The following is a 288,358-nucleotide window of genomic DNA, read 5'->3' on the forward strand; positions in this document are numbered from 1 at the left end:
TTTCTAACTTTGTGAGAGGTTTTTTTTTTTTCTTATCATGAATGGGTGTTGAATTTTGTCAAATGTGTTTTCTGCATCAACTGATATGATTATATGATTATTTTTTCATTCAGCCTGTTAATACGGTGGATTACTTTGATTAACTTTAAAATATTGAACCAATCTTGCACTCTTGGAATAAGACCCACTTGGAGCCCTGGCGGCATAGTGGTTAAGAGCTATGGCTGCTAACCAAAATGTTAGCAGTTCGAATCTACCAGACGCTCCTTGGAAACCCTATAAGGCAGTTGTACTCTGTCCTATAGGATCACTAGGAGTCGGCATCCACTTAACGGCAGCAAAGCTTTTTTTTTTTTTAAATAATGTCATATAATTTTTTAAATGTCTTACTGTATTAGATTTGCCAGGATTTTATTGAGAAATTTTGCATATAAGTTCATAAGAGATATTGGTCTGTGGTTTTCCTTTTTTTGGACTGTTTTTGATGGTTTTGATATTAGGGTACTATTGGTCTCATATAACGAGCTGGGAAGTGTGCCATCCTCTTCTATTTTCTGGAAGAGATTGTGGAGAATTGGTGGTAATTTTTCTTAAATGTTTGGTAGAATTCTCCAGATAAAAATTGGGATCTGGAGATTTCTTTACGGAAATTTTTAATTATATATTCAATTTTTTAATAGTTATAAAACCAAACTAGTTGCCATTGAGTCGATTCCAACTAAAAGTGACCCTAAAGGACAGAGTAGAACTGCCCCATAGAGTTTCCAAGGAGCACCTGGTGGATTCGAACTGCCAACCTTTTGGTTAGCAGCTGTAGCTCTTAACCACTACTCCACCAGGGTTTCCTTAATAGTTATAAGACTATTCATATTATCTATTTTGTATTGGGTGAATCTTGGTAGTGTTTTTCAAGGAATTGGTCAATTTCATCTGAGTTGTTTAATTTATGTGCATAGAATTGTTCATAATATTGCCTTACTATTCTTTAATGTCTGAAGAATTTGTAGTGATATACCGTTTCATTCCTAATACTGTGTCTTCTCCTTATCTTTTTCAATCTTGCTAGACATTTATCAATTTTATTCCTATTTTCAAAGAACCAGTTTTTTGTTTCATTGAATTTCTCTTGTTTTCCTGTTTCCAATTTCAATTATTTCTGCTCTGGCCTGTATTATTTCCTTTCTTCTGCTTGTCCTGGGTTTAATTTGCTCTTCTTTCTCCAGTTTTTTGAAGTGGTCAATTAGATTATTGATTTGAGGCCCTTCTTTTCTATTTTAAGTATTTGGTGCTATAAAGTTCCCTTTCAGCACTGCTTTAAGCTGCATCATCACAAATTTTGATATGTTGAATTTTTATTTTAAGTCAGTTCTAAGTATTTTTTTTAATTTCCTTTGAGACTTTCTCTTGACCCATGGATTATACAGAAATGTGTTTAGTTTCCAAGTGTCACGTGATTTTCCTGTTATCTTTATGTTATTGATTTCTATTTTTATTCCATTATGGTCAGAAAACATACTCTGCTTTGGTTTCAATTCCTTCTAATTTGTTGAGGTTTGTTTCATGACCCAGGATATGGTCTATTTTGGGAAATTGTTCCAGGGGCACTTGAAATTAATGTGTTTTCTGCTTTATTGGGCTGAGGTATTCTACTAGATCCTATTGGTTGTTGGTGTTGTTGAGTTCTTCCATATCCTTATTTCTGTCTAGTAGTTCTACCAATTGCTGAGGGAGAATTTTTGAAGTCTCTTACTATAGTTGTGGATTTGTCAACTTCTGCTTTCAGTTCTATCAATATTTGCATCATGTATTTTGAAGCTCTATTGTTTGGTAAATACATATTTGAGATTTCTATGTCTTTTTGGTGTTTTGACCTTTTGCTCATTATATATGGTCCCTCTGTGTTTATTAATTTTCTGTACTCTAAATTTTACTTTATCTGACATTAATATTGTCACTCCTGCTTTTTTTTCCACCTAGTAATTTTGTTGTTGTTGCTGTTTTTTAGTCTCTCATTCAAAAATTTAAACACAAATTGTTTTGTGACATTGGTTGCTCTTCTGCTTTCTTTTGATGGATGTTACCTTTATGTATTTTTCATTCTTTTGCTTTCAACTTACATATATAATTATATTCTAAGTGAGTTTTTTATTGACATCAAATTATTTGTTTTCTGTTTATTCTATTCTATTTCTTGTTCCTCTGTTTTTCTTTCTTGTCTTCTTATGAGATACTTGGACTTTTTTTTAATTAATTAATTGTGCTATAGGTGAAAGTTTACAAATCATGTCAGTATTTCACACAAAAAGTTATACACACCTTGCTATGTACTCCTAGTTGCTCTCCTCCTAAGGAGACAGCACATTCCTCCTCTCCACACTGTATTCCCTGTGTCCTGTCAACCAGCTCCTGTCCCCCTTTTCCTTCTCATCTCACCACCAGACAGGAGTTGCCCACATAGTCTCAAGTGTCTACTTGAGCCAAGAAGCTTGGACATTTTTTAGAATTCCATTTTGATTTTATCTATAGTGTTTCTAAACATATCTTTGTTTTTTTGTTTGTTTAAGTCATGGCTCAGTGTATTACAATGTACATATGTAACATATCACCATCTATTGGTATTGACATTTTACCACTTTGAGTGATGTATAGAAACTTCCATTTAGGTCTCTTTACCTCCCTCACTTTTAAAATGTAAATGTTGTATTTACCTATATCGAGCACCACATCAGTGTTATAATTTTTGCTTCAACTGTAAAATATAATTTTAAAAGTACATAAAGAACAGGTTACCTATTACATATACCCCTATTTTAACTAGTTTATTGTTCTTTCTTCCTTCCTGAAGTCTCAGCGTCCTTCTGTTATTATTTCCTTACTGTTAGAGAACTTCCTTTACTCATTCTTTTAAGGGTAGGTTTGCTGGCAGTAAGCTTTCTTAATTTTCCTTCATCTGAGAATGTCTTTATTTCCCTTTCATACTTGAAAGATGCTTTCCCTGGATATAGAATTCAGAATTGACAATTCTTTTCTTTCAGCACTTGAAAAATATTGTGCCACTTCCTTCTGACTTCCATAGTCTCAGATGAAAATCCACTGTCATTTGAATGGTTGTCCTGTAGATAATTCCTCATTTCATAATTTCTGTCTTTTGTTTTTGAAAGTTTGATCATGATTTGTTTTGGGATAGATTTCTTTGGATTTATCTTGTAGTGGTTGACTCAGTTTCTTGAATCTGTAGCTTTATGTCTTTTGCCAAATTTGAAAATTTTTTAAGCATTGTTTCGTTGAGTGTTTTTTCAGTCCCACACTCTTTCTCTTCTCCTGGGACTTAGATGATATGAATGTTAGATCATTTGTTATTGTCCTACAAGTTCCTGAGGCTCTGTTCATTTTGTTTTTCAGTCTATTTTCTCTTTGTTGTTCAGACTGGGTTATTTATACTGATGTGTCTTCAAGTTCTGATTCTTGCCTCTGTCTTTTCTGGTCACCTATTGAGCCCACCCAATGATTTTTTTCAATTATTGTATTTTTCAGTCCTGTAATTTCCCTTTGGTTCATTTTTATATCTTCAATTTCTCTGTGGAGACTTTCTGTTTTTTTTTTTTTTTTTTCGTTTGTTTCAAGAGTGTCATAATTGATCAGTGAAACATTTTTAAGATTGCTGTTTTAAAAATCCATGTCAGATAATTATGATATCTGAGTCATCCTGCAGCCAATATCTGTTGATTGTCTTTTCTCATTCATGTTGTGATTGCCTTGATTCTTGGTTTGTTAAGTTGTTTTGTTTTGTTTTTAAATTATATTCAGGACATTTTGGTTATTATGCTGTGAGAATCCAGATTCTATTTACTGTTCTTTTTTAGCAGGTGGTCACCTTGTTTAGTTGTAGTGTACAGGTTTTGGGTTGAGGTGGATGTTTAGTTTCCCATCGGTCACCACTGACACTACCTTGACAAAAGTGAATCACTGACTCATACCACCTCATTGGAGATGAGTGGGCTAGAAGTTTAGTTCTCTCCCTTCTGCCTCACTGATACCTTCCCTGTGAAAGTGGAGTACCAGCTCACATTGCTGCTATGTAAGGATGTAATCTCAGCTCCCCACTGGGCCCTGCTGAACCTAGGGTGGAAAGCAGAGGGCTCACTTGCATCATCTCACACTTCCTCATTTCAATTCATTACTCCCTCATTGTTGCCAGTTGGGGGTGGCGACTCAGATCCCCACTAGTCCCCACTGACACTGGAGGAGTGGTAACATGGTGCCAATTAACTCAGCCTCCCAACCCCTTGTTTAATTTTGTTGATGCTGGGTCGAGGTGAAGGCTCAGCTCCCCACTGGACTCTATTGACACTACTCTGATGAGGGAATCAGCATGCCACCTGCTTCCACCAGGTAAGGAAGTGATTGATCAGCTCCCCCCTCAGCCCCTTCAATACCACCTTGGTAGGGGAATTAGAGTACCATCTGTTTCTTCCAGACAGAAGAGGTGTAAGAGATTAGCTCATCACTCAATCCTGCCAACACCACTCTGGTAAGGAGATTGGAGTGCCACCACCTGCTTTCTCTGGAAAAAGGGATGGAAAATTAGCTTCATGGTTAGCTTCACCAGCCCCACCTGGTGAGGGAATCAGAGTGCTGTCTGCTTTTGCCAGGTGTGTGCTCAAAATTAGCTCTTCACTTGGCCCCACTGAAACCATGGTAGAAGGGAGGCAGTTTTTTGGTCTTTGGCTGGAGTAGGGTAGAGATTGTCAAAAGTTTTTTTGCATTCTGTTGTTGTTGTTAGGCGCCTTTGAGTTGATTCCAACTCATAGCAGCCCTATGTACAACAGAAAGAAACACTTCCCAGTCCTGTGCCATCCTCACAATCATTGCAATGCTTGAGCCCACCACTGCAGCCACTGTGTCAATTCATCTCTTTCAGGGTTTTCCTCTCTTTTGCTAACCCTCTACTTTACCAAGCATGATGTCCTTCTCCAGGAACTGTTTCTTCCTGATAACATGTCCAAAGTAAGTGAGATGAGGTCTCGCCATCCTTGCTTCTAAGGAGCATTCTAGCTGTACTTCTTCCAACACAGATTTGTTTGTTCTTCTGGCAGTCCATGGTATATTCTATATTCTTTGTCAACACCATAATTCATAATCCATAATTCTGTTAGACTGCTCTTTTCCTGATCTTTTGGCTAGGGAGAGAAGGCTTTTTTTTTTTTTTGAGTTTTGTTTTATGTTTCTTTTGGGTTTTTGTTTTGGATTTTTGTCTGTTCATGTTGGCAGTTCTAGTTGCAGGCTTCTCTGCTGCCCCATCCAAGATACCTGGGAGGTAAAAAAAAAAAAAAAAACACACACACACAAACCAAAAAACAGGAAACCACACTGTCATTCCTGAAATGCTGAATTTCCTCCAACAGTCCAACTTCTTCTTTCCACCTTTTAGAGTCTTCCTATGTTTTTTTTGTTGTGTTATATCCAGGAATTTTTAGTTTTAAGAGAGAGAGCCTAAGAGAAATGCCTTTATATCCCTGTGGTCTTATATAGCTATTTACATAATTCTGGTTTATCAGTTTTATTGGTATTCTGTAATACCCACTATTGTTTATACAACAAGCAATTATCTTATTCTATTTTCCCCTCTCCCTTCTCCAATTTTTAGTTGCATTTTTTCTACTTTGTCATAACATATAACATGTATATATTAGTTTCTCACCTTCACCCCCACCTTTGTCTTATTCTTAGATCTACATTTATATATGGTAAATTAACCCTTTTGCTGAAGCTTTCCCATTAATCTCTTGGGTAGCTGAAGCTCACTCTCTTGTAGGTTCTTCAGTAAGAGCTCATGGGTGAAGGATATCCTAAGTTATAGTAAGTTGAAAACTGGTTTTCTATAGCCTTGATACTTGAAGGACAACATGGATGGAAAGAAAATCCTTGGTTCACATTTTTTTCATAGAGATTGTTTTGAAAATGTTGCTTCATTGTTGCCTTACTTTGTATGTTGTTTTGAAAAGTCGGTTGCCAGTGTAATTATTTTGCCTTAGTAATTTGTTTTATTTTTTTCATGGAGGCCTTGAACGTTTTTTCTTTCTTGTTGAAAGCTAATATTTTTACTAGGCTATGTCTCAGTTGATCATCCTGGGTTAATTTTCCCAATACCCAGTGTCTTAGTCATCTAGTGCTGCCAAAACAGAAATATCACAAGTGCATGGCTTTAACAAAGAGAAATTTATTCTCTCACAGTCTAGTAGGCTAGAAGTCCGAGTTCAAGGCATCCGCTTCAGGGAAGGCTTTCTCTCTGTGTCAGTTCTGGGGAGAGGAAAGGTCCTTTTCATCCATATTCCCCTGGCTGAGGAGCTTCTCAGGTGCAGGGACCCCAGGTCCAAAGGACTCACTCTGCTCCCGGTGCTGCTTTCTTGGTGGTATGAGGTCCCCCTGTCTCTCTGCTTGCTTCTCTCCTTTATATCTTAAAAGAGATTGGCTTATGACACCACCTAACCTTGTAGATCTCATCAGCATAACTGCCTCTAATCCATCTCATTAACATTATAGTGATAGGATTTACAACACATAGGGAAAACACATCAGATGACAAAATGGTAGACAATCATACAAAACTGGGAATCATAATCTAGCCAAGTTGACAGATATTTTGGGGGGAGGCACAATTTAATCCATGACACCCAGTAAGCCCTTCCAGTGTGTAGATTCAGATCCTTTTTTATTTTTGGATCATTTTCTTGGATTATAGTTTTAAATATTTGCTCTGTTGCATTGTTTTGTTTTTCTTCTTCAGGGATACTGATAATGTTATTCCTTCTTTTCTAGTATTCCATTTCTATTTCTTCCTCTTTGACACTTTTTTTAAAATCCCATTTTCATTCCCTTGTTTGTTTTTTTCCCACCTTTCTTCAGCGCCCCTTATTAAATTTTCATTTGAGTCTATTCTCCCTTGAACACTTTGTAATTTAGTCTTCATTTCTGAGATAATTTTGTAATTTCCCCCATTTTCTCTTGAATTTTTTCATCCCTCTTTATTTCTTGCTTTTCTTATCCATTTCTGGTTTTTTTTTTTTTTTTAGTTTATGATTCAGAGTGATTTTTTACATCCTCAAATACTTGTTTGAGTATATTTAATTCTGCTTGGAGTTTTAACTTACTTTCTTTTTCTGTTTCATGTTTCTTTTTTCGGGGAGGGGGTTCCTCAGTCGATATATCTTAAATTTCATTTTCTGATTTCTTGCAACAACTCTGTATAGATCTGTTCGTTTTTATTGTTGTTATGTTTTGTGATATTGTGGTATTTTATGAGATTCCTACTTTAATGGCGCCCTCTTCTGTCAGCATAGCAAAGTCCAGATATTTTAGCGAATATGTGTTTTTGTTTTGGTGATGCGAGATTTGTGTTCTCTGATTTTGTAGTTTTCTTTTGTCTTATTGGCCCTAAATTTTCTCGTTTTACTTCTTTCCCCTTCACCGTCCAATTGATAAAAGGTGCTTTGCCTTTTCTTTTTACCTTTTTCTTTCCCGGAAGTTATGTGTTTCAAATACTTCTTCAAATCACACGTGCTTTTAACTCTCTTCCCCGTAGTACGTGCTCTGAATCCACCTGGACACTTTTAAAAAACTATTTTTAGACTGAGGTGAACTTAGACTTTCTGTGGTGGTTTTATATAACCTTAAACCGCTTAGTTATCTTACCTCTTCTGTCTTCCCCTCAAGTTTTTTCAGACTACCTCTGCTCATCACAAAGCCTTGCAGCAGGGCAGGTAGACAGCAGGAGCATGAGAAATAGCACAGTATAATTTGGTGTTATTTCTCCTTTTACTTAGAGATATTTTGAAGTTTGGGCATTTTTGTCTTTAAGTCGTGGTGAGGGCATGGTTTGTATAGTTTTTTCTATATTTGTTACTCTGTATTGTTTTTGGAGGAAATATTGGGAGATTGGGAGCTAGGTAACTTCCATTGTTGTCAGCTATCCAGAAGTTCCCCATAGTACAGAATTCTAGTAATAGATTGTTTGGTATTTCTGGTGACTATAAGTGTTTCTTGGTATAAAACTGTTTAAATTGAAGTAAAAATCGACAGGATACTAAAAACTAAGATGTTTGAATAAACGTATAATTTTCCCAGGTCTAAATTCATGTTTCTCTCTTTTATCCTTTTTTCAACCTCAGTATTTTGTTTGGAAGACAAATCCCTCCTAATTTAATACGCAAAATCATACAAATACCAAGATCTCTGTGCTCTGACTTAATCAAAACATTTCCAGAGTAAACTGCAGTGAACGCTTTCATTCTAATCGAGAGTTTTGGGCTAGATTAGAAGAGACAAAGTATCTAAGAGTTCATTCAAAGGTTCATCTGAGCCGTCATAGGAATAGACATATGTATACCTGTGTTCATTGCAGCATTGTTCACAATAGCAAAAAGATGGAAACAACCTAAGTGCCCATCAACAGAAGAGTGGATAAACAAGTTATGGTACATACATACAATGGAATACTGTGCAACAATAAAGAACAATGATGAATCTGTGAAGCATCTCACAACATGGATGAATCTGGAGGGCATTATGCTGAGTGAAATAAGTCAATCACAAAAGGACAACTACTGTATGAGACCATTATTATAAAAACTTAGGAAAAGGTTTACACACAAAAAGAAACAATCTTTGATGGTTATGTGGGAGGGGAGGAATGGGGAGGGAAAAACACTAAATAAACAATAGGTAAGTGGTAACTTTGGTGAAGGACAAGACAGTACACAATATTGGGGAAACCAGCACAATAGTACAAGGCAAGGCCATGGACGCTTCATAGACATGTCCATACTCCCTGAGGGAGTGAACTGTTGGGCTGAGGTCTGTGGGTACCATGGTCTTGGGGAACATGTAGCTCAATTGGCATAACACAGTTTATAAAGAAAATGTTCTACATCCTACTTTGGTGAGTAGTGTCTGGGGTCTTAAAAGCTTGTGAGCAGCCATCTAAGATACTCCATTGGTCTCACCTCGTCTGGAGCAAAGGAGAATGAAGAAAACTAAAGACACAAGGGAAAGATTAGCCCAAAGGACTAACGGACCACATCTACCATGGTCTCCACCAAACTGAGCCCAGTACAACTAGATGGTAACCAGCTACCACCACTGACTACTCTGACAGGGATTACAATAGAGGGTCCTGGACAGAGCTGGAGAAAAATGTAGAAAAAAATTCTACCTCAGAAAGAAAGACCAGACTTGCTGGCCTGACAGAGACTGGAGAAACCCGGAGAGTATGGCCCCCGGACACCCTTTCAGCTCAGTAATAAGGCCACTCCTGAGGTTCACCCTTCAGCCAAAGATTGAAGAGGCCCATGGAACAAAACAAGACTAAAGGGGCACACCAGCCCAGGGGCATGGACAAGAAAGCAGGAGGGGACAGGAAAGCTGGTAACGGGGAACCCAAGGTTGAGAAAGGGACAGTGTTGACATGTCGTCGGGGTGGCAACCAATGTCACAAAACAATATGTGTATTAATTGTTTAATGAGAAAGTAATTTGCTCTATAAACCATTATCTAAAGTAAAATAAAATAAATTAAAAACAACAAAAAAAGAATGGTTCATCTATTTAGACTCCAATTCCTCATCCTCTATGGTCACCTTACTCACTAGAGTTGTGTAGATAAAAATAGATCTTCCTTATAATATCTGTTTTTAGGTGTGACAGTTTTAAGATATTATGCTCTCAAAATAAATGTTTACTAATAAAATTTCTAATTAAGCTTTAGGGGCCAAGTTCTCTCATGCACCGTTTTCAAGAGTATGATATTGGGGTCAGTAGGAAAATGTCTGATCACCTCCTACTCTCCCCATTGGAGAAGAAGGGATCTCCCCTCCTAAATAGTACAAGATGGCTGAACACACAACACCCAGGTCTGGACAGATGAGATTGATAGTGGTTTATTAGCCACATATACTCATATCCAGGGCAGAGGACACTGCATGCCATGCAGGGCCACACAGGGATTGCACTGGGAATAGAGAGAACCAACAGGGGATGTGGGAGGCAGGCTTTGTAGTGACAAGAGGGTGGAGTAACTCCTGGTTCTCCCAGGAGGATGTGATTGGCTTGTTTGAGTAATTGCCAGCTGGCAGAGAAGTGAAACTCTTTAGGTTGAAGACCAGGTGGAGTTCAGCTGGTATGGCTGATAGGAGAACTAGCTGCATGGAGCGCCTCTCCTGCTGAGTGGCGGGCATATCTGGTGAGAGCAGGGGAACTCTGTTACGGTTTTGGGGCCCACTGAGGCTTAAAGATGTCAAGGCACCACATGAAATTTTAGTCCTTACAATATACAGATTGTTTAAGACGCAATGCTCAGAGCCAGAATGCCCCTACGAACATTTAAATTCTGCCATTTTTTAGCCATAAAAATGACCCTAGACAATTTACTGAACACTTCTGTACGTCTATTTTCCCATATATATATGGTAGTAATAAAAGTACCTCCTTTATAGGGCAGTTGTGAGGATTGAGTGAGTTAATGCATGGAAAGCCCTTAGAACAGTATGTGGCATGTAATAATTTCATGTTAAGTATGTGCAGTATTTATTATACAATTTAGTCTTAACAGTATCTTTAATGGCAAAACAAATGCTTTGGAGCATATCAAATTACCACAAATTCACAGCTTAAAACAACACACATTTACTATCTCACAGCTCCTGTGGTTCAGGAATCTAGACACGGCTTAGCTGGGTCCTCTGCTTCAGGGTCTCCCATAAGGCTATAATCAAGGTGTTGACCAGGCTTGGTTCTCATCTGAAGACTTGGCTGGGTGAAGATTTGCTTCCAAGCTCACATGGTTCTTAACAAGATTCAGTTTCCAGTTGGCTGTTGGCCAGAGACCAACATTGCAACTTGCTTCATCAAAGCCAGCAAGGTAGAGATTCTGATAGCAAGACATGTGTTACGATTTCTTGTAACCTAAGCACAGTAGTGATAGCCTATCACCTGTGCCATATTCAATTAGTTAGAAATAAGTTGCTACACCAGCCCATGCTCAAGGAGAGTAAATTATGAAGCAGCAGGGATAACTGGAAGCCATCTTGGAGTCTATCACAATGGGCTTAAAAAGGAGACACAATATAGCAGAATAGTTTAAGAGCACTGATTTTGCTGTCAACATACCCAGGTTTAAGTGCTGAGTGACACTGGGCAGGTTACGTGATCCCTCTGAGCATCCGTTTCTTTATAAGATGGAAGAATGACAACATGTGGGGGATACTTTGAAAACGATTAAATGTGAATATCTGTCTTGTCGTTAGTTGCTATCAAGTCAGCTCCAACTCATAGTGACCCCCATATACAACAGAACTAAATGTTGCCTGGTCTCATGCCATCCTCCTAATCACCAGCATGCAACCTAGGAGGTTCATCTTCCAACACTACATCAGACAATATTCTGTTGTGATCCATAGGGTTTTCATTGGTTAATTTTCTGAAGTTGCTCACCAGACCTTTGTTCCTAGTCTATTAGTCTGGAAGCTCTGCTGACACCCTTCCACCATGGGTGACCCTGCTGGTATTTTAAATACAGCGGCATAGCTTCCAGCATCACAGCAACACACAAGCCACCACAGTAGGACAAACTGACAGACAGGTGGTGGGTTTTGAACTTAATGAGTGCTTAACGAATGTCAGTTAATATTCCAAAGCTAACAGAACATTTAGCTTAACCAGCTAGTGTATCCCACACACTACTGCTAAATAGGTGAGCAGATGGTGCTTGAGAAAAAACGAACATAAATAAAAGACCATCACAAAATTGTTACCCTCCCCTGTTAATTACAATAATTTGAAAAGTGTTTCTGTGTAGACTGTCAGCTAGGATTTGGTATTTTTAAGGTGCTTCTATGTTTGGAACCAGATTAATAATGATAATTAGAATTCAACTCCACACACTAGCTATGTCTCAACGCCATTCCAGCCAAGGCACCTGCTATATGTGTACAAAGTAAAATTTTAATTGCAGAATTAGTATTTTCTTATTTAACTAAATTTAGTATGCCAACATTGAGTCCTTCTGTGGACTAGTCTTTTTACTGGACATGGGGGCACAGTCCATGCCTTCAAGGGGCTCACAGGCTCTAAGGAGAGACAAGTAAGCATGGGATGATAATAACATAGTGTGATAAAATAAAGGATATTCCCCAGAACCTTGGTGCTCTACTAAAAACTATCTGTATGAGACCTAACAGTCAATGTTTACTCTAAAGCAAAGGTGAGAAGATAAGAGGGCAGGGAAACTAGAGTGCTGGAAATGGAACAACAAGAACAAAATCAAAGAGAATGTTGGCACATTGTGAAAAACGTAACTAATGTCACTGAACAATTTGTATGGAAATTGCCAAATGGGAACCTAACTTGCTCTGTAGACTTTCACCAACACACAGTAAAGTGTTATTTAAATAATAATAATATAGTGTGATACATACTGTGGCAAACGTTGGCATAGGGTTATTATGGGGCAAAGAGGAGGGTGGGAAACCTAGATTAGGGAGTCAGGCCAGGCTTCCTGGTGGAGGTGCTGCCTAACCTGAGGCTTGAAGTAAGGTGAGGAAGGATACCCCCAGCAAAGGATGTAAAGATGAAAGAAAAATACTCTATGCTCTCCGACGCACAGTCCAGCAGAGGAAACAATCTCGAAAAGCTCCTGAGAATGCTGCAGGTGATGAAATGCTGCAGGAACGCGGGAAGGCAGATTCTGGCTGGAGGGCCGTCAGGGGAGAGTTCACAGGGAGGAGATAGCTGAGCCAGACTTCAAGGATGGGAAACTGTTGGCGTTTGTTTGGTCTTCTAGGGATTGAGTTCAGAAAAGCCAATCCAAATTCTCCCCATGGCTTCTCCCAACATTAGGTGTGTTTATTCAGGCTGGACTCAGTTTATTTTTGTTAATCACCCTTCATTAGCCACGTCTGACTAGAGAAAAACCTGACTGGAATTTAGAAAGAACTATCCACCTGCCTTCCACCTTGGCCATTTCCTAGCATTGTCTTCACTGCTAGTCTCTATCTATGTTGCCTACATAATGGTAGTAGTAATATTACTAATGATAACAGCCTAACATTTCATAATTCTTTCCGGTATAGAAATCAGATTTTATAGACATTAAGTTTACAAGCTAATTCTATTTCAAACACATGCAGAAATACAGGAAATGGTAAAATAGCCCCCTATAGACCCACCACTCAATACCTGGATGTCACCATTTTGCCGTATTTGCTTCTGCTGTCACTCTCACGCTGTCTCTCTCTCTCAGAAACAAAGCTTTACAAATACGGCAAAACCCCGGCACCCCATCATTTCTTTATACATATCTCTCCTTAGGTAACCACTGTCCTACAGCCGGCATATATCAGTTTTGTGCATATTTTTGTACATACAAACAATATTTAATAGTCTTTCATGTATGCTTAAAATTTAAAACATGGTATCATGCATATTAACTCCTTCATACCTAATTTTTTCCATGTAACATTGTTTTTTAAATGTATTCATGTTGATTGATGACGTTGTAGTAGCTCTAGTTCATTCATTTGAATACAGCATTCCACTGTATAACTCAATCACAGCTGAGGAACAATTAGGTTCTTTCCACTTTTTATTTTTTATATTGCTATTACAGAGAGTACTGGAAAAAATTCTCTTACGTATACATGTTTCTTCATACCCAGTTTTCTTAGGGCAGACACTTGCTGTTGTTGGTAGGTGCCAGTGAGTCAATTTCAACTCTATAATCTTTACAGGAGCAAATCACCAGGTCTTTCTTGTGTGGAGTGGCTAGGTGGGTTCGAACTGCCAACCTTTTGATTAGCAGCTGAGCACTTAACTGTTTGTGCCACCAGAGCTCCTCTGGGCAGGCACTTAAGAGTTAGAAATTGAACCGTTGGCCCATAAGGATTACGCATTTTCAAATTTACTAGATTTGCCAAATTACTCTACAAAGCACTCGCTATTAGACCATGTTCTAATCATGGTCTGATGGTTCTCTCAAACTTACCCCACTCCTTCCTTACTTCTTTTCACACTGGCATTTCTCCTAATGAAATTCTTGCACGTTTAGTCCCTTCTAGGCATCTGCTTTTTGAAGTATCTAGACTAACACAGGAGCCCTGGTGGTGCAGCGGTTAAGAGCTATGGCTGCTAACCAAAAGGTTGGCGGTTCGAACCCACCAGCCACTCCTTGGATGACCCTATGGGGCAGTTCTACTCTGTCCTATAGGGTCACTATGAGCCAGAATCGACTTGATGGCAACAGGGTTTTTTTTTTTTTTTTTTTTTTTTTGGTTACACTGACACAGGAGGAAAATGTAGACAATTGGTGAATCTTGGAAAAAGGTATATGGGATTTCTTTGTACTATTATTACAACCCTTCTTTTAGTTTGAAGTTATAATAAAAAGTTTAAAAAAACTGAGCCCAGGTGTTTAAAGTCATTTGTAAAAAAAAAAAAAAAAAGTCAATCAAATATAGATCCTTTCTTAGTCCATAGGTAAGAATTCAAACATAACTACAATGCTCAGATCATAGAAGTACATTTTGTCTTTTTCTGCACCTGAATTTTAGAGTTTGACTTCATAGTACCAGTTTCTATCTCCGTTCTCCATGCGATTCAACCCAGATAACATAGTTTCTTAATGTTGGCACTGGGGCTGAAAGCCCACATCCACGTTTATACCACTGACAAAGAGGGCAACTTTTCCATGGAATTTACCCAGACACATGTTTCTCTGTTTACTTCTATGAGCAAAGGTCTTACTGATGTTTACACACTGGTTCTCCTTTCCCTCTTGCTGCTGTTTCTGCGGTGTTACCTTTTCCATGAATATGTGATAAACAGAAAAAAAAAAAAAAAGACCCTATCAATTGTTTCCTTCCTCTGTGGCTTTTGCTCATTAGATCTGCTCCAAGATGGCTGCATTAGCCATAAAGAAGATAGGGTGTATTTTCCTGCTCCGTTTCAAACACAGAAAAAAAAAAATCTGCTAGAGATAGTCTTTACACTTAAATGGACCTTTTAAAATCTTAAGTACTTTGAGCTTGAACGGAGTCATCATTAAACACATGTTGACAGAAAGGAGTCAGGGCTAAAAAGAAACCTTGGAGACCATCTTGTCCACCCTCTTCATTTTACCTACAGAAAAACCAAGGCACAGATGGGGACATCACGTGCCCATTGTGGCAAAACTAGGGTTAAAATCCAGGACCCCTGATTTCTCAAACTAGTGGTCATTTAACTTGTTATAATGCCTCCCTGCTGACACTTTCTAAAATTGCAGAAACAATATCATTGTATCTTTGTGAATCTAAGTGGGATGTACATACATACAAACAAACATATCTACTGACAAAAAGATCTATAACGATTAGTGGTTACCAGAAGTCCCTGGGTGGTGGAAACAGTTAATGCACTTGGCTGCTAACAGAAAGGTTGGAGGTTTAAATTCACTCAGAAGCACCTGGAAAGAAAGGCCTGGCAATATACTTTGGAAAAATCAGCCATGGGAAACCCTATGGAGCACAGCTCTAATCTGACACACATGGGGTCACCAGGAGTCAGTCAACTCAACAGTAACTGGGACTGGCAGAGGTCACCAGGGGCGAGTGAGGTGGGTGGAGGGTATTGCTTAGAGGGCACAGAGTTTTTGTTAAGGATGATGAAATAATTTGCAAACAGATAGTGGCAATTGTTGACAACATGCAAATAATGTCATTGAACTGGTTGGAATGTCTTCTTACACATATTGCACCACCATAAAAACGTTCTTTAAAAAGTTTATAACAGCATTACAAAAAGTTTAGAAAACAGGGGGGAACATAAGCCAGAATGCCACCGCCCTAATGCAGCAGCCTGGTACCATAAGCACCTCACTGGCATAGTCACTGTTCTTAGACTGTCTTTTTCTTAACGTGCTTCTTTCTGCCTTTGTTTCTAGTGTAACTTCACATTGCTACATATTTTGGACATCACAGATTAAAACTCATATTTTAAAATGGGTCATTTAAAGTCCATGCCCTCACATTTTAAGAAAACATAAGGCTGGGAGAAGACCAATAAGGAAGGATGTATACTACCAAAGCACCCGCTATAAGGGAACGCAGGTCAGACCCTACCACTTTAGACAGTGATACTGATCTCCTTTCTCCCTATTGTGGGTGAGACAGGATACAGCTGTTATCCTCGCTATCAGAATAAATTTTGTTCTGGTGTTTTAAGGATTCAGGAAGGTAATTTAAGACTTTCGAGATACACGTCATTGGGATAGGAATTAAATTGTTTTCTTCGATTAAAATGCATTTGTTTTGAAATATTAAGATGGTTCTCACTATAAGCAAATTCAAGAATTAAAAATTGACCTATTTGACAGGCAGCTCCTGTCTGGAGGTGAGATAAGAAGGCCAAAAGGGACAGGAGCTGGTTCAATGGACACGGGAAATCTAGGGTGGAAAGGAGGAGTGTGCTGTCACATTATAGGGAAAGCAACTAGGGTCACATAACAAAACCCAAAAACCAAACCCACTGCCGTCAAGTCAATTCTGACTCATAGCGACCCTACAGGACAGAGTAGAGCTGCCCCATAGAGTTTCCAAGGAGTGCCTGGTGGATTCAAACTGTGGACTTTTTGGTTAGCAGCTGTAGCTCTTAACCACTATGCTACCAGGATTTCCAGTCACATAACAATAACAATGTAGGTATAAATTTCTGTATGAGAAACTAATGAACTACACACTTTCATTTAAAACACCATTTAAAAAAAAAACCATTGAACTATTTGAGTTACAAGGCACAACATTTTTATATGACTCCTGAGAACTGTGCAGGAGACAAAGTGAACCTTCATTGGGAAAAAAAACTAGGGTGACTTGTTTCTGAAATAAACTCCATTAGGAGAAAAATGCACTTTAGACACAAAAAGCCTCCACACCTTCATCCCCACAGAGCTGGAAAGGACCTGGAGAGACCACCTGGTGAAGCCATCTGCCCTTTGTCCTCTTCTGGTCCCCTCACCTTGGCTCCCAAAACTAATCCCCGCGAAGACAGTTGCTCAACAGTATGGCTCCACTCTATAAGGAACGCAGTTCAGGTACTTGACAGGTGATGGGAAACAGCTTTTTGGACAAGAAGGCCTTCCAGGTGCCCCTTAACAATACCGGTCCAGTCCTGCCCACTTCCTTTGTTATTATACATCGATGTATTTCTGAGCCTGATCTTCAACTCCTGATAAACATGGCCAGAATTTGGAAAGGTGCTTTGAGGTATTTGATGCTTTGAGGTGTTTGACGTGATTTACCAGCTACCTGAAATCCTTTACAGGCCACTGTAAACTATTTCAAAACAGCTATTTGAATATGGCTTGGGTAAAGCTTCAAGGCTATCTCAAATTGCATTAGGCTAAGCTTAGGAAACCAAGCAGGCACCATCAGCTTGCAGTGTTTTCCACAGCCTGACAATCAGCTCTGGTTGTTTGTTTATTGATTTGCGTGTAGGGTAACTGACCTTTGTTGAACATTCAATTAAAAACATGTTATAAAGCAATTAGGTCTATTCCACTCATTGGTACAATGTCTAACCTGCCAATCTAATCTTCTAACAAAGAAAGTTGAAGCCGGGCATACATCTAACTAACCCAGTTCTCAAAAGCTGTTTCTTGAAAGAATGGGTAACATCAGAGCTTAACTAAAAAAGATACCAAATTCCCTCTCCTTCTATTTTCTAGCTAAGTTATCTTAAGCATACTTAGCAGGAAAATGGGACAATATTTTAGGGAAAAAGATACTCGATGACTTCCAATGCTGGGCAGCACAGTGGAGACCAAAGGTCCCCAGGCTCGGCAGCAGAAGCCTGCAGTCCCAGCCCTGGTTCTACCCTGCCTTCATCAAATCATCTCCAAGCTCTGGGTGGAAGCTGTCTCTTCCAGGTCCCTTCCCACCTCAAAAGTCTATCTACGGACTGGCCTCAAAGGCAAAGCTATTCTTTAAGTGTCAAACTTCTAGAACATTGGAAATTATCTGTGAATGACGTTTAAAAACCCAGGATGGGTATGCACCCGAAATGTTCCTTTGACTATCGCTAGGTGGTATGATTCTGGGTGATTTTTTTGTTTGTGTTTCCCGTTTTTAAAATAGTGAGCATAGATTCTCTGCCGTTGAGTCCATTCAGATTTATAGTAACCCTATTGGATAGAGTAGAGCTGCCCCCATAGGGTTTCCAAGGCAGTAATCTTTCTCTGGTGGGTTCGAATTGCCACCCTTTTGGTTAGCAGTCAAGCACTTTAACCACTGCACCACCAGAGTTTCTTGAACATAGATTGCTTTTTTTTTTTTAAACTTTTTTTCAAGTTCCAGCTTCATCATAATCAATTAGAAACACGTCATTACCTCAGAGTGCAGCGTTAGGTTTGCTTCTCATAAGAGTTTAGCAGACTTTGTCTTGATAATTGCCAGAGCATCCCTGTGAGGTGGGTGGCTGGTGTCTTGTTTCTATCCAAAAAAAAAAACCAAACCCGTTGCTGCTGAGTCGATTCCAACTTATAGTGACTGTATAGGACAGAGCAGATCTGCCCCTTAGGGTTTCTAAGGCTGTAATCTTTATGGAAACAGACTGCCACATCTTTCTCCTTAGGCAGAGTGGCTGGTGGGTTTGAAACACTGACCTTTCGGTTAGTAGTCGAGCATTTAAACACTGTGCCACCAGGGCTCCCTCTTATTTCTATAGATCAGCTTTTTTCAAATAGGGTTCTGCAAGCAAATTGAGCCCTCGTGCCCTAAGGCATCCACCCTATGTAATGAATTAACTTCTCTTTTCTAGGCATCTAGAGTGGTGCTAGCCATTTCTCCTTGGGAGAAACCGAGGAAAGAGTCACTAAAATTATTTTCTGGATTCAGTGTTTGAACTGAGGAAGCCCGAATGCACCGCAGGCACACAAACTCACATACCTGATCATCTGATTAGTAGTGTCTGAAATTACACTTTGAGTGTTGAATGAATTTTAATTACTGCTGTAGGTTCTAGGAACGTATACAGAAGAATTTAAGATTATATTCCCCAGGTCCTATGAATTACTGAAATTTTTAGTTATTCAAATGAGAAATCTATCTATAAGCATAAGCTATTGATAGTGAGGACCCTACGGCCCCACTGCCGCCGAGTCAATTCCGACTCATAGTGACTCTATAGGACAGAATAGAACTGCCCCATGGAGTTTCCAAGGAGCACCTGGTAGATTCAAGCTGCCGACTTTTTGGCTAGCAGCTGTAGCTCTTAACCACTACACCACCAGGGTGCAGTCAGGCTTTTAATGCGTAAGGTACCAGTAGCCCTCTCTAGTGCGCAGAAAAAAAAAAATTAGGTAAGACTCAAAGTCCAATCGAGAGTGATTTTCCAACTCAAATGTCTTCCAAAGTAGCTGATTGCTGATCACATGGATTTTTTCCCAGTCCCATCTAGATTCTCATTTGCTCTCCAAGTCAGAATTCCAAATAATAATAGTAGTAGCAGTAGGAGCCCTGGTGGTGCAATGGTTGAGACTCAGCAGTTAACTGAAAGATCAGCAGTTCAAACCCCCCAGCGTGTCCACAGGAGAAAAGATCTGGCAATCTGCTCCGGTACAAGATTACAGCCTCAGAAACCCTGTACGGCACTTCTGCTCTGTCATACAGGGTCACTATAAGTTGGAACCGACTCAAAGGCACACAACAACAAGAGTAGTAGTATTGACAGCTGAGAATTTCACATGCATTTAGTCCTCACAATAGCCCTACCATTTTACACACAAAAAAACTGAGGCTTCATTATCTTGCTGGAAGTTTCACATCTAATAATTGGTGGAGCTTTGGTAATGTGTGCCTTTCTAAGTTGTCAACTTTATGGACATAACATTGTTTATAATATTTCCTTATACTTTTAATATACTGTAGAAGTTGTAGTGTTTTTATCTTTCTCACTCCCCCTCTGTGCACCATGGCCTAGAAACTCTCTCAGGGCAGTAAGCTGGGGCAACTGTAGGGCTTATCTCGTTTCCCATCTCTCACGATCACTGTCCTTTGTTGCCTGATGTCTTGCATCTTGAGAACTGTTGTTTCAAATATTTTGTTTGGTTATTGTTGGATTTTTGTTTTATTTGGAAGAGTACATCCAGTCCTTACTGTTCTATCTTAGTTGGAAACTGAAGTCTAGTGGGGGCTTTTTGAGTCTAGTTGGGGAACCTGTCCGGTCTCAGACAAGGTTGCAATCGAGGCATTCTTTGAGGATTGACAAAGATCTGAAAAAAAACTGCCTCATCTAGTAATGGATGGGTGAGACTGTAATGGATGGGTGAGACTGTAATGGATGGGTGAGACTGTAATGGATGGGTGAGACTAGGTTATATAAAAGAACTTGAGAGTAATGGCTTGGAACTGGGCATGAAGCTGGTCCCCAAATGACAGTGTCTGAGGAACACTAGCAAGGATACAGGCCAAGGATTGTGAGAGAAGGACAGGTCCATACCAGTATCCTAAATGAATGGTGACTCCTCTGATGGCTGTAGGTGGACAATAGTTAGCTACCATTTTTGCAGGTATACACTGTGATTTGGAGCCCTGGTGGTGTAGTGGTTAAGAGCTCAGCTGCTAACCCGCTGCTAATCAAAAGGTCTGCAGTTCGAATCTACCAGCCACTCCTTGGAAATCCTATGGGGCAGTTCTACTCTCCTACAGGGATGTTATGAGCCTGGCACCTAACAACAACATCTGGCACCTAACAACACAAAAACATTGTCATTCAGAGAGAGAGTAAGTTCACTTATTTTGCAGCCTTCAGGAGACTAGTGTGGCTGATTATCTAATAAAAATGCACGTTTATTCCTATAGCTTTAAAATAATGAAGATGTTTATGGTTAGTTTATCCTCACAGCAAGCCTGGAAGGAAATAGGTACCATTTTACAGATTATCCAATTAAAGTCCCAAAACACTTAAGTGACCTCCCCAAATTTACACGTTAAAAAGCAGAAGAGCAAGGATTTGACTTGAGGCTATCTGACTTCCAAAGCAAAGACCTTAATGACCATCTGCAGCACTGCCAAAGGGAAAGCAGATCTGGGTGGAACTTTATAGCTGTGGTTCCTGCATGTGCATAAGGCAGCATGAGGTCAATTTGTGTCCAGGAGGAAATGAACAGTAAAAGCCAGAGGCTAGAGTTGGTATTTGGGTGATCTACTGTGCATAACAGAAACCCTGGTGGCGTAGTGGTTAAGTGCTACGGCTGCTAACCAAAGGGTGAGCAGTTCGAATCCACCAGGCGCTCCTTGGAAACTCTATGGGGCAGTTCTACTCTGTCCTATAGGGTCACTATGAGTCTGAATCTACTTGATGGCACTGGGTTTGGTTTGATTGGTTTGGTATTGTGCATAACAAACAACACTTGATGGCTTAAAACAACCACTGTTTCATTACCTCATTCGTCTGTGAGTTAACTGGGCTCAGCTGAGCAGTTCATCACCTGGACTTACTTGGGGTCCCTCTTGTGGTTACAGATGAGGCTCCTTAGCTGTGGCTCTTCTTAATCTGAACACCCAGAATTAAAGAGACACGTTCTCTGCCTCCACGTATCCAACATGCCATAGGAACAGCGGATAGGAACAGGAGTATCACAACAGATATCCCGTTCAAAAGGGGGGACGGTAACAAGGGCACATAGCTGCCACTGGTCTACAGCAGTTCTGAAATCCATCTAGGCATGTGTCACCAGTTCCTTGATTAGAACACAGTCCTGTTCCATGGAAGCACTTTTCTGTGGCTCTTGGCTCTGGTCTCTGAAACAGCCTTCCTTTTCCATAAGAAATGACCCCTGTTTATAACCACGTAGCTTTCTCAGGCTGCTGCCTGCCTGTAGGAAGTTGGGGATGCAAAAGCTTCTTTGCATTTTGAACTGTTTCTGTCCCTTTCAATCCAAGCTAATATTCTTTTGAATTTCTGTGATATTCCTATGCATAAAATAACAAATCTAGTCAGGCCTCTTTCTACCTTGGGCTGAGAGCCAGAGTGTGTGGAATAATTCCTAAAAGCATTTTTATCTATCTGAGAAGGTATATGAAGCACCACCTTAAATCCTTCTGAGGTCCTAACAAAAAGTCTTGAGATCTTGACCCTGAGACCACATTTTACTGGCAGCACCCAAGATATGCTCTTTGCCCTGAGGCCATTTTTTACTTTGAGATTCTTTCTGCCAGTAGAGACAGGGTGTCTTAGTTTCCCAGTGCTGCTGTAACAGAAATACCAGAAGTCGGTGGCCTTAAAGAGCAGAAATTTATTTTCTCACAGTTCAGGGGGCTAGAAGTCCGAATTCAGGATGTGGCTCTAGCGGAAGGTCTTCCTTGTCTATTTCAGTTTCTAGTAGCTGGCAGGAAACCCTGGTGGCATAGTAGTTAAGTGCTACAGCTGCTCACCAAAAGGTCAGCCCTTCAAATCTACCAGCAGCTCCTTGGAAACCCTATGGGGCAGTTCTACTCTGTCTTGTAGGGTCCCTATGAGTCAGGATGGACTGGATGGCAATGGTTTTGTTTTGCTTTGTTTTAGTAGCTGGCAATCCTTGGAGTTCCTGTGCTTGTAGATTCATCTGCCTGTGTTGACATCCTCAGATAGTGTGTCTTCCCCCTGCGTGTGCCCAAGTCTGTGTCTAATCTGCTGTTTTTATAACTCCGAAGTGATTAGGTTTAGAGCACACCCTGCATTGGTATGGGCTCATTAAAATACCAAAGAAAACCCTATTTCCAAACAAGATTACATCCCACAGGAATAGGGGTTAGGATTTCAACATAGATTTGGGGGGGGGCACAATTCAATCCATAACACAGGGGATGCAAAAGCATTTTATTTTAGAACCCAACAAGTCCTGGCTGGGTAATGTTTCCTTTATATTCTGCTTGAAAATCAAATAGTTCATCTCTGTAGTCATATTTTATCATGCACAGTTAAAAAAAAAAAGAAGCCACTTGGCACTTTCAACATTCTGCCCGAAAATCTTCTTAGCCAAATCTACAAGTATTAGGGATTTTTTTCCTAATTTTTTCTATTACCACAGGTGATAGGTTTGCCAATCTCTCTGCCAGTCATAACATGAGTTGCCTTTTTCTAGTCTCCAATAACAACTTCCTTCCTGTCCTCTCAGCCTTCACTAACAGTTTCTAAAGGCCATTGAAGCTTTTGCCTGCTGCCACATATTTGAGGTTTTGGTTATGTCAGCACTCCACTTCCAGGTACCCACTTCTGTTTGGGTTATCTATCATTGTATAACAAACCACCCCAAAACTTCTTATTAGGTGCTGTCAATTTTTGACTCATTGCAACCCCATGTGACAGACCAGAACTGCCCCATAGGGTTTTCTAAGCTATAATCTTTACAGGAGCAGATAGCCTGGTTTTTTCTCCCTCAGAGCTGCTGAGTTTGAACTACCAACCTTTCAGTTAGCAGCCAAGTGCTTGATCATTGCTCAACCAGGGCTCCTTCCCCAAAATTTAGTAGCTTAAACAATCACTCTTCTAGTATCTTTCATGGGTCTGTGGGCTTATTGAGCTCAGCTGTGAAGTTCTGCTGGTCTCGCCGGGGGCTCTCACGCTGCTGCAGTTACATGATGGTTGGGGCTGAAGTCAGCTGGAAGCTTAACTGGGACATCAGTTCATCTGGACCTCTCTGCCTCTCCATGTGGTGTTGGGGCCTCTCTTCTCCACGTGGCCTCTACATGTGGTTTCTCCAGAAGGGAAGCTGGACTTTTTACATGATGGCTCAGGGCTCCCAAAAGCGAGCATTCCAAGAAGAGAAGGAGCAACAACTGTCATTTCCACAGCATTCCTTTGGTTAACACCAGTCACAGGCCAGCCAATATTCAATGCGGGCAGAAATTACACAAGGCTATGAATGCAAGATAGTGCAGTTCATTGGTGGTCATGGTCAGAATCTTGCTACCATAGAGGGCCAAAGGCAAATGTCATTTGCTTCATGATTACAAAAGCCCTTATCTTGGGTTTTCTTGTCATGATTGTGCTTTACAATTTGATGGGCAAAACCTGAGTTAGACCATCAGTTAAATATCCCACAGAACAAAGATAACCAAAAATCACCCCTGCTGAGTTAACAGGATCTCTCTCTGTTCTAGGCCAAAGAAATGGAAGCAAATTTATAGTTCTAAAATAAATCCCTGAAAATCCATTCTCACATATCTTTCAGAATTCCACGTGACAGTCCACAGACACTTCAAAATCGGTTTTAAAGTTGTTTGATGATGGAGGAGTTAACAGTAAAGCAGTAATGAAATGGTAAGAAAGACATTTTGAAAAAAACTTCTGGAAGTTCATCCAAATGTGGAAGGCATCTGATAAAAGACTTCACATCTCAGGTTCTCAGAAGCATTAGACCCAGTTCGAATCAGCTTGGTTAAAATGAAAATGCCATTTCGTAATATCATATGGTGCAATGATTGAGGGCTGGTCAGAAGAGGTCAGGACTGGCAAATGCCAGAGGTCAAGTTAGGCAAGAGGTGAAGCACTGAGAGATTACTAAGTAAGGTTGAACTCATTATAGTCCCTCTACACCTGCCTTTTCTCTGTTCCAGAAATGTGCCAATCTCTGGGGGTGGTCAAAAGGTCTCAGTCAGGTTTTGCTCTGCAAATGCTTACATCTGAACCTTTAACTAGGAAATCTTTTAGGTATTGTGTAATTTTTAAAAACCATACTTACAGAATTATCTTATTTCTGTTTTAGAATGTGTCCATTCAAGTCCATACAGATGTACCTAAATGTGTAGAAAGAGATCTGAGAGGGGGCACATGGAATTTTGAGTCATTATCTCCAGACTGGGAATAGAATGGGTTTGATGGAAAGGAGTTTATAACTTTTATTTTGTATACTTCTGTAGTGTTTGGATATTTCATAATGAGACTAGATTAATATACTTCTCGTGAAATTTTAAAATGCAATTAAAAATAAGATGATTTCAGGCATCTTGGTAGGCTGTGGGGAAGGAATACTTAGAGTAATTCCCAAGAGGTCAGACAACCTGAAGGAATAACAGAAAACTGAAATCCCTCTGTGTGACTTGAGATTTTATAAAGGCACATATATTTTTTTAATTTAAAAAATCTATCGGGGAGATGAGAAAAACTTGGAAGACCCCAGGTGGGGTTGCACTGGCACTTGAGTTCCACAGGAGGGAAGCAGAGAGCCACGAGGCGGACATTCCAGAACCCGTACCTTCCTCTCATCTGGAAGACGGCAGAGGCTTCAAACTCTCACCGTGGGAGCTGAGAAGAGCTCTTACAAAGCCCGATTCTGATAGGAATGGTGCCAGCCCGACACTGGGAGCAAGACAATCAGATCTAAGGGGGGAAAGCAGAAAAGTGGTGAGGGTGCATCTCTGGGGAGTCACGGAGAGAAAAGCTGGAACAGGCATTCTTCACAGAATCAAAGAGGAGCCTAGAGAGCAGCACCCTGGGGCAGATGACGGGGCGAGATTTCTAGGACAGTGCCACCCCTGACAGTGATCTGGGGGACACAGCTCTCTTTCAAAACACCCCGCCCCTCTCCTCTTTTTTTATTTTTTTAAGTGTGGTAAAAAAATGTACAGATAGCAAAACATTTGCCATTGCAACATTTTTTTTACAGGTACAATTCAGTGACATTAACTACGTTCATCATGGTGTGCAACCACCTCCAGGAGCAGTTTCCAGATTTTCCCACCACCGTTAACAGAAGCTCAAGGCCTCCTAGGCAATGGCTTCTCCCCTCCCCCCTGCTTTTTAAAGCGATCAAGGATAAGGATGGCCCCGCAGGCAGAACGTTCAGAAGTCACGGGGCTGGGAGAGGGTGGTGCACATGACACACTGCTCCTGCTTGTGCAAAGGAAAGATTCTGTCTTTATGTAAAATTCTGATATTTTGTTCCTCATGGAATTCTTGTGCATGAATTTTAATTTTTTAAATATTGTACTAAAATATCATTTATCTTGATTATGGTTAAGTGCTACGACTGCTAACCAAAGGGTCGGCAGTTCGAATCCGCCAGGCGCTCCTTGGAAACTCTATGGGTCAGTTCTACTCTGTCCTATAGGGTCGCTATGAGTCGGAATCGACTCGACGGCACTGGTTTATGGAGTTTTTGGCGACCTTTCAATTTTACGCCAGAGGCCAGTGTCTCAGCCTCACCCTAGCCCTGGCAAGAATAACAACAACAAAAACAGTAACAACCACAACACATGCCTGACCTGAAGCAAGAACTGGGGCTTTACAGTGCATCGATTAGGCACAATTATAATCAAAGCTCTACTACAGAATTTGTGAATGAAATGAATGATTTCTGATGTCAGTCACAGGAACTTACAACTGAAATAAAATCATAAATCTCTATTAAAGCAGAAAAAATAGTAAAGTGCCACGGTGAATATGAAGTTAATGTTCAAATGAATTTGGAAGCTGTTTCTAAAATACTGGCTTTAAGATTTTTGTCTATCATCTATCCATCACTGGGGGGAAAAGTCTGATTTTTAAGAGTTCACAGGTAAATTCTTTTGCTTTATAACCAAAACCAAACCCATTGCCATCGAGTGGATTCAGATTCATAGTGACCCTATATACCCCAAAAAAAACTCAAACCCAGTGCCGTCAAGTCGATTCCGACTCATAGCGACCCTATAGGACAGGGTAGAACTGCCCCACAGAGTTTCAAAGACCCTATATAAGCACCACTCAAATTAAGATCAAATTATTCAAAAAGCAGTAAAATAGCATTTTCTTATTATCGTTTTAAGTTGTCTGAGGCACAAGATTATTTAGAGCTTCAGGGTAAAAGTGAGTTGTATTTTCTAATGAATATTTAATTTTGTATCATTCCAGTGGCCCCAAATGCATGTTTTCAAAGATAGCTACCCTTATAGGATATGCTCTTTCATTTCTGTTCATTTTGTTGTTGTTGGGTGCCTTTGAGTCCATCCCAACTCATAGCAACCCTATAGGACAGAGTAAAACTGTCCCATTGGAAACCCTGGTGGTATAGTGATTAAGAGCTACAGCTGCTAACCAAAAGGTCGGTAATTCAAAGCCACCAGGCGCTCCTTGGAAACTCTATGGGGCAATTCTACCCTGTCCTATAGGGTTGCTATGAGTCGGAATCCACTTGATGGCAACAGGTTTCGTTTGTTGGTTTATAGGATTTCCAAGGCTATAAATCTTTACGGAAGCAGACTGCCACATCTTTCTCTTGCGGAGTGGCTGGTGGATTCGAACTCCTGATCTTTTGGTTAGCAGCCAAGCTCTTAATCATTATTCTACCAGGGCTCCTTTTCATTTTAGAAATGAGAAAATAGACTTAGAAAAGGGTCCTTAGCACACAAACCCTTTTGTAATCCAGCCCTGGTTTACCACTGTTCTCCAGCCTCATTTCCAGGCTGGGTTAACCCTCCAGGTGGTCTTCATTTGGGCCGTACAGAAATAAAGTTTCCTCAATCATGCTGTTTTAAGTCTCTGGATCTTTGCACACATGGATTTCAATGTTTGCAATGCAATGCCCTTTCCTGACTTTTTTGAGTCCAGGGAATTCCTACCCATTACAAAAGCAAAACAGAACACCCCAGCTCAAGGGTCATCTCCTCCAGAAGCCCCAGTCTGAATAGCCACTCCTTTTCTGTGCTCCTGCAGCACTGTGCCCTGTGACACTACACACCCACACTGCCTAGTGACTGTTTACTTACATGTCTGTCTACTCTTTAGATTTCAAATTCCGTGAGGGCAGAGTCCATGTCCGTATGAATCCTCGGTGCCTACTGCAGAGCTTTGTGTCACGTAACAGACACCCAACACCTTTTTGGTTGAATCATCATTGGTACCTCTCTCCCCCATCAAACCCACATCCTATCAGATCATTAACAGATCATTAGGTCCTGTACATTCAACCACCAAAATCTTTCTCAAATCCAGCCACTTTTCTCCATCTTCCCCACCACCACTGGCTCTAAGACACCATCCTCTCTTACCCGGGCTAGGTATTGTATCAGCCTTCTAATTGGTCTTTTGCTTTTTTCCACTTGTGCCTTTCCAATCTATTCCCCAAACTACAGCCAGAATGGACTTTCAAAAATGCACCTCTTTATCATGTCACTTTCTAGCTAAAAATCCTTCAGCGGTTTCCCGTTTTTCTTAGAATAAAGTCCAAAGTTCTTAACTTGGCCTACAAGGCCCAAATTTCTTGTCATGGCCTAAATTATGTCCCCCCAAAAATGTGTGTATCAATTTGGCTGGACCATGATTCCAGATATTCTGTGATTTTCCTATATGTTGTAAATCCTGCCTCTAGGATTTTAATGAGGGATGGGCAACAGTTGTGTTAATGAGGCAGGACTCAATCTACAAGATTGGGTTGTGTCTTGAGGCAATCTCTTGAGACATAAAAGAGAGAAGGAAGGGGGGGGGGCTCATACCACCAAGAAAGCAGTGCCCAGAGCAAAGCACATCCTTTGGACCCAGGGTTCTGAGCAAAGAAGCTCCTAATCTGGGGGAAGACTGATAAGAAGGCTGTGAGAGAGATAAAGACTTCCCCTGGAGCTGATGCCCTGAATTCGTACTTTTAGCCTCCTTTACTATGAGGAAATAAACTTCTCTTTATTAAATTCACTTGTGGTATTTCCATTATAGCAGCACTAGATGACTAAGACACTTCTTTAGCCTCATCTCTTTCCCTCCGTCTCCACTTCTCTATACTTATCCTAGCTTCTTTTGGTTTCTCTAACTTGCCACTCACCCTCCCACCATAGGGGCTTTGCACATGTGCTTCCTCTGCCTAGCACAGTCTTCTCTTTCTTTTTCTCATAATTCACTCCTATTCGTCTTTTGGACCTTAGCCCAAGTATTGCTTCCTCAGGGAAGCATTTCCTGACTCTCTTGAGTCCAAACAGCTTGTTTTTGCTTAATGTATGTCTTCCCCACTCAGTTGTCTTTACCACTGAAGTCCCAATGGCACATGGGAGGCTCTCAGTAAATATTTGGTAACAACTTACTAGTAGTCCATGGTGATAGAATGGAAAACTGACAGAGCCAGCTCCTTTGGAGGGATGCACTCTGCTTTCCCCATCTGCATAGGACCCTCTAACTACACACACCTCTCCAGGGGAAATGTTCTATAAGTAGGGTGCCCTTGTTCACACGTGATGCTAAAACTAGGACAGGCAGAGGACAGGCTGAACAAACGGAGACAGGAGCAGGGACCAAGCCAAGGGTTTCACGGTTCTTCTGCTTTAGGGGCCTAAGCTTCAGAGCTCTGAGATGAGTCGGCTCCTTAAACATGTTGTGTTGGTATGTTTGTCGTATATCACAGAGTCTGTTTGTCAGGGAAAATGTCTTCAGCAACTTGAAGCCACCCTTATTAGCATCCTACTTCCCAAGTACTATTCATTATAATGATACATTTTTTAACTTAATAAACTCATAGAAATGTCTTTATTATTAAGGGAAATTTTTTCTCATTAGCCAGAGAAAGGGCAAAATTCTCAACCATGTCATATCAGATAGCTTTTCATTTTCGAGTTTCTTCAGTCTTTCCATTCTCTACAGCTTCTATTTCATACCTTCCCCACTGTCCTCAAACCTCTTCACCCTCACCCGCCCCTTTTAAAGGGTGATTTCACCTCTTAATTTACCAGGAGAATAGAGGCCATCAGAAATTCTTCAAATTCTTCCCCGAACACCCTCGTTCCCACCCCATCCCATCTTGAACGGATCTATATGGATCCCCACCTTTTCATCTGCACTCCTTTCCTTGGGGAAGGGGATCCTAAAGCCCTCCATTGATATCCTGACTATTCTTTCCTGCCCACTAAGGAGCTTGCCTCCATTACTTATCCAACTCTTTTCCGTGGCTTCAATATCTTCCCCCATACTAGTTCTTTCCTGTCAACTTTTAATTGAGCTGGTCTTTCCCATCTTTAGAGTCCCTGTGTGGTGCTAACAGTTAATGTGCTTGGTTGTTAACCAAATGGTTAGACGTTCCAGTCCACCAGAGGTGTTGTGGAAGAAAGGCCTGGTGATCTACTTCCAAAAAACCAACCACTGAAAACCCTAGGGAGCACAGTTCTACTCTGACACACATGAGGTCCCCATGAGTCAGGGTCGACTTGATGACAACTGATGATTCCCATCTTACAACATGTCCTCCCTCGACCTCACATCCCTCTCTAGCAACCATTCTATCTTTTCCCTCTTTGAGATCAAACTTTAAAGAATTGCCTACACCAGCTGACTTTACTTCCTCAGTTCTCAACTACTCTTCGACCCACTGAAATCTGGCCTCTGTCTCCACTTTTCCACTCAAACACTGCTTTTGTCTAGATCACTAGTCACCTTTCTATTATTAAACCCAATTTAACTTTGTTTTCAGTCTTTATCTGTCACAGACATTCAGCAGTATTTATCATTGTTGGCTACTTCCCCTGCCTTGAAAAACTCACTTCCCTTGGCTTCCAGGACATCACACCCTCCTGGTTTTCCTACCTCCCTGGCCACTTGATTTTTGCTGGACAAGCCTTCTTTATCAAAACTCTAAACGTAGAGTTCCTTGAGGTATGGTTGTGAGTAGCTTTCTCTCTCTACCCTCTCTTTGGGTTGATCGCATTCATTTGTATGGCCTGGGCATCAATACTCTTCTCTAATGGGTTTCTAATCTGGGTATATGATTAGAATTCAGGGGAACTATAAACTTGAATGGATAAAAACATAGCTATTTGTTTTCACTAATCTCTAATGATAATTTAGTATTTCTCCCAGTTATGATTTCAGGCATTTTTATCTTGGTCATTTTGTATCTGCAGCATTAAGCCTAGTGTTTTAGTCATCTAGTGCTGCTATAACAGAAATACCACAAGTGGATGGCTTTACCAAAGAGAAATTTATTCTCTCACAGTCTAGTACATTACAAGTCCAAATTCAGGGTCAGCTCCAGGGGATGGCTTTCCCTCTCTGGCGGCTCTGGAGGAAGGTCGTTGTCATCAGTCCTTCCACAGTCGGGGAGCTCCTCAGGCACAGGGAACTCAGGTCCAAAGGACACGTTCTGCTCCTGGTGCTGCTTTCTTGGTGGTATGAGGTCCCCCAACTCTCTGCTTGCTTCCCTTTCCTTTAATCTCTTGAGAGAAAAAAAGGTGGTGCAGGCCACACCCCAGGGAAACTCCCTTTACATTGGATCAGGGAGGTGACCTGAGTGAGGGTGGTGTTACATCCCACCCTAATCCCCTCAACATAAAATTACAATCACAAAATGGAGGACACTCACACAATACTGGGAATCATGGTCTAACCAAGTTGATATACACATTTTTGGGGGGACACAATTCAATCCATGACATTCCACCCTTTGGCCCCCCAAAAATCACATCCTTGTAACATGCAAAACATATTCACCCCGTCATATCATAGCAAAAGTCTTAACTCCAAGTCCCAAATCCAAAAATTCCTCTTCATCTGTGAAATCTAGAAAACAAGTTATCTGCTTCCAATGGTACAATGGTGGAACAGGGACAAGCTAGACATTTCCATTACAAATGGGAGAAACTGAGGGGAAAGAAGGAATAACAGACACCAAGCAAGTCAGCAGAACACATTACATTAGCCCTCAAAGCTTTGAAAATAATCCTCAGTCCTCTGAAACAATTTACCCAATAACCCTTCCCTCCAGCCTCTAGGTATTGGCCACAGTCTCTGGATTCTGAGTGGAGGCCCCTTGGCCCTGGGCTTCAGCTCTGCCTTCCAGGCTCATTGGGACAGCAACTCTGCTCCCTGGCTTTAGGGGCACCATTCTCCCAGTCCATCTGAGTGGCAGCTCCACCCTTAGAAACACCAGAGGCCATGGCTCCACCCTTTGAAACACCTGAGGTCCTGCCCATACCTTTCAAGACTGAGGCAGCTCAGCTGCTTGTGTTTTCCTCAGCTTCTGCTTCCTGGTTTCTTGGCCTCTGGGCTCCTTGGGCCTCACACCTGCCTCCCACCGACACCTGCCCTGCTGGGGCAAGTGTTCCAAAGCCCAGTAGGTCCACCGATAAGTGCCCGGAGGCACCCCACTCTGTCAGGAAGCCTCCTGCGCACAGGCACTCAGCTCTCTCACTCCGTGGGTCGGCTCCAGCACAGTCTTGCGCAGGTCTCCTGGTTCTGCTGCTTCTGGTTCTCTGCTGTTGCCGTTTCTCTGCTGCTGCTGCTTCTCTGCTGTGCTGGCCCTCTGCTGCTGTCACTCCTCTATCCGTTCACAGTTTCAAAACTGCTTCCGCATATTAGGTATCTGTCAGAGCAGCACCCCACTCTCTCGGTACCAAATTCTGTCTCGTCGTCTAGTGCTGCTATAACAGAAATACCACAAGTAAATGGCTTTAACAAAGAGAAATTTATTCTGTTACAGTCCAAGTAGGCTAGAAATCTGAATTCAGGTGTCAGCTCCAGGGAAGACTTCCTTTCTTTGTTGGCTCTGGAAGAAGGAAGGTCCTTGTCCTCAATCTTCCCCTGGTCAAGGAGCTTCTCAGGGGCAGGGACCTCGTGTTCAAAGGATGTGCTCTGCTCCTGGTGCTGCTTTCTTGGTGGTATGAGGTCCCCAACTCTCTGCTTGCTTCCCTTCCCTTTTATCTCTTGAGAGATAAAAAGGTGGTGCAGGCCACACCCCAGGGAAACTTCCTTTACCTTGGATCAGGGAGGTGACCTGAGTGAGGATGGTGTTACAATCCCACCCTAATCCTCTCAACATAAAATTACAATCACAAAATGGAGGACAACCACACAATACTGGGAATCATGACCTAACCAAGTTGACGCATATTTTTGGGGGGACACAATTCAATCCAGGACACCTCATATCTGGCATATAGGAAAAAAAAAATATAGGAGCACTCTATAAATGTTGAATAAATGAGTAAGTGGACTGAGATTCAGCCTGATGGTTAAAAGCAGCTCAATAAACAGGTACACGAACTACTCAAAATCTTAATTTTATTCAGAAAAATTCATAAAACTTATGTTCCAGGATGATTTAACCCCTATAATATAAGACTTAAAAACTACCACAAGGCTGCAAAGTGCCTCCTTATCATTTAATAAGGAGAAATAGTTCTTCAGTTTCTAGGGCTATCCCATTTTCCCCTACCTTTTCTAAATACATTCCTCTGTGCTTAATAATGCCTCAAATTTGGGGTATGAATTTGATAGAGTATTTAATGTAAAAGAGGAATAAATGATTGAAAGTCATTTGGTAAACTTTGTCCACAGAAGTTTATGCTTCCCCATGGTGAGCTGATGATGTCAGACTATGACACAAAATGATCTGATGTCATAAACCCCTTAGAATACACTGAACCATATAAAATACTGTGGTTGCCTTGGTAGGAGAAATATTTAAACAAAGCCAGGGACATGACTCTCTTCATTTATGTCCTCTTTTTGACTATTTGGATAAGTAGTTGTTTCAATACAAGCCAAAGTAATGTATCTTCTACTGTATCTCATACCATATCTCCAACTATGTCTCATTCTGCAGGTATGTGCTTAACCTTAAAGCTTATAAGTTATGATCTATTATAATCTGCTTTCAAACAATTAGTCAAGCTGACTGTGTTTAAGAAATCTGCTGTTTCTCTGATCTTACTATTAGCAGGTCTTCAAGAATTTCTAGTAGCTGATAGTTTTACTTTTGGGTGAAAATCAAAGCAACATATAAACATAAAGAGTAGAGACTTATGGTCCCCCTTCACCCCCCTTCCCGACCCAATCCACCTAACCCCCCAAACTAGGTAATACTATGTGAATGAATCTGGCATGGGACCTAACACAGTAGATTTTCAACAAGGATTTGTTCTTGGGCCATCCCCTTTCCCATCACACACATTCACAAACACATTAACACTCAAGTGTACTTACACATACATAACACACACACACACACACACTCAAAAACCTAGGTTAATGGAGTGATTTAGCAATAATGCAGAGGTAATCAAGGCAATGCTACTGACTAGCCAGAAATACCTCTCAGATCTGGCTTCTAGACTGTGGCTGGGGATGGGATAGAGGGAAGGAAATGACAGCGGAACGCTTACCTGGCTTAAAAGAAAAAATTTTTTTTTACTGAAGAGACTTTATTTTGACCTACTATAGCTTTTTTATAGCAAGCCATTATCACAATGGAAAAATACTTGGTTACTTAACACATTCTCTGGATACAATCTCTTTGACAGGAGCTACACGACTTCAATCAATAGAAACAAAAATGGACAGTTTTAGGAGACGTCTACTCGTTATTATTGTTGGTATTATGATCATAGCCTTTATGTTTACCTGCTTTTGTTTTCTCCATAATAATTGTATGACCGAGGATATCCCCAGAAGAGACATGTAAGTTTTACACCTTTCAATTAAGAATACAAAGTGTGCGTGTATACATAAATCGAGGTTTCCTTGCTGTTGCTGTTACTTAATGTTAACTTTAGGCTTTTAAAGAGCTACCAGCCTCTCCTAGGTGAATGCTTTCACTAAATGATACCAGCTCTTAAATATTTTTCAAGTATATTAACGTTAGCCAAAGCTATCTCCCATTCAGGGTTCAGCTGAGCCCTGGGCTATTAATTTCCTTATAAAGTGAGTCTAGCAAGAGGGCAGGAAGATGGAAATAAGAAAGGAGCATGAAGAGGAGGGGGAGAGAAGCAATTGGGTCTCTGCATCCTAAAGATAATAAAACATTTTGGGAAACCTTTGATTTTAAGATTGAATAGCATGACAAAGTGTTCAATGTTGTTGCTTTGATGATCTCATGATCTCAGTCCCTACCTTCCCTATAGAAGGATCAGGCTGGCCCTGATATATTGGTTCCCTAAGAATTTCCCAATCCAAGGACTGATGATTAAAATGTCATATCAATGCTCTATTCCTTTAGCTTGGGGGGAATATTGTGAAGGTAAACATGGAAAGATAGATAACTGGATGGTGTAGATATGGTAGGAAAACAAAGACTTTGTTCTAAAGAGCTTATTTTTTCTTGTGTCAAGTTATTGGCTTTGACTTTTTTTATAATATTTTAATTTCTGGAATAAATGAAATGCACATTCTTTCTGACTCTTTGGAAGCAGTAGATACTAAACAATTTTGTATCGTTCCATATGTAGTTTATGTGATTATCTAATGGGGATGAAAACATAAAATACTCTTAAGACAAAGAAAAAATTATGCAACATGACTACATATCTGGAACCTGAGTCATTGCTTCTGCCACACTTCAATTCTTACTGTGTTCGGTTTTCCTATAGAGCCAAAAAGACACCAAAGTTCTAAGCTGACACAGTATCCTGTGTTTTCTGATGATAGCAATAATATTCTTTTATTTTAAAGTAGCATACTCCTAATTTTCTATATTTTCAGGATCAAAAAAGAAGGGATAGCAGCCAAATCATCTGAATTACCACCCAGTGGATCAAAGACATCCAGTCCATGCAGTCCAGAAAAACAATCCATGCTATCCTGCATAGACAAGTCATCTGAGCCATTGAGTCCACAAAAGTCATCCATACCATCCAGGGCAGAAATGCCACTCAGGCCATCGAGTCCAGAAAGGTCATCTATACCATCCAGTGCAGAGAAGTTACGCAGGTTATCAAGTCCAGAAAAGTCATCCAGACCATCCAGTGGAAAGTTATCCAGGCCACCAAGTCTAAAAAAATTACTCAGGTCATCCCGCCTAGAAAAGTTATCTATGACATCTGGTGTAGAAAAAAACTGTAAGCTAACTCATACCCGTAAGCAAGTCAGTCAAATCTGTTTATCCTATTCAGATAAGCCAGTCAGGCCACTTTGTCCAAAAAATAAAATCTGGCCACTGGAGTCATCCAGTCTACCCAAACTGGCCAAACCACCCAGACATCCAAATCCAAAAAGGTCAGGTAGTAGAGATAAAACAAACATGTTATCTAGGTCTCAACTACCCAAGACTTGTAGATGGTATAAGGAAAGATGCCTTGTTTGCAGAGCTTCTGAGCCTTGGCTTGAGGTAATTTCTGAGGCAAAGAACAACATTGCCCAAACCCCACCATTTTCAGGGGAAGGGAAGCATTTATCCCAATCCTTTTATTCCACGGACAACGCATTCTGTAAGGATGTGAGTGATAGTGATAAGATGACACATGACAGTGATAACGACAGTGATAAGGAGATAACCATCATTTGTAACATAAAGCACAATTCTCCCTGTAGCCACTCAAAATAATTAAGGGCTCAATAAAAATAAAATCCAACTATGAAGATATAAATTTATACCAATACTATTTTAAGCTCACTACCCTTTAAGACGCTTATAGCGGAGAAAATCTACCAATAAAGGGAAAATCCACATACACTCACGTTTGAGATTAGCTCTATCCATCTTGGAGGGAATGTACTTGAAAAATAACAATAAAATGCATGGCACAACAAATGACTATTATTGTGTTATTATTCCATTTTAGAGGCATAAGTCTTTTTCAACATACCTTACTTAGGTCTGGTCACTGAGATGGAAACCATACACAGACACACTCCTAGAAAGGAACTGGAAATATGGATACCGTAGACTGCTCTTTCCCTTGGGCTAGCCCTCAATTGAAGTCCCAACCTCATTAAGTTTATGTATAGTCCTTTCTGTGTAAGACTCTCTTCTTCTAAGTGCCTAGTGCTTGGTAGCAGTGGTTGTTTGAGTGCTTGGTGGAAATAGCCCTTGTGTGCTTGATTCTGGATGAGTTGAGGAAACTCCTGATAGCCATTATTCCCAACACCTGCTGTGACTGCTACCTAAAGGGAGGGCCAGGGTGTTGTTCTAGCCTGCAGCATCCACACTTGAAGCTCCACAATGTCAGTCTAAGTGTTTCAGTCTTCATAACTCTCAACAAGGCTTTTCATTACCCTTCAAAATGGTAAAAGGGTACGCATTCTCAAAACGTTCCAGCTGGAGGTCTGCTCATTTTACCTACATGGTACCTCCCCTCTCTGAATTAGCAGGGGTGGGCAGCCAGGAGCAGAATCCTGGAGTTATATCCTTTAACTTACCCACTGGTAAGATGTTAATTTCACCTTCTTCCAAGGGAATGGCTGAGAAAAGCTGACAAAATCCAAGATTCTATAGCCTATATTCCAGTAGAGTACAGCTGATCCCACATAACTTGTAGCTGCCATGTATTGATGTGTACTATTTGTCAGACACTGTACTAGTCCCTTTATATCTCATGGGTTCCAAGGCCACCCTCAAGTTTGCATAAACGTCACTGTTCATGAAAGCCCATTTAAGTCTCTGGATGTGAAGTTTTTATTGATATCTGGTCACATAGGCACGTCATGCTACATGACCAGCTGTGGCATCTGAAACCCAGGAAACCAACAATGAAACTAGGTGCACATCAGTCTTGAAGTCTGTGCAAAGTAATACTGACAAGCTGAGATGGCACGGTCCATTGCTCCAGGTGTACCAAACACAATCGTCAACCATTAACATAAAGAACATGCTGAAGTCCACATTCCCAGGGGTCAGCCAAGATCAATCATGGTTTAGGTTCCCTTGGAGACATGCAAGGACTGAACCACCAGACTTGTTGTGTTAATGCTTTGCTCATACTTTACATACGCCCAAAATTCCCCACTATATGGAGGATTATATGAGTAAACCGAGGCTTAGAGACATATTGTAAGGTAACATCTAGTAACTGGTTGAACTGAATCTATGGCTGGCTGATGCTTAGTCTTTCATTATACTGTAATGCCCTGTCATTACCAGCTACTAGGGGTACCTGATTATTCACAGATCACCCAATCTGTTGATGGCAGCAAAATCCCTACCTGACTTTTAATCAGATTTGGGCCATTCTCCTATTCTGCCAGGGCATATAAAGGTGCCCCATGTTCTTCCAGACTTGACTTCCCGATAGCCTCTGCCTCTACGCAGGGGTGTCCCTGGGCCTGTACCTATAAGGTCGTCGTCAAATTCACAGGTGGCTCTAAGTAGCTGTTCACGCACAAAAATATTAAGAGATGGCATATGCATTAAAAAAAGCATTGTGGGAACTACAGACTTGATTTCGTACTAGGAATACCCATTTTAAAAGGACAAACTGGAAAGGAATATGTTGTCGATTGTTCTGGGCTAGAAAAGCCTGCTCTTTTTAAAAAATTCACAAATAGAAGTAAAAGTTCTGATCAAGTTTTTGAACTTTGTTCTGGAAAATTTCAGACAGATACAACAAAAGTAGGAACGAGCAGTATAATGAATCCGTATATACCTATCACCCAGATTCAACAATTATCACTACATGGCCGATCTTGTTTCACTTATATCCCTATCCACTGCCCCTACTATATGTATCTCTAAAAGATAAGAACTTCTAAAAATACATAAACACAATACCTTTATCTCACCTAAAAATTAACAATAATTCCTTAATATCAATGATCCAGTCGGTGTTCACATTGCCCCACCAGTCTCGTTTTTTTAAAAAAATCAAAATGGCAATTCCACCGCTTAATCTGGCTTTGTATTGTAGGATGATTTTGGAGCTAATCCCAGCTGCCACTAGCCTGGAAAGTAGCCAGAGAGAAATTGTATGGTTTTCGGTTTAAATTCAACTGACGTCTTGGTAGACAAAGCTAAATAATCGAAGCTCTATTCTCTTTCCCATTTTGAACCTAGAGACGTGTAATACTTTAAAAGCTGTGAATATTAATATCTAATAAAAATGGCTAACTGCCAGTGACAACCAATGATAATGACGTCTAGAAACAAGTTTTATCTGCATGAGTATGTATATTCCTTTTTAAACCGCACTTAATTATAGAGGAGGAGTCTACAGAATATCAAAGCTCATTCAGGATGCAAAATTCTAAGTGCATTACCGGGGGCTTCAAACATAAAATCAAAAGAGAATATGCACCATGAGTCAGAGAAGAATTTTAGCAAAAAAAAAAAAGAATTTACCAGTGAAAACCTGCCCAGGCAAATAACTAAGCCCTGTCACTCCAATAGACAGAAAGTCCTTGGCACTTCTTAGAAATGACTAAAGTGACTTAAATCAGATGCCCGGATTTATATAATAGAGTCCTGAGTTTCTGCTTCCTGTTCTTCCTGCAGCATTGTCTCATCTCTCATGGCACCTTACTCCCTTCTCACCTGCTGTTTCTTTCCCCCATTCAGTAAGAGCCAGAGCCATATGCTTTCTCTGCCCAAGGTTTCCTTCCATTGCCATTCTTCAGAGAGCACTGTGAAACCAGTTTCAAGTCTGTCTCTGCCCCTCAGGCCAGTCCCCCCTCTCTTTTTGTTGAATCCGTCTTGCTTACAGTTGTCTCCAACGTTCATACTCTGCACCTGGCTATAGGACTGAGATGCGTTATATTCGTTCCTTTTCCTCAGTATAGCCCTTTCTAAAAATCTATCACTTAACAAAAAGTACTGACAGGTCAGATTTTAAACATTTCTCTCATGTATTTTCTTTGTGGAATTATATAAGCATGGAGTTGAGAGGATGCTCTATTCTACCCTCCTGGGGGAAGAGGGAGCTGTGGAGAGCTGAGAGAATGCTCATTCAGCAAAGAAAACCACTCTCTCCCAGGTGCAGGGGGTGAGGCCACAGAGAATTGATACACCTGGTGTAGGATGGTTATGATGGTGTCAAACCAGAGCCTTACTCAAAGGCTTCAGCTCTGCCAGCTTCCACAGTCCTGCCACACTCTGTACATTCCCAAAGTTTTTGAGGCTGCAAAGAAAGGGTCTTGAAATCAGAGCAGGAAAAAAGCTCTGTGGGAGTTTCTGCCAAAAACCTCCTTCATTGTAACTCATATACAACCTTCAGTTATTCCTGTACTGCTGTAGCCTTGGGGAACAAGGGTTAAGCAGGATTAATTAGTTTCGTAATTATTTATATAATGCATAGAAAGAGCCATTGTTTAAACAAACAAGGGCTAATTATAGCCTACATGTAAGGACTTTCAGATAGTTTTACTTGTTTAGAATTATTTCCTAAACAATTACTTAGAATTATGTGCCTGAATTAAAAAAAAAAAAGTGGAAAAAATTGCCAGAAGAGATGAGGAAATAATTGGTCATCTATCTGCAATATACAAATATCTTACTTTACAAAAAAAGAAAACATAGGATAATACTTTTATTGACATTTTCTCTGAATTGTAGATATTAGCTGATCGTAAATATTTGTCAGATATCCTTTAAGGATATCACTTTAAGGACTAAGGCGCACCTGCCCCAAGCCATGGTGTTTTCAATTGCTTGATATGCATGTGAAAGCTGGACAATGAATAAGGAAGATTGAATTATGGTGTTGGTGAAGAATATTGAATATACTGTGGACTGCCAGAAGAATGAACAAGTCTGCGTTAGAAGTACAGTCAGAATACTCCTTAGAAGCAAGACTTCATCTCACATACTTGGACATGTTATCAAGAGGGACCAGTCCCTGGAGAAGGATATCACGCTTGGTAGAGGGTCAGGGAAAAAGAGGAAGACCCTCAATGAGATTGACACAGTGGCTGCAACAACGAGCTCAAGCATAACAATGATTGTGAGGATGGCACAGGACCAGGCAGTGTTTCATTCTGTGGTACATAGGGTCACTATCAGTTGGAACTGACTCAACAGCACCTAACAACAACATGCTGATCTCTTGTGGTTACTACAGGAAATAACAAGAACATATCACATATGCACTTAACTAAGTTAAAAGTGGAGGGGGTGGAGATAGCTATTACAGGACCATTATGCCAATTGCTAGCCTAGTGGATTGTCAGCAAACCAGCCTAGACTCCTGGACCCTAATTCCAACCACTTTTCTTTTTTCATCACTGTCATTATGTACTAAACTATAAAAGTCTAAAATAGAGATTTATGGTTCTCTAGAGCTTTAAACTACTTTTATGGTGCAACCAGTCTCCCAAAGAACACCTCCCTGCTTATTAGCTAGATACAGGACTGGAAGGAAAAAATATTCTTTCATGACCACAATATGCCATGGGTCCTAGATACATGCCAGATTCTGTCATTTAGTTTCTTTGTCTAAAACTCAAATTTTGTTGTACACATCTGTGGTATCAGAGAGTATGGATTAAGTTTTACTCAAGCATACAAGGCCTCTGAAAGTCTGCCACATAAACATTCACATTGAAAACAATTTTGTAGGAGGAAACACAGGAGAAACCACAAAACCCAAACCTGTTGCCATGAAGTCAATTCCAACTCATAGTGACCCTATAGAACAGAGTAGAACTGTCCCACAGGGTTTCCAAGGCTATAATCTTTATGGAAACGGACTGCCACCTCTTTCTCCCACAGAGCAGCTGGTGGGTTCAAACTGCCAACCTTTTGGTTATCAGCTAAGTGTTTAACCACTGTGCCACCAGGGCTCCTCTTCCTTCCCCACAGAAGGAGTGACTAATCACATTGTTCAGAGTTGAACATGTATTAGGTCACACTTTGCTAGTGGGCAGTGCTCTGGAGTCTTCATCCATTTTGCTGGTTGGGTAAGTGGACTGGAGTCGGCTTGGAAACCCTAGTCATCTCTCTGTGTACGTGTCTCTCTCTCTAAGCAAACATAAATATGCAGGTCAGTCCCAAGATTACAACTTGAGTGGAAACTCTGAGGCTCCTCTCTTAAGCCTCAAGTGTAAACTGCATCCACGACCTACCTCTTAACAACAGTCTGTGTTGGGTTATTGAGTCTTGGCCAGACATTAATCAGTAAGTCATTCGTTTATAATCAGTATTTTGTTTTTCATTTGGCTATTGAAGAGGAGTTAGTGGCCCTGAAAACCCCAAACAAATTCTACCCAAGAGCCACAAGCCCTGGCCCACAGTACTTGAACTACTTTTGAAGAAGCTCTGCCAGGAAAGTTTTTTTTTTTTTAATATGGTGACATTTGTTATATATTCATGGTGCTCCGACTACGGTACTGAATATACATAGAATTAAAACTAGTCCATCTTTGCCTCCAAACAGCTTCTATTCTGTGGAAGACAGCCCACATGAAATAAATAAATAACCTGTACTAAAATTAATACAGAGGGAAAAAATCAAATCTTCAAAAATGGAGCCAATAATAGTAAAACATGCACTATTCTAAAATCGAACTATTGCTGTGGGCACACTGAAGCTCTCCTACTCAGAGTCATTTCAGTTGAGGGTTTTTACCCACACTTTAAGGGTAATAGCTATTGAATTTCTAGAAAAAAATTTTACTGTAGCAGCTCATGAGGTGAGTCCAAAAGAGGTCTCAAGGATAGGCTAAAAGTTCTTGTGGTTGTCTGGGGTCAGTGGAAACATCCCAGCCCTCACAGTAAAGTAAAATAGTTATTAACAGTAGGAGATTGCTTAGTAGTTATAGAATGACAGTTACCAGAGAAATAGCCTAATTATTAATTATGACTTATAGCTCAGCAGGAGTTGAGACATTACCAGTCATAGTCTGAGTACTGTTCTGCAGGAAAGGAGCTAATTAACTTCTTGTGAAGAATGACAAGAGCATTGTATGTTTGAAGTTCAATATTCTATCTGGTTGCCTGGGTGATTCTGGAAAATATCAGAAGTATGTGCAATGGGAAGGAAACAGTTTACTCTAAATTTTAATGAAATGTACGGTGTAAATACTTAATCTATTTTATAGGTTTAGTCTTTTTTATTTATGGGTATTCCCTGCTCACCCCAAGACTGATTAAGAAGATTCTTAAAAGCCATAAGGGTGATAGTATGGTGTGGGGAGGGTGGAGGAGGGAGAGGGTGTTGAATATTGAAAAGTAGGCCCATTGGGGCAAAGAGGAAACTTGGCCCTTCCCACAACTGTAAAACAGTAGGTGCTGGGCAGAAAAGTTGTCAAAGTGTGATTTGAGTGGCAGTAGGCAGGTGAACCCTCCCCACATGGAAACCCCGGTGGTGCTGTGGTTAAGAGCTATGGCTGCTAACCAAAAGGTTGGCAGTTTGAATCCACCAGGCCCTCCTTGGAAACCCTACAGGGACAGTTCTACTCCATCCTATAGGGTCCCTATGAGTCAGAATCAACTCAATGGTGACAGGTTTGGGTTTTTTAGGCAGGTAAACCCTCCCCACACACTGAACTAGTTCACTTATTGATACTTGAAATTCCATCGCTACAGACTCATTAGGAAACCCTGGTGGCGTAGTGGTTCAGTGCTACAGCTGCTAGCCAAGAGGTCAGCAGTTCGAATCCACCAGGTGCTCCTTGGAAACCCTATCGGGCAGTTCTACTCTGTCCTATAGGGTCGCTATGAGTCGGAATCGACTCGACGGCAGTGGGTTTGGTTTTTTTGGGTTTCTTTATAGACTCATTACTTTGGCTTAGCATCACTCATTCTCTGTGGTTCTTTATAAACATCAAAACACTTTTCCAAAAACAAAAACAAAAAACACCAGTTGCCATGGAATCGATTCAAAACACTATGGTTGTTGTTAGGTGCCGTCGAGTCGGTTCCGAATCATAGCACCTACAGTACAACAGAACGAAACACTACCCAGTCCTGCGCCACCCTCGCAATTGTTGCTATGTTTGAGCCCATTGTTGCACCCACTGTTTACTAATCCATTTCATTGAGGACAATGAATGAACAATGAATAAGGAAGACAGAAGAATTGATGCATTTGAATTTGAATTACGGTGTTGGTGAAGAATATTGAATATATCATGGACTGCCAGAAGAACAAACAAATCTGTCTTGGCAGAAGCACAGCCAGAATGCTCCTTAGAGACAAGGATGGCGAGACTTTGTCTCACATACTTTGAACATGTTATCAGGAGGAACCAGTCCCTGAAGAAGGACATCATGCTTGTTCAAGTAGGACAGATTAAGTACTTGCCAAATGGAATTACAAATGCTAGAAATTGAGCCAGTAAGAACTATATGACTTAAAAATAAAACAGACACCAACAGAGATATTAATTAATTCAAGGTTGGATTTGATTATTAAGGGGAGTATGCATCTCTATCGCTGCTGGGAAGAGAGCCATTTTTAATGGATTTTGATGGCATCTTGCCTAAGTCTTAGTACCTAAATGTTGGACTGAGTGAGATAACATTTGAATTAATCAGTCAGGAAGACTGGAGGATGGTGCAATCTGCTATTATTTTAAGCAGTAGAAAGTGGTTGAAATTGGGCTGTGGAGTATCACAAAGGTTTGTTAATTTTCCGATCTGAACCTTAAACTCTATTTTTTGACGCCTTATGAAGCCCCATTCCCTTCCCCTATTGCCCTTTCTCAAAAATAAAGCTTTGCTGAAAGCATAGAGACCCTGTCACTCACAGGCATCCAGTTTAAGTCAGTGGATCTAAATCACTCTCTCTCCTCTCAGCCTTCTTTCCCGTCTCAGAGGATGGAGAGTCCCTCCTCCCCTCCCAAACTTCAGCCCAGTTGTTGTCTAGTCCTTCTCCTCCCGTCTCATTTCACACTCAAAAAAACCAAAACCAAACCCACTGCCGTGGAGTCAATTTTGACTCATAGTGACCCTATAGGAAAGAGTAGAACTGCCCCCATAGAGTTTCCAAGGAGCCCCTGGTGGTTTTGAACTGCAGACCTTTTGGTTAGCAGCTGTAGCTCTTAACCACTACACTACCAGGGTTTTCATTTCACACCCAGCTTCTTCAATTATCTTCCTTTCCTAATATCTTGAGCTTCTCCTTTCTACAGAACCTCTCCCCTCCACCCCGCTGTTATTTATGCACAGGTCTTTTTTAGTTTGGAAAAAAAATTGCTTAATCCTGACAGCCCTCCTAGCTATTATACAACCTCTTTTCCTCCTTCCACCATGAAGCTTTGCAAAGGAAACCTTTACTCCTATAAACTCCTGCCATCTGGCTGTCAGTCCAACTGCCATTGAAACTGTAGTCTCAAAGCTCCGGCAGGATTTCCTGAGCATTAAATGAAATAGCTTTTCTCAATTCTGATTTCCCTTGGCCAAGGTTAGATTTTTGAGTTTTAGAGTATCTTATACTAAGCTTTAATAACACATTTTCTATACATACTGGACATTTCCATTTGAAGATCTTGTTACTTCAATATAGTTAAAATCAGACTCCCAAATTTTGCCACTAATGTTCCCCAAATGATTTTCCTATGTATGATGGAAAGTAAGCTCTATGAGAGGAGGGATCACATTACTCATGTTTATTGCTATAGCTCCATCACCCTGCTTGGGTATAGTCAATGCTCAATAAACACGTGTTAAAATAAATCAATGAATGAACGTCATTCTTCCACTCACTGAGGCTTAATTCCTTAGAGCCCTTTTGGATTCACCTCTCTCCTTTGTCCTATATACTAAATCAATAGTCAAATCTTGTCAATTATGCCTTCCAAATATAGTGATTAAGACTATGAATTTGGAGTCAGGTGAACCTGTTTAACTCTTAGCTCTGATACTTTTCTAACTGTGACTTTGGTCAAGTTACTTCACCTCTCAGTTTCTTCAGCCATGAAATGGGGATAATAGTAGTACTTATCTCATGGGGTTAGTGAATAAACAAGAATAAACGAGATAATATGTATAAATTGTTTAGCACAGTGCCTGGCACATAGCAAGTGCTCAATAAATGATAGCTGTTAAAATGATTTTTCACTCCTTCTCCAGGTGGACTCACTCCCAAGGGAGGCCTATTTACTACTGCTACATCTTTGCTGTTTCTCTTGGCTAAAATGCTCTCCTTCCTTTCTGCCCATTCAAAATTTCAAATGATTTTTTATTTTTATGAAAATATTGCATGTATGTAGTTTAAAAAGTTAACTGATATTACAAGGCTTATAAGGAAAAAACAGAAGTTCCTTATCCTATTCTTCCTCACTCCTGATTTGTGCTCCTAGAGGCAAGTACCTTTCCTTAGTTTAGCTGTTTCTTATGGTATATCAACTTATTTCTAAGTATTATACTGATATATCCTTAGTATTAAGTAATGAGTTCTTACTATGAAAGATAAAGATTCAGTCTTCTTACACCATATCCTGTTCTCTGTCTATCCTCCGAATACATTTTGGTAGGATGCAGAATGCTGAATTTGAAATAATTTCCTCAGAATTTTGAGGGCCGAACTACAGCTTAGTGAACTCATTGTGGGTCCCTTCCATTGTGCTAAAAACAAACAAACAAAAAAACTTTTTAATGGTTGATTCTAGAACCTTGCCTATGTCTGACATCATGATTGCTAGAATACACCTGCTTCCCCTTTTTGAAAAGCAAAACAGTATTAGCTCAACCTCAGTCCCCTTGGACTTCTGCCGTTCTCCATGATTACTAACCTCATTTGTCAGTACCCTGGGATGTAATTAATATGGGCTATTTGGAGCACAATAACAGGGAGCCCTGATCTCATCTGAGGAAGTGACATTTAAGCTGAGATCTGAAGGAAGAATAGCAAAGGCGGGTGAAAAGCATTCCAGCAGAGATGGTTGCATGTGCAAAAGCTGCCAGGAGAAAAGGAGCTTTGAGAATCCCAGGGATGAAAGGTGGCCAGTAAGGTAGAGCCTGGTAAGTGAAGGGGGGGAGTTGCCCACCTGAGGCTAAGGAGGATGGCAGGGGTCAGAGAATCCAGAGCCTTGTCCGTCATGTTAAGGCAGGATTTTGGACTCGATCCTAAGAACAACAGGAACTCCGCTACTGAAAAGTCCTAAGGAGGGGAGTGATTTAATCTGATTTGTGTCTTCCAAAGATTGCTGTGGTTGCAGTTTGGAGAATGAATTGGAGAGGGCCAGTAGTTAGGAAGATCTGGGCGAAACTGGTCTCAAATAAACCTTAAAGGCCACCTTGAAAGGGAGAAAGAAACTTCAAATGGGCAAAAGGCAGTCTGAAGGGGTATGTTGGAAAGCTCTGGCAGTGACAGTAGAATTTCTTCAACTCGCTGATGGCACGGTGATTTAGATGCTGATATAATAACTTCCGTTTTCCTCTTTCATTAGAATCAGGTGGAAGAAGTGCCTCCTCCACACTGTTCCCCTCCTGCTGGATCCCTGAATTCCCGACCCATGGACTGATTCCAGAAGCTTTGCTCCCCTCCTTCCCAAGAGTGGGCTGCATCCAGTGCCCTGATGGTTGCTTGGCCAATGTGCAATGGTGGGATTTTTGAGGGCTTGAGGTAGAAAGAAGGTGGGCAAGAGCAAGGAGTGGGGGGAGGAAGGGGTGGAATAGAAACGAAGGTTGTCTGAGTGGCTTGCACTCAAAGGGGGCAGCAGAATTGAAATGGTCCAGGAAGGACTCAAACATCTTTCCCTTTCCTCCTTCTGACAGCAAGCATTATCTCTAGTCAAGATGGTAAGAAGGCCAAAAGAGGGCTTCCTCTGAATTCCTACCTGGAGGACTGGGGATTCTGCTGCAGTCAGCTGATACACCAGAGGAGGCGGTGTCAGGTGCCATGGATTCGGAGAGTTTAGGCAGGAGGAAGTTAGTTTTTACAGCTGTTTATGGAGTCAGCCAAATAAAACTGCTGGCTGATGGTCTGCTCTTCATAGTCATCAACGACAGCTTTCTACGACACCTGGGATTTCTTTGGGAACTGTGAAGAGGCTCTGAAAAGAACAAAAATAATTTCTCCTTGTCAAAAAAAAAAAAAAAAGCCCACAAAGGAAAGTGCCTCTAAAGGCTGTGCTTCAGAGTAGCTCTGATTTCAGGTTGAGTTTGAATATGAAAAAAAAAAAATCACCTTGACTAATTGTTTTTGTTTTGCTGAGTATATTTTGATTTGTATTGAATTGCATTTCTATAGTCACGCAAATTAGTCTGGACCCAGGAATACAGACATTGTGCTGAAATAAATTAGGAAGTGTTGTAGGGGAAAAAAACATCACAAAGTTTATTAACGCAAAAAGATAATTTTATTCAGCATATATTCAAAAAGACAAAAGTTGAGAAGCGGACAAGCATGCTGCCAGAGCTAATGTCTGCCTGAGTCCAGAGAATACTACAGAATGGGAATACGGACAAGCATGCTGCCACAGCCACGTCTGCCCAAGTCCAAGGAACGTTGCAGAATAAACAAGAATGGGAAAACGGACAAGCATGCTGCCATAGCCATGTCTGCCCAAGTCTGAGGAACGTTGCAGAATAAACAAGAATGGGAAAACGGACAAGCATGCTGCCATAGCCATGTCTGCCCAAGTCCAAGGAACGTTGCAGAATAAACAAGAATGGGAAAACGGACAAGCATGCTGCCATAGCCATGTCTGTCCAAGTCCCAGGAAGGTTACAGAGTCATCAGTATATACTAACATTACAAATGGGCAAAACCATTGAAAGCTTCACCTTTTCACAGACTGGCTAGGAACTGTGATCTTACATTTTGAATTGTCCCTCTCAACAATCACTGGTACAGGGTTCAGTAAGGATAGTCAGGAGGGTCTTCATTGGTCCAACAAATTTCTATTCACTAAATGTTAATAGAAAAAGATAAGAGTGGGAATTCTTTTGTGTTGTCTTAGGTGAAAGGTTCCCTAAAAAATATTTTCCTAGGTTATCCTATCTATTGTCTTTATACCTCAGGGCCCAGTTGATGTGTCCTTGTGAGTCCCTGTGGGCCCAGCTCCAGCTGGGTCACATTCTCTATAGTCAAGGACCGGGAATAATGATTCCAATATTATTTTCTAAATCAGAAGACAAAGAGAAAGTGGAATGAGAATAATACATGAAAATATGACCAACAATACCGCTATATCTTGGGGGATCCAAAACTCCGTTTTTAGGCTGTAGCAACAAGACAATATCAAGCATGACAGAAAACTGCAAAAATTTTCCAGGTCTCTCTCTTTTTTTTAAAGTTCTCTTTGAGTCTATTTTTTCCCCATCATTTAACAAAATGTTTAACAAAATATGCACATGCTTCACTAGTAAGCACCTGCTTTTCCAAATGCCTAAATTAAGGTTTTTATTACCTATGTTTTTTTTTTATGATATATCGTGTTTTAGCCCTGGTGGCACAGTGGTTAAGAGCTCAGGCTGGTAACCAAAAGATCAGCAGTTTCAATCCACCAGCCGCTCCCTGAAAACCCTATGGAGCAGTTCTACTCTGTCCTATAGGGTCACTGTGAGTCGAAATGGACTCGACAGCGACGATGGATACTGCGTTTTATTAATAAGGGCTATAGATTTAAGCCTGGAAGGAACGACAATACTCTCCCCCATCCCCAAATTCCAGTATCTAGAACAGTATTTGCCATGTAGTAAGTATTCAACAAATAATTAGGGAATGGAATTACAGCAGTCGCTGTGCTCAATAAAGGAAAAGCCAGAAAACAAAGTTTTTCTATTTGAAAGGGAAGCTTCGAAGTATTAGATAGCAAAACCTTAGATCAATTTTGTCAATAAAATAAAACATCCTAATATCTGATTCGCATACACCTAACATAAATCTTAAAAATCATTAAGCCTAAATGTGAGCAAACGGGAGGAACCACAATAGGGGAAGAACTGGAAACATGTGGCTGCTTTTGGGCCCTCTCCACCCACGATTACTGGTGCGTTCTTTTTCTTAGCGTGTCCTGCACTTTCTCACCGACCTCCCCCTCCACCCTGGACTTTGCCCATTGGCCTCCCAGGTCAGGTCCTCTCAAGCCTACCGACATTTCCAGGCCCAGTTTACTCTCTTGTGCTTTAAGAAAACTTCCCAGGCCCCCTTTTCAGCTGCGATATTGCCCTCCCCTACTTCCCTCAGCACTTTGAACCTCTGCTCTAGCAGCCATCGCATTCTAACTTTTAGCATTTGCTTGCCTGTATCCCCAGACTACACTGTGACTTCCCTGCTGGGGAGGTCTTTCAGTAAATCGGTTGTGTCCAGCCCCTAGCACAGGGCCTTCTACAAGGAAAATGCCCAGTAAAGGTATGTGGAAATGGATCTAAGCTGTAGAGGGGAAAAGAAGTGCCTGCGGCCCACCAGGCAAGACCCTTCACGCCCTGAGTGGGGCCCTGGTGTGGCCGGCCCTGCCCGCCCCCCCCCCCCCCCCCCCGGCTCCGGGCGGGCCAGAGGATGTGGCACACAGAAGGCACGTGCAAATGTCCCTGCCGCTCCTTTTAATTGTTTTTTCTGTACTTTCATAGGAGATCCGGAAAGTTCTCCAACAGCCTCGGGCGGTGCAAAAGGGGTGAGGTGGGAGGAGGGGTGCTCAGTTTCCCAGCAATTCTAGACTCAGCTTTCATTTTGCATTTTCAAAGTTTCACAGAGTACTAAGCTCGGGGCCAGCGTCTAGAGGGTTTCCCAGGGCGCAATTTTCGCGTCCTCAGGAAGGGCTCCCAGCACTCGGGGCTTTGCCTAATTTTCCCTTTTCACATTTCTCACCGCGGGGAAGCTACCAAGCCCTCCTGGCCTTCACTTCCAGCCTGTGCAGGGCACCATGGTCCGGCCCCGCCGTCTCGGCCGCTTCCTTCTTCACCCTTCAGAGCAAACACCGGCCAGGCGAGAGGGGGAGCTCCCAGTCCGCAGCACGGGAGAGTTAGGAGGGGGGGACTGAGAAACTACAATTCCCAGGATGCCCGGGGAGGAGGGCGGGGCGGGGGCGGGGCCAGAGGTGGGAGGGGCTGAGAAATCCCGCCCCGCTGCGCAGCAGCAGCGACACAAAGCCTGACTTTACTACCTCAGAAAAAGTGGAAGTGAGAGGGCTGAGGTGGGGAGGCAGAACGAGAGGAGGGCGAGCCGCGGAGGTGGAGGTGGCGATGCGGCAGCTGTGAGGCGACCCATGCCTTCCGAGATGAGAAGGGGCGCCTTTCATAACTAATCCCCGCGCGCGCAGTCCCTCCCGTCCGCCCCGTGCCGGGCTCTCCACAGTGTCCTGCCGCTCCCCACTTCTCGCTCTGAGCCCGGCGCCGCCCGCCAGGAAGCAGGGAGCCCGGCCGACTCGCGGCGGGCGGGCGGGCTGCGCCGTGGCTCCGCAGCCCGGGTGCGGGACTAGCGTGCGGGGCAGCGCGACTGCCGCGGCCCGACGAGGGGCTGGGAGCGGCCCGGGCGACGGAGGCGGTGGCTCCCGCCCCAGCCCGGGAGGAGTGGCGAGCTGAGGCGCGGGCTGCCGCGGGAGGTCCGCCGTGCCCCGAGCGGGGCGGCAGCCCGCGCGGCGCTGGGAGGTAGAGCACAGCCCGGGGGGCCGAGCCGGCGCCCCCTCCGCGCAGAAGGAGCTTAGCGCGCCGCCGCCAGCCCTCCCCCGCGAGCCTCTGCCGGGCCCAGATAAGGGGCGCGGCGGGGCGGCCGCCCCGGGGCGGGCGGACGGACGGACGGACGGGCGGGAGGACGGGCGGGGGCCGCGGGCCGGGGGCGGGGAGCGCGGCGGGCAGCCGGCAGCCCGCCTCGCTGGCCGCGTCGCGCCGGCCCCACCGCAGTGTGTGTGTGTGTGTGGACGGCGCCTTCCAGACAGCCCCGTGGAGCCCCATCCGGCGGCCGGCAGCCTTCGACGCGATGTTCCGCCGGAGCTGGAACCGTTTTGTAAGTACACTCCCTGCGGCTCCCCGCGTGCCCTTCGCCAGGGCCCTGACCACAGTTTCCTGAGGGGTCATGGCCCCAGAGGGAGATAGTACCCCCGCCGCCACCCCGTTTGGCTTTACCGACACTCGTTGCCGGGGCGGCCGGGCTACAGAGGCAGGTAGGGCGCCCAGGGCACCCCCCCAGGCCAGCGTAACCCGGGCTTCCTAACTCAGCTCAGACCCGGACCGTCCTCGGGCTGCTTGGTTGGGGGACCGGCCCAGGGACCCCTCAGTTGGCCAGTTAGCCGAAGATGGCGTTTTATTATCTCGGAGGTTGCTTTCTTTTGTTTCCTCTGCCACGAGCACATGGAGGTAAACCTCGACCTGTCACTGGGGCCCAGATCGGGAGCGGAGCGCTGGGGGCTGAGGAAAGGGCAGGGCGCAGGCTGGCCCCGGGCTCGCTCGGCCTGGCGGGCGGCTGCTGACCGGAGGCCGGACAAACTTTACAGACTCAGCCCGGGAGGCTCACCATCGGGGGCGAGTAAAAGCGGGGGCAAGGATCGGGGTGGGCTGCGTGGAGGTGCAGGCGCCGGGAGGCAGCACCGCCCGGCGCTCGCCGCCAAGCTTAGCCTGACGAGGACCGGATGCCCCAGACAGTGAACCGTGGGGGAAGGCGGGCTGCGACTGCACGCCTCGGGCCACGCTGGCCCCATCCAGACCCCAGAAATGGGGACTTCCTTTCCGTGCGAGTTTGGTATAGGGGAAAGCGATTTCTGCTACTGACTTTTTTGAGTAACCTGTTTACTCCGAGAAGGTACGTTAAGAATGGAGCAAAAACAGGGGCCACTTACTTCTGTGCAGCTATTTGTAGCAACTTCCTTAATTGCAAGATGAGGTGCAGGGAATAGGGGTTTATTTCTGCCAGTGATGGGAAAGAAAAGGTTCATCTGCAAATTTTGATTTTTTCTGTAGGTGAGAAAAATGATTGAGTGCTACGTGCTTCTCCACCTTCCAATACTGTTCTTAAACTTGTCTATTTGATTTTTTTTCATGCAGCTGTTCCTGATTAAAGCACTACTCTCATGTTTTTCATATGTCGGGTGAATTTGCTTTCATTTTTTATGCATTCGAAACTTTCAAAAATGTACCCCCTGGCTTAAAGAAATACGTGTACATCCATTTTTAGAAAATTATCATCAGAATAGTGCTGTGTTAATGTTTTTCTAAACGTTTTACATCACCCAGAAACGTGTCATAGGAAAATGGAGCAGATTATTACCTGTGGCACAGAGCAATAGAGGTACATCTCAAGGATCTTGAATTCCATAGGAAATGACTTACACTGATGCATTGCTAAAACAAGTAACTAAAATTGGTTTCTCACATTTATCCCTGAGAATATAAAAGCGCATTGTACCTCATAATTCTATTTCACATTGATTCTTGTGATCTTGGAGTGTTGTTTGGTGGTGACAAAAAGGGAAAGGCGGCGACAAGGAGAGCTAATTGTAATGTTTGGGAAAAAGATAATTTTTTCACATGGCACTCACAGTGGAAAACAACTGGACTCGGATCATAATAAATTCATTAGTTTAAAATTGAGATGCTGATATTCCATTAAAAAACAATGACTGAACAACCCAAGCGTTGGTCTAAAAGCTCCCTTTGCTAAGAGCGATCTGCGTTGTATTGGAATCTAACAATTAAGCAGTGCTGGCCCAGGAAGCCGGGGCATGCAGGAAAATTGGCAGCAGTTGTAGAGGTGCCAGCCTGCAGGTTTGAAACCAGTACTTTGCATCCTCAACCAAGATCTCTGCAGAGAATCACGCTCATGCTGAAATGAGCTTTGACCTCATTGTTTCAGCTGAAATGCCCGACTGCTCACATTTGCCTGCGCAATCATGACTATGGTAGGTCTCGGGAATTTGTACCAGTGCAGTAAGCTGGAAGGTTCTTAGGAGTTGTATCTGAGCCCTAGCCCTAGGGCGATGAATTAATCTGCAAGCCCATTGGAGTGAATGTGAAACATGCTGTCAAATACTCAATTGCTAAAGGATGGCTTTTAAAATTTCTGGGGACCAAATTTTATCTCCCTTAGGTCGTTAAGCTACATGCTGTCCTCATCTTTTGCCTGGCAGGGATTCTTTGAGGGCCACTCCCAGTTAAGTCACTGGAAGGCTAAAATTAAAGATTTAGGTTGGCCTTTGATACTTTGACATTAGTGTAGTCCAAGGCCTGTGCTATCTTACGATTGCTTTAATATTTGACAGATGGGGCTATTAATTCCTTTCAAAATCAAGTGTGTTTTTCTGTGTACCTATATGTGTCTGAAATAAATCACAGTGGTCTTGATTGTAGTTGTTGGTCATTGAAAACTGGAGACTACATGTTAAAAGAGGAATTTACATTTTCAACCAGATGTGGAAAGTAAATATCTTTTACGAGTAGCGTCATCTTCTATGGCTCAGTAGTGTTTGCTGAATTGTTTTTAAAAAATTCCATTTATTTTCCTAGGTTCTCCAACTTCAAACTAAAAGAAACAGTAATTCGTTATATTTTTAAAGACATGGCCCTGATGTCTTTGCCATGAAATAATTCTGTTCCTTTCTTTCTGATGAATTATGACTTTCCTTTTGATAATTTTGAGGTACAAAGAAATTGGTAGATTCGGTGCAGGATTTTAGGATTTAGGCATCTATGGGTGTCTTAAAAGATATGAGTTGGATGTCCCTGAGTGTAATAAAAGCATTGCCTGTTCCCAGTCAACATCTCCGTTCCCTATGAATACAATAAATAAGTAATAGTAGCTTTGTCTATATAATTTATTTCCTTCAAAGGCGTGTTTAATTGAACATCGGGACTAGTTGAGACATAAGAGTCGTGGATTTTTATGTTATCTTGTCTTCTTTTACTCAGTAAAATTCCTAGTGATTATAGTAGCTTTTCATGTTTATTTAAACATTTATTGAGAGTCTGAACACCAAGAATTTCCCTCTCTTTTTGGTGTAGTAAATTAATTTCATGCTAAAGATTCAAAATAAGACATTCCTGAATAAAGTATATTTGGGGCTTGGTCAGGTGGATGTTGTCAATTTAGCTTGGCGGAAAGTGATATTTAACAGCTATGGATTTCTAGACCATTGATACAGGAAAGCTTTTGTCAAATACTGGAGACCCACCCATAAATTCAAATCTATGATTCTAGAAGCTCTCAAGCTGCTTTGATTCTGTAAAGTATGTAGCATAAATGTCTTTCCAGTCAAAGATGCCTAGGACTGACAAGAAATTAGACTGTATAAGGTGGGACATAAATTCAAAATAAGACCTACTCATAGAGAGCTAATTTATTATTTTGAGACCTCGGCAAGGCTGGCCTAGTGAAGTAAAATATGGAGGCAATTAAAATAATTTCAGTAATTTTTTTTCCAGGAGCTAGAAGGTTTTTGGTTTCCTTCTTGAATTATCAGGGTAATTAAACTTTTTTTTTTTCTGTTTCGCTTTACTAATAACCTTGGCCTGGGATTCCTGAGTGTCCTGGGTTCCTGAGTGTAGACAATATTGATGATTTTTTTATATTATTATGGCTAGAAATGTATCTGCATGTACATATTGTAATATTTGAGTATTTACACAAATCGTAGAAACGATGTGTGTGTCTTGTACATGTCTGAATTTAAGTGTTGCACTTGACCAAATCTAAAAGCAACCTCTTAATCATATTGTGCATTGTAATTGCCTTTTAACTTGTGCGGCTCCCCAAACCAGTCTTTCTCAACCCGTCAGGGAGAGAATTAAGCCCTAATGCCCTAAGGCATCCATTGTAGGTAATGAATTCATATCTCACGTGGAGATGAGGAAGCCCCATTGAGAAAAGCTGCCCTAAACCGTGAAAGCACCTGGGTGCAGGGACAGTTCGATGTCTCCTTTTTTTCTAGTACAGTGCCTGGTGCATAGGAGGTATTCGATAAATATTTGTCGAATGATTAGCTTTTATTTGTTTTACACAAATAATAACTTTAATTATAGACAGTGATGTTTATAGTAAACTCCTTAATCCAGAATGATCGAAGAACGAAGAGTGCTAGTTAGTTGGGATATACCAAGTTAAAGTACAGAGTCAGCAGAAAAGAGGAAGAACCTCAACAAGATGGATTGACACAGTGGCTGCGACAACGGGCTCCAGCATAACAATGATTGTGAGCGAACATGGCACAGGACCAGGCAGTGTTTCGTTCTGTGGTACATAGGGTCACTATGGGTCGGATCCGACTCAATGGCACCTAAAAACATGTACTGATTATCAGTGTTTCAAGGATTAGAATAAATACAGCTAATTTTTTTAATGCTGAAGCTATATTGACCATAGTATATTTCTTAGATGATTAGGAAGGTAGTCTATGGTCTTGCAGGCCATTATTTCATTTTTTCAAATATTTACTAAGCATCTGCTGTGTATCAGGCACTGTGTTAGGCCCTGGGGACACACTGGTGAGCAAGACAAGACAAAGTCCCTGTCTTCAGGAGCATTAGTTGTCCTTACATGCACTGTTATAGAGGACGTGGTAATTGCACTGTCTCTAATACATTTGTGACATACCATGAAACTTGCTCTTTATGAATAAGTTACTGTTATATACTTGTCATTTGTTTTTCTACCAAAAATGGAGTGTAGAAGCACAGTTATTTTCTAGTTGTTTGGATTTGAGATGAAAAGGAGTTTGTTGCATTTGAAATCTTCGATATGACCTATACATGGCAAACTACTCCTTTGCAAATAGATGCTAGGCTGACCCTGTGCAAGCTGGAAAACTATTTACGGATGAACCACTATAACTTGAAATAAATCTTTATACAAGTGAAAACAGTTTGTCTTTTTTCCCTTATCTGCCTTTTATTGATTAAACAACACAAAACTTTGAATGTCTCCTAAATATCTTCTATTTATGTTTATGGTTACTGCTAATAATACAGCCCTTTAGTGGATACCGTTGAGTGCCTAATAGGATAGTGTTTGAACCAATTCTGTCATGGGCGATGAAGCAAAACCGGAATAGACCTGAATTTTTACAGTCTGGGTAATCCAGAACAATAACCGGAACAGGAAAAATTACAGGTCAAAGCCCTGGAATGGGACACTCGGAAGAGGCATTGTGAGCTCTCTCAGGATTCTGGTGCATGAGATTGGATTATTGGCAGGACTGTGGAGAGCCACACACATTCATAACCAAAAAAAAAAAAAAACAGACTCGTTGCCGTGGAGTCGATTTCGACTCATAGCGACCCTATAAGACAAAGTAGAACTGCCCCATAGGGCTTCCAAAGAGCACCTGGTGGATTCAAACTGCCAACCTTTTGGTTAGCAGCTGTAGCTCATAGCGGCACATTCTGCTGCCATCTTTGGGTGGGGCACGGCTGTTTCTGACTCTGCTCAAAATCTGGCAGGCAGATTTGGTTGCTATGCAACACATAGCTGCCCTTGTTTTCTGGGAGAGAGATTAGGTTTCTAACAGGGCTTAGACCCAGTTATACTTCCGGTTCATCAAAATTTTAAAAAGTCGGGTCTGTTCAGGTTTCTCTTCCCCGGTCATGACTGAAGCCCTGGTGCCTATACGTTAGTTTACAATGCCCCAATGGACTTTTAAGGAGCCCTTGTGGTGCAGTGGTTAAAGTGCTTGGCTGCTAACCAGAAGGTTGGCAGTTTGAACCCACCAGCTGCTCCACGGGACAAAGATGTGGCAGTCTGCTTCATAAAGATGTACAGCCTTGGAGTCGCTGTGAGGTTGCTATCAGTTGGAATTGATTTGAAGGCAGTGGGTGGGAATGGACTTTTAAGGACCCCTGGTGCTGTAGTGGTTAAATAGTCCAACCCACTCAGCGGTTCCAAGGAGAAAGACCTGGTGATCTACTTCTGTAAAGATTATAGCCTAGGAAACCCTGTGGGTGCAGTTCTACTGTGTCACATTGGGTCACTCACTGTGAGTCGGAATGGTCTCAACTGGCACCTAATGACAACAATGGACTTTAGCAGAGGTGAGATTTGGGCAGGTGAAGCTAGCCATTTCCAAATTGATGCAATTGTTATACAATAAGTGTGTTTCTTCGCCTCGGCTGCCAACTGAACCACCACCTGGGCAATGGGCCCTGGGAGGTAAAGGATGGCCAGTGGCCCCTGAAAGAACCATAACTAACCTCCCTGTGTCTGCATGATGTGCAAACAACTAATCTACTGAGTGAATTCAAATACTGGCTTGTTGAGTGATGGCAAAAAATCATCAAGGCTGACCGCTTATCTAGCGTGCTTGATTAGTTTTCACTCAAAAAGGGTGAATACTTGAGACACAAAATAAAAATACATTTTTTCTTCGAGGTGTGGAGGTTCATGTACATTTGTAGTATTTTATACAGATTGATCTTTTACATCTGAAATCCTTGAGATGGGGAATTTTCTGATTGGGTGGAGGGAGGTTCTGGGTTTCTATAAGTGAATTAGGTGCTGCGCTCAAGTTTATTTTCCTTCACTTGACACTTAACCTTGGCCTAATACAAGGGTAGATCCACAGTGATTGTAAAATAAACATATTAGCAGGACTGCAGCATATGTTAACACTACTGCAGCTTGATGATGAATGAGTGCTCACCACTGCAGATACAGGTGCAGGATGCCCAAGGCCAACACACTGGCAAATAGCCCCTCAGTTACTGCGGTGTATGGACAGATTGCTGGTGGAGTTGACTTCTTGATTCTCTGTGGTTTATAGATGATGTTGCACTGTGGATATTGAGACCTAGGAGGTTAACCTGCAATTATGGAGTATAGACTGTCATCAATTTCTTGCCCCCTATTTATTTAATAAAATTAATTAAATTTAATAAAATGTGGGAGGATGGTGAGATCTATTTTTGTTTAAGCAGATATCATTATCTGCTCTTTAGACTCTTCTGTTATATGTGTCTTAAATCATGAAGGTGGCTGTGTTTTCCCAGTACATTCCCCTTCACCTAGGTATTGTTGGAAGAATGAGAACAGTGTTCTTGATAATGCTCTAGCAACTGGCACAACGTGAGGTAAGTAGTAGGTGGTCAGTAAAGACGCTGAATTGTTTTGAACTGATTTGACAACACTGGCTAAGTCAGTGCAACAGGTGAAAAATGATCAGTTGGTTAAGTAGGCAACTACCAAGAAGTTTATGCATTTCAGACTGGACTACTAATAACTGCATAGCTGAAAATAACTTTCTTTCAATGGACAAAGTACTACATGGTGCGTATTCTAAATGAGAAAAAAAAATACTTTTATGCTTTCTTTAAAATAATCAGAAAAAGTTAGCATTCACTTGAGGCTATTTTCCCTATTCACCTGAAAGGGAACTGTTACCCCCTGCCCTTTCATCATCATTCATACCGAACCCAAAAACCAAACCCAGTGCCGTTGAGTCAATTCCGACTCATAGCGACCCTATAGGACAGAGTAGAACTGACCCATAGAGTTTCCAAGGAGCGCCTGGCCGATTCAAATTGCTGACCCTTTGGTTAGCAGCCGTAGCACTTAACCACTACACCACCAGGGTTTCCTGATCATTCATGTTGTTGTTGTTGTTAGATGCCGTCGAGTCGGTTCCGACTCATAGTGACCCTATGCACAACAGAATGAAACATTGCCCGGTCCTGAGGCATCCTTACAATTGTTGTTCTGCTTGAGCTCATTGTTGCAGCCACTGTGTCAATCCACCTTGTTGAGGGTCTTCCTCTTTTCCGCTGACACTCTACTCTGCCAAGCGTGATGTCCTTCTCCAGGGACTGATCCCTCCTGACAACATGTCCAAAGTATATAGGACGCAGTCTCGCCATCCTTGCTTCTAAGGAGCATTCTGGTTGTACTTCTTCTAAGACAGATTTGTTCCTTCTTTTGGCAGCCCGTGGTATATTCAATATTCTTCGCCAACACCACAATTCAAAGGCATCAATTCTTCTTTGGTCTTCCTTATTCATTGTCCAGCTTTCACGTGCATATGATGTGATTGAAAATACCGTGGCTTGGATCAGGCGCACCTTAGTCTTCAAGGTGACACCTTTGCTTTTCAAAACTTTAAAGAGGTGCTTTGCAGCAGATTTACCCAATGCAATGCGTCTTGATTTCTTGACTGCTGCTTCCATGGCTGTTGATTGTGGATCCAAGTAAAGTGAAATCCTTCACAACCTCAGCCTTTTCTCCGTTTATCATAATGTTGCTCATTGGTCCAGTTGTGAGGATTTTTGTTTTCCTTATGATGAGGTGCAATCTAAACTGAAGGCTGTGGTCTTTGATCTTCATTAGTAGGTGCTTCAGGTCCTCTTCACCTTCAGCAAGCAAGGTTGTGTCATCTGCATAACGCAGGTTGTTAACGAGTCTTCCTCCAATCCTGATGCCCCGTTCTTCTTCATATAGTCCAGGTTCTTGGGTTATTTGTTCAGCATACAGATTGAATAGGTATGGTGAAAGAATACAACCCTGACGCACACCTTTCCTGACTTTAAACCAATCAGTATCCCCTTGTTCTGTCCAAACAACTTCCTCTTGATCTATGTAAAGGTTCCTCATGAGCACAATTAAGTGTTCTGGAATTCCCATTCTTCGCAATGTTAGCCATAGTTTGTTATGATCCACACAGTCGAATGCCTTTGCACAGTCAATAAAACACAGGTAAACATCCTTCTGGTATTCTCTGCTTTCTGCCAGGATCCATCTGACATCAGCAATGATATCCCTGGTTCCACGTCCTCCTCTGAAACCAGCCTGAATTTCTGGCAGTTCCCCGTCGATATACTGCTGCAGCTGTTTTTGAATGATCTTCAACAAAATTTTGCTTGCATGTGACATTAATGATATTGTTCTATAATTTCCACATTCGGTTGGATCACCTTTCTTGGGAATAGGGATAAATGTGGATCTCTTCCAGTCAGTTGGCCAGGAAGCTGTCTTCCATATTTCTTGGCATAGAAGAGTGAACACTTCCAGCACTACATCTGTTTATTGAAACATCTATCGAATAATAGAATTTTGCAAGATCAACGACTTCTTCATTGCAAATACCTTCTTTCACCAACGTAAACGGCAGCTATACACATGGACCTCGCCAGATGGAATGCACAGAAATCAAATTGACTACATCTGTGGAAAGAGATGATGGAAAAGCTCAATACCATCAGTCAGAACAAGGCCAGGGGCTGACTGTGGAACAGACCATCAATTGCTCTTATGCATGTTCAAGCTGAAACTGAAGAAAAACAGAGCAAGCCCACAAGAGTCAAAATATGATGTTGAGTATATCCCACCTGAATTTAGAGACCCTCTGAAGAACAGATTTGATGCATTGAACACTAGTGACCAAAGACCAGACGAGTTGTGGAATGACATCAAGGACATCATCCATGAAGAAAGCAAGAGGTCACTGAAAAGACAGGAAAGAAAGAAAAGACCAAGATGATGTCAGAGGAGACTCTGAAACTTGCTCTCGAGCGTCGAGCAGCTAAAGCAAAAGGAAGAATTGATGAAGTAAAAGAACTGAACAGAAGATTTCAAAGGGCCTCTCGAGAAGACAAAGTATTATAATAACATGTGCAAAGAGCTTGAGATGGAAAACCAAAAGGGAAGAACACGCTCGGCGTTTCTCAAGCTGAAAGAATTGAAGAAAAAATTCAAGCCCCGAGTTGCGATAGTGAAGGATTCCATGGAGAAAAACATTAAACGACGCAAGAAGCATCAAAAGAAGATGGAAGGAATACACAGAGTCATTATACCGAAAAGAATTAGCCAACGTTCGACCATTTCAAGAGGTGGCATATGATCAGGAACCTATGGTACTGAAGGAAGAAGTCCGAGCTGCTCTGAAGACATTGGTGAAAAACAAGGCTCCAGGAATTGATGGAATATCAATTGAGATGTTTCAACAAACGGATGCAGCACTGGAGGTGCTCACTCGTCTATGCCAAGAAATATGAATCATTCATAGAAAACCATAATTAATATACTGTCCTCAGCTTCTGAAATTATAAGCAAATTCATATTTTTTGTTAAATGCAGTTTGTGGGCTTATGCGTTTTGTTGCAACCACATGTATTTTGAAAACCAAAGCTGCAGCCTTAACTCCCCAAGAGCTGGATATCATTTGACTTCCCATGATAAGCATGCATTATTTGGATTCAGGATGTCTCGGTAGGGATCTGCTAGGGATTAAATTGTGTCCCCTAAAAATATCTGTCAACTTGGCTAGGCCATGATTCCCAGTATTGTGTGACTATTCACCATTTTGTCATTTGATGTGATTTTCCTGTGTGTTGTAAATCCTATCTCCATGATGTTGGTGAGGTGGGATTAGCAGCAGAGATTGTATTAATAAGGCAAGACTCAATCTTCAAGACTAGGTTTTGTTTTAAGCCAATCTCTTTTGAGATATAAAAGAGAGAAATAAGCAGAGAGTTATGGGGACCTCATACCACCAAGAAACAAGAGCCAGAAGAATAGTGTATCCTTTGCACCAGGAGTCCCTGTGCTGAGAAGCTCCTCAACAAGTGGAAGATTGATGACAAGGACCTCCCCACCAGAGCCAACAGAAAGAAATCCTTTCCCTGGAGCTGGCACCCTGAATTTGGACTTCTAGCCTCCTGGACTGTGAGAAAATAAATTTCTCTTTGTTAAAGCCATCCACTTATGGTATTTCTGTTACAACAGCACTAGATGACTAAGATAGGATCCAAACCCCTTTGCTGTCTAGTTGAATTATGATTCATAGCGACCTATAAGACGGAGGGTGACTGTCACTTCTTTCTCCCGTGGAGTGGCTGGTGGATTCCAACCGTCCACCTTTAGCTCAACCACTGCACCACCAGGGCTCCTTTCAGTAAGGATACCACTTAGTCTTTGGTGCTGAGAATGTAAGATACTTTCCTCTATTTGTACCCACTTGTAATCAGCTGGGTAGGTACCTGTAGAGAGAAGGCAGAGCAAACCAGAGGAACCACAGCTTGAGAGATTTAAAAGCAGTTGTGAAACCTTGTTAGAAGAGTTGGTGTAAGTCCTTGCTCTGCCATTTACTCCCTAGCATGGGAAAGTGGGCACCAGGGGCTGTGGTTTATGTACATCAAAGTGTTTCTCAAATGTGGTCCTTGGAGCCACTTGCATAAGAATCATCTGGAATGCCTATTGTAAGTACAGATTACTGGGCCTCAAACCTACTGAATCGAAGTGTCAGGTGATAGATCCTAGGAAACTGTATTTTTAGCAAGCACTCCAGGTGGTCCTTAGGCTCTCTGAAATTTGAGAGCACCCATGCATAATACAGTAAACACTGACATTTATTTTCTGGGCACATTCTGTTCATTTCTGTTAACTTTGGTTTCTTCATCCACAGAATGGGAATAAAATCCACTTCACAAGGTTGTTGGAAAAATGTTTCATAGACCATTTGGCACTATACCGACTGTGTTGGAAGTCCCCAGGTTTGATGATTCGGTAGGAGTATTCACAGGACTCAGCATATAGTCATACTCTTGGCTAAGATTTATTGCAGCAAAAGAATATAAAGAAAAATCAGCAATGGGAAAAGGTGCATGGGGCGAAGTCCGGAAGAAATCATATGCAAGCTTGTAAGAGTCCTCTTCCAGTGGAATCCCACAGGGCACAATTTCCCCCGCAGACGGTAGTGACAACATGTGTGAAATGTCTATCAGGGAAGCTTATTGGAGACTCCATGCCAAGGGTTTTTATTGGGGGCTGGTTACATAGGCACCCTCGGCCTGGTATGTACCAAAATTCTCAACTCCCAGAAGGAAAGCAGGTGTTCAACATCAACTATATTGTTTGTACGAACAGTTTAGGCACAGTGAGACACAGCCAGTTAGGCTGGTGGGAATCTCCCGACATCTAATTTTCCAGATGCCAGCCAAGGGCCAACCTTCTAAGTCGGCCTTTTTAAGAATAGCAGTCCCAGGCCTGCTATGCTAACCTTTCTGTACACCAATGTAATGTAATACTAATATTTTCGGAGAAGGGAAATAACTTCCCAAGGCTGTTAAGCTAGTAAGCAAGCAGCAGCGGAGCTGAAACTAGCCGAGATTCCCAGCAATCATGCTTTCTTTTAATAGCTACGCACAGCCGTGCCTCTGGAGGATGTGTCATTCCTTTTCCGATTGTTGCAAGCATTCACTATTTGTCACTTGCAGCAGAAGAGCAGCCTGCCGGTAGTAAATGATGCGCCCAGTGGGGGAGCCAGGAAGTATTGATGTTTCTGCCAGTTTAGCGTCAACACTTGCTGGTTTCCTCTCTGGAGCATCACCAAGTTCGTGGATTTTCATTTTTCCTGACTTTTGGATGTTTGTTACTGCCCCTACATGGTTCCATCCGTCTTCTATTCATATTCTTCATACTCATTTGCATCACTGCCTCATGTCATTTTATCCATGGCTGGCTGTTAGCTCCTAGGCAGCAGATATAAAAATCCTTAACACAGTTCCAAGAAATGGGTATGTTGAATTGAAGAGTATTTTGCCTAGGAAGACTACATAGGAAAAACCACCAAAAGAAGAAAAAAAACAAAGAAAATTCTTGGCCTAATAAATGAATTTTAAGCTGATATTTATAAATAAAAAAAATTTTTTTATTTATAAATATTGTTTTATTCCAGTATTGTTTTCTGAGTTTTATAGTAATGGAAAACCCGTAGGATATCTCATTAGTTATTCTTAAGTTTCAGCCTTTTTTACCATTACCATACATGGAAATCAGCAGTTTTGTTCTGATTTGGACAAAGAATAAATAAGAGACTCATGCTGGAAGGTGCAGCAATCCTACAGATCTACAGGGAGCAGAAGCCAGGAGGGAAATGTCACAAATAAGCAACAGCTGGGTAGAGGAGGTTATGTAAGCCACACCTGTTGTGTAAGCAGTGGAGATGTTCTTTAAGCTTCGCAATGTAGTTTGCAGTAATATGGATTAAGGGAGCTGTAGTATAGTGCACAATTTAGCTTTTCTGAAAACATTTGTATGAGTCACAATTGTTCTTTGAACATTTACACCTTATTTGGTTCTTTGGAGGTGTGTAAGGCATAGGCCTTGCTTTCCAGTAGCTTGCAGCCAAGTAAAGGAAACAAGGCAAACACACAGGACCCAACCTCCTTATAAGGAAGTAGGCCATCAGTGCCATCCCTTTGAGGGACGCACACAGTAAGTGCAGCAGGACACTAGAGCTCACTCTGGCTGCAGTGACCAGGGAGGGCTTTAAGAAGAGATAGCATGTGAACTGAGCCTTAGGAGACCCAAAGGATTAAAGTTCTTTGAACATTAGGGAAGCAACCTAATTACCAAAACTCACTGCCATCGATTCGATTCTGATTCATAGCGACCCTGTAGGACAGAGTAGAACTGCCCCATAGAGTTTCCAAGGAGCGCCTGGTGCATTTGAACTGCTAACCTTCTGGTTAGCAGCCATAGCACTTAACCACCACACCACCAGGGTTTCCAACCTAATTACAGGAGGCAATTGTCTGAGCAATGGGGCAGGGTTATTGCTTATGGCACTTAGAGCAGGGGAACCAGCCAACTTAAAGTGCATAGGTTCCAGCTGTAAATGCAACTGAAAGACCAACCCCTGATCTTCATTGTCAAATGTTTGCTGTAGTGAAATTTAGAGATTAAAAAGGGGGATGGTAAAAATGGACACTAGATGGCTTCAGGTTTCCATAACAATAGCTATAGGAATATTCTCATAGACACTCTTCTGAAATCCACGACTCTAGTGATGGTACAGGAACAATAAGGCAGGAACAGGGATAAAATAAGCATTTGGGTGTATCATGACAGTGCTTCATATAATTTTATGTGACTGGTTACTTAATTGCCCTGCTTACCTGATGGTTACATAATTTCCGAAACTTTTAGTACATGGTGACAATGTGAATAGTTATCTTCAGTACTGATGATCATTTAAAAAGTTGGAGATCAGCACTTTGATCAGGAATGTATGCTGCTCCGTTACACTTCCACTGCCACCAGTTTACACTGATCATAACAATCAGACCGAGCACAGCATACTGACTTCCCAGAATATGAACTGCCTCTTATTCCCACATTACCGATACATCACCATGCCCTGTGGGTGCTGCTTTTCTTTATCATCACCACTGCCACTCTCATTAGCATCTATCTTCTCTTACATATTTGCTCCTCCTCCAGTTTCCCTCTTTTTGGTAAATGGCAGCATCACCTACCCCAGTAACTCAAGCTAGAAACCTAGCAGTCATCCCCCACATCTAATCTGTCAACAAATCTAATAGGTTCTGTTATGTCTGAAATAGCTCTCAAATCAATCCTCTTCTCTTCATGCCCATGACTACCACCATCCAAGTCCAAGCTACCGCTATCACTTACCTTGGGCCAATGCAGTAGTTAACCGTATCCACTTCTGCCCTCTCCAGTCCATCCTCCACACAGCAGCCAGAGGGATGCTTTAGAAATGCATATCTGAAAGCTTCAGTGACTTTCCGTTGCTGCTCTCTGTATAATAATGATCTGGCCAGTCTCAGCTCTCTTCACTTTTTTGTGCACCATCTGCCACATGCCACAGTACCTTTGTGTGTGTTGTTCCTCTTTGCCTGGTATATTTGTCTTCTACAGTCAGTTGCCTCAATTAGTTACCTTTCAGATCTCAGCTTAATCATCACTTCCTCAAGGAAGCTGTCCTGATCCTTCTGTCAGACAAAGCCACGTTCCTCCATGACATGTTATCGTAGCACCATGAACCTTTCCTTCATACTCTTATCACTATTGACTTTACATTCGTATACTATATTTATTCGCTAACTTACTTGCTACCTAACATCCCTCTACACAGTAAGCTCTGTGGAAGTAAGAACTATGACCATTTTTGCACATTGCTATTTCCCTAATGTCTCAGTTGTTAGGTGCTGTCCAGTCAGTTCCAACTGTGGCATATAGTACGTGCTCAATAAATGTTTGAATTAATGAAATCTTATTTCCCATTTATAATAATAAACCTTTACAGTTTGACTTAAAAATCAAATTGTTCACCCTTTAGACATCATTGCTCCATTAAGTAAAAAACAAAAAAATAACAACTTACACTTTAGAAATGAAGCCATTTCCTCTAACATTGCATGTTGTGTTATGTAATACATGCATCATATCTCTTTCATTATGTTTTTTAGGTATTTTTCTCTGATGTAGTTAATGCATAGTTTTTTTTTGTATTTATGAGCATCACCATGGTTGTCGTACACACATTAACAACAACTTTCTTTAGCAGCTTGCTGTTACACATTAAAAGTATGAGTACTTTATTATAACTAACAAATGAGGTATTTACTGATTAAAATATTTTGTAAATCCTTTTAATTAACTTTCATTGATATTTTTCAAATACTTGTTTTATAATATTTTAAATAGCTTTATTGAGATGTAATTACTTCTAATATTATTTTTTGTGAGCTTTTTACAGTTTTGCTGTGTACCGGCTATGTAGGAATGATAGTGGTAAGTGTCTCATTTAGGTCCTTAATTCATAGGATGAAATAATCTTATCATTTTACATGGTTAAAAATTTAAAATGGGCTTTATTTTTTTATCCTTTTTTAAAAATTTTACCTTCAATTTAGATATGTGTGTTCTGCTATACTGTGTGCACAAATAATTATTCTAGTCAGAGCCTTGAATTGTTGATCAATGACTTCATTGATATGTGGCAAGTTTATGAAACTGTTTTAGTTGTAGGTAGTCTTTGCCTTCTTACGATTATAATAATGGCCAACACTAGAATGTTACGTTCCCGGCACTGTTTGTGCATTATGAGTGTTAGTTCATTATACATGTGCATATGTCCTAAGGATTTATGTGATGATGAATAAACAACTCTAAAGTGTCTATAGATCAGGAGTGGAAGACCCTACCATAAATAACTGGTTGTCTAGTCTCTCATTTGTAAAATAAAGGGCTTGGAAACTAGATGGTATCTGTCTTAGACTGAGTTCTCTAGAGAAGCAAAACCAGTAAAACGTGTCTCTCTCTCTCTATATATATGTATATATAAAAAGGGAGAGAGAGGTTTATATCAAGGAAATGGCTAACGAGATTGTAGAGGCTGGAATGTCTCAAATCTGTGGGTCCAGATAGAGGCTTTTCCTGATGCATGTAGCCAAGGGTTGGCGAACCCACGATCAGCAGGTCAGAGAGCAGGCCTCTTGCTCACAGGCTGTGAAGGTCAATGAATCCCAAAGATCAGCAGGGAAGACTGCAGGTAAGCTGCTAGCTCAAGTCCCAAGAAACGGAGGTCAGGTGAACAGGAGCCAGCTACAGGATCCAGAATGGGCAAAAGCCCCCAAGCCTTGCCAGAATATCCACTTATATTCAGTGTAGGCCACATGCCCAAGGAAACTCACTTTCAACTGATAGGCTATTCACAGCAGATCCCACCATGGAGGTGATCACATAATATCAGTTCTTATCATAGAAGTGATCACACCATCATATGACTGTAAAACAACTGAGAATCATGGCCCAACCAAGTTGACACACAAACTTAACCATCACGGTATCTAAAGTTCAGTATGTCCTTGTCTTAGGCTGGATTCTCTAGAGAAGCAAAACCAGGAAAGCGCACACACACATGGAGATTTATATCAAGGAAACGGCTCACGTGGTTGTAGAGGCTGGAACGTCCCAAGTCCATGGATCAGGATAGAGGCTTCTCCTGATTCACGTAGCCGCAAGGGCTGGCTAACCCAAGATCGGCAGGTCGGAGAGCAGGGCTCTTGCTCACAGGCTATGAAGATTGATAAATCCCAAGTTCAGCAGGTAGGCTGCTAGCTCAAGTCCCAAGAACTGGAGGTCAGACGAACTGAAGCCAGCTGCAGGATCCAGTGCAGGCAAAAGCCAGAACATCCGCTTATATTCAGATGCTGGCCACACACCCAAGGAAACTCCCTTTTAACTGATTGGCTACTCACAGCAGATTCCATCATCATTCCATCAGATTCACATATAAACACTGAGAATCATGGCCCAGCCAAGTTGACACACAATCTTAACCATCACAGTCTTAGAACTGGTAGAGGACCTTAGGGACCATTTAGTAGTCCAACCCCTTTATTTTATAGCTGAGGCAACAGAGGGCAAGTGACTTGGCCAAGATTATTCAGTGAACAGGAGTTCACAAATACAGAATTCCAGGCTCAGCTCTGTTACATCTGTGAATCACAGTGGCACAAATTTTTGGAAGTGCTATTCATGGGCTTTTAATAGTGGTTGTACTTTCTGGTCTTACACTAACCTGAGTAATTGAGGATCAAATGTAGACCCATGCCTCTGTTAGTACTATGCTTGAGAATTAAACTCAACCTTTATTATATTAACCTCTTAGCTAACAGCACTAATGAAGGAGAGCATATGTGTTCATGCTAAAATATGATGGATAGGCTTCCTTGGGAGCACCGCCACTACCTTCTTTGCCAGTGGCTACCTGCTATTATTTCCCAAGGACACTCTTACTCATCCCTCCTCATGAACGCAGTTAGTTGCAGATTGGTGGATAGCGAGAGGAAGCCCTTGGATTGGCTGAGTGACAGCTGCTGGGAGGCAGTAGTGGGCAGTAAGTACACAATTTATACGTATATACTTGAGAATTAATAGTAGCTTGTTTTTTTTTTTTTTTTGGTGGAACAAGATTGGATGCCATGTTTATCATAGCTGAAGACTCTATCAGTGGGCAATAGTCATGGCAAGGGAGCAGTTTCATTAAATGGAATTCTGTACATAAAATCTATTTCTAAAGTCAATAATTTGTCAACTTATGTTAGACCCTAGACCTTGATGAAAAGTATCAGTACAATATGTAGATAGACACACATATGGAGCCCTGGTGTCTCAGTGGTTAAGAGTTGGCCTGCTAACCAAAAGGTCAGCAGTTCGAATGCACTAGCCACTCCTTAGAAACTCTATGGGGCAGTTCTACTATGTCCTATAGGGTCGCTATGTGTTGAAATCAACTCCATGGCAACGGGTGTGATTTTTGGTGTGTGTGTGTGTGTGTATATACCCACACATAAGGAGCGCTGGTGACCCAGTGGTTAAGTGCTCAACTGCTAACAGAGAGTTGGGTGGTTTGAACCTACCATCCACTCTGCAGAAGAACGATAGCCTTGGAAACTATGGGACCATTATACTCTGTCCTGTGGGGTCCTATGAGTCGGAACTGACTTGATTGAAATGGGTTTTTATATATGTATGTATGTATATGTATATATCTGTATTCCTGTTTTGAAATATAAGCCAGTGAAATTTAAATATTCTTATAGGAATTAAGATGTATTACTTACTGAAGACACTAATGAAGGCACTGTAATCAAAATCAAATAAAATCAGAAGACTTGTTAATGGAATTTTAGAATCCATGTTTGGAATTAATAATTTTAAGTAGTCATGAAATTCATGTTGTCAACAAGTATTTCTTTAATTCCTAATATGTACCCAGCATTGTGAAAGGTTTTTGAAGTATGGGAATGGAAACCTCTCTGTCATGGTGCTGCCACTAACCAGCCTTGGACACCTTTCCTGACTTTAAACCACACAGTATTCTCTTGTTCTGCCCGAACAACTGCCTCTTGATCTGTGTAAAGGTTCCTCATGAGCACAATTAGGTGTTCTGGAATTCCCATTTTTCTCAATGTTATCCATAATTTGTTATGATCCACACAATTGAATACCTTTGCATAGTCAATAAAATACAGGTAAACATCCTTCTGGTATTCTATGCTTTCAGCCAGGATCTATCTGACATCAGCAGTGATATCTGTGGTTCCACGTCCCCTTCTGAATCCGGCCTGAATTTCTGGCAGTTCCCTGTCAATATACTGCTGCAGCCATTTTTGAATGATCTTCAGCAAAATTTTGCTTGTGTGTGATATTGATATTGTTCTATAATTTCCACATTCGGTTGGATCACCTTTCTTGGGAATAGGCATAAATATGGATCTCTTCCAGCTGGTTGGCCAGGTAGCTGTCTTCCAAATTTCTTGGCATAGATGAGTGAGCACTTCCAGTGCTGCAGCTATTTGTTGAAATATCTCAATTGATTTTCCGTCAATTCCTGGAGCCTTGTTTTTCGCTAATGCCTTTAGTGCAACTTGGACTTCTTCCTTCAGTACCGTCAGTTCCTGACCGTATGCTACCTCTTGAAATGGTTGAATGTTCACCAGTTCTTTTTGGTATAATGACTGTGTGTATTCCTTCCATCTTCTTTTGATGTTTCCTGTGTCGTTTAATATTTTTCCTATAGAATCCTTCAGTATTGCAGTTTGGCTTGAATTTGTTTCCTCAGTTTTTTCAGCTTCAGAAATACTGAGCGTGTTCTTCCGTTTTGGTTTTCTATCTCCAGCTCTTTGCACATGTCATTATAGTACTTTGCTTTGTCCTCTTGAGCTGCCGTTTGAAATCTTCTGATCAGTTCTTTTATTTCGTCATTTCTTCCCTTTGCTTCAGCTGCTCGACGTTCAAAAGCAAGTTTCAGAGTCTCTTCTGACATCCATTTTGGTCTTTTCTTTATTCCCTGCCTTTTTAATGACCTCTTGATTTCTTCATGTGTGATGTCCTTGCACAACTCGTCTGGTCTTCAATCATTAGTGTTCAATGTGTCAAATCTATTCTCGAGATGATCTCTAAATTCAGATGGGATACACTCAAGGCCGTATTTTGGCTCTTGTGGACTTGCTCTGATTTTCTTCAGTTTCAACTTGAACTTGCATATGAGCAATTGATGGTTTGTTCCACAGTTGGCCCCTGGCCTTGTTCTAACTGATGATATTGAGCGTTTCCATCGTCTCTTTCCACAGATGTAGTCTGTTTGATTCCTGTGTATTCCATCTGGCGAGGTCCATGTGTATAGTCGCCGTTTATGTTGGTGAAAAAAGGTATTTGCCACGAACAAGTCTTTGGTCTTGCAAAATTCTATCATGCAATCTCCAGCATCATTTCTATCACCAAGGCCCTATTTTCTAGCTACTGATCCCTCTTCGTTTCCAGCTTTTGCATTCCAATCACCAGTAATTATCAATGCATCTTGATTCCATGTTTGATCAATTTCAGACTGCAGAAGCTGGTAAAAATCTTCAGTTTCTTCATCTTTGACCTTAGTGGTTGGTGTATGAATTTGAATAATAGTCATATTAACTGGTCTTCCTTGTGGCATATGGATATTATCCTATCACTGACAGTGTTGTACTTCAGGATGGATCTTGAAATATTCTTTCTGAGGATGTATTTTAGTAGAGGGTTTTTTCCCCCCTGTAGTGTCTCTCTCTCTCTGTGTGTGTGTGTGTTTGTAGGATACACATATACACAAAGATACACTCAAGCATGTATAGGACACAAATCATAGGTCTTCACATAGTGCACTGTCTTTACACGGAGAGGTGAAATTGTTTTTCAAAGTGGTTGTACCAATATGTACTCCCACTAGCAGTGAATGTCTAAATTCCCATTGCTTCATAACTTTTCAACACTTGGCATTGTCTGACTTATTACTTTTTGCCTGTCTAGTTTGTATGAAATTTCATTTCATTCTGGTCCTCATTTGCATTTCCCTGATTACTGGTGAAGTTGAGCATCTATTTGTATGTTTATGGGTCATTCGTATTTCTCCTGTGTCTTATATATCTAGTGCTGGTGTAACAAATAACCACAAGTAGATGGCTTTAACAAAGAGAAGTTTCTTCTCACAGTTTAGGAGGCTAGAAGTCTGAATTCAGGGTGCCAGCTCCTAAGAAAGGCTTTCTCTGGCTTCTTTGGGAATGTCATCTCCTGGTGTAGGAGCTTCTCAGCCGAGGGACCCTGGGACCAAAGGATGTGATCTGCTCCCAGTGCTTCTTTCTTGGTATGAGGTCCCTGTCCTCTCTGCCTCCTTCTCTGTTTTATATCTCAAAAGAGATTGACACAAAATAGGGACCTAATCTTGTCCTGCCTGATTAACATAACTACCTCTAATCCTGCCTCGTTAACATCATAGAGGTTAGGCTTTACAATACATAGGATAGTCACATCAGATCACAAAATGGTAAACAAACACACAAGACTGGGAATCATGGCCTAACCAAGTTGACATATATTTTGGGGGGTATTTCAATCCATGACACCCTCTGAAATACTTGTTCATGTCTTTTGAATCTTTTCTATGAGGTTGTTTATCTCTCTTATACTGATAGATTGAGTCCTTTTCATATTCAGGATACTGATACTTTTTGGTTATAGGTATTGCAGATACCTTCTCTCAGTTTGTGACTTGTCCTTTTACTTTTTTTTTTTTGGTGTCTTGAACAGAAATTCTTGATTTTAATGTAGTTAAAATTTTCAATGTCTTTCTTTAGTGTTTTATATATCTTGTTTAAGCATTCCTTCCCTATGCCAGTGTTGGAGAGATAATCTTTATTTCTTTCATCTAAAAGTTTTAAAGCTTGACAAATTATTATTTTAGTGTCTTTTTCCAGATCTGTAAAATGAAAGGCTTAACTACCTTTTGGTCTTTGATATTGTGATCTGAAGTGGATTTAGGATTTTGTGCATATATTTTCAGAGATTGCAGTGTTGTACTTATTCTTTTAGTAACCTTTCCCACTATGAAGTTTCATATTCAATCCCACTTCTCTTCATCTAATTTCTCCGTCCTTTTCCTATTTTCTTCAGAAAAATAACCACCTGAATTCTGTAGCATATTAGGGTTTCCATGTTGAAACATCGTTATTTTATTGTAAAAATATAAACACATTTACTGGTTTAACATTTTTCACGTGTACAGTTTATTGACATCGATTACATTAATCATGTTGTGCAACCATCACCAGTGTCCTTTGACAAATTTCCATCAGCATAAACAGAAACTTGCTGCTTCCTACAAATGTCTCCCGTTTTCCCCCTTACTCCCTCCCTTCTTCCTCTGGCAACCACTTATGAACTTTGATCTGTATGCATTTGCCTATTCTAGCCATTTCATATGAGTGAGATTATACAGTATTTGCCCTATTATTTTTTGTTGACTGCTCTCCAGTTGATTCCAACTCATAGTGACCCTGTATGACAGAGTAGAACTGTCCCATAGGGTTTCCTAAGCAGTAATCTTTAGGAGAGCAGATCATCAGGTCTTTCCTCCCATGGCACCACTGGGTGGGTTCGAACCAGTGACCGTTATCCATTGTGCCACCAAGGCTGCTTTCCTTTTATCTAGGGCCATTTGAATCCAGGAAATGCTTCTGTAACTGATAATGCCCATGATTCTACAGTAGTTGTTGGAGTGTTTTGCTTTTTATTGTTATTTTTAATGTTTATTATACAGGGGCACATCAGTTTTTCCCTAACGCTTACGTTGTCATGGTTTCTGGATTTATAACTAAAGCATTTTGAAGCATTAGTGAGGTTTGAATGTGCATATTTTTGGCCTTGTTTGGATTCCAGGGCTGTGCTACAGCATCAAGCTGTTACTGCTGATGGATTGACTGTCTTGTTAAAGGTCACTCATCCTCGATTCTGCCATTGACTTTAAATTTGCTCCATGTTTGATTCAAGGACACTATCTTTTTTTTTTTTTCCTTTGGAAAGCAGTTTCCACCTGGTGACTGTTATGTGACCCATAGGAAATTAATTGCAGGTTCCTTTCAGGTGCAACAGGTACCAAAGGCTCAGTGATTCCTCTTCCTGATACTTGGTTAGAAGCAGGATTTGAATGGGGAAGGAAGATAACAAAGAAGAAATTTTAAAAATATTTCAATACAGCTTTTATTTACTTATTTTTTTAGAAGAGATTTAGATTTACGGAGAAGTTGCAGAGCTAGTATAATAATTTCCTCCATTATTAACATCCTTACACTTTTTTTTTTACACTAGTCTGGTGCATTCATTACAATTCTTGAAGCGATATTGATAATTATTACTAACTAGTAGCCTTGCTGGTGGTGGTACAGTGGTTAGGAGCCATAGCTGCTAACTAAAATGTCGGTACTTCAAATCCAGCTGCTCCTTGGAAACGCTGTGGGGCAGTTCTACTCTGTCTTATAGGGTCGCTATGAGTCAAAATCGACTTGATGGCGACGTTTTTTTTTTATTTATTATTAACTAAAGTCTATAGTTTCTTCAAGCCGAATTCAGAACAGGACATGGAACAAGGAATATCATTGCTGATGTCAGATGAATCTCGGCTGAAAGCAGAGAATACCAGAAAGATGTTTACCTGTGTTTTATTGACTGTGCAAAAGGCGTATGATGTGTGGATCATGACAAATTATGGATAACATTGCGAAGAATGGGAATTCTAGAACACTTAATTGTTCCCGAACAGTTAATTGTGCTCATGAGGAACCTGTATATAGACCAAGAGGCAGCTGTTTGAAAAAAACAGCGAGACACTGTGTGGTTTAAAATCAGGAAAGGTATGTGTCAAGGTTTTCTGTACTTTCACCATACTTATTCAGTCTGTATGCTGAGCAGATAATCCCAGAAACTGGACCGTATGAAGAAGAATGGGTTATCAGGATTGAAGGAAGACTCTTTAAGAACTTGCGTTATGCAGATGACACAACCTTGCTTGCTGAAAGTGAAGAGGTCTTTTTGAAGCACTTACTGATGAAGATCAAAGACCACAGCCCTCAGTATGGATTACACCTCAACATAAAGAAAATGGAAATTCTTACAACTGGACCAATAAGCAACATCACAATAAATGGAAGAAAGAGTGAAGTTGTCAAGGATTTCATTTGACTTATGCATAGTCAACGCCTGTGGAAATAGTAGTCAGGAAATCAAACAATGTATTGCATTGGGCAAATCTGCTGCAAAAAGACCTCTTTAAAGTGTTAAAAAGCAAAGATGTCACCTGGAAGACTAATGTGTGCCCTTAGCTGTGGTGTTTTCAGTTGCCTCATATGCATGCGAAAGCTGAACTATGAATAAGGAAGACCAAAGAAGAACTGATACCTTTGAACTATGGTGTTGGTGAAGAATATTGAAAATACCATGGACTACCAGAAGAACGAACAAATCTGTCTTGGAAGAAGTCCAGCCAGAATGCGCCTTAGAAGCAGGGATGGCAAGACTTTGTCTCACATTCTTTGGACCAGTCCCTGGAGAAGGACATCAAGCTTGGTAAAGTAGGGGATCATCAAAAAAGAGAAAGACCCCGAAAGACATGGATTGACACAGTGGCTGCAGCAACAGGCTCAAACATAGCAATGATTGTGAGGATGGCACAGGACCAGGCAGTGTTTCATTCTGTTGTACATAGGGTCGCTGTGATTTGGAATCCACTCTATGTCACCTAGCAACAACAACAACAACATAGCTTATTCACACTTTTGTAGTTTTTCTGTAATGCCCCTTTTCTATTCCCGAATCCCATCCAGGATACCGCACTACCTTTAGCTGTCATGCCTCTTTAGGTTCCTCGTGGTTGTGACAGTTCCTCAGACTTTACGAGTGTTTGATGATCTTGACAGTTTTGAGGAGTACTGGTCAGGTGTTTTGTACACTGTACCGCAATTGGGATTTGCCTGATGTTTTTTTGCCATGATTAGACTGGGGTTATGGGTTTTTGGCAGGAAGACCCCAGAGATAAAGTTCCATTTCTCATGGCATCTTAACATAGTATCACTGTTGATGTTGATTTTAATTACCTGTCTAAAAATAGTGTTTGCCAGGTTTCCTGATCGTACAGTTACTTTCCCACCCTCTTTCTATACTGTCCTCTTTAGAATAAAGTCACTAAGTGTAGCCCAAGAGATTTTTTTTTTTTTTTGAGATTCCAAATAATACCTTAATTGCTGAGTGGGACCTTCATTAATTTTAGGTATTTCATTTTAAGTTTCACTTTAGTTTGGAGACAGGTATAACCAGTTGACATATTTCAAATGTTTATTTAAATTGTGAAGTATAGTCAGCTGATTAAAGGTTTTGAAATTAAGGTGGATATTTAATGGATATTTGTTCTGGGGGCAGTTACAGCAACCTAAGACGTTTTCACAAGTATGCTAGTGTCCAGCTGTTGCCCACATCCAGTCTTATTCCCCAACCTCCAAGCCTTCTCTGGTTGCCCTAGCTGCTCCTAGAATTTAATTGTGTGCTGGCCAAAACCTCTGTGAAAACATTTGGGTAGATAGAGTGGCTCGGAATTTTTTAGCTTGGCTAAAATGGTTTTTAATATGTTTGTGCCTCTCTATTATGCTTCATTTGCCAGAGTAGATGCAGCCCTGAAGATATGCTTGTCTTCTTCACTCCTTCCTTGATATCTCATAGCAGTGACTGAGCTATTGATCTGAAGGGATAATAACAAGCCTACATGTGCTTTCTGCAGGTTCTGATATCTTAAGAACTGAGAGCTTTGAAAAAGAACATTGCTTTACTTCACGTAAACTCATAGCTGCTTCAAGCCAAATAACATACAGCATGTGTCAAAGAGAAGGTTCCTTCCTAGAAATCACCGAACTCAAAGGGAGCAAAGGATGAAGGAGAAGGAATTAAAGCAAATGACAATACCTGCTCAAAGACTGATGGCCAGGGTCAGTACCATGGGGACATCGCCTCCAGCAGTCCTGTTCACTCTCTGTCTACTTACTTAGAAATAATTCACATTCCTGACTCCTTACATGCATTTGAAGCAGTTCTCAGACTGTTCCAGGCAGAAGGGCACACAGAAAGCAAACAATTAACTTCTCACTGAAGTTAACCTTTAGTATATTATTAGTAGTTTTGGATTCTAGTTTGACTTGTCAATAGAGAAAATAGGGAGCAACATACCTTACTATGTTCAGATGTATTTCTAATAAGTGGAGGCAATGAATATAACATAAAAGGCAAGTAGTCAAAAATGGAGATTTTTTTGTTGTTGTTGCATACATTTATTAGTCCAAGTTCTGGATGATGCAGTATAAGGGAACTCCTTGAATTTGAGAGATATATCCAAAAAAGGAGCTAAAGGACATTTAGCTTTACATTCTTAATTTCTCAACGTCATTGTCCAATATCTCTTATCTATTCACCCCATGGAAGAATCCAACCCTCATTAAAAAAAAATTTTTTTTTAACTTTTTTAAATAAAACTTCTATTGTAGAATAGGTTTACAGAAAACTTGGGAAGATAGAACAGAGAAGTCCAGTATATCCAACACTCTCTTTCTCCTATTATTAACATCTTACAGTAGTTTGGTATATTTTTTACAATTACTGAGTCAATATTGATGTGTTAATAATAATATTTCCATAGTTTTTCCCTAAATGTACTTTTTCTGCTCCAGGATCCCACTCAGGATGCCATTTACAATTAGTTGTTGTATGTCCTTAGGCTTCTTTTAACTGACAGTTCCTCAGACTGTTGTTGTTTTTGATGACCTTGACAATTTTGAGGTGTACTGGTCAGGGGTTTTGTGGAATGTCCCTCAATTGGGATTTGTCTGATGTTTTTCTCTTGATTAGACTGTTGTTATGGGTTTTGGGGAAGAAGATCACAGGTAAAGTGCCATTCTCATCACATGTCAGGGGTATATACTATCAAGAAGATTGATGACTGTTGGTGTTTATCGTGACCATCTGGCTGAGGTAGTGTTTTTGACATTTCTTCACTATGGAGTTATTCTTTTTTTAAATGGAAAAAATTTCTTAAATCAGTTTTCCTTGCCTCTTTGGTTCTGAGCAGGAAATAGGTTGTTTTGTTTATTCATTCAAAAAAACTTGTTGAGCTTTAAAGATAATGTGCTTTTGGATAAATTTTACGATTTTTTTCTTCAAAGTTCACTCTTAAATAATTAGAGAAATAAACCATATTTCAGGAACAACCGATACTTTGGAGGTCACAAAAATTGGTCAAGTTGCTGGTGTTTAGTATGTATTTGTTTAGCTTTTCTAAATATACTGGGCTTTTTCAATAAAATTCCCTTTGATTACAGGTGAATTCAGATTTCCCCTACTACCTGAAGATAGAGAGTTTCTATGAAACCTTCCCTGAGCCGAAGTGGTGTAAAGGGAAGAAGTAATCACCATTAGTTTGTATGAGAACAATTTTTGAGCATTCCCAGACCCAAAAAATAACCTACCAGTCATACCAAATAAGGTAAGACCCAGGCAGTGGAGCAAGCCTAACAGCTACCTGGGCTTTCTGACCAGACTACCCCAACCCCCAACCCCACTGCTCTGCAGGCCTGGACTGCAGTGCTCTGGATGACTCAGACCTGCTGCCCCCTTCGGGCAAGTCGCACTTTCAGTTCCTGGACTACTACACCCCTGAGATTACCAGATTACCAAAATGATCCTGGGGAACTGGTGCCCATCTAGCATCTCTGGTCTGGTTTTCACCTACTCAGCCTACCATCAGCAGGGCAGGCACACCCCCAAACCAGCTGTTTACATACAGGAACATTATTTTCTCCTTTCTTCCCAAAAGTGAAAATCCTCTTTGGGTTTCTTTCTTAGGAAAGACAGGTACTAATGTATGTCTTTTGTAAAAGCGAAGTGTTGTAAGGCGAACTTCCAGATAGCAAGGGGAAACTTGTATCATTAAATAATTAAAACCATTCTCTCCAAGAGTTATAAAAACAAGATTTCAAGATATGCTAGTTATTAGACTTTCTTACCTTCTGTCATGGGTTGAATTATGTCCCCCCAAAAATGTGTGTATGAACTTGGTTAGGCCATGATTCCCAGTATTCTGTGGTGGTTCTCTATTTTGTGATTGTAATTTTATGCTAAAGAGGATTAGGGTGGGATCGTAACACCACCCTTAGCCAGATCACATCCCTGATCCAATATAAAGGGAGTTTCCCTGGGGTGTGGCCTACTTTACCTTTTATCTCTCAGAAGATGAAAGGGAAGCTAGCAGAGAGTGGGGTACCTCATACCACCAAGAAAGCAGTAACAGGAGCAGAGCGTGTCCTTTGGACCCAGGGTCCCTGCACCTGAGAAGCTCCTTGACCAGGGGAAGATCGAGGACAAAGACATTCCTCCAGAGCCAACAGAGAATGCCTTCCCCTGAAGCCGACGCCCTGAATTTAGACTTGTAACCTACTTTACTATGAGGAAATAAATTTCTCTTTGTTAAAGTCATCCACTTGTGGTATTTCTGTTACAGGGGCATTAGATGACTAAGACACCTTCTTTCTTGTCTTATTTTATGTTGAGAAATAAAAGTGAAAAGTATTTCCCTAAATGAGACTGTTCTCTGTCTTCCCAGCTTTAATGTAAGTACAAAGGGTTGTATAGATATTAGAGATCAAGCAATCTCCTGCTTATTTACATTCCTTAAAATGTTAGTCACAGTAACAGATGAAGATCGAGTTTGGATATCAAGGAATTTATGTGTCACGCAGCACATGAGCCTCTAGGAAGAATATGATTAATTCTCCACAACAGCAAAATCTCATAATCAGATGGTGTTGCTTGAGAGTTGGATAATCTAAATTGTGTAACCTGTAGTGAGTTTTCATTCTGTCATGTGTCGAGGATCGTTTGTGCAGATGGAAAGAGAAGACTTTCTGTTGGGCTGTGTTTAAGCTCAGCGGGAAGGGTAAAGAATTAGGAGTGAATTCATTGAACTGGATTTTGCTTCTCTGTGACAGGTATCGCTACTAGTGTTGGTGACACTGCAAACATCTGGGTTTCAGCTGGCCCTGCCACTAGTTTGTTGTGTAACTTCCCTCAGTGGTCCTCAGATTTTGTATTTGTACAGTGAGGGTAGGTCAGATGATTACTTAAGTAAAGCCCCTTGAGTCCATGTACATCTGTGGTTCAGAATGGGAAATAAGAGTAACAGTATGGGCATCCTCCCAATTACAAGTTATGATCATGGAATGGTGCATTAGGCGAACATGTAAGGGGAATCTGGTTTCCCTCCCCCGCCCCCCACAAAATGTTTTACAAAAAATTTGGGGCATGGTCCTGACCAAGGAACTGATGCCAAATTGTTTTTTTTTCCAAATAAATTTCTGGGTAGCACCTGTGGGTTAAGGAGTTTATTAAGATATGTATTGTGGACTTAAGGAGTGGTGGTGGGGTAGAGAAAGTGGACAGAGAAGAGATCTCTAGTGAATTGCATATTCCTCTAACCTGGTGACTGGTCCTCTTTCATCGATATTCATTGAGCAGCTCTTTGCTGCTCATGGGCTTGCCTCTTTCTCTCAATGTTAGGAAGGCTGTTAGGGGTTGCTGGATTCCATGGCTCCACAGCTCTCTAGTGGCCAGAGCTGGGGCAGGTCAGGTCTGGCTGAGACTTTGGGCCGTACCTTGAGAATTTTGGGAACCCCAGGCTGCCAGCTCAGCAGTTGAACATGTCAGCTAGTCTCAGTTTGACATTGTGTGCTCAGGTTTTTGTAAAGCAGCTCTTTCCTGGTTCTTTGTGACTAAGACTGGCCTTGCACTTGAGTGCCAAAAACCGGGCACTATTCTTTTTCTTCCCTGTGAAGTTTCTGTCTGGGTACGTGGTTGGTACCCCAGTTTCTGCAAGGTAAGGGCTATGATTTATTTTAGCCAGACCTCAGGAGCTCAAGCTATACGTGGATACATGCCTGAGGTTGGATCTTTGCTGCCCATTGCTAATGATGTCACCAGACTTGCCTGTCATTGTATTTTGTATGCATTCTTCTTGGTGAGCATCCTTGATATACTCATTGCTTGCCTGCCTGAGCCTCTGCTTGTTGCTGCTCTCTCTACCTTTCCAGTTGTGTGCCCTTACCTACTTGGGTTTCCTCTGAGGCCTTGCTTCTGGGTCCACCTGTGAGCCCTGAACTCCCTCCCTCCCCAATATGGAAGGGTCTGTGTAGACTACACAGCCTGGCCTGCCACACTGCTTGTCTTCAGAAGCTTTAGTATGATGGGTCGGTGGTTTCCTTTCTCTGGGGCTTTTATTTAAAAATCCGCTCTTAGCTTTTAGCTGCCTTTGCTTGTTATTTCCTGATATTATAAACTCATTTCTTGCCATTTTTTTATCGGAACTTTCTTTTTTTTTGTCTTTCTTTAGAACAAATCTCATATATCACCTTTTCAGCCACCTGTTACTTTCACTGGGGGTCCTAGAATCATAAAATCTTCGCATTGGAAGAGACCTCCAAAGTCACCAGTTTAATTTTCTATCTGATGTGTCACTTACTAACTCCCCAAATAACCCATCAATCACATTTTTGGGGGGACAACTTTCAATGTTAGAATGTCTTTCTTTTCAGGAAAATATCAGTCATTCATTATTTATTTATTCACCTATTCATTCAGTCAACTTGGTTATTCAGCATCTGAACACCTATTGCTAGCCAGGTGCTAGGGAAATATATATCTATATATATAATATATTTAGGTTTGAAATATGTATTAGTATATAATATATATGTGGTGCAGATGGATTTGGTGCAGATGGTTAAGCACTTGACTGCTAGCCGAAAAGTTGCTATTTGAACCCACCCAGAGGAGCCACAGAAGACAGGCCTTGCAATCTGCTTCCGAAAGATTACAGCTTTGAAAACCCTATGGAGCAGTTCTGCTCTGCACACGTGGGGTCACCGTGAGTCAGGGTTGGCTCAGCAGCAACTAACAACAACTTACATGAGTCCTTTGGTGGTGCCTACGGTTAATGTGCTCAGCTGCTAACCAAAACATTGGAGGTTGGAGCCCCTCCAGAGGCACTTCAGGAGAAAGGCCTGGTGATCCTCTTCCAAAGTATCTTTTTTTTTCCTTAATTTTTGTCGTGTTTGAAGTGAAAGTTTACAAACCAAGTCAGTCCCTCACACAAAGACGTATGTACGCCTTGCTATATACTCCTAGTTGCTCTCCCTCTAATGAGATAGCACACTCCTCCCTTCCACTCTCTGTTTTTGTCAGAATATCATCTTTTGAAAGCCCTATGGAGCACAGTTCTACTCTGACAAACACAGGACCACCATGAGTCAGAGTCGACTTGACCTTAGCTGGTATATGTTATAAACATAACAACCAGGCGCTGCTGAAGAAATATACATATTACATAATATTATATATATGCGTATATATATATGTGGAAACCCTAGTAGCGTGGTAGTTAAGTGCTACGGCTGCTAACCAAAAGGTTGGCAGTTTGAATCCACCAGGTGCTCTTGGAAACTCCATGGGGCAGCTCTACTCTGTCCTGTAGGGTCGCTATGAGTCAGAATTGACAGCAACAGGTTTGTTTGTTTTTTTTTTATATGTGCGTGTGTGTGTGTATATATGTATACGTATAACCAAAAAACCTATTGCCGTTGAGTCGGTTCCAACTCATTGCAACCCTATAGGACAGAGTAGATGCCAAGGAGTGGATGGTAGGCTTGAACTGCTGACCCTTGGGTTAGCAGCTGAGCTCTTAACCGCTGCACCACTAGGGCTTCTAAATAAATAAATACATACATATATACACGCACACACGTATACATAGCCACACACATACATACACACTATTTTTACGCAAATAACACACACCTATGTTTGTTTGCCAACCATCCCCCTCCACAAGGTATTTTTGTTTTATAGGGCCAGCAATAATACACATGAGGGATGTGCTTCATAGTTCAGTCATGTGTATGTGAGACTAATGGACACGCCAGCCCAAAAGCAAATAGGAGAAGGCAGGAAGGGACAGGAAAACTGGACGAATGCAAACAGGCAGCCCCAGGGTGGAGAAGGGGAGAGTGTTGACACATCACGGGGTTGGCGACCAATGTCACAAAACAATTTATGTATTACCTGTTTAATGAGAAACTAATTTGCTCTGTAAACTCTCACCTAAATCACACACACACACAAATTTGCATAACTAGGCTTATAAAAAATTACCTCGTGAGGGGTGGGCACAATTGGCAAACAAATGTAGAAGGTGCGTGTGCATGTTATGTAATGCTCCTCAGAAAACTGCTGGTCCAGTGAGGATGTAGAAAAGTAAACAGCTATAATTGTTAGCTAGAAGCATACAGTGGGCAGGAAAATAGGCTCTTTTCTCTGTGTGTGGGTTCATGGATGGGCTCTTCCTGTGACTCCATTAATGCCAACTTTCTGGTTCACCACCAGCTCGTCAACTACCCCAAGAGAGGAAAAATTTCCCTTCTGCCTTCTGCCCCTGCTGCGGCCTGCCCTTGGAATCATATTTCTAAATGCAAATAGTGGTTTATTACTCCCCTGTTGACTGGCTGCCCATTGCCTACCCAGCAGGCTGACGTCAAACACTTTGGCACAGAGCGCAAACCCCTCAGCCTTTCTGGTTCAGGCTTACCTGTCCAGTCTCATTGTACACCGTTTTCCATCAGGCTCTCAGTGCCCCAAAACTTCATGCATTTTCTTGGCTGCATTTCTATTGCCGATGCTGTTCTTGCTGCCTGGAATGACTGCCACTCTTGTCTACCTGGTCAGCTCCTATGCCTCTTTTAAACCACAGCTGCAGCTTTTCCTTCTCCATCAAGGTGCATTCTGGCCTGCTGGCTGCTGTTGCACCTTGCCCTCCATTACAGCGCATTCCTCCTCCTCCTCCATCAAGGTGCATTCTGGCCTGCTGGCTGCTGTTGCACCTTGCCCTCCATTATAGCACACTCCCATTATGCTGTTGTTGTATGTTGGTATATCTTTCGCCACCCCTCACCCCTGCCCACCAGAAGATTGTAAGTGATTCCACATCACAGTTTTATCTCTGTACCTGCAGCCTTAACAGAGGGCCTAGCCCAGAGTGGGCCGTCAATAAGTATTTGTTGGATGAATGGATGCATAAATGAGTGAAGAAATGAAGACAAATATTCTCTGGTCAATTCTTCAATTTAGGTCTTTCTTGGGGCACTAAAAATGCTGTTTAAACACTTGCCTAACCACTGTTTTGTCCATAAAATTCCAAAACGAAACCTATTGCCCTTGAGTCAATTCTGACTCATAGCGACCCTATAGGACAGACTAGAACTGCCCCATAGGGTTTCCAAGGCTGTGTTCTTTACTGGAGCAGATTGCCACATCTTTCTCCCACGGAGTGGCCGATGGGTTCAAACTGCTGTTTTTTTCGGTTAGCAGCTGAGTGTTTTAACCACTGCACCACCAGGGCTCCTAGGTTTTGACCGTAGCTCCCTGCAAACCTGGAACTGTGTACACTGGCTTATCCACTGCCTGCAACTGTCACCAAATAGTCTCCCAAACCGGAAGAAAGGCCCTTGGAGAGTTTTTGAACAACTGTTCACCTCCCACCCTACAGCCTCCCTGCCAAGATAAGCTTCTACTGTGTCTCTTTAAAACTCTCATCAAGAGGAAGAAATGGCCAGAATGAAAATACTTCTTCCCTGATCTTCTAAATTAAAACACTTGTAAAATAAGGAGAATTAGTACTTGAACAGATACCTGCCTCATTAGGCAATCCTTTGAATGAGTCATCTACAAACTCAAGCAACTGGTAAGGACAGTTAGTAGCCATTTATCATCTTAAGTAGGTCTGTTTCACATAAATACCTAATGGGGTATTTTGGTTTTATCACCTTCTTGCCAGAGCCCTTTTCTACATGATTATATCAATGAGCAGAGAAAGACACATACACATCAAACTTCTGTGAACTTTGTCTGCCCTTCCTTTCTTTCTGTCCTTTAATCATGGATTTTAAACATAAAATCAGAAATCAGCACTTTTAGTTCTAATTAGTTGTAGAACTCTGCCTAAAAAAAATTGGTAATTTCTGAGGCGCTTCACATTTTGTTTTTCTCAGGTTTATCGAGGTGTAATTTACAGACAGTAAGACTCACCCTTTGTCAGCACCACTGAAATCAAGATAATAGAATATTTCTGTCACCCAAAAAGTTCCCTCATGCCTCTTTGTAGTCAATCCTCTCCCCTCACTGCCAGCCTCTGGCAACCACTGATCTGGTTTCTAACCCTATAAAAACCCTATACATTGGTCTTTTCCAGAATTTGGGGGAAGTGGAATAAAAATATGTAGCCTTTTGAGTCTGGCTTATTTTACTTAGCACAATGCTTTTGAGACTTATCCATATTATTGCATCTATCCATAGTTTGTTCCTTTTGATTATTAAAGTGGAATTCCTCTGTATAAATGTACAATTTGTTTATTTATATACCAGTTGATGACTATTTGGATTGTTTCCAGTTTGGGGCCATCATCAATAATGCTGCTATGAACATCCATGTACAGATTTTTGTATGGGCATAAATTTTCATTTCTCTGAGATAAATACCTAGGAGTGAGGTTTCTGAACTTTGTGAGAAGTGTGTGTTTAACTTTATAAGAAATTACCAAACTGTTTTTCAAAATGACTGTACCATTTTTGATTCCTATAACCAGTATATGAGGCTCCAGTTGCTCCATATTCTTGCCAACATTGTTATTGTCTGATTTACCATTGTGTATCTTCTTTGATCAAGTATCTGCTCGAATTCTTTGCTGATTTTTTTTTAATGGGGCAGTTTTTTAGATTTTTTTTTTAATTATAGAGTTTCGAGAGTTCTTTATATATTCTGGTTACCAGCTCTTTATCAGATACACATTTTGCAAATATTTTTTCAGTCTGTGGCTTGTCTTTTAATTTCCTTAACACTGTCTTTAAAAGAGCAAACCATTTTTAATGAAGTCCAGTTGATTAGTTTTTTTTCTTTTAAAAGTTTATGCTTTTTCTGGGGCCACATAAACCAGAGACTACATCAGCCTGAGACCAGAAGAGCTAGATGGTGCCCGGCTACAACCGATGACTGCCCTGACAGGGAACACAACAGAGAACCCCTGAGGGAGCAGGAGAGCAGTGGGATGCAGACCCCAAATTCTCGTAAAAAGACCAGACTTAATGGTCTGACTGAGACTAGAAGGACCCCGGTGGTCAAGGCCCCCAGACCTTCTGTTGGCCCAGGACAGGAACCATTCCCGAAGCTGACTCTTCAGACATGGATTGGACTGGAATATGGGTTGGAGAGGGATGCTGGTGAGGAGTGAGCTTCTTGGATCAGGTGGACACTTGAGACTATGTTGGCGTCTCCTGCCTGGAGGGGAGATGAGAAGGTGGAGGGGGTTAGAAGCTGGTGAAATGGACACAAAAAGAGAGAGTGGAGGGAAAGAGCGGGCTGTCTCATTAGGGGGAGAGTAATTGGGAGTGTGTAGCAAGGTGTATATGGGTTTTTGTGTGAGAGACTGACTTGATTTGTAAACTTTCACTTAAAGCACAATAAATTTTTTTTTTAAAGTTCGTGCTTTTTCTGTACTGTCTAAGAAATATTTGCCTAACCCAAGGTCATGAATACTTTCTTATATTTTTTTTTCTAGAAGTTTTATGGTTTACATTTCAATCTGATTCATTTAAGTTGATTTTTACATATTGTGTGTGGTGTGAATTGTGATTCGTGTTTTTCCAGGATGATTTGTTGAAAAGACTATCCTTTTTCTATTGAATTACCTTGGATCTTTGTCAAAAATCAATTGACCGTATGTGTGTGGATCTATTTCTGGACTCTTTTATATTCATCTATAATGTATCTTTTTGCTAATACCATACTCTCTTGATCGCTGTAGCTTTATAATAAGTCTTGAAATAAGCTGATTCGAGTCCTCCAACTTTATTATTCTTTTCCAAAATGTTTTGGTTATCTTTGGGCCTTTGCTTTTCCATGTAAATTTTAGAATCAACTTGTCAATTTCTAAAAATAAACCTACTGGGATTTTGTTTGGGGTTGAGTTTTCATCTGTAGATCAGTTTGGGAGAGGATTGCAGTCTTGACAATATTGAGTGTTGTGATCCATGAACGGAGCCCTGGTGGCACAGTGGTTAAGAGCTTAGGCTGCTAACCAAAAGGCTGGCAGTTCGAATCCACCAGCTGCTCCTTGAAAACCCTGTGGGGCAGTTTTACTCTGTCCCATAAGTTCACCATGAGTCAGAATCGACTCTGACAGTGTCGTAGGTTGAATTATGTCCTCCCGAAAATGTGTGTATCAACTTGGCTAGGCCATGATTCCCAGTATTATATGGTTGGCCTCCATTTTGTGATTGTAATTTTATGTTAAAGAGGATTAGGGTAGAATTGTAATAGCCTTACTAAGGTCACATCCCTGATCCAACTTAAAGGGAGTTTTCCTGGGGTGTGGCCTGTACCACCTTTTATCTTACAAGAGATAGAAGTAAAGGGAAGCAAGCAGAGAGTGGGGGACCTCATACCACCAAGAAAGCAGTGCCAGGAGCACAGCGAGTCCTTTGGACCTGAGGTTCCTGTGTGGAGATGCTCCCAGACCGAGGGAAGACTGATGACAAGGACTTACCTCCAGAGCTGATAGAGAAAGCCTTTCCCTGGAGCCAGAGCCCTGAATTTGGACTTGTAGCCTACTATACTGTGAGAGAATAAATTTCTTTTTGTTAAAGCCATCCACTTGTAGTATTTCTGTTATAGCAGCACTAGATAACCAAGACAGACAAAAATGAATTTTTTGTTTTGGTCAGTGAACACAGTGTAGCTCTCCAATTATTCAGATTTTTTTTTGTATTTCTCTTATCAGTGTTTGTCCTACTTTTCAGCATACGGATCTTGCACATACTTTATTATATCGATTCCTATGTATTTCATATTTCTTGTTGCTATTGTAAATGGTGTTTTTAAAAATTTCATTCCCCCTGTTGTTCACTACCAGTATATAAAAATATAGTTGATTTTTATGCATTGATCTTATGTTCTCCAGATTTGCTGAAATCACTTATTAGGTCTAGTACTTTTTTTTTTTAAGGGCATTGTTTATTAAGATGCATGTGTGAATGTGCTGTGTTTATGTATGTTACACACACATATACTCTGTATGTCAGTAGTTCATATAATATGCAGATTATGTATTTTTTAAAATGTAAAGCTGAGATGCATAAGACCAACTAGGGAATGTGTATTTATTTACTTAATGTGCTTTAAGTGAAAGTTTACAAATCAAGTCAGTCTCTCATACAAAAAGTTATACCCACCTTGTCTCTCCTCCTACTAGAGACAGCACATTCCTCCTCTCTACCCTGTGTTCCCCGAGTCCATTCAACCAGCCCCTGTCCCCTTCTTCCTTCTCATCTTGCCTCCAGACAGGAGTTGTCCACATAGTCTCATGTGTCTACTTGAGCCAAGAAGCTCACTCCTCACCAGAATCATTTTCTATCTTACAGTCCAGTCCAATCTCTGCCTGTAGAGTTGGCTTCCGGAATGGTTCCAATTTTGGGCTAACAAAGGGTCCAGGAACCATGACCTCCAGGGCCTCTCCAGTCTCAGTCAGACCATTCAACTTGGTCCTTTTACGAGAATTTGAGATCTGCATCCCACTGTTTTCCTGCTTCATCAGGGATTCTCTGTTGTGTTCCCTGTCAGGGCAGTCATCGGTGGTAGCTGGGCACCGTCTATTTTTTCCCGTCTCAGGCTGATGGAGTCTCTGGTTTATGTGGCCTTTCCTGTCTCTTGGGCTCATCTTTACCATATGTCTTTGGTGTTCATGTTCCTTTGTTCCAGGTGGGTTGAGACCAAGTGATGCAGCTTAGATGGCCGCTTGAGGTCTAGTAGTTTTTTGTAGATTCTTTTGGATCTTCTACATAAATAATTACGTGTTCACTGAATAAAGATCATTTTATTCCTTCTTTCCAAACAATATGTGTGTTTATTTCTCTTCTCTCCCTTACCACACTAGCAAGGCTCTCTACCCAGTACAATGTTGAATAAAAGTGGTAAGATGGGACACCCATGCCTTGTTCCTGATCTTATGGGAATGCATTCAGTCTTGCACCATTAAATATGACTTAACTGTTGATTTCTCACAGATTGTCTTTATCAGGCTGAGGAAGTTTCCTTTGATTCCTGGTTTACTGAGATTTTTTAAAAAATCATGAATGAATGTTGAATGAATGCCAAACGTTATTGCTGCATTTATTGAAATAACCACATGGGTTTTCTTCCTTAGGCTGTTGATAACGTTAATGGCATTGTTTGATTTATGAATGTTGCACCAACCTTGCATTCCTAGGCTCAACCCCATGTGGCCGTTATGTGCGAATTTATGGATAAGTCATGGTTAGATGCCACTAAGTGGGTGAGTTCCTTAACCATATGTGTAGTATATAAATCACTAAGAACTCTTCTGTCCTTTTTCAGGGGAATGCTAACCTTCTGCTCTGCCCATTCAGTGTAGATGACATGTATTGCTTCATCTTCGTTTGGTCGTTAGGCTATCAAGGAGAGTGAGGGGAAAGGTAACAGTCATAGTGTCTGTGCACTAAGCACAGTTTATGCTGATTTCACTTAATCCCATTTAATGGGAAATTGAGGTTTCTCAAGTAATTTTCACCACCTATGTCTTGCAGCTAGTAAATGGCAGAGTCAGAATTTGAATGCAGGTTTTTTTTTGGTAAAACCCATGTTCATCCTACTACATCTTATTACCTCTCTGGGAGTGAGTGTGTGTGTCTGTGTGTGTGTGCGCGCACACTTGTGTGTGTGCGTGAGAGCGGGAGGTAGGGAGGAGGGGTGGGAGAGGAATCGATTGAGACTGGAAAAGAGAAGAATGATCTTCCACCTCTCATTACCACCTGAAAATCTGGGCTTCAGGTATGTCAGCAAGAACGAGGATTGAATCTAAGCTCTGCCATTAACTTGATTTGTGGCAAATATGTCTGTCTGAGCCTCATTAAATTTTTTTTAAATGTAGCATTTTAACATGTAGTTATTATGAGGAATACCGATAATATATGTAAAGTGCCTTGCACATAGTATGTGCTCAGTATAGTGGTATCCATCGTTGTTGCTGTTCGGTGCCGTCGAGTTGGTTCCGTCTCATAGTGATCCCACCTACAACAGAGCAAAACACTGCCCCATCCCGCGCCATCCTCACAATCATTGTTAAGCTTGAGCTCGTCCTTGCAGCTACCGTGTTATTCCGTCTCCTTGAGGGACTTCCTGTCTTTTGCTGACCCTCTACATTACCAAGCATGATGTTCTTCTCCAAGGACTGATCCCTCCTGATAACATGTCCAACGTATGTAAGACAAAGTCTTGCCATCCTTGCTTCTCAGGAGCATTCTGGCTGTACTTCTTCCAAGACAGATTTGTTCATTCTTTTGGCAGTCCATGGTATATTCAGTATTGTTTACCAACACCGTAATTCAAAGGCATCAATTCTCCTTCGGTCTTCCTTATTCATTGTCCAGCTTTCATATGCATACGTGGCAATTGAAAACACCATGGCTTGGGTCAGGCGCACCTTAGTCTTCAAGGAGACATCTTCCCTTTTTAACACTTTAAAGAGGTCTTTTGCAGCAGATTTGCCCAATGCAGCGTGTCTTTTGATTTCTTGACTGCTGCTACCATGGCTGTTGATTGTGGATCCAAGTAACATGAAATCCTTGACAACTTCAGTCTTTTCTCCATTTATCATCAAGATAGTTATTGGTCCAGTTGTGAAGATTTTTGTTTTCTTTATGCTGAGGTGTAATCCATACTGAAGGCTGTGGTCTTTGATCTTCATCAGTAAGTGCTTCAAGTCCTCTTTGCTTTTGGCAAGCAAGGTTTTGTCATCTGCATAACACAGGTTGTTTATGAGTCTTCCTCCAGTCCCGATGCCCCGTTCTTCTACATATAGTCCAGCTTCTCAGAATACTTGGTCAGCATACGGATTGAATAAGTATGGTGAAAGGATACAACCCTGACACACACCTTTCCTGACTTTAAGCCAGACAGTATCCCCTTGTTCTGTTCAGACGACTGCCTCTTGAACTATGTACACGTTACTCATGAGCACAATTAAGTTTTCTGAAATTCCCATTCTTTACAATGTTATCCATAATTTGTTATGTTCTATGCAGTTGAATTTTTTTTATGCAGTTGAATGCCTTTGCATAATCAAATAAAACACAGGTAAGCTTTTTTTTTTAAGCATCTTTCTGGTATTCTCTGCTTTCAGCCAGGATCCATCTGACATCAGCAGTGACATCCCTGGTTTCATGTCTTCTGAATCTGGCTTTAATTTCTGGCACTTCCCTGTCGATGTACTGCTGCAGCGTCCTTTGAATGATCTTCAGCAAAATTTTGCTTGCGTGTGATATTAATGATATTGTTCTATAATTTCCGCAGTCGGTTTGCCAGGTAGCAAACCAAATTTCTTGGCATAGATAAAGGAGTACTTCCAGCACTGCATCTGTTTGTTGAAACATCTCAATTGGTATACCGTCAATTCCTGGAGCTTCAGTTTTCACCAGTGACTTCAAAGCAGTTTGGACCTCTTCCTTCAGTACCACTGGTTCCTGATCATACGCTGCCTCCTGAAATGGTTGGAAGTCGACCACTTCTTTTTGGTATGGTGACTGTGTATTCCTTCCATCTTCTTTTGATGCTTCCTGTGTCATTTAATATTTTCCCCATAGAATCCTTCAGTATTACAACTGGAGGCTTGAAAAAAATTTTTTTAAATTTTGCTTTAAGTGAAAGTTTACAAACCAAATCAGTCTCTCATACAAAAACTTATATACACCTTGCTATATACTCCTAGTTGCTCTCCCTCTAATAAGACAGCACACTCGTTCCCTCCACTCTCTATTTTCGTGTCTATTCGGCCAGTTTCTGACCCCCTGTGCCCTCTCATCTCTCCAGAAAGGAGCTGCCCACGTAGTCTCATGTGTCTACTTGATCCAAGAAGCTCACTCTTCACCAGTATCATTTTCTATCCCATAGTTCAGTCCAAGCCCTGTCTGAAGAGTTAGCTTTGGGAATGGTTCCTGTCCTGGGCTAACAGAAGGTCTGGTGACCATGACCTCCGAGGTCCTTCTAGTCTCAGTCAGACCATTAAGTCTGATCTTTTTACAAGAATTTGAGGTCTGTATCCCACTGCTGTCCTGCTCCCTCAGGGGTTCTCTGTTGTGTTCCCTGTCAGGGCAGTCATCGGTTGTTGGAGGCTTGAATTTTTTCTTCAGTTCTTTCAGCTTGAGAAATGCTGAGTGTGTTTTTCCCTTTTGATTTTCTAACTCCGGGTCTTTGCACATGTCATTATAATACTTTACGTTGTCTTCTCAAGCCGTCCTTTGAAATCCTCGGTTTAGCTCTCTTATTTCATCATTTGTTCCGTTTTGTTTTAGGTACTCGACATTCAGGAGCAACTTTCAGAGTCTCTTCGAACATCCATTTTGTTCTTTTCTTTCCTGTCTGTTTAATGAGCTCTTGTTTGCTTCGTGTATGATGTCCTTGATGTCATTCCACAACTTTTCTGGTTTTCAGTCATTAGTGTTCAACGTGTCAAATCTATTCTTGAGATGGTATCCATTACTGTCATTATTATTGATTTCCTACCATTAACATGCATTGTATAACTGAAAATAATTAATTTGGGTTTGGAAAATGCCAAATGAGACTTTTCTGTAGTTGTTTATTTAGTTCTTTGGCCTGAATAGCTACAGCAAGTTCCTTTTTGTAAAAATGTATTTAGTTTCTTCCACTTTTCATTTCTCCCTTCCCCAAGTCAAAAGAATACCAATATATTTACTAAAACTATTTTCAGATTTGGAAAATTTAAAAAGTCCTGCTGAAAGCTTTGGGCTTTCCTGTGGTTTGGAAGTGGTTGTCCCCAGCATGGAGAATTTGAGATGCTATTTTCATTTTTACATAGGCAACCAACCATTTGTAGCTAACTTTAGTCCCTTAGCCCATGTAGATCTGACAGTTTATGACTTGGTAAGACTCTCTAATGACAAAAACTACATTAGGCTGTCTGGAGGTAATGATTACTTTTTTTCACTGAGATTATTTTTGCTATCGTAAGTAGGGCCCAAGAGCTTCTGTGCTCATTTAGTTAGGTCAGGAAGGTAGCAATGAGGAAAAAAGGCTGATTCTGAGAAAGGGCATCAGGCCATCATTAAAAAATAGCCCTTTAGTGCCCAGGACCCCAGGAGGGATGTTAGCGTCAGCTCCAGCAATCCTTAGCATTCTGAGCATTGATGCCCATGATTATGGGATTTCACAGCAGTATCGTTCCAATTAAAAATGTATGACGGATGAAAGTAAAGGAAAATGAATTGTATTTTCAAAATTTTTGGAGACCATCACACTATCCCTTGATACTGTTAGAAATCAGAATTGGTAGTTACTAGTCTTTATTTTGAATGCATTCATTCTAGCCCTGAAATTCTTAAGTAAATATGTTATACCCAGAGTTTAAACTGTGGTTTTTTTTAGTCTTTATTTTGAATGCATTCATTCTAGCCCTGAAATTCTTAAGTAAATATGTTATACCCAGAGTTTAAACTGTGGTTAATAATGATCTTTAGCAAGCTGATGTCTTGGTGAATGCAGTAAATGAGTTATGATCATCATATTCGTTTAGAAATCTAAGACTTCTTTGTGTTAGGGGGATATTTAGGTTTTTAACAGATCTCCTTCCATTTCCTATTTTTTCCCAGTTATATAACTGGGAAAATTTTTTATAAATACATCTTATCGTTTTCAAAGCACATTGATCACATCATTTTGTTTAATGTTTGTTTTACTTTATCTATTAATTAAAGATATCTTATTTCCCATGCTATGATGAGAAAAATCAACCTTGGGAATATGTTTTCCTAAAGATCATCATTGGGTGTTTTGTTTGAGTCAGTATCCAGAACCCAATTCTGATATTTGTCTGATGCTCTTTGGATAAGACCTCTAGGCCTTGGGCCTTATCTGGCTGCCTAAATTTTAACTGGTAAACTTTCAAAAACTAAATGTCTAATGACTACTTTTGTCCCCACCATTAGGATCAATATATATGGATTAGATGCCCATCTTAAAGAGAATTTACGAAATAATTAGTTGAGTGCAGGTAAAGCTTTGGGAGTAACTTTTTCTACCCTTCATGCATGTTACTATCCTGTCTAGATTGGGTAGACAGAGGGTCCCAATGCCAAGCCAAGCAGGAATACCCAAAAACTGGTTATTGTATTTTTGTGTAACTTTAACTACAATGTGGGGCAGTATGGTGAGGCCCAGCCTCGTTAATTTGGTAGGGCCTCTTGACCAGCTATTGTGTGTTAAACACTATTCTAGGCATTATAGGGACAGATATTAAAACAACAAAAATATGATCCCTCCTAAATGTAAAATGGTGCAACCACTTTGGAAATCGATTTGGCGCTTCCTTAAAAAGCGAGAAACAGAACTACCATAAGATCCAGCAATCCCACTCCTTGGAATATATCCTAGAAAAATAAGAGCCTTTGTATGAACAGATATATGCACACCCATGTTTATTGCAGCACTGTTTACAATAGCAAAAAGATGGAAGCAACCAAGGTGCCTATCAACGGATGAATGGATACATAAATTATGGTATATTCACACAATGGAATATTATGAATAGATAAAGAACTGTGAGGAATCTTTGAAACATTTCATAACATGGAGGAATCTGGAAGGCATTATGCTGAGTGAAATTAATCAGTTGCAAAAGGACAAATATTGTATAAGACCACTATTATAAGAACTCAAGAAAATGTTTAAACACAGAAAATGTTTAAACATTCTTTGATGGTTATAAGGGTGGGAAAGGGGAGGGAGGAGTATTCAATAATTAGATAGTAGATAAGGGATTATTTTAGATGAAGGGAAGGACAACACACAATACAGGGGAAGTCAACACAAATGGACTAAGCCAAAAGCTAAGAAGTTTCCTGAATACAACCAAATACTTTGAGGGACAGAGTAGCAGGGGCAGGGGGTTTGAGGACCATGATTTCAGGGAACATCTAGGTCAATTGCCATAACAAAGTGTATTAAAATGTTCTGCATCCCACTTTGATGAGTGGCATCTGGGGTCTTAAAAGCTAGCAAGTGGCCATCTAAGATGGTCTCAACTCACCTGGAGCAAAGGACAATGAAGAATACCAAACACACAAGCAAAGTATGACCCCAAGAGACAGAAAGGGGCACATAAGTCAGAGGTTCCATCAGCCTGAGACTAGAAGAACTAGATGGTGCCTGGCTATCACCAATGACTGCCCTGACAGGGAATGCGACAGACAATCCCCGATGGAGCAGGAGAACAGTGAGATGCAGATCTCAAATTCTCGTAAAAGGACCAGGCTTAATGGTCTGACTGAGACTGGAGGGACCCTGACCGTCATAGTCCCTGGACCCTTTGTTAGCCCAAGATTGGAACCATTCCTGAAGCCAACTCTACAGACAGGGTTTCGATTGGACTATAAGACAGACAATGATTCTGGTGAGGAATGGGCTTCTTGGCTCAAGTAGACACATGAGACTATGTGGGCAACTCCTGTCTGGAGGTGAGATGAGAAGGAAGAAAGGGGGACAGGAGCTGATTGAATGGACACCGGGAATACAGGGTGGAGAGGAGGAATGTCTCAGTAGGAGAAGAGCAGCTAGGAGTACATAGCAAGGTGTGTATAACTTTTTGTATGAGAGACTGACTTGATTCGTAAACTTTCACCTAAAGCACAATAAATTAATTTAAAAAAAAAGATCAGACTTAAGGGTCTGACAGAGACTGGAGGAACCCCTAAAACTACGGCCCCCGGACGCTCTGTTAACCCAGAACTGAAATCATTCCCGAAGCCCACTCTTCAAAGGAAGATTAGACTGGCGTATTAAAAAAAAAAAGAAAAAAAAAAACTTGTGAGGAGTGTGTTTCTTAATTCTTAGTTCAACCAGATATATGAGACCAAATGGGCGGCTCTTGCCTGGATGCAGGATAAGAAGGCAGGAAGGGACAGGAACTGGTTGAATGGGCACAAGAAAGGAGTGTGCTGTCGCAGTGTAAGGATTGCAACTAGTGTCGCGTAACAATGTGTATAAATTTTTTATGAGAGATTTACTTGAGCTGTAAACTTTCACCTAAAACACAATAAAAAAAAAAAAAAAGGACCTCACGAGCTAGCAGACTAGATGGAAACATACATAGATATGCTTCCATTTTCTCCCTCCTCCAGTTCATTTTCCCATCCTCCGTTCTGTCAGCAGAATGATCTCTTGAAAACTCACGCCCTTTCCCTGCTTAAAGCTTCCGGATAGCCTGGTATTTCTCATAGGACCAAGTCCATTGTTTCTTATCAGGATGTATAAGGCCTTCTTTAATTTGGCCCAAATTTTTCTCCCATACCTACACCTCCACAGCATGCTCTGGGCACATACCACTCCTTGGGGTACCCTGAACCTTTCATCATTTTTCATGTTCCTGGGCGTTTGTTTACTCATGCTGGGTCCTCTGTCTGGAATGCTGCATTAGTCTGGGTCCTCTGAGAATCAGACCCTACAAAATAACTGGGCAAGGATGTTATTGGAGTTATTACCTGTAGAGAGAAAATCAGGAGGGGGCTGGGTAAAGATGGGAATGCCATGAGGCCTTTGTGCAAATCTGAACTCCCCCACAAGGGAAGAGTAGGTTAGGCAAAAGCCTTCTAGACCACCCTGCGTCCTGCAGTCTAAGCAAGGTTCAGCAAAGCCACTGGGGAGTCCAAAGTCAGTAGTCAGTAGAGTGCCATACCTTTTTTTTAAAAAAAAAAATATAGCTGCTTTTTTTCTTTTGTTGTTGTTGAGAATATACACAGGAAAACATATACCAATTCAGCTGTTTCTGCATGTGTAATTCATTGGCATTGATTATATTCCTTGAGTTGTACATCCATTCTCTAGCTCCTTTTCTGAGTTGTTCCTCCCCTGTTAATACAAACCCACTGACCCTAAGGTTCCTATCTAACCTTTGAAATTACTGTTGTCACTCTGATTCCATGTAGATCTTAAAAGAGCATAATGCTCAAGGCAGGCATTCTTTACTAGGCAAACTAAACTATTGCTTGGTTTTAAGAAGACTTCAGGGGATATTTTTGGTTTAAGGTTTAAAGATTATCTTGGGGCAATAGTTTCAGGGGTTCATCCAGCCTCCATGGCTCCAAAAAGTCTGGAGGTCATGCGAATTTGAAATTCTTTTCTGTATTTTTCCCTTTTTGATCAGGATTCTTCTATAGAATCTTTTATCAAAATGTTTAGTAATGGTAGCCGGGCACCACCCAATTTTTCTGGTCTCATTGCAAAGGAGGCAGTTGTTCATGGAGGCAGTTAGCCACACATTGCATCTTCTTTTCCTATTCCTGTAAAGTCCAATATCTTTTTTTTAATGTGCTTTAAGTGAAAGTTTACAAATCAAGTCAGCCTCTCACAAAAACTAATGTACACCTTGCTACATAGTCGCAATTGCTCTCCCCCTAAGGAGACAATTTGTTCCCTCCCTCCACTCTCTCTTTTCATGTCCATTTCACCAGCTTCTAACCCCCTCTACCCTCTCAGCTCCCCTCCAGGCAGGAGATGCCAACATAGTCTCAAGTGTCCACCTGATCCGAGAAGCTCACTCCACCAGCATCCCTCTCCAACCCATTGTCCAGTCCAATCCCTGTCTGAAGAGTTGGCTTTGGGAATGGTTCCTATCCTGGGCCAACAGAAGGTCTGGGGGCCATGACCACCGGGGTCCTTCTAGTCTCAGTCAGACCATTAAGTGTGGTCTTTTTACGAGAATATGGGGTCTGCATCCCACTGCTCTCCTGCTGCCTCAGGGGTTCTCTTAGAGTCCCATATCTTTTTGGAACAGTATCAGGGAATACTGCACTCAGTATCGCTGCTGCACTCAGTCATTGTCTGGGGGCAACCCATGGGAGGTGCAGCTTCAGGACAAACAGGAGATGAAATTTTGAGATGAATTCCTTGAGATGAATTTCCAAGGCAGCAGCTGGGGTCCTTGGTCCATTGTGCTACCTGTAGTTGGAGATCATTGGGTTGCATCATCCTCTTGGCCACCACAAATGCCTTGCCTCTTCTGTTTAATTCTTTTTCTTCATCCTTTGGGCCAGCTTTAAGTGTTTCCCCTTCTTGGAAACTTGAAGGAAAATCTCAAAATGTCATATGATGGTCCCACTGCCTAGAATGATCACCCTAATCTCTTTTTGGCTAATTTCTAATACAGTCATTTACTTAAGACTCAACTAAAGCATCACCCCATTCAGAAAGTCTTCTTGATTCACCCCAAGCAGCTGGGTTGCAGCCCTTTCTCTTATCTCCCATAGCATCTCATCTCACTGTATTAGCATTATTAGCTTACTTGTATCTGTGTTCCCAAAACCAAAAACCCACTGCCGTCGAGTCGATTCCGACACATAGCGACCCTATAGGACAGAGTAGAGCTGCCCCATAGAGTTTCCAAGGAGCGCCTGGTGGATTCGAACTGCCGACCTTTTGGCTAACAGCCGTAGCACTTAACCGCTACACCACCAGGGTTTCCTCTGTCTTCCCAGTAGACTGTAAATCCTTTGAGAATAAGATATATATATGTATATATATATATATATATATATTTCCCATATTTGGGCCCCTCCTAGGACTGAACACCTTGTAAGTGCTCAGGGAATTTTTGTTGAATGAGTGAATGCATTGGTAGCACTTGGACAGGCAGATCTAGGGAGAAGACAGTTGAGGCAGAATGAACTGCTTGAGCAAAGCCATGGAAGGGGCAAAATGAAGGATTTACTCTGTAGTTAATAAAATATCTTCTTTTTTGAAAATACTTATGTCTTGCCCATAAGCTGTCATTTTAGGGAAAGAATATTATGATACAAACCGGGGTGGTGGGGGGGAAGGAGTGCCTTCCTGGCAGTTAAAAATGATTCATATCTGAGAACTTTGTTCAGAACAATGTTTTTAGTATTCTTGAGAGACTTCTTTCCTGAGAGGAAACAGTTGACGGAAATGGAATTTTATTGCTGCCAGGAATAGTGCGATAAAGATCGACTACTACCAGAATAGAAATTTCTGTAGAGTGAAGGGATTTCAAAGTCCCAGCTAATGGCTCATATGTATTTAATATTCATTACCGCTTAACTGTAATTCTGCAATAGAATTTGACCAGTTTTGTCAATCCAATTTGTAATGTGTGAATTAGTAGAGACCCATTCATCTTGACGTTTGCTACTCTGCCCAATGTTGGCCATCTTTTTGATGCAAAGAATTAGAGCTGTTTGGGATCTCTACTCTCAGCATCTGCTACCAGCCACCTACCACTAATATATGTTGTCAGAGGATATAGACCTGCTGAAGATAAGGCCCAACAAAAGTACTGTTTATGAGCAACTAAAGATTTAGTCCCTGATCCCCATGTGGTGTTCTACCCTGGTGACCTGAGTTAGATCATGTATGAGTCGAATTCTGACTCATGGCAACCCTGTTGGTCATAGTAGAACTGCCCTATAGAGTTTCCAAGGCTGTAATCTTTGGGGAAGCAATCTGCCACATCTTTCGGTTAGTAGCCTAGCACTTAACCACTGAACTACCGGGGCTCCTAAATAAGTGGTAAGCCCATTGCTGTAGAGCCAATTCCGACTCATAGCAACCCTATAGGACAGAGTAGAACTGCCCTATAGGATTTCCAAGGAGTGGCTGGTGGATTTGAACTGCTGACCTTTTTGGTTAGCAGCCAAGCTCTTAACCACTCTGCCACCAGGGTTCCAAATAAGTGGTAAGTAGGTTTTATTATTATGCAGTAGAAACAAGGGTCTGAGGGTAAAATCTTAACACTTTTGCTTCAGTAATGTCTCTATGAGTCGGAATTGACTCGATGGTGCACAACAACAACAATATCAAAGCAAGTTGTTCACCAAGCATTTGTTGGGCACTCATTCTGTGATAGTATAGTATGGTACTCTAGGGAACTGAGCTGGTATGGCCCATACTGTAATTAACCTAACACACGTAATTGCTGATATCCATCTCTTCTCTCACATAGTTTGTTCTGGTTGTAGATAAGCAAAATCACTTGCTTCTCCACTATACTTACTTGGTGTGGAATATCTTTCCCATTGACCCATGTCCCTCATCTTCAAATTTCTGTTATAATTTATTTTAAGGTTACATATGGAAATCCTGGTGGCGTAATGGTTAAGTGCTATGTCTGCTAATCAGAAGGTCGGCAGTTTGAATCCACCCAGCGCTCCTTGGAAACTCTATGGGGCAGTTCTACTCTGTCCTATAGGTTCGCTATGAGTCGGAATCGACTCGACGGCAGTGGGTTTTTTTTTATGTTTAGGAAAGTCCGAGACATGTCAAAACAAGATAGATACATGATGTGTCCCTCTTTCCCATGATTTTCTTGATCAGCTCTTGCCTTCCACATTCTTTCTTCCCTTTTAGTGGAAGAGTTCACGTGGTATATTATCCCTTTTATTCTTTCATCACTAACAGTGTTGTTAATTGTACCATAGAGAGTCTCTTTATCATGTCAAGTCTACACACATCTCTTAACCATCTTCCTCCTTTCTCTTCCAAGTCTTGCCCTCTTATATCAAAAACAGTCCCCTCCTCACTTCTCTATCTCATTTGAAAGCCAAATTATGACTGATAAGGACTAGAGTGTTACTATTGTTAGATGTGTGCCAAGGCAAAAGAAAGCCATAAATGAAAATAAGAAATTAGTATTTTTAAGTTTGAAGTCCCAGAGGCATCTCATACACAATATGTCCACATCTGAATTCACCCTCTGCGTCCTCTCCTTTAAGCTTTTTCCTCTTGGAGTCCCTCTGGAAGTTTTTATTATTATTACTATTTTTTGAAAGTTTCTTGAGGTTGGAAGTCAACTTCACAGTGTTTTTTAAATGAATTTGTTTTCTCCTCATTCTCACTCCCACTGTCCCTGCTTCTCTTACCTTCCTTCTAGTTCCCTGTCTGCCCAGTGTGCCCTACACAATGTCACGAGAGGGTGCTCCTTTTTTTCTTTTTTAGCCTTTTTATTGTAAAGTGAGACAAAGCTTCAAAAAATGACACAAATCTATAGCTTAATAAAGTATTATAAGACAGACACACTTGAAATCACCATGCAAATCAAGAAATAGAACTTTGTCAGCCACTCCCAAAGTCTTTCCATGTTCCCTGTCCCAGTCACGCTGCTTTTAGCTATGGTGACTCCATTCGCAACAGAATAATGTTGAGCCGGTCCTGTGTCACCACCACCACTACCACCCCTCGCCGTCCCATTATCCTGCTTTTTAAATGAGTTATTTCCTTACATTTTTTTAAGAGGATGCTTTTTAAAACAGCAGTCTTGCAGTCTCCAGTTGCCTCTATGCTAAAGCCTAGGAGTGCTGAAGTTCCCTCACAGGTTTTCTCAGGCCTCCCTTTGTAGCCTCTGTTTTATGACTCCTCCTCCTCTCCCCAATTCTCTGGTCTTTGGCCATGCTGGATACCCACAAGCTCCCAAATACCTCAGATGACTCCAGTCAGTTCTTTAACTTCATTCCTCCTTCCCTAAATTGTTTGTGTTCAAGGCCTTGTCCAGCTCTACTGACCTCAGTGTGTCTATCTTGTGGGTAATGGGTGGCTGCTTGGTTAATGACTCTCTGACTCTCCGAGAGCCACAAATAAGGAGATTGCACTTGTATTGATGCTGCTTTTCTCAGTCACATGTATAATTTAGCTTCTGGCTGCTCACGTAGGGGTTGTTGTCACCACAAATGATGTGCCTGCCAAAGTGTGATAAGTTGTGTCTTTTAAAATTATGCTGATCATTAAAGCCAATTGCTATTTTTTTAACTTTCCTTTGAGGTGCTAAGAGGAAATCCAAGTATGAACAGTTAAATAAGCAATTAGGTGGAGGAACAACAATACAAGCATGGTCCAATAGTTGGCACCACATACTGATCATGGGGCTTGCAGAAACCCAGACCAGGGATCCTGGAGGAATTGAGACTGGTTATTATAAAGATAATATTATAAAGATAATACAAGTTGTATTAGGATTTGAGTTGCGCTTTCTGCCTCGGGTATTGCATTGTTTGAAAAGGGTACTTGGAAAATAGTGGCTGGGGGGATTCTTATGGAGATAGTTATTTCTCAAGGATCAGTCATATATAATCATTTGAGAAAAATAAACACAATTTCTTTGGTGTTGTTTTTGTTAGAAAAGTGGCTGTGTGTGGGACAAAGAACTTAGTTTGGCCTTTTATCTCTGTTTCTGAAAATAGCCCTTGAAATTACCAAACAATCAAGGTGCCTTTTGTTTTCCGAAATAGCCAGACAACATATCAAAAAAAAAAAAAAAAAACAAAACCAAACCCATTGCCACCAAGTTGATTTCGATTCATAGTGACTCTACAGGACAGAGTAAAACTGCCCCATAGGGTTCCAAGGAGCGCCTGGTGGATTCGAACTGCTTACCTTTTGGTTAGCAGGCATAGCCTCTTAACCACTATGCCAACAGGGTTCCCAGACAACACATAAATTTGTATAAATGAGTTTGAAGCACCCAACCCCACCCTGGCAACAGATCTCAGAAAGGGAAAAAAAATCCATAATATAGTAATTTATGCATGTTCATTAATTGGATCAATCATAACTGTACATTAAGGCCCCAGTCATGCATATGCCTTGGGCACAGTGACTATAGGATCCTGAACCTTGGAGCTTCTCTTTTGGAGCTTCCTGGATTGGTGAGAACATCCATGCATGAGAGAGGGCACAGCATGTCCCTGGGGACAGTGGAAGCTTTGTGCTCCCAGGACCTCTCCCAGACCTTGCCTGATGCATCTCTTTGCTTGTATCCTTTCTGTTTATAATAAATGGGGAACTGTAAGTACAGGTAGTCTCCTTGCGTTCTGTGAGTCATAATAGCGAATTATGAACCAAACTGGGGGGCTTTGAGAGCCAGCAGAGAGCCTGGCATTTGCCTATTTGGCAGGGGCTAATAGGGCGGGCAGAGTCTTAACTTGTGGAAACTCAACCCGGGGTGGTTAACGTCAGAGAGAGAAAGTGCCCCGTGGGTGGCTGGTATCAGGATGATGAATTTGAAAAGTGGGGATATGAGTTATTGTCACATTTTGAGAATTAACCTTATGTCAGTTATTATTAATGCTCTGTGGCATTCTCTTCAAGTTGACACTTCATTAATAACTTTTCTAGTAAGTTTCTTTTTGGGGGGCGGGGCTTCAAGACTGTTGTTCCAGTTGTTTTTTATCCCAGGCTCCTACTTCCTGTGATAGCCTAAGCACTATAGAATGATTTAGTGGCTGATAGTCGACAGATACTGCAGATGAAGTAATGTGCTTTCTTGTCAGGTAAAATTTACAAGGCCGCTGCTCAACTTGACAGGAAGAATGAGCTAGAAGCACTTCCCAAAGAAAAATCTTTCAGAGGCAACTTGGGACTTTTCCTTCCTCATTTCCCAACTGTGTCCTGACAAAATTCCACACTTCTTCAAGGACCATGCTGATCTCTAGGTTAATGCCCTAGGATTATTGTTCTCTAAAGAATCTCCAGGTTGGTGTCCTGCTCACCCTGAGGAAGGTTCTTCAAAGATGTTTTATCTTTTCTTGACTAAAGAGCAGAAGAACGATAAGACTACTGGCCAGCTGAGAAACCAGGTCAATCCTGGAAATAGAAATGTATTATAATACCTAACGTTGTGCAATTTTATTCTAAGCACATGGCATTTGGTCTCACCTTCACTTCCCATAATGGAAGTAAATGAAATAATAACAAAAGTGGTGTAATGGCAGAGGATTGGGTCCCAAATTTGTGTGGTATGTTTTTCCATCAAAGACTGATATTGGGAAGAGGAGGTGATAGGAAAGGCCATTAATTTTAAATTAGACAAGGTGTTTGGCTGGTCATGGAAATTGATGTCAAGATCCATGCACTCACAGCAAAAGCAGTGCTCAGAGGCCAATTTATATCGATAAATGCACACATACAAAAGGAAGAAAGAGCCAAAATCAGAGAACTGTCCCGACAACTTGAACAAATAGAAAGTGAGCAACAAAAGAACCCATCAGGCACCAGAAGAAAACAAATAATAAAAATTAGAGCTGAACTAAATGAATTAGAGAACAGAAAAACAATTGAAAGAATTAACAAAGCCAAAAGCTGGTTCTTTGAAAAAATTAACAAAATTGATAAACCATTGGCTAGACTGACTAAAGAAAAACAGGAAAGGAAACAAATAACCCGAATAAGAAACGAGAAGGACCACATCACAACAGAACCAAATGAAATTAAAAGAATCATTTCATATTACTACGAAAAATTGTACTCTAACAAATTTGAAAACCTAGAAGAAATGGATAAATTCTTGGAAAAACACTGCCTACCTAAACTAACACATTCAGAAGTAGAACAACTAAATAGACCCATAACAAAAAAAGAGATTGAAACGGTAATCAAAAAACTTCCAACAAAAAAAAGTCCTGGCCCGGACGGCTTCACTGCAGAGTTCTACCAAACCTTCAGAGAAGACTTAACACCACTACTACTGAAGGTATTTCAAAGCATAGAAAAAGACGGAATACTACCCAACTCATTCTATGAAGCTACCATCTCCCTGATACCAAAACCAGGTAAAGACATTACAAAAAAAGAAAATTATAGACCTATATCCCTCATGAACATTGATGCAAAAATCCTCAACAAAATTCTAGCCAATAGAATCCAACAACACATCAAAAAAATAATTCACCCTGATCAAGTGGGATTTATACCAGGTATGCAAGGCTGGTTTAATATCAGAAAAACCATTAAAGTAATCCATCACATAAATAAAACAAAAGATAAAAACCACATGATCTTATCAATAGATGCAGAAAAGACATTTGACAAAGTCCAACACCCATTTATGATAAAAACTCTTACCAAAATAGGAATTGAAGGAAAATTCCTCAACATAATAAGGGGCATCTATGCAAAGCCAACAGCCAATATCACTCTAAATGGAGAGAACCTGAAAGCATTTCCCTTGAGAACGGGAACCAGACAAGGATGCCCTTTATCACTGCTCTTATTCAACATCGTACTTGAAGTCCTAGCCAGGGCAATTAGGCTAGACAAAGAAATAAAGGGTATCCGGATTGGCAAGGAGGAAGTAAAGTTATCACTATTTGCAGATGACATGATCGTATACACGGAAAACCCTAAGGAATCCTCCAGAAAACTACTGAAACTAATAGAAGAGTTTGGCAGAGTCTCAGGTTATAAAATAAACATACAAAAATCACTTGGATTCCTCTACATCAACAAAAAGAACACCGAAGAGGAAATAACCAAATCAATACCATTCACAGTAGCCCCCAAGAAGATAAAATACTTAGGAATAAATCTTACCAAGGATGTAAAAGACCTATACAAAGAAAACTACAAAGCTCTACTACAAGAAATTCAAAAGGACATACTTAAGTGGAAAAACATACCCTGCTCATGGATAGGAAGACTCAACATAGTAAAAATGTCTATTCTACCAAAAGCCATCTATACATATAACGCACTTCCGATCCAAATTCCAATGTCCTATTTTAAGGGGATAGAGAAACCAATCACCAATTTCATATGGAAGGGAAAGAACCCCCGGATAAGCAAAACATTACTGAAAAAGAAGAAGAAAATGGGAGGCCTCACTCTACCTGATTTCAGAACCTATTATACAGCTACAGTAGTCAAAACAGCCTGGTACTGGTACAACAACAGGCACATAGACCAATGGAACAGAATTGAGAACCCAGATATAAATCCATCCATGTATGAGCAGCTGATATTTGACAAAGGACCAGTGTCAGTTAATTGGGGAAAAGATAGTCTTTTTAACAAATGGTGCTGGCATAACTGGATATCCATTTGCCAAAAAATGAAACAGGACCCATACCTCACACCATGCACAAAAACTAACTCCAAGTGGATCAAAGACCTAAACATAAAGACTAAAACGATAAAGATCATGGAAGAAAAAATAGGATCAACCCTAGGAGCCCTAATACAAGGCATAAACAGAATACAAAACATTACCAAAAATGATGAAGAGAAACCAGATAACTGGGAGCTCCTAAAAATCAAACACCTATGCTCATCTAAAGACTTGACCAAAAGAGTAAAAAGACCACCTACAGACTAGGAAAGAATACTCAGCTATGACATCTCAGACCAGCGCCTGATCTCTAAAATCTACATGATTCTGTCAAAACTCAACCACAAAAAGACAAACAATCCAGTCAAGAAGTGGGCAAAGGATATGAACACACATTTCACTAAAGAAGATATTCAGGCAGCCAACAGATACATGAGAAAATGCTCCCGATCATTAGGCATTAGAGAAATACAAATTAAAACCACGATGAGATTCCATCTCACACCAACTAGACTGGCATTAATCCAAAAAACACAAAATAATAAATGTTGGAGAGGCTGCGGAGAGATTGGAACTCTTATACACTGCTGGTGGGACTGTAAAATGGTACAACCACTTTGGAAATCCATCTGGCGTTATCTTAAACAGTTAGAAATAGAACTACCATACAACCCAGAAATCCCACTCCTCAGAATATACCCTAGAGAGACAAGAGCCTTCACACAAACAGATATATGCACACCCATGTTTATTGCAGCTCTGTTTACAATAGCAAAAAGCTGGAAGCAACCAAGGTGTCCGTCAACGGATGAATGGGTAAACAAATTGTGGTATATTCACACAATGGAATACTACGCATCGATAAAGAACAGTGACGAATCTTTGAAACATTTCATAACATGGAGGAATCTGGAAGACATTATGCTGAGCGAAATGAGTCAGAGGCAAAAGGACAAATATTGTATGAGACCACTATTATAAGATCTTGAGTAATAGAAAAAACGGAGAAGAACACATACTTTTGTGGTTACGAAGGGGGGAGGGAGGGAGGGAGGGAGAGGGTTTTTTATTGATCAATCAGTAGATGAGAACTGCTTTGGGTGAAGGGAAAGACAACACTCAATACAACGAAGGTCAGCCCAATTGGACTGGACTAAAAGCAAAGAGGTTTCCGGGATAAAATGAATGCTTCAAAGGTCAGCGGAGCAGGGGCGGGGGTCTGGGGAACATGGTTTGAGGGGACTTCTAAGTCAATTGGCAAAATAATTCTATTATGAAAACATTCTGCATCCCACTTTGAAATGTGGCGTCTGGGGTCCTAAATGCTAACAAGCGGCCATCTAAGATACATCAATTGGTCTCAACCCACCTGGATCAAAGGAAAATGAAGAACACCAAGGTCACACGACAACTAAGAACCCAAGAGACAGAAAGGGCCACATGAACCAGAGACCTACATCATCCTGAGACCAGAAGAACTAGTTGGTGCCCGGCCACAACCAATGACTGCCCGGTCAGGGAGCACAACAGAGAACTCCTGAGGGAGCAGGAGATCAGCGGGTTGCAGACCCCAAATTCTCATAAAAAGACCATACTTAATGGTCTGACTGAGACTAGAGGAATCCCGGCGGCAATGCTCCCCAGACCTTCTGTTGGCACAGGACAGGAACCATCCGCGAAGACAACTCATCAGACATGAAAGGGACTGGTCAGCGGGCGGGAGAGAGATGCTGATGAAGAGTGAGCTAATTAAATCGGGTGGACACTGGAGAGTGTGTTGGCAACTCTTGACTGGAGGGGGGATGGGAAGATAGAGAGAGAGGGAAGATGGCAAAATTTGCCCGAAACGAGAGACTGAAAGGGCTGACTCGATAGGGGGAGAGCAAGTGGGAGAAGGGAGTAAGATGTATGTAAACCTACATGTGACAGACTGATTGGATTTGTAAATGTTCACTTGAAGCTTAATAAAAGTTAATTAAAAAAAAAAAAGATCCGTGCACTTTCTACTAGTAAAGTTAACCAAAATGAGAAGAATCAGTTTTGCTTCACTGCAGAGCCAGATTCCCTTTGTTTTTCCCTTTTCCCTGCTTCCCTGCCCTCAGATTCTCTCATTGTGTCTGATTGCAGGAGGTGTAGATGAAATTCCCAAGCCTCGCTCCCAGAGATTGGGATTTACTAGGTTTGGTTTGGGGCATAGAACCCTGCATTTTTAACAAATTTCCTAGGGATTCTCCTACAGACATTCTCAGAAGCACCCTTTGAGAAAGTCTGGATTCAAACAAGGGCCTACACATCCCCATAATTGGTCAGCCATGGAGTAAAACACCTGGAATGAACATTGAGTATTGGCGTACAGCCACACACATCCACTTGTCCTCTTACACTTTTGCTGAAATGGGAATGAATACATTTCTCTTCAGTTTAGGAAAACCAGCTTTTCATATGTAGCTGTGATAATAGCCAAGGTTTATTGAGTGCTTTTTATATTCCAGCCCTGTGATATGCACTGTACAGATATTATCTCATTGAAGCCTCAAAAAATCCTCATGACATAGGTATTGATATTTCCTCATATTTTACATATAAGGAAACTGAAGCTCAGAGAGGTTAAGTGACCTCCCCAAATTATATAACTAGTTGGTAATAGAGTAGAAAGTTATATCCAGATAACCTGCTGCAGTCTGCATTCCTTTTCTGACCTTAATGGACCTTGTTTTTAGGTACCGTCGAGTGGATTTCAACTTATACTGACCCTATAGGACAGAGTAGAACTGCCCCATAGGCTTTCCAAGGAGCACCTGGTGGATTTGAACTGCTGATCTTTTGGTTAGCAGCCAAACTCTGAACCACTATGCCACCAGGGCTCCCTTAGGTGCATGGAATTGGAATTACAGCAATCCCTGGATTTGGACTATAGCCTGTATTCTAACCCTACACTACATTGCCTTTATATTTATATATATTTACAGGTGGGTACTTTTTAAAAAAAAATAATTTTTATTGTGCTTTAAGTGAAAGTTTACAAATCAAGTCAGCCTCTCATACAAAAATTTATATGCACCTTGCAATATACTCCTAGTTGCTCTCCACCTAATGAGACAGCACACTCCTTCTTTCCACTCTCTATTTTTGTGTCAATTCGGTCAGCTTCTGACCCCCTCTGCTCTCTCATCTCCCCTACAGACAGGAGCTGCCCACATAGTCTCATGTGTCTACTTGATCCAAGAAGCTAACTCCTCACCAGTATCATTTTCTATCCCATAAAAAAATCCCTGTCTGAAGAGTTGGCTTTGGGAATGGTTCCTGTCTTGGGCTAACAGAAGGTCTGGGGACCATGACCTCCGGGGTCCTTCTAGTTTCAGTCAGACCATTAAGTCTGGTCTCTTTATGAGAGTTTGAGGTCTGCATCCCACTGCTCTTCTGCTCCCTCAAGGGTTCTCTGTTGTGTTCCCTGTCAGGGCAGTCATCGGTTGTAGCCAGACACCATCTAGTTCTTCAGGTCTCAGGCTAATATAGTCTCTAGTTTATGTGGCCCTTTCTGTCTTTTGGGCTCATAATTACCTTGTGTCTTTAGTATTCTTCCTTCTCCTTTGCTCCAGGTGGATTGAGACCAATTGATGCATCTTAGGTGGCCGCTTGCTTGGTAGCGTTTAAGACCCCAGACGCCACTCTCCGAAGTGGGATGCAGAATGTTTTCTTAATAGATTTTATTATGCCAATTGACCTAGATGTCCCCTGAAACCATGGTCCCCAAACCCCTGCCCCTGCTTTGCTGGCCTTCGAGGAGTTCAGTTTATTCAGGAGACTTCTTTGCTTTTGGTTTAGTCCAGTTGTGCTGACCTCCCCTGTATTGTGTGTTGTCTTTCCCTTCACCTAAAATATTTCTTGTCTACTATCTTATTAGGGAATACGCCTTTCCCTCCCTCCCTCCCCACCCTCATAGCCATCAAAGAATATTTTCTTCTCTGTTTAAACTATTTCTCGAGTTCTTATGATAGTGGTCTCATACAATATTTGTCCTTTTGCAACTGACTAATTTCAGTCAGCATGATGCCTTCCAGATTCCTCCACGTTATGAAATGTTTCATGGACTCATCGTTGTTCTTTATCAATGCGTAGTGTTCCATTGTGTGAATATACCATAATTTATTTATCCATTCATCTGTTGATGGGCACCTTGGTTGCTTCCATCTTTTTGCTATTGTAAACAGTGCTGCAGTGAACATGGGTGTGCATATATCTGCTTGTGTAAAGGCTCTTAATTCTTTGGGATATATTCCAAGGAGTGGGATTGCTGGATCGAATGGTAGTTCTATTTCTGGCTTTTTAAGGAAGCGTCAAATCAGTTTCCAAAGTGGTTATACCATTTTACATTCCCACCAGCAGTGTATCAGTGTTCTAGTCTCTCCACAACCTCTCCAACATTTATTATTTTGTGTTTTTTGGATTAATGCCAGCCTTGTCGGAGAGAGATGGAATCTCATTGTAGTTTTGACAGCTAGGCAATTTTTATGTTAAGCATACGCCATTAGTCTTTACAACCACCAGCTTTGCTATTGATTTTTTTTTAGATAGAAATATTACAAATCAAACCAGAATTTACAAACAGATAGTGTTGAGAAGCCATAGTCACCTTAAGCAGAATTTATCACGCCTTTAAAAAAAATGTGCCACTGTATGTTTTAAAAGCACTTGAGGTCTGCCCCACTATGTAAAACAACTGGATTTATATTTGGCGACTTGCAGATAAGAAAGCTGCACTGAAAGGAGAAACAAGCCCTATTGCTGGGTGGTTCCTTTACTCTTGGGAGGGCAGTTTCTTTGGAAAATTAACACATTTCTGGTCACATGAATTAATGCAAATTGCTGCATCAGGTTAAAAATCCATTACGCTCAATAACTTTAAGTAATGAGATGGCTGCTGTCAGGGATTGAATTATGTCCCCCCAAAAATATGTGTATCAACTTGGTTAGGCCATAATTCCCAGTATTGTGTGGTTGTACTCCATTCTGTGATCGTAATTTTATTTTAAAGAGGTTTAAGGTGGGATTGTAATACAACCCTTACCCAGGTCACATCCCTGATACAACGTAAAGGGAGTTTCCCTGGGGTATGGCCTGCACCACTTTTATCTTACAAGACATAAAAGGAAAGGGAAGCAAGCATAGAGTGAGGGACCTCATACCATCAGGACGCACTGCCAGGAACAGAGCGCTTCCTTTGACCCAGGGTTCCTACGCAGAGAAGCTTCTAGTCCGGGGGAAGATTGATGAGAAGGCCCACAGAGAGAGAGAGAGCCTTCCCCTGGAACTCACGCCTTGAATTTAGACTTTGAGCCTACTTTAATGTGAAGAAATGAATTTCTTTTTGTTAAAGCCATCCACTTGTGGTATTTCTGTTGTAGCAGCACTAGATGACTAGGACAGTATATTTTGGGAACCTTTGAACAAGGTAAAACGTTATATGCTAAAAGTGCTGATCATGAAACCCAAAGCCCCGCTTTTTCACTGAAGCTCCCCTCTACCTCCCCCGCCAATCAATTTCAGTTTTTGTTTTAAGTGATTCATCTACAAGTTACTAATACTTAGAAAACAGAACTGTGCAATTACACAGGTATAATATTATTTCAAGCTGATTTTGAAAATACAGTCCTTCCAACTCCACCACTCCCTTTTTCTTCTTTCTGCAAAAATCCTGAATGTAGAAAACTTTTTTACAAATGAAGTTAACTAGATAAAAGCACAACAGAACCATAGGAAAACTCCTAAGGAAAAAGAATCTTTGGTGGATCACAGGAGGTGTTACAGTGCTGAGTTTTTTTACCTGCTGTTTTGGTGAGTCTGATCAAAGGTAAGCTTGATATAGACAATTTCAGATGCTTTTGTTCTGAAAGTTACTGTAGTCAAAATCTGTTTTTTAGCTTTTTAAAACTCATTCTCCTTTATTTTAATTCCTTGGGTTGTCTTAAAATACTTAAACGGTACTTTATAATAACTTAAAAATTTAGATCAATTTTACCCAATCCCAAAATCAGTAGGAGTAATTTCTTTTAATCCAGGGTGAGTCTCTTTCTGCTTCTTATCGGCATTTTATTTAACCAGGATAGATATGATTGAGAAAAACTTGACTGAGAATTAGTAATCAGGTTTTTTTTTTAATAGAAAAGTATTATATGTGGTTAAAAAATGTGAGAACTCTAGCAAATATAAAAAACTTTAGATCCCTACGTCACTCACAGCCCCATTCCCCCGAAGTGATCACTGTTAAAAGTATTTGTCTATAATAAACACACAGACACACGCATACACATACTTTTTTAATATATACATCGTTGGGATCATACAATACATAATACTCTTCAGATTTTTTTTCACTTAATGATGTGTCTTAGAGATTACTTCACATTGGTACATATGGAAAAAAAAAAAAACCCATTGCCATTGAGTCAATTCTGACTCATAGCGACCCTACAGGACAGAGTAGAACTGCCCCATAGAGTTTCCAAGGAGCACCTGGCAGATTCGAACTGCTGACCCTTTGGTTATCAGCCGTTGCCACCAGGGTTTCAAATATGGAAATACTCATATATTTTAACAGCTGCAGGATAGTCCATTGTTTGGATGTCCCATAGTTAAATAGTCCCTTCCTGATGGGCATTTTCATTACTGAGTTTTGTTTTTGCTGTTACAAACAATGCTGTTAACAAACACCTTTCTGTATTTTTGTTTATTCAAGTTTGTGGGCTCATATGAGTTATTTTTAAGAAAAAATTAGAATAATGACATTAATTATTCAAAGTTTATACATTTTGCTATTTGATACTTCATAATTTAAATTTTTTTGCTTTAAGTACTCAACGTTCAAGAGCAAGTTTCAGAGTTTCTTCTGACATTCTTTTAGGTCTTTCTCTCCTGTCTTTTTTTTTTTTTTCAATAATTTTTGTTGTGCTTTAAGTGAAAGTTTAGGAATCAAATCAGTCTCTCACACACAAAAACCCATATACACCTTGCTACACACTCCCAATTACTCTTTTTAATGCGACAGCCCGCTCTCTCCCTCCACTCTCTTTTCGTGTCCATTTCGCCAGCTTGTAACCCCCTCTACCCTCTCATCTCCCCTCCAGGCAGGAGATGCCAACATAGTGTCAAGTGTCCACCTGATCCAAGAAGCTCACTCCTCACCAGCATCCCTCTCCAACCCATATTCCAGTCCAATCCATGTCTGAAGAGTCAGCTTCGGGAATGGTTCCTGTCCTGGGCCAACAGAAGGTCTGGGGGCCGTGACCACTGGGGTCCTTCTAGTCTCAGATAGACCATTAAGTCTGGTCTTATGAGAATTTGGGGTCTGCATCCCACTGTGCTCCTGCTCCCTCAGGGGTTCTCTGTTGTGTTCCCTGTCAGGGCAGTCATCGGTTGTAGCCAGGCACCATCTAGTTCTTCTGGTCTCAGGGTGATGTAGTCTCTGGTTCATGTGGCCCTTTCTGTCTCTTGGACTCGTAATCACCTTGTGTCCTTGGTGTTCTTCGTTCTCCTTTGATCCAGGTGGATTGAGACCAATAGATGCATCTTAGATGGCTGCTTGCTAGTGTTTAAGACCCCATTCTCCTGTCTTTTTAATGACCTCTTGTTTTCTTCATGTATGATGTCCTTGATGTCATTCCACAACTCGTTCGTTCTTTGGTCATTAGTGTGCAATGTGTCAAGTCTATTCTTGAGATGGTCTGTAAATTCAGGTGGGATATACTTAAGGTCATACTTTGGCTCTCTTGGGCTTGTTCTAATTTCCTTCAGTTTCAGCTTGAACTTGCATGAAGAGTAATTGATGGTCTGATCCGCAGTTGGCCCCTGGCCTTGTTCTGACTGATGACGTTGAGCTTTTCCATCCTCTTTTTCCATAGATGTAGTCGATTTGATTCCTGTGTATTCCATCTGGTGAGGCCCACGTGTATAGTCACTGTTTATGTTGGTGAAAAAAAGGTATTTGCAATGAAGAAGTCGTTGGTATTGCAAAATTCTACCATGCAATCTCCGGCGTCATTTCTGTAACCAAGGCCATATTTTCCAACTACCGATCCTTCTTCTTTGTTTCCAGCTTTTGAATTTCAATCTCCAGTAATTATCAGTGCATCGTAATTACATGTTGGATCAATTTCAGACTGCAGAAGTTGCTAAAAATCTTCATCTTTGGCCTTAGTGGTTGGTGCATAAGTTTGAATAATAGTTGTATTAATTGGTCTTCCTTGTAGGTGTATGGATATTATGTTATCACTGACAATGTTGTACTTCAGGATAAATCTTAAAATGTTCGTTTTGACGATGAATGCAACACCATTCCTTTTGAAGTTGTCTTTCCCAGCATAGTAGAGTATGATTACCCAATTCAAAATGACTAATGGAAGTCCACTTCAGCTCACTAATGCCTAGGATATCGATGTTTATGCGTTCCGTTTCATTTTTGACGATTTCCAAGATTCACGCTTCGTACGTTCCAGGTTCCGATTATTAATGGATGTTTGCAGGTGTTCCTTCTCATTTTGAGTTGTGCCACATCAGCAAATGAAGGTCCTGAAAGCTTGAGTCTATCCAGGTCATTAAGGTTGACTCTACTTTGAGGGGAAATCCTGGTGACATAGTGGTTAAGAGCTAGGGCTGCTGACCAAAAGGTTGTCAGTTCGAATCCACCAGGCGCTCCTTGGAAACTGTGGGGCAGTTCTACTCTGTCCTATAGGGTCACTATGAGTTGGAATCGACTCGAAGGCAGTGGGTCTACTTTGAGGAGGCAGCTCTTCCCCAGTCGTATTTTGACTGCCTTCCAACCTGAGGGGCTCATCTTCCAGCACTATATCAGACAGTGTTCGTTGCTGTTCATAAGGTTTTCACTGGCTAATTCTTTTCAGAAGCACCTTGCCGGATCCTTCTTCGTAGTCTGTCTTTTTCTGGAAGCTCAGCTGAAACCTGTCGTCCATGGGTGACTATGCTGGTATTTGAATATCGATGGCATAGCTTCCAGCATCACAGCAACACACAAGCCCCTACAGTACGACAAACTTACAGACAAAAGATTTCAAAGGGCAGCTCAAGAAGAAAAAGTAAAGTATTATGATGACATGTGCAAAGACCTGGAAATAGAAAATCACAAGGGAAGAATACACTGAGCATTTTTCAAGCTGAAAGAACCGAAGAAAAAATTCAAGCCTTGAGTTGAAATTACTGAAGAGTTCTAAGGGGACAATATTGAATGACGCAGCAAGCCTCAAAAGAAGAGGGAAGGAATACACAGAGTCACTATACCAAAAAGAATTGGTCGACGTTCAATCATTTCAAGAGGTAACATATGATCAGGAACCAGTGGTTCTGAAGGAAGAAGTCCAAGCTGTACTGAAGGCATTGGTGAAAAACAAGGCTCTGGAAATTGATGGAATACTAGTTGAGGTATTTCAACAAACAGATGCAGTGCTGGAAGTACTCACTTCTCTGTGCCAAGAAATTTGGAAGACAGCTACCTGGCCAACTGACTGAAAGAGATCCATATTTATGCCTATTCCCAAGAAAGGTGATCCAACTGAATGTAGAAATTATCAAACAGTATCGTTAATATCACATGCAAGCAAAATTTTGCAGAAGATCATTCAGAAGTGGCTTCAGCAGTATATCACAGGAAAGTCCCAGAAAGTCAAGCTGGATTTAGAAGAGGACATGGAACCAGGGATATCATTTCTGATGTCAGATGGATCCTGGATGAAAGCAGAGAATACCAGAAAGATGTTTACCTGTGTTTTATTGACTATGCAAAGGCATTGGGCTGTGTGGATCATAACAAATTATGGATAACATTGTGGAGAATGGGAATTCTCAAACACTTAATTGTGCTCATGAGGAATCCGTACATAGCTCAAGAGGCAACCGTTGGAAGAGAACAAGGGGATACCACATGGTTTAAAGTCAGGAAAGTTGTGGTCAGGGTCGTATTCTTTCACCATACCTATTCAGTCTGTATGCTGAGCAAATAATCCAAGAAGCTGGACTATATGAAGAAAGCGGGGGTGGGAGGGGGGAACATCAGGATTGGAGGAAGACTCATTAACAACTGTGTTATGTAGACGATACATTGCTTGCTGAAAGTGAAGAGGACTTGAAGCACTTACTGATGAAGATCAAAGACCACAGCCTTCAGTATGGATTACACCTCAACACAAAGAGAATACAAATCCTCACAACTGGACTAGTAAGCAACATCATGATAAATGGAGAAAAGATTGAGGTTGTTAAGGATTTAATTTTATTTGGATCAACAATCATGGAAGCAGCAGTCGAGAAATCAAAGGATGCATTGCATTGGGTAAATCTGCTGCAAAAGACCTCTTTAAAGTTTTGAAAAGCAAAGATGTCACCTTGAAGACTAAGGTACTCTTAAGCCAAGCCATGGTGTTTTCAGTCACCTCCTATGCATGTGAAAACTGGACAGTGAATAAGGAAGACCGAAGAAGAATTGACGCCTTTGAATTATGGTGTCGGCGAAGAATATTGAATTTACCATGGACTGCCGAAAGAACAAACAAACCTGTCTTGGAAATAGTACAACCAGAATGCTCCTTAGATGCCAGGACTGCGAGACTAGGTCTCACATACTTCGAACATATTATCAGGAGAGATCAGTCCCTGGAGAAAGGATATCATGCTTGGTAAAGTAGAGGGTCAGCGAAAAAGAGGAAGACCCTAAACTAGATGGATTGGTACAGTGGCTGCAACAAAGGGCTCAAGCATAGCAACAATTGTGAGGATGGCACAGGGTAGGCAGCATTTCATTCTGTGGTGCCTAGGGTTGTTATGATTCAGAACCGACTCGACGTCGCCTAACAACAACAAACAACATTTTAAAAATAAAGCCAGTATCAAAGGAACTTTCAGAACAATAAAAATGAAAATCATCACACACTCGAATATACATATCTTAAAATATGTGTAAGTATATTGAATAATCATAGCTAATATTTAATGATCACTGATACTATCTTATTTAATCCTCATAACAGCACTGTATATAATAGGGAGGTATTGCAATTGTTCCCAGTTTATAGATAAGGGAACTGAACAGAGAAAAGTTACTTTTCCAAGGTTACGTAGTTAGTAACCACCAGAGCAAAGACTCAAAACCAGTGGGTACTCTGTCAGCCCGGGGGCAAGGACTGGGAGTCAGGAGGGGACAGGAAAGATGGTAATAGGGAACCCAGGGTCAGGGAGGAAGAGAGTGTTGACATGTCATTGGGTTGGTAACCGGTGTCACAAAACAATATGTGTACTAATTAATGAGAAGCTAGATTGTTCTGTAAACCTTCATCTAAAGTACAATAAGATTTTGGTTTTTTTAAAAGGTGTGCACTCAAAAATAAAAAGACAAATAACTGAAAAATTGGCAAAGTATCCCCAGGAAGATATAAAGATGGCCAAATAAGCATATGAAAAGATGTTCAACATCATTTTTTATTAGGGAAATGCAGATCAAAACCACAATGAGCTACCATATTAAACCCATTAGAATGGCTAGAATTAAAAAGACAGACAATTACAAGTGTTGACTAGGATGTGGAGAAATTAGAACACTCATAAACTGCTGGCAGGAATGTAAAATGGTGCAGGTGCTTTGGAAAACAATTCAGCAGTTCCTTAAAATGTTTAACATGTAGTTATGTATAAGCCAGTAATTCTACTCCTAAGTATTTACGAAAAGAATTGAAAACATATGTCTCCACAAAAACTTGTACAATATGTTCATAACAGTATTACACCCAATAGCCAAAATGTGGAAATGACCCACATGTCTATCAAGTGATGAATGAATAAACCAAATGTGGTATACATGCATAATGAAATATTATTCAGCCATAAAAACGAATAAAGTACTGATACATACATGCTATGATGTAGTTGAACCTTGAAAACACTATGCTAAGTGAATAAGCCAGATGCAAAGGGCTACTTATTTTATGATTTCATTTATATGAAATGTTCACGATAGGCAAATCCATAGAGACAGAAAATAGATGAGTAGTTGTCTAGGGCTTTGAAGATATTGGGGGGAAATGGGGAGTGGCTGCTAATAGGCACAGCGTTTCTTTTTAGGGGGATGAAAGTGTTTTGGAATTACATAATGGTGATGGTTGCAGAACTCTGTGAACCTTCTAAGAGGTGTTAAATTGTGCGCTTTTGGTTAATTGTATATACTGTCCAGGGTTATATAATCATTTTATTGTTGTTGCTGTTGGGTCAGCTCCAATTCATGGTGACCCCATGTACAACAGATTGAAACGTTGCCTAGTCCTGTGCCATTTTCATAATTGTGGGTATACTCGAGTCCATTGTTGTGGCCATTGTGTGATTCAGGAAATTTTCACTGGCTATCTTTCAGAAGTAGATTGCCAGGCCTTTCTTCCTAGTCTGTCTCAGTCTGGAAGCTCTGCTGAAACCTGTCCACCACAGGTGACCCTGTAGATATTTGAAATACTGTTGGCAAAACTTCCAGCATTATAGCAACATGGAAGCCCTGACAAAAAACAGAGGGTCCCTTAAATATTGTGTCCCCCAGACGTCTGTCCTTGGCCCTTTTTTGGTGGTGTGATCTTGTCCAGTATCATGTCCTCAGTTGCTAAATGTGTGGTGATGAAGAACAAATCTCTCTTGTTTCCAGTCGATGACTTTCCCCTGAGCTGCAGATATTAGGGCCTGCCTACTAAACAGGTCCACTTGGCTGTCCTGCAGGCCCCTCAGTTTGTCCAAACCTACTTATTACCACCTTCATTCACAAATCTGGTCCTTCTGCATTCCCTGTGTGGGTGGATGACAGCCCCCATTTACGCTAATATCCAAGCAGTAGACCTCCAAGTCTTTTCAGTTCCTTCCACTCTTAACTCCATCTACTCTCCTCCATGCCCGTGGCTGCAGCTAGGGTCCAGGCCCTTAGTAGTTCCTGCCTAGATAAGTGTGGTCACACGAGCCCAGTGTGGGTTGGCCCTCGTCCAGCCTTGTGTCTCCATGCTTCTCTTTATCTTTCAGCAACAGGTGAATTCCTTATAGGTCACTCAGTCACACTTTGGCATCTCCTGCCCTTGAGACTTTGCACTTGTTGGCTCCTCTACCAGGATTTACCCCTTAGTCTGTGATCCCTACTCATCTTCATAAGACTCACTTCCAGCATCACATCCAAGAAGTCTTTGCTGACCCCTAACTAACTGGGTTTGGGGTTAGGCACCCTTGTTCCCCTTTGTTGCCTGTATCTCCTCTGACATTAATTCACTAGACTGAGTTATAATGATCAATTTGGGTGTCTGTCTCTCCTACTGGATCGTGAGTTCTTTGATGCCTACAGCCACAGGGTGATCTTTATCCAGTTTTTCTGTGTCTGTGTATGATGAGTAGAATCCCACCCTCAGTCATAACGTGCCCTTCTCAGGGAGGCCTTTTCTTGCAACCCTACCTAAAATTGCATGCTCCCCCAGCATTTCCCATCCCCCTTCCGTTAATTATCTGTCTCTTAGCATTGATAATATCTACTATACTGTGTTAAGGAGCCCTGGTGGTGCAGTGGCTAAGCTCTTGGCTGCTAACCAAAAGGTCACCAGTTCAAACCCACCAACAGCTCTGTGGGAGAAAGATGTGGTAGTCGGTTTCCGTAAAGATTTCAGCCTTTGAAACCCAGTGGGGCAATTCTGCCCTGTCCTGTAGGGTTGCGATGAGTCAGAATTGACTCCATGCACACAACAACACATATAGCATGTTACAAGAGTACCTGGTACATAGTAAACATTTCATCAGTAGTAGTTATTATTCAATAGACAAAACAATGGGCTCAAACATGCCAACGATCAAGACCAGGCAATGTTTGGTTCTGTTATACACAAAGTCACTATGAGTCAGAGCCGACTAACAACAACAAGCCATTATTACTCCCTCTCTCAGAGAGCCTTATAGAAAACTAGCATAGCTAATTGTTTATCACTTCATTTCCAGTGCCTCACCTGGTATTTACACTTGGAAATATCAAATAAATCTTTGTGAAATAAATGTTTGAATGCAATTTAAACAGATATTTAAAAACTATTGTCTTCTTTAGGTTAGTCTTTTGAATCTTTAGTAGTTAACTGTAGCAATTTATGTTAAAATTGGAGATATGAATACCTAAAAGAAAACGATAAACAATTTAGAAAAAATGGGAACTTTTTGTACTTTGACCTTTATTAAAGCAGTAAACCTTCCCAGGGCCTGAGGTTAGAAGCTCCTTCAGTTTTTGCAGAATGTGGATGCTGTTGCAGAAATCCAGGCTGGGCTTGAACTGGTGGGTCTGCTTGACATGTGACCCTTTTCAACTACTTGCTTTGTTTTCACCAGCTTAAAGAGCCCTCCATTTCATGCAGCCAGCAAAGAAATTGGTCCAGGCCTATAGGGACTGGCATTAACTCTGGATAGGCAGGTCTTCAGTTTCCAGAAATCTGATACAGAAAAGGCATGAAACTGTCTTTCTTGGTAGCTTGGAAAGTGAAACCGTATGTGTTCCAAACTCCACCTGGCACAAGTAGTTTTAATACTCCTAGTCGGAATCAACTCGACATCACTGGGTAGCATGCTTTCAGAAAATGGGAGATGGTGGTAGAAATTAACACTTACTGTCAACTATATGCTAAAAAAAAAAAAATGCTAGGCACATATGTTTTTTTTTTTTTAATTCTTACAGGAACATCCCCAAACCCCACTGCCATCAAGTCGATTCCGACTCATAGTGACCCTATAGGACAGAGTAGAACTGCCCCATATAGTTTCCAAGGAGCGCCCGGTGGATTCGAACTGCCGACCTCTTGGTTAACAGCCATAGCACTTAACCACTACGCCACCAGGGTTTCCTACAGGAATATAGTATGATCATTTTACAGATAAGAAAACTGAGGCACAGAGGTTAGCTAATTTGCCAAAGATGACATACCTTGCTAATAAGTTTTGATCTGAGGTCTTTCCTGATCCCCACTGTCTACATCTGCCACACACTTAGATAAAGCATACCTTAGGTGTTTATCTAGAATGTTATAATTTGTTCTTTTGGCAAGCTTTTGCCACTTTTCAAAAATTGGCGTACAAATAAAAGAACCGTGGGTTCCTTGAAATTGAGCAGTTTGTAGCTCTTTTTGTAAGAAGTTAAATACTACATACTGTATATTCAGCTAACAAATGAAAATTAATAGCTGTAAAAGTATATTATTTATTATGCACACAGTGTAATTAGTTTTATGTAAAACTCCACTGTTTTAGATATGTAAAGGATTCTTAACATGATTACATATGTTTTAGTTGTTCTAAAATCCTTTTTTTGGTAATACTTTTTTCTTTAAAAAATACTTGAAGGAATTTTTTTTCTTGTAGCTTCAACAGCTTCTAAAAATGTTGTTCTTTCCATTAATAAAAATTTCCTAGTATCTACGTTAACTCTGCAGCAGTCTTTGTATGTATCGTCAGTTGTTTACATTTGAACAAAGCGTCTTAATCATCGCATACAACTTGGGCTGCTGAGCGCCCCCTGAAAAATAAAAAATTATTTTTTTATAGCCATTTTATTCGCATCTCAGGAATGATGAAAACAAATGAGTTTTTCTAAGTGTTAGAATTGATAGATAAAATCACTTTGATTTTAAAGTCCACAAATAACATATAATTCGCCTCCCTGCACAAGTCACTAGGCAGCACAGAGTATAATTACAGGAGATCCAACTGTATTACAATCAAAACTGTGATGTCGATCCTATGTCTCATTTGTCTTCTCTGGGGGATTTTCTGTTCTTACCCAAACAAATCAAAGGCAGTGTGTATTACCGGTCCTCAAGAATGTTCAGTTTTTGTGGTAACTGCTTAATGCAGATACAGATGCTGCAGCAGTTATCCCTCAAGGTACCGTGTGCCTAAGGCATTTTTAAAACTCCAGTGTGTTTTCAGTGTGATACTGCTATTCTGGAAAAACTGCATATATACTGGTTTACTTCTCCGGCCAATATGGTTAGAGCTGACAATTCTAATATATAAAGAGGTTTTGTGCTGATTTGGATTTGTATTCTAGCTCTGACTTACTTTTTAGCTGGGAGACACTGAGTGATTAGCTACCCTCTCTGTGCCTCAGTTTCCTCCTCTCTAAAGGGAGGATGGCAAGTCCTACTTCATAGCTTTGCTGTGAGAATTATTATCCAGGAATACATAAACTTTCCTCATTTATTTTGGCAGTATAGTATTGTGCTTAAGGATGTAAGCTTTGGAGTCACCTGTCAAGATATAAATCTTGGCTCTGCTACTATCTAGCTGTGCCCTAGCATAAATCATGTAACTGCTTTGTGCCTTAGTTCCCTCATTATACGATGGGGAGACTAATAGCTACCTACTTCTTCATAGGGTTGTTGTAAAGATTAAATGCATCAGTACATATGAGATGCTTTGAATAATACCTGACTTGACACCTGGTGTTGTTAGGTGCCATGGAGTTGATTCTGACTCATAGTGAACCCATGTGCCAGAGTAAAACTGCCTCATAGGGTGTTTTCGGCTGTAATCTTCATGGGAGCTGATCACTAGGCCTTTCTCCTGTGGAGCCATTATCATTACCATTGTTAATCTCCACTTGTCACAGTACAGTATCAATGTTCATGTACTGTGCTCACTAAACTGAGACGTCCTTGAGAGCTTGGACAGAATTTTATTCTTTTTTTTTTTCTGAGCTTGATATATAGTAGGTCCTTAATTTTAAATGTTTGTGGAATGATTTAGTGAGTGAAGAAATGTCTTCATACTTGTCACAGTTACCCCTTTTTCTCCCATGGCTTCCATGGCATTTGAAGGTGGATTGACCATGTTTTATGGAACAAAAGTTGGGTCTAAAAACAGAACAATCTTGTTAAGTTTTCATATATTCTGCCTCATTAAATGCATGTCTTCTCCCTGGGAAAACAGGGATTATGTCTTTATCTCTGGTCCTCAGCAACCAACAAGCCTAGGACACATTAGGTGTTTGATAAATGAATATTGAATTGAACAAAGAGTCCACAGGAGTCAAGGAGATGAGTTCATCCTCCCTATACCTTCATCTGGGAGCCCTGGCGGTGCAGTGGTTAAGAGCTACGGCTGCTAACCAAAAGGTGGGCAGTTCGAGTCCACCAGGCGCTCTTTGAAAGCAGCATGGAGCAGCTCTACTCTGTCCTATAGGGTTGCTATTAGTCAGAATAGACTCGACAGCAGTGGATTTGAAGTAAGACATTTCTAACCTCAAATTAGGTACAGGAGATATGATAGCCACCAACAGACATTTGAAAGAATTCTGTTTTGTAAAGTTGTACACTGACGCTTTTCTTCAATGGTGGTTCTTTTCTCCTATCTATTAAAACCTTTATATGTATCTTTTTTTTTTCCTCCTTTTTCTTTCCTGGTCTAACCCAAGTCCTCAAAAGGTAAGTTAGATTGGAAATAACTCATTAGTGCTTTTCAGGCACTGGGCAAGGAAAGCTGGCGTCTACAGCGTAGTTTCGCTCTTGCTGCGGCTCTCCACCTGGAGCTGCATGGAAATGCTTTCTCTAATTATAGTCATTAAAAGTCTAATGAATTCTTCTTCTGTTTTAAAAAAGCCTTTTAACTGTTTTCTTTTGTTAAGCAGTTTCTCTTCATTCTGCCATGAATACTGTTGATAATTGCCATTTATATATCCTTCTGGCTTTATACAGTTGGTTTCATTTTCCATGTAACTAGACACATATGTGTTGTGTAAAATTGTGTATATAAGCAAAGGTCATTCTTTATTCAGTCTCATAAAGGTATTTCCATTTTTACTGTTGTTCACATGAGGGCTGAATGTGTCTGCCTTCTGGTAACACATTAAGACTGCAATGTTTGCCTAGTTGTGGGAATATTTAGCTCTTTCCTGTTTGAATTTGTAGCATATGGGTAAATCTCATCGTGGTAGAAAGCTCCCTTTTTGAACACATGAAAAATAGTCTTTTTCCTTTTTTGTAGAACCAATATATGTACATTGTTTAAAACAAAAAAAAATTTGTCTTAATTGGCTTAATACATTGTGTTTCTTTTTAATTATCTTAAGTCTTCAGTTATTAAGATCCAGGTTAAAAAGAACTCTCACATCAGTGACTGCTATTGGATACAGAGTTTCTTTTGGGGGTGATGAAAACATTCTTTAAAATTAGATTGTGTGGTGATGGTTATACAATGCTGTGAATATACTAAAAACCTTTAAACTGTGTGTGTTAAGTGGGAAAATCTTATGACATGTGAATTATATTTCACTAAAGTTGTTTTTAGTAAGGTACTCATATCATCATCCAGGCAGTCCCCCAGGTTACGAATGAGGTCCATTCCTAAGTCTGTTTTTAAGTTGCATTTGTAGGTAAGTTGGAGCAGGTACCTATAGTTCTTATTTAGCGTCAGTCAAATGTTAGTAATACAGTAATTTAGTATATAGTATATATTTTACCTTTCTATGCATATCAAACCCTAAAGAAACACTTCCAAACCATCCAGTGTTTTCATGAGTGTCAAAAAGTAGTGTGTACGTTCATTATTGTGAACGATTGTATGTATTTAACTCAAATTTTTAATGTAATAGCCTTGATGGCAGTCCATCCTTAAGTACGAGTTGTCCATAAGTTGGACGTTGGTAACCCAGGGAATGCCTGTATACCAGCCCCACCACTTAACTACCTGGCTATGTGGCCTTGGGTAAGATATTTTCCTTTCTGTGCTTTGGCTTCTTATCTGAACAGTGGGAATAAATAAGCCCTCACATGTCAGTTGTTATTTCCATTATTTTTATACTGTGTGTAGAGCTCAGAAGAGAGATTTGGGGCTGGAGATAAAACTTTGCAGTGTCATGAGCATATAGATAGATGGTAAATAAAGCTGCACGTGTGGGTTGGGTCACTCAGGGTGACATGCAGAGTGGAGCCAGAGGCTGAGTCTAGGGAAATACCAGCATTTAGCCTGGAGGCAGGACAAGCAGATATGGCAAAAAAGCAAACCAAACCTGTTGCCCGTGGAGTCAATTTGGACTCATAGGAACCCTATAGGGCAGAGTAGAACTGCCCCAGAGGGTTTCCAAGGAGCACCTGGTGAATTCCAAGAAATACCAGCATTTAGCCTGGAGGCAGGACAAGCAGATATGGCAAAAAAGCAAACCAAACCTGTTGCCCGTGGAGTCAATTTGGACTCATAGGAACCCTATAGGGCAGAGTAGAACTGCCCCAGAGGGTTTCCAAGGAGCACCTGGTGAATTCCAACTTCCGACCTTTTGGTTAGCAGCCCAGCAGCCCTACCTCTCAATCACTATGCCACCAGGGTTTCTATGGCACAGGAGGCTCAAAGGAGTGTCCAGAGAGGTAAGAAGAGGTGTGGCGCCATGGAAGCAAAAAAAACAGTCTTCCTAGACACTTCAGTGCTACAGAGAGATTAAATAAGGTACATAAAGGTAAAGACTGGGAATTGTCTGCTGGATTTGGCAAGTTAGATACGTAGGAGTATGAAGGCAGAAACCAGTTTACAGAGAGAGGGCTGAAAGAGTGAATAGGAGGTGAGGAAGTAGAGATAGTGAGTGTATTCTTTTAAGGAGGTTAGTCATTTATTCAGGAGTTCCTGGGCGGTACAAACAGTTAAGCCCTTGACTACTAGCCACAAGTTGGTGGTTCTAACCCACCCAAAGGCACCTCAGAAGACAGGCTTGGCGATCTGCTTCCAAAAGGTCACAGCCTTGAAAACTCTCTGGAGCAGTTCTACTGTGCACATGTTGGTCACCACTGGTCGGAATCTATTTGACAGCAACTTAACAAGAAGTCATTTATTCCGCAATTATTTATTAAGCTTCTCATATGTTGCAGGCGCTGCTCTAGGTGTTAGCAGTACAACAGTGAACAAAACAAACAAACAAAAAAACCCTGCCTTAAAGGAGTTTCCCTTTTATTGGGCTAGAAGAGGGTACATTGTCAAGGAGAGTGTGTATATATTTAATTTAAGGAGCCAGGGGGGAGCTAGAAAGGTTGACAGTATAGGGGAAATGGGATAATTGTTGGTGCAAAAAGAAGGGAGGATGGAGATCAAGAACATAGGTGGAGGCTGTCAACCTTGAACAGGAGAAGAGATCCCCTGTTGTGAAACTACAGGGAAAGTGCTGAGGTGCACAAACAGGGCAGTTTGAGAAAATGCCCACTAAACCCAAAAAACCCAGTGCCGTCGAGTCAATTCCGACTCATAGCGACCCTATAGGACAGAGTAGAACTGCTCCATAGAGTTTCCAAGGAGCGCCTGGCGGATTCGAACTGCCGACCCTTTGGTTAGCAGCCATAGCACTTAACCACTACGCCACCAGAGTTTCCAAATGCCCACTAGATGATCCTAATTTTCTAAGAGATGAAGGAGCAAGGTCATCTATATAAATAGGAGTGAGGTAGGGACCTTGGGGAGAGTTGTGAAGCTTTGAAATGGGCACTTAGGAGAAGTGGAGAATGAGATGGAGGTTTGTGAGGTGGCACCGAGGCATTTGTAATGCCATCGATCTTCACATAAATGTGGTTGTGATTTTACCAAAATGGTTCTCAACCTGCTACATTGTAGGAATGAAGAAAGCAGTTTCTGAAATTAGTCCTGGATTTAGGGCCTTGTAGGACAATTATGGAGCCCTGGTGGTACAGTGGTTAAGAGTTTGGCTGCTAACCAAAAAGGTCGGCAGTTTGAATCCACCAACCGTACCTTGGAAGACTCTATGGGGCAGTTCTACTTTGTCCCACAGTATCGCTATGAGTCGGAATCGACTCTACAACAATGAGTTGATTTTTTTTTTTTAGGACAAGTATGGCAGAGTGCCATGGTGGGAAGGAATTGTGCAGACTGATGAGTGAATATGGTGTTGAGACTTCATAGAGAAAGTGAAGCTAAGGAGTTGGAGAAACTGCTGAGTGGGATCAAGAGCATAGAAGTCTTAAAGAGCTATTGTAGTGGGAGTGAAAGAGCTGAAAGGATGTGAGAGGGAGAGCTATTGTTTGAGGTGTCAGAGATGAAGCAGCAGGTGATAAATCCTAATGTGTCACCATAGAGGTGGTTGGCTGAAATAGAACAAAGGTAATGATCTTTAGAGGAAAGGAGTTCTGGGACTTGGCAATCTGTGTTTCTGGATGGGCTGTCCATGTTGATGGTGGAATTTCGAAGTACTAGTTGGGAGCCCTGGTGGCACAGTTAAGAGCTCAGGCTGCAAACCAAAAGGTCGGCAGTTCAAGTCCACCAGAAACCCTATGGGGCAGCTCTACACTATCCTGTAGGGTCACTATGGGTCAGAATCAACAACAAGAAGCTTGGTTTTTTAATTTTTTTATATGGTAAGAATTGGCATGGAGAACAATACTGAAAGCCAAGTTTCAAACTCTTTAGTCAATCTCAGTAAGGAACTGGGAAATCTGTGTTTGATAGAGATGATGAGGAATGGTAAAGGTCACTGAAGATAAGGTCAAAGAACTATGAAATGGATGAGGGGTGGGTTGTTCACATGGGAATTGAAATTTTCATAGGATGATGGCAGAAGATGGGATGGAGAGGATGCCAGTGATCCAGATGAATGAAGGGAAATGTCCAGGAGGTGAGTAGATGACTCTGAGGAGGAGTAAAAGCTGGAATCTCCAGATGGCATGAGCCTAAAGGGAGAAGGGACATGTGATGAGATTAGATTTATGCACAAACAATGAGGAGAAAGGAATGATCACTATTCATCTAGGATGTAGATACAGGGTTCACAGGGGAAGAGTCTTCAGAAGCGAACCAAGTCTCAAAGAAGGCAAGTAGTTGTGTAGGGAAGGTTCTCATACTAACGATGTAGGGAGTTTGATTAACAAGGATGGATGTGGGTGGGTTCTACGGGGTGCAGTTTAATCAGTGTGTTGGGAGAAAAAGGGAACAGTGAGGTCATGAGTGTGGGGTAGAAGAAAGAAGCCCAGAGCAGTCAGTATGAGTATCAGAAAGAAGGGAAGGCCTGTATTTTGGGCACTTGGATGAGAATCATAGGTAGAAGTAATTGGCCTTAGGGTTCCCAGTTTTGTTTTTTTTTTGTAAAAGGCATCTGCAGTAAATGCCATGTGAGCAGTTCAGAGCGCCACAGGAGTACCTGGCAGCTGCTCCCCCCAATCCTTTCCTTCTGCAGATACTCTGTGGGTCTCACCCTGACTAGAGTTCTAGGTTATGTGTTTCCTATCATCCCAATCCTGACATTTATTCCAACTAAAGCTAGTTGGCTTTGTACAAAGCACAAACTTATAACAATTAACATGCTGTTTTTGAAGTGTAGCCAAAATCCTTAGTTATTTTATACTTGTCTGTGTTACTTTTTGGGGGGGGTGTTACTTTTAAATGTTGAATGTTTACTCTTAGGAGTGAACAAAGGCATTTTTTCATAGTATTTTATGGTCGCTTAGAGCCCAGATCCCCCTTTCACTGGGTTGTAGCATGTTTATTCATCCATCTACTTATTTATTTATAAAGGAAAAAGAACAGTGGCAAAAGTAAAGTAAGCATTAGGAGTTGTGCAGTGGATTGCATGCCTGTGCCATGGACAGTTGCTCAACCTAACTTACTTAGGAGCCCTGGTAGCCCAGTGGTTAAGAGCTACGACTGCTCACCAAAAAAAGGTTGGCAGTTCAAATCTACCAGCCACTCCTTGGAAACCAATGGGACAATTCTGCCCTGTCCTGTAGGGTCACCGTGACTTGGAAGCAACTCAACGGCAGGCAACAAGTGTTTGGTTTTAACCGTACTTAAACATTTACAAAGTTGATTTTGATTAGCTCTTTAATCCTCATTATCAGATAGACTTCGGGCTACTAAATCAAATCCACAGGTGATCCTTACTGAGATTCATAGCCACTGACACCACAAAGTCTTAAAATTAAGGAATTCTTTTGGGGAAAAAACTTAAGAAGGAAATCCAGTGTTTACCAGGCTGCAAACAACTGAACATTAGTAAAATTGAAACCCCTGGTGAATCTTATTGCAGTTTCTTATATAATACACTGGTTAACGGCTAGAGGTCACTGGGGTTCACGTGCCAAACCCACTGTCGTCGAGTCGATTCCAACTCATAGCGACCCTATAGGACAGAGTAGAGCTGCCCCATAGAGTTTCCAAGGAGTGCCTGGCAGATTTGAACTGCCGACCTCTTGGTTAGCAGCTGTAGCACTTAACCACTACGCCACCAGGGTTTCTGGGTTCATGTAAGAGGCACTATTTCTCAAGGTTAAGCAGTGGATGGCCGCAGTGCAGTGATTTACTTAATATGGCCCTTCTAGCCATAGTCTTTAGCCATAGTCTTTATAACCCCCACCAAATGACTGGGTGGGACTATGCAAGTGAGGTGCTTGTGGCCCACCAAGGGGATTGGATGCTTGCTAATAATGTAAATAAGATGCATGGCACCCTTGGGGATGGGACTGTGCAAATAAGGTGTATGAAACCCTAGTGAGGGGATGGGACTGTGCAAATAAGGTGTATGAAACCCTAGTGAGGGGATGGGTCAGTTATGCCATCCTGCTAGGTTTAAAGGAGAACCAATTCCAGAGCAGAGAGAGGATCTCACCACTACCAAGAAAAAAGAGCCAGGAGTGGAGCATGTCCTTTGGACCTGGGATCCCTGCACTAAGAAGCTCCTAGAACTAGGAGAGAGAAAGGTAACACTGAGACAGAAGATGGCACAGGGAGCTTCCCGGCCCACAGAGTGAGAAAGCTAAGCGCCTTCGGGCAGGAGGCTTGCTGGAGTAGGGTGCCCTGGAGCATTTGGTGGAGCTAGCTCTTATTGGAAGAGCTAAAAGAGCTTTGTAACTACTTGCCTGAGCAGCACAGACGCAGGGCCAGGGGCCAGGGAGAGACCTGCTTCCGAGCATGGCTGAGAAGACACTCTCCTCATCAAAGAACTGCATCCTGAGCATTCTTGAACCTGAATTGTAACCTGTTACTTCCTTCATAAACCCCATAATTGTGAGTATTGTCTGTGAGTTCTGTGTGACCATTGTAACGAATTACTGAACTCAGCAGAGAAGCAGAGTGCTCTGTGGGAAGGACAGACAGTGTCAGAATTGGTAAAAAGGCCTGGCAAGAGGGCCTCCACCTTGCAGGAATCATCCTTGGGCTGTTGATCTTGATTCTCTTCCCCGCTTCTGAAGTTTCAGGAGGTCAGAGGTGTCCCCGCCACACCATTTATACAATGGGCCTTTGTTATGAATTCTTAAATGTAAATGTCTTAGACAAATTTATTTTTGGAGGATCACATAAAAACCAGAGGATCCATAATCAAATTTATATGCTAGAGATTCTGTCTTAGTTATCTAGTGCTGCTGTGACAGAAATACCACAAGTGGATGGCTTTAACAAACAGAAATTTATTCTTTCACAGTCTAGGAGGCTAGAAGTCCAATTTCGGGATGCCGGCTCCAGGGGAAGGCTTTCTCTGTCAACTCTAGGGGGAAGATTCTCGTCATCCATCTTCTCTGGCTGGGGAGCTTCTCAGCAAAGGGACCCTGGGTCCAAAGGACATGCTGTTCTGGCTCTTGTTTCTTGGTGGTATAAGGTCCCATGTCTCTCTGCTCCCTTTTCTCCTTTATATCTCAAAAGAGATTGACTTAAGACACAACCTAATCTTGTAGATTACGTCCTGCCTCATTAACATAACTACCTCTAATCCTGCCTCATTAACATCATAGAGGTAGGATTTACAACACATGGGAAAATCACATCAGATGACAAGATGGTGGACAATCACACAATACTGGGAATCATGGCCTAGCCAACTTGACACACATTGTGGGGGGACACAATTCAAACCCATAATCTCTATTGGAAATAGTTGTCATTGAGTTGATTCTAACTCATGGTGACCCCATGTATGCTAGAGTAGAACTCTGCTCTGTAGGGTTTTCCAAGGCTGATTTTTGGGAAGTAGCTTGCCAGGCCTTTCTTCTGAGGCACCTCTGGTTGGACTCGAACCTCCAACCCTTCTGTTAGCAGTCAAGCATGCTAACTGCTTGCACCACCCTGGAACAATCTCTGTAGTGGTTTACAACTCCCTTCCTGATATGGAAGTTTCTTTCTTAACCTTAATTATTCCCAAAGCAAATCCATTCAAACATACCTAAAAATAATGGAACAGTATATTTGGCAAGCATGAACTTGTTTTTAAAATGATCCAAAAGGTTTTTACAGGTTTTAGTTGTAATAATGTTGAAAACTTAGGAAAACAGAGAATTAGCCAGAGTTCTTATGCCAAGTACAGTTATTTGAAAGCCTAGCTTGGCCTTAAATAGAGGGACTTAATAAAGATTAAAAAAAAAAATTGCTGTCGAGTTGATTCTGACTCATAGCAATCCTACAGGATAGAGTAAAACTGCCCTATAGGGTCTCTGAGGCTGTAACTCTTTACAGAAGCAGACTGCCACAACTTTCTCCCATGGAGTGGCTAGTGGATTCGAACAGTTAACCTTTTGGTTAGGAGCTGTGCATTTAACCACTGCACCACCAGGGGTCTTATAAAGATAGTAGTTCCTAAAAATTATTAAAATGTCTTTTAGAATATTTTATATGTAAATTCGATTGATGACTTCAATTAAAACCTCTATTTAATGTAGTTTACATTTAGTATGAGGCACAGTGAATATATGAACTATATCCAGGCCTTCCCCCACCCACCCCATCTTAGGCTGGGTTCTGTAGAGAAGCAAAACTAGTAAAGCGTGTAAAAATATATATAGAGAGAGATTTATATCAAGGAAACAGCTCACGCGATTGTAGAGGCTGGAACGTCCCAAGTCCGTGAATCAGGATAGAGGCTTCTCTGATACATGTAGCCACAGGGGCTGCCTAACCCAAGATCTGCAGGTCAGAGAGCAGGGCTCTTGCTCACAGGCTGTGAAGATCTACGATTCCCAAGTTTGGCAGGTAAGCTGCTAGTTCAGGTCCCAAGAACCGGAGGTCAGACAAACAAGAGGCAGCTGCAGGATCCAGAGAGGACAAAGCCAGAATGTCTGCTTATATTCGGATGCAGGCTACATGCCCAAGGAAACTCCCTTTCAACTGACTGGCTATACACAGCAGCCCCCATTATGGGGGTGATCACATATAAACACTGAGAATCATGGCCTGCCAAGTTGACACGCAATTTTAACCATCACCCCCACCCCCCCACACACACAGACATTCATATCCTCATATTTTTCTCAGGTAATACTTGATCTCCCCTTATTATTAAAAATAAATTGCTTTAAACATTTACTATTAAATGCATTAATGAAAAAGCAGAAACATTTATGGTGAATTCTCTAAATCTCTTTAAACCAGAAGCTCTGCAGGAGTTCCTGATATAATTGGGCCCCACGTTGTCCTCTGGTCACTAAAATCAAACATGATGACACTTCCACTTAAGTGGCATTCTAGCAAGGTCTGATACTGGGATACCAGCTGGGAGCCAATTTTGAACTGGCAGGAGGCTGTGAGCCCCAAAAGCAGAAAGAGGGGTCCCCTTGGGTCTGGGATTTGTCAGCGATGGGGAGGAAGGGATGAGACCAGGGGAGGGCACTGGAGAAGCTGAGGCAAAGGGAAAGAGGCATACAAATGTGACCATGGGAATCTGAGTTTGGTCACGATCCTTTACGACGTACCCATCTGATGCTCTTCTGGGTAAATATATGCTTATGTTTATTTTCTCATTTCGAACATACCTTCTTGGGGTTTTCTAACTGGGTAAAATTTTTGTAAAACTGTAGAATTTTGGATTCACGCAGGAACTTTCTCATTCAACTCCCAAATTTTACCAATGAGGAAACTGAGACTGACAGAGATGGCTTTCTGGTGAAATAAGCCTCCTAACCTAGTGTGAAGATGATGCTTAGCACTGTGACTACCACATTCGACACTATTTAAATATATGTTCTAGTAGAAAGGGCCAGGCTTTTGATTTATGGACTCTCACAAATACACATGCCCCTTACCCACAGATTTTTAAACTTGATTTGGAAGGAATGGTAAGAGAAGGTGAATGTCTGCGATTACATCTGTGACCTGTCTTTGTCTAGCGCTCTGACCACCTTCTTCCCCCCTCTTAGAGTACTTCCTCATACAGCCTCCCTGTGCCTGTGCTTTTCTCTCACCTGGACACCCCGCCTTCCCTGCATTGCAGGTGTTGCTGAGCCACGTGGCATGCCATACTTATGTACATTAGATTATACATGGCTGTTTATTCCTGCCTCTAGCCCAGTGCCTAACCCAGAGGGCCCCCCCATTCTCTGCTACTCCCGACATTCGACCCTAAACTGAGTCATTTATCATTACCTTTGAGGAGCCTTTTGAAGTTGGTTTTAGTTCCTTTTATGCAAGCATTTTTAATGAACTATAGTCTTCTAGTTCCATTGAAGGCTTAAGTGAATCTCAATGTACTGTTCTGTCTTTTTTTCACATGCTAAGTCAGAAGGGTTATCTGGTTTGCCCTGAGGAGTTCATTTAAGGAAATACTCATGATCCTTTTGTTTTTGTAAGCTTGTTCCCCTTCTCTACTTCCTTTTGCAAAAATTGTTATCTCTGGTTTTATTTTAGTTGCCAAAATAGTTACGTTGATTGCATTTGCACCCACTGAGTTTCAAGTATAATAACCATACAGATGTATTTCAATTATTTGTATTAGGGTTACTTTTTTTTTTACATAGACGTATTTTTTTTTAATCTGTGTTAGAAACAGTGGCACCAAAGGAATTTGCTATTCCACTGTGCTGTGTAACTGTTGCAACTAACATTTTTTGAGTGCTTACTGTAGGAAAGGTGCTGTTACACAATTGTCACATCAGTATTTATCAACTTCATCATCTCCATTTATACAGACGAAGAAACTGACACGTTATGTGATTAAGGAATTTGCCCAGGACCCTATAGCTACTAGGTGGTGGAACCAGGATTTGAAACCATGCATCTGGCTTCAGAGCCGACACACTTAGCCAGTATACTGCACCTCCTCCCTATCCCTTGTTGTTATTTTTCTTCTTATTATTGTGGCGAAAATATACAAAACAAAATATAAGCCATCTCAGCCATTTCTACTTGTACAATTCAGTGATATTGATTACATTCTTCAGGTTGTGAATCAATTCTCACTATCCTTTTCCCAATCCTTCCACCACCATTAACATAAATTCAATGCCCCCTAGGGAAAAACTCGCTTTTGCCCCCTGCCCCCAGCCCCTGGTAACCACTAATAAGCTTTGGTTTCTATATATTTGCTTATTTCATATTAGTGAGATCATACAGCATTTGTCCTTTTGTGAGTGATTTATTTTGCTTAGCATGATGTTTTCAAGGTTCATTCATGTAGTGGCATGACTTATGACTTCCTTTCTCTTCATGGCTGAGTAGTATTCCCTTGTATATATGCACTACATTTTGTTGATCCATTCATCTGTTGATGGATGTTTTGGTTGTTTCTATCTTTGGCTATTGTGAATAGTGGTGCAGTAAACATTGGCGTACAAGTATCTGAGTCCTTGCTTTCAAGTCTCTTGGGTATATATTTAGGGTTGGGATTTCTGGGTCATATGGTAGTTCTCTGTTCAACATTTTGAGAAATTGCTAAACTGTTTTCCGTAGTGGCAATAATACCATTTTAGGTTCTCACCAGCAATGAATGAAAGGTGCAGTTTTCCCGCAACCTCTCCCATACTTTTTTTTGTTTTAATCATTGTCATTCTGGTATCTGTGAGGTGGTACCTCATAGTTTTGATTTGCTAATAGGAAACCCTGGTGGTGTAGTTATGTCTGCTGACCTTTGTCTGCTAACCAAAAGGTCAGCAGTTCAAATCCACCAACCGCTCCTTGGAAACCGTATGGGGCAGTTCTGCTCTGTCCTTTATGGTCACTGAGTTGGAATTGACTTGACGGCAATGGGTTTTATCAGTTGATAACACTGCGCATTTTTTCATTGCTTGTTGGCAGTTTGAATATCCCCTTTGGTGAAATGTCTGTTCAAGTCTTTTGTCTTTTTGTTGTTAAGTTGTAGAAGTTTATTTTAATGTAGTTTTGGTATTAGACCCTTATTGGATATATGGTTCCGAAAAATTTTCTCTTCCTCCCCAATCCTGTATTTGAAACAGCCTTACTCTGAGAGAAGCTCATTAGAATGGCCAATGTCAGAGTACTTCTGATTTTTGAGCATCATAAAATATACTGACATGCATGGGACAGTTAAACCTTGAAATTTCAGCCCCTGATTAAATTGTATTCTTGTCTCGAGTCACAGTTTGATGATGCTGTGACTTTTGGATCAGGCTGTTCAGTCAAATGAGTGAGCCATATCAACTTGTAATCCTTCAGTCTCTCAGTCCATCTATCCACAGATTTCTTCATCTGCTCATAACACACACTTAAGTGTTGCTTATCCTTACTATGGAAGCAAATCCCAAGTGTACATTGTAAGAGAGTAACAGGCCTCTAGAAATCACTGGATTATCACCTTGAGGAGGAAGCCAGTCAGTAAAAGTTTGCCAGTTTTATGTATCAACAGTACTCCATATGTTACAGAGACTTTAATTAGGCTGCTGAATTTGGCATTAGTTGAACCTTCAGTTTTCTTTCAAGGAGACTCTTGCGGTTTTTCCAGTCCAGAAGAACAGCTGTTGGGAATAAACTGAGATATTTGGAGAGCAAAGGAGGAAGGAGACCAGTCTGGTGAGAGTCTTTTTGTTGGGAGCTAGGAGTAGAAAGGAGCCCTGGTGGCATAGCGGTTAAGAGCTCAGCTGCTAACCAAAAGATTGGCAGTTCGAATTCACCTGCCACTCCTTGGAAACCCTATGGGGAAGTTCTACCCTGTCCTATACGGTCGCTATGAGTTGGAATCGACTTGATGGCATCGGGTTTGGTTTGGTTTTAGGACTAGAAAATGCAGTTAGGATGTCAGGGGAAGGTCAGGTTGTGTTCAAGAAGTCCTGAAATCAAGCACAGTATATGACCAATAATAAAATTCTTGTGTCATTGTACCCAGCCTCTAGTTTTGGAGCATGCCACATGTGAATAAACAGATTTTAAAATGAATTTGATCATATTCTGGATTGTTGTTGTTGTTAGTTACCCTCACATTGGCCCCTGGATCATGGCAACCCCATACACAATGAGATTAGACCGTTGTGATCCATAGGGTTTTCTGTGGCTGATTTTTCAGAATGAGATCACTAGGTCTTTCTTCCTAGTACGCCTTAGTCTGGAAGCTTTGCCGAACTCTGTTCAGTGTCATAGCACCACACAAGCCTCCAATGACAGATGGTAGCTGCACTTGAGGTGCATTGGCTAGGAATTGAACCTGGGTCTCCCTCCTGGAAGGTGAGAATGGTACCACTGCCCCCTTATTCTGGATTGAAATAGTCCAAAACTACACATGACTCAGACATATTAATCTCCTAGAAATCTCCCTAGACTGACTCCACCTAGCCCCAGTCAGCCCTTGCATTTCAGCAACCCGTATTCTTCCTTTCTACGTGTGTTTACTTAGCAGTGTCCTGCAAATGTATTTACGTGCTTCCTTCACTTATGTCCTACTTGTGTTCTTTCCTTCAACCCTGTGAGACTGTAAACTTTTCCATTGCAGCAACCAGTACAGCTCTAGCTCAGAGGTCAGTGAGAGGTAGAGGGCAAGCAAGAGGAGAGAAGGACCTAGGTCTGGAGGGCAGGTAGTAGAGGGTATGGAATTTAAAATCTGCGTAGGCACCTTAGGCAAGACAGAGCAGGACAAGTGGGGCCTTAGAAAACCATGGGCCCATCTTCTTTACGTTATAACTTGAGATGTCCCAGTCGCAGAAAGATAGTTGGTTAGGGAAAGTAGGATTAAAGGATTTTCCCTAGGGAAAGTTTTTAAAAATCGTCTTACCAGGTTCTGTTACTTGTCAGCTCCAGAGCAAGGTGGATACACACACAGAGTAAAACCTCTGAAAGGCGGAAAACTGTCAGAGAAGGAAAACTCAAATATTTTTCACTACTAGAGAGTGACAGAAAAGTAGTAAGACTACCCTGTGAAAGGTGGAAAAACCTGTGAGACTTGGAAAAGCTAAGCAGCCCTGTGGAGTTCTGGCTTTTCACAGTTTTCACTGTGTGTGTATGTGTATCTGATATATATATATATATATATATATATATATACACACACACATATATGCACATACTCGACAGCAACTAACTGCGTGTGTGTGTGTATACACACACATATATAACCATTGTTCTACTATCTCTGTTTTTTTTTTTACTGATTTGTGATTAAAACATACCACTCATTATGTGTTTGAGTTATTTCTCCACACAAGATTCACTGTACTCTTAGCATTCTTGTCCTTGTTGTGTGCCATTGAGTCAATTCTGACTCACAGTGACCCTATAGGGCAGACTAGAACTTCCCCATAGGGTTTCCTAGGTTCCGATCTGTAGGGGAGCAGATCACCAGGTCTTTTTCTCCCACTGGTGAGTTTGTCCTGCCGACCTTTCCTTTAGCAGCTGAGTGCTTAGCCATTGCACCACCAGGGCTGCTTATTCTTAACATTTAAAAAAAACAACAACAAACCCATTATCATTGAGTAGATTCCAACTCATAGCAACCCTATAGGGCAGGGGTTTCCAAGGAGCCGCTGGTGGATTCGAGCTGCCCATCTTTTGGTTAGCAGCTGAGCTCTTAACCACTGTGCCACCAGGGCCCACTCCTTGCATAGGAAGAGCAAAAACTAGAGTGAGAAAATTTACTCACATGTTTTTTGAATGTGAATGAAAGGAAAGGTTTTCCTTGCAGCTGTGCCACTCTTGGATGTTGAATTTGAACCTTCTTATTTGGAGTTTCCTTTGAACAAATAACTTTTTTTTTCCAACCCATTGTAGGTACGGACATTTCAACTAGCAGCCCTTCTTCACTGTCCCACCCAACCCCACCCTACCCTACTCTGCCCCACCCTACCCTACCCTTCCTGAGGTTGTTTCATAGGAAGAGGAGGTGTTTGCTGAGGCCAAGTAGAAACAATTCTTTGATCTTAGGGTTTAGATGCAAGATCATACACCTGCATTTTGTATTTATAAACATTCAGGGGTGTAGGAGAACAAAGAAGTGTTGTTTTCCACTTGGAGCTGGGTATCCAGATTGTGTTGATTGGCCCAACAGTGTTCTCTAAGACTGGAGACTATGATCTAAGAAATAGTAGTGTTGATTACATGCTCTTGTTTACTCACTTATTAGTAAACCCTTTGTGCAGGCTTCATTATTGCTATGTCAAATATGTGAGCAAATGAATAATATCTGTAAATCTTTGAGATTATTTTTAAAAAAGGTAATTTTCACGTTCCAGAAAGCACAGGGATAATGTTATATATTGCATAAATGTCCTTCCACAACTTTGGTGGAGTCTTTTCTTTGTGGGACTTTCTATATATCAGGAATATTTCTCTCTGCTCTGCTTGCAGAGAAATCAATGCTGTGAAAAGTGCCCTGCCCCAGTTTATGATTATTAAATGAGGTGGACTTGAAAAGAGAACAGTACATGGCTGACTGATTTGAATTGTGTTTGCCTCTGATCCATGGTACATACTTTCCAGATGCCGGGCCTCCCTGAAAACCTTTTATAGGTTGTCCTTGTACTTTATGGCAGGTTATATTCATGGGAAATTTCCTATAAGTCAAAGTAATATAAGTCCAACCTGGTTTTCTTCACAGAGACAATATTACATTGGGGATTATATTCCTGGCCTGATGCCTGACTTTTTTAAAGTAGAAGTACCATAACCACCATTTTAATCAAATGTTTAATCAACTGTAAATGATGAATCTGCATACTGCCCAGGATAAATTATATAAATCAGTTAACGAGGCATCACAATAACCAGTCACATTAAATTACTTTTAATGAGCTGAAGTGTCATAGTAAACTATACAAAGTTCTTATTGTCACAATGGCAGCCTTGTTTTTACTGAAAGTAATCAGAAGGTTAAAAAGCACTTTCTGCGAAGTCAGGGAATTAACAATGGATTTCATTGGGTAAATATTAAGAGGTATCTCTGAGGGGACTTTAGAAGGAGACGTGGTGTTACTCTGTGATTTGAGATTTTCTTTTTGCTTTGCTTTGCTCATTCATTGTCCCTGTAGCAGACAGATATTGGAGAACAAGTTATTGGTCTCTCTGCATTTGAGTTGTCGTCTGGGAAAGCTTAGTGAGAAAGTTGAGGAGATGGGAAGGATGATTAGGTGAGGAGGGAAGGAAGAGGGAAGTGCTTCAGCAGAAGCCCTGGGGCAGGAAGGGGCCTGGAATAGAAACAAGGCCTTTGTGGCTAGGCCTGAGAAAGCAAGGAGGAGGAACTTGGGGCAAGATTAAGTTGGACAGGTAGGGGGAAGAGGTCAGACTATGTGCAAGACCTGGCAGATCAGAGTAGGGATTTTGATTTTCAGTTTTAAGATCAGTGGGAAGCCATTAAGGCAGGGGCTGGGGGAGCAGTGTGATCTGGTTGTGCTGCATGTGGCTGTTGTGGGGTCCTGGCTGAGTCAGCTCTCAGGGTATTGTGCCACCATCATTCTTTGCACGTGGCTCATTTATATGAGTATTTAATGTCTGATCTTCTTAACACACTGTAAGCTCCTTGAGAGCAGGGACTGTGTCGATTTTTTATTCATCAGTGTATCTCCCGTGCCTTGCTGTAAACCAGAACACCAAGCCAATTGTACCTCAATAAATATTGGTTGAATGAATTCATCAACCATGCTAACAACTTTACTTTGTGACCATATTAGGCAGGGGTGTTACTTTTAAAATGTACAAACCTCTTCTTATTTGCATTGAACATTTCATTGTTCGATACCTCATCACATTGTTGCTTCTCAGTGTGAAAAATTTGTTTTAAGCTGGAGTGAAAGTCAAAAGCACACTGTCTGAATGGGATTCTAAATCTGTAAGATCTTTGTCCACCTGTATTCTTTTATATTGCCTTCCAGAGAAACAGGAACAACTATTTCCTCTTCTCAGCCATTTTTAGGTTTGAAGATGAGGTCTAAAGGAGCAGTCTCACAGCTAAAGAAGTTTCTTCTTTCTGGATACACGTGTTGCTTAAAGCATTTAAAACTCTTTTATTGGGGATGCCCAGTGAGCATTGCATTGTGAATGATGAGGAAGCCCCCGCTCAGTCTTAGAGAAGAAAGTTCTCATCACAGATGACTTTCTTAATGTTTGACACATTTGTCTTGCTACCTTCTTTCCTATTCCCTCTAGTCTCCACTTTTTTTTTTCCAGCTTAGCTGTGTCTACCTGGAAGGAGGAAACCCTGGTGGCTTAGTGGTCAATAGCTATGGCTGCTAACCAAAAGGTCAGCAGTTCAAATCCACCAGGCACTCCTTGGAAACTCTATGGGGCAGTTCCACTCTGACCTATAGGGACACTGAGTGGGAATCGACTAAACAGCAAAGGGTTTGGTTTGTTTTGGTTTAGCTGGAAGGAGGAGTTGTCCCTGCTTGCCTTTGGCCCCAGGGCAGAGCCTGTAGCAGTTGACCAACTGCCAACTTGAGAAGTCAGTAAGACATTTTAGATACTCCAGTATTCTGACTGTAAGATGGTGGTTATTTACGGACTGCCTACCAATAAGGTGGATTGACACCGATAAGGTGGATTGACACCGTGGCTGCAACAATGAGCTCAAGCATAACAATGATTGTAAGGATGGCGCAGGACCAGGCAGTGTTTCGTTCTGTTGTGCGTAGGGTTGCTATGAGTCGGAACCGACTCGATGGCGCCTAACAACAACAACCCATCCACAGTCATCAGTCCTCCAGTCTACCATTTATTGACCCACAATCATAAAGCTAAAAGGGCAAATGCACTTCAACTTCCAGCTTTTGAGGACTGCCTATATTGCATTGCATTCTGTCTTTTTTATTAATGCTGTAATTATTTTCTATTTGTCAACATGTAGAAAGCTTTATATGATATCTGAGTTTACAGAGTAAGAATGGACTTAGAAATGTATTAAACATTTGCATATGCACATGCCTTGTATAAGACTGTGAAGTGCAGTGAAATGCATTGCTTTCAGAAGAATTAAGTCTTTATGAACATTTAGTTATTGAGTATTGGTCAGACTAACCACTGCCCTCCACTGAGCAACAGTTGCTTATCGAAGAGACCAGCAACCACTGTGCTGTTTCATGATTTAGTCGAAAGCATTTTTTTTCCTGTGCAAAGCTTGCCAAGATATTTTTAATGTGACTGTAAATTCTTATACTTGTTATAGATACCCCCTATGTGTGCTTTAGAACTATCCCACTGCTATTTCCAATCATATACTTGTATGGAACTTCAAACTACTGTTTGTGTATTTGGTTAAAAAAAAAATTTGAGGAACTCCTTTATTTGTTTTATGGAAAATGGTTTGGGGGCAGTATGGCCTTTAGTGTAAGTGATGTTTGTTTTTGAGAAGTAATTTTGAATGTATCCACTCTAATAATTTTTTTTCATATCTCTGTGTGTTTTATTTTACTGCAAAAACCTTGGATACAAGTAAAATTTGTAATTCTAAGTGATTCATTATTTTTTAAAGTTGCCATTATGGCCATTAATCCTAACCTCTTTTAACTTGAAGTCATTTGTGCCTCAGGGGAGAGACAAAGATTACATTCTGTTTTATCAGAGGAATGAACTGTTTTCCTGGGGTAACAGGCACATTTGAGAAGGCATTCCTTTTTTGCACATCTAAAGGTAACCATTAAATAAATGGCCACTGTGATGCATTAAATGGACATCCTTAAAGGCCGAGAGTCAGTGCACCTACCAGTGTACCAAAATTAGCACCTCAGAAGGCGTTTAATCTAGTCAATTTGTACTTGAATATTAAAAAAATATATTAGCACATGAGCTCTTCCTGGTCTCTCTCACTTTGCATAATGTTTCCTTTGTTTTCTCCTTCCTTTTTGCTTTGAGGCCTAGGGATAGGTTTTATCCCAAATGTGTTATATTCTCACCTGTTTTGTTTGTAAATTATTCTTTACCCTCAAATAGGTAATCTCTTCCCCACTTTTTTCGGGGGGGAGGGGGAGTGGGGCCCAGGCTGAAGCAGGTGGCAAATGATGCAGTGTCCAAAACATTTCAAGTTTTACTGCTAGGAGAAGATCTTGCCCCAATTCCTCTGCATCTCCTTAGAGAATATCAAAGCAGTTGAGCAATTTAGGGATCATTTAGTCGAGCCTTCCACAAGTTACATATGAAGAAACCAAGATGGGGACTTCCCCACGACAGGCACTGACCAGTCGATAGGAGGTGAGTAGAACTGAGATATCCTGGTTTGTTGCCTCTCGTAATTAAGCCTTAGGAGCAAAAGAGTTCACCGAGGGTCATGGCTTACCCTTAAAAGTTTCCTTATCTATTTTTGGCATACTGGGAGAGAAATTGTCACAAATGTAATAATTACGTCCCCTCATACCCTGGGACGCTTTGCAAATATAGCAGATTGTGAGTACTGTGTGTTTTCCCTACCAATTGTTGTTAGTTACTGTGGAGTCAGATCCAACTCACAGCGACCTTATACATAATAGAACGAAACGTTGCCTGGTCCTGTGCTGTCTTCGTGATCGTTAGTATGTTTGAGTCCATCGTTGTGACTATTGCGTCAGTCCATCTCATTGAGGGTTTCTCTCCTTTTCACTGACCCTCTACTTTACCAACCATGATGTCCTTTTCTAGCAATGATGTGTCCAAAGTAAGCAAAACCAAGTCTCACCATCCTGGCTTCTAAGGAGCATTCTGATTCTGTTTCTTCTAAGACTGATTTTTTTTTTCATTTTTCTGGCAGTTTCATGGTATATTCAATATTTTTTGCCAACACCACAGCTTGAATGCATCAGTTCTTCTCAGTCTTCCTTATCCATTGTCTAGCTTTCACATGCGTATGATGCGGCTGAAAATACCATGGCTTGGGTTGGTGCACCTTAGTCTTCAGGGTGACGTCTTTGCTTTTCAACACTTTCAAGAAGTCTTTTGCAGCAGATTTGCCTAATGCAATAGCATCATTTGATTTCTTGACTGCTGCTTCCGTGGATATTAATTGTTGATCCAAGTAGAATGAAATCATTGACAACTTCAGTTATTTCTTCATTCCTACTAATAGACCTTAGTCAGTTTTTTTCCCCAAGGAAGATCTACTGACATCATGTTCGGTACAACAGTTTTTGGACAATGCTACTTTAATATATTCTTTACCTCATCAAACAAGTTTGTAGGTTAAGTCTGTATCTATACTAATGTCCCCACCAATAGACCCTAGGATAGATGCAGACTTGATCTACAGACATGTTTGATGAGGTAAGGAATATATTAGAGTAGCATTCTCCAAACTGCGTTAAACAGAACATGATGTCACTGGATCTTCCGTGGGGAAGAAAGAGTTCTGTGGGCAAATAATTTTGGGAAATTTTGGCTTATACAAAGTTCAAGTGGTTTCTTTTCTTCCAGATTTTTGAGAGCCTTCATCACTATGTGAGCATGCCTTGTGAATAGCCAAGATGAGGGGTTACAGGAGCAGACTTCCCCCTTCTCTCAGGAACATCATTATTAACTCGTTCCATGTAATGTAGTTTGGGAAACATTTAAAGATGTAGTCTGATATACTTGCCAATTCTTCTTAGTGTGGCATTCCTAGTTGGCAGTGCTCAAAGGCATATTAAAATCTCACAAACTGAACGATTTTTATTTATACACAAGGCATCATTTAATACTTATTTGATGTGCTCTTTTTTTCTGGGCTTTAAACATTTGAAAAATTATAAACCATATTACAGCAATCTTGGTAATTTTTATAGTCCTTTTTAAAGCATGTTTTAGGAATGCTTAGAAGCACATCACCTTTTAATATTTATAGTGTGCAGTAGCTTCAAATCCAAAACTCTAGTTGGGTGGGGTTGGAAGAAGGGCGTTTTAGAGACAATGTCAATTCTGGTATAGTTCCCAAGTGACCATATGTTCTGCCACAAAAGGAGGAAATGAATTCCTAAATTTATGCTCAGGGTGTCATCAATAACTCAGAAGGACTATTGGCATATGTTATGGAAAACAGCCTACAGGGGCTCCCTGGGTGGCTCTCACTTGCTGTTAACCATGCCACTTTTCACCCTCCCGGGCCAACTCTGGAAACCTTGTTGGCGTAGTAGTTAAGAGCTATGGCTGCTAACCAAAAGGTTAGCAGTTCGAATCCACCAGGTACTTCTTGGAAACCCTATGGGGCAGCTCTACTCTGTCCTATAGGGTAGCTATGAGTTGGATTTGACTCAATGGCAACAGGTCTGGTTTTGATTTTAGCCTTTAGAATCTTTTGCATGATCCCTGGGTATAAGCCATCTTTTAGCTTGTGTGACTTTATTTTACTAATAGGGAAATTGAGGCTCAACTAAGCCATTTCTCCCAGGTCTTACATTGAAGGAAACATAAGTATACAGTAAATAATATTTCCCAGGATCATATCTTTATTGTTTCCCATCCCTCTTGAAACTTTGTCCTGAAAGCCTTCACCTAAAGAGAAGATGCTTATTTCAAGAGCAGACTTTTTCTTTAAGACATAAATTTAGCACAAAAGCTGGCCACATTATCCTGGTTGAATTGAAGGCTAGAAACTCTTCACTGAAGATTTAGAGAACTCAGACCTCCCAGCCGTGTGGCTTCCTTTGGTTATTCAGTCAAGTTATGCTGCACAATGGAAACTTGCCTTTTACTTACCTCTTTTGTTGGAAATGTTAAATAGGTTTAGCCTGGATATGCTATTTAAATGAATTACATTTAAAAGTTGGACATTTTTCCCACTTTTCTTTCCATATGGCACTTAAAATTTTCCCTGGAAACATGTATTCATTGGCTTTACTGGACATGCTCCAGCATATATTTGAACTTCCAGACCTTTCTGGGAAATGTATTATCACTTTTATAATAATGATGCTATCACTGAGATGGAAAATATGCCTTAGATGAGATGGAAAATCAGACCATCAGGCTCCTCTTTTGCAGTGTATTTTTTGCTCTAGCTAGGGTTTCTTACCTTGTCTTACACTATAATAAAATTCTTCTCTGACGACCTAGAAAGTAACCTTCAGACAAGAATTTGTCTCTTCCAAGTAATGATATTGGTAAAGGCATCCCCCTCCATACCCGGTTATTCTTTTTTTGGCCATTGTTAGGTATAACTTTTCTTACCTCTATGAGATCCTAAGTAGTGAGGAAAATCTTCCAGCCCTGAGGCACTTTTCCTCGGAGATCATCTACTTAGGCCTTATATATATCTTGGTGCACATTTCTGAGTCTTCGGTGTACAGTACTGCAGTCACTCTCTTAGGGGAGACTCTGTATGATAGTGAATACCTAGATTATCTCTCTCCTCTTAAACTGTTCACCTGCCTGCAGCCATAAGTTCCATTGAGCTTTGGTCAAAAAGTTCTAGCCCTCTCTTATCATGGTCCATTTATTGTAGGCAGGAGTTAGAACTTTCCAAGATGGGAACATACAGTGCTGCAAGATACTGATATTTTAAAATACTGATACTTTAAAACATAAAAGCTAAAAGGACAAATCAGATCTTTGGAGAAGAGTAACAAAAATCTTGAAATGGTGCAGTGACCAAGGTCAGGCCACCAGAGTGCAGCTTCAAAGTCTTAAGGAATGGAACCAGTCATTTAATGCTTCCTTTGCAGCCTTCCTTGGAAATACGCAATTCAGAGCCACAGTTGGCTCTCTTCCCAACTTCTGGGAAACTTTATAAGGATCACAGGGGTTGGTACAAGTTGCCTGATAATCTGCAGCGCCCTCTTGATTTAGCTGCCACTGTTTTAGCAGATCTACCCATGTCAGCATGCAGATGGCCCCTTCTTCTCCTGCCTCTGAGGTTTGTGATTTGTGTTTTATTCTGTTCTCTTTTCAGCCAGGTTGGGCTTTGGAGGTCCTGGGGCCTTCTTTATACTTGCTTTTTATTGCCTGTATATTTTTATCCATTTCCGGAGGGCTGTCGTATATGCTTAGCTAGATTGTCAGCCAGCCTCACTGTTGTTCCTATCTTTAGAAATTATTTAAATACCTCCTTGTTTAGATTTTTCAAGTATGTTAAATGTTTGGAATGAAAGGTGGTGTGTAGGTATGGGTATGGAAAGTGAAAAGTAACTTCTGAGGCATTGTAGCTGCCTGTGCTCAGTTCATCTCTAATGAAGTTTGTGCCTATATGGTGAGGCTCTGGGTTAGGCGAGGTACCGTTAATCAGGAAAGTTGAGTCGCTGGCCCCCAGCAGGAACTTTGAGAGTTCCAAGTTACTTTCTCTAAATGGAAGAACCACTGAATCATTAAGAAAATATTCCTGTTAGAATCCTGAATCACTAAATGCTTAAAGTATTTTTGCTCCACTGGTTCTCTATTAGCCATCCTGTAAGAGGGCTGCATTTCAGTTTTAGAGCCACATTCCTGAAGCCCTGAGAGCCTGGTGGCACACTGGTTAAAGCTATCCGCTGCTAACCGAAAGGTCAGCTGTTCAAAACCACCATTGGCTCTGCTGGAGGAAAATGTGGCAGCCTGCTTCCATAAGAGATTTACAGCCTCGGAAACCTTATGGCAGTGCTAGGAGTGGGAATCGACTCATCGACTCATCGGCAGTGGGTGGAGATCCTTGGGGGTGAGGGCATGGCGGAGGGGAAATCAGATTGGTAACAATTAGAATTGATTGCCCCTGGTGAAAGTAAACTGCCCAGTAGGTGACATTTCGGTAATGAAGGTAGCTGAGCTTCCAAACCAGGCATTATTCATAATCAGGTCTTTACAGTCACTGCTTTTTCCTAAGCATTGTGCTTGCTGATTTTGTCTGTGTGAGGCTTAGTATCATTTCCTATAGCAGTTTCTTTTCAATTAAATGTACTGACAATGGGTAATGCCTAATTACAGTCAATCTTTGTGTCTAGGGGTGAATTTTGTATTTCAAGTGTCTTTTGGTCAGGTGTTTTGAACATTTCAGTTAATGTGACCATAATTCAGCTTTAAAGGCAAGAAGACACAAAATGCCCTGTCTCGGTCTTGCTTCACTTGCTCTGGCAGAAGAGCGAGAGACAGCTTAATCACTTAAGAAGATGCAGTAAAAGCAAAATCCACAATGTGCGATTGTGAGAATCTTTTAGAGTTATGCCTGTAAATTACATATCAAGATGATTCTTCTCGGCTTGTTATAAAGGAGTAGGCTTGAAGCCTCAGCAATTTGACCACTGAATACACTGTAGTGATTTTAACCAAGGAGCTTAATACACTGGAAATGTTCCCATGGCCCTGTAGTGTTCTCTTCCTTCACCGTCCCCAATTCTAGTACAGAAATGGTGACGTTGGGGAGCATTGAAATAGATATCTGGAAATGTGATGAAAGGGTCCATCTTTAAATTTGGAGTTCCTTTGGCCCTTTTAATCATGCGGGTCAGAAATACTAGTGCCCCAGAGAAGAAACTAGCCATGAGGCTGCTGTGTGGGGGACCAGTTCTAAATCATTGTCAAGTCTTCAAGTTTTTAATAAGGATATTTTGCTCATTTTTGAGAAAATATTTTATTGGCTATACAGCCTTGCAGAAAGCAGTTTGATGACCAATAAAAATAATGCTGTAATTGCTGGGGATGACATCAGTGATTATTTGCTGATAACCTGTGTTGCTCTGCATCATATCAAGGCCTATAGTTTTTATTATTAATCATCTGAATAATTGATGGGAGATTAACCACATGCGATACTACGTACTGATGGAAAATCTCATTTTGTGAGCATCTTAAAAGGCTGGAGAGTACAGTATTTGAGGGTTATTTTTTGTTTTTATCCATTGAAAAGCAAATTATTTAAATAGTTTTAATTACTTAAAAAGTATAGGTTTGGGGCTCTAACATCACTGATTCAAGGAGACTGTATCGATGGCAGTAAGTCCCAACTGTGGCTGCAAATTAGAATCATCACCTGGAGTGCTTCCAGAAAAAATTAAACATTAAATAAAAGACCCAGGCATCGGTATCTTTTTCTTTTTTCGAAACTAATGAATGGCCAGGATTAAGAACCACTGACCTGTGGCTAAGAGATAAGTCTGCCAGCACCTGGAATGGATGGAGAGGCAGACTGACTTTTATGATGAGTGGCCTTCTATCGAGGTCCCTAGCCTTCTCTGTTCTTACCTAATCACTCCTCTGGAGGCGTCAAGAAACAAATTGTAATTACAACAGCTTTCCTTTTTATATATATTTTTTTCCTTTTTATATGATCAGCAAAGGCAAAGGATTTTTAGGTGGTACTAGGTGAGTAAGCATGTACTGTCTTGCACTGTTGTTTGATTTCTATTGAGAGGCTATATTTTGGTATGAAGTACCTGCTTTTTTATAATTTCCAGTTTATACTATGGAGGTAGAAATTGGGAGTACAAAAGGGTGATTTTTATCTTGAGAGAGAATTTTAAATTGCTTTCTCTGTTAATTCATATATTGTAAATATACTTAATAAAAAATATTTTCCCATACTTCATATTGTAGTGTGTGATGTGTCATTAAGGTCCGTGTCAGCATATTTCAATTTAAAAAATGCTGTTCCTAAGGACATTTGGATGGGAAGTAGCTCAGCACAGGATGGACTCTTAATGACTTATAATTCATTATGAGGTGGCAGGAATCATGTACTCCCACTCCAGACTACGTTGTATGCTATCCAAATGGGATTTTTTTCTTTAATGATTCCTACTGGGAGTTTCTCTGCCTTGGCAAAGGCGCCTGCATTATTCAGAATCACAGAAACTAAAACCCATTTTAACACTACCTTGGTAGCAAGTGGAAAATTACAGTGAATTTACACAGGAGTTCAGCATTGCCATTTTTACGTAAACAGACAGTGTTGTACAGTTGCAGCAAATTCCACCAGAGACTGCAAGTTCATCAGATTTTAAGGTGAAACAGGCTTGGAAAAGTCATCTGTTTCACCCTCGTCCTCAGACAGCTGAACCCAAACCCACCTGAACTGAGAAGACTTTGCCCTATTTTGAAAAATGCTCAGCAGTAAACATTCTTCCGCTTCTCTCAGGCCCCTATTTTATCATTTAACAACGATCACTGCCAGGATCAGGCCTCCCCCCCCCCAAACCTGCACAGCAATTTCAGTCCATTTTATCCAATTTAATGGAAAGAGAGGTCACTTATGTGAAAGAGATCAGAGAGATAATGTATGGGGAAAGCTCTTAGCAAAACTCTGAATGCTATTCAAGTGTAGGAGATTCATAAAAATATCATGTGCCAGAAAAAGCGCATTATACTTTTGCCTTCCTTTTGTTGTCCAGAATGCAGAGAAGAGAGTTGAAGGCAATTCAGAATTAAATTAATCAATGACCACAGTCGATTGAGGGGGGAAAAACCTTGATTGGCAGTGCTAGAAACATCCTGCTTCACTGAACCTCTAGTTCTTTGTCCAGTCCCCCTTTTTGTTTTCAGAATGAGCTCAGAATTTGTACAAAAAGTAGCTCTTCCTTCTTTATAGCCACGCCTTGTGTGAAATACTAAACAACCATAAGAATATTAAACCTAAGGTTCCATTGCAAGTTGTAGTGTGATATATGGTCTTCACATTTTCTATAATTCCAGCTTGGTACCTCATAAGATCAGGTCTGTTGTGGCGGTTACAGTGAGTACTTAACCTGCAACAAGAGTTGGGAGAGGCAGAATAAAATATACATTTGGCAAGGGGCATACACTGTTTTTCTTATAGTTGAAGCTTTGCAAAATCAGCATTATGGGAAATTTACGTGCTCTTAGTAAGCAGCATCAGACCCTGTATATCGCCGTTACAAACAGAGAAATCAGACTTGGAACCAAAATGTATATAGCTACTGTTCTGGAAAAGATACCTTTTACTGGCTCCCAGAGATTGTTTGAAAATTTCTCTGCGAATTACTGAATCTTAGCTTGCAAAGGACCTTAGACACTCAGTATTTCTAATGCCCTGTCTTTTGGCAGACTACCCAGAACAGATACTGCTTTTTTCAGATGGCCAGGTTTAGAGATCCCACAAGCTCCCTTAGCCCATGCCAGGGTAGATTCCCAGAAGTTATCCTTTTATATTCAGCCTGAATGTCTTCTACTTTAATTTATTCTGATTCCTCTTCCAGTGATTCCTTACAGATTTTGAAGTCAACGCCCTACTAAATAATCCTTTCGTATGTTTCGATGAAAATGATGAAGCAAAAGATTTTATCTGTACTTTGGGGTGATTATTTTTCTAAACTAAGAAATCATTTTCACTATGATACTTACATAACCATTGCCATTGAGTCAATTCTGACTCATAGCAACCCTATAGGACAGAGCAGAACTGCCCTATAGGGTTTCCGAGGAGTGGCTGGTGGATTTGAACTGCTGATCTTATGGTTAGCGGCCATAGCTCTTAACCACTATGCCACCAGGGCTCCAGTATCTACATAAGGTACAAAAAATCAGACTGGAATTCATCTAAAAATAACAGACATTTGGAGACCTTTGCAAACCGTAAGTAGCCCTGCTTAAAATGATTATTTTGAGGGCAAGGAATTAAATCTTTGACCTTTAAAATCTATCACTGAAAGTAAGGAAAATTCATGTGGCTACATCAGAAATTTTTAGTTTGGGGAATGATCTTTTTAAAAATAGCAATGGAAATATATAACTGGATATTGCTTTCTGTCATGCTTCCTTTGACTTCAACATTTGGTAGTCTCAAACATGATACAGTACCATCAAAGCTATCTCAAATTTGTATAATACCTTATTTCCAAGAAAGTTTACTTTACACGTCATCCCAATTTATCCTCATCTCGATGAGGTAGTTAAGAAAGTGTCTTATTCAAGATACCAAAGCAGAGTGAAGCCTCAGTGAAATTAAAGGGCGAACCCAATCTTGGAACGTCTAGATTCAGTTTACGTACTTTAAAAAATTTAAAAGGGGCATTAGAGGTACGTAGCGTGAAATGAGGAGCCCTGGTGGTGCAGTGGAAAAGAGCTGGGCTGCTAACCAAAAGGTGGTCAGTTCAAATCCACCAGCTGTTCCTTGGTAACCCTGTGGGGCAGTTCTACTCTGTCCTAAAGGGTCGCTATGAGTCAGAATCAACTCAACAGCAATGGTTTATAGTGAAAGGAAATTTTGACAATAGACTGTGAGAGATCGCAAAGGAACCTCTTTTCTATAAAGCCAAAGAAATGCAAAGTTTCTTTGTAGCGATAGTTGATTATTCCATTAATAGAGGCAGCCATTCTGTTTCTGACCTGTATACTTATAAGTAATTAGGTTTAGAAGTAATTTTGCTCTCTGGTAAGGTAGGTGACAAGGTTGTCCTCAATAGTTGTATAATACATGAAATATTTCTGGCCTTTTCCTAAGTTAGTGTGTTGCTGTGACGATGATAACTTTGGTTCTTTTGGGCTGTGGATGAAAGAAAATGGCAGTTAAAAAAACAACGGTTTCTCTAGGATATTTTATTTAATTTAAACATTTTCAAATTATGGCGTTGGCCTCAAAACAGTCGGTTCAAGCTACACTTTTATTAATCTTCACTAAGTCAGCAACTAAGAGCTTGGTGAATTTTGTATTTCCTAACAAGGTTTTCTTCTCTCCCAACCACCCCCCTCTCCCCCAGACTATGCTTAGACAAGAATTCTGAGCCCTGAGGAAGCATGGAGAAATGGGATGAAAAATTTACTTTTTCCTCTTTCTCTTGGTCAGTGTGCTGGAGAAGAGAAACGAGTTGGTACACGTACAGTGTTCGTTGGCAATCATCCGGTTTCAGAAACAGAAGCTTACCCTGCACAAAGATTTTGTGATAATAGAATAGTGTCATCTAAGGTAAGGTTTTTTTTTTTTTTGTAATTCAATGGTTCATATAGTGAGTCAGATAATGCACTTATTTTTATTTATGCTCTGAGGGAAGCGGGTGCACTTATGTATGCATACACTGATGTGCACTTACACAAATCATATATCAACTGTTACAATTATTCCACTGAAAGGCAGTTTTAAAAAAATCATTACTTTGTCACATTAGAGCTGAAAAATCATTCACTCACTTTCCATTATGACTCACAGTACCTGTTGATTATGCATGTTGCCTTAAGCCTTCAACTGTGCTAAAAGTAGGAATTATTTATTGCGCAAAGCCTCCTGCTTACCCTTCTATGGCTGCACTAAGACGCAAATGATTTGCATTCTTTTTGAGGAGTGCTGTCCTAGAATGGGAAACTCTGGTGGCATAGTGGTTAAGAGCTATGGCTGCTAACCAAAAGGTTAGCAGTTTGACTCCCCCGGGCACTCCTTGGAAACCCTATGGGGCAGTTCTACTCTGTCCTATATGGTCACTATGGGTCGCAATCGACTGACGGCCCTGGGTGTTTTGGTTTGGGTCCTAGAATGGCAGCCCTGGTGGCACAGTGATTACGAGCTCAGCTGCTAAATAAAAGGTCAGCAGTTCGAACCTACCAGCCACTCTGGAAACCCTATGGGGCAGTTCTGCTCTGTCCTATAGGGTCACTATGAGTCATGAGTGGGAGTCAACTCAAGGCAACAGGTTTGGTTTTTCTTTTTTTTTTTCCAGGTTCTAGAATGAAATTCATTTGCATCTCTTTCTGTGTACCCGTCTATACTCTTGCTACCCTCCACCTCCCCATCCCCACTTTCCAAGTATACTCCTGGGTCCTAAAGGGTGCATTATGCTCAGTACCCTGCTTGACCTGCTAAGAGCGTTCAGCACTGTGGGTGGGTCACCATCTAATTAATGCTTTTATTCCAGCATGGTATAGTGCTAAGAAGAGTGGCCTGGGTGTCTGAAGACCTGGGTTCAAATCCTGGCCGAACCAATTACTAGCTATTTGACCTTGGCCAAATTAACCTCTCAGAGTTTAGATGAAATCATGGGTGAGATGGAGCTAAGAGTCTGCGTATGAAAACATTAATTATAGCTCCTAGTACCTAGTATGGAGCCCTGGTGGCACAGTTCGAATCCACCAGCCATCCCTTGGAAACCCTATGGGGCAGTCCTATTCTGTCCTATTGGGTTGCTATGAGTCAGAATCGACTCAATGGCAAGAGGTTAGTACCTAGTAGTCATCATTCTGCAAGTAATAATTTCCTTTCCATTTGCTCTGTATCTTTTTTGTGTGTGTGTGGTGAGTATAAAAAAATCAGTTGCTGTTGACTCGATTTCAACTCATGGAGATCCTCTATGTGCCAGAGTAGAATTGTGTTCCATAGGATTTTCAGGGACTGATTTTTGGGAAGTAGATCACCTGGTCTTTCTTCCGAGGCATTTCTGGGTAAACGTGAATGTCTAACCTTTTGGTTAGCAGCCCAGTGTATTAACAAATGTATATATAGCCATTTCAGCATTTTATACGTGTACAATTCAGTGACATTACGTTCAGCATGTTGTACAACCATCACCACTATCTGTTTCTAAATTTTCCATCACCCTTAACAGAAGCTCAGTGTCCTCTAAGCAGTAACTTCCTCTTTCCCCCCTCCCTTCCACTCTTGGCAACCACTAATTAGCTTAGATCTCTATGCATTTGCCTATTTCATATAAATGGGACCATACAATATCTGTCCTTTCGTGGCAGACCTATTTTAATCAGCATGATTTTTCAAGGTTCATCCATGTTGTGGCATGTATCAGGACTTTATTTCTCTTTATGTCTGAGTATTATCCCATTATATGTATGTGCCACATTTTGTTTATCCATTCATCTGTTGATTTCTCTGCACCTTTCCCTCTGGTTGTCCAACCTAGGTGCCAGGTGCTAGACGGTTGGCCCACTGCCATCTCCTGTAGCATGGCACCAATACTGATGACTTTGCTCACTCTTCCCCCTTTCTGGATGCGGCTGGCAGGGCAGAGTCAAGATGTTGTGACACTTGGTTCCCTGCAAGTTCGCAAACACTCAGAGCCTGAAACAAAAGTTCCGCCCGCCCTTAAGCCCTTAAAATCATTAACATTTTGGTTTACAATATGCACATGATTTCTCCTTTGGGTAGTGAAGTAATAGAGATTATGTTTAGCTAGGAGAGTAACGTGACAGAACGAGTGAAAATTGTGTTCCCTAATGAGCAGATCTGTAGGCTTATAGAACATTGTATGTTTGTATAAAACGTCTGTTTCTTTTTAATTTTATTCTCTTACGTCAGAAATTTTATCCTCAGCCAAAGTTTCCCATACCTCAGCTGGAGATTTTCATACCTTTGCCCAACATAGCGAACAGTCCTTTCACGGGAATTTTTGACTCACCCTGTGGTATCCAAGAAAACAATCAACAATTGTTTTTTGACCCCAAATCATGGACTTGTAAAGCTGAAAGGTCATAAGAGGCCGTCTTGTCCAACTCACTGACTCTGTAGATGAAGAAACCAACCCAGAGAAATGAAGTTAGTGACATGGTCACCAAGCAGAGTTAGTGGTAAAGCCAGGAGTGAAACTACTTTATAAGATCTAGTGGCTTGGAATATAGAGCCCTATATTCCACATCACTGCAGTCTTGTGCTTTAAGTGGACAATGGTAAAGTGATACACTGTTTTCATTGAACTAGTGGTAATCATTTTATTGTGATACATTGTGTGTGTTTTCACATTTAAAAAGAATGTTTAAGACTCAATTTAATTACCACTCTATGTATTTAGTAGGATATTTTTCATATTTTAGCTAGCTTCATTTTCACCAGCAGGCAAAACAATGTAATAGAATATTTAAAAAAATATTTGGGAGCTCGTGGGGCAAATAAAGATTCTTTTTTTAGAAAAGATTTGCTTATATATTAGAAACCAGGATAAAGGTATGAACATTTCTACATTGATAGACTAACATCTATTTTCTCTGTGATTATGATAAGTTCACAGTTTTCTAGTTAATTACTGATTACTGAGCTGCTTTTTCATAAAAGCTCTGGAGCAGAAAAACAGGAATTGGCAGTACTGTGTAGTAACTTCAGAAAAAGAATGAGATCTTAATACCATAATCTTAATACAAAGAATAATTATAAGAGTGTAGCGTAGTGGCAAAGAGCTTCATCCCTGGAAACAAGACCTGGGTTTGAAGTTAAAATAAGTCATTTAGCCTCCCTGTGTTTCAGTGTTCTTATCTGGAAAATACAGAAATTAATAGTACCTACCTCCTAGGATTGTGGTGAGGATGAAATAATCCACATTCAGCATATAGCACTCACTGTGCCCTGCCTGTGGTAAACCGCAATGAATGCTCGCTGCTATTGTTATTTATGTTTCTGTGATGGTTATTATTACAGTACTGAGTAGTACTATTGATTTCTTCAGCCTCGTGTGGGGTGGTCTTTATTAAAGGAGGCTGTCTTAGTCATCTAGTACTGCTGTAACAGAAATACCACAAGCGGATGGCTTTAACAAAGAGAAGTTTATTGTCTCACAGTAAAGTAGGCTAAAAGTCCAAGTTCAGGGTGTCAGCTCCAGGGGAAGGCTTTCTCTCTGTGGGCTCTGGAGGAACATCTTTCTCATCTTGGTGGTGTGAGATCTCCAACTCTGCTTGCTTCCCTTTCCTTTTATCTCTTAAGATATAAATGGTGGTGCAGGGCACACCCCAGGAAAACTCCCTTTACACTGGATCAGGAAGGTGACCTGACTGAGGGTGGTGTTATAATGCCACCCTAATTCTCGTTAGCATAAAATTACAATCACAACATGGAGAACAACCACACAATACTGGGAATCATGGTCTAACCAAGTTGATACAGGCCATTTTTTTTGGGGGGGGGACACAATTCAATCCATGACATTCCACCCTTTCGCCTCCCAAAAAATCACATCCTTGTAACATGCAAAACATATTCACCCGTCATATCATAGCAAAAGTCTTAACTCCAAGTCCCAAATCCAAAAATTCCTCTTCATCTGTGAAATCTAGAATGCAAGTTATCTGCTTCCAATGGTACAATGGTGGAACAGGGACAAGCTAGACATTTCCATTACAAATGGGAGAAACTGAGGGGAAAGAAGGAATAACAGACACCAAGCAAGTCAGCAGAACACATTACATTAGCCCTCAAAGCTTTGAAAATAATCCTCAGTCCTCTGAAACAATTTACCCAATAACCCTTCCCTCCAGCCTCTAGGTATTGGCCACAGTCTCTGGATTCTGAGTGGAGGCCCCTTGGCCCTGGGCTTCAGCTCTGCCTTCCAGGCTCATTGGGACAGCAACTCTGCTCCCTGGCTTTAGGGGCACCATTCTCCCAGTCCATCTGAGTGGCAGCTCCACCCTTAGAAACACCAGAGGCCATGGCTCCACCCTTTGAAACACCTGAGGTCCTGCCCATACCTTTCAAGACTGAGGCAGCTCAGCTGCTTGTGTTTTCCTCAGCTTCTGCTTCCTGGTTTCTTGGCCTCTGGGCTCCTTGGGCCTCACACCTGCCTCCCATCGACACCTGCCCTGCTGGGGCAAGTGTTCCAAAGCCCAGTAGGTCCACCGATAAGTGCCCGGAGGCACCCCACTCTGTCAGGAAGCCTCCTGCGCACAGGCACTCAGCTCTCTCACTCCGTGGGTCGGCTCCAGCACAGTCTTGCGCAGGTCTCCTGGTTCTGCTGCTTCTGGTTCTCTGCTGCTGCTGCTTCTCTGCTGTGCTGGTTCTCTGCCGCTGTCGCTCCTCTATCCATTCACAGTTTCAAAACTGCTTCCGCATATTAGGTATCTGTCAGAGCAGCACCCCACTCTCTCGGTACCAAATTCTCAGTCATCTAGTGCTGCTATAACAGAAATACCACAAGTAAATGGCTTTAACAAAGAGAAATTTATTCTTTTACAGTCCAAGTAGGCTAGAAATCTGAATTCAGGTGTCAGCTCCAGGGGGAGGCTTTCTCTCTTTGTTGGCTCTGGAAGAAGGAAGGTCCTTGTCCTCAATCTTCCCCTGGTCAAGGAGCTTCTCAGGTGCAGGGACCCTGTGTTCAAAGGATGTGCTCTGCTCCTGGTGCTGCTTTCTTGGTGGTATGAGGTCCCCAAATCTCTGCTTGCTTCCCTTTCCTTTTACCTCTTGAGAGATAAAAAGGTGGTACAGGCCACACCCCAGGGAAACTCCCTTTACCTTGGATCAGGCAGGTGACCTGAGTGAGGGTGGTGTTAAGATCCCACCCTAATCCTCTCAACATAAAATTACAATCACAAAATGGAGGACAACCACACAGTACTGGGAATCATGGCCTAACCAAGTTGACACATATTTTGGGGCGACACAATTCAATCCATTACAGAGGCCTTCAGGTCCACTCAGGAGAGACCAACGGTTTCGTAAGTTGACGTTTTCTTCCTTGCATTGTCTTTTGGCTGTTTGTGTTAGTACCAGAATTAATTAATTGAGGAAAGGTACGCTTTATGTTAGCTGCTTTCCAAGCTTGTGGCAAGCGTTGATTTCCTTTCTCCACCCTTCGGTGATAAATATAACTTTATCTTAATTGGTTGCCTTTTGTTGTTGTTTACAAATACCATCAGTAATGTCAGTGTAATGCTGAGGATAAGTCTTGTGAATTCAGCGAACACTGAAGATATACACTTTGACCTACTTTGAATTTTATTTATGTATAAAATTAGTGTTCTGTTTTTTTTTTTTTCTCCTGGGAACACAAATACTTTCATCAGAAAAACTTGTGCTCTGCAGCTGTACTACTTTAATGTACTCTGAGAGGGGCCTTTGGGAATCGCCAGGATTTTGTAGCTGGCAAAAAACTTGGAAATTCCCTTCTTTAGCAAAAAGAGCATTACTCAGTGACTGACTGCGTGCACTGTTAGGATCTTTAGTTTCCATCAGGTTCATCTGTTCTTTTGTGTGGAGGGGGGTTGTTTAAAATTTTTTATTCTCCTCTTGAAGGTCTTTCAGTGGGTATAAGAATCAGCTGGGCTCCACCTAACTCTTTTTGAAGGTATGCCCAAAGTTAAGCTTAGAACTCATGTGAACAAATGCCTTGGATTAAAGTTTCAAGCATGAAATTACACTAGTGTTTCTTATTTTAAAAATCAGAGTTGTCAGTGGAGTTTATTACATGTCACTTTCTCCAAGTCTTATCTAATTCTCTGAAGGTGCTTTTTTAGGTAAAGTTACTAAATACTGATCAGTTTATGTCCTAGTAGTTGCTTTGTTCTACCATCTGCATTTATAGTGGAAAGAGTGATGTTTGAGAAACAAAAAGTTCTGCTTGACATTGGTAATGAAAATGAAAATAGACTGCTATGATGCTCAAAATTGGATTTAATGCCTATATCAAGGAGAGTTGGTAGTAAAATGGATACAGTAATTCAGTGAATGGTTAGAGCTGCTTATTTACAACTGGGTCCTTATTTACAGCTGGTGTTAAAGTATAGCTGTTTTGTTCCATTTTATCTGTGATTCACTCACAGGTTGTCTCAGATTCCTAAATAACCAGGAGGCCATTAGATAAAGGGCACCAATGGCTAATAGTGATTCCACCATGAATGTTAAGTCCTTCTAATCAGAACCTGAATACCCAAGGCACTCGTTAGCTCGTGGAAAGTAGCTTTTATTACTTACAAAAACCAAACAGCATACTACAGGAAAAGCGCCATGACTGGTGGTCCCCCCTGGCTCAAAAGTTGGCGCTTGGAGATGAAAACCTCCCCAGGCCCCATGATGCACCTATGACAGGCTCCCTGACATCTTAATAGCTTATGACTCGATGATGGAGAGGAGACAGCATGTAACAGTAGTTCCCTATAAAGGGATTAACCAGAGTTCCTCAAGAAAGCAGTTCACTTAGCATGTTAAAACAGTGGTCAATTAACAGTGGGGCTTAGAAATAACAACAACAAAGTGTTCCTTTTTCACATGTTAGCACCCCTACAGAGGACTCTAACAATACCCAACGTTTATGTAATTGAAAGCCCTTTAGCTTGGGACCAGAAGGTCAGCACTCCAGAAGCTCAGTTGTTAGCCTGTTGTTGGAATTTAGCTGTGACATAAGCTTGTTTTAGAAAATTGATCTGAAGTAACTGGAGCAGTTAGGTGTTGGCCTGGACTATGTCAGCCTTTTTATTTTTGGTCGTAGGCTGCCTTGGAGGATCTGATGAGCAGTGTGGGCTGTCTTCTTCTGAGTGATGTAGATCCACACACAATTCCGCACATAATTTGAATGGTCTGCCCTGAGGCACTTCCATGGATCGTAGGGGAAGAACCTTTTGGGTTTGCTGTTGGTTATAATGCAGCTGCTTCACTGAATGTGTTTGCCCTCATTTCTCTTCATCCCCTTGGGATTCTCTGCAACTACAGCTCCTAAGCTTGTTGAAGGGAGGTTACTAGTAAATCTCCATATACTAAGTCATGTGCCTTTCAGTCACCTTAGTTAATTTAATGGACCTGTTCTCATATTATGCAGATATTTGAGATACAGACCATTCAGCTGTAAATGTAGCTCTTTAGGTTAAGAAACATTTCTTCCATTCTAGGTTCCAGTCTTGTTTTTTTAAGATATTTAGCAAAGCCAACTTCTTCTAGTGATTCTTAAATGACCCAATCCTTGAGATTAAGGTATAAGTGGTGGCTCCAAGCACACACCTCATTTTTATACAAGTAACTTGCGTGCGTTATACGTTTTTGCCAACCTCACAACCCCCTTCTGCATTATTTTCCTAGGCGCGCTTGTTGTTAGGTGCCATCAAGTTGTTTCCGACTCGTAGCGACCCTATGCACAACAGAAACAGTGCCCGCTCCTGCGCCATCCTTACAATGGTTGTTATGCTTGAGCTCTTTGTTGCAGCCACTGTGTCAATCCACCTCGTTGAGGGTCTTCATCGTTTCTGCTGACCCTGCACTCTGGCAAGCATGATGTCCTTCTCCAGGGACTCATCCCTCCTGATGACATGTCCAAAGTATGTGAGATGAAGTCTTGCCATCCTTGCTTCTAAGGAACATTCTGGTTGTACTTCTTCCAAGACAGATTTGTTCGTTCTTTTGGCAGTCCATGGTATATTCAATATTCTTCGCCAATACCACAATTCAAAGGCATCAGTTGTTGGATCTTCCTTATTTATTATCCAGCTTTGACATGCATAATAGGATGTGATTGAAAATACCATGGCTTGGGTCAGGCGCACCTTAATCTTCAAGATGACATCTTTGCTTTTCAACACTTTAAAGAGGTCCTTTGCAGCAGATTTACCCAATGCAATGCATCTTTTGATTTCTTGACTGCTGCTTCCATGGCTGTTGATTGTGGATCCAAGTAAAATGAAATCCTTGACAACTTCAATCTTTTCTCCGTTTATCATGAGGTTGCTTTTTGGTCCAGTTGTGAGGATTTTTGTTTTCTTTATGTTGAGGTGCAATCCAAACTAAAGGCTGTGGTCTTTGATCTTCATTAGTAAGTGCTTCAGGTCCATTTCACTTTCAGCAAGCAAGGTTGTGTCATCTGCGTAACGCAGGTTGTTAATGAGTCTTTCTCCAATCCTGATGTTCCAAAATGTGTGGGTGTGTTATTTGCAAAAAAATACAGTAGGCTGTTTGACAGTTGGTCCAAGAGTTCTCTCCTCTTGCCCACGTGCAGTTTAGCATTTATACCCTTAGGGTTCTCTCCCCTGTTTCCAAAGCCTCACGTGGTATGTTCTTAATTTAAGTGAAAGCCTGCTATGGCCCAAGGTTGTGTGTACACTCTCTCAGCTATCCAGAGGGTGGGAGGTACTGACAGGAACAGAGTTAATATCTGTGATGAAGATCAAGACCCCAAAGGTTACCTGAGCCAGAGGGATTAATTTACTGAGTATCTGTTTTGTGCCAGGCACTATGCTAGGTTTTGGGGAAAGAGTTGTAAAGAAAACAGATGAAGACCCTGCCTTTATAGATCTCATTGCCTATTGAGGGAGAAACTTAAATAAAAAATTCACACATCTGTAACTGTTTGCTGTATTGAAGCTATTGAAGCAAGGTTAGTAGTAAATCCCCATTGGCTGTAAAGAGTGTTATCGAGGAAGCACAAGCTAATATGAGAGAATGTAACAGGGAGCCTAATGTAGGTTGGGGTCAGGGAATGCTCAGTGACATAGTAGCATCAAGAACTGAAAATTTTATTTTTATAAAAACTTTTTATATAATAAAAATATATGCTTAATCGTGTGTGTGCGATTTGGGTTTTAACATGTTTTTCAAGTGTTGGATATAGTAAGTATCACTTCATAGAAGAATCTGAGGTCCCTATCAGTCATTATTATTAAGATTTTTAAAGTTTTTTTTCTGAGAATAATCTTTTTTTTCTTTCCTCTTACAGTATACGCTTTGGAATTTCCTCCCAAAGAACCTGTTTGAACAGTTTAGAAGAATTGCAAATTTTTATTTTCTCATCATTTTCCTTGTACAGGTAAGAGCTTCATAAATAGGCACTTATGTTTTAGAAACTTGGTTACTTCAAACAAATTTTCAATCCATTTCAAACCTTAAAATGCTGTTTGATGAAAAGATATTCAGGGTTTATTATTAATATGACTTTTCATAAAGTAGTAATCACTTTTTAAGGTTTATATGATTTTTATATATTTCTAAAGTACTGTTTTTACTGGAAAATATTTTTCTTCCATTATTGCTTTCTTTAAAGCTTTTACGGATTTCATATTTCTGTTCGTCCTAAACAGACATGTATTTTGTACCATTAAATGCAATGGCACATATCAAAACTGAAAGTAGTTTCACTTTGTTAAACACTAGTGATGGCTTCATTGAAAATTTATCGCTGATCTTCCTGGATTGCCACTTTTCCTCTTCATCATTCACCCACCTACACGTTAAGGTTGAAAGACTGGTAGATCAATCCGCTTCTCTCTGTTCCTTCTGTTTTACCTCCTTGGGACATTTTAATGGCATCTCGTAACTTTAAGTCAATAAACCATTAAAATCTCTCGCCAAAATTACCCCCTGAAACTTTTACTACATTTGAGGTACTTTTTTTTTCCTCATTTCATTTTTTAAACAAAGCAGGAAAATCCCAATGAAATTGCTCAAATGCCTTGTTGATGTTAAGTGCTTCTGTTTATCTACTTTGAGTGAATGATCCTGTAATTGAATGCAGCCTGCGCCTTAGAAACAGTCTGGGCTGTAATATGGGAAAGGGCCGATTTCAGTCCTGAACGATGAAACAGTTGATAAAGGAGTCCCTCTAGATCCGTGGTCAAATATCTTCCAGAGCAGCATAACATCAGCTTCAAAGAGGGTGGTGCTCACGGAAGCCATTCTGCTTGGCCTGCGGTGCGTTTCTATTAATTCAGCAAATATGTAAGAAGTTCCTACTGTGTGCTATGTAGTAATGTAGACAACAAAGATGGTAGCAGGGACAGTGAGGATCAAGACATGGCTTTTCTACCCTTAAGGAGTTCATGTTATAGCTGAGAAGACAGTCATGTATCCACATAATGTAATGTATTAAATGTCATAATAGTGCCATGAGCAAAATGCTATGGGAGTACAGTGGAACTTAGGATACTTTCTACCTAGGAGGAGACTGAGAAGGCTTCAAAGAGTAGGTGAGCCTTGAAGGATTAGAAGGGTTTAACCTGGTGAGCGGCGCCAGACTGGCATCCCACGGGTGGGGAAGAGATTGCAGAAAGGCGTAGAACCCTGTAAAACCTGGTGTGTACATGGAAGTATACACTGTGTCTGCAGCACAGGGTGTGACGGGAGGCTTGGGTGGGCTTGGGAATGAGAGTTGAGATTGGAGGGCAGATTGAACTCATGATCTTCCTTCCTTCTAATCTAGTTCTCTTGAAGTATTTCATTTTTTCAGTGACTGATGACAGCGTCCACCCAGATACTTTATTCAGACACTTGGAAAACATCTTTGATCACCCCCTACATGTAATCCTTTGCCAGTCCACCATTTTCTTCTCCTACATCATAAAAATAATAATAATAATAACTTCTTTCCATGTCTGCTGCCACCACCCTAGTCCAAGCTATCATCTTTCACCTGGATTACAGGAGTAGCTTCCTAAATGGACTTCCTGCCTCTACTCTTGTTCCCTTCCAGCCTGTCTTCCACCAAGCAGTGCAAAGGATCTTTTCAAAAATGCAGCTCGGTTCATATAATCTCTCCCTGCCTAAAGCCTTTAATGACTTCCCCCTGTTTGTGGGATAAAGAATAAACAGTTTACTCTGACCTAGAGGGCCCTGAGTGGTCTGGCTCCTGCCTCCCTCTCTGGCCCCATCAGGCACCACACGCCGTCTTTGTCACTGGCTTCCTTCATCTCCTTATACATGCCATGCTCCCTATTGCCAGAGAGACTTTGCAATCACGGGTGACCATGCCTTAAGAGCCCCCATTTGCCTGGTTAACTCCTACTCATCTTTCATATCTCAGCATCTGTATGCTTCTGGTGATTTGTCGTTATGTCCAGTTTTCCCTTTAAGCAGCCAGCTACGTGAGGGCAGGGGCTTGCCACCATCTTGTTAAAGCTACATCTCTAGAATCTGGCAGATAATTGCACAGGGCTGACAGACAAGTGCTCAACAAATAGGTGTTGAATGAATAGGTTTACTTCAGTAAAAGGGTTAATCCAAACTGGGATGAAAAGTAAGCCTGAATTCAGGACTATTTCTTAAAGTAACTGCTGTGTGGGTTGCTTTTGTTTTGATGAGAATTAACATGCAATGTCTTTTGCCTGCTTTTCTGTCTGAAATGTTTGCAGAATGTGTTACATATGCATTAGTGGCTTATTTTCATTTTACCCTCAATTTAATTTCTTCACCTAGGTCACAGTAGACACACCAACCAGCCCAGTTACCAGTGGACTTCCACTATTCTTTGTTATAACTGTTACAGCCATCAAGCAGGTAAATCTCTTATTTACAAGTATGCCTGCATTCCAGTCCAGTCTGGTTTGCATTTCATTGTCAGAGGTTCTTTTTCATGTTTATATAGAGTAGGCAGTATCCTTGATGGATTTCATTTATATTTAGTTCCCATTGAAAGCCCGTTAAATTGATTTTAACGCATATCCTTAACTTCTTTGCTCCTTTTCTCCTCGATATCTATGTGCAGGGGTGAGAGGATAAAAGAAAGAGTAGGTAGAAGGTACAGCTCAGTTGGGGATTGATTGGGAGGTGAATTTTTAATGTGCATTAATTGTTTCAGTCTGGTATGTCTGTCTGAAAAAGCCCCGTTCTAGTGGACTTTTATTGTTGTTGTCTATTGGAAACCCTGGTGGCGCAGTGGTTAAGTGCCACAGCTGCTAACCAAGAGGTCGACAGTTCAAGCCCACCAGGCGCTCCTTGGAAACTCTATGGGGCAGTTCTATTCTGTCCTGTAGGGTTGGAATCAACTTGATGGCAGTGGGTTTTTTTTTTTTTTTTTTTTTTTTTTGGTTATAGCAGAGAACTAAAGAGCACAAATGCTGTAATTTTGTGATCTTCCCTTATGCTGCAGAAGGACCTGGGTTGGTAGGCTTGGGGAGACTTTTGTTTGGGTTTCTTCTTGTCAGAGTTGCTACAGATTGTTATGTTAATGCCTTTGAAGCACTTTCAACATTTATATGGTAGTGCCTTTGAAAAATTTCCTATGAAATTGATAATAGCAACAGTAAACTGGGGATGACGGGATGGGTTAACAATCTTTATCACACACTGAGATGGTCCATAGGGCCTGACTAATGACAAACATGCTTTTAGACAATAATTATCAAAATTCTTTTAAAAAGTTACCCACAGAAGCTTTAAAAATAGAGTTCCGCTTAACAGTTTGGGAACAAGGTTACTCTTTGTTTTCGAGGTTATCTGCTCTTCTGTCTTGCCTACCAGGAACTGCAACAACATTTTATCAAGTGTTTAGCTGCTAAATAAAGACTTTTGGAATGTTCTTTCCCTTAGGCTCTTAGGATTATTTTGACATCATAGAATTGCTGATTCTAAGAATAACATGTATAGTTTTCAAAAGCTTTTACTGATTGATTTTACTTCCATTACTAGTTCCTGTTAGTTCCTTTCCTTCCTCATTGGTATCACAGAAAGTACCCTATGAAGTGATAGCCTGGCATTGTCATTAAGAGGGACAGAAGAGGAATGAATATAGCCCTCGAGGGGAAAAAAGGGAAAGGCAATCGAGATTTTTCAAAGAGTTGTAGTTGAAAAGATACAGATGGTACCAAAAAACCAAACCTGTTGCGGTCCAGTGGATTCCCGCTCATAGTGACCCTATAGGACAGAATAGAACTGCCCCATAGTGTTTCAAAGGAGTGCCTGGTGGATTTGAAGTGCTGACTTTTGGTTAGCAGCCATAGTACTTAACCACTATGCCACCAGGGTTTTACAGGCATTACTAAAAAGGAAAAGGGTGTAAAAAAGAAGAGGCCATCCATACTCAAACAAATGAACATCGTCTTTCCTTAGTTCTTTTGGTTTAAATCTATTCCAGACAAAAAGCACAAACAAAAATGAACTATTAGGTGTTTCCCTGAATACTTTTAACTCTCAAAAATGAACACCAATTTATATTCTCTTTTACCACCAACTCAGTAATGTTTAACTGTTCATCTCAAATAAAACTTATCATAAATTATCTGCCAAAACAATCCTAACTTGCCTTTCTGTTTTCTCTGTGAGTGGAGAAGAATTGATATTTCCTCAGAGATGATCACATCAACTGTATAGTACAGAAGAATATATATAAGTGATTAATCTATAGGAAAATAAAAACCCAAAACATTTATTGTTCCAAATCAGAAAAGTAGAGAAAAGTAACATTAATTTCAATAGAGTAGAATTAAAAAACTAAATCATAATCCTTCACAGTTGAAAAATAGTAACTGTCTATGCTGGTGTTTTCATTATTCTGTATCTAAAGAATGAAGGAACCTTTTAGTGCAATAAAGCTGTTTATCTAAGGGTTAGTTTGAAAGCGCATCTCAGTTTTTGCTATTAAAATGTGCAGCCTTGTCTATTTACTGTTCTGAGTTGAAATTAATACTCTTAAGTGTAAATATCTGCTGGTGACTCATGGGAGGTTATAGATATTCACAAACTTACTCCATTGTCTGAGCTTGATTATATAGTTCTTTTTATCCCCCCTAGGGATATGAGGATTGGCTGAGACACAGAGCTGACAACGAAGTCAATAAAAGTACTGTTTACATTATTGAAAATGCAAAGCGAGTGAGAAAAGAAAGTGAAAAAATCAAGGTATTATTTTTTTTCCATTCATACCTTTTTTGTTGTGGTAAAATAAACATAAGAAAGTCCATCATTTTTTAAATCATCTTAAAATGTACAGTTTAGTGACATTTAGTACATTCACAATGTTGTGCAACCATCGCCAACCACCACCTAGTTCCAGAACATTTTCTCATCATACCAAGGAAACCCTGTACCCACTAAGCAGCCACTCCCCATTGCCTCTCCCCTCAGGCCCTATAAACCAGTAATCTGCCTTTTGTCTCTATGGATGTATATAGCCTAGATATTTCATATAAATGGAAATATGTGTAGCCTTTTCTGTCTCACTTCTTTCACTTAGCATAATGTTTTCAAGGTTCATCGACCTTGTGGGATGTATCAGTACTTCCCTTCTGTGACTGAATGATACTCCGTTGTATGGCTCCATCACATTTTACATACACCAACTGAACATTTGCGTTGTTTCCACCTTTTGGCTGTAATGAATAGTGCTGCTGTAAACAGTCGTGTACGAGTTTTTCTTTGAACACCTGTTTTCAGTTCTCTCAGGTGTGTATCTAGGAATGGAATTGCTGGGTCATAGTAATTCTATGCTTAACATCTTGCAGAACTACCAGACTGTTTTCCACAGTGACTACACCATTGCACCTTCCCATCAGTAATGTATAAAGGTTCCAATTTCTGTACATCCTAGCCAACACTTGTGATTATCTGCCTTGTTAATTAGATCTATCTTAGTAGGTGTGAAGTGGTATCACCTTGTGGTTTTGATTGGCATTTCCCTGGTGGCTAATGGCAAACACTGGTGGCATAGTGGTTAATAGCTATGGTTGCTAACCAAGAGATCGACAGTTCGAATCCACCAGGCACTCCTTGGAAACTGTATGGGGCAGTTCTGCTCTGTCCTATAGGGTCACTATGAGTTGGAATCAACTCAACGGCAACAGTTTTCATTTTGGGTTTGGTGGCTAATGATGTTGAGCATCTTTTCATGTGTTTATTTGGCCATTTGTATATCATCATTGGGGTCTATTCAAATCCTTTGCCCATTTTTAAATTGGGTTATGTGTTTTTATTTTAGTGTACCACAGATTTTAAATTCCTTTAGCTGTTCAAGGCAAGGTCACGGAAGCTCCATAGACACATCCAAACTCCCTAAAGGACCGAATTGCTGGGCTGAGGGCTGTGGGGACCATGGTCTCAGGGAACATCTAGCTCAACTGGCATAACATAGTTTATAAAGAAAATGTTCTGCATTCTACTTTGGTGAGTAGCGTCTGGGGTCTTAAAAGCCTGTGAGCAGCCAGCTAAGACACTCAACTGGTCTCACCCCTTCGGAAGCAAGGAAGAATGAAGAAAACTAAAGATACAAGGGAAAGGTTAGTCCAAAGGACTAATGGCCCACATCTACCACAGCCTACACCAGACTGAGTCCAGTACAACTAGATGGTGCCCGGCTACCACCACTCACTGCCCTGACAGGGATCACAATAGGGGGTCCCAGACAGAGCTGGAGGAAAATGTACAACAAAATTCTAACTCGCAAAAAAGACCAGACTTACTGGTCTGACAGAGGCTGGAGAAACCCTGAGAGTGTGGCCCCCATATACCATTCTAGCTCAGTACTGAAGTCACTCCCGTGGTTCACCCTTTAGCCAAAGATTAGACAGACCCATAAAACAAAAACAGACTAAAGGGACACACCAGCCATGCGGCAAGGACTAGAAGACAGGAGGGAACAGGAAAGCTGGTAATAGGGAACCCAAGATTGAGAAGGGAGAGTGTTGACATGTTGTGGTTGTTAACCAGTGTCATAAAACAATATGTGTACTGACTGTTTAATGAGAAACTAGTTCTGTAAACCTTCATCTAAAGTACAATAAAAAAATTTTTTTTAAATTCCTACAGCTGTAGATTGCTGTTGACTCGTGCCTTGTGTGGGATCTGTGGTATGGGAAAGGTTTTCTCAGTGTTCCTGCTTTCCACTCTCAGCAGGCCGTATACTCTTGAGCTACAGAAAGTATCTCTCTGTGTGCCACTACCCACCCCCTCCCCCTGCCCACTACAGCAAGGGGATTTCTTAGTTCTGCTCCAGTCTCAATATTAGGCAGACCCTAGGAAACCCTGGTGGCATAATGGTTAAGTGCCATAGCTACTAACCAAAAGGCTGGCAGTTCGAGTCCACCAGGCACTCCTTGGAAACTCAAAGGAACAGTTCTACTCTGTCCTATAGGGTCGCTGTGAGTCAGATCGACTGGACGGCAACGGGTTTGGTTTTTGTTTTTTTATGTACCCGTGTGCCAGAAGTATGTTTACCTGTGTTTTATTGAATATGCAAAGGCATTTGTATAGATCGTAACAAATTATGGAAAACATTGCAACGAATGGGAATTCCAGACCACTTAATTGTGCTCAAGTGGAACCCGTACATAAACCAAGAGGCAGTCGTTTGGACAGAATAAGGGGATACTGTGTGGCTTAAAATGAGGAAAGGTGTGTGTCAGGGTTGTAGCCTTTCACCGTACTTATTCAATTTGTATGCTGAGCAATAATCCGAGAAGCTGGACTATATGAAGAAGAACATGCAGCATCAGAATTGGAGGAAGACTCATTAACAGCCTGCATTATGCAGATGACACAACCTTTCTTGCTGAAAGCAAAGAGGACTTGAAGCACTTGCTGATGAAGATCAAAGACCATAACCTTCAGTATGGATTACAGCTGAACATAAAGAAAACAAAAATCCTCACAACTGGACCAATAGGCAACATTACGATAAACGGAGAAAAGACTGAAGTTGTCAAGGAGTTCATTTTACTTGTGTACACAATCAACACCCATGGAAGCAGCAGTCAGGAAATCAAAAGATGCATTGCACTGGGAAAATCTGCTGGAAAAGACCTCTTTAAAGTGCTGAAAAGCAAAGATGTCACCTTGAAGACTAAGGTGCGCCTGACCCAAGCCATGGTATTTTTAATCCCATCATATGCATGTGAAAGCTGGACAATGAATAAGGAAGACCAAAGAAGAATTGATGCCTTTGAATTGTGGTGTTGGCGAAGAATATTGAATATACCATGGACTGCCAAAAGAATGAACAAATCTGTCTTGGAAGAAATACAACCGGAATGCTCCTTAGAAGCAAGAATGGCGAGACTTTGTCTCACATACTTTGGACATGTTATCAGGAGAGATGAGTCCCTGGAGAAGGACATCATGCTTGGTAAAGTAGAGGGTCAGGAAAAAAGAGGAGGACCTTTGTCCTAGTCATCTAGTGCTGCCATAAGAGAGATACCACAAGTGGATGGCTTTAACAAGGAGAAATTTATTTTCTCACAGTCTAGTAGGTTACAAGTCCAAATTCAGGGCATCGGCTCCAGGGGAAGGCTTTCTCTATCTGTCGGCTCTGGAGGAAGATCCTTGTCATCAGTCTTCCCTTGGTCTGGGAACATCTCAGTGCAGGAACCTCAGGTCCAAAAGACACGCTGTGCTCCCAGCAGTGCTTTCTTGGTGGTATGAGGTCCCCACTCTCTGCTTGCTTCCCTTTACTTCTATCTCTTGTAAGACAAAAGGTGGTACAGGGCACACCCCAGGGAAACTTCCGTTACATTGGATCAGGGATGTGACCTGAGCAAAGGTGTTACATCCCACCCTAGTCCTCTTTAACCACAGGCCGAGATTATGATTTATAAACACACAGGAGAATCACAAAATGGAGGACAACCACACATGGCCTAACCAAATTGACACACCTTTTGGGGGGACACAATTGCATCCATTATAACCCTCAATGAGATAGATTGAGACAGTGATTGCAACAACGGGCTCAAATATAATGATTTTGAGGATGGTGCAGGATGGGGCAGTGTTTCGTTCTGTTGTGCATAGGACTTCATGGCACCTAACAACAACAAAGAACATGTACCTGAGCCTCAGGGGTTGGACTTTCTTAGTATTCCTGCCTCGAACCTCCCCCCCACCCCCCCCACCCTGTCATGGCAGCTGAACTTTGCCTTGTATCAGTGTCAGGTCCTGGTTTGAGTGGGTTTGCTCCTTGCGTCTACCTGTCTACCTCTCGTCCAGCAATAGACAGCATTTCTGTTGAACTACTCCTGGGAGGGTTTCTGACCTTTTCCCTAGATGGAGGTGGCTTTTGCCACATATGGGCGAATGTGTCGTGCCTGTGTCCTCGCAGCAGTCAGTCACCACCTGCATGCCTGTACCAGTGAGGAGGGCTCTTCTAGGTCTCCCGCTCTCACTCTTGTGAGTACCCAGTGGAGGTCTGTGGAGAGACGCAGACAGGTGCTTCCTGTCTCCCTTTGTCAGGCTTCCAGAGATTCTGGATTGTCGCATTAGCTCACACTCCACCTTTAAGAACTGGCTACAATTCCGGTTTTCTTCCCTACTTTTATGCCAGCCATCTCTTCCTCCTGTGCTCTGTCAGTTGTGAAACAGTTCATTTGCCCCATCTCTCCTCAGGGACTTGTCTCCTTTTGAATCTCGGTTCACCTGGTTTTCTTGCAATCTCAGTTCTCTGAGGAACTAAACAAAGATTTTTGTAGATTACCCAGCTTTTTGTAATTTTTGTGATGAAGGTGGCTTTTTTACATCCGAAATCAAAGCGGAACTCTAGAGTTAACCTTGTAATTGGAACATGTCATTTCCATGCTTTAAAAGTCCTTTACCAGTTCCCCATTGTCTTCAGGGTGAGGCCTACCCTTGGCCCTGCCTACTTGGCCCTTTGTGATCTGACCCCTGCTATCTCACCAGCCTCAACTTACACTGGGCCTTTATATTTCATATCTAAAGGAATTGTAAGTGCTGTAGAAGACATGCCCTCTTCGTGATTTTTATTTTCCAGTGATTGAGTTATCTTCCAATCTCTAAGGAGTGTTTCCTTCTAAGAAGTTTTAGGACTTTGTTATTTTCCTTCTGAGTATTTAAGTGTAGGTTGGGGTTTTATGTAAGCTACATAAGTGCTTATGTAAATGAGGAAGAAAATATCCCAACAAAATGAAAATATCATTTACAAATTCATTATCAACACTGCAGTTCTTGGCCACTGAAGAAGATTGGCAGAGAAAGGACAATTATTACTGAACAGATCTTGAATTTTCATCTTTATGTTGTAAGTAGAAGCCAGGTATTTCATTTATTCAGGTTTCTCAATCAGTATGTCCAGACCAGTGTGTGTGGTACTGACTCCTTCCTAAAGTGGGTTATCTGTGCCACCAGTAGCCTCCTCTTTTTACCTGAGTGTGCTAAACAAAAGGATTATTTATTGTTTTCTGTAAGTGCCATGGTCTGAAATATGTTTGGAAGCACTGGATTAGATGTTCTTACATTTTTCCAAATTAGACAAAAAAAAAAAAAATCATTATCACTATTCCTAAGTTGGGAGTAAAGTAGTTGCAGGGTATTCGTAATAATTGTTATTAACACCTGTCAGATGGTTAATACGTGCTAGGCACATTGCTAAATGCTTTACCTGCACTGTCATTTAATCCTTGTGCCAATCCTAGGAAGTAGGTGACAATCACCTAAGGTACTTACCAAGGCCATATAGTTAAGCAACAGAGTTGGGACTTGAAGTCAGGTTAAAGAATTCAAGCTTTTAGCCATTATGAGTTACTCCCTACAATATGAAATTCTCGGCAGCAGATATGGTTCATGATCTCTGCTCTCATATTTTTCTTCTTTGTTGGGAGTTTGAGTACTTGCTGATAGGAAATGGTTTCTCCTTGCTATATTGAGTCTTCTGATGTCAGATGAGTTGTTGAAAAGTGACCTATGGAAAACATCAGTTTGTAGGGGGTGAGCAACTAGGAGTACATAGCGAGGTGCATATAAATTTTTGTATGAGAGACTGACTTAATTTGTAAACTTTCACTTAAAGCGCAATAAAAATTAAAAAAAAAAGAAAACATCAGTTTGTGTTTTTCCAATATTATGGGAAAAATAGATACTTCTTTAATTCAGGGACTTCTTGAGCATTAAAGAAGGTACCCACACCCAACAATATCAGCTGTTGGTACAAGATTACATGGAGAAGGCAAAGCATATTGAAACATACGTGGTCCAGAGTGGGAGTGTGGCTACACAGTTTTCACGAATTGCCCTACTTGTGACACGTAGACTTTCTCGATTCATTCATGAAGCAATAATGGTCACTGACTTATCAAACAGTAGCACCAGAGATATCAGAGCAACCAGGTTCCAGGGTGCCTGACTCGCTTATTAGAGGTTAAAGTTCACTTCTAAGGTAATGTGAAAGCATCATCAGCCAACGTAACCTGAAAGAGTCTGATTGTTGAGTAATAGTCTTTCATCACCTTCCATGCAGTGCAGGACACTGAACCCCAGAACAGGAGTAATGTCAGGGAATACAGTTATAATGAATGCTTTGTTTAGAATTAAGATTAATTAATTAAATATTCTTTTTCTTTTTTCTCTCCGTCTAGGTTGGTGATGTAGTAGAAGTACAGGCAGATGAAACCTTTCCTTGTGATCTTATTCTTTTATCATCCGGCACCAGTGATGGAACCTGTTACGTCACTACAGCCAGTCTTGATGGGGAATCCAATTGCAAGGTAATAAAACATTTTGAGCTTGGGATAGTGAATTGGACAGTACCGATACCTACCACGCCTAATCTTTTACCTTCCCTCTTCCTATTCTGGTTTTGTATTTGAAGGCAGCTTTTGTGTAATTGGAAACCCTGGTGGCGTAGTGGTTAAGTGCTGCGGCTGCTAACCAAAAGGTCGGCAGTTCAAGTCCACCAGGCGCTCCTTGGAAACTCTATGGGGCAGTTCTGCTCTGTCCTATAGGGTCACTATGAGTCGGAATCGACTCGACAGCAGTGGGTTTGGGTTTTTTTTTTGTGTGTGTGTGTAATTATTTTTGGATTTCTAAGCCAATACTTGGCTTTTGGGGCTCAGAGTAGGGTGGGTGGGTGGATCCATGCCCCATGCCCCAAATAAAATCCACCATGAATTTTATAGCACAGCTTGTATTTAATATTGACATAATCCATTTAACATTTTATTTAGACTTTTAGAAATGGGAGTAATTGTTACTGAAGCTATAACTACAAAAATAACTTTTAGCACTCTGACCTGACAGTTTGATCTATTTTTATTCTAAAAGTGATGGATATCTGCTGAAAGAAAATGTTTATTCCTGGGATATTATAAATCTAACCAGGAGTAATTTGATTGTTTTTTTAATACCTTAGGGTGTAGTTTAGTAAATGTTTGTTCTATTGCAGATAGGAAAAATTAGAAACTTGTTAAAGTAAATTTGATCAAACTGGGGGATCAATTATTTTCCTGGTACTTTCTGGTACAGTCAGTCCTTGGCCATTGTCCAGAGCTCCATGGGGCATAAAGATACATCCTGTATATGCTGCGTGTAAGGGAAGGATACTAATGCTTTCACCTCTGGGTATATCCTCAGAGGGCTTTTCTCTGCTTATTTCATCCAGAGTTAAGGACTGGGACTAACTAAGTATGTAAAAAAGGAACTTAACTACCTGTTAGATAACTAATTCTGTACTTCAGAGGCATAGTGACGGACTAGTTGCTGTTCAAAAACAAAGTTCTATTTTAGGCAATGTCAAGATAAAAATTGAGAGATCTGCCTAAAGATTCCCTAATAAGGGCAACATTTGTTTAGAGGAAGAAAACTTTCAAGTGGTTTCTTTTATCAAATAAATTGATCTGATCAAATCAGCTAAAAATACAGAGGTTTTCAAAATCGGGAGATAGTTTTAAATATAGCTTATGCGGTTCCATAATATTCCCCGAAGACCATGGCAACAGCTTTCCTGTTGCGTAAGCAATGCACTCTTTGAGTCTGCATTGACTCTTCTTTGATGATTTATAAATGGGTTCATTGGAGCCTGACTATAGCAAGACACACCATCTCCCTGCCCTTTGTTGGATATGTAGCCACTTGGAGCATTTTCAAGATCATTAATTATTGTGTAATGGAACTCTGAATGATTTTTTCTTGCTATTGTCAAAATTTTAGCATTCTTATGATTGAAAGAGTTATGTTCAATTCCTATATATCTAAATCCCCATACAGTATGGTGAGCAAAATAATAGGTCTCAGTTCTATAAAGAGTAGGAAAAAAGCTAAGTGGGTTGAATTTTTCATGGGGTTGCAGTTAATTATATGCATGCTGCAGATGGAATTGTCTCAGTTGTCAGTGTTAAGAAAAGCTTTTAGTTTTTTATTATCTTTGAAACCCCCTTGCAGAAGGGCTATCTTTCTAATTATCTCTGATCTATTTTAAGAATAATACCATAAAACTTATTTGGTGGGAAATGTGTATCAATATTTGTATTATTTTGCCAATGCCTCTTAGTAAAACATGCTGTGTCCCTGGAGTCAGGTGGGTGTATGATTGCGAAAAGAAACACTTTTTTTTCTTTTTCTTCTGCTTTCATCTAGACACATTATGCAGTACATGATACCATTGCACTATGTACAGCCGAATCCATTGATACTCTTCGAGCAACAATTGAATGTGAGCAGCCTCAACCTGACCTCTACAAGTAAGAGTCACCTGGGTTCACGTCAGTGCTATCTGGTGGCTATGCTTCTCTTTGCCACCAGAATTGCAGAGAAACAGCCACCACTTATCAGCCTACTCTCATTTGTGTTTTTATGAGCTGTTCCTTCCCCTGGCAGTGAAATGAATCAAATCAGCTTTGTTCACTACCAGCCTCAGAAAAATCATTGTGGGCCAAAGCATCTTACTTATGATTTTTCTTTTCTTTTTGTTATTTGTAAATGTAGACATCCATCAAATTTTAAGATTGTTTTCTCATAAGGCTGCTCTATCAGACTGATGCAGTTACCAGAGTTAATTAAAACAAAAATAAACTATTTAGTTGTCACCCAACATTAAAGAGACAAGAGGATATGGGGCCATGCAATTAGTTGGCACCCTATCCTTTTTTATGATGATCTTGAAGTGAGGATTGCAAATAGGCTATTCCTTATCCATAGCAAACAATTAAGTTTTGGAATCAGTAAAATGGTGTAATTTCCTCTACCATATTTAGGTTCCCTGGAGTAGGGTCACATGAACATTCATTGTGAGTTGTCAAACATTTGGCATTTGATTTTAAGACCGGTTGATTAGATCATGGTGCTAATGAGGATAGAGTAACAGGTTTTATCCCCAAGTGGACCAATTAATTTCGTTCTGGTCCATTGTTACAGATGGTATCCATAACCCATGCCAGCCATCTTGTTAATGCATGCTGTTGGTCGTAATGGGGAACAAAGTAGTTGGATGTGGCTCACACTAATCCCAGTAGCGGGAAGACAAAGCACTTATCCTACTGCATCTTCCCTTCTTTCCTGTTTTCCTTTTTCTTCTGTATCCACCTCGATACTAGGAACTAGGGCCACAAAGTAAAACAGATGTTCTCTGACTTGAGGAAGCTCACAGTGAGCAAAGGAAATAAAACAGTAAGACCAAGCTTATAATAAGTGCGGTAATAGAGGTAAATACAAGCCCCGTGGAACCACAGAAAAGGAAGTAACGGATTGTGCTTGAGTTAGAAGATAATACACACCTTGCATATTTCCAGGGCAAACCCCCCAAATTATCTTTATATAGGAAGGAGAATTTCAGGGCAGGGAAGGTTGGTCGAAATTTACCTAGACTAGATTGAGTGCCCTTACTGTGTGACTTCAGAACACTGTACTTCCACTTCTTAGTGCTAATAATTTCAACAGCGCAATTGCCTGTTTACCTGTCTGTCTGTCCTACTAGACTGTGAGCCATGGGAGGGCAGGGATCATGTCTGTCTTTCTTAACAGTGTATCTCCAGAACCTAGTACAGTACTGGCACGATTACTTTATGATGAAAGAATAAGCATACCATCATATGTTGTATATAGTAATATAAAATAGTTCTGTTTTTCTGGGAAAAAAAACCCACTATTTATAATCTATATTGTAAAGCACTCATAACACTCTTGTTAAGGAGAGGTTAGGCCTTTTTTTGCCCCATTTTGCGGAGGAGGAAATGGAGGCACAATAAATTCACAAGTGTTTACCATGTGGTTACCGTGTGCCTAGCCATATTAAGTGATTAGGTTAAACTCAGTATTGTGATCAGCTGCAAGATAGGCAAGAAGTTTCCAAGACTGTAGTCAAGTGTTCACCCGGCAAGATTAATGCTGCGGTTCTCAACGGTGGTCCCTTGACTGGCAGCATCAGCATCACCTGGGAACTTGTGAGAACTGCAAATTCTCACCTGAATCAGAAACTCAAGAGTGGGGCTCAGCAATCTGTGGTTTAACAAGCCCTCCAGAAGATTCCGATGGATGCTCAAGTGTAAGAACTACACTGAACTGGTGGTTTTGAGAGTTGTAACACCAGAAACCTTTCTTCACATGAACCTTAAAATAGAAGCCATGTTATTTTTATATCAAGGCATAAAGAAGACTGTGTGTATGCTTGATTAATGCCAAGTAACGTTTCAAAATCAATTTAAAGTCTTTTTTTTTACACTCTCGTAAGCCATAATATTATTTTAAAAATCAGTTTAAAACATTACATACCTTACCAGTTCGACATGACTTTGCTTCAGAAATATAACAGGTCTTTGTAGTTTGTTCAGAGTTGTAGCTGTCTCTTTTGCATTATTTGTATTTTGAATCTTTCCCACATTTATTGTTTATGTATGTTACCTGGATATAGAAAACACATTTGCTATTACGTTCTTTTTACAGGTTTGTTGGGCGAATCAACATCTATAGTAATAGTCTTGAGGCTGTTGCCAGGTCAGTTGTTCCCTCACTCTGTCCTTTTGTGGGGAGGGGTATATTTCTCTTTTAAGCCCGTTATAATAGTCAAATAACTTTCTTTTTAGAAAGAGATATAAAGGTGAATAAACCTGGGGGGGTAACTAGGCAGTGTCCCACTAATGGGTCTTAAGTAACTAATCTTGTGACTGATAAGGTCTCTGAGTGTGTGTGGCAGGATAGGGGAGGGTGGCGAGGATGTTGGAAGTGATGCTTAGGGTTGACAGAATAGCAGAGCTTCAGACACTTTGATAGTCCCAAACCTGTTCTGTCCACTGTATTTACCGTCCTTGGTTGTGCAGTGGCTGACAGTGTTGGAAGTATACCTGGAGAACAGCGGTTTAAGGGAGAGTAATTGAGGTACTGGGCAGTGGGCACAATGCTAGCAGAATTACCTGGACTTAAGTAAAATGGAAGACTGATCATTTATAATTGGGTAGTTCATACAAAAAGGGGTGTTTTCTTCCCCTGTCTATAACCCAGTTATTACCTCAACTTTTCCACTTGGCCTTTATAGCCACAGTGAAAAGGAAGTAAAATAATCATAGGGTGCCTAGTGATCCCCCCAACAGTAAGTTTATTCTCCACAAATGTGCCAGTGTATCTTCCCACCTGACGCTGGCTTTCCCAGTCTCTCTTATCCGTCACCCTGTTTCTGTTTCTCACTGTCTGCTTCTCTGCCCTGTTCCTGTCTTGCTGCCTGTGACTTAGAATCCTTTTATCTCTGTGCATCTCTTTATCGCTGTATGTTGTTGGCTACTGTGCTTCCATCTGTGCTGTACCTTCAACTGACTTCAGATGGGGAGGATCTTTGAGCTTATCCCAGGAAGTACACACATGCTATAAGTAGGCAGATACGTTCTGACCCCCTTGGAGATAGATGTGTGCCAGGGCCAAGTATGTCCCCAGAGTCAATGATGTGTTGGGTTGTTTAAATATGCTGTGTTCGTTTTTTACTTAGGTCTTTGGGACCTGAAAATCTCTTGCTGAAAGGAGCTACACTAAAAAATACCAAGAAGATATATGGTGAATAATTTTTAAGATGTACTTTTCAGAGATATGCTTTGGAAAGCCAGTGAATAAATAGTGCGTGTTAAAAATTGAACGTGGCAGATATTGCTGTTAAATAAAAACCTGTTTTAGGTGTTGTTAATTTACAAAATGGTGAATTTACATGAAATATGACAACTAAACCGTATAGAATTAAATTATATTTAAATGTTATACTAAATGGTAAGAAGAAGAGGGCTTAGAATTCCCACTTTTGTGGACATAAAAATTAATAGAGCTGACTAGGTGAGGGGGGCTGGTGGGCAAGCTCAGTTGTAACCTAGTTTTCATTGTATTCTGTTATTCCCTAGGAGTTGCTGTTTACACTGGGATGGAAACCAAAATGGCTTTGAACTACCAAGGGAAATCTCAGAAACGTTCTGCTGTTGAGAAGTTAGTGTGCATCACACTTTCTTTGGTCGTTATTGATCTGAAATAGTTATTTCCTCTGTAATTCCAGATAACAACCATAACACAAAGCAACATCAATAATAACATTAACAGCTACCATTTTAGCTAATTCCTATTAGCCCTTCCATTTTACAGATGAGGAAATGATCTCAGATGTTAAATTACTTAGCTAAGCTTACACCGCTATCGAGGGGAAGAGTTTATTTGAACCATAATACAGATTAATTCCCTTTTGCTTCTGGAGCTAATGGTTTGGGGTCATATAGTTGCAATATGCAAAGAGGTTCTGAAACATACATAATAGTCTCCTGACAAATATCAAAGATTTGATAGATCTTTAAGCCACATACCACTGACATGGACCTCACCATGGTTGCCATGGGAAATCCAGTATCCCTCTCCATGGGTCCATTTTTAGACTGATCTGAAAGACTCCACAGTGAGCTTAAGGATTTCATATTTGCTCTCCCCTCTCTGAGGAGCCCAGTTGGCACGGAGCTGCTAACCAAAAGGTCAGTGATTCAAACCCACCAGCCACTCCATAGGAGAAAGATGTGGCAGTCTGCTTCTGTAAAGATTACAGCCTTGGAAATCCAATGGGGCAGTTCTATTCTGTCCTATGGGGTCACCTCTGAGTTGGAATCAACTCGACGGCAGGGGGTTTTATTTTTGGTTTATTCACTCTCTACCCCAGACCTTTAGGATTCAGAGAAATTGAGACAAGCTTCTCCTAAAAGGGTTGAGACATCTGGCTTTGTTAGCGAAAAGCAGCAAACTCAGTAGGAAACAACTGGGGAAAGCCCACAGATTTGCCTAGCCAAGAGGTGTGGTCTTAGTTGCTAGCCAAGAGGTGTGATCTTAGCTGAGGAAAGCCAGAAAACCAAGCAGCAATTTAGCTGGGAGATCCTGGAAATGAGCTATCTCTATAAAGGCTGAGATAAATGGTTCACACATTTCTGGCTGACAGAAACAATGTGTATACCTGGGGGAAGTCCAAGAGATAACAGCAAATAGTAAAAGGCAAGAGAGACTTGAGAACTGGCTGCATCATTGAGTGTGTTCCCCGATCCACACATTGATCAATTGGCAACCTTTGCCTGAATCACCGGCCAACGACTAAGTTATACAGATACAGGGGGGACCCCTAGAAAGCCCTCCTGACTACAACATCAACACAAAGACAGGCAGGATGCCCAGACCAAGAATGAAAGAGAAAAGACATATTACCAAATACAGGAATGAATGCATGAAAATCACTAAAGATCCTAAAGAATAAAAAAGATTTTAAAGGAACATTTTACTGGACTTTAGTTTCCCTCTCTATAATGTGATATTGGCATGCTTGGATTTAATGCCAGGGAAAAGAGAAGTCTTTGTCATGCCCCAGTTGGTCTTCACTCCTCAGCCATATGGGGCATAATTCCAAGGAGAGGTTAGCAGGTGTGTGCATCTGTGGGGACCAGCCCTTTAATCACTTCAGTCCTTGTCCTCAGAATTCACTGCATTTTTTCCTTTTGCAACACATACTGCCACATGCAAAATCTCTACAACGATGTACTTCAGGGTTTCGAGATGGTAATAGCTTGGAGTAGTTACTGGCATGTGTGTGTATATCTCCTACACCTTACAGGAACCTTACTAAGGTACGTTAAGCTAGTCAGCTATTACGCTTAGAGGAGCATTGGTGAGCAGCAAACAGTTCCCAATTACCTTTTCCATTTTGCCACTTGAGAACTGATGCTATGGCTATGATAACTGAGATTCATTCATATAGGCTTGTGTTGTGGTCACACGTCATACATAGGAGAAGCTTTAGATAATTGAACAGTTTAATCGATACCTGATTGAATTCTTAGGTAATGAGCTGATTTGTAAATCCATGATCTCTTACTTTTCAGATCCATCAATGCCTTCCTGATTGTGTATTTATTTATATTACTGACCAAAGCTGCAGTATGTACTACTCTAAAGTATGTTTGGCAGAGTAATCCATATAATGATGAACCTTGGTATAACCAAAAGACACAGAAAGAGCGGGAGACTTTGAAGGTAATTGTTTTTATGCTGAAGATTTTAAGTCTAGCGCTTTGTGACCAAAAAGCAAGCTATCCTTTATTGAAATGCTGCTCAGATAAATACCTTTTGCTAGCTTCCAAGTTTTCTTTTAGCAGTACGGTAGCCCTAAACTATTAAATATTTAGGAAGGTTTAGAGTTTTTTTCTTTTTGGCGTCTAGTGCGTAAGTTTTGCTCTTTAGTTAAGAGTTTTAAGCAGTTTGGTAAGAAGCTATGGCATTCTAATATAATAAGAGTTTAAGATATATCATGATAGGAGCATAATAGATACCTACATATCAACTTTGATCTCGCATTCATATTCAGAGGGAGCCAAGAAATGAACTGAAAAAGTGTTAAAACAAGAGGTATATATGCTAAGGAAACCCTGGTGGCATAGTGGTTAAGTGCTATGGCTGCTAACCAAGAGGTCGGCAGTTCAAGTTCACCAAGCGCTCCTTGGAAGCTCTATGGGGCAGTTCTACTCTGTCCTATAGGGTCGCTATGAGTCGGAATCAACTCGACAGCAATGGGTTTTGGGTATATATGCTAAAGAATAATGATCAAATTGAGGGTATTCCTTTCTTTTTTTAATTTTTATTGTGCATTAGGTAAAAGTTTACAGAGCAAACTAGTTTCCCATTTGCTAGTTTGTACATAAAGTATTCCATAATATTGGTTTTATTCCCCACAATGTGTCAGCACTGTTCCCATTTCCATTCTAGATTTTCTACCCCTTCTTGCCTTCTCCTGTTTGCTTTTGGGCAAATGTTTTTGATCTTGTATGATTGATTAGGGTAAGGAGCACATTCCTCTCGGGTGTTACTGTTTTTTTATGGGCCTGTCTGTGGTTTGGCTGAAAGGTGCTTTCCGGGAGTGGCTTCAGTTCCAGTTCAGAAAGGTGTTTTATGGCCATAGTCTGGGAGGTTCCTCCAGTCTCTGTCAGACCAGTAAGTCTGGTCTTTTTTGTGAATTTAATTTTTTGTTCTACAGTTTTTCTCCTGCTCTGTCCAGGAACCTCTGTTGTGATCCTAATCAGAGTGGTCAGTAGCTGGGCATCGTCTAGTTCTTCTGGTCTCGGGGCTACGTAGGCTGAGGTTCATTAGTCCTTTGGGCCAATTGCTCCCTTGAGTCTTTGGTTTTCTTCACTGTCCTTTGTTCTGGATGGTAAGAGACCAGTAGTTATATCTTAGATGGCCACTCACAAGCTTTTAAGACCCCAGTCACTACTCACCAAAGTAGGATGCAGAACTTTGTCTTTATGAACTATGTTGTGCCAATTGACATAGATGTCCCCTGAATCTATGGTTCATTTGCCTTTGAGCCTAGGAACTTCGTCCTGTGAGGTGTTTGGTTATGTCTAAGAAGTTGCCCTGACTCTGGCCCTTGAGGGTATTCTTAATTGTTCTCACATACTGTGTGAATTTTTATTACAATGATAGTGCATTGGGAAGTTTCTTTATAGCAAGAGCATAGTGTTTTTAGCATTGAAATAAAAAAGGCTATTTCTTAATATTACACTTGTCTGATGGAACTGTGCATCTAATTAGCATGAACTATTTCTTTTGTTCTAGGTTTTGAAAATGTTCAAGAGCAGTGTTTTTAGCATTGAAATAAAAGGCTAACTATTTCTTAATATTACACTTGTCTGGTGGAACTGTGCATCTAATTAGCATGAACTATTTCTTTTATTTTAGGTTTTGAAAATGTTCACCGACTTCCTATCATTTATGGTTCTATTCAACTTTATCATTCCTGTCTCCATGTATGTCACAGTAGAAATGCAGAAATTCTTGGGCTCCTTCTTCATTTCGTGGGATAAGGACTTTTATGATGAAGAAATTAATGAAGGAGCCCTGGTTAACACATCAGACCTTAATGAAGAACTTGGTCAGGTCAGAACATATTTTTACTTAAAAGAAGTTAACATGCTGAAAATATGGTTTTTTATCATCTGAATTACCAATGTGTGTGGCCATTTCATGTTTGGAAATGTGATTCAAAGGAAGTTCCTTGGTGTAGGTATGTAATGAAAGCAAGCAATGTTTTCGTAGGTATAGCATCAGTTCTTTTGCTGGCAATTTTGAGAAATGTCCCAATTTGTGTGTTAAATTTGAATGCTCCAGAAATTTTCTTTAAAACTCACCTGTTGATGTTGTTAGATTATGGGTTATTGCTTTGGAAAAGGAATGTGCAGTTTTCATCACCACCTTTAACCACTTGGGAATAGAATATAGGGTAGTAAATATAGCTGTTTTATAAATGCATTTTGTTTCATAAATGAAATTGACCAGAGTGGTCCTATTGACATTTTCTTGGTACATTTCTGATCAGATGGAATATAGACCTAGCAAGCAGAGTTGTTTATTCCAGTACAAGAATTTAAATGAAGGGAAAATTTGAGGGCATGTACTCCTCGAAATGTTTTTTGCTTCATATTGTAGTGTAACCCAGGCTGTGACCTTGCTTCTAACCCAGGCACATTTCTTTTTCAATACAATGCAGTCCAGCTATGAATCTTTGAGTGATGACTTCTTAGGTGCTTTTCTTATCAGAATTGAGAAAGTGTTTTTCCCTTTGTTTGAATTTAGCATCTTGTGTAATGATCTTCACAAGCTGAGGGGATTTTTTGGCTTGCATTTAATTTTCATGATATTTAGAATGTCAGGGCTGTAGAAATGTCATTTCTGTGACTGGGAGATGCAAATTCCATTAATGGAATTATGTGGATGAAACAGAGCCTCACATTTGTTTTCAGTGGTGCTCATTTGCATGTACACCTCAAAACTCTCTCTTCCATAATTTAATCCCTCCCCTTCCTGCTCTTGACACAGCCCTCATCTAAGTAACCAAAGTAACATCTGCAGCCACCAAGACCTAACCTCAGGACTCTAGTGTCCCAGCCCATGGGGTTTGCATCCCATAGAGTTACAATACTGGGGTACTAAGGATTGGACAAGAATGAATGATTGGCTTTTCCCTTAGATATCATTCCCAAAAGAATCTTTTGTGGGTGATCTGAGCTGCCACAATGGAACCAAGTCTTTTTAAACCACTTTTCATCAAGAGATACAATTGACTGAGTAGAAGTATTCTAGTCCTTATAAAAGGCATCAATCTGCAGGCTTTTTGCACTAAAAAAAAAAAAAATCCTTGAGCATATACAACCACCTCTGGCGAATCTTTCCCTGACACTGATTTATTGGCTGACTCTGGATGTTGAATAAGTCCTGGTCTGACTGCTTTAGATCTAGTGCCTGGCTAGGTGAATTAACTTACCCAAGGATGAGTATGGCCGATGTGGGGCTAGCTTCAACTACCCCTGCAAATAGAACAGTCATCATTCCACATCCAACACAATGCTCACTAGAGACAGATAGGATGCCCAGGCCGATTCCACCTGATGAGACTCTTACCTCCTTCTTACAGATCCGCACCTCAGTAGATCCCATATTACTTATAGGAATGCAATCTTATTCTCATCATCTAGGCTGTATTAACACTACAGAAAGAAAAGTAGAGCTGTGGGTAATGATCTGGTAAATTCCATCTGTGAAAAGAAGCCACCGTTTTCATTTCAGCTACCACCCCCTTCCTCCACCAAACCCTGCATTTCTGGGTGTGATTGTCGTTTAGTGAAATCACTAATAGCCAAACCACCACTTCAGTTAATACAGCATAAAAACAGCTTACCATCATCATCAGCTTGTGTGTGTGGAAACTACCTGAATGAAAATGCAAAGAAGTTTTGAAATAGTTTCTTAGGCCATTTAGCATTCAGTGGACTAATACACACAAAATTAGGTGTAACCAGTTTCCCCTTTGATGAGTCATGATTTAAGATGTATGAGACTTTTTGTGTTACTGAAAGTAGTGTCAGTTAGTTGCCATTAATACCATTGCAAACACTCGCTTCACCTCTTTATAAATGGCCCACATTGGTATTACAAAAAAGTAGAAAGATATTTTTGGGACAGTATTTGACATGAGAAAGAAAAGGAAGTAGACTGATCAATTCAGTTGGAACATAATGGGATCTTTTATGATCAGACTTCAATCTTTTAGACAACCAAATGGCTCTGGCCCATCTTGAAAAAGTTGTGGAGGTAGCCTGCTTCGTATCCCCTCCCAGTCCGGGACTGTGCCTAATGGTGTGACTCTGTGATCTAAGTATATACTCTGATTCTAATAATTCAATCAAGTGATTATTGAGCTTCTATGGTGTATATGAGATGTGTTCTAGGTACAGGGATTACTGTTGTGAAGTAAATAAGAAATCCTCTAATGGTTCACCATCTAGTTGAGGAGACACATACATCAAACCTAACTATATCAAACAATGTGTTCATAATCAGAAAAATTAGGAAATGTGGGGTAATGGAAAGAGTCCAACATTGTGTAGTCTTGGTCAAGTCAACAGCAATAATAATCAACATCTATATCGTACCTTATGGCTTACAGACTGTTTATCATTGAGATTTATTTTTTAATCTTTATAGCCTTATTCAGTAGGTATTATTATTTAAGGTTAATATATGAAGTTCAGATAGATGAAGAGATTTTCCTAGGTCATAAGGTTAATAGGTAGCGGAGCCAAGACTCTAGTCCAAGTGTGACATTAGGCTAAGCCATATGAAAATGCCAATATTTGACCAATTTCGACCTACAAAATTACTGATTTCACATGTTCAACCTATAGTTCAGGGCTCTTTCTATCCTATAGCAGGCACCTCACCTTTAGCTTCCTATCCATAAAATGATGGGTTTGTGCTTGCCATGTAGAGGGGCCTTCCCAGCAAACTCAAACCCATCATTAAAGGGGTGGAGGCTGGCTGTTTGAAAGTCCGAGTCATGCAGTAGCCTCTTCCTCTCTATTCCTCTCTCTCCTCTTTAAATATGAGAGTATGTTTTAATAAGAATCACAGCTGACCCCTCCTCTCCCTTTCCTGAGTATATGGCATATATTAGAGCAGTGATGTGGTTCTCAAAGTGTGATCCCAGGACAAGCAACATCAGCATCACCTGAGAACTTGCTGGAAATGCAAATTATCTTCTGATTTCTACTGAATCAGAAACTCTAAGGATGGAGTCCAGTACTCTGAGTTATAAGAACCCCTCCAGGTGACTCTGATGCATGCTGAAGTTCAGTAACCACTGCACTAGGGTACAGTTTGTTGGCCTGTATCTGGGAGATTAAATGTGCACAGATCCATGCTGTACAGACTCTTCCATCGAGGCAAACAAATTGTACTTTATATTTTTAAAGTTACCACCCTTCACTCATAAAAAAGTTTTGTTGAATAGATTAATGCTCACCTGAATGCAGCAGGTGCAACAGCCCTGGTCAACCTTCAGAGGGAAATGAAAGTTAATAATTTTGATTAAAAAAAAAAAAGCCCCACAGAGTTTCATTTTAGCTGGAAAAATTGAGATGATACATGAATAATACCACTTGGATTAATTTAAAGAAAGAATTCAAACTTGGCTGGCTAACAGGAGGGAAAAAAAGGAAGATTGGAACGCTATATTTGTGCCAGCGCTGCCACCGTGAAAGGCTTGGAAAAATAATTAGAAAGCAACTACTGCTGGAGTTCATCTCTTTCTCCCTTACATAATAAAAACCTTAATCTTGCGCTTATGCTGGTTCCTGTCAGCCCATAATTTTAACTATTTAAGCATAAATTGCCAAAAAAGAAGATCAAATTGTGGGTTTCCAAAAGCCAGATGCTGTAAATAGAAGAGAGAAAAACAGAGATAAAATGGAAGTGCTCAATGTGGTTTATTTTCCATGTAAAATGTATTTCATAGCGTTTCTGGGATGAAAATATGCTAATATTATATACTTTGACCCATCTTGATAAATTCTCTTTCTCCCCGCATCCCCCAACCTGGAATCATTTTTGAAGAGTATCTGAAAACATACATAGTATGTGGAAAGAAATTTAAGTTGTATTTTTGATCACTGTTAACTTACTGTATCTCCTCATTAGGTAACTGTTACATCATCTTCCTGTCCGTCTGTATTCTCTCTTATATACATATATAGGATGCAGTACATTTCACTTCAATCCAGTATTTTTAAAGGAAATTTTACTTTACAAGGAAAAAACAATGCCATCCGTTTTTGTTTTCTTTTGTTATATCCCAGTTAACTTAAGTCTCTATCAAACCTTTCCAATGGGTAATTCGCATACCATCATATACTCTATATGTGTGTGTGTGTGTGTGTGTGTGTGTGTGTGAAATAACTGATCAATGTAGCCTTGTCTCCCACTTTCAAAACTGACTTTTCTTACATAGCTTCTTTTCATCAAAACAGGTAGGCGTTAAGTTGAAGGGTTTTTAAACATTACGTGGAATAAGTCAGTCCAGAAAGGACACGTATTGTATTATCCCACTTACATGAAATATTTAGAATAGGCAAATGTATAGAGACCAAAGTTTATTAGCCGTTACCAGGGCTGCGTGGGAGGGGACAAGAGGGAGTCACTGCTTAGGGGGCACTGAGCTTCTGTAAAGGGTGATGAACAAAAACGTGGAAACAGATTGTACTGATGGTTGCACAACATGATAAGTATAATTAGTGTCATTGGATTGTACATGTAAAAAGTGTTGAAATGGAATTGTTATATATATTTGCCACAATAAAAAAAATTGAAGGGCGATAAAAATATCCACTTTTTTTTTTTTCCTTTTTGGAGCCCTGGTGGTGCAGTGGTTAAAAGCTATGGCTACTAACCAAAAGGTTGGCAGTTGGAATCCATCAGCCATTTCTTGGAGACCCTAGGGGGCAGTTCTACCCTGTCCATAGGGTCACTATGAGTCAGAAAGGACTTGACATCAATGGGTACCTGAGACATGTTGCTATTTCAGTTTTTTTTTTAAATATTCTCAACTCTCATTCATTTGGTAATGTTGTCTCTGTAATCGTGTGATAGTAGAGAAGTAGGAAGTAGGCTTAGAAGAGGTGATTTCCTGTGGATATGAAAATAACTTTGCCTTATAGCTCATGAAAAATTAATCACACCAAAGAAAATGAAAATGTGTGTGTGTGTTTGTCTCTTTGTCTTTAGGTGGATTATGTATTTACAGATAAGACTGGAACACTCACTGAAAATAGCATGGAATTCATTGAATGCAGCATAGATGGATGCAAGTATAACGGTGTAACTGAGGAGGTTGACGGACTCTCTCAAACTGATGGACCCTTAACACATTTTGCCAAAGCAGTTAAGGTGGCAATTTCTGTGTTACCATTTTACCTTGAGAAATTGATCTATAGTGTCTGTGTTAACCTTGCATAGTAGAAATAGAAAAATCAGTCTGTAGTGCCTGTGTGAGCCCTGCATAGTAGAAATAGTTTTCCGATAGGCACGTGACATGCTTTTGAGTAGCCATTTGTTCTTTTGGATTCACCTTTCCTGTTTTACTCATACCTCTGGAATTTGAAAACAAGTAGAATTTGCAAGTTGAGAGAATTGTGTGAAAGGCATTTGGGTAAAACTCTGCTTGTTTGTCTGTGTGCTCATGATTTCTGTGTGCTTTGTCTTTTAAAATATTATCTCTTCCAAGAATGATGTTTGTCTGCATCATAAAACTCCCAGAAGTGTCTAAGCATTAAATGAACCAGAGTCTCTCTGCACCTGAGCTATTGCTGGACTGTAAATTAGATACTGAATGAACTCTTTAGGCCATGGCGAAGTCTCTGCTTTGGTATTAGGTGGCACTACAATACCCTGAATGAGTTAACGTGTCCCCTAGGGCATGCTAACTGAGAGCCTGGGACTTTGTTAGATACTAGGAAGATACACAGCTCATACGTTCGGCATTTATAAATTCTGTTATTCCATTTGCTGGAGGTTATAACATTCTCTCACATTAGTATCTCTTTCTCTTTTCACTGATTGGTTACTGAGGGTTTGAAGCAAAAATACTATTGTCTCTCTTTGGTTTCTGTCCTACAGGATCGAGAAGAGCTCTTTCTGCGAGCTTTGTGTTTATGTCATACTGTAGAAATGAAAACAAATGACACCGTTGATGGAGCTACAGAATCAGCTGAATTTACCTATGTCTCCTCTTCACCAGATGAGATTGCTTTGGTGAAAGGAGCTAAAAAGTAAGCACTTACACTTCACAGGAGTGCGGAAATCATCTTGTTTTTTTTTTTTTTTCTGTTTGCCTCAATATCTTTATCTTGTAAATCTCCTTAATTAATATTTAATAAAAAACCAAACTTCTTTATTTGAAAGTTTGAAAAATCCCCACACCTAAACGATTAAGACCAAAAAGGACATAAGGATGCATAGACATAGCTAGCATTGCTATTTGTACAGGCCTGCCTGAAAGTCCGAGTGTTCATATTACATTTTGCAAATCGTGTAACAGTGTCCAATTTTTGTACAACACTTGTTGTTCCTGAAATGTTTCATAATCATTCTCATTTCTCCCAGCAATTTGACATCATTTACTAACTGACAGTCCAGTTTTTCCCATGAGGCCCAAGATGATTAAGTGGCTAAAAGGTCACCTATCATGTTGGCTGCCAAGTTGGAATTATAAATTGCTTCTCCCTTGATGACAGTTTGTGGCTGGGACTTGGCTCTGTGTTATTAACTCAGCCATTAAAGGAAGGCATAGTCTATGAGATCATATGAAGGCAAAGAAAGAAATAAACAAGTATCAGTAACCCCAGTGCAAGGGAAAATTAATTGTTCTTTTTGTTAGGTGCTGTTGAGTCGGTTCCGGCTCATAGCAACCCTATGTACAGCGGAAGGAAGCACTGCCCGATCCTGTACCATCCGCACAATCTTTGCTATGTTTGAGCCTATTGTTGCAGCCGCTGTGTCAGTTGTCCTTTAGACAGTAACAAAGGGTTTTTTTTTTTTTTTAATTGTTTTTGATAGGTTCGGGTTCACATTTTTAGGAACTCGGAATGGCCATATGAGAGTAGAGAACCAAAGAAAAGAAATAGAAGAGTAAGTAGCACTGTGTGTTTGATGTTTCTTGTTTCCTAACCCTGCAGTAAACATTACATACATCCAGGAAGGGTACTGAAAGAAATTGGATGCATCTATAAATAGGGACTTTGCTTTCACATTTCAGAGTTCTATGAAAATGTAGCTGGAGTAGGGGAAGCCATTTTCATAAAAAAAAAAAAAAACAAAACTGAGGTTTGAGGTAGAAATAATTCCAATTTGGTTCACATATGGACCCAGTAGTCTTGAATGAATCCCCTATCTAGTGTCTACATAGACTTTCATTCTGGAATTTAGATGCCATTCCTGGTCTCTAACACATGCTGCAAGAAAAATTGGTGAACGTTAATGAAACTTTCTGCCCGGAGCCCAGCCAATCACTCTAGGACTGCAAGCCCAGAAAATCATAGCGGCATTGGTATTACCAGGAGCTTTGTCCTAGTTGCTCGAATGTGAACTTCCGGGAAAGTACTCTAATGCAGTTGTACCCCCACATTTCTTTCTGTTGCTACAAAGACTCCAATAAACAAAGCCACTTTGGCTTAATGGGAGATTTTAATTGGGCTCTGTGATTAATTTGAATTCCTTCATCTGAACTTGAAATGTAATTATCTCATCTGATTTCCATTCCAGCCCCTGGGATCTCATGAGATCCATCTCAGAAACCTGTAATAGATGGAGAGGCATTGGGGAATGTACCCCCGTGGGGAGGGATACTCAGAAGCCCAGAGGAAGGCTCTGTGACCTAACTGCCTGAGGCACAGTTTCACTGTCAGAATCCAGATCCTAGCCACTCTACAACAGTGCCCCCACCTGGCCAGCACCAAATGAGACGTTATATATGGATGGCTTAAACACACAGGAGCAGATGTGTCTACATGCACACACATACCCCAAAACCAGTAACCCCTTCACTCCCACCAAAAACAAAAACAAGCCGATGTAACTACATAAACAAGAAACCCAGTGCCAATGTAACTACATAGTAAGTCTTTTTTATGTCAAATACAAGTATCCAAGTTGTTTATTTTCAAAAGAATACTCCCTTACAATTTTTCTGTTAACTTATTTTTTAACTCTCCTGTATTCTTTGCCTGATTAATAGCTCAGCCATCTACACATAATCTGATCATGTAATTCTTCTTTTTAAACTCTTCAGTGGCTTCCTATTGCTCTTATGATAAAATCCCAAATCCCTGACAAGACCCACAAGGTTTTCCGTTCCCAGCCCCTTCTTACCTCATCTCTTGCTGTTTCCCTATTAACTAGTTTTCAGGCCTTTGTGAACTCTTCAGAGTTCCCCATAGGCCATGTTCTGTGCTTTTGTGTGTGCCCTTCCCTCTACTCAGATGCCATGGCCCTCTTCCTTCATCATATCATTCCTGCTAATACTGCAAAACACAGCTCAGGCAATACCTCTTCCAGGACACCGTCCTTCAGATGGCTTCCCTCTGTGCCATCATGTCACCTCTGTGAGCGCCTCAATTACAGTACTTAGCCAGCCAGGTGGGGAGGGAACAGTTATCTCACCACCCTCTGCCTCACTCATCCTATGGTAAGCTCCTTGAGGGAAGGGACTTGGGCAATTTCACCTCTGTTACTAAGCACCTAACACTGGGCCTGGCACATAGTAGGCATTCCATAGATGTTAGGGAAATAATTGGCAGGGTGGGACTATTTCTAGACCCCTCCAGATTTGACTTGGTAAGTTAGCTCTCCTTGGTTTTGCCCCCCATTCCTGAGCAGCCATTCTCTCCTTGCCATTGTAAGGAGTGTAACGACAGGATACAGATACCATTAGCCAACAGTGGTGTCCTCTGAACAGTGGTGTCCTCTGACACACGTTCTATGTGCAAAACAATTCCAAATGCAAGGGAACGCTCCAGTCATGCATACAACCAGCCACCCTTCTCCAAAGATGAGAGCTGTTTCTTCATTCAAAATTTTTACATATCTCAAGATGTTTCTGTTGTATTTTATTTTTGCTAATGTGTCTAAGGTATCTTACTTCTCTCATTTCTCCTCTCTTAAAGATATGAACTTCTTCATACCTTACACTTTGATTCCGTCCGCCGACGTATGAGTGTGATTGTGAAGACTCAAATAGGTATGCGTTTTGAAAACTTGACTTTCTCTCTGTTGCCATTTGTACGTTTATATTTTGATCAACTATTTTGTGAAATATGGCATGTAGTAGTGTAGGATTAGCTAAAGCCATGTGGAGCAGTAGCTTTTGTATATTCCTTCATGTCTTTATTTAAGTGTATATGTTCAATTTGCCAAATGGTCAGTGGCAGAACCCCTGATATCATAGTATATGGATTTTTGTGGAAACTGAAAAACTGTGTTCCCCCACCTTAGGTGTTCAAACAGGAACCTGAAAGGATGACTTTTAAAGCTTCAGGGTATTACCAAAGTCACCAGTAATGTTTACATGCAATTGGATGGTCTGGAATTACTGGCAGCAGAATGCTGGGGTGAAGAAGTGTCTAGTTATCCCTCCCTGACCTTCCTAATTCCCTTACTGCTTTCCATTCCTTGGAAGCAGGTGAGGTACACATGACTAAGGGCCAGTCCTCTTGGAAAGGACATTATGGTTTTACTCCAGTGTTCTAGGCTATTTGTATGACAGACTAAGGTATGCCCTTTGCAGGGGTACAAGTGCCATTATCCCTGGGCTCCCTCATGTCCTTGGCAGGCACCGTGGTAGATGCCTTCTGCTTGTATTCACCAAGGCCCATGGGGAAGTGCTCCTGCTTTATTCACAAGCTCTCTCTTTTTTTTTTTTTTTTCAGATAACTGTGTGTGTGCGTGCGTGCGTGTGTGTCCAGGTAGTTTGTTTTTAAGAAAAATAGCCTTGACTTATTTCCCAAATAACTGGTCTAAGTTAACTGGTCCAAATTCTTTGTAATGAGAGTACTTTCTGGGAGGATACAGACAGACCCTTAGGAGATCACATGTCCCAGTTTTTGATGCTTTGTGGTATAACTGTAAAGTCATGAAATTGACTTAACTATGTGAGTGTGGAGTTTGTTTTGTGACTTTTACACAGACTTTGGGGGGGTGTGTGAGAGAAAATGGGGGGAGGGAACATTTGAAATACCTGTTGTTCTATCTACTGCAAATGCTCAGATGACTGGGCAAGTGGTCTGCAAAAGGCACCAACTGCAGAACCACACTTTTTAAACTGTTGAACACAGCTCCTTGCCTGATCAGGATACAGTGTCGTTCGTAATGTTCAATTGTGAATATTTCCCTGAGTGCATGGACTGATCTAAAATTGCATTCATTCCACTGTTCTACAAAGCTACTCCCAAGTTGCCAGTAAAAACTGTCAAACCACTGTTTTAAAAGCTAACTAGTATAGTTTATTCAAAATTATTTCAGCTTGAGCTTGGTCCTTGAAATGTGTAGATGCCATATGTATAGTCAAGACCAATGTTACCTCAATTAAAAAATTTTTTTTTAAATTTTTGATGAAAATATACACAGCAGAACACACACACATTCGACAATTTCTACATGTACAATTTACTGATATTCGTTGCCTCGATTTTTTAAAGAGAATACAGATGCAGTCCTTAATGCAAGCATAGCCCTCCAAGATTCACTGGGAGGAAGTAGATTTTAAAAGAGGTGCATGTTGTAAATTCTGGGATATTAGTCTTAAAAGGTAGTGAGTGTTCATTCCCGGACAGATTGAAGGTCAAGATGTTCCATTTGAGTAAGCATTAGAAGGCAGGCTCTCAAGATACACATCACCTGGATGAGAGGCCAGCTTAATATTTGTTATTAAAATCTCATTCCAGCTTTAAAATTCTAAGTCGAGTACCTTGGTTCTCTGTTTTAGGAGAGATATATCTCTTTTGTAAAGGAGCAGACTCAGCTGTTTTCCCCAGAGTACCAGTTGATGAAATTGAGCCAACTAAAAGGCATGTGGAACATAGTGCAATGGTGAGCACACCCCCCTCCCCCAATGAGTAAAAGGAGAGACCCTGGGTATGACTGTTTGTGGGATTGCTGTGTAAATGAAATTTTAAATGAATTTTAGTTCATTTTTTTGCTCTATCTTTTATATTCGAGAGGTTCAGTAATACTATTTTTCTTATTTTAATATAAAACATTATCCCGGAGCAACTTTCTGGCCAGAACTTGAAACTTTTGAACAGTTTATAAGAATTTTTGTTTTATGTTGCTTCTGCTTCTTTTTAATACCCCAAGAGCTATTCTTTTGTTATTCTGAACCAAATGGAATGGTACCTTTTTACTTGCAATCTATCCTTTTTTTTTTTTTTTTTACTAGCGTGTCAAATTTTCTGTTTTATACATGTGGGTAAAACAAGAGTATTTAGAGAGAGTACCTTTTGTTCAAATATTATTTGGATAACTACAGAGCTACTACTTTCCTTCCAGGATGGTTATCGGACACTTTGTGTAGCCTTCAAAAAAATTACTCCAGATGATTATGAAAAAATTAACAGACAGCTCGTAGAGGTGAAACTGGCCTTACAAGACAGAGAAGAAAAAATGGAAAAGGTCTTTGATGACATTGAGACAAACATGAATTTAATTGGAGCCACTGCAGTGGAAGACAAGTAACTAGAAAATGATATTCTTGTTACTGTAATGATCTGTAATTTAGGGTGGGATCTTCCCCAGATTAAGAACTTATTCTCAAGCTTTGAAATCTTTTCATTTAACTTTGTTGTCTAAATGGGCTTAAAGATTCATTTTTTTGTAACATATTTGAAAAACTATGCCATGTTTTGAACTATTTATGGGAATGATTTTTTAAAGTTAAATACAAATGACTTGGAAGAAAATCAGTCATCACGAAGGTCTTTTGAATATTTACTAAACCATGCATTCATTTATGCAAACATTCATTACTCTTACTGTGTGTAGAGAGCTTTGTGCCAGAGGCAACATTCGAGCTGGTACCTGGAATAGGAAAGATTTTTCACAGAGATGAGCAGAAAGGAAATTCAAGGAAAAGAGAACAACACGAGCTGAATTCTAACTTGATGTAATAGACCAGAGCATGTTTTTGCATACTTTGAAATAATTTTGCTTTAACTCTACAGAATGAGCTCTGCCAGCCACGATTACAGGGCTCCAGCATTGAGCTGCCTGAATGCATGTTTGCAAAAAAAAAAACCCAGCCGTGGAGTCGATTCCAACTCATAGCGACCCTGTAGGACAGAGCAGAACTGCCCCATCGGGTTTCCAAGGACAGCCTGGTGGATTTGAACTGCTGACTTTTTGGTTAGCAGCTGTAGCTCTTAACCACCAGGGTTTCTGAAAGCATGTTTAGACTCTTAATATTTTTGGAGTTTTCTAAAAACTATAAAGGTAAATTATGAGACTTAACCAAACAAAAAGTTACAAAAATACATTCAGCCACATTGGAAGGTATTAGAATTTTAATGAAATTCATTTAGTCTAATCTTATTGTTACTCTATGGCCACAAGGAACCCAAAGAAAGTATCATTCTTTATCTTGCCTTTCAGAATTATACTGAAGATATCATTCAGGATGGTTGGCTTTCCTATTCTAAAACTCCTCAGGGATAGAGATTCGCTAACTTCTCTCAGTATCTGGTTTAGAATGCATTTGGCCCTGTCTTTTTTGAAGCATGTTAAGTATTTGCATAGTGAGATTTTAAAGTGATAGTGACTAAGAACGTTTGGTGAGTTTCTGAACATTTTAGCTTAGAGTGATGATTCTTAATTCTACCACAGGATGCTAGTTATAACGCTCAAGAGATGTCACAAGGCACAATAGATGGTCCCAGATAGAATGGAAGAAAAATATAGAACAAAATTCAAATTCCTAATAAAGGCCAGACTTACTGGACTGGTAGAGACTATAGAGGAACCCCTGAGACTATCGTCCTGGAATACTCTTTAAGCTTGAAACTCAAACCACTCCCGGTGGTCACCTATCAGCCAAAAGACAGAGTGGCTCAGAAAATAAATAACATCACCTGTGAATATTGTGCTTCTCTAAACAATCATCTAAATGAGACCTAAAGGTCAACATGTACCTTAGACCAAAGATGAGAAGTCACTGGGGACAAGGAAGCTAATTTAATGGCAACAGAAGCACCAGAATGGAAATAATGACAATGCTGACACATTGTGAGAAATGTAACCTGTGTCACTGAATAATATGTATATAAAAAAAGTATAGAAATTGTTAAATGAAAACCTAATTTGCTATAAAAGTTTTCTCCAAACACACAATGAAATATTAAAAAAAAAGAAGAACGCTATTCCATGATCAGAAGTTGATTGGAACCAGTGAGAGAGAAAAAAAAGTCACAAAAATCTTCCAAACCTCGTTGTTTGAAATTCACGTTAATAAGTAAAACGATGCCAGAGGTAACACTCTCAGAAGGAGTAGGGGATATATGAGAACACCAGCTGTAATAAGGTGCCAGAGCTGCATAATGGCTGTGAATTATAAAAATATTCTCTTTAACGAGCCTTCTTACAGAGTTCCTGTCAGGAGTTTCTGAGGATAACAAGGTTTCCTTTGTGTTCTCAGGCTGCAAGATCAAGCCGCTGAGACCATTGATGCTCTGCATGCAGCAGGCCTGAAAGTCTGGGTGCTTACCGGGGACAAGATGGAGACAGCCAAATCCACATGCTATGCCTGCCGCCTTTTCCAAACAGGCACTGAGCTCTTAGAACTGACCACCAAATCCATCGAAGAATGTGAAAGAAAAGAAGACCGATTGCATGAATTGTTGATAGAATATCGGAAGAAGTTGCTGCGTGAATTTCCTAAAAGTACTATTAGAAGCCATAAAAAGTAAGAAAGTGCATCAGTATTTAGACTTTGGTGGGACGTAAACCACAGTTGCTTATGCAGAAGGTTCCATTTTCTGTAATTTATCATTCTCTGTTTCCTCCTTGTAAGTTAAAACCTTCCCTGAAGACTTGGCTAATGGCCCATTTGAGATTATTTAGCATTTCTACCTCTCCTTTCAAAAAGTTCTCTTAAAAGAAAAACCTGAATTTCTCAAGTTTTAGAAAAACATTTGAATTTCTAAATGTTTTGCACCTGGGTATTTTGCATTGCTATCCTGGTCTGGTCCATGTTAAGAGAAAATAATGCTTTTTGTGGTCGCTTAAATTGAACCCTCTTAACAGTTTCCATGCATTTTGAAGTGCTGGAGTCATTTTCTGTGTGCATTCTCATGCCCTAGAATTCCAAAGGGGGCCAAATACTTGTTAACATGGTTACTTTGACTCAGCTTTCAACTATCTGCTTGAGACTTAGGGGTCTCAAAGAAAGCTGCTCATCTACTATAGTTCAAATGCCCAGAGATCTATTTTCCTATACTCCTGTTGACCACGGCTCAGCCTTGTCCAAACTAGTTACTTTACTTTACCTTGGGCATAAGCAATTTGATTTTCTCTTCCGGAATGACAAGGGACCCCAGGCAATAATTATTTATGACTTCTTAAGCACACTTTATGTTCCAGGCACAAAGATAAATGCTTTACATAATTATTTTCATTTAATCTTCACAACAACCTAGTGAGGTGCTCTTATTTTCTCCATTTTACAGGTAGGGAAACTGAGGCTCAGAAAGGTGAAGTGATTTACTTAAGATCACATAGGTAATAAGAGCAAGTCTATCTAATTCCAGGGTCCCTAGTTTTGACAACTATGCTATCTGTCTGTCCCCATCCCGGATGCATAAACAAGCTCTTTAGCGATGAATACCCTAGACAGAAACGTTTTGAAAAAAATAGTGGTAATGATTGCACAACATTATGTGTGTGATTCATGCCGCTGGATCGTACAGTTAAAAATGGTGAATTTGATGTTATATTATATATTGTATATTTTATATTGCTTATATTGTATATTTTGCCACAATTTAAAAAAAAACAGCAAGAATACCCCACATTCATGAGGCTATGGACAATTCTAAAACAGCAGTTGTTCTTCTGGGTCTTAGGTAGCAATGAGAGTAAATGGGTTTTTATTAATGCTTATAATAAATATTTTCTTCCTTTAGTCAAATGGTACTCATAAAGGCAGTCCTAACTTACTTGCATTTTTTTTTTTTTTGGTCTATTCAGCAGCTCTGGGGCACTTTTGTAAAAGCCAGTGCTTACAAAAAAACATAACTCACCATCGTATCAGATCATCCCTCATATGGAGTTGGGTACAGTCTTTCTCCCAGTTACACAGACTTCAGACCCAGGATCACCTTTTTCAGCTTCTGCTCCTTTGCCCATTGCACATCAGATCCGTGACCAAACCTTATCCATGTTCCCATTTTCAATACCAGTGCTCCACGTCCTATTCCTAGCACCACGTGCCTTGGATCCCCAAACCCCTCTGCCAGATGAGTGATCCTTAAATAAAGCAATGCCCATACAATAGCCGTACTCAGAAACCATAATGGTTCTTCCGTACCCACAGAATCAGGTCAGACCAAAGGCCTCAATCCACCTTTTCGTCCTGATTTCCCACTGCGCCAAAATATAAATTCTCTCTCCTCACCCCCTTTTCCCTTGTCTAAAAAAAGCTTTGTTTCCGAGAGCACTCCTCCACAAGGCTTTTCCCGACCACCCACTGTCGTTTCCTGTGTGTACTTATTGTCTCAGTCACTGGGCATTAACCATTTACTAGCCTTTTGGTTGAGTATATTCTCTTGTGTGTGCTTCTGTCACCACAAGGAAAATTTCTATTTTTCCAAAGAAATACTAGTCAATAATTCTTTGTATTCTTCCGTGGGGCCTATATATATTAGATGTTTATAAATATTGCTTGTTCTATGGGGAGGGGAGCAAAGAAAGGGAACACATGATTGACGTCTCTTTGATTAGTGAATAGAGCATGCTCACAAAATGATGGAGCAAAGTTTATGTAAATACAAAATATTACAGTGTTAGTAGTATACACTCAACGAATATGGACCAAAGGAATGATGAGGTGTATTAGGCTAGCACTCCTCAGAAGGTGGCCTGTAGAACAACAGCACCTTTTTCACCAGGGAAGCTTGTTAGAGATGCTGAATCTCCTGTCCCATCCCAGACCTACTGAACCAGAATCTGCATTTTATTGAGTTCCTCAGGTGATTCCTTTGTGCATTAAAGTTTAAGAAGTATTCCATCACGTAAGTGAATCTATAACTTTGAGAACTTGCTGTGTTTAATGCTTCCATTGCAGTGGTTCTCAAATGTCACCCATGAATCCCTGAGCAAAAACTGAGTAATCACTGTGGGCTTTTTTCCTAATTGCAAAAGGTTAGTTAATTGATAGAATTTTTTCAGTTGTAAGTTTTCCCCCATATATTTTTCTTAAATTTTGACACGTGCTAAATTTGTCTTCCCGGCACCTAATACCTCTTAGTCCTGACTATGCATTGTTTTTGTTGTTGTTAGGTGCCCTCGAGTTGGTTCCAACTCATAGCGACCCTAAAGCACAGAGTAGAACTGCCCCATAGGGTTTCCAAGGAGCACCTGGTAGATTCAAACTGCTGACCTTTTGGTTAGCAGCCATAGCCCTTAACCACTACGCCACCAGAGTTTCCGACTGTGCATTAGAACCACCTAAACCCATTGCAGTTGAGTTGATTCCGACTCATAGAGACCCTACGGGACAGAGTAGAACTGCCCCATAGGGTTTCCAAAGCTATAATCTTTACAGAAGCAGACTGCAACATCTTTCTCTGAGGAGCGGCTGGTGAGCTGGAACCGCTGACCTTTTGGTTAGCAGATGAGCACTTAACCACCGTGCCACCAGGGTTCCTTCTAGAATCACCTAGGGAACTTTTAAAACATCCCTATGCCTAAGCCCTGCCCCAGATACTCTGATGTAATTGGTGTGGGGATGGAGCCCGGCATGGACAATTTTGTAAAGTTGCCCAGGTGATTCTACTGGGCAAGCTCAGGCTGAGAACCACTAATCTAGTATAAAATGATACTTATTTAAAGAGCATATGTCAGCATTGTATGACATTTTTAAATGAGCATCACAACTGGGAGGCACTCCATCACATTTGAGAAGCCATGCTCTATTAATAGGTTTTGTCACTCAGGCAAAGATTTTAGGAGAGGGTCTTTTCTGTGATTTTTTTTTTTTTTAACCCTAAAGCCATTTTGTGTATTTCCTGTGTTAAGGAAGTTTCAGATGGACTGATGATTTGTCTTCATATCAGAGTTTGACTGATTGGTCTGTAGTTTCCAAAATTATCTTTGAGTTTCTTGTACAAAGGCAGGCTGCTCAACCTCCTTTATTTTTTTACCATTTAGAAACCCCTGGTGGTCTATACGGGCAGCTTGAGTCTCAGAGATGTGATTGAAAGTCTCGGTTGTGCCATTATTTGAGGCAGCTGCTTCTTTAGAATTTACAGGTCAAGGAACCACATTGTTCACTCCTCCTATCTGGGACCCTTCCCTTTGTGGTTAAAAACAAAAAAAATTGGGACTCTAAATACAAATGTATAATAGGTTTAAATACAGCATTTTTTTTCTTTTCCCTTTTAGAGCATGGACAGATCAGGAATATGGATTAATCATTGATGGCTCCACATTGTCACTCATATTAAATTCTAGCCAAGACTCTAGCTCAAACAATTACAAAAGCATTTTCCTACAAATCTGTATGAAGTGCACTGCAGTGCTCTGCTGCCGGATGGCACCATTGCAGAAAGCCCAGGTAACTGTGGATATTAATTAATGTTCCATTCTGGGTACTTCTATAAACATGTGTCTGAATGTTCAGGCTTACTTATTTATTCATTTATTTTTAGGCGCTGTTATTATCACCTAATCTCTTCTTCCCTGACTTCTTCCTCTTTGTTGTCAAACTCAGGAGTCTTCCCCGATTTGAATTTAAACTATGCTTCACTTTATTGTCCCCTTGAGCTGGTTGTCCTATTCTTCACCTTCCAGACTTCTCTAATGAGTGCTTGGTGCCTGCTGCCTCCATTCCACTGCTTTCAACTCCCTTATTGCATTAGCCCCATGCCTTCTTTCTTCTCATCCTACCCTGTTGACTTGCCTGGAGGAGAACAATGACCTCCTTGTCCAGTCCCTTGTGGTGTCTTCCACTCTCCTCATTTCTCCACTGCATTTGATGCTACCGATTAGACCCTTCTTAAAACTCTCCTCCCTTGGTTTCTATGATAGTCCATAGTCCTGACTTTTTTCTTCTTCTTTGGCAACCTAGCATCTTTTTGTTTTATCTTTTGTCTTCTCCCTAATTGCCAGTATTCTCTAGGGCTAAGTCTTCCCTCTGCTTTTTTCTTTAAGACTCTGTTTAAATTAGCACATCCATTTCTATGACTCCCATTGATGTATCTCTGGCTGCAACTTTTTCCTGATGTTTAGTCTCATATTTCTAGCTGCCTGCTAGACAGCTCCATATAGATTCCTTACTGTTATGCTAAATTCTAGTGTCCAAGACAGATCTTACAATTTTCTCCTTTAGGCCAGTTTGTTTTTTCCCTTGTCCTCATTATTTCTGCTAGTAGTGCCACTTTTCATTTTTTCCCAACATCTCAAAGAGCTACCTTTGACCCTTCTCATCTTCCTCACTCCATGTAAAGTCACCAAGTCCTTTCATCCTACCTTTTGTCATAACTCTCATTTTGGTGCCATCTTTTTAAACCTGTCACTGCCAGCCTAGCCCAATTCCTTATGGCTTTACACACAGACTATTTTTTTATTTAGTCTCTCTGCTGGTCTCCTTGCTTTCACCTTTCCCCCTTTAATCTATTTCCCCACACTCCAAAATAATCTTATTATTAAAACACTACTGTGCTCTTGCTCAGACAGCTTCAGTGGTTTTCTAGTCCCCTAGGATGAAAGGCAGATGGCTCGATGCAGCACTTGGGGATCACCGTGTTGGACCTTAATGTGTATCTATACGTGTTGTGTCCATTAGCAGTTGCTGTCAGGTGGAGTCTGACTCATGGAGACCCCATGTGTGTCAGAGTAGAACTGTACTCCATACCACTCCCTTATCCAGCATAAATTCTCCACTCTTGTTGGTTGTTCCCCCTTGTATTCCTTTCAAATGCTGTACTCAGACTAACTTCCAAAGCTTTTCTCATATCATTTCCTCATTTGGAATTCTCTCTGAGCTCCTCTTGGCCTAACAAAAATTTTACTCAAAACTCAGCTCAAGGGGTACTTCCCATACACCGTGTTTTCCAACTTCTCCAGCCTACGTTGGTCTGCTTCACCTGACCTCCTCATACTTTTATAGTCTTTAGAGTCTCAATTATATACTTTCTCATTTTTGTATATACTGCATGTATTCTTTCATCTGTGTTAGTCTTGCTTCTTCAGATTCTTCAGCTCCTTGTTCTAGACCAAGAGATGGCTGTGTCTGTGACTTCTCCTTTACACACACCCCACCCCCTCCAACACACACAGTGCTCATCCTAGTTTGGGGCATTGTCTCTGTCTACTGTCTTTTATCAGTTATGTTGAAAGTGGATTTTATTTATGTTAACTGGTGAGCAATTATGAGGACAGAATTTTTGCAAGGTGTTATTTAACTTCTGAATTATTTAAGCTTTTAAAACTCTGCTAGATTCTAAGAGGGTTTTGAGAGTTGACACATCAAGCAGTCATTATCTGAAACATAATGTGGGAAGGCAGCTGCTTATGCAGTATACTTTCTACAAGTAACTGTGCCAGGAGAAGGTTTGGGAGAACTTTGAAGCAGAAGTTTTAACACTGGGGGTGAACATTTTAGTCAGCACCTGCTATACACACAGCCCTGAGCTAGATAGTACCATTGACACATCCTGAAGAGACACTCAGAGCGTAGTGACAGGCTTTGTACACGTATCTCGGGCATCTTTCTACAAATCTCACTACCTTTATGATGCCCCTTTTTAAAGTATAGCCACCTATAGGATGTCACCCTGAGGACTAAGGTGTGCATGACCCAAGCCATTGTGTTTTCAATCACCTCATATGCATGTGAAAGCTGGACGGTGCATACAGAAGACCGAAGAAGAATTGACACCTTTGAGTTGTGGTGTTGGCAAAGAATATTGAATATACGATGGACAGCCAAAAGGATGAACAAATCTGTCTTGGAAGAAGTACAAACAGAATGCTCTTTAGAAGCAAGGATGGCGAGACAGCATCTTACATACTTTGGACATGTTATCAGTAGGGACCAGTCGCTGGAGAAGGACAGTGTGCTTGGCAAAGTATAGGGTCAGCTAAAAAGAGGAAGGCCCTCAACAAGATGGGTTGACACAGTGGCTGCAACAACGGGCTCAAGCATAACAATGATTGTGAGTGTGGCGCAGGACAGGGCAGTATTCTGTTCTGTTGTACACAGGGTCGCTAGGAGTTGGAACTGACTCGATGGCACCTAACAACAACAAAAGCAACCTATAGGAAAGGTCAAGCCATATTGAGCAGCAGGAAATTTAATAAACGTTAGTGGAAAGCCTGATGGGAGCAAGAATTTAACATTAGGTAAGTTCCAGAGAATAAGGATTGAGGTGTACTTAGGGGAGGTAGGGATGTCAATAGGGAGGAGAGAGTGAGAGGTAACCAAAAACGTCGTCTGATCCCACTTTTCTTCCAATGGCCCTGTACATGCTACCCCAAATCAGTTTTATGGCCTCCATTGGTAATCATTCAGCGTCTCATCTGAAAGGACACATGAAGCAACAACAAAAGAGGGAAGCGTGTTGAACACTGATATAGGTAGGAAACCAGGCTTTTAATAGTTCATACCTGCACAGAACCAGAAACAAGCGGGTGCTGGTGTTAGATTTTGAATAGCTGTGTACTTCTGCGTCTGAGAATTCTTTACTGTTGTACGTATCTGCACAAACTGCCTTTTTGAAAGGCCTCCATTAACAAGTATGAATGAGCAGTAAACCCCAAATGTGGTACAATCTCACATTCTGCTTTGACCTTTTTTATACTTCTTTTATATTTAATGTTTAGATTGTCAGAATGGTGAAGAATTTAAAAGGCAGTCCAATAACACTGTCGATAGGTGATGGTGCCAATGATGTTAGTATGATCTTGGAATCCCACGTGGGAATAGGTAAGAAACATCTACTGAGATGACAGCTGTAAGATAATCGGTATTGCTTTTAGGGAGAGTGGTCTTATATTCTAGAGAGATTGCTTTGGTTGCTCACCTTGAATTTGGGGATGATAATTGTGATTTGAACGAAGGGCCTCATCTGATGGGGGAACATATCTATCCCAAGGGCCTACCCTTGGTGGGCATGCAGCAATACAAAGTGTAAGGCTATTTTTATATTGGCCACGTAACGTGAATTTCCCAAACCTACTGGCAGCACGATTGATTGTTTAGCTCTCACTTTGACAGCGTGCATGAAATTTTATTGATTTTTCTCTCCTGGCCAGACCGCCTGCTTATGTTGCTGCACTATATCTTCTGAGATATTTAACTGTTTGGGACTAAGAAATGATAATTAGTTGGCTGGTTTTCTTCGTGGCAATATTTATGGGTGGTTTGGGCTGTAGTGCTGAATTTATGTGTCGACGTACAGCAACAGCTTTTCTACCTCCTGTGCCATTGTTTCCCTGTCAGGCTAATGTTAGGCAGCAAAGCTAACACCCCAGCAATTTTTTTTTCTGGGGGGAGGTGTGGGGAAGGAGGTATAGAATTAGAATCTTGGGAATCACTGTACTACAGTTTGGATTCCCAAATTCTTCTTCCCATTTGGAATTTGCCCTATCTGGTGCGGAATTCTTTTTAAGTTTCACTCATTAGTTATCCACTGTGGAAATGGCCTAAAGCTGCTTGAGCTCATGGAATACTTTGGCTACTACTTAGAGTTTCGTTCAGTGAAAAGATTTTGCCATATTTTCTTTGTGACTCCAGTTTTGAGCTCCTAGAAGAGAAATACCAGGTCTTTGAGGTGCCTTAATATAGCCTCTAGCCCTGTGACATGCACAATTAAGCACTTCCTTTTTTTGTTTTGTTTTGTTTTAAGTAGCCTAAGGAAACCCTGGTGGCGTAGTGGTTAAGAGCTATAGCTGCTAATTGAAAGGCCGGCAGTTCAAATCCACCAGGTGCTCCTTGGAAACCCTACGGTGGAGTTCTACACTCTGTCCTATAGGGCTGCTATGAGTTGGAATTGACTCGACAGCAACGAGTTTGGTTTTTTGTTGTTGTTGTTAAGTAGCTTAAAAATGATTTTCAGGGCAGGTTCAATTTTTTCCTCTGGATAATTTTTGCCTTGTAATGATTGAAATAATGATTCTATTTCATTGTTTCATATTGTGTTACAAATACTTAGCTGCAAATTAAACCTCGTTTCCCATTTTTTTTGAAAATCTCAGTGTTGCTTTAAAGAAAACACTTTTTTTCTTTTGGTTAAAAAAAGTGAAGTGTAAAGTTGAACTATAACATTTAAGCAAGTTTAACATGTTAGAATTAAAAAAGGGGTTGCTTATTCTGTAAAATACTCACCTTATAGAGAGATTCTTTTTTTAGGTATTAAAGGCAAAGAAGGTCGCCAGGCAGCCCGGAATAGTGATTATTCTGTTCCAAAGTTTAAACATTTGAAGAAACTGCTGTTGGCTCATGGACATCTCTATTATGTGAGAATCGCACACCTAGTACAGTATTTCTTCTATAAGGTACGTGAAGGAATTTCCATGATACTTTAATCCAGCATTGTCTCAGCTCCGAGTAGTTTTGTTTTTTCCTCCCACTCCCTCACCCCCGCCCCCCCCGTTTTTCTTTTTTGTTTTGTCCTATTACTGAAATTTGCAACAGCACAGCAGAGGTGGTCTTGTTTAATGAATGAATCAGGAACCAGAAACTTCTTTTGATGAAAGTTTTTAAGTAAAATTTATTGAAGTGTGTTGTTGTTGTTCAGTGCCATGGAGTCGGTTCTGACTCATAGCAACACCATGTACAATGGAACAAAACACTGCCCAGCCCTGCACCATCCTTAAAATTGTTGCCATGCTTGAGCCCATTGTTGCAGTCGCTGTGTCAATCCATCTCGTTGGAGGTCTTCCTCTTTTTCGCTGACCCTCTACTTTACCAACTATAATGTCCTTTTTCAGGGACTGGTCCCTTCTGATACCATGTCCGAAGTACGTGAAACTGAGTCTCACCATCCTCAGCTTCCAAGAAGCACTTGAAAGTATGACTTACTTACATAACAGTATAATTTGGAAGTATAATTTACATAAAATGTACCCATTTAAAGTGTATACTTTCATGAGTTTTGACAAACGTATACATTCATGTAACCACTACCCCAATCAAAAAAATAAAAACATTTCCATAACCCTAGAAAGTTCCTGTGTGCCCTTCCCTAGTCAATTTCCTCCATCCCTGCCCCAACCAACCACTAATCTGATTTATATTACCACACAATATATAGAATACCTATAAAATATAATTTTAGATTTGTTTTGCCGGTTCTAGAACTCCATATGAGAAATTAAATCATATGTAGTCTTTTATGTCTGGCCTATTTAACTCATCATTTTTTAAAATAATTTGTTTTTGTTGTTGAGAGCCTACATAGCAGAACATACACCAAGTCAACAGTTTCTGCATGTACAATTCATTGACATCGATTACATTCTTCAAGTTGTGCAACCATTCTCACCCTCCTTTTCCCCCCGCCCCCTGAATTTTCTATCTAATCTTTTGATTTGCTTTTGTCCATTTGATCCCAATATAGATAGATCTTAAAAGAGCACAATGCACAAGGCAGACATTCTTTACTAGTTAAGCTAAATTGTTTGGTTTTAAGAAGACGTTAGGGTATATTTTTGGTTTAAGGTTTAAAGATTATTTCGGGGCAATAGTTTTGGGGGTTCATCTAGCCTCCAAGGCTCCAGAAAGTCTGGAGTCCATGAGAATTTGAAATTCTACTCTGCCTTTTCCCCCTTTCGATCAGGATCCTTCTATAGAATCTTTGATCAAGATGTTTAGTGATGGTAGCCAGGCAGCATCCAGTTCTTCTAGTCTCATGGCAAAGGAGATAAGTTGTTCATGGAGGCAATTAGCCACGTATTTTGTATCCTCCTATTCCTGACTCTCCCTCTTCTGTTGCTCCAGGTGAATAGAGACCAATTGTCGTGCCTTGGATTGTCAGCATATGTTTTTGAGCTTTATCCATGTTGTATCGTGTATCAATATTTTGTTGCTGGATAGTACTCCAAACTACTATTTTTTTTTTAAGTAGAGTAATCATCTTTTCAAATGAAGTTACATAGCTAGAACAGATAGAAGCAGGATTGCGTTGAGTGACGGGTGATGGGACCAGGGCTGCTCCCTTCCTCGGCCTCCCTGTCCTACCCCCAGAAGTCCCTCAGCGTGATTTGGAATCCATGAGTATGGTTTAACACAGTCACTTTATGCAGGATGAACCTAGCACGCAGTGATGGTGAGGTAACTGCTCTGTAGTAGGCAAAGGATCCTAAGCTAATGTAGGCCAGAACTGGGTCTCCTCTTCTGTGGTCTGTTCAGTAGGGTTTTTTAAAACAATTTTTGACTTTTCATTTTGAAATCATTTCAGACTTTAAAAAGGTTGCAAAAATAGTAAAAGAATTCTCATATATTTCATTATCCAACTGTTAGTATCTTATATAACTACAGCATAGTTAACAAGATCAGTGAGTTGATATTATTACATTACTATGAACTAGTCTACACATTTAATTCAAATTTTGGAATGCTCATTAATGCTGTTCTTGTGGTCCAGCATCCATCTCAGGATATCACTTGGCATGTAGCTGTCATATCTCCTTAGTCTTCTTTAATCTGGGACAATTTCTGTCTGTCTTTGTCTTTCATGATGTTAATACTTTTTGAAGAGTACTGGCTGGGTAGTTAGTGGAATGCCCCTCAACTTGTCTGAGGTTTGCTCAGGAAACCCTGGTAGCATAGTGGTTAAGAGTTTGGCTGCTAACCAGAAGGCCTGCAGTTCACATCCACTAGGTGCTCCTTGGAAACCCTATGGGGCAGTTCTGCTCTGTCCTATAGGGTTGCTATGAGTTGGAATGACTTGATGGCAATGGGTTTGGTTTTTGGTTTTGGAGGTTTCCTCATTATTAGATTCAGTTTACGTTTTTTTGGCATGGATACCACAGACGGGGTGTTGTAACCTTCTCAGTGCATGATGTTAGCAGGCACATGTTGTCAGTGTCTCATTACTGGTAATGTTAACTTTGATAACTTGATTCAAGTCAGATTTTTTTTTACATTCCCTTAAGTATGTTCCGTGTCATTTATTTTAAAAAGAGTATTCCATTACTAAAACAAGTATTTTATTCCATGAGTTAAAATCCATTGCTATCATTATTTATTTTGTTCCTCAGTTTGCCCCAGATTTGGCCATTGGGAGCCCCTGTGTCCTTCAACATAGTCCCATCATTTTTTGAAGTCTTCTTTATTTTCTGATACCACATGATGTTCCAGGCTTATCTTGTGTATTCCCTGCCCTAGCCCTGGATTCAGGCATTTCTCTAAGAAACACGGGTTTCTTTTCTTTGAGAATGGTATGTAGAAACCAAGATCTGGGTGTGGGAGTTGTGCTTATACTGCTGGGCTGAAATTCTAGGCCGTCTCAGTGGGCAGAGGTAGGAAATATATATAGGTATACACACAAATCTGTTTATGTCTGTGTGTATATGTGTGTGTACATACATGTACGCATATATTGGACTAGAGTCAAAGGTATCAATGCCAACTCAGTATGTGAGCTCAATTTATCCTGATACCTTAGATTACAGTTCAACACCGCTGGGTTCATTGTAGTCTTTCTGTTTTCCTTGTTTGTTACTCCATTCTGCAACAGCGAGAAGCTGCGTTCTCATTATCCAGAGTATATTTATTTATTTTTACAATCCTAGAATACACTTAAAGCAGTTCCAGAATTACTAACTCATACTCCTGTGAAAAACAAACCAACTAACTTCAGTACACAATTGGTGTACAGTTCTTTTTTTCTTTAGCCTTAGAGTATGTAGTCAAAAAAAATTTTTTTTTCCCTTTTCTGAACCTCACTGTGGTTATGTTACTTATTTGTAATACAGTTAGGTTGATCTGTTTTTGTTTGTGTTTCATTTTGGGTCTCCCCTTGCAAATCCTGAATTATTTTAAATAATCTTTTTTGAGCATACAAAACATCGACACAATTTTAAAAGTCAGAGCTGTACCAAAAATTATACTCAATGATGTGTCCCTCTGTCTTTCAAGATGAGGTTTCCTAAGTATGTCACTTAATGAGTTTATGTTCTAAAAAAAAAAAAGAGAGAATTATCCAAAACTGACTTTTCTCAACCCCTCTTTTATTTATATGTAATTCCTATTTAAAATGAGATTTTTGACTTGATGTGGATCCGTCTATAAGCATATTAACAGAGAGAACCAGTGGTAACTTTTTGTCATTTGGCCTTGTGATCTTTTTTCTATATAAAATAATGTATGTCTATATCATTTTTATATTCTACATATTTTGTTTTTAATTTTTTATTGAGATATAATCCAAATAACATAAAATTGACTGTTTTAAAGTATATATAATTCAGTGGTTTTTAGTATATTCACTATGATGTGCAGCCATGATCACTGTATAATTCCAGGACATTCCCACCACCCCCAAAAGAAACCCTGTACCTATTAGCAGTCAGTCACAATACCTAGTTTTGCGCTTTGCCTTTTTCACTTAGTGTATAGTGAGCATTTTTCCTACCCAGTTAAATATTCTTCTAAAACATGATGTACCCGTTGCCTTTGAGTAGATTCCGACTCATAGCAACCCTATAGGACAGAGTAGAACTGCCCGATAGGGTTTCCAAGGAGAGACTGTGGATTCAAAGTGCCAACCTTTTGGTTAGCAGCTGAGCTCATGTCCACTGTACCACTAGGGCTTCCTAAAACATGATAGTCGTACAATATCCAATGCCCCCATTATTAATATCTTGGTTTTCTTTTCATCACCAAGCAATACAGTATATGTTAGACTGAGCCTGCACAAATTTTTATCTCCCTGGGAATAAAAACGAAAAAAAAAAAAAAAAACCACTGCCGTCGAGTTGATTCCTACTCATAGCAACCCTATAGGACAGAGTAGAACTGCCCAGTAGAGTTTCCAAGGAGCGCCTGGTGCATTCGAACTGCCATCCTCTTGGTTAGCAGCCATAGCACTTAACCACTACGCCACCAGGGTTTGCAACCTGGGAATAGAATTTATAAAATTTCTTTAGAATCCTGTTTGTAGGTATAGTATCACTGTATGTGCCAGCTTTAAATGATTCAAATCATTACGGTATTTGAATTTCATGTCCAAATTTCATAGGAGGGAAAGGTCCGTACACCTTTTTGTCAGGCCTTACTAAATTTATAGATTTTTTTTTTTTTTGCTAACTTTGAACCCCAGATTCACAGATCTGCTAATACCCTACCAGCCAATATCAGCTGGTAAGTTTTATTGTCTTCATCTAAAATATGAGGAAATTGGGGCTCAAAAAGATTCTCTGGCTTGCCTTTGTCTTCCTAGCTAGGTGACAGAAATATATCTCCATTGTTTACTCTTAGAGTCCAGGACTCTCTACATCCTAGTTAAGGTCTTTCGGGCTGGGCACTGAGGACCTAACAGCCCCACGAGGGGTTGAATGATTATTTCCTCTTAATATCCCCCTAGTAGGATATCCCATGCAGATTTGCTGCACAGATCTGTCTTACAATCTGACCCTACTCCAGAGGCTTGGTTTGCCTCTTTAGTTTTGGCCTGCAATTCAAGCATCTGCCACCAGATGGAAGGAACATTCTGTCAAGGAAGACCGAACAAACATTAAAATGGTTAATGTTGACAAAAAAAAAAAACCACTGCTGTCCAGTCGATTCCAACACACAGTGACCCTAAAGCATAGACTAGAACTGCCCATAGAGTTTCCAAGGAGCACCTGGTGGATTTGAACTGCTGAGCTTTTGGTTAGCAGCGGTAGCTCTTAACCACTACGCCACCAGGGTTTCTTAATGTTGACTGGTGATCAGTAACTGACATATTTCTGTTCTCAATTTAGGGAATTATTTGTGTAAATGTTGTCCTCTGTCTTCATTAGGGTCTCTATGCTCAGTGTCAGCCTAGTTCCAGACTTAGTAGTATTCCTTTTTGGTATTGTCTTTTGTCCCAAGATGATTTCTAATATTTTCAACCCTCTTTGGCTGAGTTTAGAATAAAAAGTCTTTCCTTCCTTTTATCTTTTTTATTTTATTTTATTATTAAAAAAAAAAACCCAACCCAGTGCCCTTGAGTCAATTCCGACTCACAGCGACCCTATAGGACGGAGTAGAACTGCCTCATAGAGTTTCCAAGGAGCACCTGGCAGATTCGAACTGCCAACCCGTTGGTTATATATATAGTAAAATATATATAACAAAATATATATAACAAATAAAATTTGCCATTTTAACCATTTTTAATTGTGCAATTCAGTGGTATTAATTACATTTACCATGTTGTGCAACCATCACCACTATTTTTGTAACATTTTCATCACCCTAAACAAAAGCACATTACTCCTCAAGCAACAACTCCATCCTCTAGTCCCTGGCAACCACCAATAAACTCTTGTCAGTATGTATTTGCCTATTCAGGATATTTCACATACGTGAAATCATACATACAATATCTGTCCTTTTGTGTCTGACTCTCTTCACTCAGTATGTTTTCAAGCTCCATCCATGTGTCGGCGTGTATCAGGGCTTCGTTTCTCTGTAGGAATGACTAGAATTCTATCCTATGTATGCACTGCATTTGGTTTATCCATTTGTCTGCTGATGGACACTTGAGTTGTTTTTACCTTTTGGCTATTGTGAATAATGCTGCAGTGAACATTGCTGTACAAGTGTCTGTTTGCGTCCCTGCTTTCAAGCCTCTCAGGTCTGTACCTAGGAGTGGAATTGCTGGGTGGTATGGTAATTCCATGCTTAACTTTCTAAGGAACTGCCACAGCTTTGCATCATTTTACATGCCTAACAGCAATGGCTGAGGCTTCCAGTTTCTCCCCATCCTCATCAGCACTTGTTATTTTCTGTTTATCTGATGATAGCCATCCCTGTGGGTGTGAAAATATGGTACATCAGTGGAAGCTCTTCCTGCCTCCCGTACTCCTTGCATAGTTCAGCCAGGTTAATGTTTGGACAATGCCACTTTGTCCCTCAAAAACTTCCAGTGTCTTTCCATTGTCTCAGGATTACTCTAGCTTTTAAGGCTCCCACAGTCTGGCCCTGACGTAACTTGTCTGTGCAGTGAAACCTGTGAGAGCTGGAACTCAACGGGACTGCCTTGTTTTTCTGGGTCTTGCCATTTTTCTGCCTTCAACAGAGTGCAGTCTTACACTTTTCTATCCTCTCTATTACTAGAAATATTTGTGTTTTCCTTCTCTGATAGGCTTCCACCTTACACAGGTTCCAGCTTTCACAGGTTTTACTGTATGTTTAAAATCCATACTGCTTTGCCTTGATTCCGGCTATCAACATATCCTATTCATCTTTAAGACCTAGTTCAATTAGTTTGAACTTCTTTATTCATTCAGCAACAACTGTGTGTGGAGGGTCTTGTCACGTGCCAGGCACCAAGGATTCATCATGGAGTAAGACCGGCAAAGTCCCTGTCCACACTGAACTTGCATTCTGTTGGAGGATACAGACCCTTCCCACACACAAAACGCCCCCATGTCCTCCACTGAGTTCTGCCTCCTCCAACCTCAGAACTTTTTTTTTTTAAATAAAGTGTAACTCTGGAAATGCTACTGACAATATTTTTCATTGTACTAGAACTAACGCGTACAAACGAGTGTCATCCTTCCAGGTGCTGATCTTGGGAACCCCTAGACTTGTCCTGATACTGCAGGTGCCGTTCAGACGCTTGTAGTGCTTTTCTTTAGGAACGTCCTCCAGAGCCTATAGTCATCTAAATAGCTTTAGCTGTGGCAGGTGTTCATCCTTTAAGGATGGATCTGATTTTTAAAAACACCCTCAAGTCTCCCAGAGCTAAATCTGGTGAATTAGCTGCGTGAGAATGTGTGACAGAAAGAAGGAAGCAGGTTTTCCAACATGGCTTAACAGTGGGCTCTGAAAGCAGTGTGTGTTTTAAACATATAGTAAAACCTGCAAAAGCCATTTTTCTCTTCCGCAAGAGAAATCTAGAGACACAATGAACAAACGATAGCAGCACTGTAAATAAGCTCACTTCCTCCTTTGAAGGATAGCACTAATTTGAAAATACTAGTTCTGGTACTTTTACTTGAAGACATTAATTTCAGTATTTTATAATCACACTTACTGGCTTTTATTGCCTTCTGAATTCTCAGCTTGTGTTTTTTATCAGCTTGTTTTCAGTGTTCAGCAATTAAAAAATAAGTCCCTAAGGAGAAGGAAGTTCACTTTTTATTTATTTATTTATTTATTTATTTATTTATTTATTTATGACTCAACAGTATCACCTCTGAATGTAGTAGGTTCTCAATAATTACATGTTGATGACTTGATGAGGCAGTAATAAAGGCATTAGTTGATAGCATTTGTTAATACTGTTAGTGTCAGCACATGCTCTAATAATTCCCTGACTCTTTATTGGCATTAATTAACTTTAAGATAACACATTTACAGTATTAGGTCGGCCTCCTTTAAAAGGATTTTGCAAATCTAATTGGCATTTAAGGTATAGTACCATGTTTTTTTTTTTTTTTTTTTTTTACCATGAGGTGTTCATATTACCATGAGGTGTTCATATCGGATGAGCTCGTTTCTTCCCTGCAATAAAACTACCTAGTCATTCTCGTAAAGTGAGAGGTTTTTCTGCCTTGGTAGGGCAAAAGTTGATCTTCATATGAATTAATCATGTATTTTTGAGTTGTTTTCTTATACCTTTGGAATATTTATCGCATCCTGGCATTAGAAGGATTTAGGACTGATTTTTATAGACTATTTGGAAACCCTGGTGGCATAGTGGTTAAGTGCTACAGCTGCTAGCCAAGAGGTCGGCAGTTCAAATCCACCAGGCACTCCTTGGAAACTCCACGGGGCAGTTCTACTCTGTCCTATAGGGTCGCTATGAGTCGGAATCAACTCGACGGCAGTGGGTTTGGTTTTGGTTGGTAGACTATTTGAGATACAGTTTCCTATTTTAGTTTAGACAGTTGATCAAATGAAAATATTAACCCATTTTCTTAATTTTTTTCCAGAACCTTTGTTTCATTTTGCCACAATTTTTGTACCAGTTCTTCTGTGGATTCTCACAACAGGTTTGTTTCTTGAGTTATTTGTTATAACGTAGCCAACGTTTGCTGTTAGTAAATTACCTTTTATGTATTAGATTGTAGGGATTCAAGAGGTATGTCCAAAGTGAAAAGTTTTTTTTTTTTTTTTTGTTCAACAGTTGATCTTCTTGGCCTGGTTTTTGACGATAATAAATGTTTATATATTTGCTTTAATAGTTTTCTTACTGTTAACTTTCTTTTTGAAAATTATCTGGTACATCCTATTGGAATTGGGATGACCTTAAAAAGAGTATTTTGATTTTTTTTATCCATGTATAGAATGCACTCCAATAATCCTAAAATACTGTAGCCAAATATTTCACTAAATAAAATCTCCCCCACTTTTATAATTTCTCAAGTTGTTTCTATAGAGAAATATTGATCTTCAAGCTGGTCAAGAAGTTGTGATTCTTAGCACGGTCCTTGAATTACTTGAACCAAAAACCAAACCAAACCCGTTGCCATCAAGTCGATTCCAACTCATAACAACCCTACAGGACAGAGTAGAACTGCCCCGTAGGGTTTCCAAAGAGCACCTGGATTACGTGAAGCAACTCTAAATTTTTTTGCCTTCTATAGTTTTAAAACTTATTGCATATACAGTATACTGTATATTAGCTTGATACTTAGTGGGGTGGGCAGGCACGTTGTAAAGTTCATTTCAACAACTGAAATGGACTTTATGTTGCTTGTAGTGGAAGTATAGCTAAATCCCATACCCATTGCTGACCAGTTGGCTCCGACTCGTAGTGACCCTGTAGGGCAGAATAGAACTGCCCCATAGGGTTTCCAAGGAGCACCTGGTGGATTCGAACAGCCAACCTTTTGGTTAGCAGCCAAGCTCTTAACCACTGTACCACCAGGGCTCCATTAGTGACTGAGTTTCTAAATTTTAAAGGTAAGCTTTATTTCCCATGATCCCTCATGGTAGGAAGTTAAATTTTCTCTGATTTCTTTGCTGTTTTTTTTTTTTTTAAGAGAATTTATTCTTTTCAGTGGAAAGTGGTTGCTCTGTTTCTCTTGAACTTGGCTCTTTGCTATTTGGTATGTTGTCTATTAAAACATCAGTGCCATGTCATCAGCCCCGTGGTACCAGTTAAGCAGATTGCTTTATAAATCCCCCACCAGCTGTATGCAGTGTCACTAGCCTTCTTGTGTTCAAAACTAATACCATTAGCTACAGGGAGTTTTATAAATTCTGATGAATCTACTTTTCTTGAACATTCAAATTGTCATTTACCAAAATGTTGCTGATTCCTCACTTACTTGAATGAATGCAAGTATTAAAAAGATGATTCTAATTTTCTTACTTACCTAATCTGTAGCAAAGTGCTAAAGGGAAATTGACTCTACTGAATGGAAACATTGTTTCTATTTTCAAAGGAGTTTGTTGATTGTTATCTTTTTAAAAGGATGTTTGTGCATGTTTACCAAGCACAAGTTGATATGAAAAGAGAAAAAGGCAGTGAGATTCAGACCCTGGGCTGTCTTGGGTCTGTTTAGCTTAACTTTAAGTTCAAGTTTCCATTTGAGTAGAGTTGATATTTGGCTCCCTCAGTTGTTCAACTAGTAGGCCATTCATTTAACAAATATTTTTTGAGCTCCTACTATGTGCCAGGCATGTATTCTAAGTGCTGGGGATATAGCAGTAATCAAAACCAACCCTTTTACCCTCATGGAACTTGCAGTGTGGTGATGGAGGGGAGACAGCAGTCAGTCCCATATGCTAGGCACTGATTTGTGCTCTGAAGGGGAAAAAATAATAATAAAGCAATTGAATGTGACTGGGGGATGGCTGCTAATTTAGGGTGATCTGGGGAGTTCTTCCTGATGAAGTGACATTTGGACAGAGACCTGAAGGAGATGAGGGAATGAGCTATGCAGACATCTTAGAAGAAAAGCAAACCAAGTAAAATGAAGGCCTGTTTGAGGAGGCAACGTGATGCGAGATATCTTTAAGTTTGGCCTTGTAATAGTGCTGAATGGAGCAACCTTTATTCCAAATCTCTCTGGAGCACATGCTGATAGTCAACCTTTTTCAACCCAGGATCACATTAGGTGTTTTCTGCAACCCTGGAACTTGGGAGAGCGGACTGAGAGGAATGTAGAAATAGGACCAGGATTCAGATTCTTAAAGCAAAAAATCTTTCGCTAGCAAAGCTAGGATAGTACTTGTGACAATATTTGTCACAGGTTTAACAAGAAACAGTATTATAAGCTAAACCTAAGTTTGTTTTGGCGAAATTCTGTCTCCTCTAATTATCCAGCTAAGGATTAGAATTCTCTCTCATGTGCCCTCAAACTACCATAGTAGAACAAAAGTAGGTTGATGCTTCTTTTGTTTGAATGAAATTTAGGACTAAATTATACACCAGTCAATCTGATTTTGTTTTTCTTTTTCAATTTATTTCTTAGTGAAAATGGGTAGTTTCCAATAAAAATGTAGTGTTGTGTGCCATAAATCAGTTCTCTCCCTTGAGAATTAAAAGGAATATAACACTTTTTTTTTGTACTTTTTAGTTCAGTGCAATATTTTTGCTGAGCTTAAATCTTTGTAAGAAAGCATGTAGCAAGTGCCTTCATGTTCTATGTATAGCCATACATATATATGTGAACATATGTATAAACCTTGACTTTTGATAATTAAAAGCCAATAATTTTTTTTATTGTACTTTAGATGAAGGTTTATAGTACAAACTAGTTTCTCATTAAAGAGTATGTATTGTTTTATGACATTGGTTACCAACCCTACACCATATCAACGCTCTCCCTTCTCGACCGTGGGTTCCCTATTACCAGCTTTCCTGTCCCCTCCTCCCTTCCAGTCCCTGCCTCTGGGCTGGTGTGCCCCTTTAAAAATATAGCCATATTTTGGACTTTACTGAGAATGTTGCATACGTTATCTATTACTTTGTCTCTACTTTAGGCCAGAGTTATGGTTCCTCCGACTCCTTATGCACTCACCACTCTGCCTCTACCTTCTAGAATTTTTGCTTCTTGGAGGACAGAGGATGAGACATCGCTCTGTCCCCAGTACTTGGCACTTTGTAGGCACTCAGTAAGTGTTTGTGGAGTAGACTAATGAGTGAATTAATGTTCTATTCTAATTATTCTCAACTTTTTTGAGTCCAAGAATTTATCAGAACCCCCATTATGATATCAGCTGTATCTTTAGTAGCCATTGATGGGAAATACATAATTGTGTTTATTTAGGGTCAAATTTAAGTGCATTTTATTAATCAAGAAACACCTATATATGTGAACAATACATGAGTATAGGACATTATTTATTCAGGCTACAGACAGTGGAGGTATGGACCATATCTAGCACTGTGTAGATAAATACTAAACTCAAAAATTGCTTTTATCAAAATGTGGTTCATAGAAGATCTAATTTTTTTTTTCAATACAGGAAGATTTATAATGTCAGATCATTCATTTACACAAGTGTTAATAGCTTCAAATCTCTTATTTACCAATTTTTTTAATGCTTTCTGTATGCCAGATTCTGTTCTAGGAGCTCCAGGTTATCAAAGCTCCCCAGCCAGAGACCACTAGGAACACACCTGTAGTTGAACACTTTGGGTTTACTACACTATGCAAGAGGAAAAACACACACCCTGGGGAACAGTGGGGCCTCGTGGAAAGAGGACGTTAGAAAAGAATGGGATTCAGGGTTGAGTTAGGTGATTTGGGGCGGGGCAGGTTTAAGGAATTGGGGGTTGATTCTGGATTAGATACTGTCAGGAAGTAGGCGTAACTTTATGATTGAATATCTTAGTAAATCTTATCCATAAGGAGTGAAGACTACAAGGAAGCTAAAGCTGTAACTGGTAAAGAAGTAGTCACTCACAGTAGACTGGATAGAAGAGTGTTTGATCATTTTTGTGATTTGAACAATGTTCCTGTTTGTCTGTGTTCAGATGTGATTAACAAGTAGCCTTGTTTTTGTCTTGCTCCATTACAGTCACAATGTGGCCTTATCTGATGTTGATCTTCTGTGAAGTTGTTATGTTCAGTAGAGGGCCTAGCCAATGGTACCAGGACAGCTCCTGGAGGCTAGGAGCTGCTTTTCTCTTTCTCAAGATACAGCAGTCAGTAAAATAGACAAGAATCCCTGCCTTCATAGAGCTTAAATTCTAGTGTGAAGAGACAGACAGTAAACATAGCAAATTTATTATGTAAATAAAGGCTGATTAATGCTGGAAGGGGAAAAAAGGCAGAATAAAGGGAATAGAATATGTCTATGAAAGAGAGAGTGGCAATTTAAGCCACGGTTGGTCTCACTGAGAGTGTGACATTTGAGCAGAGATTTGAAGGAAACGAGAGAGTAATCTAAAGGAAAAATGCTTCAGGCCGAGGGACCAGCCAATGGAAAGGAGGCCCCAAGGCAGAAGCCTATGACTGGAGTGGAATGAATGAGGAGGAGAATGGTTAGGGATGAGGTCAGACAGGTAGGGAGAGGTCACATTGGATGGGGCCTTATAGCCACCTCACTGTAGGAACTTTTTCTTTTCTTAACTTTCAGAGTGACAGCAGTCCATTGGAGAGTTTGAACAGAACAATGACACAATTTGACTTATATTTTAATAGGACTGCTTGGGCATTGTGTTGTGAATGGACAAGGGTAGAAGCAGGGAGACCTGCTTCTCTCATTGAGGAGGAGGCTCTCAGGGTGGTAACGGTGGAGGTGCTGAGAAGGGAGCTGGTACTGTAGATATTTTGAGTCAATAAAGACTTTGTCATAGATTAGATGTGCTTGTGAAAAAGAGATTAGTCAAGGATGATTCCAAGATTTTGGTCCTAAGTAAGCGGAAGGATTTAGTTGTCATTTGCTGAGATGGGGATACTTTAACAAGAGCAAGTTTGGGGTGGGGGCAGGTCTGGAGTTCAGTTTTGAACATGTTAAGTTTGAGCTATGTTAGAGACTCAGGAGTAGATGTCAAGTAGGCAGTTGGATATATGGGTTTATGAGATCAGGACAGGTATGGGCTGAGAATAGATACCTGAGAATTGTCTGAATGGATGATATGAAAACATAGGACTGGATGAGAGCACCTGGATAGCAAGTATAGTTCAAAACACAGAGCCCTGGAGCCCTCCAGCAGAGAGGTCAGGGAGAAGAGGAGACTGAGAAGGGAAGAAGGGATGGCCAATGAGGCAGGAGAATAGTTCATTTCAAAACATTTCTTGAGCCCTAAGTGGTACCAGGCACCAGTAGAGATGCTCAGGCTGCAAACATTGGGGTGCCACTCTCTGAGACAAGGAACAAACAGAGGATAAAGCAGATTTGGGGGAAAAGTTAATGAATTTGACTTTGTCGGTGCCCGTGGGACAGCTAGCGCAAAGGTGGGCATTTTGGTCTGGAGCCCTGGGAATTCTCAGAGCTGGGGAGAGTTGAAAGTCAGGTCCACGTAGAGACATTTAACTTGTTTTTATGAATACATTTGATTGATCCTTAGTAAATGGCCATATTCACAATCATAAATACAGCCTTGGGAAGGAGACAGTGATAGTTAAAAGCATCTAAAATATTAACCAAAAAAATTGTGACACAGGCTGGCCACTGCCTGTATTTAGTTTCTCTGAAGGGCTCCTAGCTTACACTTATTTGGTCTCCTTCTACTGACAAATATTTGGATTTGGATGTTGTTAGTTAATATTTATTATAAACAGAGTTTATAACCCATAAACATTCTGAATAGGATCTTATTAGAAAGGAGTGTATACAAATATGATGCATCACACCGTGTTAGTTTCTTCTTGTTTTAGCTCTGATAGTCCATACACCTAAACGTCCTCTTGCAGATGATTGTTACAGTACATTTCTTTCTTCCCTCTGTTGTTTGTCATCTCAGCCACTGTATGATGCTGCTTACCTTACAATGTACAATATCTGCTTCACCTCCTTGCCCATCTTGGCCTACAGTCTACTGGAACAGCACATCAACATTGACACTCTGACCTCAGAGCCTCGATTGTATATGTAAGTAGAAAATAGAATCCAAACCCCCTTTGACTTTCAAAGTTGGGCGTTTCATTTCATCTGCAGGTAGGAAAGACACAGAACTCCCCACCTGGTTTGATTATGCATCTCTGTTCCTAATTTTTAGCTTCTGAAACCAGATCATTCAGCAGGGGAATGGCATACTCTCCTAGGTGTAGGTTCTGTACTTCAATACCCGTGAAACATTTAATTTGGAATCACTAACTCCTAAAACTTGAAACTACAGTGTCAGACTGTTCTGATGGTCTTGCAGGAAGACACAGTGTTTTAACTGCAAAAAACAAAACAAAACAAAACAAAAAAGCTCTTTGGTAGTTTAGGATATGGATGAATAGAATTGATAAGGTGTTACCACCCTTTCTTTCTTAAACTGCCCCTGAAGCAGAGTCCCTCTTTGTTAGCCCCATTCTAAAATAGTTTTTGTTGAAGAGAATAATTAACTTACTGAGACAAAGAAAGGCACATTGTATTCATTTGGTTTCTCTTAGAAATGGATGCTTTTCTTTATGGTTGAGGAGCTTGGCACTAGCCCCAGTTGCTAACCTATGAGTTAATTTGATTTTTTATAAATTAAACATACCGCTAAAGATGGTAACCTACAGCAGATTATAACCACTGCTAATAGCAGATAGCAAGAGCAGTTGAGAGGCTAGGGCGACTTGTTTGTATGAAACGAAGGTGCACACATTAAAGGGACTTCTTGAAGCCATATACTCATAAAACTTACATTTAGTAATTTAGAGTTATAGAGATTTGTAAATTTTATTAAAACCTTAAGCTTTTTATTATGGAAATGTTCAAACATACGAAAGTAGAGAGAATATTATTAATTATAATGAATGTCCCCGTACTCACTACTCAACTTCAACAATTGCCAATTCATGGCCAATCCTTGTTTAAGTTAATAACCCCATCTGTTCTATCACCGGCTTTATATCACATTATATAAAATAGTTATTTCAGTATGCATCTCTTAAAGATAAGGACTTAAAAAAAATAACAATACCCTGTCACACCTAAAAACCTAACAAGCCCTTAATGTCACCAAACATCTAGTCAGTGTTTAAATTTTCCCAAATGACTTTTTTTTTTCTAATAGCATGTTTGTTTGATTCAGGATCCAAGTAAGGTCTGTGTATTGGATTGGTTGATATGCTTTTGAAGTATCTTCTAATTTTAAGGCTCCTTATTATTTGGAATTGGGAGTGATAGTAATACCTATCTTGTGTAGTTTTTATGTGGATGAAAATAGATAATGTATACAAAACTCAACGCAGTTCCTGGCATATGTTTTTGGGTGCCATCGAGTCAGTCCTGACTCATAGCGGCCCTGCGTACAACAGAACGAGACACTGCCTGGTCCTGCCCAATCCTCACAATCATTGCTATGCTTGATCCCTGGCTTATATGCAGTACTCAGTAAATGGAAGCTATTATTATTAGTGATGTTATTGTGGTAGGTGGCCAGATTTTTAACTTAGCAGCTTTTTGACAGTTTACTTACTCCAATGCGTTAATTAGTCAGAGGTGATTTCGTGAAGATACATCTGTGGCTCAGCCCTCTTCGTTCTAACAGGGTCAGCCCACACACTCAACTTTGGCATTTCGTCTCTGGTATTGCCTGAGAGAGATTCATTAAGCTGTGTTGTTTTTATTCCCCATTTCTCAATAGGAATATTTCTGGCAATGCCATGCTACAGTTGGGCCCCTTCTTATATTGGACATTTCTGGCTGCCTTTGAAGGGACTGTGTTCTTCTTTGGGACTTATTTTCTTTTTCAGACTTCATCCCTAGAAGACAATGGAAAGGTAAAAAAAAATTGTCATTAACATCTTGCAGTATTATAAGCAGGACTTTTGCAAACTATTTTTCTTAAGATCCGGTGTTGAGTTTTCACAACTTCTTTAGAACAAATAGAAATGTTGAAGTAAGAAATAACTTCCTATGTGCATGGCTAACTAGAGTGCATATGTGCAAAGCTTTGGAAGCTTAACTTGGCTGTAGTTTTTACTAGATGAACAGAGTTCTTGGGGTTTCAGACTTTGGACCCCTGCATTTTGTTTTAAAATAGGAAAAGCCTTTCTCACATCAAAGTCGGGCCCCACTCAGTTCTAATTCATTGTAATCTTCCACGCTCAGAGTTGAAGGTGGTAGCTGCCATAGTTTTGGAGCGTCCACCTAATAGACGAAGAGAAAGAATTCCCTTCCAAGTGGGAGCATAGTGCTCTCCAGAAAGGCTGTACCGGTTGTGCCAGTGCCTTCCCAGCAAGCAACCACATCAGTCCGCACCTGCCCTGGGATGAGTTTGCCCTTGCAGCACTCTGAGACGGGAGCCCTGGTGATGCAGTGGTTAAAGTGCTTGTCTGCTAACCAAAAGGGTCAGCAGTTCGAACCCACCAGCTGCTCCACAGGAAAAGATGGGGCAGTCTGCATCGGTAAAGATTATAGCCTTGGAAACCCTATGGGCCAGTTCTACTCTGTCCTATAAGGTTGCTAGGAGTTGGAATCGACTCGATGGCAACAGGTTTGGTTTTTTTTTTTTGGATCCTCAAAGTCACTGATGGGGGACAGGTGAGGCTTCTTCCTCCAGCCACATGTAGGAAATCGAACATACTGCGTGCATGTTGCTTTCACTGTGTTTTCCTTTGCTGTTTGGAGTTACTTTTTTATGGTCATTTCTTTATAATCATAGCATGAAGCAAAGCTACTGTTCAAAAAGAATTTACTGAGTACAATGACTATGTATAGAACCTAATCGATTAATACCTCTTATAGAAGTGAATTTGAATGATACTTTGAAACTGGAACTACAGTAAAAACCTCTCTAATTTGGACAAAACAACAATCAGTTTAGTAACAGTCCATTAAAATTCTTAATCACAGAGTGATTTTTAAAGAAATAACAGACTGAATACTTTATGGTAGATATGTGTGGCAGACTGTGTGTCCTTTGGGACATCACTTCCGCTTTTCGAGTCAGCTTTGCCCATTCATAAGAAGGGATGAGATGCTGTAATTTCTCAGATCCCTTCAGCTTTATGACTGATCTTGTGACTTTCATTTTTTTATTTTATTTTTATTTAGAAACTGTATAGAGCTGCCTGCTGCTTGGAAAAGGGTTGCTCCCAAGTAGGCAGATACTCTCTGCAGTCCTGTTGACATGACTCATTTGCTCAGCAAACTCTTCAGGTGTGCATGGGGAGCTGCAGTCCAGCCTCTGTCCTGTTCACGGCCCATTCTGAGGTCATGAAGTCCAAATTAATAAGGTTTTACTATATATGTCACCATCCTTCCAAATGTTTGTTAAGATGACAGTAAATGTAAGAACTGCTACCAGCAATTAAGCATAACACTCACGTATGATTTGATTGAATCCGGTTTTTTTTGTTTGTTTGTTTCTATTAACCTTAATTTTTTTTTTTTTAAACCTTTTACATTTCACTTTCTGTTTTAATGTTATGCATTCAGATCTTGACAGCGTTTGGTAAGCATCTGTGCCATTCATTGCCATCATTTGCATTTATACATGGATCTGCTTTTCTTTGGTGTGCACGTGCCAACAGATCGGATAGTTACAGCCCAAAAATGAGACTGTAGTTTTAAAAACTGCGAGTCTGCTTGTCTGCAAATTTTTCCATATTTGAGAGCTTTAGTTCTATAATAAAGGAAAAGCCCATATAGAAGTCTTTTAGAGACATGAGAAAATGACTTGCCTTGGTGAACTTTGGTTTTGGTGAACAGTGCTGTTAGTGGACTAATTTTTTCCTGCCCTTGTCACACCAGTGAGTTCCCTGTTCGATGCTGCGTGGAGTAATGGAAATAAACCCTACCAACCACAGATGGGTTGTGCCTGTCCATGAAAACTGAGAGTCACAGTAAAAGCCAACATTATGGCCTGATCTTATTGACCAGATACTTCCCTAAGCAATTCATACAACATCTTGGCAATTACAGGCAGGATTAAAATTGACCTTTTATTTTTCATGGAGGCTTATGTATTCATGGTACATGTAATTGTTAAATGTCTTTCAGGTGTATGGAAACTGGACTTTTGGAACCATTGTTTTTACAGTCTTAGTATTCACTGTAACTCTGAAGGTTAGATTTTTATTTATTCAAATATATTTAACACCATTTTGTAATACTGTCTGGTTTTATCTGAATATAACTTTTTTATTGCCTGGTCTTTATTTTTATTGCAGGTTGTTATTCAAACCTTTGTCTGAGTGCTTACTAAAACAGCTCTGATTCTAGGGATTTGGGCATTTGTATATTACTTGTGATCCTTTTTATTTCAGTTTACAGTCTGTGTTTTACTTTAAAAAAATTAGAGCACCATACTTATGTTGGAAATCTGTTCCTTCTTTCCTGCTATTTTCAAGGCATTATGCTAAGTAGCATATAAACAGCCTGTGTGTTTCCATGTGAAGTACTTGAATCTTTTTTCAGATTTCTTATCTGAATAAGAACCCCAGGCCTATAAAGCATTTGAGTTCTTAAAACAGTTGAGTAGGTGTCCATGAGCAAAATGTAGATTCAAAAGAGCTTCGTAGGGAAGAAATTTTATAAAATGTATTTATCACTGAAATTTATCCATCTTAGTGATGAAGGGCATAAAGATAGACAGCAGGTAACATAAGAGAGGAACCCTGGTGGCACAGTGGTTAAGTGCTAACTGAAAGGTTGGTAGTTCAAACTCACCTAGTGGCTTCGTGGGAGAAAGACCTGGGTATCAGCGTCCATAACGATTACAGCCAAGAAAACCCTATGAGGCAGTTCTACTCTGTCACATGGAGTCTCTGAGTCGGAATCGAGTCAGCGGCACCTAACAACAACATACAAAAAGGGTAATATTGGCAAAATCCATTGGCATTAACTTGCAGTCATGTAATAATGCTCTGAAGTCTTGCTGAATGCTATCCTTGAAGCCCGTGTGTTGGAACTCTGTTACAGCTGAAAGCATAATCAGATTCTTTTCATTATTCTGGTAAGAAACACCTCACTGGGATCCAAGAGTGAGAGTACCTTTAAATGAATCTCAACCTGACCAGTAGTCAAAACCAGAAATCAGAAGTATAATTGAAAATGACCTCTGATCATTTCCACCCCCCAACGTTTTATTCCTGGTTTATCTCTCATACCGAATAGAACTGACATGTGTTTTTATTAGTTATCTACTCTTTCAGTAATATTTTAAGACTTTAAAAGAACATGTTACAACTCATCTCAGTTTAGCCACTTACTAGCTGTGTATCCTTGGACAAGCTACTTCACCTCTCTGTGCCTGCTTTTTTATAAAACGGAGATAAAAGTAGCACCTGCCTCTCAGGATTTTTATGGGGAGTCAATTAGTGAATACGTATAAAGCACTTAGAAGGGTGTTTGACGTAGAGACCATGCCCATTACAATCAATGCTCCTTGTTATTTATTATGTTTCATGGGATCACAATGATTTGAGATGGAATCCCTTCCTGTCCTTCCCCGTCCCCTGTCCTTTCACATGGTCCCAGAGCTACATGTGGCCTTACTACAACAGCTTTCAGATGTACCTCAAAGGACATCCACTCCCTTTCTTTTTGGATGAGTATTATTGTGACATTTTCCCTAGCAACCCGGTGAGAATTCAAGGCTGGGCTGTATTAACAATGTTATCAGCGTCCTGTTTATGAATGGAGAAACTGTAGCAGAGAGCTGAGGACCATGGTGTCACAGCAAGTAACAAAACTGAGATACCACCTACCCCCCCCAAAAAATTAAAAGCTCTGGATTAAATGCCCACCTGACCCAGAAGTTTTAAGCCAGCATAGCAGACCATAACTGTTTTTTAAATCACATATGAAAACCCCAGATTCCACAATCTGGAAAAAAAAAAAAAAAACTAGTCTTGGCAGAAACCTAAAAAGGATTAAAATCTGAGGCAACTGAAAATGTTATTAACTTTATGCACTAGATAAGCATTTTGCAATTGGAAAGGCACACTACATAATCAGCCCGTGATCCGTTGCTACAGGATCCTCAGCTGTTGTGTTCAAACTGTTATGACGCCTTTGTCTAGTTATTCTCTTCCTAGCTATCCACTTCCTCTGTTCTACTGCTTTCAGCATGCCTGCCTCTGCCAGCTAGGCTTTCTCCTTTTGCCGTTGTCTCCTCAGCTACCCACCACCTGAGGACTCCAACCAAAAACTACTGCTGTCAAGTTGATTCCGACTCATAGCGACCCTATAGGACAGAGTAGAACTGTCCCATAGGTTTTTCAAGGGTGTAAATCTTTACGGAAGCAGACAGCCACAGCTATCTCCCATGGAAACAGTGGTGGGTTCAAACTGCTAGCTTTAGTTAGCAGCCGAGGGCTTTGACCACTGTGTCACCAGGACTCTTTTTGAGGGCTCCAGTCTCTTGGATGCTCCCATTGCCTCATTCCTTGCGCTTCGCTCAGTAGTGAAGCATCAGCAGCCCCACACCTACTAGCCACTTGGCTTGACCACACCTTCATTCCTGTACTTTAGAATCTAGAGGCCCTAGGGCAAAACTGGGCTCCTTCTCACCCTGTTCTTGTTATTTGCAGCCTAGCCTATTCCTACTCATGGCAACCATGCATGTACAGAGTAGAACTCTTCCCTAAGTCTGTCTTCTGTAGTGCCACTGGGTGGGTTCAGACCACCAACCTTTCCGCTAGTAGCCTAGTGCTTAACCATCTGCAGCACCCAGGAACCTTCTTTCTCACCCTAACTCTCTGGAAAGCCTAGATTCTATTCTACTCCTAGCTCCATTCTCCTCTGGATCCATGGCCCAAGCTCACTCCTCCCATAGGTATCATGCCGCGTAAAGTGTGGCCTGGTGCAATTTTGTACCCGTCATGAAAGCTCTTGTGTTATATCTTTGCAGCTCGCCTTAGATACTCGATTCTGGACATGGATAAATCACTTTGTGATTTGGGGTTCCTTAGCCTTTTATGTATTTTTCTCATTCTTCTGGGGAGGAATCATTTGGTAAGTAGCTGTGAACGTGTACTATGCAAGTAACTATATGTGTGTGTGTGTGTATACATATACATGTATATATATACATTGATATGTAAACACTGATTATACTTTTAAAGTTTTGATTGTATAACAGTTTTTCAATATTAATGGATTGGAGTTATTTCTCGCCAGTAGTGCTGCTAATTTTAGGTTAAGTTTTCAAATACAAGTGTATAGATTGCAAGAGTTACTCAAAAGGTCTCCCTTCTGGTAGCCCCTGCTTGAAGGTGTGTAAACATGTGTCTATAAATAGAAGCTGTAATTTCTGGCATGACACCATGTGTGATTTCCACTGGAAATACCCTTCCTGTGAAGTTTCTACATGATAGTTGACCAATAGATAATGATCCAATTGGACCGCATTCTCTCTTCATGGTATATAATTGTCATTCATGCCACAACAGGTGTTCTTAGGGTATAGGACATGTACCACTTAATACCCAGAGGGTTATACCTTGAAACACCTCTTACTGTATTTTGGGGGAAAGGTAGACTGTAGCTTGGTCTTAAAGTTCATTCAGTTCCTCTTGGTTCAGTAGATGTAGATTCTGAAATGTATTTCATGTGAGGTACTCTAGGGGATACAGAGATGAATTAGACTGAACCTCTGCCCTCAAGGAGAGTACAGTCTAGTGAAGGGCACATAAACTGTGATTGGGGAAGTTATAAAGAATGAAAATAAGTTTGAGTTGCATCTCCTCTCCATACTCCCAGCAGCAGGAAGCATGGCTAGAACAGGCCATAGGGTGAGAATCCAGGAGCACATATTTTCTCTGGTCTGAGCAAAATCAGTAATACAAAACATTTTATCACGGAGATGTGAGGTATGGAGAATCATCTTTATGTCCCTTGAAACTTAATTGGAAGAAACTCTTATTATTTTGAAAAGCTTCTGTTTTTACAAAAGTCTTAAATAAAAATAGGAATTACCTAATCACTTAAGGATATACCAGCTCTGAAAAGTGTAATTAGAGCGTATATTTGGCACCTATTTTTTTATATAGGTAATGATTGAGCAAAGAAGCTAAAAGAAGTTTCTATTTTAATAATATACAAATGAATTACAGTTGATTAACCATAATATGCAATTGTAGATCTGCCCAGAGTACCATAAATTTCTGTGAATCCATGTAATCAGCATCTGAACTAATTAGGCAAAATTTCCACAGGAATAAAATATTTCTAGGAAACTAACACAAATCTCTAGCTCTTCCTACAGACTATTCCTTATAGATTAAAATAAATCCTTTATATGATTAAGACATTGCCTTAATAGGGTCTTGTCTGTTTTTATTCATTAGGATACTTACTAAAAATAAAATATTAGTAAATCTATTTTTAAAATTGTGTGGCCTTCACTTCTGTCCTTGAGTAGAGCTGTCTGAGTTGAGCTACTACATGAGTATAAACTTGATATTACAAAGCAACCAGCAAAACATGACTAGAAACTTCAAAACTTCAGCTGAATGCTAGTTTCTGTTAATGTCCCCGGGCGTGTTCTACCCTGAGGCATTGGAACACACCCCTCTTTCAGGGTGGGAAGTGAGAATGATGATTTCTGAGCACAAAACTCATTCGAGGAATAATCTCTCTTGTTTCTTACAGCTCCTCTGCAGCGTTCCATAGATATCATTTAGGCAAAAATAATAGTAATATATATATAGTGAGAAATATATATAGAGAGAGAGACTATTCAAAGAGTGTTGTGGGTACCACATGAAGGAAGACCCTGTGACTAGCTGTCAGTTTTCTGCTGGACCTTTTTATGGCTCAGTCAAAAAAAAAACTGCCTAGAAAATTAGGATGCTCTTCGGAGCTAGTCTAGGGCTAGAACCACTGCAAAAGTCTTTTTTTGTACAGGACTTCCAAAGCCTATTTAGCTCAGGCCACCTAAGTTTGTCCACTTCTCTGTCCTGCCCACTTCGTTCCACTGTCTAGTCCTCACAGATGCAGAGCCACCAGCTTGATTGTATTGTGTTGCCTAAGGATGGGCAAACATTAATTTTTAACTGAGAAGCCAGCTTATCTTCAGTGAGCACTGCACAATGTAATAAACAGGAGCGATCCCTTATCTACCTAAGGCTCCTAATCCTAGGGTCTAATGTGCATCTGGACCTCGAGCAGCCACTTTCCACTCCCTCCCCCAGCTTAGAACAGCTCCTAAGTTAGCCAGGGAGGCTCTCTGCGGGAAACTGGTGGGGTGCTTCTCAATGGCCATGCCCACCAGTTCAGTGGATGACTTGGAATGAAATCTTGACTTGTAAAGGAGAGGTCCTCCTGGATTTGGGGGTTTTGGGACTTACTTAATGCCCTATTAGCAATATTCTGCTTTTCTGTCAACCTACTTGGCCCATGCTAGAACTCCATATATGATGGAAATGCTAGACTCCTACCATTTGAGGGTGATGATAAGCTCTACAGTTATGTTGATATTTACATAGTTTTTTGGGGAGAGGATTATAAAAATGTCTTAAATTTCTGAATGTAGAGCACAAAACCTTCCTCATATTAATAAAACAGCTGGGGAAGTAAAATGCTTATTAGCATAGAAATTAACCATCGTTTCTCTTGAGTATCTTTGAAGCTCCAGCATTTTCTAATGCAAATAAATATTCTCCAGTTGGCATCTTTGGAGTTTGATTGCCTGATTGTTTTCAAGTCAAATGCATTTTATTATCTTTCTTTTCCCCTTTGATTATTATTCTTTTTCTTTCCAAACATTTGGTAAATGAAATTTGTTTACTACCTTTGGGACGTTCTAGAGGAAATTTTTTTATTAATGTGCATAATGAAGATTGCTTTTAAATACAAAAGACAGTTTCAATTACATTTCTGTTTCATATGATAGAAACTGATCTGTTTTCCGTTATATATTTTCTTTCCACTCCAGGCCTTTTCTCAAGCAGCAGAGAATGTATTTCGTATTTGCTCAAATGCTGTCTTCTGTATCCACGTGGCTGGCCATAGTTTTTCTAATATTTATCAGCCTTTTCCCTGAGATTCTACTGATTGTATTAAAGAATGTAAGAAGAAGAAGTGCCAGGGTAAGAACTAAGTTTATACTATAACCTGATTTTTTGAAGGGGCTTCGATATCTGCCATGAATTAAAAATCTTACTTAGAGAACCATATCAGTTACAGAATATTAAACCCCTCCTTACAGGTTCACCACTTAATTTCCTCTTCTGCATAAAAAGTATAGTAAAAACTTCATTATCCAATGCAGGTGGTAAGTAGATTCCTTAACAGTGTTCTGTGTGACCTTTAGCAATTCATATGGAGTATCTCATATGCTCCATATGGAAATTTAAAAGGAAAAAAAACTATTTTATTTTTAATTTAGCCTAGAATTTTTCACACCAGGAATTTCCACACCAACATTTCAGCTTTAACCTTTGAAATTTCCTTGCGGGTTGTTTGCAGATTTTTTTTTTTCAGTTGATAATCCCAATTTGCCTTTTCCAAACCTTTCCCCTTTAATTATAGTGCTGCTTAATCTCTGTGTTGCTTCTAGCCCTGTCTCTCCAGCAGTATATTTGAACCAAAGAGAATTCCCCAGATGTGATTTCTACATCCTTACCCTCCTGAACACACTTAAAAAAAATCAAAACTGTTTTATGTGTGTTATTTTTTGCTGCTTAAGTCGTAAATTTCTTGTGGGTATGAGAAGTTATTACCCTCCCTTGCCTAATCACTTGGCGCTGCGTTATCTGATTTTTTTTTAACATTTCTAAAAAGCCATTAAAGTGAAAGGGGTAGATTAACCTGGAAAATAAAACTTCTGGAAGATTTTGACCAACAAGTAAATTAAGTATATTCCTACCAACACTAGCTCATTTTGCCAAACAAACCCCTGTTTCTGTCATATTCACACCAACTAGATCCTGTATCCCCTCTAAGACAATATTTTCAGGAAATAGTCTAAGCTCTGTTTCCCTACATATTTGATCAAATTTATGAACCAGTTTAGTCATCAAACTGGGTTGTCTGATTTTGTTGGTGGTGTTTTATTTGTTTGTTTGTTTGAGCCCCCTCCCCCACCCCTTTTGTATTGATAGAATACAGTGAGTGACGTCATGCAGACATGGGAATCTGAAATGATTAAAAAAAGATCAGTGATTAGATGTGTAAAGATCTTCACGTTACAAGTCAGTGTCAGTCCCAATCCAAAACAATAGAACTGTCAGCGGCATAAGCTACATGGATTCTTGGCCAATCCATGTATAGTTAGGTAGTCAGATTTGTCCTGAACTCCCTGCTTCCAAGATGGAACTGGACAAAAATAGTGTTAGCCTGGCTGAGTGAGACTGCCTTAGTCTTTGCCTAAATCCTTCCAGTAGACATCGCATTAACTCCCTCCAGCCTGGTGTTTGGTCTTAGGGTGGAAAAGAGGCATTTGAATTGCCTAACTATACCTTATTAACAATTGAGCAGAAGAAAAACAAGTTGATAAAACAGGTTCCTTTCAGAATGACTCAGGAACCAATTTGAATGAAGCCAAATAAAAAATGTCACAGTAAGAAACCGATCTGGTGCTTTTGTATAATAGGGAATCTGTCCGGGGAGATCTCCCACTTCCTCTTCCATTCTTATTCGAGAGCACACCTTGGGCTTCTCCTAAATGCTTTGCTTATTTATGGTAATGGAGCTCATGCTAAGATGGGTCACACACAGCTTCAAGCGGAGAAATCAGAACCTTCAAACACAACCTTTTTTTTTTTTTTTTTTTAGAAATGTAGGCACTGGCTGGAGGTGGCTTTTATATAGAGGTAAAGAAAAAAAAATTTTTTAAAGGGAAGGATGCTGCAAGGCAGTCACAGATAAAGCCTTAGACCTGTTTTTCCCTCAGTGCAAACAGCAGGTCGTGAGCTTCTTTTGAAAGCATGGAGTTTTAGAACTGCAGCCCATTTTGCTTAGCTGCATAGGATTTTGCCAGAGGTTCAGCATGAAATCTGTTTGCCATGGGTTATGTCCACGGTGGTAGGAATTTTAGTGTCTGTGCTGTAGCTTGGCGTGCTGATATGCTAGGACAATCAGGAGAATGTCCACGGTCACCTTCATTCATGAAATCATTCATTCATTGATTCCTACCCTCATTGAACCAATAAACATTTATTGAACCGCCTACTGATGAACATCTCTCTTTACGTCCAGTGTCTGAAAGGCCAAATGGTTTTTCAGACTCCGTGGGATTCTGAGAGTTAGAGATGAGAAAACACACTGCAAGCACTCAGCAGCGCTGCCTCTCTCTTTTTTTTTTTTTGGTGAGAAAATGGAAGAGCAATGTAGTGCATATGAATGCATAAAGGCCACCTGAAACACGGCAGCCACAACTATTCTGCTCAGATACCTATTCTGTTCAGCTATGTCTGTTTATATAAATAAGGGCTTATTTGGCCATATCAAAGAGGCTGGGGCCACCCCTAAAAAAAGAAGAGTGTGTATCTTACTTTCCCAAAATCTATTAGCCTTGATGCTTAGTGACCAGCAGTCTGACAGTCCTGGCTGACATCCTACTTTGTTCAGTATACCTTGCTAAGGCATTGGTCTTATTTTAGAGAGAGGCAAAAGATTCTTTTACACTGGACCTGCCTCATACTTGATAGGCTCCCTAGCGGGCTAAAGTGTGAGCCCCTACCTAGAGGTAATAAGATCCCCCTGACTTTAACCAGTAAGCTTCTTGGGCCCTTTGTACACAGAGCCAGGAATGCCAGTGCAGATTGGCCGCCAGTGCTGGTCCTACGGGAACCTCGGCAGCTGCTTTGAGAAGGGAATTAAGTTATTGCACTTAACAATTATAGAAGCAGTCTTCTGGATTTCCATTCAATTGAGCAATCATTGTCTGGGGGCCTACTATGAGTTCACTTCTGTACTAAACCAGTTGCCACTGAATTAATTCCGATTCAGGGTGACCCCACGTGTGTCAGAGTAAAACTGCTCCATAGGGCTTTCAATGGCTGATTTTTGCAAGTAGATCACCAGGCCTTTCTTCTGAGGTGCCTCTGTATGGGCTCCAACCTTCAGCCTTTCAGTTGGCAGCCAAGCAAGTTAACCATTTGCACTACCCAGGGAATCCAGAGCTGTTGTACTAAACTAGGTGCTAGTAATTCAGGGATGAATCAGACGTGGCCCTTGCTCACAAGGAGTTTAGGGTAGGTTAGAAAGGAACACTTTTCTGTAAGCAGGTATAAAGCAGAACAGTACAATCAATGATAACATGGCTTGTTGTAGCACAATTGAGCTATTTCTAAGGCTGAGTCACTACTCCCTGAAGCTTCCAGTGAAAAGGCTGGTATGGTGGCCTCCACCACAGCTGAGCTCTGTCATGACACTAGCATTATAAAGAATTCGGCTAGCTTCGAAAATAGATTCCCTCAATCACTTAACTCAAGGCTCGTAGTTAAGCCACATATTCCTCAGCTATATTTTCAGCAATGAAGTTAATTTTTGTACTAAAGTCCAATCATTTAGGACCATAGAGCTTTTCTTCAGTTTCTAAAGTGACACAGCTGCATAGCCATGCTGCTGATGGTGTATGACGCAGTTAACACTGAGCACTGCACACGGAACCAGCAGGGCAACACTTCAGAGGAAATTTAAAGTGTAGGATTTGGGTATTTCAAAAAGTCATGTCTCCACTGAGCACAACAGTTGGGCCTTCTGTGAATCAATGACATGCACCTGGACCTTCCAGCTAGGTGGTAAATACCACTTCAGATTTCCAGTGGAGGCATTTTCCCCATGTCCTTACGCAGTTACCTCCTGTAAACTATCACAATAAAAGACAGGCCTAGCTTTGTCTGCTGGTCCTGAGGACACTTTAATCTAGCGGGAAGGGGCCCGGCAACATTGCCTTGCCTTGCCTAGCCTGGGACATTTGCACAAACAGGAAGACACCTACCATTGTGTAGAGAGCTCTTTTAGTATGGAAAATGGGGAAAAGAAGAATGTCAGCCATCTGAGCAGAAGTTCCCAGAGAAAACAGTTTGAAATTTTTGGAAAACACAGTTTATCATTATAATAATAATGGTGGTAGTGACGGTCACTATTGGGATTCTCACAGTGTCATAAACAGCCCCGGGTCCTAAGGGTGGTAGCCCTGTGAACTGGAAAAAAAAAGAAGGTAAATTCTAAGAGTGTGCCTGTTGAGGTGGGCCTTTATCCATTGGCCTCTTTGACACACTGCTGATTGGGCCGGTGTCAAAGCTCGAGATGTCTGCCAAGGAACGCGGAAATTTCCTATTATTGTCGCTGGTCATCTCCCCTTCTTCCCACTGCCCCCACCAGTTCTTAGTGATACTCATTTTTTTATTGCTTTAGGTCCTCTTTTCATGCTTTCTACTGCCTTTTGTACTTTCATATTTCCTTTTTTTCCTCTATAAATACTCGTAACACCTCATTTATTAACCCATAAAGTTTCTGCTTCATAGAAATACTTTTATCTCTGAAGGTTGGATACAAGTTTTTGAGCACACCAAAATGTGCTTACAATTGCAGCCCTAAATAGATAGATTTGAACACTAAACACAGGCGTAGGAGACTTGGTATCACGTTAATCTTGTTACAAGGTTTTTGCCCACAAAATAGAACATAGAAACTTTTTTTCTATTTCTCAAAACAGTTTCTCCAGCTTTATTAATCGGCAGTTGGCATGTTGCCAACACATCACCAGTTTTCTTCCTAAGTTAAGGTAAAATATGAACTGGAAACAAAAATGTAGTTATGTCACAACATGCGTGAATAAATCCAAGTATTTGCCTTTAAAAGTATAATTTGTTTACTAAACTCTGCTGGATACATGGGTTACTTTAGCTTTTTTTTTATTTTAAGTCTGTTTTCCTTTGTCACTAAGTAAATAAATGTGGGTAATCTTGATTTAGCAGAGTTTTAAAACTCACCCTCGTAACTGGCCTCATCTTCTGTTTTGCTTGGGCAATGCCAAAACCAAGTCTATAAAATAGCTTATAACTTTAGGCACAGGATGAGAAGGAAGCCAATAGCCTAGATTTTATAATTAAACTTTAAGTTAGCAACTTTGACTTTGTCTAGGTATTTTAAAAGAAATTAGCAGCCCTTTAATCTGCCCTTTTTTATGAAGTCTCTGAAGAAGAGCTTGGGGAGGCCAATCAAATTGTGTTAGAAAAGAAAAAGCTAAGCATTGGTCCAGAGGTAAATGAAACAAATGTAACTTCCCCAAATGTGTTTCATTACGGACCAATGGGTTTTGAACAAATACAGGCCAGTGAATTAATGATTGCAGATAAGTTTTATATTAATGAGAAACATTTAAAAATTGTTTTAATTCAGAAGTAGTCAATTTTCCCGTTAACAAAATAATTTTAAATTGGTATATATAAATAAGAATAGTAGTTTGCACATATATACTATTCCTAAGTAACTCTGCTTTTACTTCAGAGAGTAACGTCTTTGAAACTAACCTGTCATTTCTACTTCGAATTCTCAAGCTTTCTTTTTAAATGTCTTACATTTGGGAGTATATTTACTTTTTTTTTTCCTTTTGGTTTCTGCATTTCTCTGTTTTCTACTGCAATTTTCCACCTTTTGTGCAATTGTGAACAAGGTAACGAAACGCCTCCCTTCCTCAGGAACATCTACTATCTTCATGCTTTCTCAAACTTCCAGCAATCACAGTTTCTCTTGGAGTGAATAAGGTGATTTTCTTTCTTAATGTACCAACTTGCTTGCATTCTCATTTGCTTGACACCATTTTCTAATTCTTTATGCAATATTACTTTCCATGACTCATTTTTATATCTTCTATTGACACTTAGAGTATTTTGGCATTTTCCTTTAACTATTTATTCACTTTCTCAAATTGTCGCCCGGGAGAGGAAGTAATTTTCGAAAGCTTGGACTATAAGCCTGTGGTCTCCTTGATCCATGGTATGGAGTAGTAGCCATGGCGTGTGTGGAGCCAGTCTGTTCATCCAGGCAGGAATATTTTGCACAAATTTCTCTTTGTTTGGTACACGCATAGCACCAGCACAACTCTCAGAGGTGTTCACCAAAAGGATGGCAAGATTTCTTAATCAAACCATATTGACTCATCTTACCACATAACCTACCAGTGCCATTTCAAAACTCCAAGTTTGCCACATACTTCTAATGTCTGTATACTTCCACCGTGAAAACATTTTGATTTGAGTCGGAGACTTTCGTAGGCCTTTGAATGTATTCGTTTCAATGTTATGCGTTTGCTGTAGTGTAGTCATTTGTACTTTTGGCCAGAAGAGTAGAGTCTATAGAAAATGATTTTTTTTTCTACTGCGTTTTTAGCACCAGGTAGGTTAACCAATCTTCAAATGCTTTAAGTATCTTTACCTCACTATTTCAGAGAAATCTGAGCTGTAGAAGGGCATCTGACTCATTATCCGCCAGACCTTCAGTCAGACCTCTTCTTTTACGAACATTCTCAGACGAATCTAATATGTTGTAACAGGTACCTAGTGCTAAACAAGGGGGCTGGCTTTAAAGAAACAGATTAACAGCATTATAAAGAAAAAGAAAGAAAATATTACTCTCTAAATTTTCTCTGCTGTTGGTGTGGTGAACTTTATACCATTCGTTGCAAAAATATAAAGATGCATTGCTTGGAATATGGGGAAATATATATATTTTGGATTTTCTCAGCCCCGAAAGAAAATTTTAGGCATTTTCAGAGCTGAAGGGGAAATACGGTATATTTAATTTGCAAGGGGCAAATTGTCTTGGCAGGCACATCTATTTCAAACCGCTCATCCAGACTGACCTGGAAATGTGATTTGGATGTAGAAAGAATCTTTGGAAAACTGAAAATAAATATTCCAAAATTGCATCTGTATAATATCAAGTTAGTTTAGCGTTGCATGTCCTTTTTGGGAATTCTGTGAAAATAATTCAGTGTGTTTGTACCTCCATGTGCTGTGTCTGTGTGTTTGCAGGTATACAAAGTCCTTGTAAATATTTGATTCCGAAATATATATTAATAAACTAGCCTACTCTAATCATAACTTCATTTTTTTTTGTTTTTAGTTTAATGTCAAGTTTTATTCAAGCTAATGTTTCAACTTTGAGAGGTAAAAACTTTCCTAGCCATTCAGGGGGATGCTATCCAAATTATATAAATGTTTCATTGCTACTTTTTCTAATAACAAGTATATTTGTTTTATAAATATTGTTCTATTCATCCCGTGCCCCAAAAAAGAAAACCTCCTGTTTGTGTACTCAGTTCTCCCGACTGCCGGAGTTTCAGGCCCACAGGCCTTTGGAATAATTTATGAACGAGCTTCACATGCTTGTCAGTTTAGAAACAATTCCACACAGCTTAGGGCAAGGCCATCTTTCATATATTCACATCATCAATTAAATTGCAGGTCAGTTCACTCTGAAACTAACAAGTGCGAGTCTACCGCATAGGCCCGTTTGCTTTTTGTCACCCTTCCCTCCCAACACACATGCGCACAAAGAATTAAAAAGATGGAGCTCATGAATTGAACCAGTTGACTCTTTTGTCACCTGTAGTTCCTCACGGGCTGCACTACAACCTTATTTTGGGGGCAGACTCATTTAGCCTCAGTCCACATCTTTTCCCCATTTTGAGTGACTCACCTGCATGTTTGTTTTCCCTCCATACGGAATCTGCTTCCCAGTAGCCTTCCCAGCCTTTGGCCCTTTAGTCCCAGATAGCCTTGTCTTAAGTTGTGTGGTACATTTTGGCTATACTGTTTCCAGTTAATTTATATCCTCCAGTTAATTTCGTATCCCCCTGGATTGCTTTCTTTAGTTTGGTCTGAGTTTTGGGGACAGGGCTGGGTAGCAGACATTGCTACTGCTTTTGGCCTCTCCAGGGCCTTAACTCCTACAGTGTATAATGTAGAATTGAGGAATTTTTTTTTAAAGAAAAATTTTTTTGTTTGTTTTATTTTTTAGGTACTTATTTCATCCAGGAATAGGTTTTCATGTGGCATTATTTGTCCTCCAAGGGAAATATGTGGCATTTAGTTTAGCCACTAAGTTTGTCCCTTGAATGACAACCTCGTTTGTTTAGTCACCATGATCCTGCACTAAAGAACTAAACAGTGGTCCTTGAGAATGTGGAACAAAAAACGGAATCCATGAAATCACAGCCTCAGATGTGAAAAGCATCCTAGGTTGAAAAGTATCCTAGAGGACTTCTAGTCTAACCGTGATAAGGGCATGTACCAGAATAGGAAAGACCCCCTCCCTGCACACACTTAAGGCCCTGCACTACTCAGGGCTTTGATGTAGAGAATTAAACTTAGGCTCCCTCCCTTGACACAGGACTTAGAAGTGATCCAATTTTCAAGATACCTGATTTACACTCAGTGATTAGTTTACCTATCGTATCCCAAACCAACCACACATTTGACAATGTTTAGAAGACAGAGAATCTCCAAATTCAGTATGGAAAGTTCTGTGGCTACTAACCTCTGGGTGATTCGCACCTACCCAGAAGTGCCTGAGAAGAAAGGCCTGGTAATCTACTTCTGCAAGACGATAGCCATTGAAAACCCTATGGAGCACAGTTCTACTGTGCAACACACTGTGCAACACATGGGGTCACCGTCAGCTAGAATCAACTAGATGGCAGCTGGTTATTATAGAAGGGAAATGGCTTCTTTCAGTACAGAAAAAAATGTTTTCACAATCTTTCCAAACTGAATATATCTTCAGACTATGTCCAAATTTACGTGTTCAAAAAAAAAAAAAAAAGGCAGCGCATTCGTCCGTTCAACATTTCCTGAGCACCTCATATGTGCTAGATGCTGTGCTAGGTACTGGAGGTACAAAGATAGATAACATGTTGTCCCTGTTTTCAAAGAGCTCCCAGTTTGGAGGAAAGGATCATAGTAAGCTAAACCTCTGCTTTGGTAGATAATCCCAGTGGCAAAAATTTATGCAAGTACCCTGGAGCAGTCAGAAGCAAAGAGCAAGTCTGAATCTAGTCTCCTGACAAATGGAGAAAGGATTAGAATCTGGTGATTGTGTCACTTTTTTTTTTCTCCCCTGCATGTGAATAAAACTTGACACTTTAAGACGGCTGCCTTACTCATAACAAAATTTACTACTTGACTTATTTTTGAAAATGCTAAACAGATGGTTTCACATTATTATTAAAATAAACCTTTTAACTGTGTATATTTTAAATTTTTCAGAACCCGAATCTTGAACTGCCTATGTTATTATCCTACAAGCATATTGACAGTGGTTACAGCTAAAAAAGAAAGCATGAAGAAAAAAACAACTACAAAAAGTTACCATCTCAGGATACTTGATATGCAACAAACTAAACCACTCTCTTATGTCTAGGGTTCAGAATAAATTATGAAAATACCAAATGACTCTTAAATATTTACAGTTATTATAAGCAGTTGTTACGGCCAAAGCTCACAGTTAAGAATTATATGAAAGTTGAAAGCAAGAACACTCAGAATTCTGGCTATAGATAGAATAATGATAACCACCAAATGAGTGTTCTTTTAACCCATGAACTTTATGAATGGATTTAACACAGTAGTATAATGTAGAAGTCATGCAATGGGAATGAATAGATTTTGCTAACACTTTATTATTATTATTTGCCTGGCAAAAGAAATAGATCATTTGGATCACACTTCTTGTTCCTGCTGAATGATAATTTTTTTTTTAAATATATGAAAGGAATACTTGAAATTGCAGGAGGACTAAGTGTTATCATTGCATCAGAATAGTTGATCCTTTCTGTTCACTCACATGCAAAATGTCTCTTGCTGGAATATCCTGGCCAAAAAAAAACTTGAACATTTACATGGAAATAATGTTAAGGCCAGGTATTGATGTGGGAACAAAAAAAATTTTTTTTTGTTCTTGTGCATTAAAGTCCGTTTGTGGGTGTGAGGCTACTAAAAAAGAGTACAAAACATTTCTGATCACTTAATAGCCCTCAAAATAAGAGATAAACCGATTTTTCCTGTGTCGATTTTACCATTACCTGAGATAAGGTGAATAAAAACTAAAAGCCATAATGCACATCACTCTTTTATAATTTTATGTTGAAAGGAAAGAAGAACAGCTTGTTTTAAACTATTTTAGTTTTTATTTGAAAGAGGCTACATTTCTGCATATATGCAGCGCTTTGTTGTTTTTTAACTTGCCAGTTTGGGAAGAAGGGATCCCTCCCAAGAGGACAGCTCAGCTGCCTGAGTCATGGCTCTGTCAACACGAATACTGTCTCTTAGCTAACTTGGCCAGGACAATGGTTTAAGTCTAAACCTTGAGATTCACCTTGGTAAAGTCCTCGACTCTGCTGTTTGAGAAGGAGGTCTTAGCCTCCCAGTGACTTCACTCACAACAAAAATAAATGTGAAATGTCTTTCTTCAATGTTAAAACTAAACACATGCTTTTTGAATATAAATGACTACATTTGACTGCTAAATTGAACTGGTCTTTAAAAAAAAACAAACATTTTCTTATCACTTCCCAGTTTTGTTTGTCTTTCTGGCATGCCTGTGTTGTTATTAGTGTTTATATTGTACATTGTTTGGTAAAAGTATCAGGTTCAATCTGTACCAGTGTATTTATATGGTCCATATGGCACATTTGATTCTTACAAATACATTTCGTGTTAATGTTTAGGTGTAATTTCTCTTAAAATTTCTAGAAATGAGTTAATTTCAGTTAGAAATCCTTCCATCATTCCTGACCCCTTTTCATGATTTCATTTGTTCTCATTTATCAGTATTATTTTTTAGTTTTTTGGTACGTGTCATTCAGTTTAAGTGTGCTGTATTCTGGTAGCCTGTATTTGAGGTAATTTGCTAAAGACAATGTCTTTATATTCTTTGCCTATTCCAAAGAACTACAAAAGCAGACCCAGGAAAGCTTTTGATGTTTGTTATTGTTATTATTGTGTTGTTATTATAGTTGTTGTTGTTATATTGTTATTATTGTTTTATATAAGAACTGTAGGGACTGTGAATACAAGTAAGAGAGATGATGGAGAGGCTGGGTTGCTGCAGAACCATTGGAGGTTAGACGTATTCAGAACACCCAGGGGGGTGGAAATAGAGTTGGCTGCATGTAAATTTCCTTATAGCCAGGAAGAAAGACAAGGAGTAAGGGGAATTTAGAGTCGTGTCTCAGCTACACATTACACTGCAGCTCAAATTCAGAATGGCAGTGATGTGTTAATACCGTGGCCTAGATCCTTGAGAGGAATCTGACTTTCCCTTTGAAAGATATTTTATTAATGAGCTAAAAATGACTGGCATGGGGTTAGCAGACGGAATAACTTGAAGCCGTCCGTTATCCCTGGCACTGCAATCTCACCATTTTATTTTGTGACAGAGAAAGGGGGGAAATGTCATAATAGGATCATATACCTATAATTTGAATACTTTTGAACGATCATAATGTCCTTGTAATTTTCACAACAGTTGTCCATTGTTTAAGGATGTTGCCCACTGAACTGAAAACATTGATTCATATCTACCACATATACACCAGCAACAGTATAAATGTAAGCCTAAATTTGCAAAATTCATAATAATTTAGTGGTGGAATTTTTTTAATAACATGCAGTATATAAATGTGCAAGTTTTATGCAAGTATTGACAAAATCATTTTTCAGCTTGCAAAATGGTACTGCAATATTACATTTTTTCACTTAAACAATTTTTTACATCTGCGTTGTTGCTTTCTATAATGAATGTGAATGCCATCTTTTATGAATGCAACTTGCCTTTTTCATTACAGAAATTTTTGTTTCATGTAATCAATAAACTTTGGTATGATATGATTGATATTTTAGCCTCTTTTTTTGGAAGTCTCAGTTTAACATAAAAATGATGTGGAAACAATGGAAAGTAAGTTTCTAATTTCCTCTTTGCCTGTACAACTCATAAAAGATTGATCATTTCTCCATGAATTCAGCTGACATTTTTGGCACCTCAGAAAAAAGGCCTGGTGATCTATTTCCCTCCCCCCCCCCAAAAAAAAATCAGCCATTGAAACCTCTTTGGAGCACAGTTCTACTCTGACGCATATGGAGTCACCGTGAGTTGGAATCAACTCGATGGCAATGGGTTTAACGTATTTGTGAGAGTTTTGAGTGAGATTGTATTTGTTAGCGATAAAATGCCATAGCATTTATTGTACATAGCTAAATGCCACTGTGGTCTCCTTGTCGATTGCCGACTACATACTTTACTGTCAGTAAAGCCACTAAAAACTAACAAAAGTCCAGTCAAACCAGCAAATACAACCCATTGAAAGCATTTGATTCTGAAGTACCCAAATACAGCTGGATGACATTTGAGCTGTGCTTTGTGATGGAATAAGAGAAACTCCATCCCAAAGGGATTACCATGACCAAACGGACAATTTGTTAACCCAGCCTGGAAACACAAGCAAAGTCTAAGAGATGATGACGTGACTCTTAACACTGTGTGTGATTGCAGGCAGCGCTTGAGCAGTCCGTATGCTCTTCTGGGGGAAAAGATGCAAGGAGTTTACAGAAGTTTGACACTGCGTCCAAAAGGTGTGGTCTCTTCTCCCCCTTGCCCCCATTGCTCAGCCTGCACCTAGGGCTCTTTTCTTGACAAACCCGCCTGTCCTTGACCGCCAAGAAACAAGTTGGTCTAGGGTAGCTGGTTGCATTGCCTTTTACTCTTCAGTCTCTAAGCTTTTATATAGCCTTTTAATCCTGTTCATCTTTGGCCTAAATCTAGTGCACTTTTAATTTTTCCTTTTTGGTTAAGTGGAAAATGTACTGTGTTTGGAAGTGAGTCCTGAGTTAAAGTTCCAGCTTTGCCACTTAGAGCCTGTACCCTCTGAATCCTCTTTCTTACCTGAAAAATGGGGTCCTTGTAGTGATGAAGTCAATGAGGTAAGAGAGCTCATCGCTTTGTAAAATATCATTTGATATACAGATATCAAGGATTGGTTTATATTAAGGGTTTTTTTGTTGTTTTGTTTTTTACTTTAGGTTTTTCTTTTAATAAAAGTTGTCATTCACCAAATTTTCACAGATGTGTTTTAAGATTCTGTCTTCTTGAAATGAGTCTGTTCAGGCTTCCTTTCTTTGCCCAATTCAGCCTTGAGGGGAGTTCCTGAGTCTGTCTGGGACTGGTCAATAAAGTATTTGTGAGGGGCTGAGTGGCTTGGCCCCTTAGAAGAAGTACATGGAAAGGTTAGGAGCCAAGGTTATCACTGGTTATTCAGTGAATGTGTCTATGGGTGAAGTGCAGGACACATACTAATTAAGCCTGAAGGCTGAATTTCTGGAAATAGTTGTCAGCAAAAATGGCGCCTGATTATTTCACAGTATTTTTGTTATTCAGTGCATTTCCCAACAGTCGATGGGCAAGGAAATGTAGACTCATGCTGAAGAAATGTTGCTGTATGGATCAAGCAGGTCTTCATCTCATGGGCCTTGAGAGCAAGTGCTGGAGGCAGGCCTCTGGCCGAAAGGAACAGTGCACCTCATGTTGGGCTGAAATCCATGCTGGCTGCAAGTCTTTGGCCCTGGTTCTTTGAGTGGAGCAGGGCAATGGATGTAGATAGCTAAAATGCCTGTAGCATTTATCATACATAGCTAAATGCCACTTTGGTCTCATCAATTGCCAAGTACATCCTGTCAGTAAAGCCACTAAAAACTCATTTTACGTGAGATGTATACACACTGTGCCAGGTACCGTCTGACATCTTTATACATATTTACTGCTTTAATACTCTCGACTCTATGAAATAGGCACTAATAGTATGTCATTGGAAAGATGAAACCGAGTCACAGTAAAGCCCAAGGTCACACAGTCCAGTAGAACCAGATTTTGAACGAAAAAATTATATATATTTTTTATTTTGACTTGGGTCCATGCACTTAACCAGAACACTGTAATTATCGTTATGCCACCTCTGACAGCATGAATACACATAAACCCTATTAATGCAAAGTATTAATCTATTAATCATGAGAAAAATCAGACAAGCCCCAATTGATATTCTATACAGTACCTGGCTTGCAATCTCTAAAAGTATCAAGATATGAGAGACAAAAGACAAGAATTTTCCCGGATTAAAGAAGATGACAAGAAGTAAGTGCAGCTTGTGGTCCTCAATTGAATCCTGGACCAGAAATTAAACATTAATGAGACAATTGGTAAAATTTGAATATAGCATATAGATTCAATGATACATCAATGTTAATTTCCTGATTTCTGAAATTATGGTTATGTATGATGTTTATATTTTAGGGAGTCTCATTGAAGGATGTATGGGAATTCTTTGTTCTATCTTTGCAACTTTTTTAATGTGTGGAATCATTTGAGAATATAAGTTAAAAACAAATATAACAATATTAATGGGAGAAGTCATTACATTGAACTGAATGTAAAAGACTAAAATACAAGTTATTGGCTAAAATTTGCATAGCACTTTATGGAACATTTTTACATACTTCATTTCGTCCTCGCAACAGCCCTGTGTAGAGATCATTAACTCCAGATTTTCACAGATAAAGAAACTGAGACTTAGTTATTTTGCCCCCGTTGCCATAACTAGTCAGTATAGACCCAAGACTGGCCCACGGTGTCTGCTACACCACACTGTACAGTTTGGCTGGGACTCCTCGAGCATCTCTTTCTGAATTCTGGAGCAATTATAAAGCACACTTTGCTTTAGTCATTTTTGTATGGGCCCATGAGGTTTCAGTCAGCGCTACCTCAAATCAGATTGTAGACAGGAGCCATGCCAGTGTTCTTAGGGTGGAGGTGGGTGGCCTCAGAAATGTCCCAGAATGTGTTCTCATCCCTTTCATCTAATGGTGCTGAACTGGGCTTCCTTCAAGTACTTGTTCATGTCCTACCCCTGCTTCCCACACAAGTAGGTGGCCATCTGAGAGAGAATACAAGCGAGCTCCTTTAATTTTAATAATGAGACATCAGCCTAGCTGCCTACCCCAGGTATCAAAACTGTGTAGACCCCTTAAAGCAACAATATGGGGATATTGCCAGCACTCCATCCCAAATGATCCTACCCAAACCAAAAAACCCAGTGCCGTTAAGTCGATTCCGACTCATAGCGACCCTATAGGACAGAGTAGAACTGTTCTACAGAGTTTCCAAGGAGCGCATGGTGGATTTGAACTGCCGACCTCTTGGTTAGCAGCCGTAGCACTTCCAGCTCTTATCAAAAATCTGGCTGAGATGATTGTTATTCAGCATTTTCCAAACTGGGCTGTGAAACATTTATGGTCTGGAAAATGTTATTAGGTGTTCCTTGAAAAAAGGAGTTCCCTAGTTAGATAGGAAACACTAGTGGTATAGTGGTTAAGCGCTACGGCTGCTAACCAGAAGATTGGCAGTTCGAATCCACCAGGCGCTCCTTGGAAACTATAGAGCAGTTCTACTCTGTCCTATAGGGTCGCTGTGAGTCGGAATCGACTCGATGGCAACGGGTTTAGTTTTTTGGTTTCTAGTTCAACAAATTTGGGAAGTTCTGTGTATGATAGTCCCCCCGTTAGAGAAGTCACAATGCATGCCAGAACATTAAAGTCAATGAAAGATCTAATATTAAGGAACCCATTTGACTTTGTTGAGCCCAGTATATTCCAAACAGTGGACCTAGGAACCGGTTTTGCACAGGCCACCTGATCGTTGGATACTTATTTTCCGTGGAGCACACTTGGAGAAATAAAGCAACGGCAATAGTCTAGATAACCAATCTTAGGTTCGCTAGGACTGGTCTCCCATTATCACTTGTGGGGGAGGTGGTACTCATTTTCATCATCTGAGAAAGGTGTAAGTAAAGAGAGTTCTTAAGCCAAGGGCATCAGTCAAGGTTCAAGCCAGAAAATCATATTTAAAACAGGGAACTTGATATGGGGAAGTGATGACAAGGTGATGGAAGAGCTGAAAAGCCAACTGGGGACTGTATGGGAAGCAACCAAGACATTAAAAAGAGCAGGAAGCCAGAACCACCCCTAGGCTTTGGGGATGAAAGAAACTGAAGATCCTGGAGCCTATGGCCTGGTCACCTGGCAGAAGTGGGGATACTGTTGGGCCTATCTGGAGTCGCTGGGGCCACTGAAGAGTCTCAACTACTGTTGAAGATGCAGCCTGCAGTAGAAATTCCCTGACTTTTCTTGCCTGCTTCCAAGCCTCTAGCCAGTGCCTTCCATTAGCTAGGCCCATCCAGAAGCCAGCTAACATAGGAATCTGGGAAACAGTTTGAAGGAGTCTTCCCACCACCCCTGTACAGAACAGAGAAGGGGAAGGATGAGGATGGATCTGAGGGAAAACAGGCCTAGCTCTGGCTCACCAAGGATTTACAAAGTCAGGTTCAAAATTAATATTATAACTGAGTATATAGACATAAAGCTGAAACTCTAAGGAGCTAGGTTTTAGCCCCTTTATAAATGTCTACCCTTTTTAATGAACATATGAAGGAAATAAATGTGGAGAAATGAATCTGAAATCACTTCTGTAATACATTTAGTGATGGTAGTTAATAATTTTTTGTGGATGCATACATTAATGGAAGTGGAAAGGCCCTCATATAATACAGCCTACTCAATGAATAATAATAAAGACATTTAAGCATTTGAAAAGAAAATGAGCTAAGTGAAGGAGTTAGTATATCTAGATAAATTAAACTCACCTCCATCATATTAAAAAATTCAGGAACAAGTTACCAGTGCCCTTTCTCTTTTAGAGCTGCCATTTTGCTGGCTGCTTGTGTTCTTTCCCCCGCTTCTGGCTCCTTCTTGCAGAAAACTCCCTGGCCAGACGGAATCAGATTGTCAGGGAAGAGAGGGTGGCTGCAGGATTGCAGCAACTCAAACTGTGACTAACTGCATACATTCACATTCAGGTGGGAAAGAAGGGGAAGAGCATTTGACCTCAAGCAAAACCAAGATCTCAAAGGCAACCTCGTAAACAATAAGATTGCTATAGTGTTTTATTCAGGCCCTATTCTATTCTTAGTGCCTAGAGCCTGCCAGACACCTAGGTGATATTGTCGAATCAACAAATAAAATACTTATCTCTGTCTGATTCCCAGGTCAGTTTCTCAACTGGTTTTGAACTCGCAGGAGAAAGGAGAAAAGATGATCACTCTCAAAACAACACATGCTGGGGGAGGTTTTACCCTGTACCTTCTCCATATTCAAACAGCCAGTCCTGTAGTTATTGCCTCTAGAAGAAGTACATGGCCTGGGGAAAACCAGAAAATTGCCTGCAGTTTTCTGGCTTTTGTGATCTTAAAGTAGGTCCCTAAGAATATTGTAGGTTTGCAGAGGAGAGGGAAAAAGGGAGTTGTGGGCATAGTTTCTGGGAGTTACATGATTACAGAAGGCTTTTCCCAAACCAGAAAAATGATTGCCCCAGGCTAGAGGTAGGAGAAATGAGAAAGAGGTCTTTGAGTGCAAATGGGAAGCAGGACCAATGCTTCCCTGCTGAACAGCACCTTCAGGGAAACAGCCAAAGCAGAAAGGACAGCAGTGGGGTGCCTCGGGACAGACAGGATCGTTGGGCAGTCTTGGCAAAGATTTCCATGCCCAACATGGCAAGAACATAGGCGAGCTGCTAAACCTAGAAGACACCAGGCAAATAGGGATGATGGACCTCTTGGGTGGTAATGTGTGGGTAATGACTGAGGACCAGATAGGTGGGGAAATGGGGGACCCCAGGAAGGATGATTTTCATTCATTTATTCATTCATTTAGGCTACTCAGTAGGATGGGCGTAAGCGGGGTCAGAAATTGAGGATTTTTCTAATTATATTATTGAGGGCCTTCCTCCACATTTGCTACATTTCCTTAACAGTTGCCTTTCTGATTTATTTTTCAGAATTTTTTTTTGAAGCATTGACTCTTTCATCCTGCACTGTCAGTTTCTACATAATTGGATTTTCTAGATAAGGGCGATTTATTCCTTTAGGCATCAACACTTGTTTTTCTTGAGATCAGTTTTGGTGGAAATCTTTTTTTTTTTTTAATTGTGCTTCGAGTGAAAGTTTACAGCTCAAGTTAGTTTCTCATACAAAAATTTATACACACATTGTTATGTGACCCTAGTTGCTCTCTCTGCAATGTGACAGCACACTCGTCCTTTCCACCCCAGATTTCCCATGTCCATTCAACCAGCTCCTATCCCTTTCTGCCTTCTCATCTCGCCTCCAGACAGGAGCTGCCCATTTAGTCTTGTGTGTCTACTTGAACTAAGAAGCACACGCTTCACGAATATCATTTTATGTCTTGTAGTCCAGTCTAATCTTCGAACAGTTGGCTTCAGGAATGGTTTTAGTTCTGGGTTAGGTGGAGATCTTTTTAAAATATGCTGCACTCTTCAATGCCTTCTTAAGCAGAAGAAGGCATTGAATACCACCTTACCTTCTCTTGATGACACTGGGTCATTTTGAATACCCGTTAGAGTTGTTAGTTGCCATCAACCCATAAGTAAACACAGTGGTGCCCACATTTGATGGGCACTTGGGTTGTTTCTACCTTTTGGCTATTATGAATAGCGCTGCAGTGAACATTGGTGTACAACAAGTATCTGTTTGAGTCCCTTCTTTCAAATATTTTAGGTATATACCTAGCAATGAAATTGCTGGGTCACATGGTAATTCTGTTTAACTTTTTGAGGAACTGCCAAACTGTTATCCACAGTGGCCACACCATTTTACATTCCCACCAGCAATATATCAGTGTTCTGATTTCTCCACATCCTTGTCAACACTTATAATTTTGTAGTTGTTGTTCCTTTTGTTTTGTGTTTTTGAGAATAGCCATCCTGGAGGGTGTGAAGTGGTATCATTGTGGTTTCAATTTGCATTTCCCTAATGACTAATGCTGTGGAGCATCTTTTCGTGTGCTTCTTGGCCACTCAACCTCTTTTAATTTTAAGAAAACTGAGGTCCAGAGAAAGGAAAGTGATATATATACCCAGTGTCACAACTAATTAACTACAGAGGTAGGACCAGACTCCATGTCTGTGGAACGAAGAAGCCAAAATGTTTGCCCTTTTCAACTCCTTCCAGTGCTTTGAGTTATAGAGTAGTCCCTTAGAACTATTGATGAAGAGCTGTTCAATGGCAGTTGTTAGACAGGTTTTTCTTCTGTTTTTACTTTCCACCTGCTGGACCCAATTTTGCCCCCTGGAGCAATGCAAAACAAGATGACTCCCTCTTCCACAGGCCAGCCTTTCAAATATTTCAGGGTTGTTCTCACATTTGTCCATCCCTTTTTTCAGGGTAAGCATCTCCAATGCTATCAAGTCATCCTTGGTATGACACGCTTTCCAGAGCCATCACCATCCTGATCACCTGTCTCTGGCTAGGCTCCCATTTATCAGTGGTCCTTTTAAAAGGTGGCACCTAGAACAGAATGCAATATTGCAGCTATCTGGTGAAGGGATTCCTTCCTTCCATCTATTAACTCTGCTTCAGTTGCTACTGCCAAAGATTGCATTTGCTTTCTCTATCAGCCACATCTTGCTGTTGGCCCAGATATTTCCACATAAACTATTGCCAAGCCATGGGCCCAGGATTAGTTTCCTAGGTCTACTGTAATGAATTACTGCAAAGTGGTGGCTTAAAAGAATAGAAATGTATTCTCTCATAGTTGTGGAGGCCAGAAGTCTGCAGTCAAGGTGTCAGAAGGGCTCTAGGGGAGAACACTTTCTTGCCCCTCCCAGTTTCTGGTGGCTCAGAGTATTCCTTGGCTTGTGGCTGTACAACTCCCAATTTTTGTATCCATGTTAACATACTCTTCTCTCTGTGTCTCTCCTCTGTTTGTCCCTTATAAGGATACTTGTTTTTGGATTTAGGGCCCACCTGGATAATTCAGGATGATCTCATCTTGAGATCCTCAATTAACATCTGCAAAGACCTTTTTTCCAAATAAGGGCACATTGACAGGTTCCAACAATAGAACATGGACAGATCTTTTTGGGAGCCTCCGTTCAGCCCACTACAGTCCTCCAGCTGAGTCAGAATTGACTTGACAGCAACGGGTTAGAGGTCCCACAGTAGCAGGTGAGGGCAAAATCAGCAAAACACTGTACCCTTACTGTGATGTCATTTTTAAACCAGCTGATGTGGCCTAGAAAGCAGAGGTTAGTTAGACCAACAATAAATAAAATGTGGGTGAATAAAAACCTGTTGCTGTCAAGTCAATTCCGATTCACAGCGACCCTATAGGACAAAGTAGAGATGCTCCACAGGGTTTCCAAGGAGCAGCTGGTAGATTCGAACTGCTGGCCATTTGGTTAGTAGTCACAGTTCTTAACCACTGCACCACACTGTTAAATTCACCCCACCACTATGGGCTCTCACAAGAGCTCATGGACACAGCTCTCTGCTTATGGCATCTGAAGGTTTCCCTGCTCCTGCAGTAAGGTCTCCACAAAGCTTCTCTGAAGGTGCCCGATGACTGCCTGATCATACTACAACCGCCTCCCACCACTACTACCACCATGTGGTTGATGTTTCTCTCCAGGTGGAGGTGTTTGCTGATACCATGGGGGAGAATCCCTCTCTCCACTGTTATGTCGTCCCTGGACAATTTTCTCTTGTGCTCTCCACATCTCACACAGATGACATGGAGCGCTGTATTTCCCGAGGAGCAAGAGCCCGTGGGCCTGAGCCTAAAGACAACCTGAGTGACGGTCACACGTGTTGCTGACCTGGGCTATCTGCTCCCACTTCCTGTGCTTCCCTTTTCATGTCATTTGTTTTAATATCTTCCTTCCGTTCTGGCCTGCAGTCTCCATTGAGGGCAGTGACAAAATCAGTTATGTTCATCACTGTGTCCTCGTTGCCCAGTGCAGTGCCGGCCACATGGTAGGACCCTCAGTGAATGTGTATTGAGTAAACAAATGGTGAATGCCTGCTGGCTGTAGGTCACCCGAGGGGAAACTGTGAGAGTTGCCATCGATGGCCCTGTACCTGCACTATCAAATCCCAAAGCAGCACAGCATGTGAACTCTGGAGCCAGACCACCTGCATTCGTATCCTTACTAGCTGAGTGACCTTGGGCAAGTCATTTAACATCTCTGTGCCTTGGGTGCCTCATCTGACTAGCACTGAAAAATTGTACAGGCTTAATATTTGTTGAATGAATGAACAAATGAACTAATGAACCTACTGTACTCGAAATCCTTCTCATAACGAGCCTAATCACTGCCCCTCTGCCTTGACACATCCCTTAAGTGACTTCCTTCCTATGAGGATCCTCAGTCCTTTTCTCTAGATCTAAACCCGTTGCAAAGCTGCCCAACTGATCTTCTAGACAATCCTAGACTCAGATGGATGGGTCCTAGGAAAAAGTTCAATTTCAGCTCTAAGCTGGAGTTCCTGCTCTACTGAGATCTTTAAAAAAGTTTTGATTCTATAATCTCTGGTAGTAACGCTACCTCACAGCTTTGTGACATCTACAGATAGGCATGTCTTTTAAGATCTGAGTCATTGATTCACAACGGCTTTGTTTGACTACAATCCGTTACACAAACTGTATAAATTGAAAACCATGTACGAGACAAACCTAAATCTATAATCATTACAATAAGGAGTCAACAATCATGAGTGAGGAAATTCTAGAAGTGATAACTGCTCTATGAATATATGGCAGATGATTGCTTAATGTATAAGGTGGCAGACACTAATGATTCATACTACTGAAAAATAATAAACTCATAAACAGACAGAATTAACTCTAGAGTACAATTTCCTTATAAAATAGAAGTATCAGAGTCAGATCTAATGTGTTCAGTATAGTTCAGCAGAATGAGTATTTGTGGGAGAAATTCCACTTAAGAGTTTTCCAATAATTAAACTCATGGGAGCCATCACAGGACAGATGGCTGTGCTATTTAAAACAAATTATAACCTTTAAGGATGAACATGTACTATTGAAAGCTAAATATAAATTTGGTTTGAATTTTAATTGAATAGTACTTTTTGTTGTTGTTGTTTAGCAGGTAAAACTGATGTGAAGACTTCAGGATGTGTGGGTATGTTTTAATAAAGTAAGGATACATCTTAAATTAAAAAAAATATTAGTCAGGTGAAGCTTCTTTGTGCGATTTGTCAATATTTCTGGAAGCTTTTGAAAAACCTTTTCCTGACATTTAAATTATCTGTTCTATCACATAATTCTGGAACTAGAAAGGAATGACAGATTTTTATCTTGTTTTCTTTCCATGCCTTAAAATTGGCCCTGTATATAAAGTCTGAATAGTAATTTCAACTTTCTTGGCAATTACTGAAGAGTCTAAAACCATTTGAATTATGGTGTTGGTGAAAAATATTGAATATACCGCGGACTGCCAGAAGAACGAACAAATCTGTCTTGGAAGAAGTACAGCCAGAATGCTCCTTAGAAGTGAGGATGGCGAAGGCTTTGTCTTGCTTACCTTGGACATGTTATCAGGAGGGACCAATCACTGGAGAAGGACATCACACCGGGTAAAGCGAGGGTCATTGAAAAAGAGGAAGACCCTCAGCGAGATAAACTGACACAGTGACTGCAACAATGGGCTCAGGCATAACAAGGATTGTGAGGATGGCACAGGACTGGGCAGTGTTTCATTCTGTTACACATGGGGTCGCTATGAGTAGGAACTGACTCAAAGGCCCCTAACAACAACTACTGAAGAGTCATAAAAGGATGTGTGTAATGCCGTGCTCACCGCTGGCGTATTTAATCCTTTTGGCCTTTTTTCTCCCTACATGTACAATTCAGTGACTTTAATTATATTCATCATGCTGTTTAAGCACCACCATTATCCACTCCCAGGTTTTTCCATCACCTTTAACAGGAACTCAGTGTCCCCTAAGCAATGAGGCCTCTTTCCTTCTCTCTCCTGCCCACCCTTGGTAACCGCTAATCAACCTTGGTCTGTATATACTTACCCATACTAGATTGTTCATGTAAGTGGAATCATACACTGTGTCATTTGATTGACTGACTTCACTTAACATAAGGTTTTCAAGGTTCATCTATACTGTAAAATGTATTAGAACTTCATTTCTCTTTATGGCTGAGAGGTAATCCTTTGTATGTATATACCACATTCTGTTCATTCATTCATCTGTTGATGTACCTTTTGGTTGTTTCCACATTTTGGCTATTGTGAATAGTACCGCAATGAACATTGGTGTACGTGTGTCTGTTTGCATCGCTGCTGCTTTTACGTCTCTAAGAGTGGAATTGCTGGGTCGTATGGCATTTTGTTTGTTTGTTTTTATGGTAGCTCTTTTTTTTTTTTTCTTTTTTTTCTAGGTTTCACTTTCTGAGGAAGTGTTTTCCACAGTGGCTGTACTGTTTCTATCCTCACCAGCAGTGGATGAGGGCTCTGGTTTCTCGACAACACTTGTTATTTTCCATTTTTCTGATAATAGCCACCCTAGTGTGTGTGAAGTGCTATTTCATTGTGGGTTTGATTTACATTTCACTAATGACTAATGATGTTAAACATTCTTTTCATGTGTTAGTTGGCCATTTGTATATCTCCCTTGGAGACGATACATTATTCAAGTCCTTTGCACATATTTTAAATGGGTTGTTTTTCCTTTCGTTTTAGAGTTGTAGGAGTTCTTTATATATTCTGGATGTTAAACCCTCATCTCACATATGGCTCCCAGATATTTTCTCCCATTCTGTAGATTGCCTTTTCACTTTGTTGATAAAATCCTTTGCTGAACAAAAGGTTTTAATTTTGATGAAATCCAACTTACCTATTTGTCTTTTGTTGCTTGTGCTTTTGGTGTCATATCTAAGAATCCACTGCTAGAAATGGGGTCACAAAGCATTACCCTTCAATTTTCTTCTAAAAGTTTTATGGTTTTAGATCTAACGTTGAAATCTCTGATCTATTTTGAGTTAGTTTTTGTATATGATGTATGGGTCCACGTTCATTCTTGTGTTTGTGGAAATCCAGTTGTCTCAGCACCATTTATTGAACAAATTCTTTCTTTTGACCCTCCTTTTGATTATCAGAAATGTTTTGAACAGTTGATTGAAATCAATGTCCGGTCCTATGTTTAGGTTTCAGTGTTTTTTTACTTTGATTATCCTTGTGGTATTTAAAATATAATTGAAGCCTCCTTGGAGACTTCCCCCCACTCTGCCACAGTCCCCCCTCCCAGGGCGCCAAGCCACAGCTTCTAACTGCGTTCTGGCCCGACCACACTATGACCCTAACAGTTCGAATTTGGTGCCAGAATCCCACGCATGCGCAAACCAGGATTTTGGCGCATGCGTAGGACCTGAAGAGCCACGTCTTCAATCTGTCCTTGGACCTGAACATCCCGGACATGATTCAGCATCCTGATGTCCAAATGTGGACAAGGGAGGGCTAAGGGTGGAGAGTTCCAGGCACCAAACCCAACCCCCAGAGGCCACTGGAAATAAAAAGCTCCCCAGCCCCCTCAGACAGCGAGCACGTGGTCCTTGGGCAGCTAAGGCCCCATGTTGCTCCTTGTTTGTGCAAACAATAAAATTTCCACTTTCTGTTTCCATTGCAACTGGTGGTGTAGCCTCCGTCTTATTTCAGTCAGCTAATAGGACAGGACACGAACTGCTTGTTCGGTTACAGATTTTGGCGATTCTGGCCAGGACCTGCTGACTCCAAAACCTGGGCGGTGAGTATCCGGACCCCGCAACCCCTTAAGGCACGCCCTGACCCCGTTTGGTCGGTAAGGGGTTTCGGGTGGCCACCGTGATCCCCATCCCAGGACAAGGTCCGCTGGGTCCCCACCTCAGCTTGGAAACAGAAACTGGAAACTAGATGGGAAAGGCCTCTGAATTAAGGTAAGCACCCAGGACAAGGTTGTTCCACTGGTCATCTGAGGGGGGATAAAGTCTCCCCTGAGGGGGGTTACAGAGCCCCCCCCTCCAGGAGCTAGTCAAAAAAGAGGGTGGCAACAGCTCAGTCCTGAGACCTGACCCCAAGGGTTGTAAAAGAGGGAAGGGGCAGTGGTGTCCCCTGGGACCCAGCCTCAGCCTAGCTGGGATCCCTCACCCCATCTGAAACCAAGGGTATCAAGTTGCCCCACCACCGGTGATGATCGGGGAGGTTGAGGCAGGACAAAGACATCTCAAGGCCTGAGCCATACGGAGGGACTGACACCCTGCTAAGATTGTCCACCTCACTCCAGAGGTCACCCTGCCATAGGCAACAATCTTTCTTTTGGAACACTCTTTTCTTCTTTCCCTTTGTTTCTATCTCTGCTCTCTGACAGCAGAAAACGGGTAATTTAATTTACGGTCATTAATTTTGGTTAAGACGTGGTTTTGGTTTAGGGGATATCCTTTTTGTCTGTCTGGTGGGCGCTCCTCTAGGTTGGGGGGGTGTCCTGTATGAATGCGTTTGGAACTGGTGTTCTTAGTTTGTCTGTCCGTGTGTCTTTACGCGAGTGTGTAGGAGTAGGAATAGAGATAATCCTAAAAGCATTCCAAAGCGTTCACCCTTAAGGTGTACTTCAGAGAAGTGAGATAAATTCAGTTGTGATAGTGAGAAAAAGAGAAAGTCCACCCGAGCAGCCACCAGGGTTAGTGATGAACAACCCTTACAGCTCCAGCAGCACGCACGGCCCGCCTCCTCGACCTCTGCCGGGGTGGGGGAAGGGGTGGAGAATTAACCAGGGAAGGCAATTCAAATGTCCTGGGAATTTTCTCTTGCCATCACCCCATACGACGGGGCGGGGGGGGGGGGACACCGTATGGAGGGACAAATGTGGCCCTGGGTGCCGCAAAGCCAGAACAGAGCTAACAGGGAGGGCTAGTCCCTGGCCAGTATCCCGTCCACCAAACAACTCCAGTGGCGAATAGGGGCCAGGTTCCCTTTAGTACAGCGGACCTGATTAACTGGAAGAATAACACCTCAGGATGTCGAGAGAAACCAAAGAAATTTTATGAACTGTTTGCTGCCATCTTTAACTCTTTTGATCCCACATGGGCAGACTGTCAATCTCTCTTAAGTACCTTCCTCTCCCCGGAAGAGAGGCAGATGGTCCTAGACAAGGCTGGGGAAGAAGCCCAGAAGCTACATGAGGCTCAGCCAACTGGAGATGTAGTCCATGACATCTTCCCCCTCCAAGACCCCCGCTGGGAACCCAATCACAATCACAGGGCAGAGTACCGTGGTGGGCCTTAAAGGTACAGTGCCTGGGCTCTTAAATTGGAACGAGATATATAAAATTAAACAGAATAATGATCAGAATCCTTCAGCTTTTCTCGAAAGGATTTATAGAGCCTTTAGACAAGATACTGATCAGGATCCAGAGGACCCAGCAAATGCTCAAATGGTCAATAGTATTTTTATAAGACAATGCACTCCAGATATTGAGAATGAACTTCACAAAACAGAGGGAGGAGTAACTATGAGTATCAAACACCTAGTTGAGTTGGCATTCAAGGTCTATATCAACAGAGAAGAAGACAAAGCCAGGAAGTGCCAGGTTGCCGTACCAGCAACAGCTGCAACGCTGCAGAAACAGTATAGGCCCCCCTAGGAAGAAAAGACCCGTAGACCCTAGGGAGGCCGGGCCCCAAGCCCTGCTGGGAAAGAACCAGTGTGCCAATTGTGAGCAGGAGGGCCACTGGCAAAGAGAGTGTCCCAAGAGAGCGAGCAAGTACCAAGTAACTCAATACCAGACCTCTCTGGCCAGTAATCCCAGCACATCCATCCCATCTGTTGCCTCTCCAGATCTGGCCACCCCTCTTCCCACTCTGTCCTTGGGAGACTCTGTCCACTGTAACTGTGTCTGGACGGTGGGCCTGGTCCATGCCAGCTGTCCAGATCCACAAAATCAACCTCTAGCAGACTCCAGTTTAGAGATCGTCACAGGCGAGAGTAGCTTCGTCGAGGATGGCCAACAGAGAGCAGGCTATGCAGTTGTCACTCGTACCGAGGTCCTCGAGGCAAACGCTCTCCCAGATGGCGCCTTGGCCCAAAAAGTCGAACTGATTGTGATGATCCAGGCCTTGCTGCTGGCCAAGTCCAAGCATAAAAAGTCCAAGCGAGTGACCATTTATACAGGTTCTGAGTACGTGCTGTCAGTTTTACACGTATGCAGGCCTTTGTGGAAGCAGAGGGAGCTTCTGAATTGGGCTAGTAAAGAAATCAGACACGGCCAACAGATTTTACAACTCATTGAGGCAGTGTCACTCCCCACTGCTCTGGCTGTGGAACACTACAAAGGACATCAGCAGGAAGATACAGCAGTGGCCCAGGGCCACCAAAGGGCCAACTTAGAGGCCAACCGGGCAGCGAGAACCATGACCCCAGTAGTAGTGGCTGATTCTACCTTGCCACAAGTTACAGAAGACCTTTATATGGGCCATTCGTGATAAGTGCAGAAATAAGGGGCGGACAGGGGAGAAACAGCTAATGAGACTGATTTATTCTGCTACTGGATCAGGTTTTAGAGTCCTGTGAGCAGCTGGCTCTCCACCACCAATCAATCCGAGTGGTCTCTCTCAGTATTAAAGACCACTATTTGCAAAAAAAGAGACAACAAGATCTTCTCAGCAGCATCAGAGGGGACTAAGCACCAAGAATATGTTCTGGAAGAGGATTGCAGGAAAAAGGTAAACTGGACTATTGAAGCCCACCGGGCCAAACCTTGCAAGAAGACCTAATTAACATGGGTTAAGGCCCTTCCCTTGGCTCTGTTCAGGACTAGAGTTGCACCTCAAACCAAACTTAAGGCAAGCCTTTTTGAGGTTAGGTATGGGCGTCCCCTCCTCCGTAACTTGTGGGAGGGCTTCATTACTCTGGGTCCTGAGGATACCTTGGAGGCTAGAGACATGCACAAAGCTGGCTCGCTATTAAACAATATTTGTATTCTGTGGCAGGGGTGCTTGACTCTCTTTATAGGCACATGATGTGACAGGCTCTTCCACAACCTGAAGTCTCTCTCTCCGTGTCAAGACCTGGAGCACTACAGACCCGGCAGGAGAACAAACCCCTGGCACTGCAATCAAGATCTCCAGAAAGGGGGTGTGGATCCACCACTCTCGCATCAAGCCGGCTCCTACTCACCATACCAACCAACAAGCCCTGCAGAACAGTAAGAATTGACAGGACAGTAATAACTCAGAAACTCAGAGGATTAAACTGATAGACAGTTATGCCAGTTGATTGTCAACCCCTGGTGATTGTGCAGGTTGTTATTCATGACTGTTCACATTTACCACCTATATGCCGCCTTATATCCTGCTTGTTTATTTCCTGTGTCTCTCTAGAGGAAAAGCAGGGCCCCCAGAATGGCAGAATAATTATCTCATAAGCACTTCAAATGCTCTCCACTTAAAAGATCACTGGGTCTGCTTTACCACCCACCCCCCCGCCGCCTCCAACCAGAACTAAAGACAATGTAGAGGCAGTCCCAGTCCAGGTAACCCCACCTACTAAAAGCACCAGTAGATTCCCCATGCAATGGGTCTCCCCAGGGCCCATCTCTCATTAATTACAACAGGGACTATCCAGGGTCTCACCGACTCCACAGCTAAAACTGCAGACAACTGGAATGAGACGACTTATCTCCAGACCAATCTGACCAACCAAGTCTGTTGCACAGGGACACCTATGGAGAGAAGATATCCAGGAATTTCCCAAGAACTTTTTATTTACTCCTCGACTATTGCTTGCCCAACCACATGGGGCCTACACCCCTGGGCACACTCATTTGTCTCTGAAACACATTTACGAGGCCAAAAAAAAAAAAAAAACCCTAAGCCCCGTGTGCCGAGTGTGCCAACCTGGGGTTTGTGGTTCTCTGGCCCCGAACTTGTGGAGCAGCATTTGGCTCGAACGAGCTGGTGCCACCCTCGGTAGCTGTGCCATCATTGAATCTTTGTGTGCCCCCAGTGGATGTGTCTGAGTGTGTGGGTCCAGCTGACTGCAGCCCAGCTTGTCATTGTCCTGGCTGTGGATGGGCAGCTCCTTATATTGGCCCTGTCACAACCACCGGTCAATGTTCCCTAGGATTTTTGTTTCTCTCAGGCACCAGTGTCCGCATGTACTGGGCCTCCAGCCGAGCCTCAGGTTGTAGACTAAAGAGGGCACTAGGTTTAATCCTAACTGGGGCAGGTGCAGTAATAGGGCTCTTGGCCCTTTGTGGAGGGTTCGCGTCCTTTAGTAGCAAATGGCTACACAAGTTCAACCAGGGCCTAACTTCACAAGATATCTGAGATATAGTAAAGGCAGCAATCCCAAACTTAACATGGTGCCTTCGCTTTCTAAGATCCTTGGCAATGGTCATCCTGCTGCTTGTATTCAGGCCTTGTTTAATCTTTTAGTAAAGTTTGTGTCTTCCAGGCTTTAGAAGTTACGCCTACAAACAATGCTGTGACAGGGATAACACCCCATCTCCCCTGAGCAGATTCCAGCTAGAGCCCAGTTCTACTCCAGCGCCCCTAGCCAGCAGGAAGAAGCTACAGAAGATGAGACCTTTGGCCCTGATCCCCTTTTAAGATTAAAAGGAACCTGTTGGGGGGCGGATTGAAGACTCCGCTGAGACTTCCCCCGCTCCGCCCCAGTTCCCCGCCCCCCTCACAGTCCGCCAAGCCACAGCTTCTAAGGGCAGTTTGGCCCAACCACACTGCGGCCCTAACAGTTGAAATTTGGTGCCAGAATCCTGCACATGCGCGAACCAAGATTTTGGCGCATGCGCAGGACCTGAGCTGTGTCCTCAATCTGTCCTTGGACCTGGGCATTACCAACATGATTCAACATCCGGACCTCCAAATGTGGACATGGGAGGGCTAAGGGTGGAGAGTTCCAGGCACTGAACCCAACCCCCAGAGGCCATTGGAAATAAAAAGCTTCCCAGCCCCCTCAGACAGCGAGCACGTGGTCCTTGGGCAGCTAAGGCCCCATGTTGCTCCTTGTTTGTGCAAACAATAAATTTCCACTTTCTGTTTCTCTTGCAACTGGTGGTGTGGCATCCGTCTTATTTCGATCGGCTAATAGGACAGGACAAGAACCGTTGCTCGGTTACATAATTTTGTATATTTGAATTTTTTAATGATATGAAAGAACAAACTGTGCAAATGTAATGTGCTAACCATATCTCCAAACTAGTTTGCTACTTAAAGCCTAGACATGTTTTGCTTCACACTAAAAAGCTATGGTCAGTGGGAAGTGAGTTTGCTTTAATGCTCAGCAAAAAACAAAAAGTACTGAAAATTATATACAGTTTAAAAATATTGAAAAAGTGCCATAAAGTTAACTGTAGTCACCTCTGAGTGACGAGATTAAAGCTAGGTTTTGTTTTTCTAATTCTTGACACTTTTCAACCGTTTCTGAGCCTTCCACAACGAGCATCTATTCTGTCATTAAGAAAAAATGCCAAATAAAAACACAAAACAATTCCCAAACAATAAAAATGGCCTGAGCTTGAAAAATATAGTACTCTCATTTTCTAAGTAAGAGCTGTGTACCCTGAAGTCTCGTAACTTCGTCAGTGAATCCTTTGTAATTGAACAGTGCAGTATACATTGTTGATCCACAAAGGTGCTCATTTGGGTGAAACAGTACAAGTGAAATGCTATGCAAAACACCAGGACTTCTATTCGTTTACACTTTCATTTTCCCACGTGGCACAGCAAGTGTGCGTGATGCAGTAACTGAGGACTGCTTGGCTTGGCTGCAAATTAAACAGGGATGTGAGGGATGTGGTTACACTAGTTCCCAGGATGCTTTCCAAGAGAGGGCTTTTTCTGGTGCTTTTCATCATCAATCGTCTTTCTTTTCCTCCACGCCTGGCTTCTCCTCTATGGTGGTGGTCGCTCCATTCTCTGTGCCCTGAGTTGAGAATATAATAGTGTGATACCAGCGAGTGCTCAGAGAGCCCGAGAAAAGCAGTGGCAGAAATTAAAATGCCATGATCCTAGATTCCCCAACAGAATATTCTAAAGCTAACAAGTAACTTTATCCATGAAGTACCTGAAATAAACCAAGCAGAAAACAGAACCCATCAAATATATTTGTTCAAATTTTGAAAATTATCATATTTCAAGCATAATTTCAGGAAGATAATTTTAGAAAATTATTTCATTTCTGACAAAGAACTCCATTTTATTTGATCTGATGTTTGGCTAAATTCAATAAAAGTCTTATTTTTTCTGATTATAATGATGAGCCCTACTCAAAATCAAGTAACACGTAAACAAGAAAGTCACTTGACGTCCCAACCCGAAGAGGTAGCCATATCCTTTGAATTGTCTATCTATGCATATAGACGCTGTATGTACACACTATATATAAATATAAGGAACCCTGGTAGTGCAGTGGTTAAAGCGCTCGGCTGCTAACGGAAAGGTCGGCAGTACAAATCCACCAGCCGCTCCGTGGGAGAAAGCTGTGGCAGTCAGCTGCCGTAAAGATTACAGCCTTGGAAATGCTATAGGACAGTTCTACTCTGTCCTATAGGGTCTCTGTGTGTTGGAATTGGCTCAACGGCAACAGGTTTGGTTTTTTTTTTGTATATATAAATATATCTATAAAGTGTTATATAAAAATTGGACCATGTTACACACACACTATTTTATAATTTTTTTTTTGCCTAAGAAAGTTATGATGACCTTTCATGTTAATGAATTCTGATATATATCATCCTTTTAAATAGCTGTACGGTGTGTCATTGATTTCACGTACATGATTTATTTAGCCATTACCTCATTAATGGTTTTAAGGTTTCTTCCTGTCTGTTATTGTGAGCAATGTGACAATGTACTCTGTACAAAAATATTTGCACAGTTGTCGGGTTAGCTTCTTGGTATATAAATCAATGATGTGGAATTCCTGGGGCAAAGGGCATGTACATTTAAAATTCTGATACATATTGACCAACTGTCCCCTTCAGAAAAGCAATATCAATCTGTACCTCCAACAAGAGCTAGCTGGTTTACCCTCACCATTCACAGCATTAAGTGTTATCCGTTGTTAATTACCCCTAGTAGACTTGGGCCAACAATCTGTGGCCCATAGGGTAAATCCAACCAGCCTCTGGCTTTTAAAGGGATGTAACAAAACAAACAAACAAAAACGAATGAAGAACATGTGACAGAGAATGTATGTGGCCCTCACATCCAAAAATACCTACTATTCCTGGGTGGTGCAAATGGCTAAGAACTTGGTTACTAACCAGAAGGTTGGTGGTTTGAGTCCACCCAGATGCACACTGGAAGAAAGGCTTGGTGATCCACTTCTGAGAAATCAGCCATTGAAAACGCTGTGGAGCACAGTTCTACTCTGACACACATGGGGTCACCATGAGTCAGGGTCAACTTGACAGCAACTGGTTTGATTTGGTTTTAGCTCTTCACAGAAAAACTTTACCGATCCCTGGGTTAGAGGAAAAGAGCCCTGGTGGTGCAATGGTTAAAGTGCTTGGCTGCTAATCGAAAGGTTGGCAGTTTGAATCCACCAGCCACTACGCTGGAGAAAGCTGTAACAGTCTGCTTCCATAAAACTTACAGCCTTGGAAACCTTATGGGGCAATTCTACCTCATCCCACAGGGTCAGTATGAGTTGTAAGCAAATTGACAGGCAACGATATGTTTGATTTAGTTTGGGTTTGAGTTAGAGAAAAAGTGGTATCTTACTTATTCTTGGTAATATTTGCTTTTCTCTGCTTATTTGTGAGTTTAAATTATTTATTCATGTGTATGTTGGTATTCTTTTTGACGATGAATGCAACCCCATTTCTCTTCAAGTTGTCATTCCCAGCATAGTAGACCATATGATTTTCCGATTCAAAATGGCCAATACCAGTCCATTTCAGCTCACTAATGCCTAGGATATTGATGTTTATGTGTTCCATTTCATTTTTGATGATTTCCAATTTTCCTAGATTCATACTTCATACATTCGCACCATCAATTGCTTATACGCAAGTTCAAGTTAAAAAAAAAGCTGAAGAAAATTAGAACAAGTGCACAAGAGTCAAAGTACGACCTTGAATATATCCTACCTGAACTTAGAGAGCATGTCAAGAATAGATTTGACGCGCTGAACACTAATGACCGAAGACCAGAAGAGTTGTGGAATAACATCAAGGACATCATACATGAAGAAAGCAAGAGGTCATTAAAAAGGATTTGAGAGTTATGGGGGAAATTCTTGATGAGATGGATTGACACAAGAGCCACAACGATGGACTCAAACACACAAAAGATCATGAAGATTATGCAGGGCCAGGCAACATCTTGCCCTATTATACATAAGGTCACCATAAGTCAGAGCTGATTCCAGGCAACTAACAACAACATTTCACCTAACACACATGAAAATGTATTACTATTCTGATAAAAATGACTGCCCAGGAAAAGCTGGAAGCAACCAAGGTGTCCATCAACGGATGAATGGTTAAATAAATTGTGGTATATTCACACAATGGAATACTACGCATCGATAAAGAACAGTGACGAATCTCTGAAATATTTCATAACGTGGAGGAACCTGGAAGGCATTATGCTGAGTGAAATTAGTCAGAGGCAAAAGGACAAATATTGTATAAGACCACTATTATAAGATCTTGAGAAATAGTATAAACTGAGAAGAACACATACTTTTGTGGTTACGAGGGGGGAGGGAGGGAGGGTAGGAGAGGGTTATTTACTGATTAGTTAGTAGATAAGAACTACTTTAGGTGAAGGGAAGGACAATACTCAATACATGGAAGGTCAGCTCAACTGGACTGGACCAAAAGCAAAGAAGTTTCCGGGACAAACTGAATGCTTCAAAGGTCAGCGGAGCAAGGGCGGGGGTTTGGGGACTATGGCTTAAGGGGACTTCTAAGTCAATTGGCGAAATAAATTCTATTATGAAAATATTCTGCATCCCACTTTGAAATGTGGCATCTGGGGTCTTAAATGCTAATAAGCGGCCATCTAAGATGCATCAATTGGTCTCAACCCACCTGGATCAAAGGAGAATGAAGAACACCAAGGTCACACGATAACTATGAGCCCAAGAGACAGAAAGGGCCACAGGAACCAGAGACTTACATCATCCCGAGACCAGAAGAACTAGATGGTGCCCAGCCACAACCGATGACTGCCCTGACAGGGAGCACAACAGAGAACCCCTGAGGGAGCAGGAGATCAGTGGGATGCAGACCCCAAATTCTCATAAAAGGACCAGACTTAATGGTCTGACTGAGACTAGAAGAATCCCAGCGGTCATGGTCCCCAAACCTTCTGTTGCCCCAGGACAGGAACCATTCCCAAAGACAACTCATCAGACATGGAAGGGACTGGACAATGGGTAGAAGAGAGATGCTGATGAAGAGTGAGCTACTTGTATCAGGTGGACACTTGAGACTGTGTTGGCATCTCCTGTCTGGAAGGGAGATGGGAGGGTAGAGAGGGTTAGAAACTGGCAAAATTGTCACAAAAGGATAGACTGGAAGGGCTGACTCATTAGGGGGAGAGTAAGTGGGAGTATGGAGTAAGGTGTATATAAACTTATATGTGACAGATTGACTTGATTTGTAAACGTTCACTTAAAGCTCAATAAAAATTATTTAAAAAAAAAAAAAGAAAAAAATGACTGCCCAGGGAAGAGCCCCTAAATCATCTTTGGGAAACACTCGTCTAGCCCATCCCCATAGTTTCCGATGTTCCTTACTCTGAAGCCTTCAGAGGAGAAGAGGGGAAGATACATTAAAGATCATCTGCTCCAGCTCCTTGCACATTTTAAGCAAAAATATTTCACTTTACACCAAGTAGGCTAACTGTTTTCAGTGAAAATTCCTTTTCTCCAGATTTGTCCTTGTAAGTAAAACAATTTTCTGTCCCATGCCTCTACTGTGATACAGTGTATGATTTATAAAACTTGTTTTGGGTTCTAGTTCAAGTCAAGGTTTCTCTACATTTGTAGTTGCTGACGCCAGGCTTACTTTGAAACTTTTTTTCTAAATCTTCATGTTTAATTTGAGTTTAAGAGCAAGAATGCTTGTGCTCTCATTTGGAGCTAGTGGAGAGCCAGTCTGTGGTATCTTGTGATTCCCTTTGGCTGAGGAAACGGACTGAGCAGAGACTATCTTAAGGACTAACGTCTGTGGTAAGGATTTCTTTACCTTAGACTAATGCAGAAATGGATTTGGGCCTGAGTTGGTCAGTCCTAGGACATTCTTATATAAAATAGCATCAAAATAGCCAGTCATTTAATTTCTTAAAGTAGTCTCCTCTTTTCCCTCAGAATCCCACAGTTCTAGAATCAGTGATTTCAGGACAGTGCAGTTCTTGTAAAGGTGGATTCATACATCCAGACTGCAGTAAACTGCTTCAGGTTTCTCTCCCAGGTCTTTGTCTGCTCTTCAGGTGTTCCCTGCAATAATTAGGGACCTCAATGAAAGGAAGTGGGAATGTTCTAATTCTAGATTTGAATGTCACCAGTAGTAAACCTGGATTACTGGTGTAATGGGTATGGTCAGCTGACTATTTGGGACTGGGCCTCATGGGATGGCTGCACCTTGGTGAGGTCTATGGAGTTCAGGGTCTTAGTCTCTGAGCCCTACGGTGATTAGAGCAAGAGAAACTGCCTCATGCTACCTGGATTTACACAAGATTGACTTGTAAATTTGAACATCAAAGCATTTGAACTGGGGAAAAGATCTTCCCAGTATTTCTGTCATGTTCCAGAACCCAAATTCTTGGAAACTACCTTGGTCGCCAGAAGATGGCTGGAAGGGAGCATAGACTTAGAAAACAAAGAAAAATAGAAGGTCTTGACACTCTTCTAAAAGAATAAGGTGGCATGTCTCACATTTTGTTGTGCAGTGTGTCTAGTAAGGCAAAACTTTACCTTTTATTTCTGTTTTTTTAGTGTTGTTTTGTAGGGGTAGAAAGTTTCTGGGGAAGGAGTGGGCACATCTATATGAGGAGTCTAGAGGTTTTCTGAGAGTGAAGGGTTAGAGACTCCAATGCTTCCTGTCTCTGATATGCAAAGTTATTGAAATCTGTTTGGGTGGACCAAAAAAGCCCCAAGGAGGGCCCACTGACCGGACAGGATGGAGGCAGAAAGAGATGGAAGCACTGCCCTCTCAGAGCCCTAGGTAGTTCTTTCTCCCATCTGGGCTGATTGTTCTCTGGGTCTGGGGCACATCTCTTTCTGGAATTTCCTTTGTCTGTGCTCCTGAATTGGATCATTATTTCTTAAATTCCTTTTCTTCCTCTTTATTATTTTACTCCTTCATTTTGTTGGAATGCGTTCACTTGTTTATGGGTGATCAACTTTTTGTTTAGTATTTGCATGTCTGAAAATCTCCTTAGTTTACCTTCATGTTTATTTGAGAGTTTGGCTCAATATAGTTTATTCTAGGTTGAAAAAATATTTTCCCTCACAATTTTCAAAGTATTCTTCCATTGCTATTAAGAAGTTCAATTCCATTTTTGATTCCTATTCCCTTGTAAGGGATTTTTTTTTTCTCTCTGGAAATAATAATCTATTACCTTTAATGTCCCTAGTGTCCTTGAAAATTCATAAGGATGTGTTTCAGCATGGTTCTTTTTTTTTTTTAACCCACTTTGCATTTGATGGACCCTTTTAGTACCAATATTCATGTTCTCAATCCCAGAAATTTTTTTCTTCCACTTTTTCTATTATGTCTTTGAAAATGTCTCCTCCCTCATTTCTTCTGTTACTTCTTTTTTCGACTCCTGTGGGATGTTGGACCTCATGAATTGGTTTTCTGTTTCTCTTATCTTTTCTTTCACAACACTGTCAGACTTCCATTATACTTGCCTACAAACTCAATTTTCCACTCTAAAATGACTATCTCACCCCTCCCTTCCTTCTATCCTCAAGGTTCCTACACGCATCCTCCTCCTCACTATCATCTGATGACCTCAACTTGACTTTAGAGAGAAAATAGTTACGGGAAAGTTTATTAAGGCCTGTTCCTGGGATTAACACGTGGGGAAGGGCAGGGAAGAGAAGAAGAAGGATTGGGCAGAGGAAGAAGCCAGACTGTAAAGCAATCTCAACAGAAGCCTCATCTGACCCTATGGAAGTTCTAAAGATGGGATAACTCCTCAGAGTGGTTCCAGTTTGGAGCAAGGGGGCTGGATCTTGACATCTCCATTGTTCAGTCATTGGATGGAGGCTGCCCTTGGAAAGAGCTATGACCTTGGGCTACATGGCTCTTTTCAGTTGAAGCAATCCCAGACAGGGGCTGATATCTGAGGACTTCTTTCTGGCAGCACTGTCAGCAGATGGGAGTCTAAATCCTTCATCCCTGAAGGGGGATCTGAATGGCACTTTACAGCTTCTATCACACTAGCCTTCCGCATGTGTCAGTGCTGTGCTGGGACTGGCTTGCTCCAGCTCATGAGAACTGATTCTGCTGCACCTCTCTTCACAATTTACCATTAAAACCACCCTTCTATGGATTAAAAAAAATTGTCAGTCATCTTAAGCTCTAAGAGCTCTGTTTCTTGATCTTATTGTTCCTCTTTCGTAATACTCCATTATTATTGTTTGTGGGTTATAATAACAACTAAAATATTTCAGTGTATGACCAATTAACATTCTTTCAAAGTCCTCTGTTCTCCTAAATTATGCTTGTTTCTTCCAGTTTTTTTTTCTTTTTTCCTGTCCATATACAGTAAAACCTGAGAAAGCCAGAACCTGTGTAAGGTGGAAATTTGTCAGAGAAGGAAAAACTCAAAATACTAATAGAGAGAGATAGAAAGGCAGAAAACTTGTGAGACCTGGAAAAACAAGCATCAAGTTCTGGCTCTCACAGGTTTCACTGTATTAACTGTTCAAATATTAACTCTTCTGTCCATCTCTGTCCATATATTAGCTCTTTAAATATTAAAGCAGCAGGCATTGTTGAAAGTAATGGTGATACAACAGTAAACAAGACACAAAAGGTCCTTTCCTGAGGCTTCCATGCTGGTAGGGGGGACTGAGACAATAAACTAATAAATGTACAAATATATAATTTAAGGAAGTGATTATTGGTAGGAATAAAAAAAAAATCAGTGTCGTGGGATGGAGCATGCAGGAGTAGGCAGCTATCTGTTTGAAGGAGCGCAGCCTGGGAAGGCGTCTCTGCCAAGGTAACATTTTTAGCGGGGACCTGAATAACAGAAATGGAGCAGACCAGGTAAACCAGTGCGGTGGGAGGCGGTCACGGGTTTATGGGCTCTGAGACAAGGACAAGCCAGGTGCATCCTTGGAACAGCAAGAAGGCCAGTGTGGCTGGAGCCAAGTGCACAAGGAAGAAGAGTGGTAGGAGAGGAGTTTGGTGATGTTGCCAGGAGGCAGATCGTTTTTTTAAAATTGTGCATAGGTGAAAATTTGCAGAGAACATTAGTTTCCCATTCGATAGTTTGTACATAACGTGTCCCATGACATTGGCTGCAGTCCCCACAATGTGTGAGCACTCTCCCCATTTCCGCCCTGGCTTCCCTGTTGCCTTTTCTCTGGGTTTTCTACCCCTTCCTGCCTTCTCATCTTTGCTTTTGGGCAAATGTCCTTTTGATGCCATATAGTTGATTGTTCTAAGGAGCACGTTCCTTCCTCCTGGGTGTTACTGTTTACTTTATGGTTTAGCTGAGAGGTGGTCTCCGGGAATGGCTTCAGTTCCAGTTCAGAAGAGTGTCTTAGGGCCATAGTTTTGGGATTCTTCCAATCTCTGTCAGACCAGTAAGTCTGGTCTTTTTTGTGAATTTAACTTTTTGCACTACAGTTTTTCTCCTGCTCTGTATGGGACCCTATGTTGTGCTCCCAGTCAGAGCAGTCTGTAGTGGTAGCCAGGCACCGTCTAATTCTTCTGGCCTTGGGGGCGCGTGAGCTGTGGTTAGTGTGGTCCATTAGTCCTTTGGACTAATTGCTCCCTTGAGTCTTTAGTTTTCTCCAATCTCCTTTGCCCTGGATGGTAAGAGACCAGAGGTTGTATCTTAGATGGGTTCTCACAAGCTTTTAAGACCCTAGGCACTACTCACCAAAGTAGGATGCAGAACTTTGTCTTTATGAAGTGTGTTGTGCCAAATTGACATAGATGTTCCCAGAGTCTATGGCCCTTCACCTTCGAGCCCAGGAACTTTGTCCTGTGAGGTGTTTCGTTATGTCTAAGAAGTTGCCCTGATTGTGGCCCTTGTGTGCTCTCTTGTCTATATTGATACATAAGCAGCACCTACAGTTATGAAGAAATATCCATCACCAAACCTGTATCTGCAGGTGGATGCAGAACGTTTTCATTGTTTATCTTGGTCTCTCTTTTCATTCTGTTTGTCTGCCAGATAAACAGAACTAGTACGATATCAAGATATGCTTCAGTGGTAGAATTCGACTCACATTTGATTCCTAGCCGATGCACCTCATATGCAGCCTCCGCCCATCTATCAAGGGAGGCTTGTGTGTTGCTATGATGCTGAACATGCTTTAGTGGAGCTTCCAGACTAAGACAGGCGAGGAAGAAAGGCCTGGTGATCTACTTCCAAATATCAACCAATGAAAACCCTGTGGAACACAATGTGAGGTTGGCATGGGACCAGCCAGTGTTTTGTTCTGTTGTGCATAGGGTTGCTATGAGTAGGAGCCAACTCAGTGGCAGCTAAAAACAACAACAACGTAAAACATAAAATAATACTCGTGAAGAGTGTGCTTCTTCGTTCAAGCTGATATGAAACTAAATGGGCAGCTCCTGTCAGGAGGCAAGATGAGAAGGCAGAAAGGGACAGGAGCTAGTTGAATGGACACGGGAAATCCAGGGTGGAAAGGAGGAGTGTGCTGTCACATTACAGGGAGAGCAACTAGGCTCACCTAATAATATGTGTATAACTTTTTGTATGAGAAATTAACTTGGGCTATAAACTTTCACCTAAACGACAATAAAAAGTGATAACACCGAAAACAAAACAAAACAAAACAAAAACACAACCCCCCTCCACACACAAAACAAAAATAACGGCCTCTTAGAAGAGAGAAGAAATAAATTGAGTGTTCCACCTATCATTTCAAACCACTTAGGCCAATTTGGACATGGAATAGTCTTGGTTAAACATTGGGGAGGTGGTGCCAGAAGAATATCCTTTGCACCCTGAAGAACCACAGCAGCATGAAAGAGGTCTGCAATAGCAACAGGAATGGAGAAGGTGGCTCAGATCCAGCCCCAACACTATAGGCTGTCCAGGTTTTAGCTGACCCCCAGGCCTCTGGCTCCCTGGCTTGGTCAGAGTACTGGTAATGGTGATTGAATTGTTCTCCAGCTGCAAGGGTCTTTCAAGTCATATCAAAATATTAGTATTTATTAAAAATTGAGTTATGGTTATCATCTTGTACCTAACATTATAACAAGCTGTTCCTCCTGGAGGAGGCTCAGATAAAGCTGTTCTGTCCTTCTGGCTTGAGTGCCTCCAGATAGATGAGTGAGAACTAAGGTCCTGGGTAGAACAAATTATCATAGTGGAGGAGGGATTTGGTCCCATGAAACGAAATTGGGTCCTGGTTGAAGAAGGGGGGAGGGAAGCAGATGGCACCTAGCCTAGGGGAAAAGGGTGCTCAAGTTCAAGAGGAAGGCCTTGGGGCTGGGCCTGAGAACCTGTTGCCGGCCGCATCCGTCTCCTCTCTTCATCCCCCTGTCACAATTCCCTTCTCCCCCCTTTTATTAACTGACACCCATACTCCATTCTAAGTGTACTTCTTTGGAGACCTCTGAAAGCCTACCAAGGGCACCAACAGACTTTGGGAGATCAGCTGACTACGAAAATTGGAAAATAACTGCAACCTCCCAAGTAACCCAAGGTTGGTCATTTCAGCAACAATAAGAGACTCAGAGGGATGTCCTCAGCACACTTGTGAAAGAAGTGTATCTTTGACTTGAAATGTTAATGTTAGGATGTGCCTCCCTGTATACATCTCAAGATTAGATTTAAGATAAAAAAATGACAGAGTTCTCAGTAGAAACAGATTTCATTTGTACAAAAACATCAAGGTTTCAATACTTGTATGCAAAAAAGCATGGTATCCATCAACTAATGAATGAGTAAGCAAAATGTGGTGTCGCTTTGAAATGGGATATTATTCAGCTCTAAAAGGAAATGAAGACCAATACATGCTACAACATGGATGAACCTTGAAAATATGCTCAGCGAAAGAAGCCACACATAAAAGACCATGTAGTACATGTTCTCATTTGTATGAAATGTCCAGACTAGACAACTCCAGAGAAAGCAGAGGAGTGGTTGCCAGAGGCTGGGTGGAATTGGGACTTTGAGAGGGGATGGCTGAAGGGGGCAGGATTTCTTTACAGGGTGGTTAAGATGTTGTAAAATTGATCACAGTACTGTTTGCCCAACTCTGTGACTATTCTAAAACTCACTGAAGTGTACGCTTCAAGTGGGCAAACTGTATGCTGTGTGAATTATATCTCAATGAAGCTTTCATTTTATTTTTTAAAAATATGGTGTCCTGGAATACTAGAATCCTTAAAACTGGTAGTGCAATCACTAACAGGTGAGTTTCATCCTGGACTGGGAGACTAGACTTTATAAGCACTAAAACAGCTCCGCTGCTAACCGGGAGGTCAGCAGTTCAAATCCACCTGCCTCTCCTTGGAAACCCTAGAGGGCAGTTCTACTCTGTCCTTCCTATAGGGTTGCTATGAGTCAGAATTGACTCGAAGGCAATGAGTTTGGCTTTGTTTTGGTAAGATTCCTTTTAGGCAGAAGAAGCCTGAGAATTCTAGCATTTTGGTCTGGTGTAATATTTTCAAGCTCCAGATTTGAGAATCACAATTCATAGATGTGGTTGTTTTCATTTTAAAAACTAGGATTAGAGTCAGCAGACCTATAGCCTAGTTCTAATTACATTATAGACTAATAGCATGAACTTGAGCAACTTGCTTCACCTCTCAAAACCTCAGTTTTCCCATCTGGAAAGTGGGGATAATTAAACTGTGCCTTCCCGACAGGTTTATTAGGAGAATCAAATGAAATGACAGATGAAAAAAGTGCTTTAAGCGTCACGCTGATTAAGATGGAGTCCCTCAGTGGTGCCAACGATAATGTCCTCAGCTGTTAATCAAAGGGTTGGAGGTTTGAGTCCACCCAGAGGTGCCTTGGAAGAAAGACCTGGTGATCTATTTCTGAAAAATCAGGTACTAAAAACCCTACGGGGCACAGCTCTACACTGACACACATGGGCCGCCATGAGTGGGACTCAACTCAACAGCAACTGGAAAGTAGTAGTAACAGCAACTCTGGCTTGGAACAAATTAAGATGCTGATCTGCTAATCTTATAAAGACTTGGATGTTTAAATTTGGTCTTATTTGAACTAAATAATATATTTTATGTACTAAGTCCTCTTTTTATTTTTTTAATTGCTCATTGTTACCAAAGAATATATATTTTTGTGAAATAACCAGGTAATATCTATAACTGTGCACCTTAGCTTAAGGTCTGTTACCTATATTTCTTCTGTCCTCTTGAGCAATGTAATAATCAGTTTGGTGAAGCTGGCTTTCTTAAATCAAGCAGTTTAACTTCATCATCTTTTCAGATGCCAGTCTTGAATTCCAGTTCACCTTGATAAATTTCTGATTGGACAGTACAGAAAATAAGCAATAAACAATCTATTCCCATTTCATTGGTTCAGGCCTAAGCCATCATGGCTAATGTGGAAAGAGACAGCCTAGCCCAAGATGGAAAGAGTTGAGGAGTCGTGAATCCAAATCTCTACTCCTGACTCTGATTTTGCCCTGGCTAAAAAAAAAAAAAAAAATTCTTTTTTTTTAACATGTACATTTCCAATATATTCTCATAGTTTAACCAAACACCAAAATATTTCATAAAAGGACTTCCAATATTTACTGTAGTGTTTCTTTGCACCACTATAAATATAATTGTATTGGAAATATTCTTAAAACATTTAAACAGCAGAACAGAGTATAAGCAGCCACATCCTTTAACAATCAGAAAACAAAATATTTGCCCTGAAATAATGTTTTCCTCTGAAAGCATAGATTCGATCTTTAAAATGGCAACAAATGGAAATTTTTAAAAATGAAAATAAGATTTCTAAGGAATTACCTGAGAAAATGTAAACATTAGCCAGATCACTTAGTTCATTAATCACAGATGCTTACTTAGCCCAGGGTATAAAAGTCACTTCTTACACTCAACAGATTTTCTGGGTATCTACATACATATAAAAGGTTCCATGATGCCAATCTAGAATTAAATGAGATTATATGTTACATTAGCCATAATGTATTAGTCAGCATCCTTTTGGTTGCAAATGTTGGAAACCCACTGCAAGCTGATTTAAACACAAAAAGAACTTCATTGGCCAATGTAGTGGGAAACTCCAGGAAGTCTGTATTTTTTCAGTCATGACTGGATCCACATGTTCAAACAATGTCATTAGCAATTTGTCTCTCTATATGTCAGCTCTGCTTTCCTTTTTTAAAAAATAATTTTTATTGTGCTTTAAGTGAGAGTTTACAAATCAAGTCAATCTCTCACACAAAAACCCATATACACCTTGCTACACACTCTCAATTACTCTCCCCCTAATGAGACAGCCTGCTCTTTCCCTCCACTCTCTCTTTTCATGTCCTTTTCGCCAGCTTCTAACCCCCTCTACCCTCTCATCTCCCCTCCAGGCAGGAGATGCCACCATACTCTCAAGTGTCCACCTGATGCAAGAAGCTCACTCCTCACCAGCATCCCTCTCTAACCCATTGTCCAGTCCAATCCCTGTCTGAAGAGTGGGCTTCGAGAGTGGTTCCTGTCCTGGGGCAATAGAAGGTCTGGGGATCATGACCACCAGGATCCCTCTAGTCTCAGTCAGACCATTAAGTCTGGTCTTTGTACGAGAATTTGGGGTCTGCATCCCACTGCTCTCCTGTTCCCTCAGGGGTTCTCTGTTGCGCTCCCTGTCAGAGCTGTCCTCGGTTGTAGCCGGGCACCATCTAGTTCTTCTGGTCTCAGGATGATGTCGTCTCTGGTTTATGTGGTCCTTTCTGTCTCTTGGGCTCATAATCGCCTTCTGTCCTTGGTGTTCTTCATTCTCTTTTGATCCAGGTGGGTTGAGACCAATGGATGCACCTTAGATGGCTGCTTGCTGGCGTTTAAGACCCCAGACGCCACTCTTCAAAGTGGGATGCAGAATGTTTTCTTAATAGATTTTATTATGCCAATGGACTTAGATGTCCCCTGAAACCATGGTCCCCAGACCCCTGCCCCTGCTACGCTGGCCTTCGAAGCACTCAGTTTATTCAGGAAACTTCTTTGCTTTTGGTTTAGTCCAATTGTGCTGACCTCCCCTGTATTGTGTGCTGTCTTTCCCTTCACCTAAAGTAGTTCTTATCTACCATCTAATTAGTGATTTTTTTCCTCCCCCACCCTCCCTGCTCTCCCCTCTCGTAACCACAAAAGAATGTTTTCTTCTCAGTTTAAACTATTTCTCAAGTTCTTATAATAGTGGTCTTATACAATATTTGTCCTTTTACCATTTACAGTAGCCCCCAAGAAGATAAAATACTTAGGAATAAATCTTACCAGAGATGTAAAAGACTTATACAAAGAAAACTACAGTATGCTTCTACAAGAAACCAAAAGAGACTTACAAAAGTGGAAGAACATACCTTGCTTGTGAATAGAAACACTTAACATTATAAAAATATCTATTGTACCAAAAGCGATCTATACATTTAATACAATTCCAATCCAAATCCCAAAGACATTCTTTAATGAGATGGAGAAACAAATCACCAACTTCATATGGAAGGGAAAGAGGCCCCGGATAAATAAGGCATTACTGAAAAAAAAAGAACAAAGTGGGAGGTCTTACTTTACCTGATTTTAGAACCTATTATATACTGCCACAGTAGTCAAAACAGCCTGGTACTGGTACAACAACAGATACAGGGACCAATTGAACAGAATTGGGAATCCAGACATAAATCCATCCACATATGAGCAGTTGATATTTGACAAAGGTCTCAAAGCAGTTAAATGGGGAAAAGACAGTCTTTTCAACAAATGGTGCTGGCATAACTGGATATCCATCTGCAAAAAAAAGAAACAAGACCCATACCTCACTCCATGCACAAAAACTAACTCAAAATGGACCAAAGACCTAAATATAAAATCTAAAACGATAAAGATCATGGAAGAAAAAATAGGGACAATGTTAGGAGCCCTGATACATGGCATAAACAGTATACAAAACACTATTAAGAACGCAGAAGAAATACTAGATAACTGGGAGCTCCTAAAATCAAACACCTATGCTCATCCAAGACTTCACGAAAAGAGTAAAAAGACTACCTACAGACTGGGAAAAAGGTTTTAGCTATGACATTTCTGATCAGCACCTGATCTCTAAAATCTACATGATACTGCAAAAACTCAACTGCAAAAAGACAAATAACCCAATTAAAAAATGGGCAAAAGATATGAATAGACACTTCACTAAAGAAGACATTCAGGCAGCTAACAGATACATGAGGAAATGTTCACAATCATTAGCCATTAGAGAAATGCAGATCAAAACTACAATGAGATTTCACCTCACTCCAACAAGGCTGGCATTGATGCAAAAAACACAAAATAATAAATGTTGGAGAGGCTGTGGAGAGATCGGAACACTTCTACACTGCTGGTGGGAACGTCAAATGGTACAACCACTTTGGAAATCGATTTGGCACTTCCTTAAAAAGCTAGAAATAGAACTGCCATACGATCCAGCCATCCCACTCCTTGGAATATATCCTAGAGAAATAAGAGCCTTTACATGAACAGATATATGCACACCCATGTTTACTGCAGCACTGTTTACAGTAGCAAAAAGATGGAAGCAACCAAGGTGCCCATCGATGGATGAATGGATAAATAAATTATGGTATATTCACACAATGGAATACTACACATCAATAAAGAACAGTGAGGAATCTGTGAAACTTTTCATAACATGGAGGAACCTGGAAGGCATTATGCTGAGTGAAATTAGTCAGTTGCAAAAGGACAAATATTGTATAAGACCACTATTATAAGAACTTGAGAAATAGTTTAAACTGAGAAGAAAACATTCTTTTGTGGTTACGAGAGGGGGGAGCAGGGAGGGTGGGGGAGGAGCATTCACTAATTAGATGGTAGATAAGAACTACTTTAGGTGAAGGGAAAGACAGCACACAATACAGGGGAGGTCAGCACAATTGGACTAAACCAAAAGCAAAGAAGTTTCCTGAATAAACTGAGTGCTTCGAAGGCCAGCGTAGCAGGGGCAGGGGTCTGGGGACCATGGTTTCAGGGGACATCTAAGTCCATTGGCATAATCTATTAAGAAAACATTCTGCATTCCACTTTGAAGAGTGGCGTCTGGGGTCTTAAACGCCAGCAAGCAGCCATCTAAGATGCATCCATTGGTCTCAACCCACCTGGGTCAAAGGAGAATGAAGAACACCACGGACACAAGGTGATTACGAGCCCAAGAGACAGAAAGGGCCACATGAACCAGAGACGACATTATCCTGAGACCAGAAGAACTAGATGGTGCCCGGCTACAACCGATGACTGCCCTGACAGGGAACACAACAGAGAACCCCTGAGGGAGCAGGAGCGCAGTGGGATGCAGACCCCAAATTCTCATAAGAACAGACGTAATTGTCTGACTGAGACTGGCAGGACCCCGGTGGTCATGGCCCCCAGACCTTCTGTTGGCCCAGGACAGGAACCATTTCTGAAGCCCACTCTTCAGACAGGGATTGGACTGGACAATGTGTTGGAGAGGGATGCTGGTGAGGAGTGAGCTTCTTGGATCAGGTGGACACTTGAGACTATGTTAACATCTCCTGCCTGGAAGGGAGATGAGAGGGTGGAGGGGGTTAGAAGCTGGCAAAAAGGACACGAAAAGAGAGATTGGAGGGAGAGAGCAGGCTGTCTCATTAAAAAAAAAATTGAGAGTGTGTAGAAAGGTGTATATGGGTTTTTGTGTGAGAGACTGACTTGATTTGTAAACTCTCACTTAAAGCACAATAAAAATTATTTAAAAAAAAAGATACAACCCTGATGCACAACTTTTCTGATTTTAACCCACGCAGTATCGCCTTATTCTGTTCAAATCACTGCCCCTTTGTCTATGTACAGTTTCCCCAGGAGCACAGTTACCTTCTGGAACTCCCGTTCTTCCAAATGTTATCCATAATGTGTTACAATCCACACAGTCAAATACTTTTGCATAGTTGATAAAAACACAGGTAAACATCTTTCTGGTATTCTCTGCTTTGAGCCAGGATCCGTTTGACATGAGCAATGATATCCCTCATTCCACATCCTCTTCTGAATCCGGCTTGAATTTCTGTCAGTTCCCTATCTATGTACTGCTACAGACGTTTTTGAATTATCTTCAGCAAAATTTTACTTGCGTGTGATAGTAATGATACTGTTTGATAATTTCCGCATTTTACTGGATCACCTTAATTAGAATGGGCAAAAATATGAATCTCTTCAGGTTGGCCAGGTAGTTATCTTCCAAATTTCTTGGTATAGATGAGTGAGCACCTTCAGCACTGCATTTGTTTATTGAAGCACCTCAATTGGTATTCCATCAATTCCTGAAGCCTTGTTTTTCACCAATGTCTTCAGTGCAGCTTGGACTTCCTCCTTCAATACCATTAGTTCTTGATCATATGCTACCTCCTGAAATGGTTGAATATTGGTCAATTCTTTTTTGTACAGTAACTCTGTGTATTCCTTCCATCTTCTTTTGATGCTTCCTGTGTTGTTCAATAGTTTCGCCGTAGAATCCTTCAGTATTGCAACTCGAGGCTTGAATTCTTTCTTCAGCTCTCTCAGCTTGCATGTTATCTACTTCTGGTTTTCTGTCTCCAGGTCTTTGCACATTTCATTTTAATACTTTGTCTTCTTGAGCTGCCCTTAGAAATCTTCTGTTCAGCTGTTTTATGTCATCATTTCTTCCATTCACTTTAGCTACTCTGTGTTCAAGAGCAAGTTTCAGAGTCTCTTCTGACATCCATTTTGATCCTTTCTTTCTTTCCTGTCTTTTTAGCGTCTTCTTGCTTTCTTCACGTATGATATCCTTGATGTCATCCCACAATTCATCTCGGTTCTGTCTTTAGTGTTCAATGCATCAAATCTATTCTTGCGATGGTCTCTAAATTCAGGTTGGATATACTCCAGGTAGTACTTCGGCTCTCATGGACTTGTTCTAATTTTCTTCAGTTTCAACTTGAACTTGCATGTCAGCAATTGATGATCTGTTCCACTCTCAGCCCCTGGCCCTGTTCTAACAGATGATATTGAGCTTTTCCATCATCTTTTTCTACAAATGTAGTCAATTTTATTCCTGTGTTTTCCATCAGGTGAGGTCTACATGTATAGTCACCGTTTATGTTGTTAAAAAAGGATATTTGCAATGAACAAGTCATTGTTCTTGCAAAACTCTGTCATGTGATCTCTAGCACTTTTTCTATCACCATGGCCATGTTTTCCAACTACTGATCCTTCTTCTTTGTTTCCAACTTTCACATTCCAATTAGCAGTATTTATCAATGCATCTTGATTGCAGTTTGATCAATTTCAGACTGCAGAAGTTGGTAAAAATCTTCAATTTCTTTATCATTGGCCTTAGCGTTCGGCGTTTAGATTTGAATAATAGTTGTGTTAACTGCTTTCTCTTGGAGGCATATGGATATTATCCTATCACTGACAGTGTTGTACTTCAGAATAGATTTTGAAATGTTGTTTTGACCGTGAATGGGAAGCCATTCCTTTTCAATTTGTCATTCCCAGCATAGCAAACCATATGACTGCCCAATTCAAAATGGCCAATACCAGTCCATTTCTGATCACTAATGCCTAGGATGTTGATCTTTGTGCATTCCTCTTCATTTTTGGAAAACTTCCAATTTTCCTAGATTCATATTTCATGTACTTCCTGTTTCCATTATTAATGGATGTTTGCAGCTGTTTCTTTTCATTTTGAGTCGTGTCACATCAGCAAATAAAGATCCCAAAAGCTTGATTCCATCCACGTCATTAAGGCTGACTCTACTCTTTAGGCAACAGCTTTTCCCCAGTCATGTTTTTAATGCCTTCCGATCGGAGGAGCTCATCTTCCACCACTAAATCAGACAACGTTCTGTTGCTATTCATAAGCTTTTCACTAGCCAATTTTTCCAGAAGTAGACTGCCAGGTCCTTCTTCCTAGTCTGTCTTAGTTTGGAAGCTCCACTGAAAGCTGTCCACCATGGGTGACCCTGCTAGTATTTGAAATACCAGTGGCATAGCTTCCAGTAGCACAGCCACAAGCAAGCCACCATAGTACGACAAACTGGCAAATGAGTGATGGTGCCCTTTATATGATCAAAATTAATCTATACTTTTTGCGAGGTTGCTATTATCCCTATTCTACAAATAAGAAAAAAAATTTTATAACCCTCACGCATGATAACACCAGTTGGTGTGGAGTCAGCTCTGACTTGTATGGACCCCAGGTGTGTCAGAGTAGAACTGTGAGCCATACAGTTTTCACTAGGTATGACCTTTCGGAAATAGATAGCCAGGCCTTTCTGCTGAGGCTCCTCAGGGTGGATTTGAACCTCCAATCTTTCCCTTATTGGCTGAGTGCCTTAATCATTTGCACCGCCCAGGGCCTCGGTATATCAGCAGATTTCTGAAATCTGTAGCACCTGTCAAAACCAAAGATAATAAGGAACAAGGAAAGAGACATTTTATTTTTCCTGCTCCTCTCCACTTTTAGCAGTACACATAGAGATTCTGTGTTCTCAAAACCTGTGCCTAGTTTACCATAATGAACTAGCATTCACTCTTATTCAAATTCCCTCTGCTCTACCTAGGAGAGGTAAGATTTATAGACTCAGGCAAATGAAAAGAAATCTTACCATAACACTGTTTCCTCGAGAGAGGAATTGGCTAAAAGTTCATCCTTGGACTTCATCCAAGGGCATTGATGTAATACCAAAGGGCTTTATTTCCAGAGGTGTTAGTTACATCATAGCCTCCTGGCAAGGGCCCTGAGGACTGCATTAAGGAGCTGCTTTGTGTAGCTGGATCTGAATATCCGATGCAAGCTGGGGAAGATAGAGTCCTATCTATGCATTTTCTTTTTCCACACTGAGACACCCTGAGGTTAGTGTTGTTTCAAAGAAGGGTCACAGTACAGTTCAGACTGTTCTTCATCCATTATTACTTTATTCACCCATTCCTTTAGTCTACATTTCCAGAGGGCCTACTGTATGCCAGGCCCTGGAATACCGTGCTTAATAAGACATTTCTCCTGTCCTCGAGGACCTCAGAGGCTATATGGGGGTGACAGACCAACGGGAAATAATAACACAGGACGAGAGTCAGGATGAAGGAGGTGGGACAAAGGGGCATGAGACAAGGTGTCTGGCTAGGGGAGTCTGGGAAATCTTTACAGAGGAAGTAATTGTTAATGACTGCATAGAAAAGCATCCCACAGGTGACACAGAAGGAGCTCATGGTAAGCCCAGTCTATCTGTCTTTCTAAACCAAACCAAACCTGTTGCCTATCGAGTCGTTTCTGACTCATGGCGAATTAATGTGTTACAGAGAAGAACTGCCCCATACAGTTTTCTTGGCTGTAATCTTTTTTATTTTTAATATTTATTGTGCTTTAAGTGAAAGTTTACAAACCGAATTAGTCTCTCATACAAAAACTTATATACACCTTGCTACATAAAAAAAAAAAAATTTATGTACTCTTAGTTGCTCTCCCCTTAATGAGACAGCACATTCCTTCTCTCCACTCTCTATTGTCGTGTCCATTCGGCCAACTTCTGACCCCCTCTGCCCTCTCATCTCCCCTCCAGACAGGAGCTGCCCACATAGTCTCATGTGTCTACTTGATCCAGGAAGCTCACTCCTCACCAGTATCATTTTCTATCTTATAGTAAAAAAAAAAAAAAATTTTTTTTTTTCAGTCCAGTCCAATCCCTGCCTGGAGAGTTGGCTTCGGGAATGGTTCCAATCTTGGGCTAACAAAGGGTCCAAGGACCAGGACTCTCAAGGTCCCTCTGGTCTCAGACCATTAAACCTGGTCTTTTTACGAGAATTTAAGATCTGCATCCCACTGTTCTCCTGCTCCCTCAAGGGTTCTCTGTTGTGTTCCCTTTCAGGACAGTCATCGGTTGTAGCCTGGAACCATCTAGTTCTTCTGGTCTCAGGATGATATAGTCTCTGATTTATGTGGCACTTTCTGTCTCTTGGGCTCATAATTACCTTGTGTCTTTGGTGTTCTTTATTCTCCTTTGCTCCAGGTAGTTTGAGACCAATTGATGCATCTTAGATGGCTACTTGCTAGCATTTAAGACCCCAGATGCCACTCACCAAAGTGGGATGCAGAATGTTTTCATAATAGATTTTATTATGCCAATTGAACTAGATGTCCCCTGAAACCATGGTCCCCAACCCCCTGCCCCTGCTACTGTGGCCTTCGAAACATTCTGTTTATTCAGGAAACTTCTCTGCTTTTGGTTTAGTCCAATTGTGCTGACCTCTCCTGTATTGTGTGTTGTCTTTCCCTTCACCTAAAATAGTATTTGTCTACTATCTAATATCTACTAATTTGAGAAGCTGGACTATATGAAAAAGAACGGGGCATCAGGATTGGAGGAAGGCTCATTAACAACCTGCATTATGCAGATGACACAACCTTGCTTGCTGAAAGTAAAAAGGACTTGAAGCACTTACTAATGAAGATCAAAGACCACAGCTTTCTTTATGGATTGCAAGTCAATATAAACAAAACAAAAATCCTCACGAGTAGACCATTGAGCGACATTATGATAAATGGAGAAAAGACTGAAGTTGTCAAGGATTTCATTTTACTTGTATCCAAAATCTACACCTATGGAATTAAAAAAAAAAATAGCAGTCAAGAAATCAAAGGACACATTGCATTGGGTAAATCTGCTGCAAAGGAACTCTTTAAAGTGTTGAAAAGCAAAGACATCATCTTGAAGACTAAGGTGCACCTGACCCAAGCCATGGTATTTTCAATTGCCTCATATGCATGTGAAAGCTGGACAATGAATAAGGAAGACCAAAGAAGAGTTGACGCCTTTGAATTGTGGTGTTGGCGAAGAATATTGAATATACCGTGGGCTGCCAAAAGAACGAACAAATCTGTCTTGGAGGAAGTGCGGCCAGAATGCTCCTTAGAAGCAAGGATGGCGAGACTGTGTCTTACATACCTTGGACATGTTGTTAGGAGGGATCAGTCCCTGGAGAAGGACATCATGCTTGGCAAAGTACAGGGTGAGTGGAAAAGAGGAAGATCCTCAATGAGGTGGATTGATACAGTGGCTGCAACAATGAGCTGAAGCATAACAATGATTGCGAGGATGGCGCAGGACCAGGCAGTGTTTCTTTCTGTTGTGCATGGGATCGCTGAGTTGGAACCGACTCAATGGCGCCTAACAACAGTATGTAATTAGTGAATACTCCTCTCCCTCCCCACTCTCATAACCATCAAAGAATATTTTCTTCTCTGTTTAAACTATTTCTTGAGTTCTTATAATAGTGGTCTCATATAATATTTTTCCTTTTGCAACTGAATTATTTCACTCAACATAATGCCTTACAGATTCCTCCATGTTATGAAATGTTTCACGGATTCATCATTGTTCTTTATCGATACATAGTATTCTATTGTGTGAATATACCATAATTTATTTATCCTTTCATCTGTTGATGGGCACCTTGATTGCTTCCATCATTTTGCTATTGGAAACAGTGCTGCAATGAATATCGGTGTGCATATCTCTTTGTGTAAAGGCTCTTATTTCTCTAGGATATAGTCGAAGAAGTGGGATTGCTGGATCGTACGGTAGGTCTATTTCTAGCTTTTTAAGGAAGTGCCAAATCGATTTCCAAAGTGATTGTACCATTTTACATTCCCACCAGCAGTGTATAAGTGTTCCAGTCTCTCCACAACCTCTCCAACATTTATTTATTTTGTGTTTTTGGGGTTAATGCCAGCCTTGTTGGGGTGAGAGGGAATCTCATTGCAGTTTTGATTTACATTTCTGTAATGGCTAATGATCGTGAGCATTTATTTCCTCATGTATCTGTTAGCTACCTGAATGTCTTCTTCAGTGAAGTGCCTGTTCATATCCTTTGCACAGTTTTTAATTGGATTATTTGTCTTTTTGTTGTTGAGTTTTTGCAATAACATGTAGAATTTAGAGATCAGATGCTGATTGGAGATGTCATAGCTAAAAACTTTTTTCCCATTCCGTAGGTAATCTTTTTACTCTTTTGGTGAAGTCTTTGGATGAGGATAGGTGTTTGACTTTTAGGAGTTCCCAGTTTTCTAATTTATCTTTTGCTGTTTGTGCAGTCCCAGTAATGTTTTATATACTGCTTATGTCCTGTATTAGGGCTCCTAGCATTGTCCCTATTTTTTCTTCCATGATCTTTATTGTTTTAGATTTTTATATTTAGGTCTTTGATCCATTTTGAGTTGGTTTTCGTGCATGGTGTGAGGTATGGGTCTTGTTTCATTTTTTTGCAGATGGATATCCAGTTATGCCAGCACCATTTGTTAAAGAGACTGTCTTTTCCCCATTTAATTGTTTTGGGGCCTTTGTGAAATATTAGCTGCTCATACGTGGATGGATTTATGTCTGGATTCTCAATTCTGTTCTTTTGGTCTATGTATCTGTTATTGTACCAGTACCAGGCTGTTTCGACTACTGTAGCAGTACATGTTCTAAAATCAGGTAGTGTGATGCCCCCCACTCTGTTCTTCTTTTTCAGTAATACTTTTCTTATCTGGAGCCTCTTTCCGTTCCATATTAAGTTGGTGATTTGTTTCTCCATCTCATTAAAAAATGTCACTGGTATTTGGATCAGGATTTCATTGTATCTGTAGATCGCTTTGGGCAGAATACACATCTTTACAATGTTGAGTCTTCCTATTCATGAGCAAGGTATGTTTTTCCACTTGTGTAGGTCTCTTTTGGTTTTTTGCAGTAGTGTCTCGTAGTTTTCTTTGTATAGGTCTTTTATGTCTCTGGTTAGATTTATCCCTAAGTATTTTATCGTCTTAGGGGCTATTGTAAATGGTATTGATTTGGTTATTTCCTCTTCGTCACTCTCTTTTTTGGTGTAGAGGAATCCAACTGATTTTTGTATGCTTATCTTGTATCCCGATACTCTGCCGAACTCTTCTATTAGTTTCAGTAGTTTTCTGGAGGATTCCTTAGGGTTTTCTGTGTATAAGATCATGTCATCTGCAAATAGAGATACTTTTACTTCTTCCTTGCCAATTTGGATGCGCTTTATTTCTTGATCTAGCCTAATTGGTCTGGCTAGGACCTCCAGCACAATGTTGAATAAGAGTGCTGATAAAGGGCGTCCTTGTCTGGTTCCTGTTCTCAGTGGGAATGGTTTCAGTCTCTCTCCATTTAGGGTGATGTTGGCTGTTGGCTTTGTATAAATGCCCTTTATAATGTTTAGGAATTTTCCTTCTATTCCTTTTTTTGCTGAGAGTTTTCATCATGAATATGTGTTAGACTTTGTCAAATGCCTTTTCTGTTTCAATTGATAAGATCATGTGGTTCTTCTTTTTTGTTTTATTTATGCGATGGATTACGTTGATTGTTTTTCTAATGTTGAACCATCCCTGCATTCCTGGAATGAATCCCACTTGGTCGTGGTGAAGTTTTTTTGTTTTTGATATGTTGTTGGATTCCATTAGCTACAATTTTGTTGAGGATTTTTGCGTCTAACTTCATAAGGGATATTGGTCTGTAATTTTCTTTTTTTTTGTGGAGTCTTTACCTGGTTTTGGTATCAGGGTTAAGCTGGCTTCATAGAATGAGTTTGGGAGTATTCTATCCTTTTCTATGCTCCAAAAAACCTTTAGTAGTAGTGGTGTTAACTCTTCCCTGAAAGTTTGGTAGAATTCTCCAGTATAGCAGTCAGGGCCAGGGCTTTTCTTTGTGGGGAGTTTTTTTTTTTATTATTATTATTACTTTTCAATCTCTTCTTTTATTATAAGTTTACTTAGTTGTTCTGCCTCTGTTTGTGTTAGTTTAGGCAGGTAGTGTGTTTCTAGAAATTTGTCCATTTCTTCTAGGTTCTCAATTTTGTTAGAGTGCAACTTTTCATAGTACTCTGTTATGATTCTTTTAATTTCAGTTGGATCTTTTGTGATATCGCCCATCTGATTTCTTATTCAGGTTATTTGCTTCATCTCTTGTTCTTCTTTTGTCAGTCAGGCCAATGGCTTATGGTTTTGTTAATCTTTTCGAAGAACAAGCTTTTGGTCTTGTTAACTCTTTCAATTGTTTTTCTGTTTTCTATTTCATTTGATTCGGCTCTAATTTTTATTCTTTGCTTTCTTCTGGTGCCTGAAGGTTTCTTTTGTTGCTCTCTTTCTATTTGTTCAAGTTGTAGGGATAATTCTTTGATTTTGGCCCTTTCTTCTTTTTGTATGTGTGCATTTTTTTTTTATTTATTGATATAAATTGACCTCTGAGCACTGCTTTTGCTGTGTCCCAAAGGTTCTGATAGGAAGTGTTTTCATTCTCATTGGATTCGATGAATTTTTTCTTTCCATTCTTAATTTCTTTTATAACCCAGTCTTTTTTTGAGGAGGGTATTGGTCAGTTTCCATGTGTTTGATCTTTTTTTCCCTGCTTTTTCTGCTATTGATTTCTACTTTTATGGCCTTATGGTCAGAGAACATGCTTTGTAATATTTCATTGTTTCGGATTCTGTTAAGGCTTGCTTTATGACCTAATATATGGTCTATTTTAGAGAATGTTCCATGTGCGCTGGCAAAGAAAGTATGCTTAGTTGCTATTGGGTAGAGTGTTCTGTATATGTCTATGGGGTCAGGTTGGTTGATAGTGGCATTTAGGTCTTCCGTGTCTTTACTGAGCTTCTTTCTGGATGTTCTGTCCTTCACTGAAATTGGTGTGTTGAATGCTGCTACTATTATTGTGGAGCTATCTCACTTTTCAATACACTTAGAGTTTGTTTTATATATCTTGAAGCCCTGTTGTTGGGTGCTGTAAAAATTTAATATGGTGCTATCCTCCTGGTATATTGTCCCTTTAATCATTACATAGTGCCCTTCCTTATCCTTTGTGGTGGATTTAACTTTAAAGTCTATTTTTTCAGAAACTAATATTGCCACTCCTGCTCTTTTTTGATTGTTATTTGCTTGATATATATTTTTCCCACCCTTTGAGTTTTAGTTTGTTTGTGTCTTTAAGTCTAAGTTGTGTCTCTTGCATGCAGCATATAGATGGATCGTGTTTTTTAATCCCTTCTACCACTCTCTGTCTCTTTATTGGTGCATTTAGTCCATTTACATTGAGCATGATTATAGATAGGTATGAGTTTAGTTCTGTCATTTTGATGCCTTTTTTTGTGCATTGCTGACAGTTTCAGTTTTCCACATTTTTGGGCTTAAAAGTTTTTCTTTGTAAATTGTGTGTTTCTCTTTTTTATTGTAGCTGAATTTGCTTTTGCTGAGTCTTTATGTTTATCTTGTTTTTTTATTTTGATGTGTAGGATTCTTAGGCTTCTTTGTGGTTACCTTAATATTTACCCCTATTTTTCTGTTTATACCTAACTTGTATCTCCCTATATCGCCTTGATTTCCTCTCCATGTGGAAGATCTATGCCTACTTTATTTAGTCCCTTTTTATTGATTTAATGTTGTCATCTTTAACATAATGATATCTCTGATTTCCTGTCTTGAGTGTTTTTTAAATCTTGGTTTATTTTTCCCCCATCTGAGTTGATATCTGGTTGTTCTGTTCTGTGTTCTAGTGTTGGGTTGACATCTGATATTATTGACTTTCTATCCAGGGAATTCCCTTTAGTATTTCTTGTAGTTTTGGTTTGGTTTTTGGATATTCTCTAAGCTTCTGTTTATCTGTAAATGTCTTAATTTCTCCTTCATATTTAAGAGACAGTTTTGCTGGATATATGATTCTTGACTGGAAATTTTTCTCCTTCAATCCTTTATATATGTCATTCCACTGCCTTCTTGCATGCATGCTTTCTGCCAAGTAGTCTGAAGTTATTGATTGTCCTTTGTAGGTTACTTTTCGCTTGTCCCTGGCCACTCTTAAAATTTTCTCTTTATCTTTGGTTTTGGCCAGTTTGACTATAACATGTGTTGTTGACTTTCTTTTGGGATCTACCATTTATGGGGTTCAATGAGCATCTTGGATAGACACTTTCATCTTTCATGATGTCAGGAAAGCTTTCTGCCTAGAAATCTTCAACAATTCTCTCTGTATTTTCTGTTATCCCTCTCTGTTCTGGTATTCCAATCACTCACATCTTATACTTCTTGATAGAGTACCCCATGATTCTTAGTGTTTCTTCATTTTTTAAAATTCTTTTATCTGATTTTTCTTGGAATATATTGTTTCCAAGTTTTTTATCTTCAATCTCACTAACTCTGCCTTCCATTTCCTCCATTCTGCTCCTCTGACTTTCTATTGAGTTGTCTAATTCTGTAATTTTATTGTTAATCTTCTGAATTTCTGATTGCTGTCTCTCTATGGATTCTTGCAGTTTATCCAATTTTCCATTATGTTCTTTAATTATGTTTTTAATTTCTTCAACTGCTTTATCTGTGTGTTCCTTGGCTTTTTCCGCATGTTGCCTGATCTCATTCCTGATGTCTTGAAGCATTCTGTATATTAATCTTTTGTATTCTGCATCTGGTAGTTTCAGGAATACATTTTCATCCAGAGGAGTCCTTGATTCTTCATTTTGGGAGTTTGTTGAAGCAATCATGGTCTGCTTCTTTATGTGATTTGATATCGACTGTTGTCGTTGAGCCATCTATAAGTTATTGTATTATTTTATTTTATGTTTGTTCACTGTGTCCTAGTTTTTTGCTTTGTTTTGTTTTGATATATCCAAATAGGCCACTAGAGTGAGCTAACTTGATTTTTTGGGCCTTTGAAGCACTAATGTCCTGTTACCAGATGGCTAGAGCTGTTACCAGGTATGTGAGCCCAGGAGTCCATTCACTATTCTTGTATAGATTCAGCTCAGGTGTCCTGAGAGTTGGTCACTTAGCGTGTAGTGTAGGCTCTCACCTACTATCTTAGAGGAGCAGTGGTGATGGGTGTATGCACAGGTTTGTGGTAGCGGCAGGGGGTAACAGTCTGAGGAAGGCAGGGGGCTGAGAGCCTTCCCTGAATTGTTAGTGAGGAAGGAGCGTCCTGTTCTCTAGAGTGCTCTGGTGGGTGGGCTTTGGATCTGTACCTTAGGCACCCAATGCTTATTCTTGTAAGGAATGGTAGGCACCACTGTCCTTGGTCCCCTTTCATGGGTGGCTAGGTGGCATGGATGGAACCTCCAG

General features: G+C 40.7%; 2 protein-coding genes and 1 non-coding gene across 9 annotated transcripts; 2 read left to right on the forward strand and 1 right to left on the reverse strand.

The window, feature by feature from the left end:
* Positions 1-33,434: 33,434 nt before the first annotated feature.
* Positions 33,435-36,273, forward strand: CXHXorf66 (chromosome X CXorf66 homolog). Its single transcript, XM_049873028.1, has 3 exons — positions 33,435-33,520; positions 34,254-34,412; positions 35,433-36,273. The coding sequence occupies exons 1-3, from the start codon at positions 33,435-33,437 to the stop codon at positions 36,271-36,273; spliced, it is 1,086 nt and encodes a 361-aa protein (XP_049728985.1).
* A 15,044-nt stretch (positions 36,274-51,317) lies between these two features.
* On the forward strand, positions 51,318-239,288 carry ATP11C (ATPase phospholipid transporting 11C). 7 transcript variants are annotated; one of them, XM_049873466.1, is made up of 31 exons: positions 51,318-51,487; positions 76,836-77,040; positions 151,910-152,029; positions 161,457-161,546; positions 163,928-164,008; positions 166,241-166,348; positions 172,804-172,932; positions 174,800-174,903; positions 177,101-177,151; positions 178,134-178,198; positions 178,534-178,615; positions 180,532-180,682; positions 182,384-182,581; positions 187,760-187,921; positions 188,651-188,802; positions 189,590-189,661; positions 191,695-191,768; positions 193,512-193,615; positions 194,075-194,256; positions 196,212-196,478; positions 200,177-200,348; positions 203,618-203,720; positions 205,146-205,291; positions 213,872-213,931; positions 219,805-219,932; positions 221,626-221,761; positions 223,986-224,051; positions 226,840-226,943; positions 229,867-230,020; positions 236,332-236,436; positions 239,153-239,288. In XM_049873466.1, the coding sequence occupies exons 2-30, from the start codon at positions 76,984-76,986 to the stop codon at positions 236,431-236,433; spliced, it is 3,420 nt and encodes a 1,139-aa protein (XP_049729423.1). In that variant the 5' UTR covers positions 51,318-51,487; positions 76,836-76,983; the 3' UTR covers positions 236,434-236,436; positions 239,153-239,288. The 7 variants fall into 7 exon arrangements, with proteins under 7 accessions (XP_049729423.1, XP_049729430.1, XP_049729424.1 ...); XM_049873473.1 differs by lacking the exon at positions 236,332-236,436 and adding an exon at positions 237,009-237,052; XM_049873467.1 differs by having other exon boundaries at positions 187,760-187,915.
* Positions 89,500-89,626, reverse strand: LOC126069776 (U6atac minor spliceosomal RNA). Its single transcript, XR_007516048.1, has one exon. It is a non-coding gene; the product is annotated as a U6atac minor spliceosomal RNA (small nuclear RNA).
* Positions 239,289-288,358: the final 49,070 nt, after the last annotated feature.

Source organism: Elephas maximus, chromosome X, assembly GCF_024166365.1.
Source record: "Elephas maximus indicus isolate mEleMax1 chromosome X, mEleMax1 primary haplotype, whole genome shotgun sequence".
In the NCBI taxonomy this organism is placed as follows: domain Eukaryota; kingdom Metazoa; phylum Chordata; class Mammalia; order Proboscidea; family Elephantidae; genus Elephas; species Elephas maximus.

What these genes read in the sequence shown, in the direction of transcription:
- ATP11C (XM_049873466.1), top strand. Translation starts at nt 76,984, where the DNA reads ATGAAGGAGAAGGAATTAAAGCAAATGACAATACCTGCTCAAAGACTG. An exon ending in AAATACCAAGAAGATATATG is followed by an intron (nt 178,199 to 178,533) that starts GTGAATAATTTT and finishes GTTATTCCCTAG; the next exon opens with GAGTTGCTGTTTACACTGGG. An exon ending in AAGAGCGGGAGACTTTGAAG is followed by an intron (nt 180,683 to 182,383) that starts GTAATTGTTTTT and finishes CTTTTATTTTAG; the next exon opens with GTTTTGAAAATGTTCACCGA.
- CXHXorf66 (XM_049873028.1), top strand. Translation starts at nt 33,435, where the DNA reads ATGACTCTCTTCATTTATGTCCTCTTTTTGACTATTTGGATAAGTAGT. An exon ending in AGTAATGTATCTTCTACTGT is followed by an intron (nt 33,521 to 34,253) that starts ATCTCATACCAT and finishes AATCTCTTTGAC; the next exon opens with AGGAGCTACACGACTTCAAT. An exon ending in GATATCCCCAGAAGAGACAT is followed by an intron (nt 34,413 to 35,432) that starts GTAAGTTTTACA and finishes CTATATTTTCAG; the next exon opens with GATCAAAAAAGAAGGGATAG.